Here is a 284756-nt window from a genome sequence, read left to right as displayed (position 1 = left end):
AATAAATGTTAAAAATGAAAACGCCCAAGGCAGGCCAATGGAAAGTCCATCTCAAACAGGGGGTCTACCTCCTGCCTTGGAGGGGGATTTTCTTGAGAGCTCCCCTATGTCATTTCCCTAGAAGGTTGATCGTGCTGCAGAACCTACGCTGGAGGGATTGTGCTGAGTATTTACAATGTTCAGCAAAGTGGGGCCGACCTTGTCTCTTCTGAAGCCAACTATTTTAATACCCCAAATTCTGTGGCATCCTGAAGCAGGTCAGATCAAAGTCATCTGCAAGTTTACAGAACGAGCAAAAAGTATTTCCCGTTTTGCTCTTCCCTACTTTGGGCCTGATACTGGGAAAATACACATATCAAGGAAAGAAAGTGGGTGGGGGATACCACATATTCCCAGGACCTGGGAGAATGAGAAAAATGAGAAACGCGAAACGCGAAAAAGCCTCCAGCTTTTCCTGGCTCAGAAGTTGGATCGAAAGTAGCAGGTGTTTACTGCCAAAACCTTGACCCAACTCTATTTCTTCACCTACTAGCAGTTACCTCTTTCCACGATAAAAGCTTAATCATTAAACCAAAGCTATGCTACCAAGAAACTTCAGGCCTTGACGGTGGTCATCTGGTTCAAGGAGCTTCATGGAACGCGTCCTTCCCAGCCCATCAACATCGTGGAACACCAGCTTTGACCCGGAGAAGATTCCTTCAGTGGTTCTTCGCGAATACAAGTGGATTTTCTAAGCCATCTGGTGGAGATCTGGGCCCGCTCTAACCAGGAATGTCCAAGGCAGGGAGGGCAAAAGATCGTGGGTAAAAAACTGTGTAATCAGAGCTCCACCCTTTCCTTTCCGTGTCTTCTTCTCCCCCAGAATTGTCAAAATTAGACCAGGAAGTGGCTAGAAGCTGTCCCTTCCCAAATGTTCAAACCATGATTCCTTAAAAGACAAATGGCCTCTCCTTTTTCCTGGTTCAGAAGCTACATTCATCCCTTGTTGTATGGACGGTTATGGCAACAGCCTTGCTGATCATCATCCCTGCGCCCGGAATTCCAAGGGGAACTGGAGGACACCAACATCTGCAAAGCCAGAGGTTCCTCCTGGCTTGATTAGGCTAGAGTAGCTTGTCTGGGGGTGTCGGGAGCTGAGTTCGACACATCTCCAAGGTTGGAAGGCTGACTACAGGGTTAAGGAGATTGACCAGAACTACACGGAGCAGCAACAAGATGACAAATCCATCAAATATTCAACACAGTCATGAATGGAAAGATTGCGCGGTTGCATTTCCACCTCCTGCTTATTCTCCCTCAGAATGACTCAGGTGTCTCTTTCAGGTGGCCTCCCATCTCTCTCCCGTTTACTTCCAGGGCCTTAGCTCTTTCCCAGGCGAAGCACGATTGTTCAGAAGAAGCAGGTTGTCCTTTTCATGTGGAAATAAGCAATTTTCCTGAGAGCCGAAGCCCTCTGACAAGGCTACTGGATTCCAGGATTTTAATGCCTCTTATTTCCTAGGTCTTTACATTATCTGGATGAATAACTCTCTCCCACTACAACGGAGGTATTATCCACAAACAAGATTTGGCAGATTAGTTTCCTCTGCCATCTGCGTGAAGCGCACCACCGTTAATAGACGACTGAAACCGGATGAGCACTTTGGGCCTAGTGGAGTGATGTTCAGAGGTGTGAGGACTAAGGGCAAGTGAGGTTCATGAGCAAGTGAGAGCTATGGGCAAGTGAGGGGCATGGGCAAGGGAAAGCTATAGACTACTTTGGAAGGTGGCGGCTCTCCGGAGGTGTTTCAACCAAGGCTGGATGAACATCTGTTAGGGGCGCTGTGGTGGTGATGCCTGCATTGGGCAGGGAGCTGGATTAGATCATCTTCCAGGTCCCTTGGAACCTGTCCGTTCTACGATTCTGTGTAGGGCATTCTTGTGCTAGATGATGTCCAAGGTCTCTGCCGACCCATTTGTCCTACTGATCATGTTTCAAGGTGTCCGTGTGTCCTTGAAACCTGGAGATACCAACACAGAGCTAGCTTCTTCAGAACAGTTGCTCCGACTATCAGCCGAACAGCTCCTCTGCAAAGGTTTGGTGGAAACCTGACGCACCATAATGGTAGTCCTTGACGTACGACCACGATTGGGACTTCGTCGCTAAGCGATGCAGTCGTTAAGTGAGTCGCACCTGATTGTACGACCTGTTTTGCCACAGTCGTTAAGTGAATCCAGCTTCATTGACTTTGCTTGTCGGAAGCCCCCAGGAAGGTCGCAAATGGCGATCACTTGCCCCGGGATGCTGCAACCGTCATAAATATATGCCAGTTGCCAGGTGCCTGAATTTTGATTCCGTGATCATGGGGATGCTGCAACAGCCGTAAGGGTGAGAACCGGTCATAAGTCACTTTTTTCAGCACTGTTGTAACTTCGAACGGTCGCAAAACAAATGGTCATAAGTCGAGGACTACCTGTATTGTTTATTTCCAGTCTGAAGCGCAAGTGGGCAGATTTCTCCAAGCCATTCCAGCTTCTCCATCAATTTTCTCCCAGTCCGGCTTTGCCTTCTGTGCCTGATTGTCAAGCTCTTTGCTAGCCACCAACGATTCAAGGTTTCTCCACGTATTGATCAGCTTTGGGCTGATAGAAATTCAAGCACGCGAGGTCTTGGTCTCCGACCCTCAAATAGCTTATGAATCTCAATCCAATAGACTGATATTCACACACCGAGGGGGTCCGAGGCTGCTGGCAGCGAGGGGGAGGAGGGGGGGAATCAATGGAGTGCGTTAATGATTCACAATTTATTGAATTGCTGCCATTTTAATATTAGAATAAATGTTATATGGTAAAGAAATGGGAACTGAGGCGGTGGCAGAGAAAATATTTCTTTGAACACTCCTTTTCTGCCGGATAATTATGTGCAGAGAATTTTATGATCTGTAATTTATTGGACTCATTTAGACATATAATTTAAAATGCTATATGGAAAATATATTTACTGGAGGGTTCAAGAACCCCAGAGTGGATAGATGTTCTTCTGCTTGGGGTCTCCATGCGGCCACCATATTTGAGGTCTCGGGGAAAAATGCTGCACCCGTTTGAGCTGGGGGGGTCTGGGGGGAGTGTGGGTCAAAATGGCAGCCACAACCACGTGATGCACATAAAAAGGGCAGGTCTTTGATCACAGGGTTCTGACTGCCATTGTGACTTTTTTGACCCCCCCTCCCTGCGGACACACCAGATTTTGAGCCTTCTGGAGTGTGAAGCTGGAGGACCATAGACAGGTGGGGCAGCTTCCATTAAGGAAATCCAGCTAGATGCTTTAACTCAATGTTTCTCAATCTTAGCCACTTGAAGATGTGTGGACTTCAACTCCCAGAATTCCCCTGCCAGCATGCTTTAAGAGACTTCAACTCCCAGAATTCCCCAGCCAGTCTCCAATGAATGCAGATATTGTCTTTTCTCTAATCCAGTGTTTCTCAACCTCAGCAACTTTAAGAAGTGTAGACTTTAACTCCCAGAATTCTGGCTGGGGAATTCTGGGAGTTGAAGTCCACACATCTTCAAGTGTATATAATAGGTTTCTATGTAATAGGTTTTCCCAACACGCCAAACACGCTAGGGCCCATTTAATTCCAGTCTCATAATATGAAGGTCATATTGAGACTTGGACTTGGCACCAAAACCCCGTATCTTGGTTTATCATTCTTTCTATCCATTCTGAATTTTAGTAGACATCCAGGTTTGTAGGAGCTCATTGTGGCTCTGCTCAATTTATTTATTTATTGACCATTTCCATTTATACAGCCACCTCGCTCAGAGATCTGACTCTGCCGACAAACCGTTAAGAAACCGTATCAAAACACCGAAACAATACGATTGAAAAACCATCAAAGCCACATCACGAAACTCAGAGCCAAGGTAGTCTTTTGTGCAACGTCCCTCTGTTGTAAACCGCCGTTTCTAAGGCCAAAATGGTGCAAAAGCAGGGGTGCACAGGATATGGTCAAAAAAGTCAAAAGATGTGTGTGCAAAAGATAGCTGTTGAGCTGGACTGTCTAAGCGCCTTAGTCCAGCTAGATTATTATTGTATTTATTTATAATTTAATTTAATTTAATTTAATTTAATTTAATTTAATTTAATTTAATTTAATTTAATTTAATTTAATTTAATTTAATTTAATTTAATTTAATTATTGGCTTTCTGATTCCCAAAAGACGCCTGAACAGTGTTTGAATGCATTTTACACCTCTCATTGGATCCAAAAGCCCCCATTAGTTTCCACTGTTATTCCTGATTGTAAGAGTGCCACGTTGCTGAAATACAGAAAGACGCACCACTCCTTATTGTGGACTAGATTCTCAGCTCCCAAAGATATACATTGCCAAGTTTTAGGTCTGAAAAATTTACGTTAGATCCAGCTTGATTCTATGACAGGACATAAACTTTGCCTCGAGGGCAAAGATTTAGCTATCGATCTACAACGGGGAGAGTGGCCAGAGCTTATAAAGACTTTGATCTGGTCCTGTAAGTTTTAACTCAAGGAAATGAAACCATTACTTCATGGAGAAGCATTCCAGTTTTGCAATTCATCACTCCAGTTTACTGTTCCAGCTGTTGCCTTTCTATTGTAAAGCGTTTGCTTTTCCCTCACTGTGACTCTGTAACCCTGTCCTGATTAGCATTTTGGCCTCCCTGGTCTCTCTAATAATATTAATGATTATAACAATTAGTAAATTATATTATTAATAATAATATTATGGAGAAGTGGGACCTTAAAAGGCCACTAGGCCACAAGAATTGATATAATTGCCCCACAATCGCCAGCAACATGGGAAGAAACACCAGAAGATAATGATTGTTACTCCTGAGAAAACAAGGACAGAATTAGGTTGTGCGCTCCAAATTTATGGGTGATTTTTATGTTTTCCATTGACTTATTATGGATGAGCCGCCGTGGTCTTGTGATTTATCTATATTGGGCTTGAAGAGATCGGTCGCTGTGATTTTTTTTAATCTGATTTTTACAAAGTATCTGGAGTCGGAGTTCGGTGGTTTACTTTTGTAAAATAAGTAAGTGAATACATGTTATTTCTTTGCTACTTTCAAACCTAGTCTTCCCAAACCGAGTGCCTTGAAGGGCACTAAGTCTGTAATTCCCCCAAATCTCTCTGTCTCTCTTTCTCCATCCATCCATCCATCCATCCATCCATCCATCCATCCATCCATCCATCCATTCATCCCCCCCATATCTCTCTATCTCTATCCATCCATCCACATCATCTCTCTCCATCCATTCATCCAAGTCTTCTATCTATCATCAGATAGATGATTTAATATCCCTAACAAAAAGTAATCATCTGATGTCAATACCAAAACGTCCTCCAGAAAAGTTCCATCTTCAGCTGTTTTTAGATAATGTCGGAGCCAAATTCCAACATGTATGACTAATCCAATGGAGGATTCCCACTTCCTGTTTCTCTCTGTTCTCTGCTCTTCAGCTTGATAGGAAAGTCCTGCTAGAAACCACAGTGGATTGTTGGCCAACCGTTGTCTCTTGGATGGCAATTGGCCAACATTCATCAGTTGGGGAGCAGAGTGCCGCTGGGGAACATCTTCTCTGCAAGAGAAACCTTTTCTATGGATCTTCTCTGTATTTTTCAGTTCTACTGAACAATCTGTTACTTAACCTGTTTCTACTTCAGATTGATTGATTCTCCTTTATTACTTGCATTTATCTCCACTTTTCCTCCAGAAATTCAGGTTGAATTATCTAGTTGTCTCCTCATTTTTATCCTCACAACATTGTTTGACTGGAGGGTGGAGGGTGATTTATTAGCCAATATCGCTCCATTTCTCAGTCCATGGGGGTAAATCTGGGCCCCTAAGGCCCCAGTCCAGCTCTGTTCACCACTCTACCATTTTGACGAAAGGGTCACCAAATGTCATTTGGGGAGGAGAAGATTTTTAGAAGCCTTTTAGAAACTAGACACAGGATGTTGAGACTGGCTGGATGGGGACAGGCTGTTGAGTCCCTAATTTTCCATCAGTAACAAATCTTGAACCAAGTGTCTTCCTTCCATGCCAAATTTTGGAATAAAATGTGCATGTTTTTGCATGCGTTGCTCCAACATACCCATTTCTGTTTGTAATTAACCCTATGGACTAGTTCTTGCCAACAGTTTATTCCCCCCAAACACATTTTAATATATTATGTATTTATTTAACTAATTAATTTGTTTACATGCCCCCCATCTTACGACTCTTGGCAACTTGCAACAATTATAAAATACCACAATAAAATCTTGGCAATAAAGTTAGTTATTTTGTTCCTGAATATCTGCTTTTCGTATAGAATTCTCTTGCCATTTGGCTTCAAATTCTGCATTGCCAGGTTCAGAGAAAGGCACATTTTGGTGGATATTTGTTCAAGATTTATTACAATAATTTCTCTCTCACTTTCAGGATCACAATCGTCCTAAAGCAGTGCAAAAATCACAAACAGAATTACAAGAAATATTATTTATGCTGACCTATTGCCAAAAGTAATTGCTTGTTTTTTTCCTCTTATACCCCAACTTTTCAAAGATCCGCTCCTGGATCAAACCAGAATTTTGATTTCTGCCTTGATTCCAAAATGCACAAGGAGAGGAATTTGCATTCAGAGAGGAATCAAACCAAGGGGGAAAGAGAAAATAAGGGGTGTGGGATTAAACTTGTTGCAGAAACCCGAACCAAGAAATAAAATGCTACTAATAAAACTACGGGAAATGAAAAAAATCAGAGTTAGGGCTTACAAAGAGCTCCGCCTGAGCTTCATAGGGAGCAGAAATGGCAGGTGAAGGAAGAAAAATTAGTTACGGTATCCATTCAGGGTCTCCAAAGCCAGTTTTCCTTCACTGGTTGATGCCAACCCTGGCTCCACATTTTATGGAACGATTCCCCTCTAAATGGTAAACACTACCAGCCGCCTTTTCATCAAGAAAGCCTTAATTTATGGCCAGCCAAGAATAACAAATCAAACGGCTCTTTGATTTATGCCCGGCAGGATCGGATTGACCAAACGAGCCGCGCAACCTTTCGAGCACTTTAATAAAGTTTTAAAATATAAAATATGTATGCATGCATGCAAGAGCCTCCTCCCCCCGATCCAAATTGTATGTAAATAATACTTCTGGATGGAGAGACGGATGAATGGCTCCAAGCGGCCCCCGAGCTTCCTCATCTTTTAATTATGTAAAAAGACACAGTTGGGACCTTTAGAACCGCAGCTTTAACATCTCGGATTGAAATGATGAAATGCATTAATGAATGGCCGTGGCATTTCGAAAAGGGACGCATCGTCAGAGCCATAATTTCATGAATCCAAGGAAGTCCTGGTTGGGCCAGATGAAAGAGGAGAGACGCTGGGGATCTGGGGGAAAGGGAAGGGTGTTGCACAAGTGGGTCACCCTGCCCCAGGAACCCCCCTCTCCAGGTGTGTTGCTTAGCTGGGCCTATTGGGTGGGAGAAGGCATCTAGGTAACTTTGGGGAGAGGGTATCTGATTAGGGCTTGGAGGTACTCCTTTGCCCCTACTCGAAGGCAGATTCCAGAAGATACCAATGGAGAAAGTCCACAGACAACAGCATTTGGGCATCCTGCAGGGATCCGTCTCTTGAACATCCAGGTGACATTCCTGGGTGAGGTCCCCAGGCAGAGACAGTGGACTCCCCAGCTTTTTCTCTGCTATCAACCGTTGAGGCAGGGAAGAGGAGTTTGGGTGTGGGACTGCTTCCAAACACCTCCTCAGTCCAGATAAGAAACTGAAGTTCAGTCTAGGCAAAGAGGTTCCTTCAGCCTGTTCTGGAGTTGTCTAGCCTAACCCTGAAAGAGAGGAAGACAAACTTCAAAGTTATGGGTTATTTACTGCTATTTATTAGAAGCAAGTCTTCCTTCCTTCCTTCCTTCCTTCCTTCCTTCCTTCCTTCCTTCCTTCCTTCCTTCCTTCCTTCCTTCCTTCCTTCCTTCCTTCCATCCATCCATCCATCCATCTGGCAGAGTGAGCATGCTCTGGGTACCACTGATGAAGCAGCATCACTCCAAGAAGCATGCCTTTAGTGTCATGGCACCTGCCCTATGGAATGGCCTCCCCCCAGCCCCTGGTCAAAATACAGACCATCCCAACTTTATTGGCTTTACACAAGGGCGTGAAGACCTGACTCTTCCCCCGGCCACTGGGGATGGGATGTTAGTGAGCAGGACTTCAGTATGGGTGTATGTGATTAGTGGTTTTGTGATTTTCCTGTTGATGTGGTTATTATTTTATTTTTGGGTTTAATGGGATTCCTTGTGATTCTGCTGCCCAGAGTTTCTTGGACAGGTGGGTGGCCATGTAAATGGGGGGGAGAGAGAGAGAGAGAGAGAGAGAGAGGAAGGAAGGAAGGAAGGAAGGAAGGAAGGAAGGAAGGAAGGAAGGAAGGAAGGAAGGAAGGAAGGAAGGAAAGATCTAGATAATATATTTATTTTACCTTCACAACAAACCTGAGAAGATGTGCTGGACTCAGAAATAACAACTGATCTGAAGTTACCCATGAGCTGTATGGCCATGAACCCTGGCCTCACTGCTATAACCACTACACCAGATGGCAACCTTAAAGGATTCTACCATGGCCTGCAAGAATAAGGGAAGGACAACCCCCCTCCCTTTAGCATTCAGGCTGCCTCTAATGTTGTGCGATGAACTCCCACCCCAGTCACATAAGAACCTGTCCCTGGTTTTCTCAGTAGCTTCATGTCATGGAGGGACAACAAACATTTATTTATATTGTTGCTGCTAGATCTTTGTGAATTGTAATTGCTTCTCTACTGTGAGCAGATATTATCTAGTTAAGGACAGATCAAAATCTACCAGTTGCTAAAAAAAACCCCATAAGAATCAGAATTCTTCCACTGTTACTTGCGGAACCAATATCCTCATCTGATCCATAATTTTCTTGGCTATGATAATATTCTTGCTAGTAATATTTAACATTAATTATTTGCTCCTTGCCTTTTTAGCAATGAGCAAAAGGCTTAAAAATATTCTCAAGATGTTACCTTGATTGGGTTGATTGACACAAGTTTCCGGCTTTGAGGAGAGCTCTATTATTTTTTCCCATCCGTATCTATTTGTGTCATTTTTTATTGAAGCTAGACTTTTTTAAAATGATGAGCTATTGGGATTTTGATTGATTGATCATGTGCCATTAAATTGTTGTCAACTCTTAGCAACCACATAGATTTTCTTCATGACGATCTGTTCCCAACATGGACCATGTTCAGCTCTTCATCTGGGGATTTTATAGACCTGAAAAAGAGTGCATAAAAGTATACATGAGACTCACCTTTCCCCAAAACCTTAAAATAAGTTCTTAGTTCTTGCAATCATTCTAAGCAGGTGTCAACTCAATCACCCTTGAAAAGTGTCTCAGTTCTGCATGCTAATCTTTCACATCTGGGTGGGCTTATTCTCCATTTGGAATGAGGAGTTTAAACTTCTTCAAGAGCAGCTTGAATCTCAAACATCTGAGCACTTTTTGAGTTATGCAATTAGATCAAAACACTAAGAAAACTCTAATCGGATTCTTATTAGATCATGAATCAGATGTTTACAAAACAGAACAAAGGGGTTTCCAATGTGCTAAGATGATGGCGATGATGGTCGGTCGCCCAGTCAGCCAGATGTTTAGACTGGATTTGGCATTTTTATCCACCTATCGAGTCCTTCCCAAGGACCTGGGATAGGCAGATGTTGTCTGATGGTGTTAATGGTATTGTCGCAGGATATAAGCTGATTATTATTATTATTATTATTATTATTATTATTATTATCCTTTTGCTAACCACCACCCCTTCCTAAAGTTTCTGCTAATATTCTCCCAGGCTTTTACAAACAGAGTGTAATTATGGGAACCTGGGTCAGTAGCCTGTTTTATTTTTAACTGACATTATTTTCAACTGACATTTAATTTCTCAAGTATTGGTGGAGTTGCCTTACTTTAATACCAGTGAGGCTATCAGCATGACCTTGGAAATAAATCCCATTAACTTCAGAGGGACCTACGCTCAGATAAATAGAGAACTACAGCCTGAATTTCTCCTAAGGGCTCGGATTTCTTTATTTTTATTTCAACCAGCTGAACACAACAGCAGCCTTCTAATACTACAAGTATAATCTCTGGTTGTAGCTGTGCTTACCCCAAAGGAGGACACTTATTTAACTTGTTTGCAAAATTCGTGCGGCCCTTTGGATAGAGACTCTAAGGGGCTTATCACTGGTACAGTAAAACGACACTAGTTGCTATGTTTAAATGAAAAATAAACTAGGTGCTATTTTTAAAGAAAAATAATCTGTTTGACATGACAGTTCTGGTTTAGCTTCATAAAATCAGGTGGCTGATTTTTGGGAATGATCCCTTTGTTATTTTTTGAAGTTTAGTCGCGCCAACCTGCTGGGGAAAAAACTCTCAAAAATATTTTGTGCAGATTTGAAATAAAATATATGGATTAAAGAACTACTAAACATCAAAAATATTACTTTCCAGAGCTTAAAAAAGTATTTGATTATGATTAAGCCTTAATATTTACTCCTACTGCCATCTAAATCTTTGTTCTGAACTCTGTTAAAATCCCCTCCTATTATTTTATAATCCTTGGCAAAAACATCCCCTAAGCTAACAATATCCAGAAAAATACATACAGTATTTATCTTTTATGTAGGTCTGTACAAGAAAAGGTTCCCGGTGTCTCTTGCTGTTCCCCAGTATAATAAAGTTCCATCTATCTGCAGAATTCAAAATTTTAAATGCATTTGAGGCACCCCAAGCTTTGCAGCAAAAATAAATCCTTTTAAAAGGATGTCCTACCCTGTAGAAAGTTGGCTGTGTTTTTCTGCTGACCACCTTGTTCTTCTCTCCAAACCAGAATTCACTTTTCCCCGACTAGCTTATTCCTGTCGTATCCTTGCTCCTAAAATGTGGCCAAGTTTTTTCTTTCTCTTGCTGATCCAACTCCTTTGAATATTTTTTTTTTCTAGAATTCCATTTGGTTTTCCACGAGCAATAAAGATTTCAGAGTCTAAGGGGGAGAAGCAGAAAAGCAGAAGCCCATTACTATTACTGTTGTTGCTGTAATCCAGTTCATGATCCAGAGCTTTATTCTCTCATGGTGGAAGGCACCTTGAAAGCATAAGCAAAAATATCCAAGAATAAGAAGGGTCTAGATTCTGTTGTTGGCAAGAGAATCAATTGAGCAAAAATTGCCAGACCCATACTTGTGGGAATCCACACAGAAATCAGAGAGAGTGTCAGTAGTCCCATTTACAAGACAATCTACTTTTTCACATCTGAAAATGTTGAGCTGTTGGGCTTCTCCCTTGCTCATGCAATAAAGGGCCAGGTTTGGGCCAAGATGGAGACTCCTAGTCCTGGTGGGAATCTGCAGTGAAGAACTCTTGGTCTTCCCCTGATCTACATGGTTATTTCCATCGTATTCTTCTGTCTGTGGACAACAAACTACAAAATGTATGTGGGTGTTCTCTGGAAAAATGGCTGAGGTGAGGGGTAAAAGAGAGGGGGCAATATTCTAACTTTCACAAGGGTAGAGACACCCCCCCCCCCAGGTTTTGCAGATATAAGGAAGGATTGGTGAATTTTGTAAGCTGACGGATTTAAAAGCCATACCCCAAAGGGAGGGTGGGCCTGCATGAGAGAAACACAAGGGACAAGTTCTTCAGTGTGGAATTGCCTTAACATTCTTCCCTTCCGCTTCTTCTGATGTTCTGCTTGCCCTGGTCTAAGGGACATCCTTTTTGAGGGGTACCTGGTTGCTGGTGGAAAAACAAGAACATAAGGAGGTGTGATGAGTGAAGGAGAAGAGCTGAACTGTGTGGTTTCAATGGTTGGGGGTGTGGATGTGACCATTTGGGTCTCCTTCAAGCCTTGTCCTAAACCAGCTTCCAACTCTCCTGGTGATTATAGGATTTATGTGTACGGTTGTTGAGTAAGAACATGACTTTTCCAAGTGGGATGAGAACTCTCTTTTCCCAGGGACCCTGGACTTTCACCCTCAGGCCCATAAAATTGTAGAATCACAGAACTGTCAAGTTGAAAGGAGCCCCAAGGATGCTCTACCCCAACCCTCTACAATGTACAGGACAGCCAATTAAAGCCATCTTGGGAGGTGATTGTCCAGCCTCTTCTTAAAACCTACCAGAGATGGAGAAGCCACCTTTTCCATAGGTGGGCTGTTCAACTGTTGAGCAGATCTTACAGTCTGGAATTTTTTCCTTGTGTTTAAACAAAATCTAGGTAGCTGCAATTTATTTAATTCTGGTCATGGTTCCAATGGCCATGAAAAACAGTTCTTGATCTTCTTCCCTGTAGCTTCTCCTGATGAATGTGAACACTTCCTTCAGCATGTCCTATTAGGGCAGGTTCTCAAGTCCCCGAACCATCTTCACTGTCCTCTTCTGAACTGGTTCTAACCTGTCAATCTCCTTCTGTAAACTCTGTGCCCACAATCATACACAGTCTCCAGGTGTTTTCTCACAACCCCTTATACAACAATATAATTGCAAAAAGTTAGCCAGCGGTTGATTGCTGGAATGTGCACAGGAATTGGACTCTCTTAGATCAGCCCTTGGAAAAGGTGGAGAACCTAAAACAGGACCCCGGAATCATCACAGGAAAAGAAAGAGGAGAAAAGAAGAGGGGGGTCCTTTGCAATATTAACAACTGGAGCACAGTATGGTGCACCTTGAAAACCTACCCCAAGCCAGGTCTTTGGCTCCTGGAAAATGGATTTTCAGCTCAAAAGCCATCTGATCGTTCCCTTGCAAATCTAGGTGTGGACAAATAAAGCTAATATGGGATGAATACTCTATATACATAGTTAGAATTAGGGTGCAAAGCCTCCAAAACAGAATCATATCTAAGGAAGAAATGCAGAAGAAATGAATGAGACATGGGTGGAGGAAATTCAAAAGCTCTTGGGGGTCTCGCCCCATAATGCTAGCTATCCTACAGGTATGAAGGTGGAGTTTCTGCTAAGATCTGATCCTGATATGAAGAGCTGGCCCAGGAACATCAGAATGTCCTTTTGCAAGGAGAGTAGAACCAGTGAATTTCTTTGAAATCTTGTGTGCAACCTGTCTGAGCAACCATCCTGCATTTTCCTCCCCCAGTTCTCAGTCAACTGGATGAAAAAGAACTTGCTTTTGGAATTCTATTAAAAAAAAATCTTCCTTTTGAGACGGGGGTCCTGCCATTTATTAAGGGGGTTGAGAGGTATGCGCGTGTGCAAATGTCCCATGTTTGATTGCTCCGTCCTCTGCATCTTCCTTGATTTCTTGCACTTTCAGTCCGTTCCAAGGAAGATTTTGGGATGAAACTCCTCCAGAGAAGATTTTCCTGCTTCCCTCTCCTCTCAGCACTAAGGAGGAGTCCTGCTCTTGGGGAAATTCAGGGGAAGATGGAGAATTCCCTAAACCCATGTTTCCGACTCTGAATGAAGGTTCTACCCTTGAGTTCTGCACACGCGTCCTTTTCATCCAAGGGATTAAAACTCACACGTTAAAATGCAGTACCGAGAATTGGGGCAGGGTTTCCCACTTGCTCCTGTTTACTGGGCAAAATATAGGAAACAAAGGCGAGAAAGAAATGGTGGGAATTAAATGAATATTCTGCTGCGTTCTCAAGGCATCAGAATGGGTGGCCGTGGGACTATCTACGTGGATCTGACTCCCTTATTTCGTCTTGCAGAGATCCCTCTTCGCTTTCCAACCGTTTCAGCTCTCCTCCATTGTTTCTAAAGCTTCTGCTGCCCTCTGTTATCCAGAGAGAGCAACATCTCTCCTTCTCTCTGCCCCCCAAAGCTCCCCCCACCCCACCACTAATTTCTTGAGACCAAAGCTGACAGCTCAACTGGCTTTGTCGCTAAGACTATGGGATGTTAGGCCAAGACTTATTGATCAGGCGATATATTACCCAGAAATGCTTGCCTGGTCTTTCCCCAAGCTAACTCCAGGGCCTCTTAAAAGAGGGTTCACCAAATTGTCAATTAAGTGCAAATCAATCCTCGGCTATTTATCAATGTGTTATTCTGCCAAGGCGAACCGGGGTGGAAAATCAATAGCGTGCTGACGCTGGGGACCCATTGAGGAAAACTGGGGAACCAATGTCGTGCCGGGTCAGTTGGGGGTGGGAAGGGGGGAAAAGCATCTCTGCGGGGGAGAAAAGGTGGGGCAGATGTGGCGGACGGGGGGAAGGGAAGGACCAGGGCGAACTGGCTTCGGAGCTCCGATGCCCCCTTCTTCCAGACATGTTGTAGTGGAAGCACATCTCCAAGAGTTGCGGGGAGCAGGGAGGCGCTAGTTTCTTCCCATTCTGGCGAAAAGCAAAAAAAAGATGACAACCGGATGGGATTTTCCCATTCTGGGTAAGAGACATTCTAGGTCTGGAACTGGGCGCCAAGGAGGATTGGAGAAAGAAGACGACACAGAGCAGATCGGCTCACTGAGAGGCGTGCTGGGGAGGGGGCTGGACAGAGTGGGGAGACGCAGGTTCCAGTCCCTGCTCAGCCAGAATCCCCCAGCCAGCATGGGTGGACTTCGACTCCCAGAATCCCCCAGCCAGCATGGGTGGACTTCGACTCCCAGGATCCCCCAGCCAGCATGGGTGGACTTCGACTCCCAGGATCCCCCAGCCAGCATGGGTGGACTTCGACTCCCAGGATCCCCCAGCCAGCATGGGTGGACTTCGACTCCCAGGATCCCCCAGCCAGCATGGGTGGACTTCGACTCCCAGGATCCCCCAGCCAGCATGGGTGGACTTCGACTCCCAGAATCCCCCAGCCAGCATAGGTGGACTTCGACTCCCAGGATCCCCCAGCCAGCATGGGTGGACTTCGACTCCCAGGATCCCCCAGCCAGCATGGCTGGACTTCGACTCCCAGAATCTGAATTCTGGGAATTGAAGTCCACACAAAAGTTGCTGTAGAGGATGAAAACTCACTGGCTGACTTTGGACAGTCACACAACCTCACCCAAACGATCTCACAGGGTTGTTTTTCTGAAGATAACACGCAGGAAACTTTAGGTAGTTTAGGCAAAACAAAGGCCAGTTGCAAAAAAATAAAATAAAAATGCTCTGCTAATTTGGGAGTTTGCTAATAATTTGTTTCTTAAAAATTCAGTCTTAGATACTTTGACGAAGCTGGAAGAAAGGAGTAACGAACCACTTCTATACCTTTTGCCTGGAAAACTCCATGGGCATGTCCTAGGGAGTGTTAAATTGATATTATATCTCCCATTTTACCAACGCAGGGATGGCACAGAGAAAATGGCCTCCCTAAATCTGTGTAGCAAGTTCATGGTGGAAGGAGACTCCCAAGTAGGCACAATTTAATTTAATTTAATTTAATTTAATTTAATTTAATTTAATTTAATTTAATTTAATTTAATTTAATTTAATTATTTAAATTTAATTTAATTTAATTTAATTATTTAAATTTAATTTAATTTAATTTAATTATTTAAATTTGAAACCACCTTTTGGCTGAAGAAAGAGGGTGATGCATATAAAAAAGAAGTGGAGTTTTGGTCATACAGTCATGGTTACCATCTTGACTTTTTTGACACCTCTCCCTTTAACTGAAGAATTCTGGGAATTGTAGTCTCCAGAGGCACCAGTTTGATGTATCAGACATCAAAAAGAAGGCTTGAATGAAGTGTTTGATCTTTCTTATCGGCTTCCCTTTGGTGGATTCTGGGGCTTACCCACTCTCCTAATTTTTTTTCAAGATTAGAAAAACATTAAAACCAGCCTCTTCTAAAAGAATCTGACCCTGTTTGGAGAAAGAACGGCAAAGGCCACGCCATGCTTCAAGGTCGTTTGACACACGTGGGCACAGACGCACGCATATATTCTGTTTCTGAAAAAGAAATAAGAAATATACATATTTAGGGATCAGCATCTGTTCTCATCTTCATGTTTGGCCTTCCAAATCAGATTAACAGTAATCTGTCCTAGATTCTGCCCCAGATGGTTCATTTCTTAAATATTGAGAAGAGTTTTGTTGAGCCTTAATTCCTTAATCTGGGGACCAAGAGAAACTGATTTGGAGAAAGGGGAAGGAGGGGGGAGAGAAAGAGAGAGAGATTCCTTTTGAAAACAGCAACATGAAAAAACTCATGCGTCTTTTGAGTGAGTCTTTAATTTTTAAGGGATTAATTGGAGACAATGAAAAGCTGGCTCCCGTATCTTAAATCTGGCGTCAAGAAAAGATCATCATCATTATCACAAAACAGACAATGATAGAAAATGAAGGAGCTGAAGTGCTCTGGGACTTTGGAAGTCCAACAGACAAGTGTCTGCCATACCACACCCCAGACTTAACCACAACACCCCAGACTTAGCACCCTGTGAATAAGAAAGACAAAAAAGTCTGGATAGTGGACACTGCAATACAGCAGAAGAGAAGAGAAAGAACAGGAGAAAATCACAAACTATAAAGATCCGCAAATAGAAGTAGAACGACTGTGGCAAAAGAAAGCAAAGAGAGTCCCAATAGTTATAGGCGCCTTGGGTGCCATCCCAAAACATCTGGAGCACCCCTTGAAGACCCTCGGCGTGGACCAAATCACCATCGGTCCATTGCGAAAGGCCGCTTCACTTGGAACAGCTTCCATCCTGCAATGAAACCTTTAATAACATCTGCCCACCCCAGGTCCTTGGGAAGGACTCGATAGGTGGAGAAAAATGCCAAATGCAGTCTAAACATCTGGCTGACTGTGCGACCAACCATATAATAATAATATTTTCTTAAACATATATGCCACCTGACTCTCAACAACTCTGGGCAGCTCACAATGAACATGTCTGGGCACTAACACAAATCCAAACCAGCACTGAATGCATATTCATTGAAACGGCAGGAGGCTTCCAGGGCAAATGTTTCCAACGTGAGATCCTCTGGCCAACCAGGACAGTGGACCAGAGATGTTAGATGAGATACAGGAATGGAGCAAGTTCGGTACCATGGCTGGTCCATTCTCCTCCAATCAGCAGAATGACTATAAATCCATAGGACTCCATATCAGCCCCACCAGATAGACCAGACCAGTAATCAACTCCACAGGACATCTAAAGTTACTTCGACTGAGATCAGCTGTAATGAAGAATCTTGCAAGTCTGATTGCCCTGGACCTCCTCCTCCTTCAGGGAATCAGGGAGGCATCTGCCTGAGTCACTTCTGAATATTATCTCGTTACTCTGAACTTAAAATATGTTCCAGCCCCTTTTGCTGCGCTAATGATTCCTGCAGATCTCCATCAAGGTCATTGTCCTCATTCTCTACAATTCAGTCCAAGGATGGAAGGTCCAGTGAGGTGCTCTGGTGGCTTGGCAAACTGAGGAGAGGCTGCTGGGCAGGAGCTAACGGCTCCTCTTGGGGCTCCTTCTGTGCCTGTTTTATTCCTTCGAGCTGAGCAAGGCCTGAACGGACCAGCATATGATGATCCTGTCTCCAGTCAACCCACTCATCACCATCTAATCGGGTTATTCCACATCCCTTGACCACTCAAGTTTCCAAAACAGCAAGAGACTCCAAGTAGAAACTGGAGTTTGCTTGGCATAACAAATGCTGTCACAACTACCTTGACCAGGAGCTCTCCAAGGTCCTGATTGTACCTTCCTGAGGACGTTTCCATTCTGTCTGGGTGCCCCCAAGATTCTCAGAAAGGCTAAAAGGAGATTCAGTGTGTTAGGTGAACCCAACTCCTGACTTGGCACGTTGCGTGACGCAGGCCATATATCAAGCCATCATATGATCGGTTTCATTGGGATTTTGCCATTTTTGTCAACTCCCATCTTACAATCCAGACTGTGGGACTCTACATCTCTCAGATCGGTACACCAAAGCTCCTAGATTTCTTTCTTGAACTGTGTATATTTGGGAAACACGTGCACAAAAATACCTACACATTTTAGTACAAAGTATTTGAAATTAAAAAATGGCGAACCAGTACAGAAATGGAACCGAGGGTATCTTGGGGGGGTGTCAAAAAAGTCAAGATGGCGGCCATGCCTGCACAATGGGAGTCCTGGTCCTTTTTATGTGTGTGGGGTATGTGACACACACAAAAAGGATGGGGCTTTGACCCTGCAGGCATGGCTTTTTTGAAGCCCCCCCATTGGCAGATCTTCTGAATGGGACAGTCCAAGCTTACACATTGTTGGAGGGAAGAGCTGCTAAAATGGAGAGAACGCCAACCACGAGAAAGCGGGAGCCACCCAAACTCTCCTGCCTAGCTTTGAGTTTATCTTCCTGCCCCCCAGCTCAGGAGAAACGGCGGGGGTGCAAATAGCGTCCGCTTAGCATGCGCTGACCTTGGAGGTTTTCCACCCTGAGGTTGAGGAGATAAATATTCGAGTACAGGAAGCTGAAACCTTTACCGAGATCTCTATTTAGCTGACAGGCCGTGGAGGAGGAAAGGGTGCTCTTGGCAGCGATGCACCTTTGTCCATCAGCAGTCAACCGGTGCCAGTAATGCAAGACAAATGAATCCCACCCAGGGAGGGTTTGGAAGAAATAAAGATGAATTCCGCCAAGCGGGAGCGTATTTCAAGGAGACGCTTCCAGACAGACACGGCTCCTTCTGCGTCGGTAGCAGGAGCTGATCTGCACCTTGTTTTAATCAGAGGCCTCCCACCCACCCGAGCATTGTACGAAACCCCCCCTCCATGGGGGGGGAGACCTGGGGGTGAATCTTTCCTGCAAGGCGTTCTAATAGAATGCTTTCTGTGAAGCTGAAAAACTGTCCCTTTAATGCGCCACAACGGAACAGGAAGGGCGATGGAGGGATTATTCCTTGCAAGTCGGTGACAGATCTATTCTTCACCCGGGTACTTATTCATTCAACTGGGAAAGCTTTCTTTGGGAGGAGCGCCCCTCTCACTCTTACAACCTCCCCAGCAGCGCTGATTTGACCCCCAGCTTCCCCGGGGATCCCCAACTTTATTACAGAGCTGCTGAGAACTGCTGGGGGTGCTGTCACAAAATGGCCAATGGGAGCAGGCTCCATTCAGAAAAATAGTTGCCCAGGGGGTAAAATCAGCGTTTCCCAAACTTCAACTCCCAGAATTCCCCAGCCAGCAGTCAGTTCTGGGAGTTGGAGTCCAAACATGCTGGCTGGAGAATTCTGGGAGCTGAAGTCCACACACCTTAAAGTTGCCAAGGATGAGAAACGCTGGGTAAAATCCTGTACAAAGCATCCATGGCTGAGAGTGCAATCTCCCGCCACCTCCCAGATTCAAAAGGATGCTCTGCTGCCTCTGATTATCTTGTGCTGTTCATTGGCAAGGGGGTGCGTTGGCGTTGCTAAACCCCTCTGCTGTTACTTTTTCCTTTCCAAGAAAGTTTCAGGAGCCCTTCTTCCAAATGCAGATGATGCTACAGCAGGAGTTCTCAAACCCCGTGACCCCTTCGCCCGGTCTTGAATCATGTCGCTACTCCCCACCAAAAAAAGCAGACTCTGTTGTTTTACACCACAACAGTCCCAAACCGGGTCCGCAACTCACAAACAAGCCTTATAAATTGCTCCGTTACCCCCCAGGAGATCCCCCAAAGAGCCCCAGTTTAAGAACTGCCGTGCCAAAGCCCGATACTTTGCTTTGCGATTTTAGATTTAATAGACCCTCTAGGAAAATTACAGCCAGGTCAGCAAACGGGACAGGTGGAGTCAGTTTGGGGCAGTGGTGAAGGTGCCGGATTAGAAACGGGGAGGCCCTGAGTTCTAATCCTCCCTTAGGCGTGGAAGCCAGCTGGGTGACTTTGTGCTAGATGCTCTGTCTCAAATCAGCCCACCTCACAGGGCTGTTGTGATGGGCAAAATCAGAGGTGGGAGAAAAAGAAAAAGAAAAAGAAAAAGAAAAAGAAAAAGAAAAAGAAAAAGAAAAAGAAAAAGAAAAAGAAAAAGAAGAAATTGTGTGGCAGGAGAAGAGCTATGTCAGTCTATGCGGACAGAAATCAGGAATCTGGCAGCCCCCTTTCCCAAACAGTAGGGAAACAAGTGTTGGATTTTGGGGTGAGCCTCCCCCAGCACCTCTAGCCCTGCTGACTTTATTCTTTGTTTCTTGATTTATTACAGCTCAGCGCCACTTCCCCTCCAAACACATCGGAAAACAGCTTGCAATAAACGTGATAAAATACTGAATTCGTTCAATAAGCTTTTCCGGAAACTTCACCCAAAACATAAAAGCAAGAAATCTGTTTTTGTTTTTCCCAGTAACTGGCGGTCCTTCGCGCTGGCGTGATCGTATTAGACAGATAACTATTGATCCAGCTGCAGTTTATCCCCACAGTCTAATTTCAATAAATGACCACGCTGGAGAATTAGCAAGGGAATCTATGCCCCTCGTCCCCACCGGCCCCTCTTTCTCGGGGACTGACAGAGGCGTGATTTATATGTTACCACGATCCAATTCATATCTGCAGGTTGGCCGGGCAATTTAATTCAGGAAAAGGATATGTTTGTGTATGTAAATATATCCTAACGTTGAGACCAGCCTCTTTTGAAGGCTCTTGGATAATGCCCAAAGGGGTGGTGAAAAAGCACGTCTGCTCCTTGCATTTCAATCGGAGACTTATTTAGAGATGCAACACGCAGACACGCACCGAGTGCGCAAAGAGAAATGGCTAGTGGGGAGAATCTAGGGTGACCAGAGTGGGACCGCCATTGCAGGAAAACCAAGACAACTCTCAGAGCAAGGAACCATTTAAAGACCTCCCTGGATTTGGAGGTTTGGGGGTCTGGCTCATGGGGGGTTACAAAAGGTATGCACCCTGCCCCTTGAGACTGGCTTTCCTCCTTGCCATAGCACTGGTGAAGAGTTACCAAGAGAGGCATTTGCACGGCCACATAGCTTCCATTCAGTTCCAAATTCCAAGGCGTTGGTGCGCTGCACGAGCCCCACCACGCTGGGAAAGGGAGCCCGTGGGTCTGGCTGAAGTCCCGATGCCCTGAATTGCAACCAGGCCCTCTCCGAAATTGAGAGCGTCTCAAGCCACTTTCAGCAGCTGAAATAAAAGTAAAAAGGGGGTCAGATATACAAAGGAGAGCAACTTAACGTGGATATTTTCAGTTAAAAGCCGACAGGGTGCAACCCTGAACTCCTTTGAGGTTGGACCCATCTAGAAGTTGGCTGATCTCCAAAAGCTAAGCAGGGTCAGACTTGGTTAGGATTTGGAGGGGAGGTTAGGAAGAAACCCCATGGTTGCGACTTTGGTTTTGAAACTCATGGCAAGTGGCCTTTGACTTCACTCTCCTTGTCTTCAACACTGTACATTTCTCCCCCCTTTCCCTCACCCCCCACCCACAGAGCAGAGCGATTCTCCCAGGGACGTGGCAAAATTTCTCCAAAATTTCCCAATAAATTCTAATTTGGGATGGGGCTAAAAAAAAAAAAGACACGTATTTCAGGCATGAAAATAGTCCGCCCTGAATGCATTCAGCCTAAAAGCAAAAGCTAATGCAATGTGAGTCCTACAAGATATCCCGGCTGGAAATCACGGACGTTGTTGTCTCAGGACCAGGCCAATTTGGGGGAAAGCTGATTCTGAAGTTTTTTTCTGTATAAAATGGTTATTGGCCTTATTAGACCACTTTGCAGAATCTGGACCCCGGGTGATTTCTCTCCGCTCATTTCTCGTTCTCTTTTCTGAGATCGTAACAGTGGGTCAGCAGCAAATGAAAACCCGCTGCTGGTTTTTCTTTTTCTTTTGGAAAACTATTTTTTTCAAGGGGCTCTATGAAAACCTGTATATTAAGGGGTTGGGGGGAAGGAAGCGTGTCTGAAGAACAGCAGAGAGAAAGAAACAGTGTGCCGTAACTAAAGGAAAATCAAGAGCAAATTATTTTCCAGATTAGACCCTTTTTGGGCTCTGCTGCGATATTGCCCATTTTTCACAGCAGACAAAAACATTTTCTGGGGGATCAATTTCGCGTTGCAAAGTCGGCTCTTTTCAACTTATAATCCATCATATTTTCCTTTTGCAATCTCGCGGTGTCCAAGTGTTTTAAGTTTCCTATGAATTACTTTATTGCCAGCCTAAAGAAGCCTTTGCATTCCCCTGAAATGAGGAAGTTGGGGGCTCGCCCCTCCAGGTCAAGGACTATTAGATGGCGGAGCAGGTGAGGCCTCTTCCAAAACGGCCCGTATTGGCAGCCCCGTTAGGCGGTTCATCTGTCCAAGAGATCCGGCCATCAATCACGGCCAGCCTGCTCAATATGCACCCTACGTAGTCATTACTCCTTGAGGGAGGCTGTTAAGATGAAGTTGTCAGTGGAAAGCAAACAAAAGAGGAGATGGGAAGCGTGAAGGGCAGCCAGGCTGGTCTGGCAGGGGTTGGTGTGGAAGAAGGACCACCGGCTGGAGGCCCAGCCCAACAGAACAATCGCAGACCACGGCGTGACACAAGCAACAGGTTCCTTGACGGATTTATTCGGATGCTCCGGCATGTGCGGTTGAAGGGGAATCATCTTTCAACCAGGAAGGGTGGTGGGGATGGGGGCGCCAAAGGAAGATGGAAACGGCGCAAGCCGCTTGATTGCTCTGTCAAGGTGATTGGTGAGCTGCCCGGCCGAAGTAGTGGGGGAAGATGCCGTAGATGGACGCAGCAAGATCCGCAAGATGGCTTTCAAACAGGGGGAGCAACCAGCTGAAGGACGGAAGGAGCCTGAGCTATGAGTCTTCCACCCTCATGGTCAGCTTCCTTCCACCTCGTGGAAGTCCACAGGAGGGCAGGGAGACAAGGAACATCACCCACCCCAGGACGTGTTGCACAAGCGACATGAATGACACACTTCGCCTCCATGGCATCACTCACATCACATTGTGATGCGTGTGATGTGGTCGTTCCGATATTCCATACCTGATTTTCTTGAAGGCCCCTCATTATTTTGGTAGCCTGGCCTTAATGAGGAGGTTCTCAAGGGTGTCCATCAAGATGGAGTGAATTGGCAGAGAGGGAAACTATGACATGCTTTTGGCTAAAACTCGGGGGAAATGTAGGGGCGGATGCCTGCTGCTCGAGATGGGCTTGAAGAAGAGATGGGCTGGACGAAGGTCTTGCAGCAACCATAGGAAGACGTTAGCTGAGCCTGGAAAACAGGAAAGGGTGAGGAGGAACTTCAGTACTCCCCACCTTGACTCTCTTTGGTATGAGAGGGAGGGAGAGAGAAGCTCTGCCAGTCTTCCAAGATAATAATAAAGTAGACGGCCAGTAGTGTTTGGAGTGTCTGTTTCCTGGCCTGGCCTTCCTCACAGGGCTGACAATTGCCTATGAGTACCTCTGCATTTATTTATTTATTTATTTATTTATTTATTTATTTATTTATTTATCATATTTCTCTGCCACCACAGTCAAACGGCTCCCAGCGGGTTGCATAGAAAATATGCAAAGTACAAAAATAAAAGCTACTCTACAACAAAGCGCGACAACAATGCAAAACGAGAGAGTGTGATGAATAAAAAATAAAAAGGAGAATAGAAAGAGGGCAATGTCCCATTGTAATGGGTGGTTTTGCCTGGGCATATCTTTTTAAATTGTTTTTCTTTTTTTCCTTCTAACTACGTAAGTCAGCTGGAGTCACCTGGAAATTAGGTGGCTTTTTTTAATCTAAGAATAGAATAGAACAGAATAGAATAGAATAGAATGCAACACAACACAACACAACATTCACACTCATCTGCTCACACTTAACTCCTGTATGCTGTACTGGGCAGCACCAAACACGTGTCTTTATGTTGTCCAAACCCATATCACTGTCTACTTTTCTGCCTTCTGGGTTCCCCCAAACACTCCGAATACTCCTTAACTTCAATGGGCAAAACAGTGAAAAAGAAAATTGATTGACACAGGATGCAGGAAAGAGAGGGTTCCCACACAGGCACACCAGGAGTGGACAAGGGAAACCAAATGACACCACACAACCCATGAGGTCATCGTGCAAAGGATGCAGGGATGCAAATGAGGTCATAACGCATGCTGTCATTATGGATTCTACTGGTTGCTGGTGGCCTCAAATAGACCATCTGCTCCTCCCGGGCCTATCCAAGGCTGTGTTGATGCAACATGCTTAACCTCCTGACTTCAGTTGCAGAAAGTAAGCATTGCTAATACAGGTAGTCCTCACTTAACGACCACAATAGGGACCAGAAAATTGGTCATTAAGTGGGGCAGTCATTAAGTGAGTCACCATGTGACCAGATCTGATCTGATGACCATTTTTATGGCAGTTGTTAAGTGAATCGTGTGGTTGTTAAACAAATCCAGCTTCTCCAATGGACATTTTTTGCCAGAATTCATTGCACTGATTCGCTTTACGACCGTTGTAAAAAAAGGTTACAAATTGCAATCACGTGACCATGGGGGGGTGATGCGATGGTTTGCAATGGTCATAAGTGCGAGTACAGGTTGTAAAGCACTTTTTCCGAGGCCGTTGTAGCTTCTGTCATTAAATGAACAGTTGTTAAGTGAGGACTACTTGTAGTACCCTGACTTACAACTGTCACTGTGTTTGTGGATGTGGGTTTGGGTCTTAGCATAGCACAACAACCAGATCCTTTGGTTATTTTATCAGCGTGTGAAGGTAGCACACAACTGACTCAGAAAATGCAGATTTTCTGTGCTGTGAAAAAAAATGCAGGCACTGTGTTCAGAAACCCTGCAGAAATGCCCAGGAGAGACTTACTTATCTTAGTCCAGGTCAGATCTTTCTGTTTTGCCATGGTGGGAGTCAGGTCTGGATTTTCCTCTGCATGAAATGTAACACCAGAATTCCTGAGTCCGGGTTAAAGATGCAATTTGGCAAGGGGCACGGAAAATTGGCCGCCCGCAGGTCCCCAGCTCGGCAGCTTGCTTCTGTGCTGTGTATCAGGTTGCACAAACAAACCTGCACAGTTCAGCTGCCTTCTCAGCTGGATGCCCTAGAGCAGTGTTTCTCAACCCTGGCAACTTTAAGATGTCTGGACTTCAACTCCCAGAATTCCCCAGCCAGCAAGCTGGCTGGGGTATTCTGGGAGCTGAAGTCCAGACATCTTAAAATGGCTAAACTTGAGAAACCCTGTCCTAGAGACTGGTCTCCTGGAAGGAGCAACTTGACACACCTCCGCACCCCACCCAAGTTTCCACAGAGACCCCAACAGCAGGAGAAGTGGGCTTAGCAGAGCCCGTCTGCTCTCTTTCATTCCCGAGACTCATTACTCTGACTTTCCTAGCCAGGAGTTTAGCTCAACCCTGCTGCCCCTTTCACCCTGCAGGCCTTCAATTATGTCACAGTAAAAGTGGAGGGGGGGTAGAGAATGAATTGTGCCTCACTGCGGGACCCCCAACCCAGGATACGCCGTTAACTAATTTGGGAGAAACCTGCCACGACATAGAATCATTACATTAATTTTAATTTCCCCTCTTTACAAGACCCAAGTTCCTTCTGAGACCTAATAAAAAAAAGTCAGTTGACCTTTGACCTTGCCACCTTGTAACCACCAGCTGGACGGGGAATCCGCACATGCGCTCGTACAGGTCGGGTCACAGCTGTTCTCTTTCGCTTGGATGAAAAACCAAGCAAGCAACACAGATATGCTGAAAGATTCCTGTTTTCCTGTTGTACTGCTTAGATTGTCTATCTGTCTGTCTGTCTATCTATCTATCTATCTATCTATCTATCTATCTATCTATCTCCATCCATCCATCCATCTATCTATCTATCTATCTATCTATCTATCTATCTATCTATCTATCTATCTCCATCCATCTATCTATCTATCTATCTATCTATCTATCTATCTATCTCCATCCATCCATCCATCCATCCATCCATCCATCCATCCATCCATCCATCCATCCATCCATCCATCCATCCATCTATCTATCTATCTATCTATCTATCTATCTATCTATCTATCTATCTATCTATCTATCTATCTATCAACTCCATCCATCCATCCGTCTATCTATTATCTATCTGATGAGTTTGCATAAGTAACAGCATAAAGGCTAACACCTATGAACCAGAAACTGGAAGATAATGCCCAGAATAACAGCCACAAATCATTTGAGTCCACACCACCCACTTAACCCCATTAGGGCTTCACAGGACGGTCTGACCCCTTGTCTTGACAACTGGAACTACAATTTCCCAAGCCCATTTTAGCCTAGACTCCGATGGGCGAGCCCAGCCAGGATGTGTAGGACTACATGACCCATACCAGCCAAACAGCGAGGTCTGCTGTTTGGAATTGGCCCGAGACGGAGCAGCCAGGAGCGGTGCGGCAAAACCAATGGCAGCTTATTTTCCTTAACGCTGTGCCCCAAAAAATGAATGTTAAAAAGGCATGTGGATTGTTTTAAACATTAGCACAGATGTCCAAGCTCCTGGAAGTATCAGCTCAGAACAGGGGAGCCGACTGCTAGAAGAGCGGGGGTAAGGCTAGATGGTCTCTCAGGTCCCTTTCAACTCTGGGATGCTGTGACCCTATGCCAAAGCCGGCTCAAGTCTTCTAGGGAGTCGATGAGAGAAGGGGCTTCTAAGGAGTGGGCCTGGACCTCTGGGAACGTCAAGGGCCTTGGAGCTGACAGCTCCCTTCCAAGATTCATCCATTCTTATGGTTTTAACATGGTTTTAACATGGTTCTATGTCTGGTTTGTTTTCACCTGCATTGTGCTGTTTTAGTGGATGTTTTCAGTTGTGGTCAGCAGCTATACAAATCAAATAAAGAAAGAAATGGCTATACAAATCGAATACATGAATACGTGAATAAGTGAATACGCAAATAAGCGAATAAATAAATACGTTTCTGGAAGGAAAGCATCCAGCGGTAGTTCTGGGCTGTCCGTCCCTCCTCCTCCTGCCCACCCCCCAGCGTAGAAACCCTCTGAAACAATGAAGCTGCCAGAAAGAGTTCCCCCTTTGCTGAGCCAAGTTCTGGAAAAGTTTTTGGCCTCCTGCAGACCTCAGGGGTTGGACCAGGAGCTCAGGTCCAGCAAGTCTGGCTCCAGGTTGGAAACGAGATCCTTTGTTGACAATATCAGACTGGGAAACCAAACTTGGGGAACACGGAGCAGTGGCAAAATTCACAGGATACACTGAGAATCAAAATCTGACTAAATTTAAGCAAGAATGGCTCCGCTGTACAGGTGGTCCTTCACTTACAACCACAATTGGGATCAGAACTTCTGTTGCTAAGCAATGTGGTCATTAAGTGAGTTGCGCCCAATTTTACAACCTTTTTTGCCATGGTCGTTAAGCAAATCCAGTTTCCCCATTGACTTTGCTTGTCGGAAGCCCCCCGGGAAGGTTGCAAATGGTGATCACTGTCATAATACATGCCAGTTGCCAAGTGCCCAAATTTTATCACAAGACCGTGTGGATGCTGCGACAGTCATAAGTGTGAGGATCAGTCATAAGTGACTTTTTTCAGCACTGTGAAATTTCAAATGGTTGTTAAACAAATGGTCGTACATTTTTCTTTTTTCAAAAAATATTTTTCCTCTCCCTTTACATGATTAGGTGCTTCTTTCTTTGAACAAGGACAAATAATAGTGACATCAATATTAATGTCATGTTTAGAGTTTGATGGAGATTTCTAGTTATTTCTTAAGATGACATAAGGAACTTAGTTCTCCCCATTTAATAAATGAATGAAACAACGCAATGATAAATGTTAATTTTTATAATAATTGTAAATTCTTTATTTGCTGATATTTTATTCTTTATCCATTCTGTCTTCTTCTTTTTCCCTTTTATGCACCTATTTATTCTGTTCCTTTAAATGTGTTAATAAATATGTTGTTTTAAAAAAAGTTTATGTCCAGCATTATCAGTTGAAACTGTCAGGGAAGCTTTGCACAATTGCTTTTGCTCACTCTCTCAGCCCAGCCTACCCCACAAGGTTGTTGTGTAGGAACAGCGGGAAGAGGGAAGGCTAAGTACATTCCCAAGAGTCCTGGAAAGAAAAACAGGATAGGAAACACGGTTACATCAAGAAATAAGGGAAAGAATGATCTTTTCCAACTCTAGAATTGGTTTGCAAGAGAAGCAAGGTGGGACAATATAATGGTGGATGGTTTTGATTTTCTTGGTTTAAAAATGGACTCTAATGATTTGTATAAATATGGTTTTATTTTTTTTTATTTTTTTGGCATGCTAGGTAAGTAGAGAAATTTTTATCATGCTATCTTTTAGCCTCTTTGGCAAGGGATAGCCTGAGGCTGATCAATGTTGTGGCCAACTGTCATCATTGGAGCAGTTTAAATAAAACTTAATAAGAATTATACATTAAAAAAAGAAGGAGAGGTAAGGGAAAAGAAAGGGAGAAAGGGGAAATGCCAGCAAAGGGTTAAAAAAGGCAAAGATGGCCGTCGCAGCCAAATGACCAAAGCCTTGCCCCATTTTTACAACAAACGTTAAAAGGTTGGGGCTTTGATTGCTCGGCTGTGGCTGCATCTTGACTTTTTTGACACATCCTCAGCTGGCCCTGGTGTAGCACCACTTGGAAAGGTGGCCTGGTGTAGAAGACTTTAGCCATGGCCTTGAGGAGGAAGAGGCAGTAGACCCAAATGGGCCATGGATCTTGAGGAGGACTTCCTTCTCCACCCGTTGACAGTCTCCAAAGTCAGCCCTTTGTCTGAAGTTCAGCTGTCGGATCATTTCCAGGGTGGGCAGGCTGGCCCCGAATCGATGTGAATCACTGATTTCCTCCTGCCCTGCCCTCTGACCGGGAACTGTGTGTCCAGTTTCCCCAGCTGAACCCATTTCAGAAAGCTGACCCTCCAACTCAGTCCAGAAAGCTGGTTTGGTTTGGAGCTTCAATTGACCACCCTTAAGATCTACCTTCTGCACCGAAGCTTTAGGCAACCAAACCTTCGTTTTACAGCTTGGAGCATGCATGCGCACACACAGAGATCTACATATATAAATATTCCTGGCCCGCTTTGTTTCCGCTCCTAAAAGTTAAGCTCACGTTACACTAGCATCGCCATCTGCCAATCTTGTACATTATTCACTAGCCCTGAGCAGAGCCGTCCTCAGGACCTTGGTGTGGTATTCATGGGGACCACTGAAAACTAAACTTGGGGGCCTGGGTAACCCAACACCCTTCCTAACTGATTTCTGCTCTTTTGTCCTTTCGCCCTTCAATTGTTCCTCCCAAGCTATGCAAGCTAGGGATGGGCGAAAAAGAACTGGGTGGTCTTCTGCACGAAGCTTAGAAGGGAGGGGAGGAAGGAGAAGGAAACCCTGTGCATTGGAAGTCAAACTTATCCTCTTTTTCCTTTGTGGCAGAATTGCGTCTTGGCACGTCCGTTTCATCAGCCACTAGATGTGGTGTTAGAAGGCAATTAGTTTAACGGGGGCAAGATCCAGTGCCCTTTTTCCCCCCAGGAAAAGGAGTTTTAGCAGCCACTGGAAATGCTTCTTGGAGAATTTAGAGCTGTCGTCCCAAGCTGGTATCTTCACCATGGGTTAAGTTGCATTATCCTGCAATTCTCTTCCAGAATGGCTGAGTTTCGTACTAGATACAGTACAGATACTCCCACATTGTTGCACCAATGCTCCACTAACAGGACATAATTTTGTCTTCCGGACAATTAGAACAGGGGTTTTTCAGCCTCATGTTACCCCTAGTTCCCCCCGCCCCAGCTAAATGAAACAAAGAACTCCCTGGGATGGAAGTATTTTGGCTTGATCACTGAAATGGGGCACCAGCAATCCATTTGAGATGGGCCTGAAAGAGTTTCAAAAAAGAGAGCCCACAAATCTGTTTAAATGAAAACTTTCCCTTGGAAGCTTTCCGAATGCAAATTTATTTCACCACGTTTCCTTGACTGGATGATGACTGGAACTCCCAGGGATTTGGACGGTGAAAAGCTGGAAAACCCAGCAGACTTAACGACGCTGTTGCAAAGGAATTGAGAACTGATCTTGCAGAAATGATTACACAGCTCCGAGAAAGAGAAGTGTGAGAAACTGACAATAACTTGATTTGGCTTAGTGGGAAAAAGGATACAGAGAAACGGGTTTTCAATATTCTGTTATTCTACCTTACTGCAATAAAGGATATTTTAGGCCTTTTCTTTGACCTGGCCACCCTGAAGGGCTGCCTGGTGCTGTTCGTGTTGGAGCCACAGAGATCAGTTGGAGAAACTCTTCCCTGTTTCTGAAATCGAACTTGTGAGCAGAGGCTAAAAGAGTTGATGAAGGGCTTGATGGGGGAAAAAAGAGGTTGAGTGGTTTTTCCTGCTTTGGCTTATCCAGGTTTTGCAGGAAGGGGATACACCCCTGGAGCGGGCAGCGTTTCCCAGATTAGACATCAGGTCATCATGGTCCAGAGGTGTCTACAAGCTGTGGTAACGGACTTTGATTGTACTGTTGCGGCTACCATCTTGACTTTTTCGACCCCTCCCACCACGGACACCCTTGTTGCGGTCACTACCGATTCTCATTTATTTATTTATGTATTTACACAATTTATTAGCTACCTGTCTCACTTTTCCCAAGTGACTCTGGGCGGTGTACAACAGGGTTTAAAAAAAAATCAATAAATACATGAAAAAGTATAAAAACATAAAAAAACCAAACTCAAACAAAAAATAATAAGCAAAGAGATGTTAACAATAACTGCGCCACCTCACTAGGTCACCTTGTCCCCTGGGGTCCCCAGGCCTGCTTACCCCAGGTGTGGATTCTTGCCCCACACGCTGCCAACTGTATGCTCAAGTGAAAGTGGGGGAAAAGTTTTCGGGGGGGGAGAAGTTACACAGGGGGACAAGTCGCCACCGTATCCCAAAAGCGCAGGGAGGACCAGAGATCCTTGAGGGTAGCCAATCCCCACAGCTCATTTCCCCACTAGACCTTTGACCCCTTTGCAGAGCTGTACAGCTTCTCTTGAGAACAGCATGAATGCTCTTGCTGAGAATGCTGGGAATTGAAGTCCACCCATCTGGAGAGGGCCCCGTTGTTGAACATCCCAGAGTGTATCTTCATGGGACAGTCCAATACGTTGGCAGAGAAATTCCAGATGTGCAAGTTGGCCCATCGGTAGTGTGTCTTTCAATTCCCAGCATTCTCAGCAAGGCCCAAATACTGGCTGGGGAATTCTGGGAATGGAAGTCCTTATTGCAGGTAAACCATGATCATGATGACATTTGATTTCCTGCGTGGGAGTTCTTTTCTCCATCCCTGGAATTATCCCGAGGGATGCGTGTTTCTCCGTGTTCCTCGGAGACTGACGTACCACTGCAAGTCACCTAACCCTTTCTCAGTTTCGGCTGACATCCATTTTTTAAAAGATATCCCCGCATTAATATTTAACCAAGAGCATTAACAACAGATCTGTAGCTAACATTTGGCAGGCATCGTTTTCGATACAAAGGGAAGGGAAGAAAGCTGAAGAAAAGAAGTCAGTGAAGAAAAATACCCTGACATTATGTCTGCCGCTGAGCAATTAAACCATGCTGGATGGATCGTCATCCATCTCATATCAGAATAAAACCAGTGGCTTAATTTGCAAAAAAATAAATAAACCTTTGATTAGCCAAATGTCGACACAGTGCCGTTCACAGGAGAAAGTAAAAGGACTCAAGTATTCAGGAAAGTCTGCTTTTCTGGTTTTTAATTACGAAAAGTAGGAAGCAAAGGTCTTAAAGTAACTTTAATAAAAGGAACGCTATTGCTCGTCTTGGATGGCAACTGGATCCCTCAATTGATACGTTTTTCTTTCACTGGAAATGACAAGAACAAAATCGCGTCGGGAATAAACTGGGGGGGGGGTCCCTTCAGTTGTTAAATGTGGTCATTAACAGGGGGAACCCCAGTGAACTTTGCTTGATCGACCCAGTTAATCTGTGCGTGTTTATTCCAGTGTAAATTCTACTGGTGAGAAACACTGGAGTGAACGATTTGATGGGTTGGTGGAAGTGCCCAAGTAACCAAGTTAAATGTGCACTGCTGTAGGACAGAGGGGTTTGCTTTCACATCCACAGAACAATTGCACATTTTGCCCAGGAGAATGCAAAGACCCTCCTCCTTTGCGTGGAGTTCTGATTTGGAATAGTGGAAAAGGCTTTTTTTTATCACCGGCTCCAAATCTTTCCACATCTGTCTGAAGACCCTATCTAAGCAGGCTGCACATTTTTGCTGGGTTTTAGCCCAAGATGAGCACTACTACAGTAGTATTTTATAAAGCAGGATTTTAAAAAAATTATGTAATAACTTTATTTTTTGTAACAAAACAATCTTTAATCTGAAAGAACAAGAAGAAAAAAATTAAAAAATTAAAAGTACACATACTTTTATAGGGCAGAGGTATCCACAGGTAGGGTCAAAAAAAGTCAAGGTGGCAGCCACAATCATGTGAACGAAGCCCCACATTTTTTTACATGCACATAAAAAAGGGAGGGGCTTCGGTCACATGGCTGTAGCCACCATCTTGACTTGGTTGACCTCTTGCATTCGCACCTACAGTCAACCTGCTTTCTGAATGATCCATGAGGATAGTTCCGGACACAGCGCTTTAACCTGGTTATTGAATTAACCTGTTTTCTCAGCTCACTCCCTACCCTAAACTAACCAGTTGGACTCACTGCTCCCAAAACACTAAATTAAGAGGGGAAAAATAGGATATTTTACACTAAAGGCATCAAGGACCAACCTTGATGATGTGAGGATGATGAAACGTCATGACGAGGAGATGCAGCCCGTCACCGCCACAGAAACCCATGTCCACCATCAGGGTCCGAGTGCAAAAGGCCAGTCTTTGCCTTGCGATGTCACAACATCACAAGCCGACGTTTTCACGTCCTTGAGGTTTGCACTGGACCCTGATGTCTTCGCACTGAACGAAAGACATTGGATTTTGACACATTCTCCAAGAGGTGGACAGAATATGAAGCCCAGATAAAGATTAAAACCTTGAACTGTAAACAAAAGAGGAGACTGCACATTTTATACCGATGTTTTCAAAGGGTTTCAACCGGAAGGAGAAACATAGAAAGGGCATTTCCATCCTTCCTCGGCCCACACATCTCCCAGCTGGAGCCCAATGAACTCCGAAATTCATTCCAGAGAAAAGGAGATTACCTGGTGGTTTTGGATTCCCGGACCCAAACAAAACCTCCTAAGATTCATTTGTGCCCAATCGGTGCACACTTACAACTCCTTAATTGCTTTACAATCCTGCACACAATGGGTGGGTTTAAGGGCTGGGAAGAGACTTACGATAGAAAATTGGAAAAGGGTTGGTTTTCAGAAGGATGTTTCCGCATCAGGAGGGCGCTCACAAAGCGCAGCTCCTATTACTACAGTCTATCCATTGTCTCAGCTCTGAAATCTGGATCCCCCCTTGGCCGGGGGAACCTTCTCTTAATCATGGCAACCAGAAACAAACCATGGTCACGGAGCCGCTGAAGCAGCAGGCACAGCCAGATCTCATCTCTTCCATGTCTCCCTCCCCAGGAGACTTTCAATGAAGCTTACCCGAAATCTTTGAGTGCATCTAGGCACACTTGCGACTTCCTGGCCCCTGCAATCAGTTTTAAGCTACCTTGAAAATATATCAGCTTTCTCCTTCATTTTGGCAGTGGCCTCTGAATTTTGAGGTACAGGCCGAAATCCAAGTGCAGTCGAGAGGTCTGATACCATTCCTCATCCAATGGTGGTCCAATATTTCTGATCCTTATTTTCTAAGAAACAAGGAAAACTGTTGTAACCAGGTAGTCCACCATCTACCTCACGCTCGCCTTTTCCCATTTATCAGCTGTAGCCCAATGAATGGTTCATCGCTTGCATATTTATCAGTGCTCATTACCCCAGCTCTTAAGAGTGATCTCCCAGCTAAGAGAAGGATTAATGACATTCCTGTAACAGTTGCATATTTATATTATTAAAAAGTCCCTGAAGAAAAAATTCTCATCTTCATCCCAGAAGGAGGAAGAGCTCCAAATGCTACTGATGGAAGGCTCCCTAGAAGACATTTTGTGACCCACGGCTGAGTTCACACAACAAGCATAATTGATAACCTTGAATCCAGGCAAACAACCCACAATTGTTGTGGTCACACCCAGAGGTGTTCTGCGCCGCTGGTTTTGTTGTTTTGATGAAAATCTATCTTGAGGATGCCTCTGATCACATCGCAGCGCAAAGACCCACCTTCCAGCTTTATACAACGACCTGCTTCATGCATTAGGGGGATTTGGTTTATCCAAAGTGTATTCCAGCAAGAAGGGGAGGCGATAGAGAATAAATTCAAGACTTTTTCCCCCAGGAACCAAGTTTGTTTGCTTTGGAAAAAATGGCTTTCCAAACTAGCCTACAGCCCTGAGATTTTGTGATGGAAATCATGACTCTAGGACAAGGGACGAGGTGAAAGCTCTGGGTTTTATTTCGATGATTTTCGATTCCAGCTTTCTGCTCACGAGGCAGTCCCCATTTCAGAGCTTGAACATCCTGCCCGGGGTAGTTTCAGCCTCAGTAGCAGGACGAAACTTTGCACCAAGAAGAAAGCTTCATAAATTGCTTGTCTTATTTGGGCTGGCCAGTCCAGGTTAGCCCTTGCATGAAAGAAGATCCCGGGATGGTAGCTACGCTGGGAGGTTAAGAAAACTCCCCAAAGGCGGCATTGAAAAACCACTCCTTTATTGTTGGCAAGAAAACTACACGGATGTGTCTGCAATGTCGAGGGAAGGGAGGTCGAATCTTTTCAAACCGACATAAACACGGCTCCTTCTCAAGCCAGCTTTCCCTTCACATCCAGACATCTCCGAGCAATCACTGCCCAGAGGTTCCTTCCATGTTGTGCATATGAGCCAGCCTTGCCGAGAGCCTTTGAAACAAAATTCAGAAGAAAATTTATAGCAGAGCTTTTAACAGATGAGATATGTCCGTCGGATGGATGGATTATTGGCAGGTTTTACCCGGCCTCCTTTAAAAAAAGGAAAAGAAGAAAGAGGAGATTTTCATTCAGACTTGGATGTCAACATCTAGAGGAGCATTTATTTATTTTTAAGGTCAGAGGACTCCTGTTTTGGAGACCCTGCACAAGGGACACTAAATTCAAGGATCGTTAGTTGAATTTTGTTTTTAAAGTAGCACATGTAGCTGTTTTTTAGGCAATAAAGAGCAGAAACCCAAACCTATGCAGCATAGCAGGATTATAGAATGTGTGAATTGGAAGGGATCCTAGAGGCCCTGTAGTCCAACCCGCTGCTCAGGGCAAGAAGCCATTCAACCATCTGCTCACAGGTAGCCATTTGAAAACCTCCAGGGGGTGGGTTGGTGTCGCACTATAAAAAGCTGACAAAACAGTTCAGATGAAATAGTACTGGTTCACAATGTCCCATTTGAAGTCAAGATTCATTGGGGAGAGTTTGGGGCACGGGTCTGCTCCCACCTCTGTACTTATGGAAGAGGCATCCGCTGGAAGACTGAGATTGCTGCCTTTGGCCTGATGGCAAACAATGGTGGGTGATGCACAGGAGCTTTGCCCCACTACATTGTCCTACATTGCTCAGAACCCTCACCCCAAGTCCTTTCTCTACTTTTCATAGAAACATAGGGTTGGAAGGGACCTTGGAGGTCTTCTAGACCACTCTCTGCCCAGGGCAAGAATCCTCAGACCATCCCAGACCAATGGCTGTCCAACCTTTGCTTGAAATCCTCCAGTGATGGAGACCCCACAACTCCTGGTCCACTGCTTCATAGCACTCATGATAATGACATTCCTCTTTATTCTGAGTTTGCATCTTCCTCTGTAGACCTTCTACTCACTGGTCCTAACCTGTGAATCATAGGATCATAGGATCACAGGATTATGGGATTGGAAGGTTGAAGGTCTTCTAGTCCAACCTAGACCAGGAATCCTCAGACCATCCCAGACAAATGGCTGCCCAACCTTTGCTTGAAAACCTTCCAGTGATGGAGACCCCACGACTCCAGGAGGAAGGCTGGTCCACTGCTTCATTTTGACTTTGGATCTCCCTCTGTAAAACTTCCACCCATTGGTTCTTGACCTACTCTTGGTCATCATAGAGAATAAATCTGCATCCTCTTCCCTGAGACAGTCCTTCAAGGGTTGGAAGACTGCTCTCATGTCTCCTTTCCATCTTCTCCTCTTTAGACTAAACAAACTCAGTTCCTTTAACTGTTCTTCAGGGGATTTAGTCTCCAAGCCCTTCACCATGTTGGCTGCTCATTTCTGCAGTACGAACGAGGGTGGAAATTAAGGAGAAAAAGAGGGCCCTGGGTATGTTTAGCTTAAAAAAAAGGGGGTGTCAGAGTATTGTTTGAAAATACTTGAAAAGATGTCACACAAGAGACAGTCAAAATCTGTTTGTTCTTCTTCCAGAGGGCAGGACGTGGAATAATAAATTGGAGGAAGAGCGTTGAGACGTATATTCTTGAAGCAGAGTAATTCAGTAGCAGAATCAGTAATCCAGGTTGGATCATTGAAGGTGCCCAAGTGGAGGTCAGGTAGCCATATTTCAGGGAGACTTGAATTTGGATTCCAGCTCTGAGAGGACAGGGGACTTGATGGCTTCACAGGTCCCCACCAACTCTGTTTGGGCTACCAGATCTGAACAGTGACCACATGATGGAAGCAAAGAGAGCATCAGTGTCCTTTGCTGCCACCTAAAGGTCGTGCACATGTTTGTATCCAGATGGTAACCAGCCAACAGCTCCAGACTTTAGGATTCTGAAAAAGTATGATTCTTTGCAGGGGGAAAAAGTCTGTATTAAGCCTACTGTAGGAAATGACAGTGCCTGTGGCAGCCAAATGTGTCATGGTCTTCTCAGATCCAAGAGGAGAGGAGGAGGAGGAAGAGGAGGAGGAGGAGGAGGAGGGGAGAAGGTTTGCTTCTGGGGACCTCCTCCCTCCCACATATAACAGAACCAACTCCCACAGCTCCTGACCCAGGGGTTCTGTGCCTGAAATAGAGATATGACAGACAGTTTGATGTAGTGGTAAAGTGGTGGACTAGAAACCAGGAGACCATGAGTTCTAATCCTCCCTTAGGCATGGCAGTTGGTTAGGTGACTTTGGATGGGTCTCTCTCACACCCAACCCATGTCATAGGGTGGTTGCTGTTGTGGGGAAAACAGGAGGTGAGAACATTGAATAGGTATGCCACCTTGAATTGGCCAGAAATAAAGACAGGAGACAAATCCGATAAATAAAGAAATTTGGCCACTGAGTCCACTAGAATGTTGCCTGTGCCACAGTGAGCGTTGAAGGAGGACTGAGAAAGAAGTCTACTTAGAAGAAAATGTTCTACTTGTGAGTAGGTTCTACCTCTGAATAGCTTATTTACACCAGCTGTTCTTTGGGGGGGCAGGATCTTCCAGTATTTCAGCCTGTGCCTTAGAGTACTCAAATGCTACAAGAATGTGGTGGTTCTTCCTTCTGATCCCTTCTGGCTTTGCTTGCTTAACATTCTCAATGGGTCCTGAGTTCACCCATTTTCTAGATGTGCACAAGAGAATGAACTACCTTCACACAATGCCCTAAGCCATAAAGAAACCTAGCCAAGGTTAATGCTGAGATGTGTGTATTGTGCCAACACTCCTGCTGTCTTTGCCTAGAGAATCTTCCATATGTCTCCATCCTTGGATTGTGGGTCTACCTCTGCACCTCATTTGGGGCAGGACAAAATACTTCAGGTTGATTCTGCTTCTTGCTCAAGGCGTATAATTGACTCTGTGACCCGATTCTGTAATCCCAAAAGGTAATTAAAGCGGCCAGAGTCCAATTAAATCACTTAATTAGACACCCCATCGACTGTGAGATTGAGAAGGGAAATTGTTTATAGGCAATGATGCCGTTTCGCATTCCGTACCTTCCGTTCTTGGGGCAAGATGGACTGCAGATCAAAATCAATTCTTCTATCAAGAGGTCTGGTCTTTAGAAATACTCTTATTTTTCTCTCTGGACTGAGAAGGGCAACTTTCAGGCAGTGGTGCCATTCAGACGTTGGGCTTAGGACCAGCTCTTTCCGTGTGTGGATGGTGTATTTAGGGAAGAGAACAAGGCTGAATTTGGAAAGTGCTGAATTTGCAGAAGGCAAAAAATCCTGCAGGTCCCAGTTCTTATTCCATTTGAAGGGATAAAGATCCTTTTCTGTATTTTTCCCCCCAAAGGAAAAATGCTTTTCAGTGTGGTGTTCTTGAACACTTAGTAACAAGGTAGATAAAGATATATGCAAATGTGGAGTCTTTAATTGTATAATTCTCTCTCCAGCAGTCTGTTGCCTCCTTGGCATGGAAAAAGGCCCAGCAGATTTTCACTCAGCTCCTCCCGTGCAGAATAGCTCTTGCTGAACTGGAGGGAGGTTTAGAAATGTCTGCTGGGCCAACATTATCCTGGTGGGAGATGAATGTCTGAAGCATGTCAATAAATCCATAGTGAACATTCACGAAGGGACGTCAGTGCCAAATGGCTCTCAAATAGGCCCCTGAGCCCTCGGGTCTGGCTAAGGAGCAAAACAGCCATGGCCTTTGTTAATCACTGGCACTTTGAATGGGTGGGGGGGAATTGCAGCCCCTTAGGGAGACGAGGGAGAGTTTGTCTTGGGTTGGGGGAAGGCAGCAGAGGGAAAGCCCACCGGTTTCTAGAACAGGGTCATTTTGCCAAATGAAAATTGACATTTTGGCTTGAACTTGATGACCTCTGTCATTACATTAATGGCCTCCGAAAGGGAGCTAAGCCAGGTTAGGTTGATGGGGCTGTATGGATTCGTTAAACTGCAGAGCCCAGGAGGAAGGAGGGGTGTTGAAAAAGATTGGGGGGGGGGCTTTATCCCAGCAGGAAAGAGCTGGAAAAGGAGGAGAAATTCTGTTCTCAGTGACGTTCTGGTTGGTGGTACAGGCAGGAATTCTGCCCCTGGTCTTGCCATTTGAAACTGCACAAGCATTGCTTTGCACGTTGCGTTCTCCTTGCTGGGATTGCAAAAGAAATCCAACCCGGATCCCTACGGGGCAATTTTGTGAAATCAGCCCAAATGGATGTTCCAGCAGCAAAGAAGGCAGCACTGAATGGACCTTGCTGGGATCCAGCTGTTCTCCCATCCACAGTCCACCCCAAACCTCCATTTCTTTTGGGAAGATGGAGCTGGGGGATGAAACATAGGTTTTTAACAGTGGTGTACCAAAAATGGCTCATGGTTTCAGAGTGAGTGACACTCTCTTGAGCACATTCACTTTTAAAAAGCTCGAATGTGGAGTGTTTTTCTGAAAAATAACAGCTGGAAATGTGCATTTTAAAAAAGAGTTGGCATTAAATATATGTATCTCTTGCTATTCGACTGGCGTATCCTGCAATCACTAGAAAAGTCTTAACATTTCTAACACTAACTTACTAGCACAAACCTGGCCTATTTTGCTTATTGATAACATCATCTTCTTCTTTCTCCATGACTATTTTTAAACTGATTTTTCCTCTCTTTTCTTCAATCTGACTTGATTTCTATGTATAATCTGTTCACTGACTGAAATAAATGAAGCAACTTTAAAAAGTAGTGTTTTTCAAAGCTCCATAACAAGAGAAAATTGCAAGCAGAAATAGATATGGATTTTTAAGGGGCAATCTAGTTAAGTCAAATTTCATCATTTCGGTCATCAACCAGCAAAACAAAGCTTTAAAAAGTAAAATTTCAAGCAGGCCACTGAAATATGGCCTAATGTGATGTCCTGGTTTACAAAGCAAGGTAAGACTTACACTAGGTTTGCACAGTGTGCCAAGCTAGACTAAAATGGAGTTGGTGGGTTATTTCTAGAATGGTGGAACCTAAATGTAGCGTGAACCAAACTATATTTAGCTATCGTATGTTTATTCATTTGGACATAATATGTATGTAAACTCAGCCTTTCTGTTTGTTAATCTGTGTTGTCTGACACAACTATTGGACCACTGATTGATTATGTGTCATCAAGTCAGTGTTGACTCTTAGCGACCACATAAATAAATTCCCAGAAAAAACAGGATATACTGTAATTGGTTCATAATTTCTCAAAACTGGTGCCTTCCTTGGCTGGGAATGATGGAAGCTGAAGTCCAGACCAAGAAAGATAGTGCAAGCCAAAGGCCTACAAATGGAGAACATGGTCGTCAGCTAAACGCAATGTGTCTTCTTCTCTTCCTTCTTTGCAGGATCTAACCGCGCTAAGATTTGGAAACAATTCATCCGGATGGCATCGATCTTAGCAACAAAACGTACCCCAAGCATTGTTTATTCACTTCCCTTGTGTTTTTTCTTAATGCCTCATTTAGACAGTTAATATCTTCTGTTATTTTCAGCAGCTCCAGCTGGCAATCTTGTCTCCAAGCCCACACAGATGTTTCAAAAGTCTGTAATCCCAATGAAGATTTAACGTTAAGGAAAAATGGGTTACATAAAGACGTCTGATCTTCTTAAGAAACCAAGTCTGCCCGGGGCATATTGTATGCCAAACAAGACTATATAAACAAGGAACAGAGGAGCAGCAGTGGGCCACTTGGCAGATGTTAGAAATGAAGAAGTCCCAGGTCATTCAGCCAATGAGCTTTCCCAAGTTCCCAGTTTGCAATTTTGCAATTCCTACAATACAATTTTCTTTCTTTTTTTTTTTAATTCCTACAATATGGATGAAGCCAAAGGTTCTGCAGAATCTCGCTTTCATTTTTAGAAGGGTTCTTCCTTCGCTCTTGCAGCTGCTAATTGAGAAAGAGAGAGGTTCTCATATAGCTGCAATTCATTGATCGATTATGTGTCCCCAGCCTGGTCTTTCAGATCTTCCAACTGCGTCCCTATCTCCACTGTAACTGAGTCCCTCCACCTTATTGCTGGTCGTCCTCTTCTCTTTCCTTCCACTTTTTCCAGCATTAGACCTTCTCCAGTGACCTGGGTCTTTGCATATGTTTGAACTAGGATAATTTGAGCTTGGTCATTTGTGCCTCAACTGGGAACTCTGGGTTGATTTGCTCGATGATCCATCGGTTTGTTTTCTTGGCTCTCCACAGTCTTCTCAGGAGTCTTCTCCAACACCAAAGTTCAAAAGCGTCAATACTCTTCTTCTCCTGCTTCTTCAAAGTCCAACTTCTATTTCCATAGAGTATCACAGGGAATACCGTGGCTTGCATGATTCTGATCTCTGTGATATAAAGACATCACAGCATCTGAATATCTTTTCCAAGGCCTTCATGGCTGCTCTACCAAGTGCTAATCTGCAGCATATTACTTGATTGGTTGTTCTTTTACTGTTGATATTTGATCCTAGAAGGCAGAAGCTCTCCACCACTTCATTGTCTTCATTGTCAATTCTAAGGCTGGTTGTTCTACCTCCGGCCTTAGTCATTAGTTTGGTCTTTACATTTAATTTTAGTCCCATTTCTTTTCACTGTGCTTTCTGACTTTTAGTACTAGAACTTGCAGATCCTTTGCATTTTTGGCTATCAGGGTAGTGCCATCAGCATAGCACAGGTTATTGATGTTTCTTCCTCTAATTTTAAAACCATGTTCATCTTCTTCCAATCCAGCTTCCTTTGATATATATTCAGCATATAGGCTGAATAAGGGGAGAGGATACAGCCTTGTCACACTCCTTTGCCAACCTGGAGCCAGTCTGTTTCACCAAGCTGTGTCCGTACTGTGGTTTCCTGATCTGTATATAAGTTTCTCATAAGGACAATGAGAACAATAGCTGCAACAGCCATTTAAATGTGAACTATGAATAAACATCCAGAAAAATTTAAAATAGCATTAGAAGAACATGATTTCTTAAAACTAGGATTGGGGAGGGTTGAAACTACGACTGTTTTAAAAAATATGATGACTGCCACTTTAAGCTATTGATGATGTATTAATCATGGCCTATAGCAGAATTTTTCAAACTGTGTTCTGCGAGAACTTGGTTCTTGAGAACTTGATGAGAGCTGAGAGAAAAAACATCTCCAATGCAGCCAATTTTCTATCACTAGAGCTTTGCCTCTTGATTAGGAGTTCTTGGAAATTTTTCCACCCCATTAGCAGGTTCCACAGCCTGACAATTTAAAAAAATCCTGGCTTGTAATAAGGATGAGGATAAGCCAAGGGTAATGATTTACCCATGTTCCAGAGCAAAGGAAGTGGTCACATAAACACTTCCAAAAAAAGGGGTTTCAGGTAAAGTGTTACCTTGGGCAGAGGGAAAGTAGACAAATAAACTCTGAGACCAAAGGTGTTATTGATATCCACTGATTTCTAAGACTGGAATACCTAGAACCAATCAGATGAGTCGGAATAGATTATTTTGTCCTTAAAAATGTTCTTTGAGGAACATTTGAGAAGAAAGAAGTCAGAGACCTATAACGTTGCCTTCAAGTCAAGCTCAGCATCTGGGGTCTTTGGCGGGAGGTCTAAGTAGGTTTCTTGGTGGTGTTATGGAAGTGGTTTTCTTCTTCCTCACCTGCCTCACTTTCAACTTCTCAGTCTAATTTTAGTTGTGTTCCATCCATAGGCTAACCATGTTTTTGAGATCAGCCAAGGTTGACTCTACTATTGTGATGGAATGGACTTATGAAGGCCAGGCTCAGGGAGATAAGCGTGTTCTTAGCCCCCAACAGGAGCGTGGGAAGTTCAAGAAGATGAGGCTGGCACCTCCCTAAGGAATTCACAGTGTTGTGGCTGGCTGGCTTGGGAACTTGGGTTCAGTATGGTGAGATTCTGTCTTGAGGTGGAAGCTAATAAACACAACAGAACTGTATTTGCATTGTCTTGTGGAGCTCTTTGGGCTGAACCTGACATCAATCTCACCAGACTCAACCCAAGTTCCCAAGCCAGCCAGCCACAACACCGTGAATTCCTTAGGGAGGTGCCAGCCTCATCTTCTTGAACTTCCCATGCTCCTGTTGGGGGCTAAGAACAGGCTTATCTCCCTGAGCATGGCCTTCATAAGTCCATTCCATCACAACTATATGGACAAAGATCAGAGGAAACTTCTCCTGAGCTTGGGACTGCTTGTGAAGAATCTTATCTTCTCTGGCCTACATGAAGGTAGCTTGGCTTCAAAGTGGTATAAAATGGGCCTGGTGAATAAATGAGGAGGAAATTAAGAATGAGGATCACGGTTCATAAGAAACTCATCTCTTTTTCGCCTATATTCTGCAATTTTATCCATCGAAGTTCCATAGTAGGTAAACAATCACAAATCAGGGGGTCCAATCTCAAGGGATATAACATTGAGCCAAATAACCAGGGAAAACGAAAAAATAAACTTCTCTCCAGTGGGAGAAAAACACTATTAAGTACCTGGTGAACCTTGTTGGCTTGGGCAACTGGGGTGGGAGAAGAATTTTTCCCATTAGTCACCCACCTCATTGTGTTTGGCCAGGTTCAGGTGCAAGCGAGCAACACCTGTCTTCTCAACTAAACAAAGTGCTCTCATTTTTCACCCTGGATTTCCATGACTCCCCCCCATCAAGAGTCAAACGATCCCCGAGTCCCAGAAGAAGAGTTCTTGTTGCTGGATACAACAAAAGCCCAATCCTCACAGCTTTAATTAAAAGCTTTAATTAAAAAAAAAAGACCCTGGCCATTTTATTACGCTGGGTAATTGATTTAATGCTCTGCTCAAATTCTATTAAGGAAGGATCCTTCCTCTGAAATGAGCTGATGGGACGGGCCAGGCATGCCTTGCAGGTGGTGGCCGTGTACACGGCCAGCCTCCTTGCCCACTCAGTGGCCTGGCCGAGAAGACGCAAAGGGGGCTGCAGAAAAGAGAGCCTGCTGTGTAATCTTTTGGAAGCTAATTCATTCATGAGGGCAAGCCCCTTTGGGAGACGAGGCTCTGAAAATTATTTGCACGGGGAGGTGGGGAGGAAGAACAATTGCATTATTCTGTACATGGATGGAGCGGCTGTAACGTTTGGGTACTGTACATAGTTTGAATAGGAAGGCTTTTTTAAACAAAAGTACGGGTGTAAGTGCGATACAAGGGCTTAAACACACTTTCCCCCCCTGTGTTTGTGTATCGGGGTGTGTGTGAGAGAGATTCATTCTGAAATATACAAAGATGGAAAGTCGAAGAGAATAAAGGCCCATTCTAGTTTGGAAGGGGCCAAAAATGGGGCAGTGGAGGATGGAGGTTACCCGCTTCCTGACTCTCCAGCTCTGTTGGACAAGTCCCAAACTGCACCTAGCACTACTATTAGTTGGGGATAATAGGGCTGTAGTACAGTCCATGAGAAAGTGCCCTGCTGGAGAAAGCTAGTCTAAGATCAGAGGCTTTCCAGAATAGCCGCTGTTTTTAGGGAACAAGACCTGGCACGTGTCGTAGGACATTGCCAAGGAATGGGGAAACGATGGGTGAGACTGTATCAGCCTCTCCTCATCTCTCTTGGAGAAGCTTTAGTGGACCCTGCACTGAGCAGGGGTTGGGCTGGATGACCTCTAAGGTCCCTTCCAGCTCTACAATTCTACTCTTGATGGTGGAATTCATTCCAATCAGAGTTTTTGTCCCTTGGTTGCAGTTGAAGAGGGGGCTTAAAACAATTTAGCTGGGGTTTTTTTTAAGGTCCCCTTCAGTGTTACTGCTTTCTTTTACATTTTCTAGTTATGCTTTTGAGAGACTGTGGGGTCTAGTGGTGCGCCTAGGAAGAGTTCTTCATCATCTGGGACAGTAAAGTGAGAAACGGTGTCACTGAAGTTGCAGGCACCCTTAAGTTCCATAGAATGTAATGGGGCTGGTGGCCATAGCATTTAATGGGGCTGGTGAATAACTGTGTGGACTTGCAGATCAGCAGAATTCACTGTATAACTACTGGATGATTTGAATATGCTTGAGGGTGGAAAGGGAGGATAAAAAATTAATGTAAACCTGGATTAAGGGACATGTATGGAGAGAGACCTAGTTTGGTGTAGTGGTTAAAGGCACTAGGCTAGAAACCAAGAGGTTGTGAGTTCTAGTCCCGCCTTAAGCATGAAGCCAGTTGGGTGACCTTGGGCCAGTCCCTCTCTCTCAGCCCTGGGAAGCAGGCAAGGGCAAACCGCTTCTGAAAAACCTTGCCAAGAAAACAGCAGGCAGTTGCCAGGAGTCAAGACTGACTCAAAGACACCAAATTATTAATTAGTTATGCTTTTAAGGTAGTGTCTGTGGGCGTTTCTACAGTCTCTTTGTAAGCTGTTCAGAGCCATTGAGGAAATGGATGGTGTTCCAAATGGATTAATTACACACACCAATAAAATAAACCAACAGATAAAATTTCCAAATAAACAAGCCAATAAATAAAGGCGACATATATAAATTTAAATAAATAAATGTTACATAAATAAACAGAATTGAAAATGTAAGGCGGCTCAAGTGGGGTCATGGTTTCAGCTGCCTTTGTGAACGAAGGCTAGGCCCGTACAAATCACCCACACCGATCTAGCTGATTTCTTTCGGATCACCAATTCAGTCTTCCAGCAGTCTGTCAGTGCAAATGTCAACGGGCTCCAAATCACCAGCATCCAGATTGGAGGTATTCTGATCCAATTTGATCCTGTTCAGAGATCTGGTTCACTCAAACCGCCTTTCATCTCAAAACTGAATTGTTTCACAGCCTGAGTTCCTTCAAAGAAAGGGAAAGTCTCCCCTGCTTGTTTTTTCTGCTCTAATAAATAAAATTAGCACCTTGAAAACCTTGTTGTTGTCTCATTCATTGTTAGACCAAGGAGCGTCTATTCATTATCCCAGCTTTTCATGAGAGAACATCACTGCCCCTACTAAAAAGTCCCACTCACTGGCATTTTCTCTAGAGTCTGTGTCTGATCTCTAGTTCCTTGCAAAGATGGAAGATGCCCCAGAAAGACCACTACACATGAAGGCAAGGATAAGGCTGAGAGACCACACCCTGGAAGGACGTGAGAAGGTAGAGGACCATTGTCAGTATCAATGTATTCTCACATCGAGGCCACCTAGGAGTCAGAAAGAAGATCTTTCGCCAAGCAACAATAGCTGGAGTTGGGCATCTTAACACATCAAATTAATAAGACACAACCATCTAAGCCTCCATGGGAACTGAACGCAGGGAGGGTTGTTTCTGGAAATAAATGAGTCCATCAATAACTCATGGAGGTGCCTATGCAACTGCGATTGAACGCCATGCCAATAAAATTTCAGTTCCTGCTCTTCCATCACGAGAGAAGGCCCACCTAGGAAGTCATTTCAGAGGTAGAACGACTTACTCACTTGTTTCCTAGGTGGGAGTAGATGTGATCCTTCTCTCAAGCTGGGGCCATCCAGATGGGGATGATGGGAGCTGTAGTCCACTTTGAAAGAGTCAGATTGGGATAGGGTCCAGGGGTGGCTTTTTATCACCTCCTAGTCCACTAAGGCACCGTGGCCGGGATTCTTTTGGCTTGGCCTTGAGATGCATGTCCAAGAGGCCTCCCACCATGGTGGCCTAAGCTCACTGGACAGGTAGATTCATGGAACTAGATATGCCCCACCACCCGGTCAGGCGCTTGATTCGAACCCAACACAACAGACGAGGCACACCAGTCAGAACAGTACTAACCCTGTTCCCAACCACTAATCCACTGATTCTGCCCAAGACACATCCAATCATCAACCAACCCGAGAATCCAAATTCCAGAGAGACTAGAAATACTGCACCGTAATCCCCACGTCTGAACCGCTGCACTGAGGAAGGCTTGCTGGATCGCCAGGCTAAATGACTGTCAAAAACTTGATTGGTACTAATGTCCCTAAGTCTGGAAAACTCCAACTAAAAGTATATCCAAGCCTACTCTCAGCAGCTATGGAAGTCCCATGGAGCTAACACTCATGGAGGGCTCTGGAAGCCAGAGGAATGGTTCAAGGTTCTGGTTATGTCTAGCTTGCAAAAAACCAAGGGGAAGCATGATATTAACTTCTAGAGATCTCAAGGGTTAGCATATCGAGGAGGACTTGCAGACTTGCAGGAGTCTATTAATGTAACCTTACAATAGAGCTAGTACTTCTGGGTGTGCTTCTTGTCTGGACTACCTTGCAAGGTTGACAACAATCTTGCAAGTCTGAAAGTACATCTCTCCCCCCTTGTCTTTACAGTCCAAGAAACTAGGGAGGGTCCTTCTGAGATGTCTGCCAGGCCCCCATTCCTTCTGTGGGCTTGGCTGCCTCTTATCTGAACGTTGTCCAGTTTGCGGCTCTTCCTCCTGTCTCCCAAGATCATTCCCACATACCTGGAGCTTCATTTTCCAACAATACTAGAAACAGCTGGCAGGATGAGTCCCTGCTGTGCCTATATATGCCGCCAACTTTTTTTTTAAATCTTCATGGAGTGGTTCTTACAGATTTTCTGCATTTTATACAACAATAACATTGGAGAATGAGATTTTACGGCAACACTTCCCCAACTGGCACTTTCCAGATGTGAAGTGCCAATTCTGAGAGTTCTAACCCAACACATCTGGAGGGCATAGGGTTGGGGAAGTGGGTGTTAATGTGCTTTTTTTTCCACATTAAAAATAGCGGGATTGGGCCATAATCATGCCAAGGGCTCCCCCTAGTGGTTACATGTTAGGAGTACCTCTAGCCCAAAATTTCCATTAAAATGCTTTTCCTAAAGAGACTGGTCTCCCAGCTTGGAGGTGGTATCTCAGAAGTTCCAGGGTTGAACAGAAGTTCTGGGATGAGGCTGGAGTCCAGTTTTGTAAAACTCCTTTCTGATCTAAAATGGGTGCCACCCATGCTGAATGGGGTGACCTTAGGCTTAGCTTTACTCGGACCTCTCTACCTGCAGGATTGTTGTAAGGATAAAATGCAGGGATGGGTGATTTCTACACAGCGCCCTCAAGTTCCTTGCAGGAAAGGTGGTCTGGGTGTTAACAAATAATAAAAATTCATGGGTGGGGCTGAGCAGGACCAAGCGGACAAGCTCATGGTTTTCCTTTATTGCTTAATCTGGTGTTTCTGCTTTGATATTATTGTATTGAAAAACAAAAAATGAACTGGAAAGTGGGCAGGCCATAGAACAAAACACCAACTCTCTCACCTCCATCCTTTTCCTTTGCAAAAAGTAGTTTGGGGCCCCAAGTAAGCATGCTTAGAAAAAAAAAATTAGCAGATTGCATGCACCCTGGCACATGGTTTAGAAATCTGCCCAAATGACCATACAGAAAGAAGAAGAAAAGTCAAGAGTGATGGAGAAGCTGGCTTGGTGAGTAATTTTAATGCTAACTGGGAGCCTTTTTTGGATATTTTACCTGAAACGGAAAAAAATGAAATTATGTTGTATGGAATTGATGATTAGAATCAGTACTGGACGATAAAAAAAATGAAAGTTATGTTGTAAACTTTGAATAAGAGTTTAGTGTAAATTGTTATTTATATCTGTTGTGAGGAAAGTCGGAAGTTATTTTTTTTGTATTTTTTCTTTCCTTTTCTTTTTTTCTGCACTTTTGACTTTGTTCTCTCTTTTTCATTCTTTTCTTCTTTTTCCATTCTTTATCTTTAACATCAGTTTTTGTTAGTTTTTATTGTTCTTATCTTAAAACCAATAAAGTTATTTTTTAAAAAAAGGAGAAGATGACTTGGCAGACTTCAACGTGCCACTTTGCTTTCTGAATCACACATGCTTGGTGGCTGAACACACCCTGGCAGCCATATTGCTACAGCCCACTTCCACCATGGCCCTGATTTTACAGCCCTGAACATCTGGGGGTTCAACTATTTAAAGGGCAGTTGAAGCAGGCAGGAACCTGAACCCAGGAGACCTATACTTGGCTCAGCCTAGAGTTGCTTTTCTAGATTTGTTAAAGATCATATTTATCAAAGTATAGAATCATAGAGTTAGAGGATCCTCTACCCCAAACCTCTGCGATGTGCAGGACAACCAATTAAACCACCTTTGAGACACCATTGTCCAGCCTCTTAAAACTTTCCAGAGATGGAGAACCCATCGCTTCCAATAGGTGGGCTGTTCCACTGTTAAGCAGACCTTACAGTCTGGAACTTTTTCCTTATATTTAAGCAAAATCTAGGTAGCTTCCACTTATACCCGTTACTTCTGGTCCTGGTTCCGCTGGTGGAAAGGTTCTCAACCATCTTCCTACAGCTTCCTCTATGTACTTGAACAGGGCTACTGAGTCTCCTTCTATTGTCTTTTTTCCAGACTGAACATCCTTCAGCCTGTCCTTGTGCAGCATGGCCTCAAATCCTTGGATCATCTTCACTGTCCTCTTCTGAACTTGGTCTGACCTGTCCATTCTGGAAACGCTGCGCCCAGAATCATACACAGCCCTCTAGGTGTGGTCTCACAGTACCAAGTACGGAGGACCAATAACTTCATCTGTTTTTGATATGGTACTTCTTCTAATGCAGCCCAGAACTGCATTTCCCTTGGTTATTGTTCTCTCTGGCTTTTAATTGAAGAGATCGGATGGTATTGGCTGGTTTTGGAAATCTGGAACTCTACTTTATTTGGTTTCATCCTTGCAGTGTTTCTACCATGTTATCATTCCCAATGCTGGCTTTTGCTTGTTTTTACACTCAAGACCAGGTTGGAAAGAGGTATAGAAAAGCAAAGAATGAATACGCTGTCTGTCTGTGTGTGTGTATAAAATAATAATCAAATTTATAATGTATTCACACACACACACACACTGATGGTTTTATATATATAGGAAACCTTTTGAAAAGATTTGGTTGCACAGCTTCCCTCCTGTACAGAGAATAGAGCAGACATTCACCCCCAGCTCTTGACCATCTTGATTGAGAATGAGGACACCAGACTCTACCTGTGACCTTTTTCCCATACTTCTTCTCTGAATGAATTTGAAAGCAAATTCTTTCACCAAACTGAAAAGGAAAAAGGCCGGCAGATTTCTGTGCCTAAAATGAAGTTTTTGTCCTGTCTGCGTTCCCGTCATGCTCTCCTCTTAGGACAAAAAACCCATAGCAATTCATCACTCCTGGGGATCCGAGTTATTCTACTGTTGATTAAATTAGTAAATGCAATCAGGATCTGAAGCGATTTAATTGAGAGAATTTATTGGAACCTGACAGTTTTATGCATGTTTGATTAAGTATTATAAGCTGGGGTTTTTTTTATTTTGCATAATTTAACTTTAAATTCTGCGCAGGAGGAGGCCCCCATCATCTATTAATGACCCAAATAAACTCTTTTAAGATGCATAGATCTATAATTTATTTCAAACCCAGTATCTTCCACAGGTTGGTGCGGGTTTTTTTTCTCCCCCCCATTCTTGTTCTATTGCCAAAGTGACAAATATGTTGAAAGTAATATTTGTTGCTCTTCAGCTTGTGCTATAAATCTTTGGGAATGCATGCATTTCATTTAAAGTTTTGAAAGAAGGAGAAGTTACCATTTATATGGCAACAAGCGTCAAATAAATGTATGCAGACCATCCAAGGCACGATATTCGTTGAATTGTTCTAATGGATTATGCTGGTTGCCAGCAAAGCTCTATCAACACAAACATTGTTCAATCAACAGAAATATGAGCTGCATCGTTAGCGAAATGAGCACCACACTCACTTTTCCCGCAGCCGAATTTATAACTGGGCATGACAAAAGACACTCAAAGATGGTATTTGGTATTCTTTCCGCAGATCTGGAAATATCCAGAAAATTCCCTCTAATGCAGTCTTTCCAATTTGGTGCCTTCCAGATCGATTGGGGGAGTTGCAGTTCGACACATCGAACTATTAGAGGGCACTAACTTGGGAAGGGCTCCAATATTTGAAATCTAATTACAGACTTTCTGAGTTGCCTTACTTGGCCACCAGCATGTAGCCATGAATGAACCACTGGTCAAGCTTTCCAAGGAAAGAAAAATTTACTGCAAGAGCTGGATTCCAAACTGCTGCCTAGTCACTACTGAAAGTTTCTACTGGATGTTTCTGGATTAGCCTTCATCTGTTTTTCTATCATATGCACACGGATGATGATTGAGTCTGGGGAAATAGATTTAGCGTTTCTTGAATTAATTTTCACACTTACATCCCACTTTTCAAGGTGGTGCATGCACTGTCCTGATGTTATCCCAACAACAACCCTGGGAAGGCAGCTGGGCTGTGAGACAATTTTTTTATATCTATAATTTTTATTAAGCATTTTGATTATAATAGTAAAATCTAATACAAACTAAACCTGAAGAAAAGAGACTAGAGAGGAGTAAAAAGTGCAAGGAAAAAGAAAGAAAAGAGAGAAGAAAGAGAAAAGAATATAACAAAAAGAAAAAAGAAATATATAAAGACTTCCAACCTTCATCACAACAAGTTTAGTGAGTCTTCACCCCTTCTGAGGTTACAAACATTTACCTCTTCATCCCATATCCCATTTCTTACCTATAAACAAATCTGTAAAACATCATCTTTTCAGGCCTGGTGTCAGCAGAAAGTCCATAAAGGGTTGCCAGAAGGAACAACATATCTTGTTTTAATTTTGATCAAATAGACCAACTGTATATTCCTTCCTTTTACTTCTAACAGTCTGAATCTTCAGTTCATTCAAATGTTGTCGGAGGATTTGATTTCTCTTCATTTCTTCTTTGTCCCATCGCACACAGTTCTTCAAGGCTCTTTTGTAAATCCAATAGGAAAAAAATTATCCAGGTCACTCTCTTGATTTGTCACTTGTAGTTCCCTTTTAAATTTTAAAACCTCATCCAGTTTCTTTCTTAGATCCAGTGAAACATCCTTTTCTAAGTCGTTCTCCTGTCAGTTGCAAATCTACTTTCGATACCATCTCTATCTTGTCGGATAAAATTTGTACTTCATCTGCCATTTCTTCAACAACGTATTTTGGACATAGTCTATCCATAGAAGCAGACATCATTACTGACATTGTTGATGTTGTGGCTACTATTTTCTGATTCCATTCTTCAAAAGTCTCCTTCAGTATTTTTATTATTATAATGTTTTGCATGATTTTACAGGACCGTATATCTTTCCTCTACCTAAAATCTTTAGTCCCCTCTAGTGTCGTTTTTGAAATCATGAAATTGCTTATCTTCCTTATATCTTGTAAAAACCAAAACAGGATCTATTTCCCACAAGAAGCTGTTTCTACTTTATAGTTAATTTCAAAATCTTATTGTAAAAGTTTCAATATTCCAATGTTATCTGGACCTTTAGTTCATTTATAACTTTCTAAGATCAAAATCTTATTTAGCTTTTTGCTGTTTATTTCAGATTTTTAAAATTCTTAGGCTTATGATTAAAATTTTCTTTCGTTCAGGATTGAAGGCAGACTCACCTGGCATTTTCAAACTTGTCATTCTGAAGGCCTCTAATATCTTAGAAGTAAATGAGCAATTTCCGAAATTGATTAGAAAGGGAGGTTTGCGGACTTCGTGTCCTTTAAATGGCTCTACTGCAGTTGGGAGCAAGATGGTTGATCCCTTTGCCTCCCAATGCTCAAACCCACAGAAAACCGCTGTTCTGCAGTCTCCTTGCAAGGAGCAGCTGTCCAGAGCACGTGTGGGCCATCTCCTGTCCTCTCTTTATCTGAAGAGTTTCCAAGGGCCTGGTCTACTCACCGGTTCCTTGGTCTTTGCTGCAGTCGTCAGCTCCACTTTCACAGAATGGTCTTCAGTTCGCCATACCTCCCCCGGAAGTTGGTTGGGCTGCGAGATGATGAGGTTGTCATGTTGGCTGGCTCGTTGGAATTGCTGAGCCCATCACAAGGCTTGGAGAAGAACCATCCTGGTCCTCATGGTCAGCCTCCATTCCTGACTCCAACCCGAGAACAGTGAGGGCAATCAGCTGAATGTGCAAAGTTGAAAATACCAGATGTGCCAGCCCTACAAGTAGACTAGATCAGGAAACTGACACTGTGACACTGACACAGAAGACCAGAATTCTCCTTTATTGAGCTAGGCCAGTGTTTTTCAAACTTGGCAACTTTAAGCTGCGTGGACTTCAACTCCCAGAATTCCCCAGCCAGCTGAACCAGTCTGCTTCAGCACCGGTTGTTGTCCATGGCTTTTGGATGGCACCTCAAAGGTACCTGTATGGCTCCCCACATCTTGGTAGGGAAGAGCTGGGTGGGAATAATAGTCTACCCTGTATTGATCGTGATTGTGGAATCAGGGAAAGACCCTGAACTCTAGTACGATTCTGTCTGTCCTGCCTGGATGAATTCTGTGCCTTAATCCCCATGAGCAAATGGTGTTCAGACAAAAATTGAGAGATCACTGATACAGTGTCGTAGCCAACAACATTGCATAAATGTGTCTATGAAGTTAATAAGGCTTTGAACTTCACTTGTAAGAGATTTTATTTTTTAACTTTGGAGATTGGGTCAAAATACCCCAAAGAATTTTGTTAGAGTTTGTTTGTTGCTGCTCCAATCATTCTGGTAATGTTGGGAAGCTATTTAAAACTACAGGCTGTGACCCCTCTTTAAGGAAAAATGACTTCTTGCCTTTATTTTATTTACCGTTTCTGCAGCCTGGGAAGCACCAGGCGTTAAAGCTGTGCAGTGACTTTGCTGGGAGACAGTTCACAACCGAAGAAGCAAACGAGCAGCGTAAAGAAGTTGGCTTGCTAAACCTGGGGAAGATGCTGTGACCGATTATTCCTGAGACCAGCAAGAGGCTTGTGAGGCCGGGGTGCGTCGGCCGCGTTGTTCTTCCTCTTCTTCCATTGTTTCGGGTTGGGCTGGCTTGGGGCATTCTGTCCAGATCCCGCCATTCCTCCTGGGGTGCATGGGCTGTGAGGGCCCCCCTGCACGGTCTCTAGCGTCGTGCCTGGCCAGAGCCCAAAGGATATGGGGGCAAGGGGGCTGCTGGCTTCTTTTCCTGGATTTATTCCCCCAGCAGTCTTGGACTGCAGTTCCCATCATCCACCGGCCCACCATGCCCAGCAAAGGCGCGCTTGTTTCTTTCAGGCTTTATGGAAGTATTTGGTTGGGACTGGCACCAAGAACAGCCTTTCTGAGAAGACCCCAAACTTGGCAGGATGCCACTCCCTACAGAAGCTGTGGGACTCCAGCTCTCATCACTCTTCACTAGGGCTGGATAATGGGAGGGAGAGTCCAGAACTTCTGCAGAAAATCAGGCTAAGGAAGGGCCACATGCCGCCTCCCAATGTCACCACACTCCCATTCCCATCATCCCCAATCCGCAGGGCCTGTGCTGGGGGATGCTGGGGGATGATGATGGGGGAGTCCATCCAGAGCCAGACGTTACAGTTACTCTACCATCATCCCCTATCCGAAGGGCAGGTGCTCGTGGATTATGGGTGCTGGAGTCCATTTTGTGTTCCTGTTGGCCACAAAAGAGCGGCAGGCTCGTCTACCGGAACGCGACGTCCAGTCGACACACTGAGTCAGGGAATCCTTTATTCTCTTTATTTATGGAAGCGCTTCAGCAAAACAGGGTCCCGCCTCTCCCAGGAGAGGAACCCCAAGCGAAGTTTTATATCAGTCTTTATGCTTGTCAAAAATAGGGAAGCAGGCATGTAAAAAACCATGGTTGCTGCGCAGACGCCCTCAATTCCATGCTACATGCTAACGTCCCGTAATGAGCTTGGCGTGTTCTGTGTTTTCTGAAATTTCCACCGGAGGGGTGCGCGTTGTACCAGGTTAATTAGCCTTTGCTACGCCCGGGGCGCAGGGCCTCGTGACTGGGCCGCTCGACAGTTTCTGAACACCTCAAAACCTTCTGCTTCCCTTTCATTTGCTGCGCGACCCACATCCTCTTGGAACTCAACCGCCGGCGTTTTATAGGGTGCTCTAGTGAATATGCACTCTTAATATGCTCTAGTGAATATGCGCTCTTAATATGCTGTAGCAAATATGCGCTCTAACAATATCCTACTATGTGGCCCTCACTCCCCCTCCCACCGACGCCGATCAGAGGGCCCGGGCAGGTGGATGATGGGAGATGGAGTCCAAGAACAGACGGGCCGAAGCGCGGGAAGGGCCGCGCCCGCGCCTGCGCCTCCGTTGCTAGGCGACGGCTTCCCGGCGCGCTCTTCTCCGGGGAGGCGGCGCCCGGTGATGACGCCATCGGCGCGCGCGGGCCGCTCCGGCGCCGGCCCGAAGGAAGGTGGGTCGCCGCGCCGCCGCTGCCAGCGCCCGGTCCCGCCCGCCGCCATGGCCCGCCGCCGCCTCCGCCGCCGCCCGGTGAGTCCGCCGCCGTCCCCGGGGCCCTCCGGGCGGGCTTGGCCGCGCCCTGCGGAGGCCCTTCCCCGGCGCTACCCCGTCCAACAGCCCCGCGAGGTAGGCCGGCCCGAGCAAGCGGGCCTAGCCCGGCCTCTCCCCTTCTCTCGGGGCGCTCTCCCGAGCCCGCCCCTGGCTTGGCTTGGTCTCCCGACGCTCTTCCCGTAGGAAGCGGCCAGCTGCGCAGGCTGGTCGGACTGCAGTCCCATCCTCCGCTGCCGCCCGGCAGGAGCTTTGGGAGGGCCCCAGCCGGGCTATTTGGAGCCTTTCCTGCGCGTCCCTCCCCCCGCACACGTTTCTCTTTGGAAAAAGCCGTCAAGAAGCCCTCAGTTTTTTGAGCCCCCCCAGGACTTCGGGCGCGGGACCGACCCGCAGAGAAGGCGCTTCCTCCCACGCCACACGGACAGCCCAAATCAAGGCCGGCACTGTCCCTTTCCTCCCCAAAATGTATCTTGCCCGGTTTGCCCGGGGCTGCCCTCGAGTTGGCGTGCCAGTGTGGGATTCCGCCTCCCCCCTCGCCCTCTGGGTCTCCTGGGCGAGCCTGAGTCATGTAAACTGAGCGCTAGACTCTGACAGACATCTTCCCGGTGTGAGATCAGCGGTGGCCGAGATTCAGGCTTGGCCCCCCCTGGCCATGGAGGGGGTCCTGTTTTCTTCCTGGGTCTGAGGGATGGGTGGGCCTGAATGGGGCACCATCTCAGCTGGGGGCTTGGTTCAAACTCTCCCTGGGGTGCCTCCTTCGCAGCACCACTGTGGTGGCCTGTCCATGCAAGTGAGTATCATGATGCGATTGTACCTCGCCACCGCTTGACGTTGACGCAGAAGCTACAAAGCTAAAATTGTAGGCTGCTGTCCTAAAGGCAAGTAGAAAGCATTCTGTGGAAATATGTTAGGTGGGTGGAATGACTTTAGGAGGCAGGAGGAAGAGCCACAGGTTAAACAACCGTCATGCAAAAGGTATCTCAGCCCAAAGAAGGAATAGGGCCGTGGGAAGTGTCTCAGAAGGGACCCTCCCTAGTTTTCTGGAGAGTAAAAGGAAAGGAGGGGAGAAATGCTTTCAGACTGGCAAGATTCTGTTACTGTAACCTGGCAATAAAGGTAGTGTTAGTACCCATGGTTGATGCTTCATGTCTGGACTACCTGGAAGGGCTGACAGTGGGTGAGTGCAGAACCTGTTAGAAAGCAAGAGGCCACCCTCCCCGCCACCTTGCGCTCCCATCTCTTCCTTCCAATAGCTCATTTCTTTTTCTATGTCTTAATTTTCTCCCGTCCAACTGCCTACTTTGTTATCAACGTGACACAATTCATTGACATTCTGTTATTTTCTCTTTACGTTGGAGTGTGTGTGTGTGTGTATTTGAAACGTTGAGCAGCATTCCCAAACCTCTGCCAGTTTGGAACTCCCGCCAATTGGTGACTTAGTCTGCGATGCTAAACCAGCGCCTACGTAGGGCTTCGGTCGTCCTTTTCCTGACTTTAAAGAATTCTGTAACCTTTCCTCTTAGTTTATTTTCCTCCGGCCGGTTCCTGTGACTGGGAGCCGAGGCCTCTGTTGCAATCGGGACATACTTTAACCTCTTGCAGCCACTGTGACCTTCCAAATCCCAGGAAAGAAATGAATTCAGATTCATTTCCTCACGCACCCGATTGCCAGGGTAGGTGCCCAGGGAGTCCATAGGTAGCCAGGCAACCCAGACCCAGCTCGGAGCCAGGCAGAGCAGCTGGCCTTTTCTCCCTTTTTCTCAACCTGGCTCTCCTTCTGTTCCTTCCTGCAGGCAGCTTCCGTCTTGGCAAGTCAAGGCCGTGTTCACCCTCCTGGCTCGCTGGCCTTCCCCCCCATCTTCCTGGACGTGGTCGGGGCCATCCCCTGCCAGCCTGGCTCTCCAATCCTGTAAAAACTTGGGTTGCCCGATGCCTATCATTCCTATCCCGCGGCGGGTTCGTTCTTTCCACGGCCCCCACACGACATGCCTGCACTCGGCCTGCGGGCCGGTCCGGACCACCCCCTTGGTGCGAACCAAGTACAACAACTTTGATATCTACCTGAAGTCCCGCTGGATGTACGGGGTGATCCGTTTCTTGCTGTACTTCAGCTGCAGCCTGTTTACCTCCGTCCTCTGGGCGGCGCTGGCGGTCTTGTTTTGCATCCAGTATCTCAGCATCCGGTTCTTTCTCCGCTTCCAATACAAACTCTCTATTATCCTGCTCCTGTTGGGAAGGAGACGGGTGGACTTTAGCCTGGTTAACGAACTGCTCATCTATGCCATTCATGTCACCATGCTGCTGGTGGGAGGCCTGGGCTGGTGCTTCATGGTTTTTGTCGATATGTAAATAAAGGCAGCGAAGGCATGGAGGCCAAGGCGCTGGGGTGACCTTAACCTGGGGGTCAGATCCACCTGTGACTTCCCTCTGCTCTTGCCCCGTCATCTCTCTCCAGCCACCATAGGTCCACGTCCCAAGGCTTGCTTATGATTGAGGTGGCTTGGAGAGAGAGTCAGTTTCGTTCTGATCACCTTGTAAACAACGTCAGTGGACACTGATGGGTCTCAGGAAGACTGGCACCAAATGTTACAGTATATGCCCCCCTCTCAACAGGAGAACAGTTTGCTGGCCACTGAACCCTCTTATGGATCCTGCATTGTTCCCTCTCCCTTCCCCTTCCCTTCCGGTACTCAGTGTTTGGAAATGATCTCCTGAGTTCTCGTTTGGTTGATCGTCTTTGTTCATCTAATGTGTTTTTAGGTATATCTGGAATATTTTTGTTCGTCTAATGTGTTTTTAGGAATCTCTCTCCCCGCTCCACCAAAAAAGAAAAAAGAAAAAGAAAAGCCTAGTAATAATTTTAACTTGTTCTTCAGTGGCCTTGTTTGACTTCAGAGTTGCTGACAAGCAGCCTGTAAGTTGACCGTTAGAAGGAGAGATGGGTGCTGCCCTTCTCATGCGTATTCATGTCTTGTGGGGGTTGTGCTGCCCTTATGTTCCCCTTGTGCACTTCAGACTGAAGATTGTGGGCTGATCCCTTGTTAATAAGAAGTAGTAAAAATGGATAAAAGGGGTTTTTCAGCTGCTGTTGTCTTAGTCTGTCTTTCTTCCTGAGATGGGCCCATGTTCTCACATGTGCAAGCTTTTGAAAGTTGCAATTGTTTATGTGTTAAGACTGAAGGATGCTGGAACTGGGGTAATATGGGGGAGAATGATCAAGCTTTGAATCAGGACGTCCAGGTCTCATTTTTGCCAAGAATTTAATGGCTGTGTTCACACAACACACTTATCCTTCAACCTGGGTCAATAAAGCAGGGTGGTTGGGTTCGTAGAACCTGCTGTGTGCCAACAAAGCATATTGTGGCTTAATGGGATGCTGAGGCAATGACTGAGATCCCGCACCAGGCTGAATTACAGATGACCCAACCCTGAGCCTAGCTTAGTGTGTTGAGCAAACGTCGCCTTCAGGCGGACTTTAATAGGCCAGCATCTCTTGCGTTCAGCCCATCTGCAGCATCACTCTGGTCCTGGCTTGTCCCACAGGCAAAATAACAATGTCTGGGTAGCCCTTGGGGCATTCCAATATGCCTCCTTCATTGCTGTGTTGTTTAACAGAAACCGTTTTTGCATATGCATAGCCTCTGCCTGAGCAGAGAATCCAGTCCAGCAGAGAATCCCCTGAGGGCCAGCGAGAAACAAAGAAAGGGAAGTCTTGTTTCAACTTCCTTGAAACAGTGGAGGGGAGTAGGGTCTCTCTCTAGGGGCAACAGAGGAAGAGACTTAGGGGATCTTACCATCATGCGATCTTTTCTAAAATCTCCCTCCCTCCCTCCCCTGCTTCTGGAAGGGGAGGGGGGATCAAATGCAGCTTCCTTCTGCCTGTATCTGCATTGCCCTTGCGTGGTTTGTCCCACTTGCTCTTCCCTCATTCGGCAACCTGGCTGAGATTAAAGCCTCCTTCTTTACCACAGAGACAAGCCCGCCTGCGTACGGATGGCTTCTGCTAGTTTAATTCATCGGTTCGCCCCAGCTGCAGCAAAAGGAAAAGTCTGTATGGCGCTCCCGCGCAGGGGTCGGCCTGGAACGGCAGACCCCGTGCGCCAGCCTCCGTCTGCTTGCTGAGCCGCGACATTGAGCGTCCCAGGTCTGCATAACGCAGCAGCGTTGCCGCTATGCAGCAACCCTCTGCTGGGTGCAATCACAGGCTTTGCTTGTATGCAGAATAAACACATCATGCTGCGTGAGAAGCCTGGCTCCTTGTTTCCACCAGGGGCCGAGGGAGGGGTGGCGAGGGGGATCTTGAGGCTGTCCTCCTCCTGTCTTGTTCCTTGAAAGTAATTGGGGGTGCAGAAAGGGAGGGGGAGGCAGAAAGCTGACCAGGTTTTCCCGTTTGGACTCCGGTCTGGATGAGAATCGCCCTTCCCAAAGTGAATCCCCGTTGGAGGAAGGAAGGAGAGGTGTGTGACATGAAATGGTGGGATTAAGAGTCTGACGACATATCAGAAGGGCATCGGGTTAGAGAAGCTGCCTTAAAGAAAAGGCAGGCTTAGTTTCTTTTCACTAACATTTTCCCCGCAGTTCCTACAGCAGCGTCCCCTGCTTAGATCAAGGGAAAACGCTCCCTTTAGTCCTTGTTAGAGGAGAAAGTAGCAAATAAGTCAGCTTTGAAAGCCTCCGGAAAGAGCCCTTCCAGGAAACATGTCAAACCCCAACAGGAGGAGAATGTGACTGAATCACAGGCATGCACCACAAGGTGAGTTTTAGGCTTCAGTGGCTGGATCTCTTGGAAGAATTCAGAGGTGTAAAAATGACATGTCCCTTTGCGGGCTGGTCATTCCAAAATGAAAGTTGGGGCTGAAATTAATTTTATAAGATTAGAGCAGTGTTTCTCAACCTCAGCTACTTTAAGATGTATGGACCTCAATTCCCAGAATTCCCCAGCCAGCATGCTGGCTGGGGAATTCTGGGAGTTGAAGTCCTCACATCTTAAAGTAGCTGAGGTTGAAAAATACTGGATTAGAAGCTAGCCAGAATTCCCCAAGACCTATGAAGTCGTCTTGGAGCACGTATGGAGTTTCTTTCCTTAAGGGGAAAATTGAAGGAACTCAGTACATGCTCAAAGGTAACCTCATTGTTACCCCTATCAGTTAAACAGATTTCAGATTTTGGTTTTATCTTTTAAAGATTTGTCTGGTAGCCTTTTTGCAACAAAAATATTGGCACCACAGGTTGGCACAGTATAATAAATATGTTTACTAGTCAGAGGTGTAACTTTAAAATAGAGGAACTTTATCTAGCAGCCTTTAATGGAGTTTACATGATATTATCCCAGCTCCTGTCTGGATTTTGATGAGATGGGGAATAGAAAGCAAGGTGGCTATTTCACAAAGCTGTTTTAAAATGCTTTTGTTCTGTAAGTTCAAACATAGCTTGCTGGCCAGAGGGAATTTTGCCACCCCCCCGAACGTGCGTCTGTTTGGCTTTACAGTTTTGTGTGTTTCCGTCCCACGCATAGGGAAAAGGAATCTGCTGCTGGAATCTTAGGCAAGTTAAAGGGAATCTTTTCCTCCAGAGTGGAAGAGTCCTGTGTAGCTTGGAAGCTGGCATATGGCTGCATCAGTATCATGGAGTTTGTGTTAAAATTCATCGTTGAGATGGTCTGCAGCTTTGGATAGGTTGAATCCTTGAGGCTTTTATTTGGGGTTATGGCAACAAGCGTAGAAACAAAAACTAAGTTTTGCTGTATTTTGTTCAGCCAAGTAATTTCTATCACTGATGGGCAGGATCTAAGTGGGAAGAAGAATCTTTTTGATTTGATTTGATTAGATTTGTTTTGTATGGCCACCCATCTCACCTAAAGGACTCTGGGGGGCCTCGCACGTTTTCGTTCTCCGATTCCCTTAAAACTGCCATGCAGTTATTTGTGTGACTGTTGCAGAACAGCTTTCTCTTCCCCAAATTAATAGGGAGGCATTCTCTTTATTAGACTGTAACGGTGTTCCTTCTTTCCATGCCCATTGTGGGCTAGCACAGCTATATTGGGCTGGGCTGGGCTGGGGTGCAAATTTAGGGCAGTGCACCTCAGGAGCCTGCCAAGATTTAGGGCTGGGGGACACCTCTGGAATTTGAGGAAGGGGTGACCAGCCCTTGCAAGCCAGGGGCGGAAAATGGCACCGCGTAGTACTCAGCCCTCTCCTTGGATTCCAGCCGACTGCGGTCATCCCAGAGTTTTCTTTCCCTCACTCCTCCTCGCACCCTCCCCTTCTGTGCTCAAGCTGCACCATAATTCATGTTAATGCTGATAGCCACAGTGCAGTTATATCCAAGAGGATTTGAAATTAAGGAAGGGCAGCGGAGGGGCTGCCTGTCCCTTTTCGGCACGCCTGCCATGGCGCATCTGCAAACTGACCGAGGTCCAGTTCTCTTTTTCTGAAAAAGTGTGCCTCACCACCAGCTTCTTCCCTTTTTATTCCTTTTTTATTTTATTTTTCCAGGTGGGTTGATGCAGCCCAATTCCTCCTTAATCGCGGGGGAGAGGTGTGCTCTAGCCGGCTTGGAAGGATCGCGCCGGTGCAGAATGAAGTGCTCTCCCTCCCCCTTTCCCCGTCCACTGCGTTGGGGGGCCTGATCCGAGCAGCCCCAAGCAGGGACCTTTGCTGCCATTAGCTAAGGAGGCAGGGCCGAGGGAGCGTCCTGTGTCGCCTGTCAGAATCTGGGCTCCGCTGTGGTTGAGTCCTGATGCTTGGGTGACCTTGGTGATCTCCCGTCCCCGGGAGCACGTGGCCTGTGGGAGCAGGAGGGGGCTGACACTGGCTCGGTGTGTTTGTTCAGCATTTGCTGCAGCTTGTGGCCAAGGCGGCTGGGGATTATTGTTTAGCTCCTTGGATTTGGGCCAGATGTTGGGGGTTTGATACAAGCTCTTTGTTCCTGGCCCAGTTAATGTTGCCTGTTTGTGGAAGCTGGACATCAGGCGTAGCTTGATGCTTGGACCATTATCTCTTGCAGACACAGGGCAGGAGATGGGATTTCATATCAATCTCGACACTGCCTCCCCACCCACCCCCCACCCCCAGCCTTCAGCCCTGCAGGCCTATAATTTTCCACTCTCTTCTGCCTTGCACTTTTTAAATAAATGTTTATCTGGACGGTTGGTTGCCAGGGAAAGCCGAGGCGGCTGTAAAACTTTGTGCTCTTTTCATTCTGGCTGCACTGAGTTAATGATGTAGTTTTGTTTTCCTAGTATTTTATTTTCTTCCTGGGATCCCACTAAACCCTGTGCCATTTCAGTGCGGTTCTTCTCCCCTCCCTCCGGAACACAGGAAGCTGGTTCTCCCATAGCAGGTTTAGCTGCCTTTTTAAAAAATAAAAGTAACCTCAAAACCAACTCAAGTGGGGATCCCAAAGCATTTTTGGAGCAGGTTTGCAAGAATGACTCCAAAACCTGGCGGCTTTGTGGTGTTTTAGAATGATAAACGACCCTGTTGTAGTTCTGTCCTGTTGACAGGAGATTTGGGGTGGAGAATCTGTTGAAAAGAATATCAAAAATCCGCAGTTTGAGTTCCTGGAGCATAAAACCTTGCATTGCAGTTCATGGAACACAGCTTCTGTGTAGCCCCCTTAGATGCCGAGAAGATGCTCGTGGATCGTACTCACCAGGAGTTTGGGCCTCGATGCTGGGCTGCCTTTTATTCTGCTGAGTTATTGGGTTTGTAGGTTTTTTTAAGTTAAGGATTTTATGGACTATCTATCAAAGCCTGGAGGAAAGTGTTGAGGTTTATGGCTTTTGTGTTCCATTGCTATTAGCCTTGGGATTGAGCATTATACAAATCTTTGTCCTATATAATTATACGTCCCCAAGCTGGGAAAGACTGGGCTACATTGGCTGAGTCTGCTCAATGCCCTTCATGTGGTCAATTAATCCAGTTTGCACACTACTTGAAGTCATCATCTAACCAACAGGCTGGGGTCACCCCCTAAGCCGCCAAGCAACAAATCAGCATTGCTGGTTATACGAATGCATCTGCTAAGGCTTTAACTGGCCTGGTTGAATGTGCTGTGCAGCCATTGATTTGAGGATCTCTCCTCAGTTTTGAGCAAGGACTTTTCCAACTTCATCTGGAGTTTCTCAGGTAGAGATTGAATCTGGGGCTCTCTCTCTCTGATACAGGTAGTCCTCATTTAATGACCATTCATTTAGTGACCATTCAAAGTTATGACAGCGCTAAAGAAGTTACTTACAACCTGTGCCCAAAGTTACAAACATGACAGCACACCCCCCCCGCAGTCACATGATTATGATCTGGGCACTTGGCAACCAGCTTGCACTTATGATAGTTGTAGCATCCCAGTCATGTGATTGCTATTTACCACCTTCCCAGCAAGCAAAAGCAATGGGGAACCACATGATTCACTTAATGACCACTGCAAAAAAGGTCGTAAGATCGGGTCTGGTCATGTGATCATTCACTTAATGACCACATCGCTTAGCGACCTAAATTCTGATCCCAATTGTATTCGTTAAGTGAGGGCTACCTATACTAAGATTTCAGCCTCTGTTCTTCTGGATAATGGGTGAATATAGAAACACAGAAAACAGCCTTATATCAGAGTTGCACATGGACAGATCCATCTCTAACAAGAGGACCCTGCATTTGGGGAAGGGGGGGCGCAAAGGACATGCTTGGGCTTTCAGTGGTGTGCTGGGGGTGGGGGAGAAGCGTTTGGGCAGGAAAGACATTGGGCTTGAACTAAAATTCCCCTTCTCTTATACTGACCCTTACAATTTGGCAGCAACTGTTGAAAGCTTTGGGGGTTGGGGATTGTACTGAGTCGTGGGAGGTGTTGAATCTCCAGCTAAAACTCTCTAGAAGTAACTTCAAGGTTCTGTCCCAGCCACATCTGGAAATCCTGGGAGTTTGAACTTGACACTTTTGTGGTAGGGTGAGAGTCACTCCCCATCCAATTTGTTTCTCCCCTAAATCAGAAATCAATTATTTTATTGCTTTTTTTTTTCTTTAAGTTGCAAACAGGGTCAGGTAAGGAACATTGTCTCAGATTGGCCCCTCCAGATGTGCTCAGACTGCATCTGACTAGGAATTCTGGGAATCCCGTTTTAGGAGGGCACTAGAGTCCGTATGGCCTAATAGGAGATGCTGAATTATAGCATTTTTTATTTTGCATGATCCATGCCATCTTCATTTGTCCATACAGACTACCTGTAAAAGATAGCATGCAGCTACACCCTAAAATAGGTTTAATTGAACTCATCCCCAAAATCCCAACATTGGGGTTTGACGTGACTCCCCCTACTTTGAATTAGTGCCCCACCATTGCAGCTTTCCGCCCTCCTGCCAGAAATGAAGTGTACCTCCTGCCATCAAAATAATGCCAGTTCCTGATGTAATGAGAAAAAAATAAGTGGGGGAAAAGAAATCAGGGTGGGAGCAGTGTCATGTGAGGAAGACTGATCAGTGAAGGAAAGGAATTGCAGCTTCTTCATATCTGTAGTGAAATATGTATAGGATTGGTCCTGGCCACAGTTGTCTCTGCTTTAAAATAAATAAACTAAATCTTTCGGACCCATCTGAAAAAGCAAAGCCGTTCCTTTGTTGATCTGTGGGGAGAGGGGGTGGTCTGCCATTCAAAAAGTTAAACAATTCAGAATGCACAAACCTGAATGGCTAAGGGAACTTTCTAAACAGTCTAACGTTATCAAGCTAGGAAACTATTAATAATGTCAACATATTCGTTCTTCCGTATCAGTGTGAACTTTGACTTGGAAATTTTACCTGGCGATAATCCAGTCGGATTTATTTTAAGAAAGAATCCAGGGAAGTATTGCTGTTAAGGGAGTATATGGATTTGGCACTTAGATATGAACATATTTTTGGTCATTTCAACATCCAGAATGGATCCTGTGTTTAATCTGAGTCATAGAATCACAGAAGGTCAGGTTGGAAGGGACCCAGGAGATCATCCAGTCCAACCCCCTGCCCAGAGCAGAAATCCACCACTGCACTGTCCCTGAGAGATGGCCATCCACCCTCTGTTGAAACATGTCAGGCAAAGAGAGTCCACCACCTCTTGAGGCAGGGGCTTCCATTGTTGAACAGCTTGTATCCTTAGAAATGTCTTCCTGGTCTCCAACCAAAATCTGCTTCCTTATAATTCAGTCCTCTTGTCTCTTTCCCAGTCTTCTGGAATGACGGCAAACCATTCTTCTACATGACATTCCTTCAGATACTCGAAGACAGCAATCATACTTCCTTACAGTCTTCTCCAGGCCAAAATTACTCAAGCCTAACATCTCCAAGTGTTCCTCATAAGTTTTCCTTCCAGGACTCTCACCTTCTTGGTTGGTCTCCCCTAGACATGCTCCAGTTTGTCAACATCCTTCCTCAACTGTACTGCCCTAAACTGGATGCATTATTCTAGGAGTGGTCTGGCCAACACAGAATAGACTTCTCTTGATCTTGATCCAACAAGCAATTGGTTGAGAAAAGTACGGGCTAAGATGTAAAATAAAGGCAAAAATTGTGGGGAAAAATATGGTTCTTTATTACACCAAAATCCCAATGCATTTTGAAGGAGTACCTCTTCCTCAGGGAAGTTCACCATTGGTTAGAAGTGTTTGATTCATAGTATTCCATCTATGTGGTTGCTGCATTTCCTTGTGTTGCTCATAAATTGGCACCACATGCATTGTAGAAACTGTTTTCCTCTTATCCCTTCCAAAAGTAATTGTTCAAAAGCAGCTTACAAAATATGTGTGTTGCAACACATTGACAAGAAGATGGGGATTTCAACAGAAGAGAATTGTCTGTAGCTCATGGTTGAACTGTGGAGTCCTTGGTGCTCTCTGAGCTTGGTGATTTGCTTGCAGACGTTTCATTACCCAACTAGGTAACATCATCAGTAGCTTCATATAGCTACTATGTATAAACAAGCAGCAAACCTCACACTTCCTTACACTGATGATCTTATCTAGTTGGGTAATGAAACATCTGAAAACAAACAACCAAGCTCAGGGAGCATCAGGAACTCCACAGATAGGGATTTGTCATCTCCATGTTTTTGAAGGGCAGCAGGACAAAGCAGTTTCCTCAATGGGTGTCTGTGTCTCCGTTGGGGCCGTATGATGCCCAAGCATGAGGTCATTTGGGGTTGTTAATCCTCGCCCTCCTCCCAAAGAAGGGGACCTAAAGGAACACCTCCATTTCTTTTAATGGTGATGATTCCCCTTCAAAGCATCCTGCAATCCTTGAACAAATGAGAGCGCTGAAACCTCTGGAGCCACAAAGATTGGGGTTCAGGGGTGGACTCCCCCTCCCTGGGGACTTAGTGGGTTTTTGCTTTGAGCAGGGGTGTATTAGATGACCTCAGAAGTCCCTTCCAGTTCATATAGTCTGTGTTTCTGTTATTCTGTGGTAAATTGGTTTCATTGGCATAGCCACAAGAGCATAATATAGATTTGGGGTGGGCGGGGGAACATGATAAATGTCATTTAATGACTAGGGAAACTTGTTTCTTCAGAATTAGCACAGAGATCGATTTCTGAGAGCAGAACCGTCCTAATTCTGCAAACATTTTGGTCTTCCTTCCTTAAAGTAGCTTCTGGCTTTCTACTCCATCTAAATATATCCAGGTATTTCCATATCCCCCTTAATTTCACTGTTCTTTTCAGTAAGACTGTTGCAGCCTTTTTCTTCTTGCTTCTAATAATAGCTTCGGACTTGAAATATGGATGCCTTTTGAAATATTTCTTGTCATGTCATCAATCAGATCCATATCTACAATCATTCATTAAACTGGAGTGTACATTTCATCCTTCCTTCTTGGAATATTAATGTTTCTCCTGGTTGAAATGCTTGGTGAATATTCATGAGCGGGGAGGGGAAAATCAATTGCTCTGCCAGCAGTGATGTCACTTTAGCGGTAATCAAGCATCCTATTAAAGAGAAAAAGAAACTGCCAGCCAAATTGATCGTGGGGGGGGGGGGGTAATTTGCACGGAGGAGGGTCCAAGTCGACTTATCTTTTGGCATTTGGAGGAGCCTTCTGTGGACAAGGTGATGGTGCTAGTGAGGAAGGCACGCAAAACAAAGACTCACATTCTGCTTTCTGCAAACCTGGGGAAGAAAAGTGGGTTCTCTGGGGCAACCCAGCTGAGAAAAGAGCCTAAAAGGGAAAGGAGTAGGCTGGGGTCTCTTCAGATATATAAACTTCACTTCCCAGAATTCCCCAGCTAGCATTGTTAGGGCTGAGAATTCTGGGGGCTGAAAGCTAACCTCTGGACTTCAACTCCCAAAGTTCTTTCACAAGCATTTAGCCATTGCTGGGGATTCTGGGAACTGAAGTCCACACATCTGGTGGTTTCTAGGCCAGGGAAGGCTGGTCTACCTATCTGTTTCTTGCAGTGGTACCCGATGCACCACTGGTCATCCCTGGACTACGCTAAGCTGGGGTTTGTTAAGTAACCCACAATTGGCTGGGTTCACAGAACTTGCTGTGCTACAAGCCAGGGTTTATAAATCCCGGTGGGAAACCCTGTTTTGTCCTTGTGTGACATCTGAGCCCAGCATAGCTCACAGCTGTATGTCAGCCTTAGTAGAGCAAACTTGGTTCAACGCCATCCAGCTATCCTTTCCTACATCTTTTGAGAATACAGTAAAATCCAGAGTTTAACTTTGTGTTGTGGGAAAATGTCCTGCAGGCCCTAATCTTCCCCTGTTTAGTTTTCCAGATGAGCTGAGCTGAGGGAGATGTATTGGCTGTGCATTATGGGAGTTGATTCAACACCCCTGCTGGGCACCAGGTTGGAGAAGGTAGATCTCAGCATTCATGGAATACGGTTCTTTCCTTTTTCTTATTTTCCAGTTCTACCATTTTTTTTTTTGAGGTGCTGTGACCAGAACAGGACTAGTATCCCAAATATAGATTTGTCTATAAATGCACGATGGTGCATTTAAATAGTTTACTTTTCATTCCTTTCTGGATGATCCTCAATGTGGCAGCCTCATGCGATCTGGAAAGGGGAAAGCCTGCAAGTTGTTTTAAGCAAATGAATCGCAGAAGGAAATGTGCTGGGTTTCTCTTTAAGCTGGAAAAATCGTAATAGATGTGGTCAGCGCAACCTTTCTTACAGCTACTTTTGCTGAGCCTCATGCCTTGGGGCTCTCATGCAAGGTCATCTTTATCCTGGATTGTGACCTCTCGTTTTTAATTTTATTCATACTTTTTCCAGTGATGTTGGCACTCGGGAGCGAAAGGAATCTTCTGCGTGGCCACTGAAGACAATGGAGGGGGGGCATCTTTCTCTCCTTTTTAAGAAAATATGTTGTAAGTTGCAGAGGCTGAACACACCTGTATATAGGTAGTCCCCAGTTTAAGAACAAGTTCCGTTCCCAAGGTCTGTCCTTAAGTCGAATTTGTATGTAAGCCGGAACAGTGTAAGTAGTGTTATGTAATGAACTCGAATCTTGGTGTATTTAACTTGAATCATGGTGTATTTAACTCGAATTTTGCTACAGTATGCTCTGTTCTGAACTGTGGGTCGTTTGTAAACCAGGTGTTCTTAACCTGGGGACTACCTGTAATTTAGTTTCTTGCCAAAAATGGCCTTGCCATTGCATGGTGATCCTCTACTGAATATCAGTGGGACAGACATCAGGGCAGGGGTGCCCACAGGGTATGGTTAAAAAAAAGTCAAGAGGCTGGCCACAATGGTGCTTTTGAAGCCATGCCTGCTTTTAACACTTATTTGTCTGTTTGTTTGTCACTTTTATATATAAAATACAGAAGGAGCTTTAACTGCGCCACTCTGGTCACCCTCTTGACTTCGATTCGCAAAGCTGCAGGAAGGGATCTGGGAGCCCTGTCATCCTGCAGGCCACTCACCCCTGCTTCGTACACATGCAAAATTTAAGTTCATGCACTGTACATATTTTCCAATAATGTCTTGTTCACTCAGGAGTCTTTATCAGGATGCCTTTTCCCATTGTTTATATCGCATTTAATGGGGCCCGGCAGGGAACGTAGGTATACATTGGAAGGGGGCAGAGGGTTAAAGAGAATTTGGGATAGCAGAGTTGGAGGAGGCACGGAATAATTAATCTTGGGCCCCAGAGAGCAAAGAGAAGTCCAGAATGATAAGCCAGTTGGGCTGGGTGCAACCAAAGATGACCCCAAGGTGCAAAATGAATATGTGATTGGAGCGTCGCATCCTGGTGACGCCTCTGTGAATTTAGGGCATCCTTTCCTACCTATGTAAATGTAAAATCTTTCAAAACATGTTACCTTGCAGCCCATTTATTTTGATTCCACACTAATGCAAGGTGTTAATTAAATTTCTAAAGCCCTGGGCTGTTTTGAAGCATCAAATGATTTTTTTTTTTTTTTTTTGGAGATTGCAAATGTAAAGGTATACACTGTAAACCTCGGGAAAGACAGCGTTTTCACTTTCTTTGCCTAGTTAAGAACTTCTAGAGAAGTAGACAAATTAGTCCATTGCAGCAAAAGAATAGTGCTAGGTTTAACCCCCTATTTTTAAATATTGTCATAACATACTGGATATCTTGGAACTAAAAAGTGGGAGATAAATATTTCAGATTAAAATCTGTGTTAGCCTCACTATTTATTATATCTCTGTTAGCCGTTTCTTTGGTTCGGGTTTATAATGTATGATGTCATCCAAATGTGGCTTATTCAGTGAGCCATGGTTATAAAATCAGGGCAACCTGATGGTCTCAGGACCATGAGGTGTGCTCCTGAAACTTTAGGCTTCTCAAACCGTTGCCAGAAACTGGTGGTCTATTTTTCTGCCATTTTTCTGGGAGGAAAAACTTTGAGAACTGTAGTGTTAGCCCTGTGGGAAGAGGACACATTCTTTCTGATTGTTATGTAGGAAGCAAGGTCTGGGGACAGTGTGGGACCGATGAGTTTTGCATTCATTGACCCAAATATATTCATCTATTGAATGTACAATCCCCACAAATGGCAGTTGAGGCCCAGCCCCTAAGAAATGGAAAAAAAATTACAGCCCCCAAATAAACCAATGGCTCAAGAGATACACTGGGGAACAACAGCAACAACAAAAAATTGTGTGTGTTAAAATCTGGTTAATCTTACCGTATTTCTTTAAGCTGATTTCGAATACGTTTTCAGAATTTCTCTATCAGCAAGGTTTTGGAGTGACACACCACTTTACCTTTATAATAGTCTATACTTACAAGTTAATTAAAGGCATTGAAGTGTTACCTAAAAAGCAGTGGTGATTGATTTTCTGCTGAATTTCATCTCAGGAGCATCTCTCCTAAGAATCCAGCCATACGCAGCCAGCATCCTGGGACCCCACTTGCATTGGTACACTTTTCCACATTTAAAATGTCCTGGTCAACTTGTGATCGCCACTGATGGTGCCAAGCTTGTCAGAGAAAAAGTCCAAAACATGAACTTCCAATGACAAGTTATCTCTCATAGCTTGGTACGACTTGAGGAGATCACTCCCTATTTTGCGATAATTTCCCCCAGAATTTTTGCAGATTTTGCTTTTGAGGGATTGCCCTGCAGCTTTTTCAACTTCACTTCATCCAGTTTGTCATAGTTATCAATTCTCTCTTCTGAGGATCTCCAAAAATACCTTCCTTAATCGGAGCATCCCTAATCCTGGGAAATTTATTCCTCAAGTACATTAATCCTTGTTTGATCCATCACTTTAAGGTTCTTCATAAGTCCAAGTTGGATGTGCAAAGGGGAAGGAAAACCTTCTAAGGGCTGACTGCTGACCACATTATTTTTTCTTGGAACCAATGACTTACGTTTTGGCCATCCTTTCTAAATGTAATGGTTTTTCCTGTTCCCACTGTCCCACTCATACAAAACCCAACAGTATTTTGTGTATCCAAGCTGCAGGCCTAGCAGAAGTTCAAGTGACCTTCAGATCTTCACAGATATTCCATTTATATTTTTCCTAGTGGATAATTTATTTCCATTCAGAAGGACAGCTTTCAAGCTAACATCCGAGGAGTCAGTGAAACACCTCTCTAACATTTTCTTCATGGCCAGGAGCCTCCAAACAAACACCTTTACAGAACACCAGTCCGTCTTCTTGGGTGAAGAATTTGTTAAATTCATCATGGCAGCTATGAAAACAACAAACTTCAGTATCATGGCAGAGAAGATTTAGACAACTTTAAATCCTGAACCAGATCATCCAGATGCCCTCATGTCAACAAATGTGGCTCATTTGAAGAACAGGGAACTTGAACTTTTGGTTGAGCATTAATGCTTTCCTTTTTCTGCTGCGCATCACCATCATCACCACTAGATTCATGGTCACTAAATGTCCTGTTTCCTGGAGGCTTTGATACAGGCAACCCTTACTACGTGGGACTGGCCTCATTTGCAGATGGTAAACCAGGGTTATCTCACAGTGTGATCCCTGTTGCACTGTTAGCCAGAAACAACAGTCTGGTGAATGGTCTTTGGCTCCCTCCAACCACAGGAATGCCAAACAGCACATGGCATGCACCCTTTAACCACCCCATTAGAAGCCTAACTCGTGTTGCACAACAAGTCCGAGAGCCCCGTTTCGTATCTTGGTCACCTGTTTTATAACCAAAGTAAAGTTCATGGCATTTTTTTTGACAAGTGGGTTGAAGTTTTGTTTCTGAGATGTGCATGTGAACTCACCACACACGTAGCAGACAGGAATAGGATGATGTAGAGTTTTGTGGCGTGATAACGGTGTGTAGATAAGCACAACACTTTAACAGTCTAATATTTAACTTGAATACAGGCCGCATATGCTTAAACTGTTTACACTGTGAGCTTGGCACCAGACTGAGAAAGGACTCTCCAGGCACATGTTTAAACATGTCCAAATATGACTAAACCTGCCCAGTGCGCTGTTCTCTGTTCCTTCCACCATTGTTTTAAGATTATTTACAACACCGAAGAATAATCACAACTAGATTTTGCTCCGCAATCGTTACAAACATGCTTCTAGAGTTACCGTAATGTCACCAATTTGAACAGAAGAATGAAGACGAGGTCACAAGAAAACTCAGCCTGATAGAAAAAAAAAAATCTGATTTTTTGTTTTGGGGTGAAAAAGTCTGCTTAGTCTGGCCATCCCAATCCATGGGACAGTGTTGTGGTTGATTACCACGAAGCAGTTTGCCCCTTCCATCTGAACCTTCTTGGGGTATGGACTTAAAATGTATTCTTAAAAAAAAAATCTAACAATTACATTCAGTTAATTAAGCAGTGATGAATAATAGAAGTAGAGAAAGCTGGAAGGGACTAGCGAGCCCACCCGCTGCTCTGGGCAGGCATCCAAATTCAAGAGGTGACTGTCTAAACCAGTGTTGCTCAACCTTGGCAGCTTTCAGAGGTGTGGACTTCAACTCCCAGAATTCCCCAGGCAGCCTTGTAGGAACCCAATGACTGTAGTTAGCGCTGGTCTTTTAAAAGATCCTGTGTCATTCTGAATGGTGCCAGTTCCAAGCTGAGATATTTCATAGGCTCATAGAGTTGGAAGGGCCCTTAGTGGCCCCCTAGCCCAATTCCTTACTCAGTGCAGGATCCACTAAAGCATCTCAGGCAGATGATGTCTGTTTGAAGGAAAAGAAGAATTCACCACTTCGTGTGGCAGCCTGTTCCGCCGGCTGACTTCTCATGTAGTCAGGAAGTTCCTCCCGATGTCTAGCCTGAATGTCCTTCCTTGGTGCTTGTCCAGCTTTCTTGGAGCAATAGAGAAGACGCTTACTCCCTCTTCTATGTAATGCCTTCAGATATTTGCAGATGGCTAGCATGTCTCCCAGCCGGAAAACAAATGGATTATCAAACAAATCAACCCAGAGTTCTCACTTGAGGCAGAAATGACCAGGCTCAAATTATCCTACTTTGGACACTATATGAAGACCCAGGTCTCTGGAGAAGGCTCTGATGCTGGGAAAGATGGAAGGAAAGGGAAGAAGAGGACGGCCAGCAGCCAGGGGGATGGACTCAGTTACAGTGGCGATGGGTGTACGGTTGGAAGGCTTGAAGGACCAGGTTACGAACAGATCCTCCTGAAAAAAATCTATGAGATTACTAAGAATCAACACTGACTTGATGGCATATAATCAGTTAATGAGAAGAAAAAGATGAGGACACCAGCAGCAAGGTGGATGTCTCAGTTACAGTGGCGATAGGGGCACGGTTGGAAGACCTGAAGGACCAGGTTGGGACAGATCCTCTTGGAGAAAATCTATTGGTGGGGTCACTAAGAGTTGACACTGACTTGAAGGCATGTAATCCGTCAATCAACATCTCTCCCCTGAAGTTGCCTTTGCTGTAGGCTAAGCACATCCTGATCTTTTGAACATTCCTCTTGGATTTGGTGTCCAGACCCTCCACCCTCTCTGGCCTTCTTCCAATTTGTCCCTGATGTTTTTGACCTATGGGGCCCAGAACTGGACACGGGACTCCAAGTGGGATGTGACCAGGGCAGAATAGAGAGGAACAATTATTTCCTGCTACCCGTGCTCTTGTGAATGCACCCCCAGTTGGCACTTGGCTCTCTACCAGCTGCACCTGCTACAAGGGCGAAGATGGAACCCTGCTCCTGCTTCTGGGGTTGGCAGCTGGGCTAAGCGGGCAGCCTTGGATTGCGCCCGCGGGACTCTTTCCGCAGATGGAGCCCCACTTTGCTTAAACCACAGACCGCAAAGCAGCAGCAGCAGCAGTAGCAGTGGAGAGGTCATCTCGGCTGGGGTCCCCCAAACTGCTCCCCCCACTTCTTTTGGGTTAACAAACCCAGGACGCTAAGCCAACCCAACGGTTGGATCTGTGCTGTGCCCGTGAAACAAGCCAGATCACCACTAACCAGGCATTGTGTGAATGCAGCTCTGGAAGCTTTTACTCTTCTGCCACCTGGGAACGGGGCTCCTGTTGCGCCTCCTTGGCTCTCTGGGCAAACAGAGGTGCCAGTGGGGGGGGGGGCACTCATTGTACACTGCTGGGAACAAAGAAGAGCGCCGGGGAAAGAACCCAGTTTTTTTCACTCAGCATTCACACGGTCGCAGAGTTCGGACGGTGCTGGGTCCGCAGCCTCCGCTCCACTGGAAGCAGACCCCGCGGGCGGGCTCGCACGGCGCGCGCGGCTGGAACGCCCCCCCCGCCCCCCTTCGGCGCGTCGTGCGAACGCAGCCGCTCGGCCTTTCCCTGACCCGGGTCAGCGGCTGCGGGGTGGTTAGGCCCCCTCCCCCTCGCGAAGCCCCCCGGGCAGAACAGGATGCGGCTTTTGGTTGATGGCACGCACGGCCGGCTTGGCTGGGAAGGACGGGCTTTGTAGTCCCGGCGCAGGGAGGAGGGGGCGCCCGGCTCCGCCCCGCCTCGCCCCCCAGGCTCGGCCGTCCCCTCCCGGCCGCAGGAATCACTTCCTGCCGCCAGCTGGGAGGAGGAAGGGAAGGACGGCCGGCCGCTCCCCGGGACCGCCCGCCCGTGCCCGGCGCCGGTAAGCGCAGCCGCCCGCGATTCCCGCAGCGCGAGCCGGGGAGGGGGCGCTCGGAGACCCCTTCGCCGGCTGCTCCGCTCCCCCGTCGGGGTCCCTGCGGGCGCCGGGCTGCCTCCCCAGCTGCGTGGCCTGGCGCCCCTCCAGATGCTGGGACTGCCGCTCCCATCGCCCCCCCGGGCGCCGCGGCTGTCCCTTGCACGCCTCTGGCCGCCGGGGCCCCGACTCCCATCATTCCCTGCCTGGCCAGTGGATTGGAAAGCTGGGCCCCAGGGTGAGGGGAGCTGCGCTGCACTGAACCCCGCAGGGGCTTCCCCGCCCCCCCCCTTGGAGGGCAATTTCCCCCCTCCAGCCCTTCCCCGGGCTCTGGGGGACCCCAGAGTTGCAAGCCGCTGGAATTAGTTCCCAGCGGCGGAAAGACCCGTCCCTCTGCTGGGGCGACCTCGCAGGGGTGGCCTTGTTGCCTGCCCCGTTTGCCCCCTTTTGCTTCGCCGGATCTTTTCTTTGCTCTCAAGAAAAGCTTGTCCAGGCGCGGAGCAAAAGGCTTTGCTTTTCCCGTTCTGAAGTTCAGTGCCCCTCCTCGCCAGCCAACCTTCTCCCCCGCGTGAACTGGGAAAGATGGGGTGTGGGGGGCTCTTGAAGTCAGAAAACTGCCCCCTTTCCCTATCCACCGTGCTTGAAACTGGCACCCCATCGCGACACACCTTTGTGCTGGGCAACTAACTCTTTTCCATCCACCCAGACTTCCTCCCTTGCCGCAATTCCCTTGGGTGAAAAGCATAAGTCCTCTCCTTTCCTCTTCTTTCCTCCTCCTCCTCCTCCTCCTCACCTGAGAAAGGATTAAAGAAATAAGTGACTTCCTATCTTCTTGTTCCTTTTCTTCCTCCTCCTCCTCCTCCTCTTTTGTCTGGGGAGTTCAACTTTTCCCCCAGCCATCCACCCCCCTCCCCAGCCCCTTGGGAGTTCCTTTCCTGAAAGGCCTCATTGTATTGTTGGTCTTCACAAGCCAGGATAAAAGCTATTTTGTTGTGCCTGTTCTCCCCAAACAGGGGAGACATATCTCTACTTCCTCTTTTTTCTCTCGTCTTCCCCACCCCCACCCCATTCCTTCCCCCACCCCACCCCACCCCCCTCCTCTCTTGGTTAAAGGAAAGATTCTGTCTCTTCAGTTCGGTTTTGAATGCTGCTGTTAAGATAACACATCGTTGTTAGGAGAGCACGCTTCCTTGCAGACCTGGTGAATAAGTTTTTTTCCCTCTGCCAGCCTTCCAGTGCTGAGACAGTGCGGCACACGGAGGGCTGAACCAAGCGTGGAGCCGTTTCTTAGTATGGAGATACCTTTTTTTCCCTTGGCAAGGAAGGGCAGAATAGGTGCATCTATCAAAATGGCACATTTGCTCATGTTTCACTCTGCTTTTGGTAAGATGCTTCAAGAATTATGCAGAGAGGCCTGTGATCGTTTTTCTCACTTGGGGAAACCTGGTTTGGCCAAGGAGCAATGGGGCCCCTGGAGTGTTAAGTCTGGAACATGAACAGGGCAGTTGGTTGGCACTGGGTCTTTTTTAGGTGGTTGTTGTTCAGTCGTTAAGTCGTGTCCGACTCTTTGTGACCCCATGAACCGTATCGCGCCAGGCCTTCCTGTCCTCCATTGTTGGCTCAGTTTCATGCTCATTGCTTCGGTGATGCTCTCTAACCATCTCATCCTCTGCCGTTCTCTTCTCCTTCTGCCTTCCATCTTTCCCAGCATCAGGGTCTTCTCCAAAGAGATCTCTCTTCGCATTAGGTGACCAAAGTATCTGAGCTTGAGCTTCAGTATCAATCCTTCCAATGAGCAGTCAGGGTTGATTTCCTTTAAGATTGACTGGTTTGACCTCCTAGCAGTCCAGGGGACTCTCAAGAGTCTTCTCCAGCACCACAGTTCAAAGGCATCAATTCTTCGGCACTCAGCCTCCTCCCCAAAAAACTCTGGTGTTCTCCAGATGTCTTAGACAACAACTACCATAATTTCTCAACCACAAGAGCTTAGTAGTAATGGGGATTGGAGACCATATTTGTGCAGCTCCCAAATTATTTTTATTAGAAATGTGAGGAATTATTTTTCATTTCCGCATTTCTGACCCTGTGCTAAACACGCTTTGTTTAACCCTGATTCACCCTGCAGCTGTGGTTTCAAATCGCATCGATGGTTTCATCCAATATAAAACCTAGCAACTCACATTAAGTTTTAATGTGATGTTGTAAATTCAGGTTTTTTAGTCTTGATCTGGTTTCATAGGTAAAAGCAGAAGTGTAATGCAGTACTGGTAGTCCTTGTTTAGGGACTGCTTCATTTAACGACTGTTCTCAGTTACAACAGTGATGAAAAAGTAACTTTACAACTAATCCTTGCATTTGTGATCGTTGCAGGTCTGTAAAGCCAGTGAAAGCTGAAATAAGATCGTAAGCACAGTCACGGTTTCACTTACCATCAGCTTTGCTTAATGGTCGAGTTGCTGGGCCCAGTTGTGGTCACTAAACAATGACTACTTGTGGTTAAGTTGTTGGACTTGGAGCAGGGAAACCCGGGTTCAATCCACCCTCAGCTGTGGGAGCCCCCTGGGTGGTCTTGGACCAGTCAGTCTCCTTCAGCCCAGTCTACCTCACAGGGTTGTTTTTCAGGAGAGTAGGGCTGTACAGAGATTGGAATGTAACAAGTATAAATTTGTTAAATAAATATATAAAAATAAATATTTGGTGCATGCACATAGCACCATAGCTGTGGGCAATTTCAGGAGCAGGCTTGTATGTTTTTTCAGGTATTCCCAACTGCACCACATGCCACCCTCTCGGACTCCATATCACATTTTGCCCCCAAATCCCAATCCCTTCTCACCCCAGTGGGCATAAAGCAAAAAGAATCCCCTGCGTACACGGCCTTGAGCAGGGTGTCGTTCTGTGATCCTAGGTTTCTGCTAAATGTGATCGTGTTCTCCCTTTCTCTACGGCCAGACTTTTTTTTGGCAACTGCAGCTAATTTGGGCTTTGAAGCAAGAGCCACCCTGTTTTCCTTTTAAGAGGAGCCACATCAGACAGTTGGAAGGGAACACGGTGGTCAGAGTGCAACCTTACTGCATCCTCCCGCGTATCAAAAATGCGCTCCTTTGCCTCTCATGCCTGCGTGTGTGAGTGTGTCAGTCAGAGGACGGGGGGACATCTTTGGCTTTGGGTCAGGTGGCTGCATCTCCTAGGGTGTGAGTGTGCTCCTGAACATGCTGTGGTTAAAAATGCATTTGCTGTCCCCGAGGATTTTGCTCAAATGGCTCGGGCTGCTCTCGCGGAGGAGACCTGTAACAAGAGCACGCTCCAAACTTTGGTACGTGAGCGTCTCTGCAGCAGCGGCAAAGTACAGAAGCACTTAAAAATGACGTGTCCGTTACACACTGCTTCGTTAATTGGAATACTTACTTGCACATTCCCTCCTTTTTCAGAAGGCATTTTGCAAAGCTGAGCGAATTGATGCGCTGGCCACTGTCCAACGGTTTGTCTTGTGACCTGGGTAATTGATGAGCTGGTACAGCTTTTACCCAGCTAACTGAAATATTAAAGAGCAGTTGAAGCTGGATTTGGTAAACAGAATGGATTTTATGGCTATTCCCTTCCGGTTGGAGTAGAATTGATATTCCAGAACTTGGACAAAATATTTTCCTGTGATGCCGCTTCTGGGCATGACTCTTTCAGTTCCACCAGGATTAATATTTTGCATTCAAAGATATAAAAGACATCTGGATGCGCATAAGAAGTAGCACAGTGCTGAATCTTTGATGTCGAGAAAAACAGTGTTGGGTAGCTTCTTGTAATTTTCTTCTTGCTTTTGTGCAGAAATGGTTTGATCCAGATTTTGTTCCCACCGAAATTTTCCGCCCCATTTCCTCTGTAACTCTTGAAATTGGCTAACATCTGTTGCAATGAACTCTAGCCCACAAATAACTTCTTTATTTATTTGTTAGCCTTTAAGGTGCTACAGATCTCTTTCTTTTGGTGATAACAGATATTTACTTTTACCCCTTTGGAATTTCATTTCTTGAAAACTACACAGTTCCAAATGAAACGGCAACTATAGGAGTTGATGTCAGTATATCCGCCGCACGTCGGTAAGGGATGGCTGATGTAGTTCAGTGGATTTCTTAAGTTAACCAATGTGCCTTTTAGTACTTCCAATATCGTCAGATTAAAAATGCCTCTAGTTTCTCTGAAGGCTCAGAAACTGAAAGGTAAACAGAGCCTTGCTAAGGGTGACTCCAAGAACCCAAATAACACTCAAACCCTGTTGTTTTTTTTTTAATCCAAGCAATCCATACTTGTTTATTCATTCATATTAGCACCCACAGGTTACAGATAAGTGCAGTGGCTGGAAAAATTCAGATTAATAGTAGTAGATAGCAGGATTAATTGGGGGGGGGGGGTTAACTACCTGGCTACATGACCTCCTTTCCAACCCTTACATTCTCTGATTTTGACTGGGAGATTTTTTTCCCAAGTTCTCAGCAAATAAAGAAAAGAATATTGTTTCTAAACCGAGGTGTGTGGGGGAAATAACCTCTGAATGTTTGCCCAGAGCTCTAGATACGTATCGGTGGCCGTCAAAAGCACCGCTGGCAGCTGTGTGGCACGTCGTTGGATGGAGAAGCTTTTAAGACATTTCTCTGCCTAACTGACTGTTCTAACTCGGCCCACGGTTCACCTCCCTGATCTTAGTGTTAACGGCTGTAGATTAGTTGTCCTCTTTGGGAGCTGGGAATCCTGCAGAATTTGGAAGATCTGAACCATCATTATGGTGGCTCATGCCAGATCTGGTGCTGACTCTGCAGAATAGGAGAAGGAGGAAGATCATTTGCGAAATATGTTTTGCAGATCAAGGTTAGGAAATGGGCGACTAAAGAATGAGCTGTTTCCCATATGCAACGGTTCCCGCTTCTCACCAGCCTTGTTTTGCTCCCGATAAGCATTGATGGCTGTAGAGAGAATGGGGCATCTCTTAAACTCTGCATTTTTTTTTCAGTGCCAGCAGAGAGAGGCAGGCTTAGGAGAATTGGGGGCTTAACTTTTCCATCGACTTTCCGGTTGCATCTGAGACCCTCACCTTGGTAGTTTAGCTTAGTTTCTGTTTGGCTAACAAACCAAACGGTCTCTCCGATGCACAAATGAAACACCCCTGGGCACCCAGCTCAACAGAATACACCCAGTGTTGTTTTCTTCCCACTTACGTTTCCAAGTGACAGGTCTTTTGACAATCTCGCTCTGCCTTTTTGAAGCAAATCTCGCGCCCTGCCAGGTTTCCAGTGAGATCATTTGCAAAATATGTTTCTCAGCCTGTTTTCAGGCAGATTTATATCATGTCGCTTTGCCATTGCTCATTTATCAGGAACAATGATTGTAAGCCAGGGTCTGCGTGGCTTTCTTTTCATACCCCAGAAAGTCAAATTGGAAAGGGCCAACGTGGAAACCCTCAGAATTATTGTGTGCAAAATGCATTCAGGCATCATTTTCAAGTTTTCTAATGCTTATTAAGGACCGTGATGTGGAGCCCAGAGTGGCAGTGTGCCATGCCCAGAACATTTGGGTTAACAAATCCCCATAGCTTGTGTTCACACCATGCGCTGCGCCCAAACGAGGTTTTGCCTTGGCACAGTGGCCTGGTTCACACGCCATGCTGAAACAACAGCTGATTTCCGACACACATCTGGAACTGCAACCTCGGCAAACAAATTCCACCCTGTGTGTTGTGCAAATCCAGGTGCTGTCTGTAGAACCTGGCTGTTCTAGGTAAGGTCCAAACAGACTTTGATCTTTTGAGCCTGCAGATTGGAGATTGAGTGGAAATAAATGCAGCCATACCAGTGGGCACCTCCTCTAGTGTGCCCTGTAATGCCCCTTACAGAATTTTAACCAAACGACCAGGGCTCAATTTCAAAGCAGTTAATCTCTCCAAACTCGGTTATTGTCCATGTTTTTTGCAAATCCTAAAATATATGTCCTAATTAGGAAGGTCTTGCCCACGAGAGCTGTCAATCACTGGAGGAGGTTACTGCATGGAGGAGTTTCTTCCCCTTCACAGGAGGTTTTCAAACAGAGGCTGGAGAGGCTTCTAGCAGGGATGGGGCCGTGAATCCTGCAATGTGCAAGGGGTTGGACTGGATGACCTCTGAGGTTCCTTCTGACTCTAGGATTCTATTATCAGGAGGGCTCAGGGTTTTTTGAATGGATATGTACCTGGCAATTCCCCCCCATCTACCCCCCCAAAAAGAAAATCCAATTTGCTTTCAGTCAGATGGGCAACTAAAGGAATTATTTTCCAAAACATGAAGAATTCTGGATTTTTTTCTATTCCAGGCTCCCTACCTTTTATTTATTTATTCGTGCAGATATTTTGCCCCATCCAACTGGTTTGATGTTCTAAAAGACAAAAAGTTACAAACCACCTGAATCAAATCTGTATTCTGTTCTAAAACTGTGTTGGCAGAAAAAAAAAATCTTAATAGTTATTTAGAACTTTGGGTGAGCAATTCATCTTGGCCCTTCTGTGAAGTCCTCAAGCCACTTCTGGGTCAACTCGTCCCCCAACCTGGTACCCTCTAGATGAGTCAGACTACAGTTCCCAGGATTCCTGGCCATCCAGTGTCCTTTCGTATTTTGTGGCAGAGGGAAGACTTCTTGGTACAATTTTAATTGAATGCAAGAGTCTCTTCATTTTATTTCAGCCCAGATTAGGGCAGTTTGGAGTTTTTTCATTGATTGGTGAAATCTGGCAAGATTCTTTTCTTTGTAACCTGATGTCATCAAATCTCTTCTCCAGATCATATTTCCTCGCCTCTAAGGACCTAACAATCTGGGTTGAACCGCGTGTGAAAAGGAGCATTGCAAAACAGAGAAGGTAAGACCTCCGCCGTCTTTGTTCCGGGCTTTAAAGAAGTTGCCTGTTTCAATTCCCCACCCTGACAGACATGAAACCTCGTCTGTATGCCTATCTGTGCTCCGTAAAGAATTTTTCATGGTTTCTCTTCTCCCCCAGAGGCAGGAAGTGTTTCTAACTGGGGGGAAATCACGGCTATTTTTGCTCAGTTCCCAAATGTGGCACATTTGCTTCGGAGTTTGAGTGCTGGCTTGATCAGGGAGAGAGCTGGGCTTTTATTCAGATGGCCATATATAGTCATTTATAATGAGATCCGAGTCGTTTATTAACACCCATCCACTCTAAACACAAAATTGAAGGGGCCTGCTTTTATGGAGGAAAACCATTGCTTGTTGGAGACAGAAGGTAGGCTGTAGGTTTAAAAATAATTAAACTCCATCAAAAGAACTCTCCGCTGAGTGTGATAACATGTGTCTTTGGGGAGGTTAATTGATTTTATGTTCTGCCTGGGAACTGAACTGAAGAAGGTGCAGTTCCTAAGGGGAGAACGCAGGGTCCTCGGCCCTGGCACGGGAAAACTCTAATGCTCAGAAACCCAGGTGCCTTCGTATGTTGTGCTGGTATCTAGGAAACCAGAAATAGTTCTTTTCCAGTACTGCAAAGAACTAGCAGCTAAGAATCTGAACTCTTTTTTTTTTCCAGCATGGAATTTAAAGAATCAGGATCAAGGTTATAGGATTTAAGAAAGCCCATAAGGTCATTCGCTACGCGCACGATGCACAGGGATGGCCCAGCCAGGTTTTTCTGGGGTGCTCAACTTGCTTTCTTCTGAACATGCGTGAATACCTTTCTCTTTTGTAACCTGTTTCCCTTTGTTTCATTTGCCAAACCTTCATGCAGGGGTAGTCAAGATGGCCCAGCAAACTTGAGTAGGAAAACGCAAAGAGGAACATTGTGAGGGCTGATGATAAGTCATGTATGTGAGCAATTGGAAACAGGATCCTGAAGGAGGTGGATTTCTTTCCAAGCCAGTGATCTGGTTCTTGTAATGCCATGAAATTCAGAGGAAGGGGCAGTTTTCAAGGAAGCTAAGCAGTTCTTCCTTGACCTCCCTAGCATGGAACCGTTTGGTCTCTGAGAACTTCTACTCGGCTGGAGATCTTGGCAGGCCACCTAAGGGCCAGTTGATGTGTTTTGCTGGAGCTTAAAGCATTCTGCGTTTGGATCAGCCAAGAACTGGTCTCTGTACCTGGCAACACAGGTGCAGAGAAGAGCAGAATTACATCACTACTGAAAATAGTTTATGCTTTGGGCGTATGCTTGGCTGAAAAGCAGGTTGTGCCATTTGTAAACGATGCTGTATCTGTGAACCCGCCTAAGTGTAAATCACTGAAGAATCATGGTTGAACAAGCCATAGCTCAGGGTGTTGTTTGAACCCAGGCATTATTTTATTGCTTGCCTGTTCTCAGCATTCAGAGGCAACTTTTGCACAACCCAGGAGGCTCAGCTGAAGGGGAGCCAGCTTGTTTGTGGGAAAACCAGTTCTCCACTTTCAGCCGTATTGTGGTTTGTTTGGGCATTACATGAACATAACTCTGAGCTGAGTTTAGGGTTAAGCGTATTGTGTGATCCCAGTTGTAGTCTAATTTTGCTCCCTATTTAAAGAAGGGAAATACATGCAGATATCCAAGCTATCATTCTTCATCACTTATTATTCTGACTTAGTCATACTTCCATATTTTCCATCTTACCTCCAAACTAAGATAGAATCCCAGAATTGGGAACGAACATAAGGATTGTCCAGCCCAACCCTCTTCAATGTGCAGACAAACCAGTAAGATTGTCCATGAGAGTTGGCTGTCCAGATCTCCATTAAAACCTCCAGAGAGGAAGACCCACCACCTCTGTAGATAGACAATTCCATTATTCTACTGTTGTACAAATATCATCAGGAAGTTTTTCCTTGTATTTAAGCAAAATCTAGGTAGCTGCAACTTACAACATCTGGTCCTAGATTCTGTGGCCATGGAGAACAGTTCTCAGACCTCTTCTCTGTAGCTTTCCTTGATGAACGTGAACACAGCTATTGTGTTTCCTTAAATCTTAGAATCATAGAGTTGGAGAGGTCCTCAAGTCCTGTACACTGCACTACACTACATTGTCCTTGCTAGATGATTTTCCAGCCTCTGTTTGAAAACCTCCAGTGAAGAAACCCCTTCATGCGGTAACCTGTTCCACTGATGGACAGTTCTTACTGCGAAGAAGTTCTTCTTAATGTCTAATGTATATCCACATCCCTGAAGTTTCATCCCATTAGTTCTAGTTTCTTCTTTTCTTCAGCCAGAACATCCCATATTCCTTCAGCCTGTCCTCAAACCCTCTTCTGAACCAACTATCAATCTCCTTCTAGAACTGGGGTGCCCAGAATTGTACACTGCACTCCAGGCGCAGTCTCACCAATGCCAAGTCAAGGAATAAAAACTTCCCGTATCCTTAATATTCTTCTAATGTAGCCTAGAATTATATTAGCCCTTCTAGCTGCTGCCTAACACTGTTGACTCATGTTCAGCTTGTGGTCAACAAACTCGTGAAGATTCTTCTCTAATGTGCTTCTAAGCCAGAATTGCCCCAGCGTGTATGCCTATCCTATACATTTACTGCTTGGATCCTCCAAGGAACGAAAGCGCATTTCTTACATGGCCTAATATGTCTTGGGCACTTGAAGGAACTCCTTTCCACTAACTCTAACCCTTTTGCATCTGACAGTGATTTGCTTCTTACCAAGCTAAATCATGGTTTGTTGAATAAACAACTGGATAGTAGGGATCACACATGAAGCTGAAACCAGTCAGATCCAATTGTGGCTTAATGTATCCAAATGCTTCTTAAATTCCACTGTTTGCTATATTTTTCTCCTCTTGTTCCCACCCACCCTTTCGTATCATCTACCAGAATAAACTTTCCCTCCAGATCACATTCATTCATGCACTGTTTTTCATCAAACTCCCTTCTAGTTTTACCATTCCTGCGATTCCCTGGAGCATAACCTGTTAACTATCACCAACCTTTGGATTCCTGCTTTCATACAAATCCAGATGGCACCCTCACACATTCTGAGACGCGTTTTAGCCCTTTGATTCATAATTAAACAAATAATGAATTCTATACCTCCACATCCTTCATCTCTACTCCACAAATCAGACCAAGTTGATTCAGATTTACAACATCCTTCCCCTTTTTCTTACTTTCACAGACCCAACGCATACCTATTTTTACTTCTTTTCTTTATGCATTAATTCATGCTCTTTACCATTTTTTTTTTCATTTCCATTCCAAGCCGCAAGCTTCCATGCAGCACAGATGTCACCGGATGTGCCCGTAGACATTGACTTCTGCCACCCGTCTTAGCTTTGATCAACTAAGGCTTTTATGTAAACCAGGTTACCAGCTTTCATCATTCTTATCACATGGGCCCCATTCCCTGCTAATAGCAAAGATATTTCAGTGTTTTTAACCAGTCTGTCATAGGCCCAATAAAATCCCAGGTTTACCCCAAGCATGCCCATGTTATTCTTATGCCAGCTAGCATCTCTAAACTCCTTTGAAAGCCAACATACTCTTCCGCACATCTCACCAACTTGGAAATGCATGCACTCAAGATGTTTAAATGCAACAAACTATTGTCCCTTAGTGGTTTTGGAAAAAAAAAAAGAATTAAGTGTGTGTGGAGGACCAGAGACCATTCATGCCCCTCCAACAAGCAAGAGTTAAGGGTGTCATCTGCGTTTCTGATTCTCGCAGGAACCCCCATCCTGCTTTTAATACCCTTCAACTCATGCACTCCTCTGAATTCTGAAGAGTTAAATTCTGTCTATGAAATGTTGGATGTTCTTTTGATCTCAGCAGTTTTTTTTTAAGACTGTAAAGTCATTAGTGCGAAAGGAGATTAAAAAGAAGCATAACAATTAAAATGTTAATGCCGTCTGCATTAGCCAGCTTTTATTGCTGTTCAGACATTTGTCTTGGGCGGCCTCTTTGCCTCTGCTGCCGCAGTTCTTACTTTACACTGACCCTGGTGGAGCCCCTTGTGCTATTATGGGAATTTTCTGTGGGTGGGTAAAAGAGAAATAAACTTTAAATGATGAATGCCTTTTTTTTTTTTTTAAAGTTTTCTGACATTGTGGAGCTGGGAGATGAGGAATTTGCTGCAGGGGCAAAGGCTTGCAATACAACTGGTGTGGAAGAAACGTTAAGCCAGCTTGGCATGGGGGCTTTGTGGTGCTTTTAGGAATGTTACTGCAAGCCATTAATGCAGGATTTCTCAACCTTAGCAACGTTAAGATGTGTGGACTTCAGCTTCTCCATGCTGGCTGGGGAATTCTGGGAGTTGGTCCACACATCTTAACGTTGCTAAGGTTGAGAACCCCTGTATTAGTGTCTTGAGTAGGTATTTTCCTCTAATTCTTCCCACCCTTCTTATCTCTCCCCCCACCCTTCCTCATTCAACTGATACCTTGGCTGACTTCACACAACCATGTTAGACCAGGCAAAAATGGGATTGGGTCATTTGTGGTTGTCAGAAACTCAGCCAGAGGCATACCTCCTGGTGCAAATGCATGCGAAGCCAGAATCTGGGGGAGGCATAGCAATTAACATTTGTTAACCCAGTTCAGTGTGGTGAAAAACTCACCTCTAAAGACTCTATGGAGATCCAGAACCTGGTTTCCTTCATAAGGAAGCAGAGCCAAGATCAACCATGTCTTGTTGAGATAGATGGTAGGTTATATCAAATTCCAAGGAATAGAGACAGTTTGGTCTAGTGGTGAAGGCATCAGGCTAGAAACCAGGAGACGGTGAGTTCTACTTCTGCCTGAGACACAAAAGCCAGCTGAGTGATTTAGGGCCAGTCCCTCTCTCTCAACCCTACCCACCTGACAGGGTTGTTGTTGTGGGGAAAATAGGAGGAGGAAGGAGTATTAAGTATGTTCACCGCCTTGAGTTATTTTTGAAAATAATAAAAGCAGGATAAAAAAATCTAAAATAAAATAAAATAAAAATATAGGCTGATTGAATAATTAGTTTACAATCATCTAAGTAAAGAAGTAGAGGGTGTCATCTTTGGAAGTGCAGGAGGGAGCACCTGCTTATCTGGAGTTGCAACCTCTAAGCATCAGTTTATCAAAGACCCCAATATCATGTAAATTACACATAGGCATTAGCTTATCAAAGGCTTGGGTGCCAAGTGAATTCCCCTTTCTTGTTATGGTAATAGTGTGACTCTTCTTAGGTCCCAAACATAGGAAAGGCTGAATGAGTTTATTATCTTTACCCTTGAGTAAATCAGCACAGTAGAGGGCATCTGACATACATTTCAAAGCTTCCTTGAGACACAGGGAAGAGATTATATAGTAAAGAATGTGGGTCTTGCTAGTGTCATGAAGATGGCAGCATGACCTTGCTTGAGGGTGAGGTGAGAAGAATGCTGCATTGTAAAACAAGCACTTTCCTAGAGGTGCAGCGGTGTGTGGGAAAGACCCTGGGAGACTGGGCCAAGACATGCTGTCAAGGGAACCATCAGATAAGAGGAAGCATAGCCCTCAGCTGCATAATGGGAAGAGAAAGAGGCTCAGAAAAGACCCTCCTTAGTTACTCAGGCTATAAAGGAGACGGGGGGGGGGGAATTGTACTTTCAGACTTGCAAGATTCTGTCAATGCAGCTTTACAATAAAATAGAATTAGCTCATCTGGTTGTGATTCCCATCTGGTTTACCCCACAAGACTGACAAGAGTACACAATCTTCTAAGTTCTGTGCAGTTCACAAAGTGTGTTGGGTATAACCTCTAATACTTCTACATTGGGGCTTTTAATTTTCCATCCTTCCCGGGGAACTAATAGGTCCTGGTCAGCTCATCTTGAGGTTCCTCAACTTTTCTTCTTTTCCTCAACATGTGTCTTTACTGAGGCATCCGTAGCGAATGCCTCTGAATTTTGAATGGCCTGTATTGCTTTCAGACTGGGAGATAAGCAGTGATGTCCTTTGTTTATCAATTCTTCTCTGTGGTCCAGGATCTATTGTTTGAAGTAGGTTGATTGAGAATGAAGTAGCATATAGACACAGTACAAGCAAAGATGGTTTGCAAGGATACGGAGAGGGATCACAAGTAGTGTTGGTGTATGCTAGTTTGAGCCATGCTTCCTTTCCTTTTTTCTTAATTAACACTTAATTTCTTTGGCCTCCTATTTCTGACACCTTTTTTGTTCCAATAGAAGAGAATTATCTGTAGCTTAGGTTTGAACTGTGGAGTCCTTGGTGCTCTCTGAGCTTGGTGGTTTGCTTGCAGACATTTGATTACCCAACTAGGCAACATCATCAGTGCGAGGGAATCTAGCAAACCCCACCCAGCGTTGCACTGATGAAGCTACCTAGTTGGGTGGTGAAATGTCTGCAAGCAAACCACCAAGCTCAGAGAGCACCAAGGACTCCACCTCTTTGTGCTCTGCATAACCATCAAGCTTAATTCCTTGCAGTCTAGACAAGATACCCCAGGAAAAGAATCTATGTTTTCTTAGTGTTTCTTAGAATTCTTCTTAGAATTTCTTAGTATTTAGGGGAGCAAGACTCTGCCCCATTTCCCCCCCCCACTTTTCCTTTGCTAAAGGGATGGAAGTTCCCCTCTTTTGGTGTGAAGGCCCCGCCGTCTGGCTCTCTTCATTGTTTTGATAACAGCTGTGCTTTCTATCAGTGTGAGAAATAATTTTCACCGTTGCGTGGCTTATCCCAAAGGAATTTGCATGATGGGGATGGTGAGTCTTTGGTGAGTCATTTCTGCCTTTTGCTGCCTGAAAAGGTGTTTAGCAAAGCCTCAGGTGTGGCAGTGAAACAACTGAGGCCAAAAATGACCTCCACGTACGCAATTCACTTGATGGCCTACAAGGAAACTCGGAGAAGCTGTGTCTCCCCCATACTACGTGCTGAGTTTTTTCCAGGGCATTTGGAAATTGTGTAATTCCTTTGGATCTGACAGTTGTGTCATACATAGGTAAGTGTAAGAGATTAAAGAGATGATGTCAAGAAATTATTATCTACGTTCAGGCTGCTTTGAGCTTTGCAACATTAAATGCTGTTTGTACATTGTGAGCGTGTGATGTACAAAGCTCCTGGCTCTTTGCTGTAAAAAGATGGTGTGTGTGTGCGTGTTTTCTCAGCTACAATCGAGAGGGGGGGAAATAGTTGAAAGGCACAAACAAATTGTGCAAGTAAGCAGAAAAACAGCTCCATCCTCTCTCTGTAATTTTGCCAAACGGTTCTGCACAATTATTTCTGCTTTGTTTTACATGGTGAAGAAAACGGGTTGGTTCTGAAAGAATTGGAAGAAGATGCACATAACGGTTCTTGCAAGTTAATGCTGCTGTCTTTGTTAATGCCTTTTGTCAGAACCGGCTATTGCAACCCCTATTTTAAATTAAGTTTTACCTTAAGTGAAGGTGTGACAGAATCACAGAGAAATGTAGGCTCTGCTCACTGATCTGCCATAGCAGACTTTCCTGTCCAGCATGCCGCAGACGCATCTAATTGCAACTCCCATCATCTACTTCCAGCATTAGCAAAGAAGGTTGTCCCAAAGAGGGGAACCCAGGACTCACCAGATGTTCCTGAGTTGCAGCTTCAGGTATCCTTCGCGGCTGACCAAGATGGGTCAGGGCTGCGGAGAAGGGAAGACCAGCTGGCATTGCAGACTAGCAACATCTGGAAGGCTGACGGTGCCTTGCCTGAATTTAAAGTCACATCTGACCATCCTTCTTGCAGCAAGAGGTTGATCTCAGGTTTTTGGAGCAAATGAGACATCTGCAGTTTGGTTGTAAATCTAGACGTGCTACAGGAAAGAACTTTTGCCCACTTGCTGCTTCTGACCCTCTTTCATCAAATGTTTGCAGTGCCAGTTTGCAGAAGAAAAAGCATTAGGAGGGGCCCTGATCTCTCCCTTTAAGCATTTTGGGAGAGGCAAGTTATCTTTATGCAGTTTTTAGCTGTGGTAAGCCTCCCAGAGTCATGAATTTGAGATGGACAGCCATATACATTGAAATAATAAATAAGTAAAGGCAAAAGGGGATTTTCTGTTCATTTAGTCACATTGGTGTCCAAATGTGTCATCTGAATGAGTTGCATTAAAAGGCAAGAATTCCAGGAATTTCCTCTGAGCGAAGAGTCCCTCATCTCTGCTTGGGCAAAAGACCACACTTGGCCTTTGAGGGTGCAACGGAGGCTCCCCTCCCAAAACAGAGTGGGACCCAAAGGCAAACAAAATTTGGTTTACGTTGAAAGACGCTGGAAGAAACTAAAAAGATTCATCGTATTAGAGTTTGTGGATTTAATTATTTTCTTCTTCAACCAGTTAGAATTTGGGGACAGCTTTTGAATGGGACCTGGGGTTGTGTTCAAAGCATTCAGGGACTATATGCAATCTGGGGCTTCAGAGATGCTACCAGTGATGACTTTTAATGATACGGGACTGGCATTTTCTTTCTTTGAGGATATCCCCAAGGTGGCTTGCCCACTGCTTGGCATCTGTATGCCGGGAATCCAGCCTAAAACTCTCCCTTGGGGCTGTAGGAGCAATTTTGGGGGCCATTCTGCAGAGAATTTGGCCTCTCTCATTCCTGCCGGTGAACATTGCTGATTTTCTCCCGGGCTTGGAGAGCAAAGAAGTGAGGCTGTTGCAGCGCTGCATTACAGGATTGATTGCTTGATTATGTGCCATCAAGTCATTTTCAACTCTTAACGACCACATAGATAGATTTTCTCCAGGACAATCTGTCCCCAACCTGTTCTTTCAAGTCTCCCAATGGGGCACTCCTTGCTACTGTAACTGAGTCCATCCGCCTTGCTGCTGGTCATCCTCTTCTTTCGTCCCATTGATTAATTGACTGATTAGGTGCCACTGAGTCAATGTTGACTCTTAGCGACCCCCTAGATAGATTTCCTCCAGGAGGATCTGTCCCCAACCTGGTTCTTCAGGTCTTCCAACAATGCTGCCACCACCACGGTGACTAAGTCCGTCCACCTTGCTGCTGGTCCTTCTCTTCTTCTCTTTCCTTCCACCTTTCCCAGCATCAGAGCCTTTTCCAGAAAGCTGGGGCTCCGCATAAGGTTCTCTTATTGACAAAGCACCTGTGTAGCTCCAGGAGCATCACACCTAGTTTGCAAAACTTTGGGGTTTTTTTTGAAATCATCCGAAGAGTCTACCTTGCATTTGCTGAACCAGGCTAACCCGATCAGCGGAAATGGTTTTGTCCAGGATCTGACATCCTGTGAACTCAAAACTGCGTTCTGCATTGATTTCACTTTTAGGCTGCAGACAGACCCAGTCTCAGCAGGACTTGCTCATGAGTAAAACAGCTCTCTTTCTATCCCCCTCCCCCATTCCTTGTTGTTTTTCCCCAATAAGCAATGCAAGCAGAAGATACTTCCTAAGAAGAAATCAAGCAAGTATTTCATGAGGTCTGTTTTTTTATTTTTTTCAAAAAGGTACAATCTCTAAACCTGGATCTGATATAAACAGCTGGAGAGCTGGATTCTTGTTTTAAATCTGCCCCAGTGCAAAGGAACGGCAAGATTAGCTAGGAATGATTCAAAATGAAAGAGGAAAGATCAAGAGGGGTGCAACAGGTGTTCCGTTCTTGCCCTAGTCTAAAGGCTGATCTGGATTTTATATTTCCAGAGGCAAACTAGAGAGAATTATTTTGAATCAGCTTGTAATTTCAACCTGTTACTTCACTTATCGTAAAACCCTGGAGGGGAATTTGGGGGGCATTACTTCTAATCCATCTTGGAAGGGCTGTTGTGCTTCCCCATCTCTCCACCCTTGTACCCATCCTACGGAGGGGAGGGGGACCTGCTTAATTAACAGGTCCTCCTTTAGAAGCCATTGATACAGCAGAGCTAATTAAAGCAGTGAGAAATGTTAATTCAGATGGACTTACAAGTAGGGACTTTTTTTCTCTCTCTCTTCTCAGTTTGCTTCTTACATAAACATTTTCTTTTTATGGTACAAATATTTCCGCAAAGAAGGTTTCAGCTGAACTTTCAAACATTGCAGATTTTCTGGCTATCCAAAGTAAAGTGGTGGCCCCGCGATTGGTTTTTAAGCTTCGGTTTCCTCAGTGCCCCCATCTCCTCCCCACTTCTGCTCTCAGCGCTCCAACCTTTCTGCCTCCAGATCTTCCCTCATTTTTCATCTTCTCCACATAGGCTTGTAGGATGCCAAGGTATTGATCTCCGCTTTTTTCCAAGCTCGCTGGCTTTTGCAGAGCCCCAAACTCCTGAAATAGAGTCAGTAGGTTTTCTCCTAGAATCCTAGAGCTGTAAAGGACCTTCAAGGTCATGTAATCCAATCCCTTGTTGAGTGCAGGATCCACTAGAGCAGTTTTTCAAACTTGGCATGTATGGACCAACTCCCAGAATTTCCCAGCCAGCATGTTGAAGTACACACATCTTAAAGTGTCCAAGTTGGGAAATGCTGCATCTCTGAGAAATAACCTTCTAGCTTCTCTTGAAAGACCTGCCCATGTTCCCCCATGCCTTGAATTGATGCTCCCTGAGATGCTTTCCAGTTCATTTAAGAAGAAACTCTGATGGTTTCAATCATCTCCCCACCATAGCCTAATGAGGAATGGCCATATTTAGAAACCATAAAAAGTTGACCACCATTGGGTAAAAGGAAGTCATCAAGGCAAAGAGGATGAATCACATCATGGATACCTTCCCCATTCTGGACCCCCTCCAGTCATGTGGGCTTCTGCTTTCAGAATTCCCCAACCCCCCCCCCCCAGCCCTGTCTAGATCTTCCAGGTTGAGGAAGGTTATCTTAGGTCTGCATTTATTTATAATTTAAATTTAAACCCTCACTTATAGAGCATCCCCAGTTGTCCCCAACTTAGGTTGGTACTTCAGCTCCCAGAATTCCTCAGCTGCCATATTGGCTGGAGATTCTGAGAAGATGGGGAAGGTCCTCATATTTATCCTGGCAGCCTTTCCATCTGAACAGCAGTGGGTGGGATTTCCTTGACCCCTGAGGGATTATTTTTATCACCAAGGAAGATGCGCTGTCAGTGTCTGCATGTGATAAACATGAATTAAGTGTGGACAGGAAACATCTGTATCAGTGGTGGGATAAACATGAATTAAGTGTGGACAGGAAACATTATCTGTATCAGTGGTGGGAAGCACTTTCCTTTAATAGGCTTTTAAGTCTGTTTTGATCTTTTGATGGACCTACACTGGGAGTTCCCTTTGGGCGACCTGCAGCCGAACTCACCCCACAGATCAGAAGCAGATGTCAACCTTCCCTAACTGGGTGCCCTCCACAGCTCCCATCCTTCTGGTTCAATACAAAGCTTCAAGAGGGGAGAGAGAAAGGAGACGTGATCCTCTTGATTGATTAACCCTGGCAATCAGCAGGATGAGAGCCATCACAGCCATCTTCAGCGATGGAGGTGTCTTCCCATGACTATGTGGGGAAACCCCAGATTGGCCGTTTCTCCCTCTTTGTGAGTTTATTTTCTCAGGCTTGTACTAGTACTGCCAAGATGATGACCAAAGGAGTTAAACAGGTGCCATCAGATCTGGCTCAGCTCCTGGTAACTATATTGACAAATGCTTTGCCAGCTTGACCTGTCTTCAGTAAGTAATGAGGCATAGCTCTTCCAAGGATTTCTCTTTAATCCCACCTTTCTGTTCATTTTCCCTTCTTCCCTTAACCTCGCCAAGCACAATCATTTTCATAATCCGCCATCTGCTCACATCACATGCCCAAAGTCTGCGAGTTTCTGCCTGCTGAGCATTGCCTCAAGGGAGCAATCACCCTTGATTTGGTTCAGGATGGATTAATTCTTCTTGCAGCCCATAGAACTTTTAGTAATAGTTTCCAAATCCATAATTGAAGGTTTTTAAAATTGATTATGTGCCATCAAGTCAGTGCTGACCCTCAGCAATCACACAGATTTTCTCCAAGAGGATCTATTCCTAATCTGGTCCTTCAGGACTTCCATCAGTGCATCCATTGCCACTGTAATTGAGTCCACCCACCTTGCTGCTGGTTGTCCTCTTCTCTTTCTTCCCATTGATTAATTGATTGATTATGTGCCATCAGGTCAGTGTCAACTCTTAGCAATCCTATAGATAGATTTTCTCGATCTATCCTTAGCCTGGTCCTTCGGGTCTTCTAATGGTGCATCCATTGCTGCTGTAACTGAGTTCTTTCTCAGAGGAAAGAACTTTCTGCTGGTTGTCCTTCTCTTCTCTTTCCTTCCACTTTTCCCAGCATTATAGACTTCTCCAGAGAGTTAGGTCTTTGCACAATGAGTCCAAACTACAATAATTTAAGCTTGGTCCTTCATGCCTCAAGTGAGACCTCAGGGTTAATGTGTTCGATGATCCATTGATTTGTTTTCTTGACTATCCATGGTCTTCTCAGGAGTCTTCTCCAACACCAAAGTTCAAAAGCGTCAATACTCTTTCTATCCTGCTTCAAAGTCCAAAAATTAAAGATGGTGCCAGACAATTTAGAGAGAAAAACCACCTTTTTTTCTACATTAGAGTTCCACAAGGTTGGGAAATGCTGCTCTGTGTTTTCCCCTAGGGAGAATTCCTTTCATGTATCTTCCATGGAGCACCCCTACCCGCAAATGCCTCATAAAGAAGAGGCATGTTCAGATACATGCTAGCTCAGTCTTCCTAAACCTGGTTTCCTCCCAACATTCTGGACTTCAATTCCCATGATGCTGAACCAGAAAGGTCAGTGGATCAGGAGGCCCCTCTGATTTATTGGCTAGGGATCATGGGAGTTGAAGTTTAGCATGCTTGGAGAATGGTTGGGCCAGCAAGAGTTTGCCTTACTGGTTCTGTTGAGGTCACAGCAGGTGGCAGTACAGAGCCAACCCTATTCTCAAAAACCTAAATAGGGTCAGATCTGATTCATATTTGGATGGGAGACCACAACGACGTCCCAGGATGTATTTACCTTTTAATAATGTTCAAAATAAAATATATGCATATTTCTCTGTGGGTGGCTGCAGTTCCCTTACCTTGGGGTAGGATAGGTGGAACCCCTTATTAGATGCTTTGGTATTAGTTATCCAGATTTGCCCTTTTGATTATCGTTTTCTTATCTATCACATTCTATTTGTATTTTGGGTTGTTTTTTTTTAATATCATGAGCCGCTCAGAGTTGGTTTAGAATCATGGGGGGGGGGGGGGTGTTCCAAAATCAAATTAAATAAATAAATGATGATAAATAATTTCACTTGCATTTTCTCCTCTGTATAATGCCACCAGTTCATGCTTTTATATGATTCAGTAATTGCCCTTGATCCCTAAAAACGAGGGAAGAGTTAAAATCCCATTTGCATATTTTAAATGGTTCCCTCCCCCCACGTCCTGTGCAAAGGAGGAAGCAGCAACCAGCATGTCAATTGGTTATGTAAATTCCAGGCAGGAGACATGATTATTCCAACTTAGTTTAATTTGTGAGTGTATGCAATAAAAGGTGTCTTGAAAATGAATTGCAATGATACTGTTTAAAGTAATCTTGCATAAAACAAGTGTCCCACTTCTGCCTTGATGGTGCTGAAGGGAGATGTGGGGTTGCAAACTCCTTATTACTTTTAAATGAATGCTTAAATTGAATTAAATCAGTTCATCTCTCCCTAGATCAGTTTTGTCTCTTTCGGGTAGCTGTGCTCCAGAATTTCAGGCACAAATCCCTTTCCTTGCTTCACCTGGGGTGAGCTACAGATCCAGCCTGGCACATTTGGTAGACATTTGACTACCAAACAGCCAAGTGAAACCAGGAGTGTGTCACTACTAATCACTATCAGTGTCATTCAGACAAAGATCTTTCCCAGTCCTACCTGATGATGCTGAGGATTAAATTTGGGGCTGTCTGAAGGCAGAGTAGGATCATCCCATTCTCACCCGAGACTCTGGTCTATTGTTACTTGAATCTGGAGGCCACATATCATCATCATCATTATCATCATCGTCATCATCTTTGAACCCACAGCAGGTAGCAGCACTTAGCTGACCTTGGTAGATCTCAAGAAACAAAGCAAGTTCAGGTCAGCTTAGCACCTCGTTGGGAGAGCACTACAAAATCCCAGGGCCATGGGATAAACTGGGAAGCCAAAAAACATCCCAAAAGAAAACACGGGCGAGCCACTTCTGTAATACTTCCAAGGAAATAACAGGGTTGTGTCTCCTGAAGTCACCAGGAGCCAAGCTTGACTTAGAGGAGACCATCACTCCTAGAGTTACCTTCCATGGATGCGTCTGATGGCCTAAGTCAGGGGCTGTCACTGTAACTTGAGAATTTAAACTTATTCTGTGTTGTATCAGTGAAGCTCACTTTGGTTAATGATGTGATTCTGCATTTTTCCATTTAAGTCCTCTCCTTGTAGGGGTATTATTTTAAGATTTTATTCCATTCCAAAACCTCCAAGGGTTTGACATACAGGTAGTCCTTGCTTAACGACCACAATTGGGACCGGAATTTAGGTTGCTAAGTGATGCGGTCATTAAGTGATCACGTGACCAGACCCAATTTAATGACATTTTTTGTCACCACAGTCGTTAAGTGAATCATGTGGTTGTTAAGTGAATCACGCAGTTCCCCATTGGTTTTGCTTGCCAGAAGCCATCTGGAAAGGTCGCAAATGGTGATCATGTGACCCCAGGACACTGCAACTGTCATATGATCATGTGACTAGGGGTGCTGCAGTGATCATAACTTCAGGCACCAGTTGTCACTTTTTAGCACCGTCGTAACTTTGAACAGTCTCTAAACAAATGGTTGTTAAGCAAGGACTACCTGTAATATTTCAAGAACAGTTGTTGGTTGTGTACCACTTGATGCGTTGTAACAGTCCAATTTTGTAGATGGTCATTTGGACTAGAGTTGCGCTTTAGCAAGGAACTGATGTCAGGTGAACCAAAAGTGGAAGCCATGTCCCACTGTTGGGGTTTGTATTTCCATATACCTTGAGGTTGACTCAAATCTCATAATCTCTTGTTCTGCTTCTTCCTGTCCACGTTTTGACTCCACCAGCCTGTTGGCATTCAGGCCACTGCTTTCCATATTAGAGGAAAACTAGCGGGGAGTGCAAGAAAATGTTGCAGTATAGCTCTGCTCTGTCCCTGTGGGAGGAAAGGGGGGTGGGTGGAAAAAAATAAAAGCTAGCATAAAAGGTATAAGTACTTACTCAAATCTGTGTTTGCTCATTGCAGCAACTTTTCTTCTGGTGATTATAGGTACACCTGTAATAAAGTGCCACTTAACTACAGGTAGTCCTTGTTTAGCGACCACAATTGTTACCGGCAACTCAGTTGTTAAGTCACTAAGTGAAACCGCAACTGTGCTTATGATCTTCTTTCAGCTTTTCTTTGCTTTACAGACCTGCGAAGGTCATAAATGCGAGGATTGGTCACGAAGTTACTTTTTCATCACTGTCATAACTGCAAACAGTCAGTAAACGAGGCAGTCGCTAAATGAGGACTACCTGTATAGCTATGTTAAAATTAAAACTATGGGATTCTCCATTAATTTCTAAGGGGGTGTGCTTGATTTCATCCACAAAACCCTATCCACGATTTCTTCTTTGTGTGCCTTTGGCAAATGAAGAGGCATCTAAAATATCTTTGCAGCCTGTTCTCCATTCCTTTCCTCCCCCCTGCTTTTCTGCTTCTCTCTCCCTGCCCTGTGGCAGCTCATCTCCTGTGCTGACTTGAATTTTTTTGCAAATCTTGGGATTTCCTAGGCTTGCTTCCTTTGTAGGTCACTGTTGCTGGTGAGGGTGGTTCTTCTTTGTCACAAGACAATATAAGACCATGTGGGAAAAGTGAAACCATGGCCATCTCTGCCTGCCAGAAGGGAGCGTTTTCTGAAGGAAACTCCAGCGAGCGGTTCTTGAAGGTTGGGTGTCATGGCTGGGGCCATTTGAATGCTCTGAACTGGCCAACTAGACTATAGCTTGGCAAGGCTGATTTGCAGGTGAGGTGTGAAGCATTGTCAAGGGACTAGAGAGGAGGGCTGCCCAAATTGGAAACCAAGCGCTCCAAGGAATGGTTTCAGGATCTGGGTGTGTTCCTGTAGAAGGGGGGAATCTATGCCAGCAGCTTTCAGATATCTCAAGGGTTGCCCTAAATAGGAGGAGTGGGTTTGTCTGTCTTCCTGGAGGGGAGGTCTGGTACCAATGAGTTGAAACTACTGGGAAGTAGATTCACATAGGACCTTAAGAGGATTTTTTTCCATAAAACAGTCAGCCACTGGAAGAGGTTGACTCACAGTGCAACATGATCTTCTCCTTTGGAGGTCTTCAGACAGAAGATACACAGATAGCCATCTGTCCACAGTGGTTTAGCAGATCCTGCACTGTGCAGAGGGTTGCCCTAGTTGAGCTCTGAGCTTGGTCCCAATTCTTTGGTTCTATGGAAATGCCACACCGCTCAGGATTTCCATGATCTCTTCTGCTTGTTTCTTGGAAAGGTCCTTCTTAAGTAGCATCTCAAGGTTCTGAAGTGCAGGGCTTTTGCAGCTGGTAACCCCAGTGTGGGGCTGGACCTTGCAATCACCACTCCATCTCCTCCCTTGTTCCTTTGTTGCTGACTGTGTGAGTGCAAACAGATCGTCTTCGGTCCTTGCAGGAGCTAACGTGGGTTGTCATGACACTCTCCAGAAGGTCATGAGAAAGTGTCGAGGGCTGTTTGTTATCTCCCCAGACTTCGGCTGGGCTTCTCCACACACATAGGGGGAGAAGGAAGAATGTGTCACTTGTGCAGAATAAATGTATAACAGCCCTTGTGGATGGAGCTGCCTGAGTTCTGATAAGAGGGTTGTGGGTTGTGTTGGGGGGGGGGGTTCTACCATTTTCTCTGCCTGCATGAACAATGGAAGCCTTGAGTCAGGATGGACCAGCGCCAAGTGGTTTTTAGTTTTAAGTTGCTCAGTTGCACAGAGTAAGAGAACCAGGTGCAGTACACGAAAGCAAGAGGAAACTCAGCCTACGTTCTGAAACGTCCTCCAGCGCCAAGAGTATTTTGCAAAGATGTTTTGTCAGCCTTAAACTGTTGTCTGTAAGGGAAATGAGGCCTAATATTGAAAATGTCTGATTTAATGAGCAGGTTGAGATATTTGAGTTTTCCCTCAGTTTTTTTCATGGCCTCTAAATCCAGCTCCTTCGACTTTGTCTAGTTTACATCTTTTCCACCTATGCTTTGAGACCAGAGATGGGTAATCTTTGACCACTGACATGCCTCCTAGGCTCCCAGCTCCTCTGATTTTGAACATCTATGGGCAGCTGTTGGAGGAGGTCCTCTGCCTACACAGGATCAGGTGTCATCAGTATGTTGACGATGTTCAGTTGTATATCTCAATCCCTGGCTGAATGGGAGATGTGGTTGAAGTCCTACACCTGGGCTGGAAGCTGTTGGGGTCTGGAAGGGGAAGAAGATAGTAGGCTTAATCCTAGCAAGAGAGAGGGTCTGGGGCTACAGGAGCCTCTTGATCCCAGATTTATATCATCTTTTGGCCCAGACAGCGTTACAGTACCCAAAGCAGAATCAGCTAGTAATGGGGATCCTCCTGGACTTCCACTCCTGCTCAAGAAGCTGGTGACAGTTGTAACCAGAGGGCAATCTGAAAGTTGCCAAGGCTGAAAAATTCTGCCCTACACTCTGTTGTAGTTGCCTTGCTGTGGCATGTTGTATGAAACCAACCAATCCAGTGTACACAGCTCCGTCCTTTGTGCGGGTCAGCCAATCATGGGTTGTTCAACAAACCAGAGTCGCATAACCCAAGGCCCAAGGATGCCTTGGCACCTTCAGGATCCCTGATCCAGCCTCCCAGGATTAACCACCATCTTTTTCATTTTAAATATCACAGCAGGGGAAATTGCATGGGAATAACCATATCACTTGTATTTGATTTAGCATATTTGAATGAAATTTTGGCGGGGGGGTAGCTCGCCCTGGCATCTCCTACCTCTGGGAATGTTGCCCCCATTCAGTCCTGCCATTAAAAAAACCCCAAATGCAGCCCCCCCCCCAAAACGTTCTGCACCCCTGCAGTGAATCATTGCTAAACAAACGGGCTCAACACCATTGGGAATCCATTCTCACTGCTCTCATGTTGTTCCTTGGATTGTTTTATGATTAACTAATCTGAAAATAGCGTATGACTAAGCAACATGCTTGTGTTTCTGAGCTGCGTGGTCTTGTAATGATTTCTTAATTTCCTGGGGGTGGGGGGAGTTAGAAGGAAGGGACTTCTGGTCTCTGCAAGGATGTTAAATGGGAGTTCAGTTGTGAGTGGGGGAAAATATATTCATGTCAGCGTTATGAAATGGTTCACAAGTTACCGTATGCATAAAATGTACAAGATCATCTCTTTCGATTCACTTGGCAAGGTGAATCATGTGCATGGAGCCTTTGTTGTAAAATGGGTCCTAAAAAATAATAAAATCGGCTGCCCAAATAGACCCCTTTGGGAAGGTTTTCTGGTTTGATCTTTTTAGAACGGGAGAATCCTAAAAAGGAACAGGTTGGAAATTCAGAGGGGCCAACTTGTGCCATTCGGACTGGCGCGCACATGTCAGTTTTTCCTTTCTTTCGAAAGAGGGAGGAAGAGAACAAGTGCGTGTAAGCTCAAGGTTGTATGGAAATTTCGAGAATATTGTGGATTTTTAGAGTGTGGATTTATTTATTCATTCCACAGACCTGGGAGTGGAGAACACAGAGGGTGAAAGTGATGCTGATTTATTTCCATTTGCAACAAGGAATCTGTCTTGGTGGTAGCATTTCTGATGTTCGCTAAAGATTACGTTATGGGTATCAGTGTTCCCTGGGTACCTTTCTCACTGGCCACCAAACAGGGGTCCTACCCTCCCCTGCTTAAAAATTATTTTAATTAAAAGAGAAATAAATGGGAAAATGGGCTGCCTCTTGCATCCTGTTGACGGGCTACAATGCTGTAAGCCAGTGTTTCTCAACCTCGGCAACTTTAAGATGTGTGAACTTCAACTCGCAGAATTGCAAGTGGCTAGGGAATTCTGTGAGTTGAAGTCCACACATCTTAAAGTTGCCGAGGTTGAGCAACATTGCTTTAGGCCCTAATAAAGGTCCTGTTAAGATGGCAGACAGCATGTTGGGGGTTCTTCACCTTCTGGCACATGGGTGTTAGGGGACTGCCCAGCCCATGTGCACCCACCAGATCCTCTCAAAATTCTACCTGTGGTCCCAGACCATAAAGATTGTTCTTAAATAAACAGAAACGAGCCCGTCAGGCTCGTTCTATGAATGGGTGCCCTCAATCAATCCTGGGATGATTCCTTCAGTAGACTGTTCTTGGGCTGATATGGGAGTGGGTGGAAATTTGGATGAACTGAGTTGACTTGTGAGATAATTCTGTTCAAATTACCCAGTGGATCTGCTCATTACCCCTCCGACTTGAAAGTGATATTATCAGGCCTGCAAGCATTGGACAGCCAACTGGATCTTGATAGATTTATCTTTATTCTGACGATGCACCTGCAGTATTCAGTGGTAGAGATTGTTCTGCTGATGCAGTCCCGGCCATTTCCAGGTGGGACATCTGAAATCCTGTAGACCTGTATGCCTGTCTTTTTCAGCTTTCAAGATGGGTTGGCCCTCAAGTGCCAGAATTCTCTTTGGCTATGTAGGTTGGGTGTGTTGGAAGTTGGAAATCCAACACTTGTGAGGAAGGTTGGTTTCTGTGGGAGGCACAAGCACGAATGGTGGAAAGATTTTCCAGTCTTCAGATTGACCAAACCCTCAGGAGATGCAGTATTTTTCCCAGCATTCCAAAGAGTGGGACAGAAATTGCATGAACCTTCTATGATCCTCATGAGCTCTGCACCTTTATTTTTCAATTTGAGATCATCAAGAAGAGTTCTAATCAGCATAATCCCAGGAAAATATCTGTTTGAGTTAAGGCACTAAAAGGGTACAACAAGATGCTTCAGAGCTGGTGTGAGTGCACTATCAACACCTCCTTACTTCCTGGGATCACATGGTTACCATGATAGCCCAGGAAAACAGCAGCATCTTTAAGGAAGTGCTGGGTACAGACATACACCCCCTCCAAAACATCTTTTCTGCTTCAGACATGAAGCACTACACATTCTACTTTTGTATGCAATACCCAACTGCCTTTTAGGACAGCAGGTCTGGCCACCAGGATTGCTCAATAAAGTTGCCACACACAGCCATGTGAGTGTTATGAACCACAGCTGGTCTGGGCACCAAGATGGCATGACAAAGTAGTTCTACGCAGCCTGTAAGTCTTAAAATATTGATCAAAGCTCTTTTCTGTGACCTGAGGAACACATGTGGTTTAAAAATAAAGGTGCAAAGCTGAGGCTGCCTACTTCTGCAACATCTGGAGAACCATAACTTAGCCCATCTGTGCAAGGTTCTTATGGCTGGGGCAGGTCTCCTCCAATCTAATCTCTGATTCTGCTCTTCAAGAGGTTCTCAGTTTAGGGAGGATGGTTTTCCGCTGATTTTTTTAAAAATCTGATATTATTTTTGGTGTAACAGCTGTTTATATAACATAGCTGATGGTGAGATGCTTTGTTAAGAGTGGCTCGGTTAAACAGTCTATTTCTGGAGGCAATACACTGCTTCTTGCAAACTCAGAGGAGAAGTTAGAACATTAATGGGTGCCATAAATCATAAAGTTAAGGGAGGTACCTGTTAAATGGCTCCATTTACCCTCTTCAGCCAATTTCATAATATTTGTGAGGCGCTTTCAATCAACTGCAGGTATTTAGGCAGGTTTGTAGGAAAGTTGGAAGCAATCCCATACCTACTGCAAAAAAATCTCTTCCCCAGATGTTGCTTGAACACACCATAGTGGGACACTTCTGGGAAAACAAACAGCAAGTCCTTCTGCTACGGGGAGGATTTTGACCCTCTTTTTCATCTCAAATTATCTCTCCCCAAATTGTCCAGACTTGTTATGTTAGCCAGGAATGCTCACGACACCACAAATGGTATCTCATGTCCTACCAGACTGGTAGATTTTCATATTGTTCCTCCTGTTTCAGGATGATTATTCCTTCTCCAATTATGATACTGAAGATGCCTGCAGAATAAACATGCCTTTTCTGAGTGAAATTCTAGTGGGATACTTGGCATATAGGAGTGTGCAAGAGGTTTCAAGCTCAAATGTTTCTTCCTGAGTTGGAAACAATTGTCTTTGGAGTGGGTTCTTCTAGCCATTCTGGAAGGGTTTTGAGGTATCAATAGAGGTGAATGTGTAGCTCAGGGTTTAACTGTGGAGTCCTTGGGGTTCTCTGAGCTTGGTTCTTTTGCAAACGTTTCATTACCCAGCTAGGTAACATCTTCATAGATGTTAGTAACATAGGAAGAGGTTACCTAGCTGGGTAATGAAACATTTGCAAGAAAAGAACCAAGCTCAGAGAACCCCAAGGACTCCACAGGGTTTTGAGGTCAAAACAAGGCTGCTTTGGTCTTGAAAGACTGCAGACTGGCACTCAAAACAGCTGTCTCAGAGACAAGAGGGTTGCCTCACCTCTCGGAAGACTGCATTCATGTTTTGTTGCCATCTTGAAAAGGGCATTTGCAAAACTGGAAAAAGAACTAAGGTGGGCAACCAAAATTATTGGGAGGTAGAGAAACTCCCTTACAAGAAAAAAATACAGCAGTGAGACTCTAGGTTTTAGTGAAGTTGAGTATGCAGGGATATGATAGAAGTATACAAAATCATGTGCCAATCATCATGTGCTGGATGGGAGGGACTTTGGAGGTCTTCTAGTTCAATCCCCCACCCAGGGTAGGAATTCTCAGACCACCGCAAAAATGTGACTGTCCAACCTTTGCTTGAAAACCTCTGATGATGGAGCCCCTGTGACTCCAGGAGGCAAGCTGGTCTGCTGCTCAATAGCTCTCACAGTCAGGAAATTCCTTCTTATTATGAGTTTGGATCTCCTTCTGTAAAGCTTTCACCCATTGGTTCTTCTCCTACTCTCAGGCATCTTGGAGAATAAATCCATATCCTCTTCCTTGGAACAGCCCTTCAAGTGTTGGAATACTGCTCTCATGTCTCCCTTTAGCCTTTTCTTCCTGACACTAAATATATCCAGTTCTTTTAACTGTTCTTCAGAGGATTTAGCCTCCATGTCTTTCTCCATATTTGTCACTCCTTTCTGCACTCTTTCTGGTTATTCAGCATCCTTCTGGAATTTTGATTGACCAAATCTAGACTTCTAGCTGTAGTCTGACCAGTTCAGCATAGAGCAGATATCACTTCCCAAGTTCTCAACATGATGCACGCTTTAAAAAATTTAGAAGTCTTCCCCCTTTCTCATATTTCACAAGGTTAGAACTCAATCATCTAAGACCCTCTATCAAAACAAAAATCTCATTTTCCAAGGCTGTTTCTACATTTAGAGCAATCTGATGTTTCAGTGACTTGTCCCACCTAGACTACTTCTGGTATGAATTACCACCACTTGAGAACCATTGTCACTGAAGCAATGAGCATGAAACTGAGCAAACTCAGGGAGGCAGTGAAGGACAGGAAGGCCTGGCGCGATATGGTTCATGGGGTCACAAAGAGTCGGACATGACTTAACGACTGAACAACAACAACAACAAGAACCATTGTGCTATATTGTACTACATGTAGAGAAATTCAGGAGTTATAAATGGGAAGGACTTGGAACACAGTACAGGTGGAACTCTGGAACTTGCTGCCAACAGATGTGGGCATGGCCACCAATTCAGATGATTTTAAAGGAGGACTGGTCAAATTCCTGGTGCATGCATCATTAGCATCAGAGGCTGCTAATCTTGATTACTGTTTTCTGCCTGTGGACTTCCAGGTGGCAAATCCAGAAGAGAGCAATTCTGCTATGCTGTGAAGCTTCCAAGAAACATCTGTTCAGCCATATTGGACCCAGAATACTAGACCAGATGGGCCTTCAGGCTTCTTAATTCTGAATTAATTCTGAATTAGTTAATTCCTAGATTCTGAATTAATTCTAAGAATTATATTCCTATAACTCTGGATTAATTAATACTGGATTAATTTCTGTATTCAGGTGGGCTGTTAGTAAACTAAGTCTTGAAGGACCTGCTGTTATGCTTGTGTCCATAAGGAAACAAAAGAAGCTTTTCCTTCTAGTCTGCATCTAAAATTCAGCATATTCCCTTTACCTAATATGATTGGAAGTTTTGGGTTTCTTTCTTTTCTTTAAAATGTAGCTCTGTGACTCTTAACTTCTAATAATAAATTATTAGTAGCGGGGGAGTTATAATATGCATCTCGTTATTGCTTGTTCACGAAGATTAAATCTAGGCAGCCTTATAGAACCGTGAAGTCTATTTGCTGAATTTGCAATTTGTAGAATGGCATGAACAGTTTTAAGACTTGGTAACCCAAACAAATACCATGTGACTTTTTTCTCTCTCTTTGAGCCACAACTGAAGTCAAATTAACATGCTTACTTTCAGTGGTTCCCAGGAGCAGATACCTGTAACATAAACAGGTATCTCAGAATGGTTTCTGTTTCACTAGGCCAAACTTCCCTATTTTTAACTTAACACAGTGAGGTTCTTCCATGGGTGTCTTCAGAGCTTGAGAATGTAAGAACAGCCCTGCTGGATCTGGCCCTGCTCCATCCTGATCCAGCATTTTGTTTCTCCCAGTGGCCAACTGAATACTTCTGGGAGCTTCAAGCAGGAGATGGAGATGTTCCCCTCTCCCAGATTGCAAGTGCTATTTGCAAGCATGTTGTCCTCAATCTGGAGATAACATGGACTTGTCAAGAGGTAACCTTCAAAAAGGTTATCTGTAACCTGCCCCCATCCTAGAGGGAACATGGAGTCATGAAGAGATCATCTTCAAGAGTAACCTGTCCCCAACCTGGAGGGAACATGGAGTCATGAAGAGATCAACTTCAAGAGTAACCTGTCCTCAAATCTGAAGGGAACATGGAATCATGAAGAGATAACCTTCCAAAGGTAACCAATCCCTAACTAGGTCTCTTTAAGCTCTTGATATACTGCATGAGTATATCCAATCTCTTTTTAAAGCCATTCACACATTTTGCCTAAAGAATTCCATGAAGTGCTATGTGAAGAAGTCTCATCTTTTGTGAAAATGGGGAAAGAAGTGGGACAGGAAATTCTGAGCCTTCTGGAAGGATCCCAAAGTAGTTTTAGATTCCCTTCAAGAGCTAGAGAGATTTGCAGCCAAAAGCAGTTGTTCTGTTCAACTTGATGGGTTGCAAAAGTTACCAGTTGTGTGTGCGCGCGCGTGCGTGGGCAATATTCTATATAGGCAGAGAGCCACCCTTGGCCTTTCCGTGGCATGTGGGGCAGGGTGCCCTCTAAAAAGTGAGTGAGAGCAGCCGAAAACCATGTGGAACTCATTTAAGTTTAATTGGATTAAAATGGGATTATGGTTACAGTGATTGCTCCCTGTGTTTTTAATCATTTTCTCCTTCTGTCACATTAAGATTTACAATTCAGTAGTAACTCTTAGAGATAGTTTTGGGGCCTTGTAGGATTTGGGCTTCAGGTTTTGCACGTTTAGGCTACAAGGAATTGGGGTAGAGCTGCCCCCAAGCTATCTCGCTGCCTGATAGAGAAATCTCTCTCTCTCTCTCTCTTACATGCACACCTGCACCAATACAGACACACACGCCCAAATACTCTCTTCCAGGTGTAAAGGAGCTGGCTCCTTCTTCAGCACAGATCTCTTCTCAGCTCTTCTGTCCCCATTTGCCCCTCGGCCTGCCCTTTGCACGCAGCGCACTCCAATTTGGCAACGCAGCAGTAACGTTGGCTGGTGTGAAAGAAGCAGTGCATAGACCTGCCTGCAGAGGGCTGGCAGAAGGGCACGGTTTGCTTCTCAGCTCGCACGCTTGGCTGGGGGCTTGTCTTCTCCAACGGTGCTGGGCTGCCGAGAGGAGGGTCGGGGCAGATGCCTCCACCCATCTCACAAGAGCATTGCAGCTTGCGCAGGAGGGTGGGAACAGCTGGGAGTGAGTGGCGGGGCAGCTTGGAGGGAGCCACCACCCTCTGCTCCAAAGTCCGTAATGGACGTGCCTTGAGCGGCTCTTCTCAGAAAGGTGTCGTCAGGAAAGCTACTTCCACCCATTTTTTGCTTTTCTTGGAACGGACGCTGAGAGAAGAAATAGGTGGTTAAAAAAAAACAGGAGGAGGAAGAAGGGAAAATGGGGATTTGGGGGGATAGACCGGCTTCTAAATAATGCTGCAAATTTCCTGTATTTCTCCGTCTGAATGGATGTCTGGGGCCTCCCTCGGTCAAGCATTTCCTTCAAGGCCAATTGCAGCTTTTCTCCTGGCAGGGGTTCTTGTGCTGCAGCATTGGCAAAATGCTTCTGGGTCTTTGTGCACGGAGGTGCCATCCCAGGATGGTTGGCCCTGGATTGTTGCCCTGCTTTCCGCGCTAAGCTGGAAGCTCCCTTCTCCCTTCCAAACCATCCGCCCTCACCCTAATGGTTTCAGGGGAGCCGGGCAGGACCGAATCTGCGTTTGCAAACCAGTAAATAAGCTGGAGTAGTAGAGCTGTGCAGATCATATTATATCTGTATCAGTGTTGGAATGACGGTTGGCGTACTCATTCTTGGCTCAGGTTGATGGACGAGGTGAGCTGCACGTGCTTTCTGCTTCTTTGGTGCTGTTCGACCTTCTCTTCATTTCCTGCAGCCGAGCCTCCGCGGAGACCTTGGCTTAAGGCTCCATCATCATCCCTGGAGAGCTAACTGAGTCCCCCGTTAGAATCAGGCCTGGTCCAAGGACCAGAGCGATTTAAAAGACATGGCTGTTTGGGGAGAAACAGCCCGGCGTCTCTTTATATCTATCTATTTGCTCAATTTATATCCCAGGAGCTCAAGGTAGCATACGTAACACTCTATCCTCTCATTTTCCCCCAGAACAACAACCCTCTGAGGTAGACCGAGAGGGAGTAGCTGGCATTGCAAAGCTGGACCTGCATGTGGGTCTCTCCAGTCCTAGTCCGGCCCCTTAACTACTACACCCCATGCCCTGCTAGGTGGGCATTTGCTTGGCTCCAAGGTGGGAGCACTTTTCAGTAACTGTTTTTGCACCCCCTCTGAAGAATGCCTCCTGCTACCCCTTGTCACTTCCCCCCAATATTAACCCCTCAACCCTCCAGATGTATTGCAGGATTGTTGCTCATGTTATAGCCATGGTTTTCTGCTTCTCTATCGTGGGGAAGGTAACCATCTTTCATCCTCAAGCTATCTCTCCATGATTCCATTCCAGGAACCCAGTTTTCCTTCTGGGACTCTGCATTGGGCTGACATTTGGTCCTGCTAGTTGTAATATGGTATTTCTGTTAATAGCCTGATGTGATTTATATGTGTGGTACAGGAAGGTACATGGGCCCACAGACGAGTATGATTAGCCTTTGAAATGTTTTATCAATTTTACAATTTTATGGGGTGGTAGATACTGGATGTCCAAGGATTCAAGACAGGTGTCCCGTGGAAAAGAGAAATGTAAAAATAGCCAGCAATTGAATGCTCATTTCAAGGTTTTTGTTCAAGGTTTATTTCATCATGATCTGTTGAATGTACTGTGATTGGCTCCGTTCACACAACTTGCTAAGCCTGTTGGCCTCGTGGGATAAACTAGATAGGGATCACAACCAGATGAACTAATTCTACTTTGTCGTAAAGCTACATTGACAGAATCTTGCAAGTCTGAAAGTACAATCCCCCCCCCCCCACCGTCTCCTTTACAGACTGAGAAACTAGGGAGGGTCCCTTCTGGACCTCTTTCTCCACCCATTATGCAGCTGAGGGCTGGGCTCCCTCTTATCTGACCGTTCCCTTGGCAGCATCTCTTCGCCTGTCTCCCAAGGTCTTTCCCACATACCATTACAAAACCATTAAAAAAGTGCAACAGCAGGGATTCACTAAGCGTGTTGCGAATTGCGTGAACAAGCCCCATGTTAAGGTGTCATATAGAGGCTGATCCCTGACCAAACTTTGTTGGTTTGTATTTAGCCACGTAAGTTCTCGGGAAGTGGCATAAAGAAGAGCAGATAACTTGGCATAACAAACATAGCATTTAAATGTTTTCATAGACAAGCAGAGGAAAAACATATTGATCCTGGAAAAGCTCCCAGGATTCTAGATTCATTAGCAAACCTTGGATCCCCCTTCCTTTTCTACATTTCTTTTTCTTTTTATAAAAGAAACATCCATGCAGATAATACAACAGTACTTTGGTCTGAATTATGCTTGAGCACACCAAAAGTCATCCAGAACTGGCCGTGTCAGCATTTGACACCCGTCAGACTGGAAAGTTAGGAGCACTTCAAATATTTAGCTAGAATTTTATAGCACATGTTCCTTGATCGAAGGCAAACTCACCGTCGGTAAGTTTTCTGCATTGATTTGCTTACATTACCATTACCCTTTTATTCCTCAAATCTATTGAAGTGAATGCAGATTACTTCTCAGGCCAAATAAAACGGGAGTTGGTTTTCCACAACATACTTAGCTATAACCTAGCTACTTGCCTTTCCGTTTTGTTATTCTGAATTTGGAACAGGCTCTTTCAACCTTCCAAAATGCTCAGAACTTGGCCCGTTTTAAACCCAAAACAAGGTTGTTCAAACACGGACTGCTTCAAGTCGAAATGTTTCACCCACCCCTAGTTTGTCGGTTTGGGGACGGCATATTATATGAACCCAGCAGTTCTGTTTTCTTTTCCATGGTTCACTGGGTGTCGAGTTTGCACAACACGACTGAGCAGGAAAACGGGTGGTAGTTTGACTCAGCTGCTAAAAACTCCCCTCCCTGCTATTGATCAGGTTAGTGAGTTCACACAACCAGCTGGGCTTTGAACTGATCTAGTTAAACATCTTGTGTGAATGCAGGCAGGGGAGGCCAAACGGGAAGGAGAGTCTAGTTGTCCTGAAGATAGAAAGAAGACATGGGTAGAAGAAGACACAGATAGAGCCAAGGCTGGATTTTGTACAGAGCGCCTCTGTTCTTCACAGGGATAGTTCAAACTGTTGAGGTTAAGAAATAATTTGGAAGAGGAAATCAAACTCAGCAAGAAGGAGCAAGATTTGCCTGGAGATAACAGGGCAAGGATAAGTGAATGGGGGGGGCAAGGCAAGGGGGACAACCCAGAAGGAACGGTTTTGCGTTGATCACATTATTTCTCTTGGTTTTCAAAGCTGCAGTGTGCCTACGACCTACGAGTGCTTACAACAGGAAGCAGACCACTCAATATGAAGGCAGCAAGGTCATGAAAATCAAAAATCGGTTTTAAGCCAAAGCAGAGTGTAATAAAAAGATCTTTCCATCGAAAGCCAAAAGGGGAAAACTCAGTTTTTTTAAATCACTGTTTGAAGGAACAAGTCCCGTACCTCTCAGAAGGGTTTTCCAGAAGTAGGAAAACATTGATTCTGATGCCCACAGTGAATATAGGCAAAAAAGAGAGATTAAAGTCAGGATATAAATTAATATTTAATTGTTAAATCCATGAATAAATAAATGTTCTGCCTTGGCAATGGCCTGTCCGGTGCCTCCAAGATGTCTGGAGCCTTAGAAGGCCTTCCCACCCTCGTCCAGTCTCCTTAAAATTGAAGGGAAACTGTTCTGTACTAATGATATGTCAAAGGCAGGAAAGACCCATAGAACCCATTTTAACCCAAGGAGAAGGTGCCATTTCCTGCAGACGTATGCCCAAATAGTTCTTGAAGGTTAACTTTCCCTAAAGCTCATCCTTACATCTTGGATGATTGACCAATGGTTTTCATTGATCCATTTGTTTTGGACAACCAGACGTTGTTCAGGTGACAAATGGCCAGTAGGGTTCAGGGTATAGAACAACCTCCATCCCACCCAGTGCCGCTCAAGCCACGCTCAGTGTTGCACCTGATCATCTGGTGGAGACATTTGGGAGAGGCTCACAGCCATGGACAGCTACTTCTTCGTGTAACCAGATTTCAGTAATAAAAACAAGACTGACCCATCATTTCAGAATAAGGATGTTGACCGAGCCAGCATTCACTAGTTGCATCCACCTCTTTGTTAGGATGCAGCTAAGCCTCAAAGGTCATGGAAACTAGGAAGAAGGCATTCACTTTCACCCTTCATATCGCTATTCTACTTCTCTCATAGTTGGATAACATGGATAATGAAGCCGCATTCTAATCAAACCTCCCCTAGATATTTACAGGAGGTTGCATCAGGGAAGGAGCAATAGTCTTCTTGTTCCACTCAATCGATGAAGGTGATAGAAGGCCCATTTCATCTAGCTCAAGGATGGAGCAGGAGAAGCAGAGGCTGAAGGAGTCACGTTGGTGGAAAGAAAGGGAAGAAGGGAGCTGCAGCAAAGGAGATTTGAGGACAGACAGCAAGTAAAAGTAATTCCAGTGTTGCTTGACTAAATTTAGCAGGGACTAGGGGGACAAAAACAGGAGCTCTGGGTCAGCAGAGTCAGACCAGTCTTGGTCTTGTCCAGAAGTGCTTCAGAACCTGTGAGCAGAGTGTAACCAATGGGGAACTTAATCTAGAGCTTTCTTGGGTAGGATAGAAGAGTTGAAGGGTAGGGAAGAACTAAAGAAGGAAGCTGCAATGGTGAGAGCAGCTTTCCCCATCATGGGACCCCCTAAGTGAGTCTGTCTGCGGTTCCCATCATTCCACGGCCAGCATGGAGTTGCCAGGAGTGTTGGAAACTGTAGTTCATAACATCTTGAAGCAGGCATCTTCTAGACCTTCTTTTGACTCCTTTTTCTTTGCAGCTCTCTAGCATCAGAACAGCATTGCACCTGACAACCTAGCAACTTCCTCTAGTCTGGCATTCGTGGGTCTTCGTAAATGTCTTTCTCCAGTCTTATCTCAGTGAGCCTAACCTGTGTTACATGTTTTAGATGGTGAACCTGGGGCAGGCCTCTGTTGTCTTTAGAAAAATCAGATGATTTCTGCTAGAAATATAGAGGTGTTTCATGACAGTTATAAATGATGATGAATCCCCCAAAACTTGCACTTACTCAGGAGAACACATATTCTGGGGGAATGCGGCTAGGTGTGGAGTAGGCAACAGAGTTCTACCAAAAGTCCTTGTTCTTGGACTACTAACCAGATTCAGATTTGTACAATCTGGATTGGGAGGGTGTCTACCCTCATTGCTCTGTTGGTAGCAAGAAAGAGGAGCTGGTTTTTTTATAAGTTCCAGGTGATTTGGCCCATGCAGTTCCTCCATTTTTGATTGCTAGAAGATCTTCCAACACCTATAGAGCTGGTGGTAGGCTTCCAACAGGTAAAACTCAGAAGGAATCTAGGTGGGCAAAGGGTGTGCCATTGATACTTCAAGCAGGTCTTTAAAAACTTAATGTAAATGAGAAATAACAGAGTGCCTGTAAACAAAGTTGTGTTCTTTTGGGGGGGGGCAGACTTTTTGTGTCTATCGTGATGGGACCTAGGTTCTTTGATGAAGGGACGGATGCTCCCCCCCCCACTCCTGGGTGTTCAGCTCAACTTGAAGCCTTCATCCTTTTAGCAGGACTTAAGAACAAAAGGCTGAGACCCATCGTCCCCTAGCATCTTTCTTTGTGGTTCCCATCGCTGGAGAATATCCCTGTTCTTCTTTCCAATACAGGGACTCTAGGACTTGGGCCTGTCTGTCTGTCTGTCTGTCTGTCCATTAGCACAATAGCTTTCTGAAAACTATACAGAACAGGACCAAGTTTGGTGCAGAGGGAGATGCCAGGAAAATAAAGTCCGAGTTTTAAAATGGGTCCGATCTGGCCGGGGGCTGGGGAGAAAAAAAACCCGCATAGAAATCCCCATGGGAGGGGCAGGAAGGCAGGGGCTCTGAATGCTGCCAGCTGCTCTGTTCTAAGCCCCCTCCTGGTCACATGACCCAGAATGGAGCTCCTGTTAAGGGTTTAGAAAGACATTCAGTAACTCTCTGCAGGTTTTCGCTCATTTTCGAAAAATGCATTGTGTGTTGGGGCTCTGCAGACCCCAGCTTCAGGGGCTGGGAGTGCATTGCTCTCAGGGCGGCCAGTTGCCGATCCTCCTCTGCTTGGGTATCCCTTCCTTTGAAGGAAGAGAGGACGTGGGGTTTCCCAGCTCTTCCCTTTAAACTGTCCTCATCTCATATTGCTGGGTGGGCTGCTTTGGTTTCTCTGCCTCTTGCCCTGATTGCTTGTTACGCCCTTCATCCTCCAGGCCCCCTGAACAGTTCCTCTCTTCCCTCTTTCCTTACAATCTTGTCATGAATCAAAGCAGCCTTTAACCCAGGGCTTCTCAACCTTGGCCACTTTAAGACCTGTGGACTTCAACTCCCAGAATTCCCCAGCCAGCATAATATTCTGGGAGTTGAAGTCCACAGGTCTTAAAGTGGCCAAGGTTGAGAAACCCTGCTTTAACTAAACAAGATCCCCCTCGCTGTTGCCAAAGAGCTTTGGGGAGATCTGGCTTTTGTGGCTGGAGTCTTTGACTCCGAAGCACCAGGAAGGTGATGTTGAGCTTCCACTTGGCCCGAAGGATTCTTACAACATTATCTGCATTTCTTTTAATTTGTAAGATTTCTAGTAAATGGGTTTAAAATTAGGTCCAGGCACCAAGCCAAAGTGCGTCTGAACGGTGCAAAATTTAAATCAACGGGGGACCCGAGCAAATTCTTTCCTTGGTCTCTGGATGCCAATGAAATTCACTGGAGCAGGGCGAGTCGGATTCCCGTAAGCTGCTTGGGGAGAAACATCGTCCTGAAATGGCCTGTAGGTAGGACTCTGGCTGTCGCTCAGTCTTTCTCTTTGGATTCCTGAACCCATACGTTTATTGATGTTTGGCAGTATGCTTATTAATGCACCGGTTACATGGAATCAGATAAGTTGCGTTAGGGCAGAGACGGTTACCACGTCAGGCAAAATGAGGCAACTTGCATCAGACAGCAGCCTTCAAAAGAGCTGGGTAAATAAAAACTGTTGACCGAATAAACTTGCGAGATTTTTTTAGTTAACAGCTACAGTCGATTCACAGTCCAAACTAGTGCTAACCAAACATGCTACAAGGACCATCATGGATTCCGTGATGACCTTTGCTGGTGCAAATTCCTCTGCTGTCCTTTCCCACCACCACCAGTTGAGCAAAAAATTGTTCTTCATGCACACACATGTGTTTTCCATACCTCTCAGGCCCATCCAATTCAGTATCGTTCACATCACCTTTTCCAAGCCAGTGCCCTCTAACTGTGTTGGTTGGCGTGGCTGGAAATTCTAAGAGTTGACATCCAACACATTGCTACCAGTTTGGGGTAGACTGTTCTACACAACAAGCAGGTGTCCGTCTTCTTCCTGGCAAATTAGTCCAGAGCAGATGAACAGGCAAACAAGGATGAAAGAACTTCTGATATATTGTAGGAAAGCTAGGAAGAATCCCAGCAGCTGCCATGTATCAAATGCGAGCTCTATTTATATTGATATTAAAGTTCACGTCCTTGCACCTCTTTCTCCCTTCCGTGCTGTGTAATGGGGTTAAAGGGACTCTCTTTTTGGGCGAGGGACAGTTCCTTGTTTTGGTAGCAACCACCTCTGGCATCAGGCTGTTTTGACCATGGAACGTGGCTCCCACAGCAGAGGTTTTCAGTGTTTTGGACAAGGATTTTTTCTGGGAATTCTTTCAGACAGGAAGTGAGACCATCTGCACCATTTATTCAAACGGTGGACCTTGAGTAAATGCTATCAAAAGGCCTTTAAAAGAATGAAATGCTTTATAGATGGTCTCATGCCAAGCTTCAAATGGTATATGGGGCTTGGCAGATATTAAAGAACCTCTCGGGGCATCCTCATTTAAGCCAGTATATTTTCATCATCTTCTGGAAAATGCCCTCCATTTGAAACCAGACGTTTGTACCCAGGCAGAAGGGGAGGGGGCCGAGCCCCTTAGGGATCCTCTGCTCACCACCAACGCTGTGGTTTAATACTTAACTACCCGTAAATGTGAAAGGCAACAATTAATTAATCCCAGAGAAAGTCTTAACCAGCTTAAGAAGAAAAGTAATGATGGTTGCAGGGGGGTGGGCAGGAAAGAGAAAAAGAAATGCATTCCAGCATCACCAAGATGCAAATCTTTGGCTGTTATTTAATTTAAAAAAGAAAATGAAAGCTCGTTTTTTACCTAGAGTAACCATTGGTCCATTAAATACCGTTGGCCTAAAATGACCTTCTGCAGCTGGATATTTTCCAAATATATTAGATTACAAGTCCACCATGAAATTTTTCCCAAGGAAGATTTTCTGGATCCCACAACTGATAATGCAGATTTTCCTAAAGGGTCAGCCTCATTTTGGGGGTTAGACTAGGAGACCTCCAAGGTCCCTTTCAGCCCTATGATTCTATAACTCATGGGGTCATTTGCCCCAGAAAACTTCCAGCACAAGCTGAACATATTCCTATGCAACATTTTTCCTGTTGGCTTAATTTGCATAGGATTCCCCGCCCCCCAAAAAAAATTCTAGTTCAAAATTATGTGGTAGATGTGGTAAATGGGCAAATCTTTCTTGCTGGGAATAATGCGGTTTGCAGATTGATGCATTTGGAGAGTGCAAAGTATATATTGGGAGAGCCAGTTTGGTGTAGTGGTGAAAGCACCAGGTTAGAGACCGGGAGACCCTGAGTTCTAGTCCTGCCTTAGGCATGAAGCCAGCTGGCTGACTTTGGGCCAGTCACTTTCTCTCAGCCCTGGGAAGGAGGCAATGGCAAACCACTTCCAAAAAACCTTGCCAAGAAAACTGCAGGGACTTGTCTGGGCAGTCTCCGAGAATCAGACACAATTGAATGGATTAAAAAAAGTATAAATTGGAGAGAAGGGGAATGGTTTCTCTCCAAATATCTGGGAAGGTCTTTCTCAAGGCTACCTCAGCTCAGCTGATATTTCCTTCTGCAAAATACCAGCATCGTCTCAAAACAGAACTAACTTTGTGGGAGGGCTGGGTCCCATCCAGAGGAAGGGGAGTAGCAAACGAGCCACAACTGGAATTCTGTTTCAAATGTATGCACCATATTGCATTGAAGACCCAACATACAGCTCCGGGAGATTAGGGGTTACATCCACTGAATTATTTTTAAATTATTTAAAAAATTTAAAAATGCCCAACTCTGGAGCAACTCTGGGCGCTTTATGCCATTAAAAGCCCGTGGAGTAAAGTCAAGTCGATTTGTCCTGAAATGAGTTTTGAATCCTTCCTTTTTTTACCCTCCATCAGCCTTAAACGAAAGTTGCTCTCCTTATAGCCACATCGCTCTAAAAGTGGCCTCTGGTCTGTTGCCTGTATGAATCTCCTTCCTTTCTTATTTATTCAGTTCTTTCTTGTTTTGAATTCCAAAGCAGTATTTATTTTCCTTTCTCAGCTTGCAGCAGGATCTGGTCCAGCCGGAAGACCTTGAGTTGTTATCACGATTCGCAGACAACGACAACACAAACACAGTTCAGATCACAGCCCTGGTGCCGTGGTCTCCATATCATCTTAAAAAAATTATTTCCCAAGGAGGTTGACTGTAGGTCCTAGAGTAGTCTTCTTTAACCCTTGACCCAAGATGTATTAAGATGACCCCTTCCGTGATGCCAACATAGGTACAGTTGCCCTCCTCTAGATCTGTGCACAATTATCAATACCAAACAAGCAGATCACATCTTAATTTCTTTCCTTGCACGTCAAGCGGGGAACTTTATTTTAAGGGAAAATGTGCAAGTTTCCTACATATGTTTGCTTGGTCAGGCACCATATGCATTTAATTGACAGTGATGATGATGAAGATGATGATGATGATGATGATGATGATGATGATGATGATGATGATGATGATGATTTGGGCCCAGCGTCGATCCCCCATCGCGGCCATCATTTTAATATGTTGACCAGGCTTTGTGGACCCCCTTGGGAAGGACCTTCCTGAAAAAGGTGTTCTGGGTTTGGAATGCTCTCTCTCCAGGCTGTGCTGGTTGGGGATGATGGGGGTTAGAGTCTGGCCTACCTGGAGGGGCAGCAGGTTGGGGAAAGCTGCAGGAGAGAGTTTAAACCCTGGGATTTTTGCTGTTGATTGTCCAAGTGGAGACGGTTTGATGTACTGCAATGGTTTGTGAAATTTCTGCCAATTTGTGCAATGCCCCGAATGGCATTGAGGAGAAGAATGAAATTCCAGGAACCGTGCAATCCCTTGCACAGACTCAGAGCTGGGTCCCATCTCTCCTTTGTTTTACAGGTGATGCGTTGGCAGTGGGAAGCCTGTGTTGCAAGACAGCGAGTATAAATCAGAACACCCATCTAAGAGATAAAGAACGTTTGATTTTAGGCAGAATTAGAAATGCAAGTGGGGCACTTCATATTTCACCTCGGCATCGACTATTTATGGCACAATATGCAAATCGACCTGGCTATGAATATTAAAGCTGAATGAGTTATATATCCCCCCCTGCCTTTAAACAAATGCGCTGATGGGCATAGCCCCCTGGCTGTTGTTAAAATGCTGTTTGCGCATTGCTTTTTTTTTTTTTTTTAACCTCCTGGGTTTCGAGAGATGTGTGTAACCAGCAGTCTTCTTGAAGCAGGATTTCAGTTCTTCCTTAGCACCATCAGGGATCCAAGGAAATAAAAGTTTCGCGCTGACCTTCCTTCTCTGGCCAGGAAAAATCTCTGTCTTAAACATACCTTGCATAGAAACTCAGAACGTTTATATAGAATTTACTCCCCCTGCAGAATTCCACACTGCTATAGTCTTCCATCTCTCTGGATCCAGCTGAGAAAGTTGCATTTTCACACATTTGGAGAGCAAACGGTGCTGCCCCACCTACTTTTCCATAGGGTGGGAAAAGCCATTCAACCCTTCTCCCCTCCCTCCCCCCCCCCCCGGAAGTGGTGGTGGTGTCAAAGCCTGTCATTGTGGGTTGTGTCACTGCAACGTCTACCTGGGGGCAAGCAAAGAGATTTACGCAGAATGGGCCACTTTGCAAGGCGACCGGACCAGTGGGGTTTTCTTCCTTGCTGAATTTTCTTTTCTCTGCAAGAAATGCAGATTAGAGGTCTTTATTGTATTAGCCCACCAAGAATGAGGAAAATCCGGTAATGAGTGGGACTGATTAAGTGCCCCCTTTGTCCCCTCTTTCCATGTAATGCTAAACTTCCGAAACAAAAGCGTGTTTTTTAAATGAAAGGGGCTGCATTCACCAAACTATTTATGCATTTGGCCCATTCATTGTACGTGTTGACTGGTCATCTTGATCCGAGATTCCAGGTCAAGAAAGCGTTTTCCCATCGCTTGCCCTCTGACCCTTTAAATTGGAGATGCCAGGTTTTGAATCCAGAGCTTCCTACATTTTTTTTTAAAAAAAACACTAATTAAGATCCCTTCCCCAAAGACATCTATGCTTGTGAACTGGCATACAGAGAGTGGGTTGAGAAAACCAGGGAGAATTGTCTTATCTCGAATCAAATTAGGATGGCAATGCCCTCAGGAAGAACCTGCTTCTTTTTTTAAAAAAATCAATGCAATAAAAATATACAAAATTTTAAAAAATAATCCAAACTTCTTCTGTGGATACTTCATTATTCTTCCATCTTTGTGTATACAATAATCTTGCCGGGATTACAATATACAGTCTTCCCTTCCCACATTTCTTTTCCAGTTCAGCGTCCATAAAAAGGAAGAACCCGCTTCTGAATTCTAGATCTGGCAGGAGGGCACCTGCTTGAGGGTGAGGGCACTCAGCCCATATTCCCCTTCCCATCTTCCATAACTGAGCGCTGGTTTCTTGATGGTCAGGAAGGGTATTGGGTGTACTGGGCAAAAACTGCTTGAGGAAGGATCTATATTTTTTAGCTTTGGCAGATTGGCCACAAAGCAGGGATTCAGGTGCGCCTGGAAAGAAATTAGAGCTTTCCGATTGTAGATCGATAGCTGATTTTCCACCAGCCAGCGAAGTGTCATTATCCGGTCACGCCTGGATACCTCAGATATGGGATCTGAGACTTCCTTGTCTGTTCTCTTCTTTTGGCATCAGTGCGTCGTGTGCACACGACCTTGCTGATCCCCTCATTGCCTTCCCTGCTTCTCACAGTGAATTCTTTGTGACCCAGCACACCACACTCCAGATGTGTTGAGGCTGCAGTGCTCCAGATTCCCAGCCAGCAAATCCCCATGTGGTGTTTGGGGATTCCCAGGGCCAAAGATTCAAGCGGGTGCCCGATTGGGGAAATTTGCAGCAGGCCACGCCAAGAAATCCTGCTGAAACGTTGGAGGTTGCGTTCACACACTTAACATTTCTTTATTAACAACATTTCTCTTCTGTTCCAAATGCATGTTATTAACTTATATAATCCCTGAGAGATACATCTGCATTAGACAGGCAGGATAGAGTTTTATATAAAAAATATATCTAAGCAAATAGCCTGGGTAGTTTCTTTTTATTCGTTCCTTTGTTGTATTTTTACTTCATCTTCTCTCTGGATGCTGGCCTTCAGGAAGGCCCTTAAAACATGGTCTTGTCAACTGGGTTGGAGTGGAACCTGCTAGATGGTTATATGATGGTTAAATGGAATGTGCTCTCTTGTATGCTTTTTCGCCATTTTGTTTTTAATCTTTTTAATTTATTTTGGTTGGATTTTAATTTTTTTTATGATTTGGATTGTTTAACTATGTACACCGCCCAGAGTCACTACATGAGATGGGCAGTTATATAAATGTGATGATAGATAGATAGATAGATAGATAGATAGATAGATAGATAGATAGATAGATAGATAGATAGATAGATAGATAGACAGACAGACAGACAGACAGACAGACAGACTGACTGACTGACTGACTGACTGACTGACTGACTGACTGACTGACTGACTGACTGACTGACTTAAAAATTGCTCAAGGAACCATCCATAGGGGGAATCTTCTAATTTCCTCTCTCCCCCTTGCCCATCAACCCCCTGTGGTATATTTGGCTAAAGAGTAGATGTCCCAAAGTCACCCCGTGAGCTATGTGATCAAGTGGAAACTTAAACCTGGTTCTTCTAGCCAAGCCTATCCCCATAATTCCTGCAGTGGCACTCAGTTTTCCTTATCAGTGGCTTGGCAAAATTTTGCAAATGCTGATGGAATTAGAGTGCCTAATATGAAAACCGAGTATTATCTCAGGAAGCATATCAGAAACATGGTTAAAAAAAGGGAGCGGGGGAATCAGATTGCCTTCATGCTGTGTGACAACGATTTCAAAATCTCAAAAGCCACAAGCCACAAGCATGCTTCGCCTGTGCACTGTGAAAACATTTCCAAGCTTCAGAGCATAATGTTGTGCTTCCAAACAACCTTTTGATGGGAAGAAATTGGGAAGCTGATGAAGTCAGGCTAGCCCCCATAATATTGTTTGATTAGACGGGATTTCAACCCTTGCGTAATTCCTGGGGAATTGTGCCTTCAAATTATTTGCCATGAAACCCAACCAAAGATGAGGGCTTTTTGTTTATCTTGAAGGACGTAGTTCAAGATCTGGCCATTCAGAGTGCAAGGGGATGAAGAAATCACTTGGAAATCCCAGATTTGTAGCATGATTCCAAAGGGGGTGTGTGTTTAAAACAGGAAAGATGGTTGAAAAAGATCTTGGGAAAGTCCTCTGGATTTGGGAAGGTAGTAGATTGAGAGCTCGCCATCTTGAATGTGCTTTAGGTGAGACCAGGAATGGTGCATTTTGCAGAAAACAGCTTCTGCAGCAAGCAGTTCTGTGCTTGGCAAGCCACCCTTGTGGCCAGGTTTATCCCACCATCAGTCAAGTCTCTTCTGGCCACGTTTTGGAATGAAACCAAGCGGTTGTTATTTTAGGTTAGCTCTACTGGCAGTATGGAAGTTTGGACGTTATAGACCCAAGTCCATTTGATGGTCATTAGGCTGGAGAAAGCTACCTTGTGTTGTGCTTAAGCCAAACATTTGAGGTTGTATGACTGAGGTTATGACCTATTTGGGCAGAGACTTGTTTTTTGCCTTGCAAAGTGACCAGTTCTGGATAAATCATAAAATCCTGCAAACTGTCAGAAGGTCAGAAGCTTGGGGTTTGTCTTGCGAACAGAGCTGTTGCCTTTCCCCATCAGATGGTCCATCTCAGAAACCACAGCGCAAACATCGCTGAAGAAATCACATGAAATTAAGGATCCGAAACCCACAATGACACATGAAAAGCGCCCAGGAGGAATATGGTGGTTCTGGCCAAAAGGGTCTTTTGGAAACAGCATAATGCAATGTAGCATTATGCCTGCCACAATTGCCACAGTCCAATCTGGAGCCTTCCAGATGTTTTCCAGCAAAGCCATAGGAATTCTGGGAATTACAATCCTCACACATCTAGAGATGGAGATGGAGATGGAGATTTAAGCAGAATCCATTGTAGAATATTGAACACTTCTGGTCCTTATTCTGGATAAATGAGCATCTGAGCTGAGGTGCAAAACTGGAAAGGTTGGGCTGAAGTATGTGTTACTTGTACCGAACAACTGTAAATAGAAGCAACGCTGAAGAACAAAAGAAGCAGCTAAATTTTTTGGCAAATCATGGCTTGATAGATCACAACTGCCTTTATGTTAATAGTTTGGATCCATCAGAGGAAACCACTGAGAGTCAGTAACTCTCTCCTGACTGGACCTTCTGGTCTTCACGCAGGAGAAAAAGACTCGCAGATATGTGTTGAGGTTCTGTTCCATGTTTCTAAAGGAGAATTTCTGAATATCTTGAGTTTCTCCTGAAAGAAGTAGGTGATCTTCTGATTTAGGCTGTCCCCAGGATCACCTGACCGATAGACCTCCCATCTTTGTCAACCATTTTTGTGCATTCATACTCATCAGCTTTCCCCAGCCTGACCCCTTCAATAAATGATAGGACTCCAGACCCCCAAATCCACAGCTTTAGTCATACTGACTGGAAATAGAGGCCTTGTAGTCTCAAAAACACCTGGAGGGTGGTAGGCTGGAGAAAGCTGTCTCCTGAGACATCTAGAAGGTAGCAGATATGAGAAAGAAAGAGACTGAACATCTGGACAGCCTTGAGATCTTTCAGTAGTTGAATTTCTGTTCTGTTTTTGAAAGAAAATATAGGAACATCTTGTGAATTCTGTCTGTGGGCAATGTAGGAACATATAAAACAGTGAAGGGCATCTGTGGTTCATGCAAACGCTGTAGCGTTGGGGGTGTGAGAACATCCATGCTCAGCACTGGTCTCTGTTCAATACATGGCTGTCAAGTTTCTCACCATAATCTTTTTTCCACCCTACCCAGAAAGGGTGACAATTGACTCGTGACTTTCCGCATGCGAGGTTCAACCAAGCGCCATGTGCCCTAACCTCTGACTTTTCTGCTGGGTGACCCTCACTAAGCTGCCCTTTCTGATATCAGGGGAGATGACATACCGCCATGCCACGTCCCCCCACGGGCCCGCGGGCACATTGCTGCTTCTGAATAGTTACAGCCTCAGACACTCGGTTGTCTTCACGGAAACTCAGCTTTGGTCTCGTTGCCCCATAATGTTGGGACTGAGGGGGCTCCAAACCTGCCCCTGACCCCCTTCCTTCTAGCCTAGAGGTCTTCTCATTTCCTAATGCTGAGATGGAGCCGCCACAACCCCCATAACGCAGCCACAGACCCCGTGCAAGTTTGCTCGCCCTTTGCAGCTTTCCAGAAAGGGGGGACGGGTTTTGTGCAGGAATCTGGACAATCTTGGGCTTTGCAGCATCAGGGAAATGCTCCCTGCAATCCCCGCTGAACGGAGCCCCAGGAACACCCGGGCACTGGCGTGTGCCACTTCCCCACTCGGTCTTTTCATGTGGCTTTTCTTTTCTTTTTTTTTAAACAGCCGCGGTTGCATCAGAACTCGGCAGCATTCCTAGGGTTCTCTCATGTCTCTTTCTGCTGACTCACAGAGTAACTCGCTGAAGGGAGGGGGCAGAAACCCCAAAGCTCAGGCCGTTCTCCATACCAGGCAGGCAGCCGAAGCGAGAAGAAACCTCTCCGGGGTGTTGTGAGTGTGTCGAGCGCTGTCTTTAGACCAAGCGTGGAGGGTGGGCTGAATCTTGCCCTTTGGTCTGGGTCCAAGCAAATGCCGTCACGGTGGGGCGGGGTGGGGGGGAGAGGAAACTCTTCTCGTTGTGGGTCTCTTCCTCTTGGGGGATGCGCTGTGGTCGGGGGAGGAAGGACTGGCGAAACGGGGAGGGGTCCCGGTGCAGGAATTTGGAGGAGGGGATCTGCATCGTCTCCCGGCGCATGGAGAGAAAGAGAAAGTGAGTGGGATCTCTTGTTTGAGTTATTCTGGTCTAGTTTTGGGGAGGGCAGGACGAACGGAGCAAAGTGTTTGAAATGAGGTGAGGCATCGAAAAGTGGAAGGTGGCGTTCTTTGTAGCTTTTGCTGTCTCCAACCTGGTTTGGGGAGTGTAGAGAGATGGGTTTGCATTGAAAGAAAGCCCCTCAGATTTTCCCACAAAAGAAGGACTGATCTTCACCCTTTGAGAGTGAATAATTTGTCAAGGAGGGATTCCTGCATAGGTGCAAAGAACATGGCTGTCCAGTTATGGTCCTATGTCTCTTCTTGCTGTGATTGCCACCCCCACCCCACCCACATCTCTGGAGACTTTCATATACAGATTGTTATGGGTTTCTTTTTATGCTGTTAATGTGGTTCCATTCTTTCTCAGTCTGGTCTGTTGCTTTCTCTTTTTCCTGAATCTTGGATTCAGATGTTAGAGCCACTTTTCCCATCCTGGTGGCCTCCAAATGTTTTGGACCCTAACTCACAATCTTATCCATGCTGGCTAGGGGATGTGACAGTTGAAGTTGCACACATCTGGAGGGCCCTAAGTTGGAGAAGGTTGACCAAGCCCTCTTCAACTCTACCTTCTTCTAAGTCTGCGTTCTCTCTGTGGTCACCCTCCAGATGTTTGGTCATCAATGACCAGTTTTCTTAGCAACGGCCATGCTGGCTGAGAAATTCGGAGAGTTGAGGTCCATACCTCTGAATGCATCTTTCAATTTCCAGCCTTCTTAGCAATGGCTGTCGTGTCTGAAGAATTCTGGGAGTTGAAGTCCACGCATCTGGAATATGTTTCAGGATTGAGAAGGTTTTCTCAACGTGTCAGTGCTTGGGGTGGGGGGAGCTGGTGGTCACAACACCTGTTCCCCTTATGATTCTGTGTCCCAATTGGCCTCCACTTTTGAAAAACCTTGTTTCCTTTTCACAGTGAAGACCAAGCCTTAAATTATACCAGTGTTTCCTTGCTGTGTTGTTTTAAAGAGGATCCAGAAGGGAGTGGCTTATGAAACACATTAGTAGAAAAAGACAGTAAGATGATGCTGTTCTTGATGGCTTTCACTAACTTTATCCTTTCAAATAAATGGCAAATTCCTTTTTTTCTGTTTTTAATGTTATGAATGAATTAACAGATCAAATGTTTATTGAGAGAGAGAGAGAAAAAAAATGGAACAGCATAATAGAAACCAAAAACTGGGACCATACCTAAGGACGTTTGAAAGAGACAAAGTTTTAAGCCTGTCTTCCCAGAAGGACATTTAATAGGCAAAAATAATCTGCTAGGAAGCACTTTATTGATATCACTAAAAAATGGAGACCACCTTTGAATAAAACTGTCCCTATTAAAGGATTCTTCAGGACTTTTTGCTCCTCTATTAATTTCTCCACCAATACTGTTTCCTGTACTTTTAGATACTGTTCAGCTGAGGAGAGATGTATTTCAGTTTTCCAGGGTTTTGCTATAATAAATCTGGCAACTAACCAATACACTGAATTAATTTCTCATTCTGCAATTTTATAAGGCTTGGGGAAGATGGACAGTAGAGACATCCTGGCATTAATTACCAACGACTGGTAATTTGTCAGGTTTCCTAACTTTCAGCTCAAATGAATGTGTAAATGAGCACAGTCACTAGTAATTGTAACATGAATCAGTTTAATTACACTCTCAAACATAATCTAGAAAGGTATAGATGAATATAGTGCAATTCTTAAAAGTTGCATCTGTAACTTACCTTTATAGTCACTTGATGACTCACTGAGATAGATTTAAAGGGAGCGTTACGCTGTAAATATTCATCTTGTTTGGATCTCAGTTTTTCTTCCCATAATTTTTCAAGAGTTTTAGGAGAGCCAGTTCTCTTTGAGAGGTGATATTATGCTGGAAATGTTAAATGGAACAAGCACAAGTCCACTCTCCCATCACCCAGTAGTGTAGAGTTGGCATCATCCAATGGGGTCATTTTGGTAACATTTTTCTCAACAGATCCCTCCTGAGATCTTTTCCACTGGAGAAGACCTTGTAGGGGGAAAGCTATGTTAGGTCTCTGTTAGCCAAAAATCAGAAGGAGTCTGGTAGCACCTTGTCCAATTAACAGATTTTATTATAAGGCACAGTCTTTCGTGCGACCAGACTCCTCCCGATTGCTGGAAAACCCAGTGCTCAAAAGAAGGATTTTCTCTCTTTAAAGATGTGCTTTGCCAGAGAACTACGGTGATAAGCAGTGGCAAATTCTCATCTGGTTACCTTTTGCTATAATAAGGGAGCCACCGAGGCAGAGAGGCTATCAAATTGCAGCATTTCACAGCAGGCTGCAGAATTGCATTACATCTCTTCCCTGGGCAGAGAGATTTCTCTCTGGGGAAGCTGTAGGAGGATGCCCGAAGTTTTGGCACCCAACAAAATACAGTTACGGAAGGAGCGTCCCCTTCGGTCGGCAGAGTCCTTTCGCCCTGAGCGAGGCTAACTGCCTGCTCTGGAGTTTGCATTCTGCCAAGGGGCACCTCTCTGCAGTTGGCCAGGTTGAGTGGCAGCGTTTCTCGGCTGAACAGAGAAAGGACTGTGTTTTGGAAAGATGGCGTTGGTACACAGATGCCACCTGGCGGGCATGGAAAGCACAGACCAAAATTAACAGCAAAGGTGGGGTGCAGCCGCTGCAGAAATGTGCAAAGCGAGGAAGGGCCTTTTGCTTCTCGTGTTAAGAAGCCCCTCTGGGGTTCCAGGTGGTTCCCTTCCCTAACCAGGTGGACTCCAGGTGTGCTGGGTCTGCCACTCTCAGAATGTCCCACCAGCAGCATCTTGGGAGTTGTAGTTCCGTCTGGAAGAAGAAAGGCTGTTCCGGACTTTGGAACACACAGCAGAAATTCAGCCCCACGACTCCCAAAACTTTGAGTGCGTGAAAATGGGTGACTGTGCCCTGAAATAAGTCTCAGGCCATTTTAAGAAAAAGAAAGCAAACTTGGTCAGAAAACATTGTAATAAAAGCAATGAAAACGCAGGATAGAATCTTTTAAAAAGAAAGGAGATGATTCAGCCCTAGCCAGTATGCATCAATAACTTGCTAGGAAGGGGCTTCCCCCCCGCCCCACCAAAATAAAAAAAAAAAGATGCAGCCATCTGAAGTTTGCACTCATCCTCAGTTGGGATTGCAATCCTGAATAGTCAGATTTTTGAATCCTTCCTGGATATCTGGAGAGCAACTTTTAGTAGAGCTCTGAATGGAGGGTGTTGGGTTTTCCTTTTCAGTTGACCAGTCTACTCTTTGCCAGCATCTTTCTGGCTGGAGCCAGGACCTGCTGTCTGAATTTAGTCCTTAGGCCAATGCCGCGGTGCTTATTGTGGGATACCTTTTTTCCTCTCCCTCCCAATAGACCCAGCTATGTGGAAATCCTTCTAAGGGACAACCAGAAATTGGATGAGAAGTTGGGCTGCAGAGATTAACCTCCAAATAGAAGTTCTTGAGGCAAAAGGTTTAACACACTTATGTAAAATCTCAGTCTTAGGAGGTGGGAGTGTGACAGTTCCGGAGCCACTGGGCACACTGGGTTGTAGATGTGCCAGGCGCTGCCTTCCGAAAACTAGGGTAGGCCAGAGCAACAACGACATTTAATTCAAATTTAAATGGAGCTAGCATCTCTTGAAATCAAGTTAATATGATTACTTCTTTGGTAGCTTTTTCCTCTGGGTACAACAAAGATGATAATAATTTCTTAGCAACTTTTGTCAGGCCCCAGAGCTCTCAGGGATCAGTGTGGCTGTTGCTTTTTCTTAATTAATTAACTAATTAATATTTCAAATTTGTCACCACCCATCACACTGCAGAGCGACTCTGGGCGGTTTTTTGCTGTTTTCGAACTTCATGGTTGCCAGCCAAAGGAATGGAAAACAGATGGTAGTTCGACAAAGTGCTCTGCAAAAGAAGCTGATGAGAAATGCAAAGAAGTTGTGGGCTTAGGCATCAAGCGAGGTGTGACTTGGACTCCAACCCTTTGGATGCATCTCCAAGGCTATAATAAAGTGCCTTGGAGATCTCCCATCCTTGGTCCAGAAGTTCTAGATGCCCTGCCTGTGGGCTCTCGGGTTCTAGATTAGATGATTGGACTCTTGGGTTCTAGATCGGACCCTACATTGGGGCGGTTTGTTTCTTTTCTCGGTGGCTGAGCCCATCTTTGGCTAGTCCAGGTGGGTTTTAAGCCTGTAGCCAGGGCCATGAACATCTGGAGCAGGCAGGAGATCACAGAAATGGGATGGGAAGTTCTCAGCCCCACCAGGTAGGCCAGACCAGGAAGTCAACTCCACAGGAAGGCTAAGGCTACTTTTATTGAGATGGGCTACAATAACAGGAGCATGCAAGTCTGATTGTGCTGGACCTCCTTCCCCTTCTTACACTTCACTGTAAGGGGTCAGTAATGTATAGGCGCTGAAGGAGGTATCTGTCCATGTGAATGAGGGAGATGTCTCCCTGAGCCGCTTCTGAATGTGTGTTTCTCTGGACTTAAAAACGTGTAGCCCCCTCTACCTAGGTAACGGTTCTTGGATATTTCTGTCAAGATCACCTTCCTTACTCTCTACACCACATGACCCAAGAGAAACTTTGCCACCCTTTATTAAGCTAGGCTCACACAATACCCTAAACTCTAAAACTGGGTTAGCATTGATATGAGCAGAGCAGATAATTGGTTAGAGCAGGATTCTCCAACCGTGTGGGTACCAGAACCTCCTCAACTGACAATCTCTCCCCAGGAATACAGTTAATAATTTCAATGGGATTAGGGCTGGGTGGTTCTGCAAGTAATTAAGAACAGTAATAATTACATTTCAAACTCTGTATCCCAGAGTTCTCCGAGTGTTGTAAGTCCCTGTGTTGAGTTTGCACAGAAAAGGGGGGGGCGGGCAAAACAAAAGAGCAAATGTTGACAGGTCTTCTCCTCTGCCTGCACCAGCTTAATCAGGGGTTTTTTTTAAGTGACGCCCCCCCACACACACACACATCCTGCCCCTGGGGCCCTGGCCTGCAGTTTGAGAAACACCCGGTCAGAGATGGAAAGAGGGAAGAGTGACAAAGTCACTTCCCTCCCATTGCTAATAAGCTGGTCATCCTATTGGGCTTTGTGCAAAATTGCAGAGATTGATGAACTGATTGATTAGGTTTTCATCCCACCTTTATTTTTGGTCAGCTCAAGGCAGCATACATACTTAATGCTCCTTCCTCCTATTTTCCCCACCACAACAACCCTGTGAGTGAGGTGGGTTGGAGAGAGATTGATTGATTGATTGATTGATTGATTGATTGATTGATTGATTATGTGCCATCCAATCATTGTGAACTCTTTCATCCAGCTTCCATGCCTAAGGGCGGACTAGAACTCGGGACCTCCCAGCTTCTAGCCCAGCACCTTCACCACTAGTCTCAAATGGCCCTCTTTGATCTTAGCAGAAACAAATCCCGACACTCTTTGAATGGGAAAATAGAGACTCCTGTAGGGCTGGCAGGCCCCTAGCACACCCACCAACGTGGTTGGGCATTGCCAACGTCCGTGACTGTACCTTCCGCCAATTTCCATGCCTTCTGACAAAGAGCTGTTTTCTGTTTTGACTAGCTGCCTTCTCTCCTTCATTTGAAGTTACTTGGGTGACGGTGATTGAACCCTCCCCCCCCTCAGCATTTCACAAATAGGGTAGAGTGTTCACACAACACAACTAAGCCCCCAAAGAATTTGGTTTGCATGCCAGAATTGAAGAGACCTTCCTTCTGTACCACACACCCTCTCTACCACACAAAGAGATTTAAGTTTTCTCCCGGAGGTGCCTCAATTCTGCGGGGGAACCCAGCCACAGCTTGCGACAGTTTTGATTTAGATTTGGGTGGCAGACCACTGCAAACCACAGGGCCATGCATTTCAGAAAAGTGGTGAAGCAAGAACAGCCCCTGTTCCTGTTTTGTCTTTGCTGATCTACTATATGTCATTCCAAGATTGAACCAGGAGCCCAAATCTGGCTTTGACCCATCCATGCTGGAGGAAGCCGCCCTTATTCCGTAGCATGGAGATCAGTCCTCAAGAACAGACTCCCGAATTCAGAACCAAGTAATAGAAGTCAAAGAGGTCTCTGCTCCCAACCAACTTTAAAGTAAAATCTCCTTTGAGTCAACTCGACTTGGCGATTTCTGTAATGTTTTGGGAAAGACCTTGGGAGACTGGGCTAAGAGATGCAACCAAGGAAATGGTCAGATAAGAGAAAGCATAGCCCACAGCTAGATAACGGGCAGGGCAAGAGGCTCAGAAGGGACCCTCCCTAATTTCTCGGATTGTAAAGGAGACAAGGGGGGAGAGAGATGTACTTTCAGACTTGCAAGTTTCAGTCAATGCAGCTTTACAACAAAGTAGAATTAGCTCAGGACAGGAAGGCCTGGCGCAGTATGGTTCATGGGGTCACGAAGAGTCGGACACGACTTAACGACTAAACAACAACAACAACAGAATTAGCTCATCTGGTTGTGATTCCTCTCTGGTTTACCCCACGAGGCTGACCATTTCACAGCCGGGCATGGACCATTTTCTTTGCAACCGATGGAGGTGGGCGTTTTTACAGCCCCGAGGTTCCTGGTGGTCTCCCACCCAAATCTAAATCCGAATTGTCTCGAGCCACGGCTGGGTTTGCCCGCAGCATTCAGGCACCTCCGGGAGAAAACGTCTGCTAAGATGGCCAGGCGCTCCCTGCCCAAGGCCGGGTGACTCAGGGGTCAGATGCAGCTCCTCTCCTCGGATTGCATCTGAGCTTTATCTGGGAGAAAGGTTTGGCTGGGGTTGGGGAATCTGGACGGGCTGCTTTCCTCCAGGGAAGGCACAGCGCCTCTGGAGAGGTGGGCGGGAAGGGGCGCTCCTTGCCCTAATTCCTCCCTCCGGAGCTGTCCTCGGCCGCCCAGTTTCGCTCCATCCAGGAGGGGGTTAACCGAAAGCTGCATCAGCACTGCAGATTGCTTGAAACCCTTGAAGTGCTCTGACACTCTGAATGTCCTAGAGGGTGGCAGAGGAGGCCTTACGGCAGCGCAATTCATATGCAAAACCACACCATAAATCCCCCCCCAAGGAAAAAAAAGTGGAAGCGGGGAGAGAAAGCGGAAAGAAAGCAAGCACCGTCTCAGTTGCTGGGGCACCGCTAAGCACTTCATCAGCAGAGTGCAGTATATCTGCCATCTTTGTTTGCGTTGCGGTGACTCATCAAAAGTCTGTCTTGAACCAACACTTACAGCATTTCTCTGGCACTGATCCCCCCCCCCTTTCTTCCTTTCTCTTTCTCTCTCCTCTCCCCCCGCTTTTTCTCAAGCTCCGGTTTGCCATTGGCATCTCTATTGGGTGCCTCATCAAAGGGTGCTATTCATTGCAGAGAATCGCCTGGACGCTCAGTGCCCTTCCAGCCTCCACTCCTCGGGGTCCTTGCCCTGGATCTTGCTGCTGCTGCCGCTGCTGCTGCCGCTGCTGGAGAAATCCGACTTAGCTGAACAACCAGGAGCTCCTCATCGCCCAGGCAAAGGAGGGGACCGAGTCGGGGATGCTCGGTGGTTTCTTTTCTCTCCTCTGCCCCTTCCTCTTTCCCTCTGCTTAGGGGACCTTTCCACAAAGAGCCAAGCTCCGGATTTCATCCCGGTTAAGGTACGTCCGCAGGAAAGGAGGCAGCAGTTGCGGGATCTGGGCAGAGCAGAAGTTCGGTGCACGCTGCATGTCGGCTAGCGCCGCGCAGCAGCTGAGAGATGGCTGCCCAGAATGGAAGCATGTGCCAGGCGGGCTCCCAGGAGCCCAGCCGTCTATTCAGCAGCTCCTTTCGTCCTTCCTGGGCGCTCCCTGGTAGGGAACCAGGCTGGTAATTCCAGGCGACCCTTGGGAAGTGCCTCTTACGGAGGAGCCACCCAGAGTTGGAAATGTGATGGGACTCTGTAGGTGGCTGGACTTTGTGTTTGGATGGCGAAGGGCAGAGGGCAGGCGGAGGTTGCGTGGCAGCACCGTGCGCGCCAGGAGAAGTGTCCAGCCCCATTCGAGGCACGGGGGATTTCTGGAGGGGGAAGCGGGGGGAGTCACTCTTTCCCAAAGTCAAATACGCTGAATTTCGTTCTGAGGAGCCGAACACGTCCGCTTCCTTCTCCTGGTTCTTTTGGGGCACGCCTGGGAAGGGCGTCCCTTGTCACAGCCAGTTTCTGAATGTTCCTAAAAATATCTCTGCTGCAATTTTTGATGCAAAGTCCAGAGCCCCAGCAGATTTTCAGAGGGACTACACGGAAGTGCGCTTCTTCCTCCTTCCCTCTTCCGATTTGGAAGGTGGATCCGTTGTCCAATTTCTGCCTTGGGCTCCGTTGGGAAGAAAAGTTCAGAAACTCACTGGGGCCGCATTAGAGCCGTCCCTCATTCCACCAATGACATAATAAGAACTGATGCGGGCAGGATGGAGGCGCTCTCCAGATACCTTCCCAGCTCTTTCAAGCCAAGCCGGCGTTCACCTGTGAGGAGTCTCAAGCCCTGTTGCTGTCCTTGTGGAGTTGTTCTTGCTTTTAAGTGCGCTTTTTTGCATGTCCCAAGGGTGCTGCGTGGTTCGGTGGCCTCCCACTTTCCTGCAATCATTTCCCCAAAGCTGCCTTTCTAAGGGTGGAATAACGCGGCCTGAGGCTGGGGAGGTCCACTGGTTTCTCTCTCTTTTTCTCAGCTTGGGTTTCCCTATTGGGTTATTGGGGTAAAACGGGTCTCTCTTTTCCTCACACCTCCCCTGAGCACTGCAAGCGGTTCCCCCCCGGATTCCGGCGTGTGGCACGCTGCACACGCAGAACATTTTGCCTCTAAGGTGGAGTTTTTCTTCCCATTATCGTGCAAGCGTGGCTCGTCTTCTTTCAGAAGCGTGTTTTGTTGTTGTTTAAACCCAACTGCTCTAAGAAGGGAACCACATATGTTTTTCCTCCAGAGTTGCACTTCTGAATCCCCGTTTCGGGGGCTTTGATGTCTCGGTTGGCCTTTTGCGTTTCGTGGCCTGCCATTGCCCCGTTTTCCTTCTGAACACTGCATTTTTCTCTCCCCCCTCCCTCTCCCCCCCCCACAGATGCACTCTCTTTTGGATGCTGTGGCGCTGAATGTGTAAGGATCGGGCGAGACATGTCACAGATGTTGCACATTGAGATTCCCAACTTTGGGAACACCGTCCTGGGCTCCCTGAATGAGCAACGGCTCCTGGGGCTTTACTGCGATGTCTCCATCGTCGTCAAGGGACAGGCGTTCAAGGCCCACCGAGCGGTGTTGGCCGCAAGCAGTTTGTACTTCCGAGACTTGTTTAGTGGGAATAGCAAAAGCGCATTTGAGCTGCCCAGCTCGGTCCCGGCCACTTGCTTCCAGCAAATCCTCTCCTTTTGTTACACCGGGAAGCTGACCATGGCGGCCAGCGAGCAGCTGGTGGTGATGTACACGGCGGGCTTCCTGCAGATTCAGCACATTGTGGAGAAGGGGACTGACCTCATGTTCAAAGTGAGCTCGCCCCACTGTGACTCTCAGACGGCCATGATCGAAGAGGCCAGCTCTGAGCCTCAGAGCCCGTGCAACCCCTTGCAGACGGCATCCATGCCTTATGTCATGTCCCCTTCGGTGCCCATTCCGCTGCTCACCCGGGTCAAGCACGAGAACATGGAGCAGCAGACGCCGCTGGTGGGGCTGCCAGCCAAGAGGTCCTTAGAGGGGGGCCTGCGAGACACAGCAGCAGGAGGTTCCTCGGCCACTACGGCAGTGAAGCTGTCCCGCGTCTCCTACTATGGGGTGCCCAGCCTTGCCCCTCTCATCTCCAGCATCCCACAGGCTCCATATGTCCAGGGAGAACGGACAAGTCCCGGGGCCAGCAGTATTCCAACCACGGACAGCCCCACGTCCTACCACAACGAAGAAGATGAGGAGGATGATGAAGCCTATGACACCATGACTGAAGAGCAGTACGGGCAGATGTACATCAAATCTACTGGCGGCTACGCAGGTAATAATATTTTCTTCCCATTCCCCGTAGGCTTGCTACTTGACTCCTCATAACTCAGAGAAGTTTTATCTCCTCTGCTTTTACACTGAGATGGGTCTAAAACAGTGTTTCTCAACCTTGGCAACTTTAAGGTGTATGGACTTCAACTCCCAGAATTCCCCAGCCAGCACGCCATACACCTTAAAGTTGCCAAGGATGAGAATTGGTCTAAAATATTGGCTCTGGGCATCTTTTGAGCAACACAGAGCTGTTGTTAAGGAGATGGGTGTTTGTCTGTCTTTGGATGGAAGAAATGCTTCTGTAGTTGAGCGGTTGAGCCTTTACTTTGAATGCCACAAGTCCTCGGTTGCATCTGCAGCATGTCCAGGGAAAACTGTGGGTCTGAAACCTTGGAAATGTTAACCAGGCAGGGTCAAGTCAAGAGGAATGACCTGGATCATCTGACAACCTTTGTCAACACTTTTTTTTTATTCCTCCTCTCCCTCTCATGGGGTTGAGGAGTGAGATACAGATTCCTCAACCCCAATATTGTTTATAAGCAGTGATTAGTAAAGACTTCCTAGAGGGAAGGACTGACTCCACAAAAATGTGGTCTCCTTTGAGTCAGGCTCAGCCCCTGGTGGCTACAAGAACATCCCTCTACACTTTTCTTGATGGAAAAGCCCTTGCCTTCTTTGGGGAAGTATTTCCTCACCCCAATTTAGCCTGCGTTCCTAGGATTTTCCAGTGGTCTCCCATCCAAGTATTAAATAAGTCCAACCCTGCTCAGCCTTTTTTTGAGATCCCCCTAGGTTGGCTAGGTGCTACCACCTCCAGGCAAAATGAATTTTGGGGGATATTAAATTCATCTGGTTCATACAGGAGCCAGATATGTTCCCATAAAACAGTAGTAAGGCTTGGTTTACCTGCCTGAAATTGCTTTCGGAGGTAGAGGCCTGCTCGTTCAGTGGAAAGAGAGGGGTGGGTGCATCTTAATTTTGCCTGTCTCAGGATTTGCTAAAACAGACAATGCAGAGTAACAGGTTGAATCCATGTCCTGGGAGCTGTTCAGTCTGAAAATTGGGTGTGCGCCAGGATGATTGAGCCAAACTTTTGCCAGATCAGGTCTGAACCCTTTCAGCCAGCCATCCCATGACCAGGTGGAGGTGCCTGTTCTTCAGGGACAGTGGGGGCAAAGCCTTGAAAAGCAGGTGGGTTTACGTCACAGAAAGGGGAATAATAAAGGGCAGACCAACTCACGTTGGGAAGCTTTGCAAAGGGAACAAGGTGCACAAAGGCCGTATTTCTTCCTCCGCACCTTAAGTTTGGAATCCCAGCCAGCAGGAATTGGGGAGGTTCAGAGATCTCAGGTCCCTCCCCTCCCCAAAAAGAGATCTCAGGTATATCCCAAGTATATCCACCTAGTTCGACCCTTTGCCAGTCCAGATGCTCTCTGGCTGTGTTGACAACCCCCAGAGTTCCAAGCACATGTGCCTGCTGCTGGAAGATCTGGGCTTTGAAATTGTTAGCCCTGCGAGGTAGTCCAGACAAGCCCAACCAGGAGCACTCACTCTATCTTTATTGCAAGGTTTCGTTAACAGAATCTTGCAAGACTGAAAGCATTTCTCCCCTCCTCTCCTTTTACTCTCCAGAAAACTAGGGAGGGTCCCTTCTGAAATGCTTCCCACACCCTTTTTCCTTCTGTGGGCTGAGACACCTTTTCCACGCCGTTGTCCAGTCTGCAGCTCTTCCTCCTGTCTCCCAAGGTTGTTGCCATAGACCATTACAGAAATCCACCCTCCAAAAGATTCCCAGGCTAGGGCAGATGGGTTTGTTTTAGTTGTGTGTGGCAAGAGCAGGAGGACACAGAGTTGGGTAAGTAAAACAGACCTCCTCAAATTGGCAAGACGGGAACGGCAGCTTCTGAAAGTCTTCTGCCAGTTTACAGAGCGACAGTCTTATTCCCATCTGGAAGTGCCAGGTTGGGGAATAAAATCTGTAGAAAGCTGGAAACATTCAAGTGGTGAACAAGCCAAATCATCCCATTCAAGAGGTGTTATCTTTCCGATCACACTGCATGTAGAAAAGTCTTGGAAGTGAATAACAGACTCATAACTAACATTTATTTGGGGTGCCAAAGTCATGGAAATCCAGCATTAAGGCCCACAGCATTGCTTCAGGTCCTGGCAGTGAGACTGACGTATTGTGCATTGATAGCACTTGAATAGTCACTTCACTGGTTTCACTTTGCTTTGTAAAGTTGGAGATACTGTCAGAGAAGTTGGAGACCCAAATAGAAGGTTTTTTTAGAATTTATAACTGTAGTGAATCGATTTGGACGCTGATCTTAAGAGAGACCTTTCCCAAGAGCCTGCTTGTCCAGATGTTAAGTTTAGAACGTAAAAAACATACTGGGGTCTTCAGATTGGATGTTGGCAGCCTGTATCGGAAAAGGTTTGGAGCTGAAAGATGAAAAGGCTTGGAGGCCAGAGCTGCAAACAAATTGGCCAGATCAAGAATGTGCTAACCGCTTATACAGTATATAAGTTAAAACAGTCATCTGATGTACAATTTGGATGCTTTAAGACATACCCATATATAATCGTGGATAAGCTGAGAATTTTAGGTTCCTAAATACACGCCAAAAATTGGGTTTGGCTTATCCGTGAAGGGGCTTCTCCGCGAGTATATACAGTAATACTTTTAAAGTACCCGTATACCCCATAAATGCTCACAGGTAAGCCCATCCACGGATAAGCCGACCCTTGAATTTTTAATCAAAACACCATGAAAAATACCCCACCCTCAGACAAAACAATTGTGAAAATTAAAACATACAAAAATTTTGAGGGTCATCTTATCTACGGGTGGCACATTTTTCATGGTATTTTGGTTAAAAATTCGAGGGTCGGCTTATCCGCAGGTGGCCTTACCCGCTGGGATATACGGTATGTGGTTTTTGTAAGAATCTTAGTTCCTTTCTGAAATTTCTCTTGGAATATTCTGTTAGCTGTGTGTTTTTTCATGCAAAGTGTTATTCGCAACCTGCCTTACTTTGACTAGTGAGTTGATAACAGTTAACATTTTGGTGTTTCTGCTGTTCGTGGCAGGCACGCCACGCTGTGAAGGTATTATCTCAGGAATATTTACCTAAACCCTGATTTGTTTACACGCTACCTTTGTTGGACCATAAGTAAGAGATCTCGTGTCGTTATAGCACATTGACACAACACAGCTGAAGCACAAAGTAGAAATCACAGCAGACATCTCCAAACCTGTTCAGAGCAGATCAGGAAGTGAGCCAAGCTACAAAATACAAACAGCCTAATCAAAGGATTTAGCAAATAGGGAAGTTGGGTGTGTTTGGGTGATTTGTTAAGTATATTCTTTTTCTCTTGCACGGATGTAATACTCTTCCCTCTCATTCACATGCACTTCTTTACATTTTGGCCAGACACAGAGTTCCTACTTGCACGCACGGTGACACTCTTCCCGCTAAAATGCAGACAGACCACTGCTAATCTCCCTCTCTCTTGCTTACGGATACATCACACACAGGTTGATATTTCCACCACCACCCCTCGTGCGTCGACAGTTATGACTCATTTATCATTTAATCCTATGTTGCAAACTTTGTTCATTAGCTACTGACTGACAAGGTTCACCCAACCCTCAAAACTCTCCACTTGGGTTGACGGAACCCAGCACCACATTCGTTTAACTTGCAGCACCAAAAGAAATAATCCCATTTTTGTCCAAAAGCAGTGGCCCCATTCAGCCAACACCAAGATGTAATGATGGTTGACTTCTTAAAAGGCAATCAATTACAGGACCCATCTCTCTTGTGAAATCTGCTGCCTGCCTGCAAAACAATCAATCACTCAATTTATAATCCTGCCTTTTGGCCAAAAACATCCTTGGGTGGTCACCCAAAATAAATAAATAAGCCCCCAACCCCCAAATTTACACCATCATTCAAACCTTGATGGTGCAAGTATCAAAGTACAAGGAAATCCACCAAGACGAGGAGAGCTCCCAGGCCAATCACCCCAGATTTCCACACCTCTAAAAGATTGTCTAAATAACAGTGTTTTTGCTTGTTCACATGAGAAGAGACACCATTCTTAAATGTCTTTTTCTCCCATCCCTTTTTATCTTCCAGTTAGCCAGGGTTGTTGTAGTCCAAGGCATCTGGGACAAAGCGGGCTGTAATGGTATGTGGGAAAGACCTTGGGAGACGGGGCCCAGAGATGCTGCCAAGGGAATGGTCAGATAAGAGGGAGCACAGCCTGCAGCTGCATAATGGGTGGAGAAAGAGGCTCAGGAGGGATCCTCCCTAGTTTCTCAGGCTGTAAAGGAGGCAGGGGGAGAATTGTACGTTCAGATTTGCAAGATTCTGTCAATGTAGCTTTACACTAAAGTAGAATTAGCTTATCTGGTTGTGTTTCCTATCTGGTCTACCTGATAAGGCTGACATGGGCCAAAGATGCAACCCGCTCAGACTCAGCTGTTTGAGGGATACGGGGTACACCCATGTAGTTCTCCATGGGGCAGTACAAAAGTGATATGCTACTACTTCCTTCTGGGAGATCTTAACTTCTAATCTGCCCTACAGCCCTAGGATTTTTCTCGCATCCAAGTCCTAACCAGGTTTGATTGAACTTTGATCAGCCAGAGTCAGCCCTTTAAAATTGTCCTTGCATTTCTCCCCAACCTATCTGAGGAGAATCTTTTCATCTTCAATTTGGTTAAAAACAATCAAAGATCCAAACAGGGCATTTTACTTCCAGAGTTTCCTTAACGATGCCCGAATCGTTTAATTTATGCTTTATTTATTTGCTTCATTGTTCGCTAAAACATGATTTGAAATATGATTATAATAATACATAATGACAACTCACACAGCTGGGTCACTGAGGATGCAGAGAATTTTGACCACCGTTTATCTAACCTTTTATGAACCTTCAGTTGACTTTCGTGTGGGTTCTGCATATTTGGTCAAAACATCTGGTTTTGATCATGAACCTGGGGAATTCCAACTTCTACATAGTTTCTCCGTGGATCAGCTCCCCCTTCTTCCTTCATTCTTGCAACCCGCCTGCGATGGTACAGTTTATATTTTAGACTGAGACATCACGCCATGGCTCTTGGGACAGTCCCTGGTCTATAATTAAGCCTGAGAAAAATTCCTCCAGAAAGCTTAGAAAACCATTTTTTAAAAATAATAAGAGTAGGCTCTAGAAATAGATGTACGCTCATGCGTGCATAATCTGGAGTTCCCTAACTGTGTAGAAACAAGCATCTTATTTGGGTCGCTCTGTTTCTCTTACAAACTGATAAGCATCGTTGGCTATTTTCAGGGGAAGAAGCAGGATGCAGAATCTCTCCTAACCTTCCCAACTTGCCGTTCCCGTGAGACCCCAGTTTGGTGGGAAATGAATGCTGCCCAGTGAAAGCAATAGAGAAATTTGAAATGTGGCCAACAGTTGGACCAGAGGACAATGTTGTGATCACCCCCATTATTCAAAGGAAGAGCAGCTGTTTGAGGCAAGGAGATGCATTTCTCTAGTGCAGTATTTTTCAACCTTGGCAACTTTAAGATGTGTGGACTGCAACTCCCAGAATTCTCCAGCCAGCATTGCCAAGGTTGAGAAATATTGCTCTAGTGGGTTATATTCTTGTGCAACGTTCCATAAATCAAGGAAGGTCACAAGATTTTTCCTATTTTGTTTAATCTGTTTATACAATTCCTCTGCACTTCTCAGGAATTCTTCAGTAAAGTTTGGGTATAGTCCCCTTCTGGGGAAATTGAGAAGTTTACTCACATGGTTTGGGCTTGTCCTAATATTGCCATATCAACATGTCTTGGGAGGAATCACTGCTTGTCGAAGATGACCACATATTCTTCTTGGCTGTAACCCCAATTCTTGTAATTTATCAAGTTATCAAGATGAATGCATGTTTCCTGTGGCTGAGGAGGGTGGATAGCTGAAAGAATTGTTACAGAATATTGGAAAAATAAAGCTAGATCTCATCTGCAGCGGAAGATTGTCTTGTTGGTCAATGATCACATTAGTTATTGTTTGACTGGGGAAGATGGGGGCAAGAAACAGCAAGCTGGCCAGAATTTTTGGAGTTGTTTTCTTTGTGCTGTGAATAACCAGGCATCCTATTTTTTTTTCTTTTTTTCTTAAAAGTAGATTTTATATTGTATTTATTTTTGGGTGGACTGTTTATATTGTTAATTGTTAATTTTGGCTCTGTTTTGGGTAACCCTGAAGGATGAGGATGAATTGGATATTTGTGGGAACCAGTTTTGCACCATTATTTTATCATTAATATGTTCCTATACTATCTAATAATGTATGGGGGGGAAGGGGGTACATACATACACACACACATAAACATACCCATACATACATGTACATTATTAATACATGAACATATATGTGCGTGTGTGTGTACATTTATTAGGCAGTACATGATGTATATATAACATTACCACAAATGTATAGGAATCACTGAGCTGTTTTTGCATGTCCCTCTTTTACTTCCAAACTTAGAAATATTTGACCACCCAAATGTCATATTTCCAGGAAGGGTGATGTCCTAATTTTGCCTACTCCTCCACCCCAACAAAACTATATCCATCTTTTGGAGATTCCCACCGCCTGGAAAACCGAGGAGAAAGGGCTTGCATGAACGCACATGCAGACTTCTCCTTCCATGGATGGATGAACTCGGCTTCTTCCACTTGGGGGGCTTCCAGATGTTGTTGGGTTCTAGCTACCGGCTGCATTGCTGGATGGGGATTATGGGAGCTGAAGTCTCGAACCTCTGCAGGTGGTCTGATTTGGGGCACCGGATAGGTTCTGAGTAGATTCTGAAGCCGGAAACGCAGTCTTGCAATGCTCAGATTCCAGGGAATGTGCTACCTTTTCCGTGACTGGGCAACATCTCCCATGCTTACGTGCACCTTCGGGCCGCATCACGCCCTGGATCTGTGTGCTCTGCAGGAGAGAGAGCATGATCCCGGCTCCTTCCAGGCCAGCAGTGGATGCTCCCCCCGTCAGGGCCTGCCCGCATTTCCAGCTGCTGCTTCTGCTGCAGAGTAAAAATAATTTGCCCCAAGGTGCAGGTGACGCTGAGTCTATCGCTGTCCCTCCCCACTAAAAAAAACCAAAACGAGCTTATTTCCACATCCTGAGCTGGGACACTTCTGCGGAGTTTGCCGCCCCAGAAAAAGACTGGGTTTACGTTTCCAACAGGAAGGCCATCTTTGCAAGAACGATTTCCGGGGATTCCTCCCAGTCCTCGGCGTGACTTTTCTCCTCCTCCTTCTCCCTTCCTTCCAAGGGCCTCCAGAGAAGCCAGAGCAGATTCCCATGGAGAGCCGCTCCTGCGTCCTGATCCGGCGCGATTTGGTGGCTCTTCCGGCGAGTCTGATCAGCCAGATTGGGTACCGCTGCCACCCCAAGCTGTATTCGGAAGGCGATCCTGGAGAGAAACTTGAACTTGTTGCAGGTACTTACGAGCAGGACCTCCATCTAGGTACAGAAAGATGTGGTCCGCTTGACATCACGGGCCACGTAAACGCCAAATGGAAATTACTAGCCATTCGCTTGTAACAGACTAAAACCATAAACTCACAACTGATGAGAACCCAGAAATTGCATCGCAGGCGCAATCTTAGTGTTGGAGTCAAATCGCAGTTTAGTAGGTTGATTGGAGGGAAGGGAATGTCTTTTCTTGCCAGATTATTACTATTATGGTTGGTTGCCCGGTCGGCCAGATGCTTATTTGGATTTGGCATTTTTATCCACCTATCCTTCCCAAGGACTCGGGATAGGCAGAGGTTACAAGCTTAATAAATTATTATTATTGGTGGTGGTGATGATGAAATGGGTAATCTACACTTAGATTCACAGTCCAAGACTGGTGGAAACTTAATAATTCAAGTCCTAACCAAGGACCTAAGAATGATTAAGGTAGCATCTGAAGATATAGGCAGTTCCAAGCAGGGTATTTTTTTGTAAAATTAGGGTGTTCAGGTCCGATAAATTCAGAATTCCCAAATATCAAGGGAGTCCTTTAGGTACTCCAAGGGCTGCAATCACGATTGGCATAACAGCAGATTTCCTTTTCCGTAAGCGTTCAACTTCGATCTGCAAGTCTCGATATTTTGTCATTTTTTCCTATTGCTTTTCTTCATTATTATTATTATTATTTATTAAGCTTATATGCCACCCGACTCTCAACAACTCTGGCCAGCTCACAACAATCAAACCAAGGAACTACAATCAAATCAACAAAACAGATAAAGATAAATGTCCATGAAGTCATTAATTTTGCATTTCATGACGAAGGACATCATTTGTGTAATAATGACATCACACAAATGACACAAGGGACATCTTTGGTGAGGATTTACAGCATTTGCTTGGCAGCTTCTTGATGCAAATTGCATCGTTAGCACAAAATTAGCATCATGCCAGTAACTTAAGTCACCGCATATGCTGTAAAATTAATAGAAATTTAAATGCCTCATCAGGTTTACTTTGGATGCGACAGACTTGACTGCTATTTAGGGAGAAAGCCTAAGTGGAAAGTTGGTCTGTAACTTCCAAAGTTTGCTAAATGGGGGCCATGAAATTGAAGTTTCACTGCACGGTATTGAAATATTTAAAATATTGTGTGTTCTTATGCATTAAAGCTTTTGGTGTGTAAAAAGCCCCTTCCTCCTCCAGCTGGCCTCTGATTTTAAGCTGTGTGTGTTGCCTTCAGAGGCAGGTTTTCCTCAGCAGTTGGGAACAGCCAACTTTTCACCATAATACTTTAAAATGGTATAATTGTACTATTGGGAACTATTGATTTTTTTTAAAAGCATATAATTGAATTCCTTCACACTGCATCCCTGCTCTATCATTTCCTGCTTTTTCAAAACATAATATAGATTTATAGAAGGTCACAAGAAACTAATGAACCCAAATTTGGGATGGTTGGTTTGCTAGATGTGCTCTGCTCAGTGTGGCTTCAAACGTAGGTCATAGAATTAACATGCTTTAATCAGTTTACTTCTAAATCCAACTTTTCATCTTCCTGGACTGGCATAGTAACTCCAGTGCTAAAGTAGGGCCGGGGAGTCCCAGGTTCAAGTGCACGCTGAGTCCCAAATCTCACAGGTCTTCTCTCTCAACTCAACCTACCTACCGAGATCATTGTCCAAGGGACAGATCTGGAGGGGCGAGTGCTGTGTACGCTGCCCACAGGTAGGATATAAATAAATATAAAGAGAAGGGTTGCTCATCTGCTTTCTGAATATTCTGATATAAGAGAAGCAGGGATTAAGCTGCCTCCGGGCCTGCATGGACCATCCACCTTGTGTGGTGGGCAAGAAGGAACATTAGCAGAGATTGGGGGAATTCTGTTCCCCTTGGCACAAAATACAGCTGTGGTGTTTGTTCACAGGGCTCAACCCTTTCTCCAGCCACCATTCATCTCAGTTAATATGGCTTGGCTGGTTGGAGGTTCAGCAGGTTGTGGGAATGCTATTCTTGTTTTAGCCTACTGCATGATGGCCAGGCCATTAGAGCAAGCGCTTGGCTTATCTGTGGGTGCCCTGTGTGTTACTGAGCACAGAAAATCTTGTCTGTACTCTGTGGGTGTCAGTCCCCCAGGTAGACCAGACCAGGAAATCAACTCCACCGGAAGGCTAAAACGACTTTGACTGAGACTGGCTCTAATAACCGAATCTCGCAAGTCTGATTGTGCTGGACTTCCTCCCCGTTCTTATCCTCAGGAGACGTCTCCCTGAGCCACTTCCAAATGTTATCTCGTTTCTCTGGACTTAAAAATGTTTCAGCATCTTTTGCTTAGGCAACAGGTCTTGCATATTTCCATCCAGGTGATGCATCTTCCTGACTGTCCACCTCCTGCAGTTAGGGGTTGCGCAGGCTGAGAACAAGGGTTCCCCCAACAAACATGGACTAAAACCACTAGAGTCCAGAAACTCCTGATAAGTCATCTTCATTGGAGAAAGCGAGGAAGGCGTGACCAAAGCATGTTAGGGATTTCTGTGATTCAGAAACAAGCCCTCTGTGTAGAACCAAGATTCAAACTCTTTTCCAACTCTTTCACCTTCCTTTTACACAAGAGGGCTGGTTTTTGCAAAGGTCGGAGTTGCTATCATATGGTTTCTCGCTGACTGTGTGAGAACTTCTCCCATGGGCCATCCCAGTCAAGAGCAGTGTCTGTCTTATTTTATTCATTCATGCTAGATTTATACTGCACCTTTTCTGTAGGAGCTCAAGGCAGCGTACATAACGCTCCATCCTCCCATTTCTCCCTACCTCAACGACCCTGTGAAGTAGGATGGGCTGAGAGAAAGTGACTGGCCTGAAGCCACCCAGGTAGCTCATGTGGTTGAGGATGGGCTTCAACTTGTTTCTGCTGGTCCAACACCTTCACGTCTGCCCCACTTGTTGAGGCCAGTGAGATGTTGGGAATTGTAGTTCCCCCTGTTGCGTCCAACCAAGACAGGAGGATGGCCGATGTCCCACATCCCACTGGAGATGGTCATCCTGTGGAAATCCACCTTCATCCTGGGAGCAGGATTTTTTGGAAGCATTTCTGTGCTGGCTTGTGTGTGTCTGTCCCAAGTTCTGGCTGCTTAGGGTTGATCTCAGACGTGGTTACTTAAGGGTCGCAAATGTGCCGGGTTCAAACCAGCATCTGGGATGGCAGAGAGTGGCTGCCACTGCTTAGCCTCTCTCCCTTCCTCCTCCTCTTCTTCCTCACAGGTTCTGGGGTTTATATCACCCGAGGACAACTCATGAATTGTCACCTCTGTGCTGGTGTGAAACACAAAGTCCTTCTTCGACGCCTCCTGGCCACGTTCTTTGACAGGTATGATGACCATCCCCTTCACTGTTATAAATCCAGCTTTTGTCCAGGGTACAAGTACTGTCCTACAGCCAGGAAGGAATGGCAAAGACATTTGTGGGATTAGGCAAAGCCCAGAAGGACCACTCCAGAAACAAGGAAATTGCATGGGGGAGGCAGGTTAGGATCTGCGTGGAGCCCACCAGTTGCTTGCCCAGCTTTAAAGAGTGGGGGGTAAAAGCTTCTTGGAGATTTTGTTCTGATGTCAAAGAGGTAGACTTACAGCTCCCAGAGCTCCCCAGCCAGCTTGGCCATTGCTGAGAATTCTGGGAAATGAAATCCACCCATCTGGCGGGTACTTGGCTCACAGGCCATCGGTGGAGAATGGAGGTCCCTGTTGATGCTAGTTTTGAAAACCCAAATTATTTTTTTGAAGGTTATTAGGAGAGTGACCTGGGAATACTGGTTAGTGATAGTGTTTGAGGAAGTTTAGCAATTTTGACCAATTGAAGGAGGCCAATCACAAATTAATATTTTGATGAGATTTTACATCAAAAACCTAAATGGGATCTCTTTCAGTGTAACTGTGATTCTATAGTGCAGTTTTTTCCCCCTAGGTTTATCTTAAAGATAACTAGTATGAATTTGAACATTGATGCTTTTTGGACTGGGCCAAAAAAAGACTTTTTGGTCAGAATCCACCATCAGCAATCCATATCGCTGCCAAAAGAATGATTTTGAACGTTTTTGAAATTGCCCATGTTGGTAAAATGTTAGATTTGGTCCATCAAAGAAATTGGAAGTATTTTAGAAAGGAGTCAAGGAAATCAGGCTTTAACTTAAGTAATAGCAGTGGTCTACTATTACTGTTGGTCGCACCGTCAGCCAGATGTTTAGGCTGGATTTGGCATTTTTATCCTCCTATCAAGTCCCAAGGACCTGGGATAGGCAGATGTTGTATTATATTATTATTATTAATTATTATTAATTATTATTATTATAAAAATAATTTATTTTATTTTATTTTATTTTATTACAACTGAAGTACATCAACCCCAAAATTGATCCCTAAAATAAGTGGGGCTCTAGCGGTCACAGTTCACACTCTGCTTACCCCTTTGTACTGTTTCCATGGTTCTTGAAGATTTACCTAGAACCCGTAAAGGCCTTTTGGATCCCCCATCCCAGTGTTTCTCAACCTCAGTAACTTTAAGAGTTGAAGTCCACGTGCCTTAAGGTTGCTGAGATTGAGAAACCCTGCGCTATCCCAGCCCCCTGCATTGCTTCTCCCCCAATTCCACGCTTTGGATCCCCGGTTGCATAAGGAAGGGCGATTCAGGATGCGTTCCTGAGGTTGTATTTTCTGCTTGTTCCGGAAACAGGAACACCCTGGCCAACAGCTGCGGAACAGGCATTCGGTCTTCCACCAGTGACCCCAGCCGGAAACCCCTTGAGAGCCGGGTGCTTAACGCTGTGAAATGTAAGTAGGCGGATACGGGCGGCCCTTTGGGGCAAGCAAGGTGGGAGCAGGAAGCTGATGATGATTTTAATCTTTTGCAAAACAAAGCAGGGGAAACCCACCAAAACGGGGTTCTGGATTTCTCTCCAGCCTCCTCATAGCTACTCCAAGTTGCCAGGCAGGAGAGGTGCTTAAAACAGAGGAGTCGGCAACATTGTGAGTTTGCTGCCTGATTCTCCCTTCTGTAGGGATGCGTGGAGGGGGGCTTTTCCCTCCAGATCTGGCCCACTTTTTAAATTCAGCCCTCCTTTTGCTGAGTTTCCCCCCTCCCCCCAAAACTAAATCTGGTCCATTCTGTTTTCTGGAGCCTGACAAACAGCATCCCAAAGTCTCTTTCCTTGTTCTTTTTTCCCCCAAACAGCTTTTTTAAAGAAATCCAAAATATTTATTCGGAAAAGTTACTCTCTCACAAACCTTTCCTTTCTCGCCTTTTTGGAGTGCTGCCTTCATTCTGCTAATAAGATCTATTTATCCCATTTGCCTCCTGTGCTGCCATAGCCGGAGAGGCGTCTTACAAATATTGACGCTGTTTTTTAAAAGTGGGAACAAACAAGAGGAGTTCTTGAACTCCTGTTTTGTGAATCCTTGTCACTCAACTTGATCTCTAACTTCCAAGAAGCAGAAAGCCTGTTGGCCGGTGCTCAGCTTCAGGAAGTGGGGACAGAGCAGGGCACTAAACAGAATCAGAAGTCTTGCATGAAAAGTTGGATTGCTGAGAAAGTTAGGAAACTCCAGAATAATTAAAGGCTTAAACTAAAACAACACAGTTCATGCTACAAATTTGCTTGAGCTTCCCTGAAAAGCTTCAGAAAGAAGAGGGTTCCATGGAGTGCAGCTTTTACTGATGATGAGAAATTGTCTTGGATGAAGTTCTGTCATCTGATCAAATCTTATAAAATCTGTGCAAAAGAAGTTTTCAAGATAGGGGTGCGGGAACCCTGGAAGGGATAGCAAGGCCTAAGGCCTAAGCCGGTGGCTGAATTTGGCAAACAGATAACCAGAATACTCTGCTGAGAATTAAAAACATGTTTAAAAAACCACTTTGAACAGAGTGATTCCAGATGAATTGCTGAAGCATGTCAGATTCATAAATGTAGTGGAACATGAACATTTTCTGCACAACAAATGTAGTTCCTTCCATTCAAGGTCCAGCACATGAGTTTCTCTAGCAAGATGCGGTCCAGTTGGTTGGATGCAATTCCTGGACTGTTTAATTTTCCTTTTCTAAACATAATCGTAATATTATAATAACTAATAATGTTATAATGTTTGTTTAATATTCATGGAGGAAATCTATCTATCCATGTGGTTGCTAGGAGTCGAAGACAACTTGATGGCACATAATCAATTTTTTAATATAGGTAGGTAGGTAGATGGATGGATGGATGGATGGATGGATGGATGGATGGATGGATGACATAGATGGATGGATGGATAGACGGACGGACGGACAGAATGACAGACAGACAGACAGACATGGAATGGATGGATGGATGGATGGATGGATGGATGGATGGATGGATAGGTAGATAGATAGATAGATAGATAGATAGATAGATAGATAGATAGATAGATGAAGGATGGATGATAGACGTGGATGGATGGATGGATGATAATGGGAGGGAGGGAGGGAGGGAGGGAGGGAGGGAGGGAGGGAGGGAGGGATAGATAGATAGATAGATAGATAGATAGATAGATAGATAGATGAAGGATGATAGACGTGGATGGATGGATGGATAATGGAATGGGGTGGATGGATGGATGGATGGATGGATGGATGGATGGATGGATGGATGGATAGATGGATGATAGACAGACATGGATGGATGGATGGATGGATGGATGGATGGATGGATGGATGGATGGATGGATGGATGGATGGATAATGGGAGGGAGGGAGGGAGGGAGGGATAGATAGATAGATAGATAGATAGATAGATAGATAGATAGATAGATAGATAGATAGATAGATAGATAGATATTTTCCATAGCAGACCCACCATGGCCGGTCTTGGCAACTGCAAATTCTCCAAAGTACTTTTATGCAAGTGACTTCTTGATCTCCACTTATCGGAAGCCATTTAGGAAATGCGTGCCTCCTCCCTCTGGGCGTAATTACCCCGTTGACCCAGTGTGCCTCGATCGCAGCCTCTTCCTGGCCTGGACTAAAACATCTCCCCTGTCTTTGCAGTGTACTGTCAGAATTTTGCCCCAAGCTTCAAGGAAAGCGAGATGAACGTCATCGCAGCCGATATGTGTACAAACGCCCGTCGGGTGCGCAAGCGCTGGCTTCCGAAGATTAAGTCCATGCTGCCTGAGGGGATGGAAATGTACCGCTCCGTCATGGGCTCGACAACCACCAACGTCCTCCTGGACCCGGAATTCCAGCCTTCCGCCGCTCAGATGTTCGAACAACGGATCTATGCAGAAAGGAGGAGCGATTCTGGAACTATTGTGGCCCTGAGAACTAACACGGTAACTGTCGATCAGAGCAACGGAACCGGCCCCTTGTTCGAGCCGAGCGAGGATGGGGAAGGGGCCAGCTCGGTCATCCAGGAGTCCGCTGGTCCGGAAGCGATGGCTTCGGATACCCCAAGCGCCTCACAGCCGTTCGAAGAAGGATCGGGGTCCCCCAGCCGGCCGGAAACTCCAGCGGGGCGGCAGGAGGCGGCCTACGGGGGCACCTTATGAACAAGACCGGAGAGTGTTGGGTGTCGCTCTCTGGGAGGATGTGTAATCCTAAAGCTGCTTGCATGTGTTACTAATTACAAAAGAGAAAAAAAATGTGATCAAACCATTTACCTACTGAACTGCTACCGTTGCCTGAGAAAAATATGATTTTTATTCTGCTCGTGTTGAGGATCGATGAAGGCGTTTGCGATCACGTGCGTTAGGCTGTAAGCAACCCTAGCTCGGAGGCATCCCACGCGGGGCAGCGAAACGAAAAGAAAACCAAGCCTGGGTTTGGTTTGGTTCTTTAAGTTTTCAGACCACTTCGTCCCGAGATTAGTACAGAAAAGTAGCGTTTCCCCCCACCCAAAAGAGAACGAGGCCATGCTTCACCACCACCGCCATCGTGTTTAGCAGCAAAACAACCAGCCGCCCTGTCTGGGCCAGGGAAGGGGGCCAGGGAGAAGCCAGAGGTGAGCTGCGATTGTGGTCCTGGTTCGGTTCGGTTCAGTTTGGCTCGGATCTCCCGGTTGCCCCCTTGGCCGGAAGGGTGTGTTGTGGGGCACTGAGGAGAAGCTCTCGCATAAGTCCCGTTGAAGTGAAGGGGGAGGAATGCTCCCCAGCACTGACTGGAATAAAGTCGGGCTATGTTTCCTTTCCACGATTTTCCTGTCCTCCGACTTCATTGCCCGGTTTCCCAGCCGTCTCCCGTGCTTTTTCCTTCCCTGTTCCTCGAGGGCAGTGGGGACCAGCCCTGGTCCAGCTTTGTTGCAAAGAGAGTTGCAGGATCCTTTCCGTTTGCGAGGAAGGTCCGGGCGGATCCCCCAGAAGGCATCTCTGGCCGGCAGGCTGTGGTTTGAAGAATCAGGGAATTTTCTGCCCGGAGCAGTGTTTCTCAACCTTGGCCGCTTTAAGATGGGTGGACTTCAACTCCCAGAGTTCCCCAGCCAGCCATGCTGGCTGGGGAATTCTGGGAGTTGAAGTCCACCCATCTTAAAGCAGCCAAGATTGAGAAATACCGCTCTAGAGGCTAATCAAGATCACGGTGCTGGGGAGGAGGATGGTAGTTACAGAGTGAGGAAGGCTGGATTAGGGCCTTGGAACACACCTGGATGGCTACATTGCATTATCCTAACGGTGAAATGTTGTAGGCCAGCAGGATTTGCCCTGGAAAGAAAAGACTCGGTTTCTTTGGTTTAGGAGAAGAGTCCAGAGGAGTGGTGCATGGATTAGAAAGTTCTGCCTCCCTTGCCTGGGTGAAGAAAAGAGGGGGTTTGCACCAACCCTGTTGTGCAAATTCCCTTTTTTTTCCCCCTCCATCTTTAAGGCTGATGTGCTCATCTTCTCAGCCAGGGAACAACCGCCGGCTCTCTAAATACCCCCCAAATAAAAAGCATGAGAACAGGGTGCAGCTGGACTGGTTGAAGTGAAAGTAGCAAGGGCTTTCTGGGTGTGGACTCCCCCCCCCAAAAAAATTCCAGAAGCAACAGCAGTTAGTCAGAAAAGAAGGGGAATGTGTGTGTGTATCTGTAAATATAAATTGCCCTTTTGGTGATTGCAAAAGTGGCTAGAGCAGTGTTTCTCAACCTTGGCTGCTTGAAGATGTGTGGACTTCAACTCCCAGAATTCCCCATGCTGACTGTTCTGGGAGTTGAAGTCCAGTCATCTTAAAGTTGCTAAGGCTCAGAAACACTGGGCTAAAGAAAGTCCTCAGGCAGGTAAGCTTGAGAACCTTGCCATCTCACACAGGCGAATGTACACACAGACACACACGCGCACGCGCACAGAGGGCCTGGCTTTCTGTTTTTCCCAGGCGTTCAGGGCACCCCACTGCCACTGCTATCCTTACAAGCTTCTATGGCAATGGGGGCCAGGCCGCCTTTTACCACGACTGAGATGCACCAATGAATGGGGGGGGGGCTAGTGGGGCTTCCGGACCCGTTAACAAGGGGATGTAAAGAATGGGAGAGAAGAAAAGGGGAGAGGGTTCAGGTCTAACCTTCCGCGTTAGGTGTAAAGCAGTGTTTCTCAACCTTGACCGCTTTAAGACATGTGCACTTCAACTCCCAGAATTCCCTAGCCAGCCAGCATGGCTGGGGAATTCTGGGCGTTGAAGTCTGCATCTCTTAAAGTGGCCAGGGTTGAGAAACACTGGTGTAAAGCAATTTGGGCGATGCGGTTTGTTTTTTCCTCACCTGAATGGGTCTTGCTCAGGGCAAAGTGGAGAGTCGAGTGTGTTATGGGGGGCGGGGCTGTTTGGGGGGGAAGACAGGCTTGTTTGCCCTTTCTACTGATAACAGGGGAACTGCTTGTGGCAAAATGCCCAACATTTGCCCAAGGGGGTTACTGTAGCCCATGCAGATGTTTTCCATTGTGCTTGAATCTTAGTTTACGCAAGGAGAGAAGAGTCACCTTGTGCTGGTGGTTGTGCACCCTAGGCGAATAGCCAGCTTCCGATCCATGTGAAGTGTCAACTGCCCAAACAGCAGATTCCAGGATTGGGTGACCTAATCCAGTTGTGGCGATTGCTCACAGCTTTCCGTCCCCCCCCCCCAAGGGTGACCAGTGCCAGGCGGGGGGGTGGCGAGACAGATTTCCTCCAGTCTAGCAAGCCAAGAGCCGGGTAGCCATGGCTGCCATGAGTAAAGTTGGGGATCCTGCGCCATCCAGATGTTCTCGGAGTGCCATGTCCTCTCGGACCCCAAGGGGACAACGACAGCCCCGGCTCAGCATCTGGAGGGCTGTAGTTTCTCCCTCCCCCCGCAGAGAGACTCTGGCCTTGGAGAAAAGGAAAATGGGGGATGCCCCCTAAACATTGCATCCTCATCTGGGGGGGTGGCTTCTTTTTGGGCAGCTCTGCAGGCCAAAATAAACTTCCAAACTGCCATCCCGTCAATCTTCTTCCTTTTGCAACACTTGGAGCACCCCTCTGCGTACCCAGAAGTGAATCCTCTCCTCCCCCAGGGAAGGAGACCCCCCCCCTTTCCCCTCATCAAGAATTGTCCAGGGCAGTGTTTCTCAACCTTGGCCGCTTGAAGATGAGTGGACTACAACTCCCAGAATTCCCCAGCCAACCATGCTGGCTGGGGGATTCTGGGAGTTGAAGTCCACCCATCTTCAAGCGGCCAAGGTTGAGAAACACTGGCCCAGGGAGAGGGCAGGTGAAGCCTCTGGGCTGCTGAGCAGTTGTCATAATTTGCAGCCCAAAGGTGGTGTTTGGCTCATCCTGCTTGGCTGGGGGCACCTGTGGGGCAGAGGCTAAGGGGGGGATCCAAAAAAGTCAAGATTGCACCATACCTGCGTGGTGGAAGCCCTGCGTCTCCAATCCTGCTGTCCTGACATTCTTTACACACCCCCAGACACAACCCACCGAGACCCCCGCTTAGGCCTTTGGCACGCCTGGCCTACGTTCGGAGAATCACGGAGTTGGCAGGGATCCCCAGGGGTCATCTGGTCCACCCCTCTGCCCCATGCAAACCTTTGCAGCACGTCTCCATCCCCATCTCCGTAAAGTCTGTCCATTAAAGTCGGCTTTCGGGCAGCACCGCCGAATCGCGAATGACGCAGGCGGGGCGAGTTGCAACCGCGCGCAAGGCCAGAGCGGGTTTGGCTGGTTGGCACTTCAACAGCTTGGCGCGAATGTGGGTGGATGCGCTCCGCAGAGCCCGCTCGGGCTCTCCCGCTGATGCCGGTAGCGTTGCCGATTGTTGTTCAACAGAGGGGTGGGCAAACGCCTGCACATTTTAAAAGGCCCCGAGGGTCACGGTGGAGGGGGGCATTTTGCAAAGTGAGGTGGACCCCGAGTGAGCAAGGTGGGATTTTAGGCATATGCGCAGAGGAAGAATTTTTCCCTATTTTTTTTTAAGCTGTGTACATCCTTTTTTATGGCGGGCATGGCCATTATTGTGGTTTTTTTACTCCAAAGCCCTGGGAAGCCATGCTCCCAACTTGGGTGAAGCGCATTCAGTAGCATAATCAGAGCTGGGTTCGAAGCTACAAACGAAGGGAGAATCTTGTTGCTCCCTGGATAAGCCAGGATTGGTAAAGTGAGGACAAATCTGGGCTAACACAAACACCGGCATCCAGGGTTTGTCCAACCCGTGGCAAACTTTCTGCCTTCTTCAGCTAATTGCAGTTTGGGCGGGGGGAGACAAGGATGGCAGCTGTGGCCCAGCCAGGCTTCTGGGACGTGGCACCAGTTTGGGAAGAGCTGGGAATGGTGCAGAGAAGCTGGTCTCCCGACCAGAAGCCCAAGGCTGCAGCGGGCACCTTTGGCCCCCAACAGCTGGCTGTTCTTGGCATCTTGCTTCAGGGAGGTTAAAGAGGAGTGTGTCTCCTGGGGATTTCAAGGGCATATTCAAGTTATTTTCCTGGCAGCAATAAGGAAGTAAAATAGGGTTGTTTTTTTTAAACTTCCCAGCCCAGCCTACCACAGTGGGATCTCCTAGTGGTCTCCCTTCCCATTCCTAACCAGATCAAACTGCGCTTAGCTTCTTTTGCAATCAGCCACGGCTGGCCAGACACTCCCCCCCTTGCTGATAACCCTGCCCTCCCCCCAAGTAGCTGTCCTACCCTCCACCCCCCACCCTGGTAAAAGTAGCAGGACGAACGGAAATACTTGAAGAGCTCAGAAAAGGATCCGAAGAGAGTGTCGCGTTGCACAGTTCAAATATATTTTTGTACCAAGCACAATTTTATGTACGTCTTTCTTTGGGGGAGGGGGAGCAGGGTTGGTTTTCTCGGTGGCTTTTGACTTTCTCGTGCGGAAGAAAGGAAAAGGGAAGGAAAAAAAGAGAGGTAAACCTGAAGACAATGTGAACGGTTTTAAGGCGGGTGGGGCGGGGGGGATTTCCTCGCCTTCGAGGTGAGGGCCAGCCGATTGCACTACACGACCCCCGGATGTGGGGGGTCCTCGGTGGCCCCGCTCGGAGGTTTTTCTCCTTCCAACACGGAAAGGACAAAGGTTACCCCGAAACCCTTGGAAATTAAGGACTGCAAACCGAAGGGGAAACTCATTCACAACCAAGTTTTTTCTGTGCCTTATCCTATTTCCCCCCCTCCCCAAAAAAAACCATTTGTTTTCCTCGTGGAGAAAAAAGATTCGATTTGAGTATCCTATCAAATTCCCTTCCCCGTTTTCCCACCATTCATTGATCATGCCCTTCCCCAACCTGGCGCTCCCGTCTCGGGTTGGATTGCGACCCCCATAATTCCCAGCGGTGGGGGGAGACCCCCTTCCGGTGACTCTGGGAAGGTCACCTGAGTCTGGAAGTTGCTCTCGGACTGTCACGAGGCGTCATGTCAACGCGGGAACGACATCCCTGTAGATTTAATCTAGGAAAGAGAAATAAGTATTTATGGTATGTCTGCACCTTTATTCTTAATGCTTGACTGTTAGCAATATTACATGTGTATATTATATATATTATATATATTATATATATATATATATTAAAAGTTATATCAAGCACCTTTTTAAAGAAGAGAAGACTGTAAAAAGAAAATTTGGATGGACTTTAGCGATTGCCACGTTTTAGAATCCTCTTAGGGTTTCTCCCCGTTTCTGGAATGGGAACCATTTTGCGCATCCCCGTTACCCTTCCGCCCGATGCGTCAACAGCCGCCGGGACTTCTCTCCGATCCCTGGCCTTTAATTCCATGGGGGTGGAGGGGGGGGCGTCCTCTGAAGCCCCCATTTGGAGTCAGCAACAAAGCCCTTGACAAAGTGAAACTACGGTTCCGGAAATCCATTCTCATTCCAAAGTCGATATGAAGCCATATTCTGGACATGGATGATCATTTGTTTCTTTTCTGGTGTAATTTCCTTGTTGTGATGGAAAATGCTTTTAATTCTATTCTTAAGTTGCTGTTGAAGCAATCTGGATGTAAAAATCATATCACACAGCCAAGTCTCTCTCCTTCCTTCCTTCCTTCCTTCCTTCCTTCCTTCCTTCCTTCCTTCCTTCCTTCCTTCCTTCCTTCCTTCCTTCCTTCCTTCCCTTTCAATCTTCCATATTTTCTTCCTTCCTTCCTTCCTCCCTCCCTCCCTCCCTTTCAATCCCCCTCTCTTTCTTTCTCCTTTCTTCCTTCTTTCTTTCTTCCTTCCTTCTTTCTTTCCTTTTCTCCTGTCCTCAGATTTGCTCTTAGGGTTTCCGCTGCCTCCTTGCATCCCAAAATCCTTGTGTTCTGGTACTTTAGGGAAGTACCCATAAGCAACGGCCAACAACTCCAAGCAGTTAACTCCTTTGGATCTTTTTCTGTTTCTCTCTCTCTCTTCCCTCATTTTAAATGCATGTTACAAAGCAACTTGGCTCCAAATTGATTTCACTTAAAAAAATTGGACCCTTCCCCACTGGGCATCTAACTACAGCCCAAATGTGTCTTTTTTTCTGCTGTATCCCCGTGATGTGACCTTAAGAAAGACGTCTGTAGGTCATCCTTAGCTTTAGTGGTGTTAGTTTTTTCCCCCTCCTTCCGACACCATCTGAGTGCAGCTCAAGGCGTGTAAAATCTCACTGCCTTGGTTGCCCATTTTCTCGGGGGGAAGCCGGGAGTCTGGCAGCGATTGGGAAGCAGCGGGATGGGAGACGCCCGGCTACCTGCCAGGTCCCATCTCAAAGAGAGGAGGAGGCCGATCCAACTTTGCAGTGGGGAAAGGCCCACGGATGGCAGAGAGGGCTTGCTCGTAAAGACTGCAAAAAATGGTGGTTCCTTCCCCTTGGTGCTGATTTCTGCAACCTGCTTTTGCAGACTTTTTGCTGGCCCCACTCCTAATAAATTCCCCCCCCCCCAACTTTGGCAGGACAGACGCCACTCCCCAGCCCAGGAATTACAAAGGTGGCACCCTTCACGTGGACGTTTCCAAGCTGCACAGAAGCTCAACCCATCCCGTTTCTGTTGTAGCTTCCCGAATGAGGTCATTTTTGTCCTCTTCTTCCAAGCTGATGCATGAATCTCACCAGATGGGACTAGTTCACCGGTCGTAATAGTTGCAGTGAAGTTCAGGTTTCTGGGGTGGGAGGGGGGAAAGAAAGATCAAAAAGGAAAAAAAAAATCCATTTAATCTCCACATCCCTGGAGTTGCTGCTGTGAAAACCCATTTTATAAAAGGGAGGATCTCCTGCCGAAATCCCCACCAGTGAATCCCCTTCCCCAAATTGGGGGCTGCGGCAGGAGGAGGAGGAGAATCCACGCGCTCTTCGGAAACCCTCCAAACCTTAAACGCTCAGATCTGCTTCTCTCACTGTTACTTTTTTTTGCACTTTTGCGACGGAAGCCGGGGCAGGGAGGGAAGGGGCGCCAAACCTTTGCAATACTATTTTTAAGCGTTCGGAAATTATTAAGACAAAAGTCTATGCGTAAGTATATAGATATTTTTAACTTGAACCTTTGGAAGGTACTTGAGTCTCAAAAGAAAAATGTCGCTCTTTGCAATTGTTGCAGAAACGTCTTAAGTGAACAAAGATGTTCAAAGAATCTGTATTGAAGTATCCAATAGTACTGTAATTCATGACTGTTAATAATAATAATAATAATAATAATAATAATAATAATAATAATAATAATAATTCCAGTGCTTAGAGGGAAGTTTTTGCAGTGCTGCCGAATTACGTTTCAGCCGTGCTAACTCACTTCTTTTCTCTTGGTTATTTATGTGCCATTTCTCTCATAACTAGCTCAAGACTGTTACTTTAAGCCTTGATTGGCGGTCTATAGAACCATAACTGCATCCAGAAACAAAGGCAAGGTTTAAAGTCATCCTTTGGCAGGGCTCTTCTACGAGTGCAGAGTGTGGTCATACCTATTTCATATACCGTAAAGAAAAATCCATTTAAAAAAAATGTGATCATGAATGAGAAAATGCTTTGTAAAATTCACATTTACAAAATAATAAAGTACATTTAAAATTAACACCTCTCGTGCCTGCTGCCTCCGATATCCCCACCGTTTGAACTGAAGCACCCAGATTTTGGTCCCCCAACAAGGCACATTTGAGACACTTCGTGTTGGAAACCACGGTAAAAAATATCTTTGTGACTTTTTAACATTGTACGTAGGGCCCAAACTGCTGCTTGGTGGAAGAGCAATTGTTGAAAGGACCCAGCATTTTCACGGCTCGTAGCCTGGAGTCAGCATCCCGTCCGGGAATCTGGAGCTATGAAAAAGGACCTGTTTTGCCCTTTTTGAGTTTCATTCCACAAATAATAGCGATTGCAGACGGGTGCAAACAAAATGATGGGAGTCTCCAATTGGCCCTTCAGCGTAATGCAGAATAGAAAAACCGAATCGGTCCCAATTTGCCACAGCATGCGCTGTTGATACAGGATAGGAAATTATTTTTATCCAAAAGGAGAGGAAATGACTGGACGTTTGTATCGTGGATGGAGCCGGGGAAATCCTTCATTGGCTGCTCGCTTGCAAAAAGATGCATTCGAGTGTTGACCGAGGACACCCGGACCTCCTTTTGCAAAAAAAACTTTGCTACGGGGTGGGCCAACATCCCCTTCCTCCAAGCACTATAAATGCATTTGGCAGCACCGTTTCCCAAAATGTTGAGCCGGGAATCCCCCCCCAACTGTAATGCGAGCCCTAAAATTGGCTTCAAGTTGTTTTTTAAAAAATAAAAGGGAGCCTCCGAAACTCCGAAAGAAATTCAGAGAAGAAACGCGTCTCAGACTTAAGAGAAAGGCTCTTATCCAACCTTCTAGGTCAGTGTTGTCCAAACTTGGCCACTTTAAGATGCGTGGACTTCAACTCCCAGAATTCCCCAGCCAGCCTTGCTGGCTGGGGAATTCTGGGAGTTGAAGTCCACTCATCTTAAAGTGGCCAAGTTTGGACAACACTGCTCTAGGTCCTGCTCACTTCCTGTTCGTCTTCTCCTGAGAGTTCCTTCAGTGGACTTTTCGCGGCGCAGTAGGCGAGATGAGGCTCCTGTGATGGCTTTGTAAGGTAGAGACGTCCTCGTTCTTCTCCTAAAAGGAAGTTCTGTTTTCAGAGAGCACCTTAAACACGTGAACAAGCTTAGGAACCTCTGAAGTCTCTTGGCCTTGTGATCCCTGGCTAGACCCTGAAGAATGGACCTTCTTCCACCCTGTTTCAAGATGGTCTACTGCTACAGGAAGACACCGATGGAAAGACAAAGACTCTCTTCCCCATCATAATCCCCCTTCCAGCAGGATAAAGAAAAGGGGAAAAGAAAGGAAGGAAGGAGGGAAAAACGTGTAAAGAAACACCTTCCCATCTTGATGGAGGTTGAGTCATGGCAACTGGACTTCGTTTCTTTTTGGTTAGAGACGTTTCGCTCCTTGTCCTTCTGAAGAAGCTGCCTGGACAAGGAGCGAAACGTCTCTACCCAAAAAGAAAGGAAGTCCAGTTGCCACGACTCGACCCCCAGACAATTCCACCTGGATGACCTTCCGATCTTCTTTACAGCAGTTACAAATACATTGATCATCTCTCCTCCCTCTTTAAGGTTATACCCTAATTCCCTTCTTCCCATATTTTACCCTTTCTGTTCATCAAATCCATAAATCACCAGTTCACTTTTTTCCCCATTTTCAGCGAAAAGTCCATAAAGGGTTTCCAGTCGGAATGCAGCCATTTTTTCCTCGGCAAGGAATTGCTCCTGGCTAAGAAAAATCAGCAAGCTTTTGATTTTTTTTCTGTATGGGAATAGGCTATATTAGCCTCCCCACCCAGCTCAGAGTACTTATTTATTTCAATCCCCTGGCCATCGTTCTCTGGATCACGGGCGACCGAAAACCCTTGCTGGAATGGCACAAGAATCCATAAAGAAGCTAACGAAATGCAAAACACGCAGAACCCTCATTTCAAAGCAAAAATCCTGGAGCCCCCAAAGTTTTGGTCTTCCAAGTCCTGGAACTCTTAGCTGGTATCATTCAAGCACGAAGGCCCAAGGGGTGAGGAGGGAGAGGTCCCCAAAAGTCAAGATGGAGGCTACCACTTCATGCTTGCAGCCACCGCCTTGTAGTGGGATGTGGGAAAGACCTCGGGGTGAAGAGAGGCTGCCAAGGGAACGGTCAGATAAGAGGGAGCCCAGCCCTCAGCTGCATAATGGGCGGAGAAAGAGGCTCAGAAGGGACCCTCCCTAGTTTCTCAGGCTGTAAAGGAGACGGGGGGGGGGGGGGCGGTGGATTGTACTTTCAGACTGGCAAGATTTTGTCAATGTAGCTTTACGATAAAGTAGAACTAGCTTGTCTGGTCGTGTTTTCTGCCTGGTCTACCTGGAAGGGCTGACAGGCAGCGGTGGGGCCAGAGAGGCATTTCGGACTCTGTTGTAACACCCCCCCTTTGAGCTTTTGTAACACACACACCTTCTGTGCTGTGAAATTCCTCCCTAGACAGTAAAGCTGGAATATCATTGTTATTCACTTGTTATTCTACTTAATTGCTGTTCGCCGCCCAGAGTCGCTTTGCGCGAGATGGGCGCCTATATGGATGGATGAGCGCCGCAGGGGCCCACGGGCCGTCCTCCTCCGGCCCCGCGAGGCTCCCGCAAAGGTCCGCCCAGCCTTCTGCGGGCCGGCCATCCCAGCCGGAGCGCCCCCGCCCTCCTCGGACGCGGCGGCGCGGAGAGGCCCCCGGGGCCCCAGCACGGCCCGGCCGCCCCTCGGCCCCGGGTCTGCCGACCCCAGGCCCAGCCGCCCCCGCAAGCGGAGGGCAGCGCAGCGCCTTCCCCGGCGGTGCGGCCGCGGCTCGACCCGCGAGCGCCACGAGGTGCGCTCCCCGCGGCGGGCGCTGGGGGGCGGCCGAGGCGCGGCGCCGGCTCCACCCGCGAGGAGGCGGGGCGGCGGGCGGGCGGGCGGAGGGAGCGGAACGGACAGGAAGGGGCGGGGCGCCGCCGGCCGGCCGGCCTCCGCCGCCAGGACTGCAACTCCCGGCGCGCCGCGCGGCCCGCCCACTTCCGGCGCCGCGGCCAGTCGGTGGGGCCGGGCCGGGCCGGGCCGCGGGCCCCGAGGCGGCGGCGATGTTCGTGCAGGAGGAGAAGATCTTCGCGGCGAAGGTGCTGCGGCTGCGCATCTGCGCCCTGGACGGCGCCGAGTGGCTGGAGGAGGTGCCCGAGGACACGGCGGTCGAGCGCCTCAAGGAGCGCTGCCTCAAGCACGTAAGGCCCGGGGCGCCGCGGACTGCATAGCCCATCGCGCTGGGCCGCCCTTCAGGAGGGGACCGCGGCGCCCTCGCCCTCAGCCGGCACCGCCAAGCGCGCCCCACGCGCGGACCCAGGCCGAGGGGCGGACTACGCGGCCCATCGCGCTGGGCCGCCCTCCAGAAGGGGGTGGCTGCGGCGCCCATCATCCTCAGCCAGCACTCCTAAGTCGGCCCCCACGTGGGGCTCCTGGCAGAGGTGGTGGTGGACTACATGGCCTATCGCACTTGGCCAGTGTGGCCCCCTGAGCCGCCCGAGGCCCTTTGGAGGGGTGGACTCCAGTGCCCATCACCCCCAGCCAGCACTGCTGCCTATGCGTGCGTGGGACTCCTGGCAGAGCAATGCACTACATAGCCCATCATACTTGGCCAGTGTGGCACCCTGGGTTGCCTAATGCCCTTCAATGCCCTGCATTGTCCGCAGTGCCCATCATCCCCAGCCAGCACTATGGTCCACCCCCACGTGGGCTCCTGACAGAGGTGATGGATTACACAGCCCATCGTAATCGGCTGGTGTGGCTCCGTGGGCCACCTGATGCCCTTCCAGTGGGATTGACTACAGTACCCATGGTTGCCAGTTAGCACAGCTTTTCTCCGGATCTGCTGGCCCTCTGGATGTCAGGGGCTTCAGCTCCCATCATCCCGCAGCCGGGCAGCAGGTAGTGCTCAGGATGTGCTGGAAGACAATGCCCATAATCCTCTGCCGGCACTGCCAGTTTCCTCCAAATACAATGCCCTTGTCCTACCCATCATCCTTTGCCTGTACAGCCAACCCATCCAGGCTCCAGTACCTCCTGGACGGGCTGAACTACAATTCCCACTCGGTCGAGGCCACCTCTCCTGGTTTGAAAAGACCAGGACCCTCACTGAGGGCCATATACTTGAGCATAGGAGTGTTTTGAAGCTTAAACTGGTCATTTAAAAAATCGGGCAGGGCCGGAAGCGCGTCAGTCGGAGCTTGAGGCAAAGGGGGGGCGGGATAATCTTAAAGCAGCTTGTTTTCCAGCTGCCGTTTGCACCCAAGGAGCCGTTTGTGGTAACCAAGTTTCAAAGACAGTATCATTTGCTGACCCTGCTTATGGGGAGACCAGCAGAAACTGCTCTTGGGGGCTGGCGGGACTCTCCGGGGTGTATCCAGAGAACCGTGTGAGGTGCAGGTCAATTTTCCCTTCCCTTGTGAGAAAAAAAAGACGCTGGCTTGTTTGACAGACACCCAGACGCGTCCTGAGCCAACCCTGACTTTGCATTTCAGAGCTATTTATTTTTGGAAACGGATTGAAGACTGGGAGAAGGGCGTTTCGAGACGGAAAGGCACAAAAACAGACGCTTTCCATAAAGGGAACGATATGCAAAAATACAAATGCAACAAGCTTATCCCGTATAATATTTTTGGTGATTTTGCCAAAGAGATTTTTCAGCCAAGTTTCCTTTTAGGGCTCGAAACAGAAAAACGCCACACCTGAAATTGGGCAAATGAGGGTATTAGTGAATTTGAGGGACGCAAAATGAATCTTCGTTTTCATTCTTGGTGATCTGTCCGCTTTTTTAAAGGAAGAGGGTGGGTGTCTTTGTATTTCCATTGTATTTTTTTTCCTTTTTTAAACAGGCACAGATTTCCAAATGAACAATATATGAGCAAAGAATGATTGCTCATCTTGTTTTTAAAAAGCCAGGCTGGTGGTGGAAAGGGGTATTAACTCAGACATTTATTTTGAGAGCGTGCTTACTCAGGGGCAAGCATTCTGTTCGGGATCGGTTGATAAAATCTCCTTTGCCTCCAGAAGGTCACCGCTGGGGAATGCAAAAATAAACCTGCCCTGACATTATAGAGACACAGAAGAAGCTCGTGTTTATAGAAAGCAGCAGAGCCCTGCACGAACCCCATATGTGTATAGAAATTCCCATTATTGCGGGGGGGGGGGCAGGAACTGGTGGTCTGTACTCAGATCAAGTTCATGGAGGAATAAACCTGTTTCTTTTGAACAGGGGGAGGCCAGGCTATCACTTGCTTTTTGCTTTAGAACAGCATTTCTCAACCTTGGCAACTTGGAGATGGGTGGACTACAACTCCCAGGATTCCCCAGCCAGCAAGGCTGGCTGGGGAATCCTGGGAGTTGAAGTCCACCCATCTCCAAGTTGAAGTCCACCCATCTCCAAGTTGCCAAGGTTGAGAAACACTACTTTAGAATCTCACTTCAAATCGTGAACCATGGTGGTTTGTACAATCTCGCTTTCCTCCAGGGCGTGTTGATTTCTGTTGTGTGCTACACACAACCAGTGTTGGCTGCTGTGTTTCTGCCAGCTGGGTGGCTGCAGCAAAAGGCTGTGTATTTGGGTGGGAGGTCTGTCTTTAAAGTGATTTCTAGCCTGGATCCTGAATCAGCTTTTAAGTTTGTTTTATCAGAAGTTTTATTAAAGGTGGGGAGCACGCGGGTTCTAGAAGTGGGATTCTGGACTCTAGTTTTTCAGGTGGGGAAGCAGCCGAGCCCCATTTGGCCTTTCAGGACTAGTCCTTTCAAAGTCACTTCCCTCTGTTGCTTGGGGAAGAGGAGCGACTGCTGTTTCCTTACAAACAAAACCAACGCGAGGCAGGAGATGACTGAACAGCAGGTGTTGAACTGCTATTTAGAGAAAATTCTCTTTTCTGGACTCCTCTTTCCTTATCTTGGCCTTAAAAGTCCAGACCATGGCTCTCCTCGCTTCTCAAGTTGGCTGGGAGCTGATGGCAAATTCCCCAAAGCAGTGTTTCTCAACCTTGGCTACTTTAAGATGAGTGGATTTCAACTCCCAGAATCCCCCAGCCAGCCATGCTGGCTGGGAAATTCTGGGAGTTGAAGTCCACACATCTTAAAGTAGCCAAAGTTGAGAAACACTGCCCCAAAGAGTGCAGGATTGGTGTGCGCTCATGGTGACCTACATGCTCTTCTAGATATAAGCTTGGGAATTGCATCTGTTTGTAACAGGAACTTGGAAGAGCTGGTGTGTCTCCTTCCCCTTCCCATATCAATTTGGATTTCAGGCTGCACCAAACCATTCCATTTTCAAAAGCATCCTTTGTTTTGGAAAGCAGAAGGGTTGGAGGCCTGCTAGGATACTAGAGCGAGGGCAGAGAGAAAAATAAGAGGCTGGAATTGATGGCTGGGTTGCTATTGAGAAAACAGGAAGGAAAAGAGTTCTCCTATCCAGGAAATGTGTGATAAGTAAGTAAGTAAATAAGTTTATCGTTGTAATCACAGGTTTATAATCATAGAATGCTGTAAAATACAGGTAGTCCTCACTTAACAACCATTCATTTAGCAACCGTTTGAAGTTACAGTAGTGCTGAACAAAGGGACTTACAGCCACTCCTCACACTTACAACCATCGCAGCACCCCTGCGGTCACATGATTGTGATCCAGGCGCTTGCCAACCAGCTCGCACTTATGATGGTTGCAGCGTCCCAGGGTCATGTGATCGCCATTTGTAACCTTCCCAGCCGGCTTCAGGCAAGCAAAATCAATGGGCATGAGTCACTTAATGTCTGCTGCAAAAAAGGTGGTAAAATCAGGCACGGCTTGCTTAACAACCGCCCTGCTTAACGGCAGATTTTCCAGTTCCTGTTGTGACATTTGAGCAAGGACTACTTGTAACTATAAAATAGTGAAATTATAAAATAGAGTAATAGAAGAAGTATTAGATGTAAAAAGGTTACAATGGATTAAAGCTGAAACTACAACTAAGAAATTAAGTATTTCTAAGTTTAAATGACAGCAGAGCAAAAGTAGCAACTGGTTGCTAACAGTTGGAAACACATCTGCAAGAAGATAGTTTGGTTTTTCAAGGTCGGAGCCCTTCAATTCATCTGCTATTAATAATTTGGCCCGGATCTCATTGTAAATGGGGCAGTGGAGGACATAATGGATAACGTCCTCCACTTGACCAACCCCACAAGGACAGAGGCGTCGTTCAATGGGGAGCTTGCAAAGTCTCCCTTTGGGACATGTGAAGGGCACGGTCTGCAGCGAAGGGATGTTCAAGCTCTTCTCAGTGAAGCCCTGGTTACATTAACCAGGTTACTGAGAGAGGCTTCTATATTTTTATAATGTTAATACCGAGACGGAAATTTGGACGAATGTGCTACAGTCACATCCTTGTTAGCGTCCCTTTTAAAAAGCCAATCTCTAATATTTCCTCTATTCCAAGATCCACGTTCTCCCAAAGGTGGCAGGGAATACATTAGTAGGATGGGCGACAAAAATTTAGCCCATTGATTCCCAACTGTGTTATGGAGAAAACAGAGTTTGGCAAAGTGGGAGTCCTGAAAGCTTTCTAGTTTCTTATAGTCCCCCAACAATGCAAGATGTATTCTAACAGCGGCTAGGCAGCGGGGAGGCCCAGCATCTTATTTATTTATTTATCTATCTATCTATCTATTTATATTTCAAATTTAGTCACCGCCCATCTCACTAGGAAGTGACTCTGGGCGGTTTACAATAAACCTTATGAAATTGTTTTGGGCTACAATAAGGAGCAACGTTGGCTTGTCACTATGGCTGACTTTTTAATAACAGCGTATTAAATTTATAGGCTGCCAGACTCTCAGCGACTCTGGGTGCCTTACAGATGGTTAAAAACATTTGAAAACAGGAAAACAACCCAAAGCAGAAAGGAACAAAGATGGCAGAGATAACAGACCCAGATGGGAAGAAAGAAAACACGCGCATAAAGGCCTGGACCATATATGAACATAATGGTACTGACTTATATTCACTCCAGAGAATGTAAGGCGCTTCAAGAGCCAAGGCAGACAGAGGACTTGCTAACATTTTAACCCCAATGCCTGGTGGCCCAGAGGAGCAAGAATTATCATAGAATTATAGGACTTCCGGGGAAGAAATACCGAACTGAAGATGGCTCCGCTATAAAAGCAGAGCCAACAACCACGGCGGAATGAAGTAGACCAGCTCTTTGTAATTCCTCCCCAGACAAAGGAAGGACTTGAGATCACCTACAAGTACTCCAGACAGTTGCTCCACGCGAGGAGACCGCAAGACCGTCTCTGGCAGATTTAGAGGTCTGGGAGACGAGGGAATAACCATCTTGCTCAAACCTCAGTCAGTGCCTTCAAAAGGACACCGGGTTTGCATACTTCCTTTTCTAATAACTTTCAGAAATTGCTTGTTAACTGCTTTTCAGTGATTAGGAACCTTTGGATTGACAGGTTTTACAGCACCAAGTGAATATCCTTCAATCCTTAGCAAAAGAAGTTTTAAATACAAGTTTAAGGACTTAAAAAAAATTTTTTTATGGAATAAACAGCAAAAGGGTGATTAGAAGTTTGATTCTGGAAAGTTACAAATAGACTAAGGGTCCGAATGGATTTGAAGTAAGATTTTAGAATTAATTGTAAGAATCCTTCCCATGGGAAAATGCTTTTGTTTTGAATTAAAAAAAAACAACATGATTGTGAGACTTTGAAGGTTGAACACTAGAGGGAACCAGGAGGAACTAAAGATTACAATTAAAGGAAAAGAGCACTTAAACCTGACTTACAGTTACAGAATGAAGCAAAATATTTTAAAATTGGACATATTGAAGGATATTTTTGAACAGTGGGCCCAGAAGTTAATTTTAAGAGTGTCCGCCTCTATAATTAGACAGTCTTTAAAAGATGCTATAGAAGAGGAACAAGTTTTACCAGACAAGACTGAGACTGATCTGAAAGTAGATTTAAAAATAACAGGCTACAAGAACGATATAGAAAAAGATGCTATTATGGACATACAAAAGAAACTGTCTGATGTCTTAATAATTAAAAAGGATATGCAAATAACAAACCAAGAGAGTGACCTGTATAAGTGTCCTATATTGGATTTACAAAAGAGGCTTGTTGAAGCTTTGAAGAATTTTGTCAGAAGGGACCAAGAAAAAATGAAAAGAAATCAAATTCTAGGCCTTATTTGAAGGAACTAAAGATCAAGACTGTTAAAAGTAAAAGGAAGGAATATAAAGTTGGTTTATTTGATCAAGATTAAAATAGATACGTTGTTATCTCTGGTAACCCTTAATGGACTTTCGCTGACATCAGGACTGAAACCAACGAGGCTTTAAGGATTTCTTTATAGATAAGAGATGGGATATGGGAAGAAGAGATCACTTGTATTTTAAGAGAAGGTGATAAGTTACTAAAATTGTTTATACCTATTGTGATAAAGGGAAAATCGTTTATCTATTTTCTTTTTCTTTACTATATTCTTATTGTTTCTTTCTTTTCTATTTTTCCTTCTACTTTTTTTCTTTTCCTCACTTTCTATTTTTCTCTTCTTTCCTTTTTTTTCGTTTGTATTGGTTTTTATCATTTTGATTGTAATTTTTAATAAAATTACTATTAAAAAAGAATCATACAATTATAGAGCTGGAAGGGACCAGAAGGGTCATCTAGACCAACCCTCTGTGGTGTGCAGTCAAACCACTTAGTCCATCCTCGAGAGGTGGCTGTTCAGTCTTCCAGAGATGGAAAAACCACCATCTCCACAGGGAGACTGTTGGACAGATCTTATCATCAGGAAGGTTTTCCTTATATTTAAATAAAACCTAGGAACCCCTAACGTTTCCCCATTATTTCTGGCCTTGTTTCTGCAGCCATGGAAACCAGTTCTTGACCCTATAGCTTCCCTCTGTGTTCCTGAACTCCCTTCCATCTTCTTTTCTCCAGAATGAACACCTTGGATTAGTTCCACCAGCCTTTCCTCCGAGTATCATGTCACCTTCGTCACCCTCCTGAACCCTCCTGAACCCGTCTCTCCTTCCAATCCTTTATGTTCCTCTCCTTTCCCATCCTGGGAGAGGCTGTTTTGCCCACCAAGTACAGTGACAACGCTGTTTTAAAAGGTTCGCCCGCTTCACTGCATTCTCATTCACCGCTCTTCCTTTTTCCCTCCCTCCCCTCCCTCCAGTGCGTGCCGGGGAGCCTCGAAGACCCAAAATGCGTAACGCACCATAAACTCATCCATGCTGCTTCGGAGAAGGTCCTGAATGACACCAAGACAGTCTTGGAGGAAAACATTCAGGATCGAGGTAAGGGAGCACTTGCGGTTAAATGCCATTCAGAAAACCAGACTCTGAAATCCAGAGAACGGGAGGCAATACAGGTAGTCCTTGCTTAATGACTGTTCGCTCAGCAAACATTTGAAATTACGACGGTGCTGAAGTAATGGACTTAGGACCTGTACCTGAAGTTATGGCCGTTGCAGCACCCCCACAGTCATGTGATCAAAATTTGAGTGCTTGGCAGCCCACCCACACTTAAAACCACAGGGGTGCTGCAACTCCCCCCAGCTGCCTATCTCCCCCCCATCTCTCCACCTTGGCCCTAACATTGACCAAACAAATCTCTGTGTTGTATCTTCGGTTGTTTAGAGCAGTGTTTCTCAACCTTGGGAACTTTAAGAGGTTCTTGGCTGGCTGGGGAATTCTGGGAGTTGAAGTCCACACCTCTTAAAGTTTCCAAGGTTGAGAAACTCTGGTTTAGAGAGCCAGTGTAGCAAAGGTGTTGCACTCGCACTGGTTAGGGCCAGATTCTAGTCCCTCTTCAGCCTTACAAGCTCCTGGGGGATTTTGGGCCAATCACTCTCTTTTTCCAGCCAACCTCACAGGGTTGTTGTAATCTAAAGGTGGGATATAAATGTAGCAAATCAGTGAATAAAATAAAAATAAACAGTGTGCTCTCAAAAGTTAACATGCACTTGGTAGCCCCAAAGGGTGGGGAATCTATACTTGGCCCACTTTTTCAGAGGTTCACTTTGGCTAGAGAATGTTGATGGATCAAGGACAGACTTCCTTAAAAGAGTATTTTAAAAACATGCACGGTTTTAAAGATTAATCTTTAAAGATCTTAGATTTCTTCCTTTTGGCAACGGGCAAAAAGAGGTTCTTTCTTTTCTCCATCAACCCGGCCTTTTTTCATCCTATCAAAGCAGGAAATAAACTAAGCGGTGGCCTCACGATCTGTTTATTTTCTTGCTCTCTCTCTAGATGTCTTGGTGCTAGTGAAGAAGAGAGCACCGCCAGCACCTCCAAAAATGGCCGACGTCTCTGCAGAGGAGAAGGTGAGTCCCGAGGGCTGGGATGTGGAAATACTTTCCTTTTAGCCTTTGCTGACCAGGACCAGGTCCCTCGTTTCATCCTGTCGCTCGGTGGCAGAACATTCCTGGACGTACTTGGGGTACACCACCAGCCCAGACTCTTTTCCACGTGAGACTCGGGCAAAAGGTGGCTTGTCGTGAGGCAGGGTGGTTGCTCGTTGCTGGTGTTCAACAGCGAACCTGGGCTTACCACACCATATCGTTGAAGCCATGGACTCCGAAGAGTCGGATTCAAATCCACCTTCAGATTCACTTGGGGTGAATCCAAAGTGGGCGGGTTGCAGACGGGCCCTCCAGCTCCCCCTTTGCGTTCCAGAATCGTGGCACTGTCGTCTGCGGAGGAATGGCCAAATTTGGATAGCGTGGCTTTGAACCCTTGGGGGAGGGGGAAGTCCCCTCTGGAGTCCCCCACTCCCATCCCCACCATAACCTCCCCAAAACGGTTAAAAAAGGGGGCTGAAGAAAATCAGGTTTCCCCCGCCAGAATAGGCCTCTGTGGGAGGTCAGTGCCCCTCAGTCCTTCTGGTGTTGCCATCTATCTTCACCCAACCTACTTCCCAGAATGGGTGGTTGGGGGAAGCTGTAGGAGGCAGTGCTGTGTGTTCCATCTTGAGCTCCAGAATAAGGGCTGGGGGGAAATCTGGTGAGCATAAATCAGTTGCCAAGTTATTTGACAACCTGTAAGTAGCAGTGTGCCCTAGGAGTGCATGTGGATGTGGGAAGAGAGAGACAGCTTGTGCAGACCAAGCCGTGTCCACTTCACTGGTACCCCACCTCTCCTGGAAGGGGTGTCTGTGCAAAAAAGTCACAACAGCAGCCACAATGGTGTGTGCGTGCAATACACGTAAAAAACAGGCTGAGTTTCAATTGCACCGTTGTGGCCTGGATCATGATTTTCCTGACCACTCCCTGTGGGCCCCTCTGTCCTCTGAGTTCACTGTTTAGGCCCTTGGCTGTCCTCCTCTGCTTGATCAGGAGATGTCTGCAGGTCCCCAAGAGTGCTGTTACTCACCTGTCCCTCTCTGAATGTGAATTTCCCCAGCACTTTCTGAGTTGAGGTGGATCGGTATCAGCTCTAACTTTGTAACAGGGGAAAGCAATGCTCTCAGAAGGGAAGCAAGTCAGGGCTAGATAGCACACGCTCCTGAGTGCTAGCATGACCTCCCTTGGTGCCCACCAGACCTTCAGCATTAGTGTTTTGTGACTGGGCATACCTGCCACAGATGACGTTTGGGGAGGGTGCTCTCCAAATTCCCAGGGTGTCCCTAAAGATTGGCTGGGAGAGATGGGAAGATGAGTTTATGGAGCGCAGCCTTTAAATTGATAGTCGTAGTCTGGAGGTCTGTCAGCTGACTCATCCTTTATCCTGTTTTTTAATTTTTTTTTTTAGCTGATAGTTACAGTGACCCACATCTCTATCCTAAAGGAGTCTTTTTTCTAGCCAATTCTGGGAGTTGGAAATCCAGTGCATCTGGAAGGTTGGGGAGAGTTGTCTGAACATTTCATTTTCTCGGTTAAGATCGTGCTATGTTTATCCCCGGGGAAGAGCTTTTGAGCTTCAGATGACCCTTTCCCCACCAGACCGGAAGGTTAGGTGAAAAAAGCCTCGTTCACCTTCACTGTCGTCTTCTCAGAAGCTGAGACAGTCCTCCCATCTGAAAAGTAAACCTAGTTGTCTTTTTGGCTAACCAGAGTACATTACTGTCGATTACAGTCAATAATTGGAGAGCCGGTGTCTGGAGGTCACGCGCGGCGTTTTCTGAACAGATTTCCTTTCCCATTTAGCGGAAGCAGGAGCAGAAAGCTCCCGATAAGGAGGCGATCCTGAAAGCCACCACCAGCCTCCCCTCCCACAGCGTGGATCGGAGCGTAGCCCACCATAACATGAGGGATGTGAGTACTCTGCTTCTCCTGGGGGCTGCCGCTTGGCCCAGTCATCTCCAGCCCCCGCAAAGCCGGCTGGTCATCCCACAATAGTCTCCGGGAGGGGGAGCAGCAAAGGGAGAACGCGGTCCCGTGCTTTGTGCAGATGGAAGGAGAATTTTGCTTTGCTCCGGCTGCAGATAATTCAGGTGGGGAAAGCTCCGGCGGAGCCAAAGCATCATTGGCCGGGCGCCACAGCGAGCTTGAACGTTGAAGCTGCGTTTGAAGAAACGGGATAGTCTTTCCAGCCAGAGAATGAGCTTGGAAATTGGGGGGGGGGGGGGGCGAGTTACAATGTGGCACCGTGTCACATCTCTTTTGCAGCCCTGTCGACCCCCTCCTCTATCTGGAAGCCAGAGGCATGGGCAAACGTGCATTAAAATGAGGCTTATTATATGGGTTTAAAAGGGGGTGAGGGTGGAAGTCTTGTCCTGCCCTCTTGACAGCACCTTCTCCAAAATGCTAAGGGCGCTTCCTGTGCCCAAGAAGGTCACCTCCCCTCCCCTCCCCTCTTCTGCTTTGACCTTCCTCTGTGTCCCTGCTACACAGCCTTTGCCAGCTCTTGTATTTCCCTGGTGTTCCCTGGCCAGGAAGCCCTTCCAGCAACCCCCTTGCAGAGAATCAGGCAAGACTGGGGCGGCAGAGGCTTTGGACCCGTGCAGGATTGCTGGTTTATCTCTTTTTGTGCAGCCAAGCGGGCTGGGAAGTCTTTCCATTCAACTGTTTCTGCATAACCCAATAACATACCTCTTCCCTAGCACAGCATGCAGCATTTCCTTCCTGAAGAGCTAGGTTTTATTTGCCCCTGAGAAGTGGGTGTGCGCGTGTGCACGCACACACACACACACCCTGTCTTGGAAAAGATACAGCCGCCTCCCTTCTTCGCAGGGCCTGGGTGGGTGGGTCTGGACTGGCAGAGAAGATGCTTTGCTCACACAGATGGGTTGTGCTTTCCTCCCTCTGGGCGATGAAGGCTCCGTCCTCGGTTGTCTTCAGCTTCTGTCTCCAGAGAGATCACCTTCTCGAGATACGGAAGGCCAGAAGTTCCCTTCCAGACTTGCTAGTGGAGACAGCCGCTGGCGAAAGTCCTGGACTAGAAACTGGATGACCGTGACTTCTAGCCCTCCCTTAGGCACGGAAGCCGGCTGGGTGGCTTTGGGCCAGCTGCGCCTTCTCGGCCCAGCTCACTTCACAGGGTGGTTCTGGTGGGGGAAATAGAAGGAGGGGCTGTTACGTACACACACCACCTTGAGTTGTGCAAAATAAAGGCAGGATACAAATCAAATCAGTCAGTCGGTGTGGCCAACAATGCACGCAGCAAGCAAGGCCGCTGCTTGGGTCCCTCCGGATAGTTTGCATGGAGACAGGCAGGAGGGGGGTGTCCTTTGTTCACCATGGTGGTCCACCCACATCCACCCAGCAAGTTCTGAGCTGTGTTGGGAAGGTTTGTGGCAAAGAGGAGGAGCAGGAACCAGCTGCAGTATAGAAGCTTTCGCCGTCTGAGACAAACCCTGACCATGTTTTTGGGGTCCTGGATAAGCCATCAAACAGACTCGCATGTTACCGTGGGATGACCAGCATTCTGTGTGTCTCCAAATCCTAAGGGGAAATAAGGATCCTGCTGTGTTCACAGCAACAAATACAGGTAGTCCTCGCTTAACGACCATTCATTTAGCGATCGTTCAAAGTTGCGATGGTGCTGAAAAAAGCTACTTAGGACCGGTCCTTGCACGTACAACCATCACAGTGCCCCTGCGGTCACATGATCACAATTCAGGCACTTGGCAACCAGGTCACACTCATGACAGTTGCAGTGTCCTGGGGTCACGTGATCACCATTTGTGATCTTCCCAGCTGGCTTCCGGCAAGCAAAATCAGTGGGGAACTGTATGATTCGCTTAATGACCACCACAAAAAATGTCGTAAAATCGGGTGTGGTCATTTAACAACTGGCCCAATTTTCCAGTCCCAATTGTGGTCAAGCAAGGACTACCTGTAAAGGCTATTATTTGGGGAGATCTTTGCTTCTGCAACATTGTGAATTCCCATTTTTACTATTCCTGCTCCTCTCATGGTATATAAAGAATGGGCATATTTCACAAAGAGCTATATCAGTGGCACCGGGGGCTGCTGAACTGCAACTCCCATGTTCCTCATCACTGGCGAGCAACAGCTGGAGGCCCAGAGGTTGTCTGTCCCTGAACTACATAAACCCTAAACCAACTCCATCCCCATGCCAGTCCTTCCTGAACAGTCTGGGTGCGGATAAACGTTAGTACAAATTGCTGGATTCTTGATAAATTTCCACTCTCTCAGAATTGTATAGCCAATCCGGGCGCTTCCTTAAAAGAGAATTTACAGCCTCAGGCAGGATAATAATCCTTGTAAATCACAATCTGGAATCACTCCAGCAAACGAATCTACCCCACGTCTTTTGCCAAAGCAGTAATTTCATTTCACTCTAGTCAAGCAGAGACAGAGAAAAGGGGAATGAACCATAAACGTTGCTGAAAAGCCGCCTCTTAAAAGCAGGAGCCCTAAATGTTAAGGCAGCCTAAAAACAGGCCATTTTGGAAAGTGTATCTATGGAAGGAGAAGGAGAAGGAGAAGGAGAAGGAGAAGGAGAAGGAGAAGGAGAAGAAGAAGAAGAAGAAGAAGAAGAAGAAGAAGAAGAAGAAGAAGAAGAAGAAGAAGAAGAAGAAGAAGAAGAAGAAGAAGAAGACTCATTGATTTAAAAAAGACAAATAACTCTTTGAGATTCTCAAAGGCTGCTGCAAGTTAGAAAAAGGGGTTGCCATGTGCCGAAATTAATTCTTCTGTCAGTGCTAGTGTTGGAATGCCAAAAAAATAGAAGGAAGCATTTTTTTAGAAGTTTTTTGAGGTGCATTAACTGTCTTCCTTATAGTTTCAGACGGAGCTTCGGAAGATCTTGGTCTCACTTATTGAAGTGGCCCAGAAGCTGTTGGCGCTGAACCCAGATGCTGTCGAGCTCTTCAAGAAGGCAAATGGTGTGGGGAAAAATCCCTCCTTTCTAGTAACTCTTCCACTGGGGCTGAAATTTGGGGCATGTTTGGGCCTTATCCTAAACCTCCCTGTATGGAGAAGTCTGTGAGAGTCCGCAGAGAAGCAGGAGGAGACCTTTTTGGACATCTGGGGAAAAAATGGCAGATGGAAAGTTCCATGTTATCTCACTCTATTTATTTTGAAAGACTCTCTTTAGCTAAGTAGAATGGAGGAGGATCAAGACAGAAGCCTCCCCCTGCTGTTCCAAATTGTCCCCCCATCTTAATTTATCTGTCCCACTGTGAGATAACTTGAGATCCAGCTCTGCTGAATCTCGTGAAATCACAGCTGCCAGCTCCTCAGCTGGCGTTGGGCTTCATTCGCATCGAGTTCTTCCCAAGAACCTCGGATGTCGTCATGCATCGGCGTAGTCGATGTGCGGATCCAAGCAGGGTGGCCTTTCATAATTGGCAGATGGGAATTTTGTCAGTGCGCAGATTTTCTAAGTGCCATGTATGGCTTTTTGGAATGGCGCTCAGTGCGCCGATAACCCCGGGGACCACCACGGGTGGTTTATGCCATAATCTTTCAACTTCACTTTTCAGATCTTGATACTTTGTGATCTTCTCCAGTTCTTGTCTTCTATTCTGCTATCCCCTGGTATTGCCACATCAATTATCCACACTTTCTTCTTTCCAGCTGCAGTTAAATCTGGTGTCTTATGCACCAAAAAATTTATCAGTTTGTATTTGGACTTCTTCTCCTCCTCCTTCTCCTTCTCCACCTCCACCTCCACCTAGGTTAGGAAGATACGGTCAGGTTTTTTCCTACCAGGCAGGACTGAAGCCTTGGAATAGTTGTGGGGGTTTTCTCAATGGGACATGTGGATGAGTTGAAATCCCCCCTCCTCAAAAGAGCAGGATTTTAATGTGTCCTTTAATGTGTCCTCTGAAGGTGGACCTAGAACCAGGTCCACCTTCAGAGGGTGGTCTAGTACTGTGTTTTATCAGGGTGTATGCAATTCTGGATTCCACCCCCGTTAGCATGTTTTCCACTCCACCCCAAATCATACTGCTGGAAATCGATTCAGTTTCTTTAGGGGTTATTCGCAGCCCAGAGGTCCCATTGCTGGCCTAAAGCTGGCCTCTCCAGTGTGGTGTAACTCCACTGAAAACCAGTCTGGTCATCAGCAGAGGGCCTACTGCAGGTCCCCACTCCTTGCCAAGCGCATGGGGTATGGACCTGGCCTCTGTGGCAGCCCCCACTTTGTGGAATACCCTTTCCCCAGAAGTACGGACATCCCTAATCTGTCGGCATTTCATAAGCAAGTTGAAACAGTTGTGCACGTGGCCTTCGATTAGATCAGTGTGTCTCAACCTTGGCAGCTTTCAGAAGGGTGGACTTCAACTCCTAGAATCCCCCAGCCAGCATTTCATACTAGGGAATTCTGGGAGTTGAAGTCCACCCATCTGAAAGCTGCCAAGGTTGAGACCCACTGGACTGGATCCTTCCAACTCTGCCAATGTCAATGGGGTCTCTGGATGATCTGGAGTGATGTTCTTCTAATTGCTTACATTCTGTTTTTCAATTTTGGTTTTGCTCCTATCAGGAGAATGGGGAGGAGTTACAAATACTGTTCAATGCATAAATAAATGCCACCTGCAGGATCTGGGCCATTCTTACCAGCCCTTTCTGCTCTCTAGCCATGTTAGATGAAGACGAGGACGACCGAGTGGACGAAATTGCTCTGCGCCAGCTGACAGAAATGGGGTTTCCCGAGAGCAGAGCCGTCAAAGCCCTTCGCTTGAGCCAGTAGGTATCACCGCTCGATCCCCCACCGACGCTGCACTGGGTTTGTCCTCTGCAGAAAATGCTGCATTTCAAACTGTTGAGATCTTCCCTCCCTTCCACGTTACTGATGTCACTTTGAGGAACGTCCCAACCTTTCAGGGCGCTTTCAGGAGGGTGGCCTTCACTGGGTCAGGAACTGGGCTACTGTGCCCCAAAGCCTTGTGAATATGGCAGATGAGAGCAGCTGCCTACTTCCAGAACAGTTTGGGGAAAGCAACAGGAGCCAATCGTTGCTAGCTTAGCCTGTTCCTGTTCTCCCTTGGTTAAGGATTGGCATGTACTGGTGGTGTTGGCGAACACCACCACTGGTGATGGTGGTGTTGGCGAAAACTCTTGTGGGCAGTGGATGGGTTCCTGAAGGCTGTCAGTGAGTCTTCACGTTGGCTCAGCCCAGCGGGCTGTCAATTTCAGACAAGGCAGATGCCTATTTATTTATTTGTTTGTATTAATCTGCCACTCAATCCCATAAGGCGGAACAAAGTCAATGTTAAAATAAGAACCCTCCTAAGGTGTAACTGAAAGAAAACAACAGTGCCCTGAAAACCAGCGGCAACGTCCAAACCCAGGGCCAGAAGGTCCCCCGCTTCATCGGTCTGTTTCTCCACAAAAGCCGGGTTGGAGCCAGTCTGATCTTGGGAGGGACGCTGTTCCCAAGAAGGGGGAGAGCGACTGAGAAAGCTCATTCTTGGCTTCCGGGGGTTGTAGGCGCTCTTGACAAAATGCCTGTGATTCTAGCCCCCTTTCGACACTGGGAAAGACCCCTGGGTGGGTCTCACCCCATCTGCCTTCGGCTCCTGGAGCAAAAGATCTGGAGCCAAAGTCACATGGGCTGCGCTCCGGCCCCTGCTGGAGTGGGATCCAGGGTCATGTGGAGAGACATGCTGGTGCTAAAAGAATGGGTGCCCCTTCCTCAAGCGTGGAAGGTAGCGAGGTGAGGGGCAGAGGGATTGAAGGAGACAGGAGGTGGGGGCTGGATGGCCTGCCCTGTCTTTCCCCGCTCTGGCACCCCAGCCTGATGATCGTGAGCATTTCCATGGGAGCGTGCTGCCAGGCTCATAAACACAGCATCCCTGCTTTTTGCAAGAGTCCCAGGTCCCTTCCTGCAAGGCATTTTGGGAAACTGAAAATGGGAGATGGCTGCCACCCGAGGGGAAGTGCTCCCAGCTCCTCTGAGAAACGCCAGAAGGTAAACTGAGAGGGCAAAGTGCTTCTTGGAGGAGTCTAGAAGGAACACAGAAAAATGGGTGTTCTGGGACTGACCCTGGCCTCCATGGCAGCCATTTTGCAATGGTGTCTGCCACCTGTTCTTAAGCTTCAAAATGTGCCAGCTGGCCCAGAAAGGTTGGCAACCTCTGTGCTCCCCCATTCAAGACTGACATTGCAAAGTACGCCAATGTCAGCCCTCCAAGGTAGACCAGACTAAGAAACCAATGTTGTGTAGGTCAGGACTGCTTTGATTGCAACAGCATAGTAACAGAATCCTGCAGGTCTGAATGCACTCCCCCCTCTATCACTTTATCTTTGTGTGAACTAGGGAGGGGCTTGTCTGAGACGTTTGTTCACGTTACTTTCTTGGCCTAGGCTCAAGCCCCTCTTATCTCACCGTTGCCTTGGTAGCGGCTCTTCCTCCTATCCCTCGAGGCCATACCCTCAGCCCTCTACATCCTGCATAATGTTAACCTGCATGCTCAGTTCTGTCCCAAACCTGAGCCTTCCCCTCCACCTTCTAACTTTTGCATAAGCCCCTTCCTCTCCCTGCCTCTCATCCTCAGGTGGCCCCCGTTCCCCGCCACCCATGATTTGGCCCTGGGCAGCCTCAGCTGGATTTCCCTTCCCTTCCCACAATGGCAATGTGACATGTTGACGTGTGCCCTTCCTCCTGTAGCATGTCCGTTACTCAGGCCATGGAATGGCTCATAGAGCATGCTGACGACCCCACTGTCGACGCCCCTATGCCAGACCACGTCTCCATGGAAAGTACAGCCGAAGAAGCCGGGCCCGCTGTCCCCCAGGCGGTCAACGGGGCCAGCTCGGCAGCCGGCCAAGAAGAGGCCAAGGATGAGCTGACGGAAATATTCAAGAAGATCCGAAGGAAAAGAGAGTTCCGTCCGGATCCGAGGGTATTCACCCTGCGCCCGGCGATCCCACCCGCCTGCCTGTTGGCCCACCCCCAGCATAACCGAATCCCACTCTCAAATCCCAGGACTGCTGTAGGGTAGCCAGTCTTCTGTAGCCTTTTTCGGGGCAGCTGGTAGGGGAACCTCCCACTCCCTTTACGCTGTTCTCCCCGTTCTCTTTCAGGCTCTATCCCCACATGGCACATCTAACAGACGAAGCCTCCAGCTTCTAAAATAATTACTTTTTGGTTTCTGCTGGAGCTGGAGTGGTTAAGGAGCTCAAGACCGGGCGGAGGGGCTGCCCAGCCATTCAGCCTCTTCGACAGGCAGCCTGTCCACCCCTAACCCTCTTCTCCCACCAGCTGCCTGCGTGCTTTGAATTCCTCTCCCCCTGAAAACGCTGCCCCTGCTGTTTTAGCAGCAGTGCAAGGCTTTGCTCCCCCCCAAAACTAGCTGCTGGCCTTGGGGGTGGGACACGAGGCTGGATCCAGCTTAAGGTTGGCAACACGTGTAAGCGATTCCGTGGTGCTCTTTCAGGCAGTCGTGGCCTTAATGGAGATGGGCTTTGACGAGAAAGACGTGGTGGACGCCCTCAGGGTCAACAACAACCAGCAAAACGCCGCTGTGAGTTTCCATTCCTGTGCACCGTCGCCTCGGCCTCGCGACGTCTGCCGAGCTGACGCATGTCTCACATGCTGCTTATCCGGGGGGTTAAATGTCCTTGATTGGTTCCTTCTGGCGGCATATTTAGCAAGATGATAATAATAATAATAATGATGATGATAATTAAACTTGTAGGCTGCCCAACTCTGGGTGGCTAAAATAAGATAAAGCCTTCTTCTAAGGGTGTAGGGTTCTTGCAAGAGTTTCCCCTGGGACGTTTTCAGTTTACCAATCTAGCCAAAGTCCTGGGATTTTCTGGTCACCTCCCATCCAGGCACTAACCAAGCCTGACCCTGCTTAGCTTCCAAACTCAGACAAGGTCAGCCCTCTCAAGGTTTTCAGCAGGAAAAGTGCTGCGTAACTAAGAGATACCCAGATATACCTTGGCAGAGAAGTAGGAACCCCAGTGTTTCCAGAGTCGAGGTAGAGATTCATATGAGGGAGAAGGGTTTAGAGCAGCGTTTCTCAAACTTGGCAACGTTAAGACGTGTGGACTTCAAGTCCCAGAATTCCCCAGCCAGCATGTAGTTACCAAGCTTGAGAAACACTGGTTTAGAGGATTCTCCTTAGCGTTCTGGTGGATCCCTAAATAGGACTTCAAATTGGTCCCGGATTTTATGCTTTCAGCCATGCCAAAGCAGGTAAATATTCTGTAGTAGAATCACATTTATGGGCAAAGGGAAATCTGCTGGAGTTGCTCACGGTTCTTTTCGCGTTGCACTTTGAGAGATGCGAAGCGGTCATTCTTTGTCTTCATTTCCTCCGGGCCCGCTCAGTGCGAGTGGCTGCTGGGAGACCGGAAGCCGACCCCGGAAGACTTAGACAAGGGGATCGACCCTGCTAGTCCTCTTTTTCAAGCCATCCTAGAAAACCCTGTGGTGCAGTTGGGGCTGACAAACCCTAAGACTCTACTTGGTAAGTCCTGAGGCTTCCCCGGTATTTGGTGCAGGGAGGAAGAAATGCTTGTATTGTAATCCCAAATCTCTCTCAAAAGCTTTTTAAACAGCTGCTGCTGGCTTTCAGCAAGATCTTGACTTTAATCCTTTAGAACAGTGTTTCTCAACCTCGGCAACTTTCAGATGGGTGGACTTCAACTCCCAGAATTCCTCAGCCAGCATATGTGGACTTTAACTCCCAGAATTTTCCCAGCCAGGAATTCTGGGAGTTGAAGTTCACACATCTTAAAATTGCTGAGACTGAGAAATACTGCTTTAGAAAACCACGTTTGCCATTTATTAAACAGCCAAAAGGAGCAAATTAAAATCTGTTTAAATTTTGGGGGGCGGTCAACAGTGCCTTTGGGTTGGGGGGTGAGTGAGTTGGGGGGCTTTCTGTTTCCTTTTTATTTACAACTGTGCTAAGTCCATTATGGTGCTTACACACAACGTTGCACCCCAACCTGAACAATCGCACCAAGATAACAGCTACAACACTTCTGTGCTTGCCAAGCTCCAAGCCCGCCCTGATTTTTGAAAATTATTTTAGTTAATAATATTTTATTTAAATGGGATGCTTACAAGCTACAGAGCCCCTCCAGCATCACCTTTATTACAAGTATCATCAGGATCTCCAGGACCCCTCTCCCAGTCATTCTTAGAAAATAAAAAAGGCAGATGGTCTAGCCCAGTGCTTTTTTGGAAATATCTCTCGTCTGGATAGATAAATTAAGGTGGTAAACAGTTCCTTGGACTCTCCCCAGTTGGCCTTATACTAAATGGGCATTCTGGGATTGGAAGCACTCTCCATGGCAGCCATTTTATGAGGGTTATCGTAGCCTGTGCTTAGCTCCTTGATATTTTCCCCCAGCCCTGCAAGAGCCTTTTGTCTAGCCCTTTGGCTATAGATCAGGGAAATCCTTGCGCAAAATCAGTTTTTGTATACATTGTCAACATAAATGCAGTATCTGTTTTGATTCTGGGTTTTGTTGCTTTTCTAAATCCTCTTGGCAAACTGGAAATGCAGGTAGTCCTTGCTTAATGCCCACAATAGAGACTGAAAAATTGGTCATTAAGCAGGGCAGTTGTTAAGTCGCCATCTGACCAGACCCAGTTTTATGACTTTTTTTAATGACGGTCATTATGCAAATCACCATTAAGCAAATCCAGCTTCCCCACTAGACATTTTTGCTGGAATTTACTTAACAACCACATGATTTGCTTAACGACCATCATTAAAACAGATGCCAATCACGCTCACATGTCTGTGAGGGGGTGCGATTGTTTGCAATGGTCAGAAGTGCGAGTACAGGTTGTAAAACACTTTTTCCGAGGCCATCATAACTTTGAATGGTCGTTAAACGGTCGTTAAGCAAGGACTACCTATATATCATTCAGTGGAGATTGGGTTGTTTCTCTTCCACTGAGTGCTGGGCATAACCCATTTACCAGACCTTTCTGGTGGTTTCTAAATCCTGGCTTGGAATCCTGGGAGTTGTCGTCTCCCAGAGTTCCATTTGGAGTGTCCCTAATTGGGGAAGTATAATCTCTCCCTTCTCTGGCAGCTTTTGAAGATATGCTTGAAAACCCCTTGAACAGCACGCAGTGGATGAACGACCCAGAAACCGGGCCGGTCATGTTACAGATATCTCGAATCTTCCAGACGTTGAATCGCACCTAGAAGGATCTGACCATCTCTGCTCTGCCATTTTGGATTTGCCGCTTTGCTCTGATCCCATAACGAACCCGAGAGACCGATGGCTGACCGAGCGGTTGTGGAAGGAGCGTGACAAGTGTTTTCTTTTGCCTTCGAGTCTTTGGATTGACGTGTTACAGACTTTCAGTTTGGTTGCACTTTTGGCTTACACCCCACGCCATTTCTCTGTTTTTAGGTGTAGTAGGAGACAGTTGGATGACAAGCCGTTTCCTTTTCTTTCAAATGTTTCGATTAAAAAAAAAAAACAGAAAACTATCCGTCCTAGTAGCCGGAAAAGGCTTTTACAATTAAGAATCTGATTATTGGAAAAATAACACACCCTGATCCGTCTGTGCGATGCTCCTCGGAACAGTGCAGGCGTCGTTTGCACGCAAGCTATTTCTTGGGATGTTGATTTCTCCTCTTAAGTTATTTCTGTACTGAAATACAGAAGACTTTTTAAACCGATGGTCTGAGAGTTTTGTTTTACGGGAGCGCGTGAGGTTCCCCACTTCCTCCAGTCCTGCCTCGGGGGCATTAAAAATCCTAACCTCACGCCATTTCATTCTCTTCTGATTTAAAAAGCCATTTTTAACAAGACACTTCCCTGAAACACACTTGTGTGTGTCGGCACCCTGCACTTTCTCCCAACTCAAGCAGCCCCAGTTAGTCTTGCCAGTGAGCAAAGTGATCATGGCTTGTTTGGCCTAGTTTCCCGTTGATTTCTCCTCATTTTTTTAAGCTCTTGCTAGGCCTCTCTGTGGATTGACTGGAAGTTTGGACAGGATGCAAGAACAAACCAGGAACAAGCCAGGAAATGACAGCAGTCACAATGAACCGTGGTGGCGGGCAATAAGCCAACATCAAAGCCTGATTTCAGGTTGATCGGCTGTCCTGAAAGAAATGAATAGCATTTAGTTTCCTGCATTGTATAAGGCGGTATAGTTCTGCTTGTATGAAAGGGCAAAAGGGATGGCATCTTCATAAAAATCAAAGGTGTCGGATTTTGTGCATAAGCAAACTTGGCCAGAAAAAACAATTAAAGCGTCGGTCCCCCCCCTCAATTTCCTAAAACCTCTGTTCCCCTGTCCTGCCGTGCTTCATCCTACATCCGTCACACTGCAGGGAATGTGGCAATTAAGCAGCGGTGTTTTAGGATTTGAGCACAGGGCATAAGAGATTTTGCACAGAGCCCAGGGTCACACGCGCTCGCAGGTTCGGCTTATGGTCACTCACACACTCGCAGCCTGTTGAGGCCTGCGGGTCTTGTCAGCCCCCCTTGCTCTCGACCTGGGTTTTCCAGAGAGGTGCGGCTGGAGCAGGCAAGACACGCAGCCCTGGTCAACAGCCGGGAAATTGTTAGGGACACGCACACATCACTTCCAACCGAGGCACATCAGGTTCTTTGGACTCCACGGACGCCCAGTGAATTTAAAGTAACGCAAAACTTTACTGGTTACAACATACACTTGCTCTTTCTCACACACGCACACACACTCATCCACACTTACCCATGTCCTCAGCTAGGCTGCCAGGCACTAGCTGGAGCAGGGTTTCTCAACCTTAGCAACTTTAAGATATGTCGACTTCAACTCCCAGAATTCCCCAGCCAGTTGGCTGGGGAATTCTAGGAGTTGAAGTCGACATATCTTAAAGTTGCTAAGGTTGAGAAACACTGAGCTAGAGGGGCAGAAACTGCCTAGTCTGGATCCAAAGACGAGTGGGGGGCTTCAGGACCCTTTTTACCCCCAAAGTCCTTGCATTGATTCACAAGACTGGCACCTACTCTCACCTGGTTAATTTACAAGTCTAGTAGCTGTTGATGGGTGGCGTGGGGGTGTCCATGTGCTCAGGCCCAACTTCCTTTGTCTGGTTCAGGGGGCATTTTTTCCTTTGTTTCCTTAACAGCTTGTTTCCTTCTTAACTACCTCCCCAAAGGGATCTTTTAGACAAGATCCCCGGCCTTTGGTCCTCCTTTAGTAAGCGATGGGGGTATGATCACCTCCCTTGGGGGCTGCTTTGTATTTCCAGGGGCAAGGCGGGCTGAAAATGCAACCTCTCTCCCGGGCATGACTTGAGCCCCCCACCCCACCCCGAGACCTCTTCAAAGCCTCCGGTTTTGCAAAAGGGGCCATCCTTCCAGCAGCGGTTTGTAATTTGAAGGGGGAAATTGTTAAATACACTGGGAGCGATCATTCATACCACTAGAATAGATATCATCACAATAGATGCTATGCTGGCTGGAGAATTCTGAGAGTTGAAGTCCACGCGTCTTAAACTTGCCAAGGTTGAGAAACACTGCTGAGCAATGGGCTGTTTGTTCGCAGAGTGTTGAACCAAGTACACTCCACCAATTGCGTGCTGGTGTAGCGTAACATGTGAATCCTGCCTTGGTCCCCTGGGGGGGGGCTGATCAGTGGAAAGGGGTGCATGGCAGCTGTTATAGGAAGCAATTTAAATGGGGCTGCTGGGGAAGGGATGGACATGGCCCTGGCCCTGGCCCTGGCCCTGGCCCACCCAGAAGCCTTCTGAGAATAAACTCTCGATGGGGTAGGACCAAAAAGTCCATGCCAAAAAACTGAACTGCCATTTTGCTACCTTTTCCTAATAAAACCAGCTCCAACGTCACCAACGTTTTGGCCCTAAGGTTGCTGGATTTGGGTTCTCCCTACAGCAAGACGGGCTCCTTCGATTTACAGCAGAAACTGGGGAAAAAGGCTAAATGCAATAATGGGATTTCTCCAGCAGATGGCAGCATTTTAGAGGCACCCTAATTAAAGCCGTCTTTGTTAACTTTTAAAGTGGGATTACAGGTTAATCGTCCTCATTGGCAAATAGCACTTCCTCTGAAAGGTTTAAATGGTGGCTTGGCTCACAACGAAAGTCCTAGTTTGAACCTCGGTTTCAATTTGGGGGGCTTTGGGGGCAACCCCAGAGCCCTGTTCGTCCAGCTTGGGAATCCATGTCCTGCACTGTGTGAACCCATAAAACGGGCGTCGGATGTTTTGCGGACTTGCGATGTACTGTATACTGAACCAGAAATAACCCACTCTTCAATTCTGGGAGTTGAAGTCCACCCATGCTGGGTGGGGAATTCTGGGAGTTCCCTCAACCCACTTTTCCAGATCTGTTGAAGGCTTAGCAGCTGCATTCATACAACAGAATAATACACTTGGTTTTAACTCGGGGTGGGGAGAGACTGTGGGCTTAAATGTTACATAAAAGCAGCACCTCTGTTTAATTTTGGATTGAATGCATTCTCCAAAGCCATAAAGGGGGAATTTGGATACCAGATTAAGAGCGTTGCCTGAATGCGGGGGGGGGGGGGGCTGCCGCAAGCTTAATGAATGTAAGCATGCGGTGACTTCTGCATATAGTAACGTCATCCAGTGAAAATGACCTGCGTAGGGGTGGAAAACATCCAGCCGTTGGCCAGTTTGTGCCACTCTCCCCGTAGCTAAGATCTAAGCAGATCAAGTGATTAGAAAATAATTCAGCTCACAACATGCTTACCATGATTAAATAAACCATGGTTTACTCAGTCACTCTGTCTTCAGGTTTCAAGCAGCGGATCTGGCAAAACCATTCCAGCTGCCAAATTTAATTTTTTGACCCTTCCTGTGTGGTAGAGAAGAAGGCCAGAGCAGAAAATTCCCCCCATACCAGCCTAAAATATCCAGGATACTCCAGGCTGATCCCACCCACTACAAGTTATTGGATTGCACTGCATGGATAGCAAAGAGCATCAGATTTGATACACCCTGAATTGTCACTGGTTGTTGCCGGCTTAAGAGGGGAAACCCTATTTGAACACCGGCACAGCTAAAGACAGCTTAAGGCCAAGGATGAAGTGGAGACAACATGGGGGGGGGGGTGTTAGAGGAGCCAGCAATGACCTTTAAAAAATTCCAGCATGGTTAAGTAAAGTTAGCCTGGGAAAGGAGGAGGGAGTGAGAAAGAAACTCAAGGTTACCCCGCCTTGATTCTCTTTGGTATAAAAGGGAAACTCTGTTAGGCTTTCAAATTTCTGCTATTACACCGTCGCAATAAAGTAGAGTTCCAGCGTGGGGCCTGTTTCCTGATGCGGCCTACCTCGAAGGGCTAATGGGAGGACACGGCAGAGCAAAGAGGTTAGCTGGGGCACGTCGGGCCACAATTGGGGGCCAGTGAAGAAAACCCAGGCATGCTCTCTCAAGCAATCTGGGTCAGGCCCTCACTTTTGTTCTTCATTTTGCAGAAGGGGATCCTTGCACACAGCTGCCAAACGAATCAGTTAGGTATTTTCAGCCTGGATGGACTTCTGGAAGGATATCTTAATGCAGTGACTGGTTACACTCTCAGTTTGGCCCAGAGTTTATAGTTTGTGTCTCTGTTGCACCTACATCTTGCTGTTGGTCCAACGTCTGCACCTTTCCACAAAAGCTTTTGCTTAGGAATTGCACACTGCCTTGATTTTTGGCTGTCCTGCACTCAAACCTGTAGGTGAGATATCATTTAGAGAATAGGGATCCTGACTCCTGGGGAAGATTTTATCTCTATTGTCAATTCTAGGTTTTATAACTGCCCCAGTGCCCACTTTCCTAATTTCTGAGAAAGGAGAACCCTCAACAGCCTAAGATGGTTCAAAACTCCTTACGTTTAGCCAACTCAAGTCAAAGACGTATCCTTGAGTCCTGGTGCCTTCACAGACCTGAAGGCTCAGCCTAAGAGATTTCCTAGTGGTCTCCCATCCATGTGTGGAAAAGAGAACTCACCTCCTAGCGTGAGCAGGCAATTTTTCCTCCTGGGATCCAGAGTTTTGGGGCCACCTGGGAAAGAGGGTTAAAGCAACCCCTCCCTCTCCTTCACGGGAGAGTTTCTTTTATAAAAAGGGAACTGAAAACAAGCAAGGGGTGGGTGTATCGAGAAAAAGCGTCCAACCCAGAAGACAGCAGACACACGGGCGGGGGGGGGAGAAACCAACCCAAAGGCAGACACCTCAGAAAGCGAGAGAGAGCTGCAATTCTTGGAGCTGCAAAGCCAACCGCGCCCGTGAGCCGTGCAGCAGCCCAGCTGGCAAGCTCTGCCCCAAAAACAGAGGACTGAGAGTGCTGGGGGGGAGGGAGAAAATCCCATTTGCAAGTCTGCAAAGGAGCGGAAAAAGGGTTTTCGCATGCAAATGGGCTGGGCTGAGCTGGGCTACAGCGCTGCAGACCTGGGGAAGCGGAAAGGTGTGCAGAGCTCCGAAGTACAGTAGTTAAGAAAGCATCGTGCTGCCAAGATAGGAATAGGAGCGGAGAGAGAGAACAGAGGGACGGGAATTTAAGAAGAGAAATGGTTGTGAACTTACAGGAATAGGAAGATAGTAAAGTAGGAGTTTAATTTTGTGCAGTAAACAGTTTTGCGCGGGAAGAAACAAATGCCAACTTTGCGTCTGCGTCTGTAGCAAATTAAGGAAAACTCTAACATCATGCGTTAGCCATGTCCAATCCTGATTAACCTCTGAGCCCAAACGAAGCCGGGTGGTGCCGGCTTCTGAGATTAAAACAGATCCTTTTAGGTCCTCGAAACAGCCGCTCTCAAGACCCGGAATGAGAATTTGGTTGGGCGCTGGGCTAACCCACCCAGGATTTGCACTCGGATCTGTCCTTCCCTTCTCCTCCCCCACATCCTCACGACCCCTACTCCGTAAGTAGCATTTCTGGTTGCACAGAGATGGCCAAGATCCCAACATTTGTTCTTTTACTTCTGCCAACGTCTGAGATTTCTGAATTCTGGGAGCTGAAGTCCCCACGTGCTGGCTGGGGAACTCTGGGAGTTGAAGTCCACACATCTTAAAGTTGCCAAGGTTGAGAAATGCTGGCTTAGGGTATTACATGACCCAGTCAGTTGTGGTTGATTCAACAAACCATGATTTACACCACGTACGAAACCCGCCTTGAGCACACACGTCTTAGGAGAGATGGCAGAATGAGGGGGAGAAAATTGAAGGGCAAAGCGGTGCCTGGTTTTCCCTCTTCAGTTGCCATGATAAAAAGTGCGTCTTGATTGCATCAGAGAGTTAAATTCTTTAGGGTAGGATATCACAAAGGGATCCACCGGTTGGAAAGAGTTTGATTTTGGTCCTGGGATCAGAAACATTTATCCCGTTTCAGAGATTTGCAGTCCTCTTGCCGCAACTGAGACATCGGAGGGCCTTTCAGATGCCGCCTTTCGGCAACGATGGGCATTATGGGCTTGAGATCCATGTGGAGGGCCCTGAGCTGATAATAATTCTCGTTGCCTTCCCCAATGTCTTGGGTCCTTCTTAATGCCATTCTCCAAGCCATCCACTGAAATTTAAATGGCAGACAACAGTGACCAAACAGCATTGGTCAAAACAGTCAAGATGGCGGCTACCACCATGCAACTGAAGCTCCGCCCCATTTGCAAGGGTCTCGGGCACTCTTCACCTAACTACAGCTGAACCAGCCAGGTTTGGTTGAAACAAAACGGGATAAAAGGGTCATTTAGGTGACGTGATTGCACATGAGAAACTCTGCGGTACCGTCAGAGTCCCCATTTATTGATTAAATTGCTCGAAGAACCATACTTTAGCTTGGACTTTCCAGCCTGACAGAATAAAACCTGAGAAATCCAAGGAAAATCAATTTTCTGATATCCAAACCACTTTGCTTTCCTCTTAACAGCAAAGCCTAAAAACCTGGATCAAATATCCGAAATAAAAAAACAGGATAATACATTCAGAGAGTAAGACATACGCTCTGCCAAATCCCAGATATATGGGTAAAACCCAATCATGTGGTATTTTCTTAAAACAGCCATTCTTGTGGCCATCAATTGTGTATTTAGCTGAGTTTTCAAAAATTTGAAGTTCTAGTTTTGGTTACTTATGAATTTTCAGCCAAGATTCACATTTCAGTGTGTTTTGGATCACTGCAACAGAAGGAGTGAGGATGCAATTTGCAGTCAGACTGGATGGAAATACTGCAAGCTTAATTGTTTCAAGATTGGCTCGGCAGAAAAAGAAGTCAAATAATTAAAAAAACAATAACCCAATAAAGAAGCCATAACCGCGAATTTGCTCTGCGAGTTTCCGAAGCCAGATTGAGCCTGTTACTATTTTATTATTTTACTCGAAAAGCCTGAGTTTGGCTATTTAGTGCCAGGCAGACAAAACTGCTCCAGTCACCAATGAAATCATTTAATTGGTGATAGAACTAATCAATATCATACCAGTTACGGGACTTAAAACGGAGCAATTGTTGATGTGGAAGCACAATAATTTTCTCTCAGCGATTTTGTTTGAAAATATTCAATTTTTGAAGAAACGTTCAGGTGCCAATTTCATACTCTGTTAAGAGAAACACCTTTTGATTTTCTCTGTTAAGAGAAACACCTTTTGATTTTAAGACATAAAATGGGCCGGATGTGTAAGTTTGCCAGAACTGCTGAATTTCATTTAATTGGTGATCAGTTAAGATTGATAATCATTGCTCAGCTCAGATGCCCAGTGAACATTCCTAGCTATTTCGGGGGAAATATTTACAAAGGCTGATAGGAACTCACTCCATCCAACTTGGTGCAGGAAACAGCCATCACCACGAAGAATACCATTTTCTCTCCCTTAATTTTCCTGAGAAAAAGAAATCACCACTCACATATCAAGCAGCGTTCTTGGCAAACAGATTAAAAAGTTTTAATCTTGTTTGACACTCCCAGTTACAGGGAAATTATCTAGGATCCCGCAGGCAAAAATTCTGCTTGAATGTTTGATGCATGGTGTAAAAGCTGGAGCAAAATTATAAGACGGTGATCCAAGTTTGTGGCAGCTCATTTTGCCAGGGTCTTTTTCAGTGAAATTGTGCCCCCCAAGACCAGGTGTAGAAGAGATGCATCTTTAGTATAATTCAGTATTTGAAAGAATCAGAGAGATTAATAGTTTCCAATCAAGGCAGCAAAACTAAGTTAAAATATAATGTATTTCAGATTTCCCCATATGCTCTGTTAAAGACACGGGGTAGCGGTTAAAGCATTGGACTGGCACCGGGGATACCCACGTTCAACCTCGCAGGGTTGTTCTTGAAGGAGGAAAAATAGAGAAGACAGAATGCCTCGTATGCTGCCCTATACCCCTGAATGAAAAAGCAGGTTATAAACTAATCAATCAATGGTCAATCAAAAAATGATATTGATGTAGGACGCATGAAGAAAATGTATTTGATGGGCTGCTTCATCTGGCCTCCAGATCTCGAGTTTTAAAAAATGGAGTGTTTCTGTTAGCTGAATTAACGGCTGCATAAAAATCAATAAATGCCACATACAGTTTTCACCCCTTCCTTATCACATATTGATACACAAAGAGTTCTAGAAGTCATCTATTGAAAATCCACCTTGTTTTTTAATCAGGCCAATCTTTCCAACAGCCCAGCCTTTCGGTCTCGGCAGCGGTTGGTTGGTTGATCTCTTTTCTTGCCAACTGGAAGAACGATCAAGATAAACTTAATTTTAGTTTAGTTTTAATAATTAATGTATTAATCTGTGGATTTATCCAAGAGTGGAAGAAAATAAGATGTGGGTGTTTATAAATAATAAGATGGTGTTTAGATTGCAGTTCAGGGTGTTGTGCAAGGGGATTTGTCAGTAGCTTGCCTCTCTGCCCGGATCCAGAATCTTTCAAAACACACAAATAACCAGGACTGTCTTTTTCTCTTTCTTTCCTTTTTCTCTCTCTCTCTCTTCCCTCCCTCGAGAGACCAGGATTCAGTTAAAAGATGTGTGCGTGTTTCCTCTCTGCCAGCAAGATTTTTTTAAATTCTTTTTTTAAATCCTTCTGGGGTTCCCCTTGGCCTCTGTGCTGATGGCTTGTCCTAGTCGGGCTGTGCTGTAGCACAACATAACTGCACACTAAAGAAACCTCTCTTTGTGGTTATCCTGTCACCTTCTGACTCTTTGCAGGAGAAGGAAGACCACTCTTATTACACTCCCAGGGGTCACTCCCTTTACTCTCGCATTTCACCTGGAATTATTGCAGGGGAAAGAAAGAGCACAGCACCCCATAGCATTTAATGTGCTCCAGGTGTTAATGGCATAGATTATGCAGAATTGTAGTGTCACTCTCTAATGTGCTTAATAGAGAGATGGGATTGCACAACATTGCACAAGAAAACACATTTGAGAGATTCCGAGATGATGGAAACTCTTAAATGAGTGGGGAAAATGTCATTTTATGGGACCTGATCTCCTGCAGCGCTCCGCAAGGTCACCCTTGAGCACGACCCGACCCGTCTGCTTCAGAGTCCCAACCGGTAGAAATTTATAGGTTGATCCTACTCAGTGCCTCCAAACCATGATTCTTGCTTATAACCACGATTCCCAAGACACGTAACCCGTGCAGATTCTGTGAGGGCCATTCGTTGCTGGTGCTGGAGTCGGCCTCCAGGCATGCCGGAATCAGCCATTTCCCCCTCCTACTGATGCGACATCATCATAATAATGTAATAACACCCCCGACTTAACCACTGTTGATAAGACTGACGAGAAAGCCTGGATGGCGGACACTGCCACGCTTGGAGACAGCAGAAGAGGAGGAAACGGGAGAAAATCGCAAGAGGCGAAGGCCTGCAAAGAGAAGGAGGGCGACCGTGGCAAGAGGAAGCAACGGGAGTCCCGCAGGAGTAGGCGCCTCGGGTGCCGTCCCAAAACATCCGGAGCGCCCCTTGAAGGCCCTCGGCGTGGACCAAATCGCCATCGGTCCACCGCAAAAGGCCGCCCACCTCCGGCCCTTGGGGACGAGAACGCCAGCTGCAGCCAAACATCTGGCTGACTGGGCGACCGACCGTGATAGTATTAAGAAGCCACGTCTGGAGCTGCCTGACTGACTCCGGGCCAGCTTCCAGCCCCCGTGACAGAACCGGGGAATCGGCTACGCCGCGCAGCGTATGAAGGGCCGCAGCCTGCCCCTCGGGGCGTCAGGCGGCCCCGGGCCCCGGCCCCGCGGGCAGCCCCTTCGCGCCCCGCGCCCAGGCCGCCACCGGTCGAACCGGGCCGACCGGGGCCGCCTCCGAGGGCCCGGGCCCCGGCGGGCCCCCAAGCCCCGACTCCGCTTTGCGCGGGGCGGGGCGGCTGCGAGGCCTGCGCGACTGGCTGCGGCCCCGGGCAGGCCTCGCCTGCGCTGCACGGGCATGCCCGCCCCGGGTGGCCATTTTGCGGGAGCGCCCGTCACTCGCACCCCCAGGCCTGGGGGGGCTTCTGCGCGGCTCGCGTTTCTTGGAGGGGCGCCGGGCGGCCGCCGCAGCAGCGGCCAGAAGCGCCCCCCCGCGAGAGGGAAGGAACCTCCCGCGCGCCGCAGCCCGTCTCCGCACACGCGCGAGCTCCCCGTCCCGCGCATGCGCGCCCGCCGCCCGACTTTCGCTCGCCCCCGCGGGCGTCGGGGCTGGCAAGCGCCTGCCCGCCCGCTCCGCCCTCTCCCAGCCCCTGCTCTGCATATTGTAACCCCGGCAACCAATCCGGAGCGGAGGGGGGGCGGGCTCTGCGCCCTCAGCCCCGCCCCTTCACTCAAGACGTCGCCCGCTGACATGTGCACTTGAAGATGGGAGGGGGAGAAACAGCGCCACTGCGCTTGCGCCGATCGTTCCTCTTCCCGAGCTGGACCGCTTGACCTCTCTTTCTTCCATTTCCCCCGCGGGGGAGGAGGGCGCCCGTGCGCTTGCGCAGGAGGCCCGACGGACGAAGGGCGGGAGGACGCCCCCCCACACACATACACTCTCTCTCTCTCTCTCGCTCGCGCTCTCTCTCTCTCTCTCTCAGCCGCGCATGCGGGCTGGCTCGGCTTCATCCTCTCTCCTCCTGACACCCGATTGGGGAGAGGGGTTACAGGCCCCGCACGCGCTTGCGCGCTCCCCCGCGGGCCTTCGCCCGCCGAGGAGGGGAAGCCGGCCGCGCGTGCGCACCGACTCCCCTGCCGTCGCCCCGCGTCCGGGAGGGGCCGCGGCTGCGCCTGCGCGCCGCAGGGGGCGGGAGAAGAAGCCGATTTGGGTCCGGCTCTGCGCAGGCGCCGTGCGCTCCCTCAGTCGGCTGGCGGTCGCGGGAGGGCGAGGAGAGAAAGCGCTTTTCTGCGCCTGCGCAGCGCTCGCCCCTCGCCTGGAGCAGCCTGAGGAGGCGGCGGCGGCGGCGATCGCGTGAGGGGACCCGGGCCCGGCCACCCACCGCCGCCTCGGTCTAGCGCGGCCTCGCGGGCGGAGCTCAGCCGGGAGCGAGCGAGCGAGCGGGAGGGCGGCGGCGGCGGCAGCAGCGGCGGCCGGGCCAGGCCGGTCTGAGGCGAGGCGAGGCGAGGCTCCGCGCTCCCTCCTCCCTCAACATGTCGGCGCCGGCGGCCAAAGTCACGAAGAAGGAGCTCAACTCCAACCACGACGGGGCCGACGAGATCTCCGGTAGGCGCGGGCGGGGCCGGGCGCGCGGCCGGCGGCTTCCCTCCCTCCTCCTTCCCTCCCTCCCTCCTTCCTGCCTGCCCGCCCGCCCGCTGCCTGCCTGCCTGCCTGCCTTCCCTTCCTCCGCCGCCATCTTCCCCGGAGGCGCGAACGGCGGGGAGGCGGGAGGCGGGGGGCGCGCGGCCGGACGCGCGGCCTGCCGCCGCCTGCCCCCGGAGGCCATGTTCGGCGCCCCTTTTGTCTGGCGCTGGAGCGCGGCCCGGCCGGCCCGATGGCGCCGATCCCTCCCCGCCCCCCCCGCCGCCATGATGGCTGCGCTCGCCGCATGGCCGGGGGCCGAGCGCGCCGGGGGCGCCACGTGCGCGCCCCTCGGCCCTCGCCGCCGCCCCCGCCGCGACGGAGGGGGGGCCGGGCGGCCGGCGCCCCCCCGCGCGCGCGGCCTCCCCGCCCCCCCAGCAGGGGCGCACGTGCTGGGAAAACTTGGCGCCCGGCAGGTGGTTTGGCGGGGGGGCGGGGGCGGCCGTCCCCCTCCCCCCGCAGGAGGGGCTGCTGCTGCTGCTGCGCCAAATCCTGGGGTCGAGGAAGGGGGCTTCTTGCCCGCGAAATGGGGGCGCTTGGAGAAGTTTGGTGGGGTCGGGAGGGGATTCCTTCCCGCCTTTAGAGGGGTCCTGGATGCTGTCGTTACGTTCATTTTCTGGCATGGGGGTTACCCCTGGAGGGGTGGACCGGAAGCAAAGGGACAGGGCTGCTGCTGCTGCTGCTGGTGCTATTATTGCGCTTTTTTTATCCATAACTCAAGGCGGAGAACATGCCTAATTCTCCGGCCTCCTGTTTTCCCCGCAACAACAACCCTGTGAGGTCGGTTGGGCTGTTCGGCTGAAAGAGAGGGACTGGCCCAGAGTTACCCAGTCGGGTTGCCAGGTGCAGGGGAAGGGATGGAGCAGGGAGAAAAGCGACTGGCCCAAACAGCGCACGTCCCTTCCTGTACACACTGCTTAACGGACAGGGGCATGTTTCAGTTGCCTGGGAAAGTCTAAGCACTCCAACTCAAGGTATAGGGGCTTGACTTCCTGTGGGATGGGCTTCTGGTTGCTGCCGAAAGAGGAAGGCCGAGATGCAAATTGAACGAGTTCGAATCTGTTCTAAGGGTGCTGGTGCTGGCTTTCAGCTCCCGTGGATCCTTAGTGAAAAGTATTGATAGTCCAGAAGTATTGATGCACCATGTGACATTTCAAAACATTGCCTTGCCCCCAGTTTGAGCCTTTTTGGGCAGCTTCAATAAACTTTTCTTTTTCTCTCCAGACAAAGAGCAGCAGGAAGCAATTGAACATATTGATGAAGTACAGAATGAAATAGACAGGTAAGTCACGTCTTTATGCTTTTAAAGGAGACATTAACTGTGTTTTATTGTAAGTTTGCCGTCCTATAAAAGAACTATATTGTAAATCTGTTTTCCTTATTTAGTAACTGGCTGTAAAAAGATGTAATCTGAGAAGATGTTTTTTAATACAGAATTTCAATGTCTAAAACTTTAACTTTTATATGGAATTAGCTGGGAAAAATCCCTTTTTTACAATGTAACTCAATTTGCCTGTTTCAGTTCTCTTCCCACCCACTTTTTTGAGGATTTGATATAAACTGTAACATTATTTCTGCAAAACAAGAGCTCTCGTGCAGAACAATTAAAACAGATTAATGGGAACTTGCTCAGTTCATTTCTTTTGCACACTGTGGAACTTTTCAGTTATTGAGCTGAGACTTTCCAGCTAAGGCCAACACAAAATCTGTGTTTGGTAAATGTTACATTTTATGATGAAAGTGGATTTGGTATTTCCCTATGTGAAAACTTTAATGTTGGGTTAAACCCTGCTTAATACTCTAGTTTTAAGTACCGTAAAAGTAACATTTTAAAAATGCTTTTCATGTGTGTTTAACTCTTGTGCTTCAGACTGAATGAACAAGCCAGTGAGGAGATTTTGAAAGTAGAACAGAAATACAACAAACTCCGCCAACCATTCTTCCAGAAGAGGTCAGAATTGATCGCCAAAATCCCCAACTTTTGGGTAACAACATTTGTCAACCACCCACAAGGTAAACAAAGTTTTCTAGAAACTCACAAAACAATTTCTTAAAGTGACTTGCAGTGTTTCATATCACATGCAAATGAAAGTTTTGAAATGCAAAGGTCAGTTCCTTGAGTCAGTTCCTATTTTTATTGTTTTCTTTTACATTCAGCATTCCAGAACAGTTCAGAAGAAGTTTAGTAGGAGGGAAGCATGTGTTTGAGAGAAAAACAGACCTTATCAGTGGGATAAAGGCTTCATATGAAACTGTTTGTAACATAAACTTTCTCTCTCAGTATCTGCACTGCTGGGGGAAGAAGATGAAGAAGCACTGCATTATTTGATCAGAGTTGAGGTGACGGAGTTTGAGGACATCAAATCAGGTTACAGAATAGATTTTGTAAGTATGGGTGGATGATGCCATTTTTACACTTATATCCAGTTGGGTCATTTTTCTGGCAAATGCTGTTTGGAACAAATTTTCTAGGCAGCGTGCCCCAAAATATCCTCCAGAGGATGGGTGGATCCTTCACAACAGTTTTGAGGTGCTTCTGGGTGATGCGGAGGGAGGAGAAACAATCTGCACTTGCGTTGCGCTGTGGGAAGGGTACAAGCTTAATGTATGGGTGGCGGGAAATTATTTTAGATGCCCTATTATGCAGTATGTAAATTTCAGAGTTTCCAACTTTGTACGTTCCCTTGTTTGCAGTATTTTGATGAGAATCCATATTTTGAAAACAAGATGCTCTCCAAAGAGTTTCATCTGAATGAAAGCGGAGACCCGTCATCCAAATCCAGTGAAATCAAATGGAAATCTGGGAAGGTATTTAGCTCCATTAAATATAAAATTACCATACGTAACGGTAAAAAACCAGGATGAGTCTGGTAGCAGCAGCTCACAAAAGCTGATGTTCCCAGACTCCCTAATTTTTTTACTATCTAGACTAACATGACAGCATCCTACAGCGTCTGTATATGTAAGAGTGTCATTCCGGTTATATCGTTGATTCGGGGTTTTAATGTAGCATCTCCTCCAGCTAAAATTGGAAGCAGGCAGACAGTTTGATTGATGGAGTTAGCCGTTGGGAATTGTTTCTCGACATCCTTGCAGCATGTCAGATTTAATACAACCCAGTAACGTGAAGGGGAGGTCTTGATCTGAAGCAGTAATCAGCCTGCCACAGGCAAATGGAAACGATGGGAGTGTGAAAAATCTTCTGTCCAACTGAACTGAATTGGTTTATTCACTGTTACCTTTATGCTGCTGTTTTTTCAGGGTGTTCAGGCCGACGTTTGTCATTCTTCCCTTTAACTTCACAACAACTTTATGTGGCAGAGTTGGGCTGTGATAGAATGTAATGGGCCTAGGTTCACAGTTTTGAACATTTCCTCATCCTGTTTAGAGCTGGTGCTGACAAAAGTTCTCGGGGGAAAACCCGTAAGAACAGTAAAATCTGCATTTTTCCTGCAGTAGAGATGAGCATGCTACCATAGGTTGCTCCTGGAAGCAGGATCAGATCCTTTTTCCCCTTGTGGTGGGAGGGAGAACTTGCAGGTCATGTCTGGCTGCAGTTGCCCTTTTCATAATGCTTAAAATATAACTGGCTGCAATGTTTGTTACTGTCTTAAGCAGTTCCCAATAGGAAGCTCTGTTTTCCTTCATTATTGCTGGCTTTTGTGCCGTGATAGAGGGTCACGGGGGCTGCTGAAGAGAAAGAGAGATGCCGAATTGGTTGACGTGGTTAAGCAGAATTTAGCTTCCAAACTGTAGTAGAAATGCTTTTATAAGTCAAACGGGTCTGTCGTGGGGGGCACATGACTGCTGACTTTTTTATAACAAGCCAAGGAGGCTTGTGGTAGCCCAAACAAACGTGCAAGCAGAAGAGAAGCGGGCAGGTGGTTTGATCTTCTGTGTTTTCCTGACCCAGGATCTGACAAAGCGCTCCAGCCAGACGCAGAACAAGGCCAGCAGAAAGAGGCAGCATGAAGAGCCGGAAAGCTTCTTCACTTGGTTCACCGACCACTCTGACGCAGGAGCCGACGAATTGGGGGAGGTCATCAAGGATGACATTTGGCCGAATCCATTGCAGTACTACTTGGTGAGCGTTCCCCACGAAGGCCGTTGGCTGCGGGGCTGTTCCGAGGGCATCGGGCCCCTGTGCTAACTTTGTTTGCACCCAATAAGGTACCTGACATGGATGACGAAGAAGGTGAGGGAGAAGAGGATGACGACGACGACGAAGAGGAGGAGGGCTTGGAGGACATTGATGAGGAAGGTGATGAAGATGAGGGTGAGGAAGATGAAGATGATGATGAGGGAGAAGAAGGAGAGGTTAGAGCTCTAAGATTTCCCTCTTGGGATGGCAGTTAGTCATCTTGCATTGTCCTGAACTTTATCAAGCTCAGAACAGAACTAGTCTTTGAAGATTCAGTCAAGCGAATACTTCACTCTAAACTGCTGTTCTGGCTGCTTCGAAGTTCGAATTCAGCCGGCCCCAAAGTCTTAGTTACCGCTTGACCAACTTGCGTGAATAACTTGCATTCCGTCAGCGAGCAGGAGAATATTAAAGTAATTTTGCAGATAAATCCCATATAATTAAAAATTATATATACAGGAGTTAATTAGCACACCTAGCTAATTTATGGCATTTGAATGGATTGGAAGGAAGTGTTTATTTGCTGCCGTGAGTTAATGTACTGCTACCAACTTAGGGGAGAAATGCCAGTGGGCAAGTTGTATAAGCACCAGTTAATAGTTTTTCTCCTCTAGGTGGTATAACCTGCTATTTTACTTAGGTCATGTTATGCTCCAGAGCCTGGCGGGGGAATTCTGGGAGTTGAAGTCCACACATCTTAAAGTTGCTGAGGTTGGGAAACCCTGCTCCAGAGGATCTCCTTTTTGTGCATGACCCAAAGGGCTAAAGCAAGAATCTCGCTTCAGTAGTTTGCACAGTAGAAGCCCACTTGGCTACATTTACCTGAAAGGAAAACTAGTTTTTATCTTGAAAATTGTCTCAGATTCAGTGAGAATATGATAGTGGTGCTAGGTTGTTTTTTTCTCCCCCTTCAAACCTTTATTGGCTGGAGGTCATTTCAAACTCAGGATCATCTTTTAGGAGAATATAGTATTTGCTAGTGGCGTTATACCACTGTAAGGCTAAAGAAATTCAAAGAGCCATTAATATGATTTGTAATCCAAAAATGGAATCCCGCTAAGCATCACACAGCCATAAGAGACCTAGATCAAGTTTGTTCAAACACCATCCATCCCACTGCTTAAAGCTGCTTGTTTCCATTTTTTGCCAATTTCAGGCCAATTGTTTCAAGAGCTGTTAGATTGTCATGTGGAGGAAACTGACAAGCAGATGCTTCGCTAACCCAATCGTTTATTTGAAAATGTTGCTTTTCTTTCAACAGGAGGATGAAGGAGAAGATGACTGAACACTGACAGATTCCAACCACGGTCTATCCCTCCTTTTCCCTCCACCAGTCCCTGGGAGCAAATTGCTGTCTTATCCCCCCCTTCCCTCCCCCCGCCCACCCTTTTGTGCTCAGTCGCATTGTTCTCCTGAGGTCTTTTTTCCTCTCCTCTTCACCATGGTTCACAAATAATTTTGGAGAAAATATCTTGAGCAGAATACAGTGGAAGAGAATCTCGACCCATTTTCAATTTTTTTTATCCCTGTTTTGAAACAAAAAACAAACTGTCAATGACATCAACACACTGTGTTCTGTGGGGAAGAACGAGAGCCTTCTGCTCCTGTCACTCTGCTGGAAGCTGAGGAATGCTAGGCCCCCTGTGTGGTAGTGCATAGAATCTAGCTTTTTCCTTCTTTCTCTGTATATTGGGTTCAGAGATTACACTGTGTCTCTATGTGAATATGGACAGTTAGCATTTACCAACATGTATCTGTCTATTTCTCTTGTTTAAAAAAAAACGAAAAAGCTAAAAAAAATGGGGGGGTTATAGACAGGGTAAGCAAGGGTGGGTTTCAGATGTTGGGGTGGGTTAAATGGGCATTTTGACAAAACATGGCTTCTTCTCCTTTTGGCATGTTTAATCGTGATGTTTAACAAACATCTTTGCAGTTGAAGATGACACTTTAAAACAAAAAATAATAATAAATTCTCTCCTAATGATTACAGTTGAGCCCTTCCACTTGATGGAGAATCAGCAGAACCTGTAGGATCTTATTTGGAATTTACATTCTCTACTGTAATTTTGTTCCTTGTTTTGGGTTTTTTTTTTCCAACTTTATTTTTTTTTTTTTTTGTTTCACTGGAAAAAGAAAGATGCTCAGTTTTAAACGTTAAAAGTGTACAAGTTGCTTTGTTACAATAAAACTTAATGTGTACACAAGGGGGCTGATAGTCTTCACTGACAAAGCATGCTTTCGCCCCGTCCCATTTAGTTTGATTTTTCAGCGTACAACTTAGAATCACTAAGGCAAAATGCACCACAAGGGACACAAAGCAAAAATGTGGGTTGTACAAAGTCACCCCTCGGGGGTTTTTTTCCCTGTGAGTTGTGGCCGGCTGTTCCCCCAGGGCGGAAAAACATGGCAGTCCCCACCTAAACTGATAACCAAACTACAGGGAGCTGATGTGGCTGGTTTTCCAGGCAAGCGTGCGGGGCCAGGGAGACGGGTGCTGGATCTCCAAAGGCTTTGAGATCTAGAGCGATGCTTTGAAAATGAACTCAATGTAGGAAGAATTATGTAACTTCATCTGTTGGTATCAATAAAGATCATCACTGGATTGGTCCTTCAGAGTTGCTTGAATTAAAAGCTTTGCTTCCCTTGGGAATGGGCTCTGTTATGTATATAAGTGGATACTGGTGAAAAACAGCTTTAATGTGATGGTTGAAAATTAAGTCTAATTAGAAATTAAGACCAGCAAATTAAACAGCACTTGAGAAGAAAGTGTATTGGGCAAAAAAAAAAAAAAAGTAAATCCCATCTCTGATTTTGGAAGAAAGTCTCAGTGGTAAAGCGTCGTGTGCTGAACTTGTTACGCTGGTGCAACTGATCAAACTCTTAAATTTTATTCAGGCTTTTTCTTCACAGGGTCTTTTACCCAGAAAAGGTTTCTGTTGAAGTAACTGGGCTCTTATCCCCTCCTGAGTAACTGCCTTAAAATATGCTTTCTTTTTATCTGGATCTGAGATGAGATGAACTCGAGCTTGATTCCCAGCAAACAGGATCCAACCTAGAGATCCCATTAAGCACAAGATGGATGTTGGAACGTTTGCTGTGCAATTGAACCGAGAAGAGTTTAAGATTGAGAGTTTAAGAAGATTAAAATCAGGTTTACAATGAGGATTTAGGTTGCACCAAAAAGTTTATAAGGCAGAAACTAAAGAGAGGGCAGAAGCGCAGCCGCCATCGTTTCAACTGTTGAAATAATGCGGAGTGATAGTCTTCGTGGGACAAGAAGCACCAAGAAGAGATTTATTTGTTAGTACTTGATTTCTGCTGAGCCCGGTCCTCTTAATGGGTTAGTGTCCTCATCCACTTGGCAACCTGGACTGGAGGATGTGGTGGTGCCAGCCCTGGCTTCTCTGGATCTTCTACCTCCAACCTTGCCCTGAGGACACTCTTCAGGCAGCAATGAGGGTTTCTTCCAGTTCGTTCTGCCCCGTTCTGTGCTCCTGGGGCAGTTTGCACCTTCCCCGTCCTGGGCGGCGTGGTGGTGGTGGTGAACGGGCACTGATCTTCTAGATACTTTAGCGGAGGACTGAACCGTCAGGCAGGATGCTAATTATATTTAAAATAATAGCATTTTCTTCTAAGGTCTCTGAGCGCCCTGCAAGTCAGGCGTACTCTAAAACAAGGTTCATGCTGTGCACGCTTCGCTTTAAAAAACCTGAAGCATTCAAAACGGGTCTCAGTCAAGGTGTCATACAGGAGGCTTTGTGCATAGACTAATCTTTATCAGTGGACATTTATTGCGCAGAAGAAGGTGGTTGAATGTTGAAAAACCAGAGTTCAAAGGAGCAAAGGATCCGAGCGTAAGTGTCCCTGGTATATAGTAAACAATGGCAATAGAAGAAAGTTTATTGGAATGCTGCCCTTCCGGTATTCAAACCATCAATGACTGGACGGGTTCCAATACACAAGCCCCCCCCACCCCACCCCCGGCACTATTGATCGAAGAGAAATTGAGAAGGAGTATTTCAGTCCAGCCGGGGACGGGGTGCTCGTCTTGAGGTGCCAAAGCGTGCAGAAACACCCTGCGATCCTCTCCCCGGGCCTCTGCAGCTCCTTGGCTTCTTGCAGTTCCGCTCCACTCCCAAGAAAACAGGGAAATCCTCGCCTGGAATATCTCTGGTCCAGTAAGTTAGGAAGGTTGCAGGGTGAGGGAGCCTCCTCCCCGAAGCACCCACCGCAGGCAGGCATGGAGCGGAAAATGTTTGGTTTTGGCCTGGAACAAGCCGTTGCATTCCAGAAGTTCTGCAGAAGTCTTTGTCAGCAGTGGTGGAGTAGAAGACCCCACTGGCTGGCCTGGCCCCCCCATCATCCCAGCCACTTCCTTCCCACCCCCCTGGTCTTCCCAGCGCCTCCCGCCCGCCAGTGCCTCTGGCTTCCTGTCCCTCCCGCCAACTTCTCCTTGCAACCAGACAGTTCGGTTTCAAGCCATGCACACACCTTAAGCGCTCCAAACCGGCGCGGGTCAGTTGGGGGATCGTCCCCTCACAGGCAGCTGTCCCACCCATAGATCGGTTTGTCTCTAGCCCCTCTTTGTCCCTCTTTCCAACCATAAAGTGAACCCTCAAACCGAGCCACGGGGAGGACTAAGTTGGCAGCAGGATAAAGAAGGAAGCTGGAAAACAAGCCTTTCTGGCGGGACAAAGGAGTTAAAAAAAAAACAGCTGGAAGACAGCTTGCCATGCGCTACTGATTCTGAATTGGCACGGAGAGATGTCACTGGAAAGGGGGCAGGAATAATTTATATAGAAAAGGGACTCTCGTGCTTCATAGGATCGAGACAGGATCCTTTCGATGCCTGTCTCAGCCAGGCCCTTTAAAGAGCGGCTGTATTGATGCCATCTGAGACGGTGGAAGAATTTCACGCAGGACCAAGATGCAAAGTCTTCTCTTCTTTTGGAGATGCTAAATTCAGGTGCCACTTTTCCTCCAGGTGTTGAAGGCAGACCCCATGTGGGAGTGGAAGGCAACGGCTAGCCCTGAGTTATCCAACGGAGCTTTCATATTTTCCCATGATTCTCTTTTTCTAAGAAATTCAAGCTTGGGGAACACAACGTCCCCCTCCATTTCACCGCTTTGGGGTGCAAAATCTCCCATTTCTCCAGGGAAGCCCACCAAATTCAGATCCCACCAAGTTCTGGCAACCTTCAATGACATCATCAGCCCCTTTTCCATTGGCTGGGAAGCAGGGGTAGGTGTGACCACTCCAGCCAATCAGTGTTTGGGAAATGGGTTCTGGGCTGGCAGGCCTTACCAGAGAGTTCAGAAACAGAGAGGCTTCATTTTTTTTCAGCCCTTCTACTCTCTGACTCTTGTGCTTGGAGGACCAATGGGCAAAAGAGATCAATTGATTGGGTTTAGGTGTTCCCATGACACAACTGATTGCATAGTTTAACCCACCCATGACTAGATCAATTTTGTATTAAATTTAACCCCTGCGGAGTCAGTGTTTCAATGATACACTGGCTGGGTGTGCTGTGCTATATCATCATCATCATCATCATCATCATCATCATCATCATTGGTTTCACAGTCAGCCAGATGTTCAGACTGGAGTTGGCATCTTCACCCACCTATTGAGTCCCTCCCAAGCACCTGGGATAGGCAGATGTTGTTGTTTGAGGGTGTTAATATTATTATTAAGGTTTATTATGTTTCTAGTCACTTTATTCATTTCTGCTCTCTGAAAGCCAGTGTTGGGAAATTATTTATTTATGGATGTTTTCCCAGCAGTTTACGAAACAACTGACAAAAACATCCATCGTGGTTAAAACGTCAGAGAATCGTAAATACATTAGCACAACCCATAACAAATCAACATCTACAACATCATGAGGATAAACTATAGAAAGAGTGATAATGAAAAATAAAGCACATTTAAGAAAAGAGAACGGAACGCAATAATATCCACAATTAAATCAACCGAAGTCACTCAAAGCACAATCAATTAAAGGTGCCGAGAACAAACCTCTCCGCCAAAAAGTTCCATCTTCAATAGCTTTGGGAATGTGAGAAGGGATGGAGCAGGTCTTAATTATAACAGGAAAGTACTTCATTAAAACAAACCCCTTGGTCTCTATTTTTTATTTTATTTCATTCATTCATTCATCAAATTTACATGGCTGCCCACCTCACGAAAAAGTGACTCGGGGAGGCGTACAATAAATCAATTTTCCTCGCTTCTTCAAACTTCCCAGGAAGAATTTCCTGAACGGGCCAATCCGTACCCCAAATAAATCAATTAAAACATATGAGTTCAGCGTGAGATGTGAAAACCTGGTATTGGTGCGCCCCAACATTTAAGAGGAAGCGTTCTTCCTTCTTGGAGCAACCAAGGTCTCCCCAATAAGGTCGACTTGGGTGGGTCAACAATGAGGTCTTCCTTATACACCAAAGATCTCTCTTTTTTGGGTATAAGAAGTTATTCTTGGAGAGAAATTAAAATGGTCACCTCAATGCATTTCAGTCCAGCTTTAGGCCTGGTTTAGGAACTCTGGTGGCCCTCACAAACTGTTTTGTGTCAAAAATTGGAGAATGTCCCTCAAGACCTTTAATTTGTTCTCCTAACCAAGACCATCACATTGAGACGATACCTGTACTGTATTTTAATTCATAACAGATTCTCCTATTGTAGTAACTAAACCGTGATGTGGCTTACTTAAATGTATGGCTGAGCGTGATGCGTAAATTGAACTATTGCTGTTTTCCTTAAAAACATGGCTTATGCCACAATGCAGCAAATATCGTAGGAGAAGAGCTGTGTTGATCTACGATGGCCAAAAATCAGGAGTCTGGTATCACCTTTTCCAACAAACATCTTTTATTAAAAGGCAGACGCTTCTGTGAGCTCCAGCTTTTTAATAAAAGCTGTTAGATGGAAAAGATGCTACTTCTGACTGTTGTCCATAATGCAATAAATCAGCCAGGGATTCAATTTTTATCCTTTCTCATCTTGCCTGACCCAAACATGTGGATAACTCAGAAGTTGGTGCATTTTTTATCTTGGTCCTTTCAAGGCATTGCCCTCAACTGGGATTTCACTGGATGCAGCCAGAGATTGGACAGTTGTCTATGCTTTAATACTTTACTTTACTTTACTTTAATTTAATTTCATTTAATTTAATTTCTTGTACGCCGCCCAGAGCCACCTGTTTGCGAGATGGGCGGCCATATAAATAGGATGAATAAATAAATAAATTTAATTACATTCAATTAATGCTTTAATCTGAATTCCTCCATTGAGGAGATGAGCCCCGGTGAATCTTTCTAATTCCAAAAGTCTTACTTCAGATGTAGTCCACTAACACTGGTGCAATTCCCTCTCCCGGTAACCTGGTTATTCCCAAACCTGCATCCCGATTTGGTCCTCTGAAGGCTTACTAACCCGGGGGCGAGCAGGTGGCGACTCCCAGGTCGGGTCGACCTGGAAACCCGAGCAGCGGCCCCCTGCCCTGCGTGGCTCCGGGTCCTTCCCGCTGCCCCCGATCCGGGCTGGAGGGAGAGCCGAAAGGAAGGGCAGTCCCAGCGCGGCCGCTGGCAGCCCGGGCGCCGTCCCAGGAGGCGGCGGGAGCGTGGGGACGCGGGCTCGGCGGAGGAAGGCGCGCAAGGCAGTCCCCGCGGGCCCCGCTGCAACCCGTTCTGGCTCCGCGCAGGGCGCCCGGCCGCTGCAGGAGCCAAACCCCTTTGGCCCCCGAGGTGGTGCCGCCGCCGCCGCCTGCGCGCGCGGGGCGAGCATCCCCGCCGCCCGCCCCCGAGGCGGGTCTCCCTCCCGGGGCCGCAGCTCCGCAGCCCCGCTGGGGCCGGCGCGGGCTCGCTCGCTCCGCTCCGCTCCGGCCGCCGCCGCGGGGCCCCGACGGGGATGCAAGCGGGGCGCCCGCGGAGGGTGGGGGTCCGCCGGGCTGGGGAGCCGAGCCGAGCCGAGCCGAGCCGAGCCGGGCGCGGCGAGCCAGCAGAGGGCGCGAGATCCGCGCCGCTGCCCTCCGGGGGCCGGGCCGAGTTTGAAAAAGTTCCCCGCCGGCGCCGGGCGGTCCCCGGGCTGCGCGATGGCGGCGGGGCAGCGCCAGCAGGTGAGCGCCGCGCAGCCCCGGCGCGCCTTTGCGGCGGGGGGGGGGGGTCCTGCCGCGCGCCGCCGGGGGCCGGGCGGGGGTCCCCCAAGCTGGGGGCAGCGCCGGGCCGGAGGACCGACTTGGGGAAGGGGAGCCGTTCCGACGGGGCGGCCGGGAGGGTCCGCGCCTCCGGCTGGGCTGGTCGGCGGGGCCGGGGCCGGGGCCGAGTCGCGCGCCTCTCGGGGGATGTCCGGCTTTGCAGCGGGGGGCGAGGCGGGGGTCGCAAGGCTGCCCGGGGGCGAGGCTGGGCGGGGGACCTGGCCCCGCCACTCCTCCGCCTCTGCCTTCAGCTTTCCCCCTGGATCTGCTTCTCTTGGCAGAGCCCCTCCGCCGCAGCCGGCCCGGGAGTGGGAGTCGGCCCGTCGGGAAACCCACCTCCAAGGTTTGGGCGAGGAGCCGGTGTCGGCTGCGTTAACGCGGCTGGCGCGCCGTTTGGGTCGGCTGGTTGGCCGGTCGTGGGAAGCGGAGCGGGAATCTGTTCCGTGTCCACCTAGGCGGCAAGGCGAGGTCCGGGGGGCCGTGAGAAAGGCCCGTCATCAGGTGTTGGGAAGTGAGCTGCGTTTACAGGATGGCGAGTTTGGTATACTGCAATTCAGTGTTTCTCAATCTCAGCCACTTTAAGCTGGGTGGACTTCAACTCCCAGAATTCCCCAGCCAGCATGGGGAATTCTGGGAGTTGAAGTCCACCCAGCTTAAAGTGGCTGAGATTGAGAAACAGTAGCATAATTGAATAGCAAACCTTCTGACTCTGATAAGAAATGCGTGTTTAAAAAACAAAAGGAAACAGTAGCCTCAAGAGAGAGAGGGTCAAATATAAACGCGTTTATAACCGCCGTCAAAAAGATTGGAAGCCACAGCTTTATAATCTGTCTTTCCTTTCTTTTTCTATTTTCTTTCCTACTTGCTCACGATTCTTCTTTTCTTGGCTTCTCTTCTGATATTTGCGTTGTTTTTATCGGGTTAAGAATGTCTTCAGTAAAATTAATTCTAATTCATTTTAATTTATTGATTTAGTTTAATTTATTGATTTAATTTAACTTAATGTATTGATTTAGTTTAATTTATTGATTTGATTTGATTTAATTTACTGATTTGATTTAATTTATTGATTTGATTTAATTTAATTCATTTAGTTTAATTTAGTGATTTAATTTCATTTAATGTATTGGTTTAGTTTAATTTACTGATTTGATTTAATTTGATTTATTGATTTAGTTTGATTTATTGATTTAATTTAGTTCATTTAGTTTACTGATTTAATTTAATTTATTGATTTAGTTTAATTTATTGATTTGATTTAATTCAATTCATTGATTTGATTTGATTTATTGATTTGATTTAATTTTTTGATTTGATTTAATTTTTTGATTTAATTTTTTGATTAATTTTAATTTAATTAAAATGTTAAAAAAGAAACAAAACACCACCTCGTCACAAGGCTGGGGTGTTAACAACCCAAATCTCCCAGCGGGTTTCCAAGCCCGTGGTAGCCTTAATGGGTTGCAGCCAAAACAGCTCAAAGATTGTCAAATAAGTGGTAACTTTGGGGAACCGCAAGGTGCTTTATTGGAGTGTTTTCCTGAACAAGAAATATGTAATGGGGAAGATGGGCAGCATATAAATTTAGTAAGAAATAAATAGATAAAATTGTGACTATTCCCAATGAGCACCCTTTTAGCCTCTGGAAGACAGAATTGCATTTGCTGATAGATTTTAAAGCTGCTCTTTGAAATTTCTTGGCAGAAGGAATGCCTGCTTTCAACTGCTTTTTTAATATTCTGATTTCTGATATTTGATTCCCATTTATTTTTTTGAGGAGAGGGTGGGCAGGGTGAGCTAATTGGCCCTCTGGTCAAAAACCTTTCAGGAGAAGGGGCAAGGAAATATCCTGAAACTTTAAAAGAGATTTAGTGGGTGAAACAAGTAAGAAATGTTGTGTGGCAAAAACTTTTTTAAAATAAAAAGAGAGATTTTTGCCAAAACAGTTCCTGAGCCTGTGTGAACAACATAGAACAGGGTTCAAAATTCTGATCATCTTCCAATCAAAGAAACATTCTATTTTTTTTCTGATTATGATCCAATTGTGTAGCTTTTTTAAAATTTACCATCTACTGAGAAATAATCTCATTTCGTTCTGCAGGAATTCATAGCATCATAGAGTTGGAAGGGACATTAGAGGTCATCTAAACCAACTGTCTGCTTGGGGAAAGAACTACTAAATTCCTCCTAAATTATTTTTTTATGCTCCAGCAGGCTCCATTTGTGATTAGTTCTGTTCTTCATTCTCCCTAGTTTCTTCTTTATCTTGAAGGTAAAACACATTTGCTGCAGCAGACTAACATGGTTATCCGTAAGCCAAAAAGAGCCTCCCTGTTCAGGGACAGCCTATCTGAGCCACAGTGAAGAATGGCTTTTGAGCTTCCTGGAGTTTCTTTCCAGCCCCTTTGTGAAACGAGGCACAGGGTTAGGTGGGCTCGGGTTGGGGTTCAGCTTGGCTGTCCGTACCAATTTAATTTGGAAATAAATTCTACGTCCGAGCTGCTGTTTGGCTAAAGGGCCCATTAAAAGAGAAAAGGAGTGAGATTTCTTCTTCAGGAGAAGAGATTTAATGTAGATTTGGAAAAAGCAAGCAAAGAGCATCCAAAATGAACAGAGGAGGAGGTGAGCTGGAGGGCAAAAATGTCCTTTGCAGAGTTTAATTTCTTATTTTTAAAAATAAGGGGGCTTAAATACTTTGGTTTCCCCTCTCCCCCTCTTCCTCTGCTGACTTTAACTCTGTTGCACTTCAAGAAATATTTTAAAGTAAAGATGGGAGATTCTGGGAGGTTGCAAAAAGGCATAATTCACAAAGCACTTGGATTTGATCGGCGGCACGTTTGTGATAAATTCTCTTCTCTCTCTCTCTTTTTGCAATGGGGTTTGCGGTTTTGTTCATTAATGCACTGAGATTTTCTTGTTTTTTTTCTTTAAAAGGGTTAGGAGTATACCCAAAGGAGAGGCTTTTCACAGGGTGTTCAACTTCAGAAAGTTCTCCCAAAGTATTAATTTCTCTGGCTTGATAGTATCTTGCTGGATCTTAATTGAGTCCAGTAAAATTAAACCATTTCTTCCTTTTTGTATTGATTTTCTTATATATTTCTTCAGGGGAAAGATTGATAATTAATAATAGCAGTTAATAAATACCATTAATAATTAGTTAAGTTAATAATAGAAATCGTACGGCAGCCGTTTCAATCTTTCCATCCACTTAATTGGCCAATTTCCTTCTCCTTTTCGGGTTATTTTTTCTTCCTTTCTACCGTATTCATAGATGGAAGCATGAATCGGTTCTGTCTAACCAGCGACTCTCCAGATTAGTGGACTTCAAGGCCTATCATCCCCAGCCTTTACAAATTTAGACCCTGGCACATCCAGCCGTAACTGAGAAAGCTGAACTCGCATGTTTATCTAAATATTTGGTTTTTAGACTGTAGGTGGCAAAAAGGGATGTTGTTAGTTTAAAGCAAGTGAGAAAGAAAGGTTACTCTATGAGGACTAGCAGCTTGAGAGACTTGCAGTTGGTTAGGCGGGTCCAGATTTTATAGATGTTGGCGATTCTAGGAGAAGGACTGTTAACCCTGCTTCTTTAGTTTTTGCATGTACACATTCTGTCTTACGCACCTGGTTTCCCTTCATTTTATATCCCTCACAACCTTGTGAGGTTGGTTGGGCCAAGAGAGAGAGAGAGAGAGATTGAGAAAGAAAGTAGTGCCCCCCAGCCCCTTAGAGAGCTCCAAGGTTCGCTGGGGGCATAAACCTGGATCTCTCCATGCTTAGCCACTCCTTAGCCAGTTCCCTGGCTCTCTTGATCCGGAACAGCAACCCTGCAAAGTAGGGCAGGTTTAAAACTGCCCCTCTTACTGAGCAGGGACTTGAATCTGGGTCGTCTCTGCTGGCTGTGGCTGCTGTAAGTTCCTTGGCCCAAAGGAGGAAGAACAGGATGAGCCTGACCCCCAAGTCGCCCCCCACCCCGATAACTCCTTTGTCCTCGGTTAACCTGGCGCCTCCAGCACTCGGCCGAGATCCGGGTCCCGTTTCCTCGCTGGGCGAGACTTTCCTGCATCCCGCGCTGATTGTCCCATTTCCAGCAGTTGTTTGTTTGGAGACGGGGATCCTTCCTCGATTTCCGGCTGGGCTGTTCCTGCTGCGGATATCGCACTTCCACACGTGTGCACGCCCGCACATGCCCGTTTTCACTGCTTTGGCCTTAAGAACTAAATCGTGAAGCTGCGCAGCGCAACCCAGAGCTTTCGATGCCACGAGCCGTTGCCTTCTCTCGGTTTATTTCCTTTCACGCTACGTTCCAGCCCATTTCATTTTCTGCCCATGATTTTGTTTTTATTTTCCTTTGCGTCATTCGCTTTTCACTCGGCTGTTGTGGCTTTGTTTTTTTGGAGGGGGAGATTTTTAGCCTTTTAAAAATTAAAGCCAAATCTGCTCCTTGGCTGGATTTATATCTTTTCCCTCCAGGAGATCCAGGCCACGCTGCTAATGCTCCCCTCCAATTTTATCTTCACAACAGCCTTGTGAGGTGGGTTACACCGAATTGGAAGTTGGGTTCCTTTATCCTAACCCAGTGATTCTCAACCGTAGCCATTTCAAGATGTGTGGACTTCAACTACCAGCATTCCCCAGCCAGCATTCCCCAGAATTCCAAGAATTCTCCCATAATTCCCCAGCCAGCAACTCCCAGAATTCCCCAGCCAGCCAGATTGGTGTTTCTGCATTTTAAGTTTTGTATTTGTCTTTCGATGGGCCCGGGAACGTAAATCAAACGAATGCATGAAATTAACCATGGTTCCCTTAATCTCTGCTCTTGGGCAAACCTCTCTGTTTAAACTTGGACGGTTGCAGGGCAGCTGTCTCTACCTGGTGAGCAACGGGCTGGAGGTCCCAGACCCAGGGAGCCAGCAGAAACTGGAATCCGAAAAGGAAGCCGTCCGCCGGGCCATTCAGAAAGAGCTGAAGATCAAGGAAGGGGCTGAAAATTTGCGGCGGGTGACCAAGGACAAAAAGCATTTGGCCCACGTAGAGACCGTGCTGGAGTCGTCCAGCCAGAGGCTGAACCAGTTGCACCGCCAGCTCAAAGCGCTCCAGGCACGGATTGTCCCCGGGGAGCGAGACGGTGGCCAAACAGGTGGGACGTGGACGTGTGCTTGCAGAGGGAGGTGTTTGTGCCTCTGGGCTAACTCGACATCGGCGGAGTGGAATAACCAAAGGGGAGAAGCCATAAAGAGTTGGAAGGGTCTCTTAAGGCCATCTGGCCCATCCCCCGTGTCATGGTAGGTGGGAAAGACCTTGGGAGACGGGGCGAAGAGAGGCTGCCAAGGGAATGGTCGGATAAGGGACAGCCTAGCCCTCAGCTGGATAGTGGGTGGGGCAAGAGGCTCAGAAGGGACCCTCCCTAGTTTCTCGGGCTGTAAAGGAGATGGGAGGATTGAACTTTCAGACTTGCAAGAGTGATGCAGGGTAAACCAGATGGGAATCACAACCAGATGAGCTAATTCTACTGTATTGTAAAGATGCATTGACAGAATCTTGCAAGTCTGAAAGGGCATTTCTCCCCCGTCCCCTTTACAGCCCGAGAAACTAGGGAGGGTCTCTTCTGAGACTCTTTCTCGTCCCATTATACAGCTGCGGGCTATGCCCTCTCTTATCTGACCGTTCCCTAGGTGGCATCTCTTGGCCCTGTCTCCCAAGGTCTTTTCCCCATGCCATGACACCCTGCCCAGGGCAGGAAGCCAACCTAAAGCATGCGAGCCCTGTGGCTACTTGGAATCATCCAGGGCAGGGCGACCCAAACCACTCTAGGTCTTTGATTCCCTTGGCAAACCGCACTGAAGCCTTCTTCAATATCCACTCCGGATCTGCTCTCCTGTCACTCGAACCCAGGATCCTGTGTCTTGCGCTCTCAAGTGATGGCAAGGAGGTCTTTCTCTGGGGGCATCTTTTGGGGCACGTGAAGAGTTCTGCCCTCCCTTCTCTCCCTGACTTGCCCCAAGGCCCAACGGACCCAGCTCCTTCCATTTCTGGAAGCCTTGGGGAAGCAAACCAGGTTGTCCCACTTCTCCACCGGGTTCCCGATGCCGACGAGAGGGCTGACCAGCCTCCAGAAGTGGGTGGGGGGCTTTGCTCTTCTTCGGCTTGCCAAAATTGTCCTTGCGGGCAGGGGTCTCCCTCCGCTTTGTGGGGCAACTAACTTCATCACTGCCATAGCCGCAGTTGGCCCATGAGAACGTTTAATTTTTTAAAAATCAGAAAGCGACAAAAGGAAGCCCCCGTTATTCGCTTTCGTTCTTTCAGCCCTGAAAACATACCCAATAAACGGAACCCGAAGGCATAAAGTACAGAGAAAACCTGCCAACCATTCAAATGAAAAGCTCCATTGTAGATTACTTGCCGCCGAGATCATTTAACATTAATAATTAATCAGCAACGAGGGATCATTATTGCATAATAATACATGTAATGTATTGTTTACGATTCCCTGTTCCTCTGCAGAAATATGAACAACGTATGGAAAAATCCCCTGAAATGTAATTTTAATGCTATGCTTTCTATGGAGGGAGGGCCCCGCGAAGGCAAAAGTCATAATGCAACCCTGGTTTGGCTGCTCTGCTTCTTTTTCTTCCCTTCTGAACGTCGCAACCGAGGTTTTTCAAAGGTCCATCCCGTTTTTGCAAACCGAACTAAAATTTAACAAGCCCTTTTGTTCATCCTGTGATCCCCCAGACCTAGTTTAAGATGTAAAGTAACATAAATCTTCCTCTAGACTGATTTCTGGTGACCTGAAAGATTACACCTGTACTGTTTCCTTAGCAATAATACCAAAGTGGTTTGTCTTTTTTGCTGGGCTGTTTTTAATTCCCAGCTTCGCCTGCAAACCTGAGATTTCCTCATCATTGCTATTGTATTAGTCGCATTCTCTCACAAGCATGGTGCAACAGTGAAAGATCACAAACAGAGGTGCAAAAAGTAAGGGATGACGTTGGCTACGAATTTTATGATTTTTTTTTTGATGATGGTTTTATGGTGGTTTTGACCCTTTGTACTGTTTTTATTGTTTTTAATTGTATTGTTTGGTTGTTTTATATTGTTTAATCTAGTGTTTCTCAACCTTGGCCGCTTGGAGATGTGTGGACTTCAACTCCCAGAATTCCCCAGCCAGCCATACTGGCTGGGGAATTCTGGGAGTTGAAGTCCACACCTCTTAAAGTTCCCAAGGTTGACAAACACTAGTACAGAGGGTATAAGTTTCTTTCTATGAACTTTCCATGAGTGTTGCTTAAAAGTAAAAATATCCGTGAGTTGAGTTCAGCTCCTGGGGATTGTGGGTTTCTTAGAACTGGTTTACCGCTGTTTGTGACTTTTGTGTGTGCGGGGACTTCTCAGTGTAGCTAGCCTACATCCTCCACATCTCGAGTGGGCTCCCATCCAGGCCCCGCCCCTGCTCCAGAACATTGAAGAGTTGCTGCTTAGCCAGCCTCTTAGCGGATTGGCCTTTTTGTCATCCCCAGATGCAAATGGGTCGCCCGACCTCAAGCTTTGGGGAAAGGACCCCAACCACGTTTCAAAAAGGCTGGAGGCCTTGAAGAAGCAGCTTCACATCGAGCTGAAAGTGAAACAGGGAGCCGAGAACATGATCCAGGCGTATTCCAGCACAGCGAAGGTGAGCCGGGCAGTGTTTCTCGGTCGAGGCGGCACGAACCCGGTTCCCGTGGGGAGCCACGAAGTGCCAGGTCATACCTCTTCCCCTAAGGATGCCTCGCGGTCAGGTTCCCATTGTAGAATTCTAGAGTTGGAAGGAGACCTCAGAGGTCATCCAGTCCAGCCCCCTGCACACCGCAGGATTCACGGCCCCCTCCCTGCTAGAAGCCTCTCCAGCCTCTGTTTGAAAACCTTCAAGGATGGGGAAGAATCCCCTCCATGCAGGGACCCATTCCACTGACGGACAGCATTTCCTGTCCAGATGTTCTTCCTCGTGGCTCATCTGCATCTGCACCTTGAAGTTTCATGCCATGAGCTCTAGTCTTCCCCTCTGGAGCAAATGAGAACGAGTCCGAACCCTCTACAACGTGACAGCTCTTCTGATGAATATCTGAAGGGCTGTCATGTCGTAGAGGGTTTGGATTTATTCAGCTATCACGTCCCCCCCTTGACCGTCTCTTCTGCAAGCTTGTGATGGCATGTGGGAAAGACCTTGGGAGACGGGGCCCAGAGATGCTGCCAAGGGAACGGTCAGATAAGAGGGAGCCCAGCCCTCAGCTGCATAATGGGTAGAGAAAGAGGCTCAGGAGGGACCCTCCCTAGTCTCTCAGTCTGTAAAGGAGATGTATTACAACCATAAAATCATTGGGCTTTTGATTTAAAGTTAAGTATAACATTAAAAAGAAAACCACTGCAACTCACCTCAAAGTATTGGTTATATGATAATGGTTTCAATCTTAAGCTAATTACTTAATATTATAATCTCCATTGTATAGATAGATAGATAGATAGATAGATAGATAGATAGATAGATAGATAGATAGATAGATAGATAGATATGCAAAGCAAATTTAGCAAAAGTTAAAATACCTAAAAAGTAAAAACAAAAGAGTGAGGGAAAGGGAAATGACGATGATGATGATGATGTCGTCCTTGGGAAGGACCCGATAGGTGGATAAAAATGCCAAATCCAGTCTGAACATCTGGCTGACTGTGCGACCAGCCATGATCATCATCATCAAGAACTACGGGTTTCTGACTCCCCCGTTTGCTAATTTGCAATATTCATAGGCATTCAGGCCCCCTTAAAAGCCAGTCTTCAAGTGGTCAGATTTATCACGCGACGTGACGCTTTGCATGTACGGGAACCACCCTGACTTAAGACTCGCTGCCCCTCTTGACGTTCCTCATGTTTTATCCTCCTCTTCCCTCACCAGGAGCGGAAACTCTTAGCAGCTGCTCAAGAAAATTTTCAGGAGAGCAAGACGAAAATCGAGCTGATCCGCATGGAAATGGTGAAGCTTTCCCAGGCGGCAGGCGTGGTGGGTGACCCCCTGAATCCGACAGGTGGGCTGTAGGGCTTGCAAACTGCAGGCAATTCCCCACCCCCCACCCCCCTTTGTTACCCAACAATTCCCCCTCTGCTTTTCCGAATGGAAATGGGACAAACTTTGAGACTGCTGGTTTGGCCGGAGCAACGCTTGAAGAAATTGGAGAAACGTTGGAAAAACTAACTGTGATGTTTGGGTTGTGATCCTAGAGGTGCTTGTGCGTTTGTGCGGGCCATGGAAAAAATGACGTAAAAACACACCCTTCGAAAGGATTTTGAATCCGAGCAACCCAAGACTTCTGTCCTGGGAAGGGAGGATCTGATCCCGTGCATTTACTCATCCTTGTTGTAAAATGTCCCTTATTTGGTGTGGCGAGGAAGCATGCCGAGAATTTCAAGGAAGATTAAAACAAATGTTTGAAGGTTTTTGAAAGAAAAGAGCTAATGTGCAAATATTCCAAACATCAGCATACTTTGTTTGATTTCTCCAGAGGGGCATAAATTGATGGGAAGAGAGCTGTAGCCTACTTGTTAAGTCACTTGTGGCTAACTTATAAAATGCAAGCTGTTGACAGATGTTTCTCCTCCACCCGCTCCAAAGACAGTGCAGATGTTGGGGCTCAGCTGCTGATGAATTCACAGACAAATCTGTGACCTGTTTTTAGTTCCCTGTTTAACCTATGTCCTTGGAATTTCTTGGTGGCCTCCCATCCATTCCTCACCAGACCCAGCCTCCTTAGGTTTTGAAACCAGAGCAAGGTGGACGACAGTGACAGTATTCTTGATTGGGTTCACTGTGTGGAAGATACAGAATTTTTTTTTATTTCCCTCCAAGTCTGTTCTCCAATGAAGAAGGAAGCCGTTCTAATATTTTATTGAGATTTTAAAGATACATATGCAAAAGTTAGAAATGAAAAGGAAAATTTGAAATACAAAATATAAAGCAAAGGAAAAGAAAAAGCGAGGTAAAGTAAAAGAAGAAAAGATATGAAAAATAGATAACTTCCAATCTATCTCTGGTCTTAGAAATAGTAAGGCTATCATAAGTGCTACTTTTTAATACATTAAATAGGAATAATTCTTTGTCTAAACATATTCCATTGCATTTATAATCTAATCTTCAAATCCCCATGTAAGCTTCACCCCACCTGCATTTTGCAAATAGTCCATCAAGGAAGCTGTTCTTTTTATCAGCTCTTGCCCTTGCAATTGGACTACTGGTCCCGAGGACCTGCTTTACACACTTGTAGTCAATGTGGACTAGACGCTTGCTTTTTTTCTTTCTCTGCAAATCAACAGAACTGTGTTCTGTGTACGAAAAGCAGCAGGGAGCCTTCCAACACAGGGAGGTTGTGTTCCTTTTTCAGGTTGCAGAAGGTTGCTTGGAGTATGAGCTGTTCTGTTGCTGGCCTATGTTGATGATCCTTTTCCATCTCTGTCGGGGTAGGACACGGAGGGCCCAACCTACTCCTGGAGCTGCGTCTCGAAGAACTGCGGCATCGCCTGCGCATTGAAGCGGCGGTGGCCGAGGGAGCCAAAAACGTGGTGAAGATCCTTGGCGGCCGGCGGGTGCAGGACCGGAAGATGTTGGCAGAGGTAAGAGGAGCTTTGGAACTGCACCGAAGAGGTTCTGCAGCCAGAGTGAGTGACTCTGTATGTTTCTAGTCCTCGTGGAGGGTGGAGGCTGCAATTCAAGGGGTCTTCCTCCATCTGGCACCCTCCAGGTGTGTGGGATTACAATTCCCAGTATCCCCAGCAAACATGATCACTAGAATTGGAGTAGAGGCACCTCTGGAGGCTGCTGGATTTAAAAAAAAAATCTGCTAGGTCAACAAAGGTCTCGTACTTGAATTTTCCGTGCTGAATTTTGTATGTCAAAATTGAGCATAACTTGAACAACTCCTGGTGGTTCCAAGGATAGGTCTGTGTAGTTTTCTCTGCATCATAGTCAAGTGCTTTCCCTGTGCCTTTACGGGATGTTTTTCAGTCTAGCCATATCCCTTGGAATTTCTGGTTGGTCCTCCATCCAATTACTTACCAAGCCTAACCCTGTTTAATAGCCCTGATTCAGGTAATTACTAGAAATCAGGATGGATGTGTCAAGAACAGTTCTTGCCAAACAAATCTTATCTCCTTTTTTGAGTGAGTAACGTTTGTAATAGACTGTGGGAATGCTATAGACATAATTTATCTTGACTTCAGCAAATCCGTTGACTGTAGGCTGTGACCTGTGGATTAGCAAGTGAATTCAGTGCAGGTTGGAGGATGTGGCAATTATGTCGATTCATAGCTGGTTCAAACATCATGTCAAAGAGTTCTTATCAATGGTTCTTCATCAAATTCCTTTCCAGCCAAGGTCAGCTGGATGATAGACACATAGTTCAGCTTGTATCAAACAAAAGTACCCCACAAGTACCCCACAAAACAAAGTCCAGGCGCTCCTTTTATTTAGCAAAACAATTGCTAAAAAAAAAACAGGATGCCCAATTTTGAAACATGAGCTCTGTCATGGGGAAGACTTTGCTCCTGTGCAAAATAGCTGTGAGGAGGCATGTAGCTATTCAGAAGACCCCCAATTTCTGGTCAGCAGAGTGGGGAAATTAAGGCAAAAAGTCAATTGCCAAGTTACTAAGTGGAAGACAGGGTTAATAAAGATTCAAAACTAGCAGGGTTTACCTATTATGCAACATTACAACTTCGTTTAATCCAACAAGCCACATTATGACCCAGTGCGACCGGCAGATCCAGGTCCTTTTCTGAAGCTAGCATTCGCACCTGGAATTATCGGATCTCAAGACGGCACCCTGGTTAGCACTTAGAACTGAAAAGCCATTTTCTTAAAAAAGCCATCTAAAATACTAGCAAAAAGTGGACTTTTTTTTTCTCTGCTATACCCTTTTCACACATGAAATCTTGCCTTCGCTTGGTTTCTACTCGCTGTTTTACCTGATGCCAGAAGGCTGCATTACAGGGCCCATCCCATCTGCAGCGGTTAAAAGTTTTTTGCAAAGGGACTCGTAATCTCATCATGTGTAGAAGCCCCCAACCTTCTTCCTGCCATCCCCTCCGAAGTGACCCATCACTTTTTAGCAGCAGGAAAAGACCTTTCCTCCTCTCCTAGAGCCTTTCGTTTGCAACCGTTTAATTTAAAATATTTGCCCCACACTGCAACTGACTTCTTTCATAAGAGAAAAGACAATATCTACATTTATTGGTGATTGGAAACCCCTTATGGTCTTTTTGTGTAAAAATGAAAAAAGTGAACTTGTGATTTATGACTTTGATGATGAGACAGGATAGATTGTAGAAAGAAGAGAATCAATTCCTTCCTTCCTTCCTTCCTTCCTTCCTTCCTTCCTTCCTTCCTTCCTTCCTTCCTTCCTTCCTTCCTTCCTTCCTTCCTTCCTTCCTCCCTCCCTCCCTCCCTCCCTCCCCTCTCTCTCTCTCTCTCTCCCCCTCTCCCTCTCCCTCTCTCTTTTCCTTACTTTATATTAGTTTCTATTATAAAGGCTTTGAAATATGCATTTATTTATTTATTTAAGAAATTAACATTCCCAGTCCTTTTATAGTTCACATTTCTTTTTTTCCCCCTTTCTCCTTTACGTTTTGCTCTAGGCGCAGACTTGCCTGCAGGAATCGTCTCAAAAGATTGATCTTTTCCGACTGTCCCTGGAGCACCTTTTGAGCAAACTTTCTCCAGATCACCCAAAACGGGGGCTAATCAAGCAAGAAATAACAAACACCTTCTCTCTTGGGGCTCAACAGTTCCCCCCAACTTTGATCAAGCCCACGGCTCTCACAGGTATCTTTTAATCCTTACTGTGCTCAGAGAAGGGGAGCAAGACATGGAAATGAAGTGGAACAACCAGACGTTCTTCTCTTTTCCAGTTTTAACATTTTATTTTAGATGCCAAAGAGAGAAAAACAGAGAGGTTTACAAACACCTCCCCCCAGATAAACTGGTAATTGAAATTAGTCTTATATATAATTCATTCCATATTATACAATCTAATATTTAATGTGTAAATTACTGTGAGGTGTCTTCACATTACAAAAAGGGGCTACTGGGTATATAAACCAGGATATGCCTCCTAGGACTTTCATTTCAGTGATAAAATGCTTGTTCAAGTATAAAAAGAGAAGTACATTTTTCATATTCTACAATTAGTGGCCAGATTCTTCCACACTTGAACTAGATATATTTTTTCAATCTTAAAAGATTGCAATGTTTATTCCCCTTGTTCTTCTGCTGGTTTCCAAACTGTCGCTAAGGGCAAAAACCAGTGAAAGGCGTATATAAAATCATTTCTTTTCGAAAAGGAAATCCCTGTGGCAGAATTTGCGTTTTGACGCCTCCTCTTCGTAGAGGTGCCAAAGCGTTCTGTGCTTCGGCTGGCGATCGCGCCCAGTAATTTCCTCTTTCTTGCTTATTTGGACCCCCCGATTTTTACTGAAGAGCTGATCCTACCTCCCCATAATTTTATTTCAGGATAGGTGTGTGCTGATCCATTGGGTGAAACCAAAACTTGATGTGAGACATAAGGCAGGATGTGATTGCTGGACTGGTATGGAGGAAATCAGTTTGAATGAGAGGAAGTGACATTCCGAAGTTTTGTGCATGGAAAAAAACCAGACAGAATGAAATCTTAACTCTCATCTGAGTTGCGAAACTGTGGATAATTTTAAAAGGAAGACAGAGGTTCCCTTTCTAATAACATACAGACTCTCTGGCAGCTGGAAAGATTCAAATGCAAATGTATGGATTTGCTTGCACTAATTAAAGTCCACTGCATCAGATCCGTTAAATATTATTTTTATTTTATTTTATTTTATTTTATTTTATTTTATTTTATTTTATTTATTGTATTGTATTGTATTTTACTTTATTTTATTTTATTTATTGTATTGTATTTTATTTATTGTATTTTATTTTATTTTATTTTATTTCATTTCATTTATTTTATTTTACTTTATTTTATTTTATTTATTGTATTGTATTTTATTTATTGTATTTTATTTATTGTATTTTATTTTATTTATTGTATTGTATTGTATTGTATTTTACTTTATATTTTATTTTATTTATTGTATTGTATTTTATTTATTGTATTATATTTTATTTTATTTTATTTTATTTTATTTTATTTTATTTTATTTTATTTTATTTTATTTTTTAAATTTATATGCTGCCCATCTCCCCCAGAGGGTGATTTTCCATTTGAACCTGCGTTTGTGCGTGCCTGCAAATGAAAAGAAAATAGAAATTGTGCAATCAGAGATTATGGAACACAAAGAATACAGCACAGGTTTTGTTGTTCTTATTACAGCTGTACGGGCCAGTATAGAAGTTACATTACACTTTGCACATTTTGGACTGAACGACAATTGTTTCACAAACAGGGCTGATAATGAAAACATTGTGGTGTTTGTAAACAGATTAACTATGTGTAGTAAAATAACAACAGAGTTATCTCGCTTATCGGTAGGGTGTGTGTGTGTTGTGTAAACACAATCTTGAATGGCAACAAAGCTGCAGAAAAGGTGGGCCAATTTCCAGTCAAACTTCAAAGTACAAAGACTAAAACTTCAAAGCAAAATAAACAGAAGCCCCTTTTATGAGTTCTGTAACTGGAACAAATTAACCAAGGAGCCGGGGTCTCTGTTCAAACCCAGAGAGAGAGATTCTAACTTCCTTTAGATCTACCTTGCTAATTCATGCTGGAATTTCCCTTCTAAAGTATTCTGATGAATGACTGGAATTATTGTAATCGTGGCAATTCTCTCGTTCGGCAATATATTCTGAACGTTTTTCCTTAGGATCTTGCTGAGCAATAATTTTCCTGTGCTCATTAAAAGTGCTGTGAGGCCATTGAGCAAAGTTAACCCGGGGGGGAAATCCTTTGATGGATTTTAACATTTTCCCCTGCAACATAATTTTCCATAACTGCAGTGATGTCATGGAAAGTTAAGCTGTGTTTTGACAACAATGGCCAAACTGCACACATTTTTCAAGTGCTTACATTACATTACAAGCTGCTTGCAGTAGCTGTCCAGCTGCTGCATTTTGGATCCATTGAAGCTTCCAGATGTTCATAGATTCCTAAAGTTGGAAGGACATTGGAGGTAGGAATCTTCCAACTATCCCAAACAAACAGCTGTCCAACCTTTCTTGAAACCCTCCGGTGATGGAGACCCCACAACTCCAGGAGCCAGGCTGGTCCACTGCTTCATTTCAACTTTGGATCCCCCTCTGTAAAACTTCCACCCATTGGATCTTGACCTACTCTTGCTCATCATGGAGAATAAATCTGCATCCTCTTCTCTGGGACGGCCCTTCAAGGGTTGGAAGACTGCTCTCATGTCTCCTTTCCATCTTATCTTTTTTAGGCCAACAAACCCAGTCCCTTTAACTGTTCTTCAGGGGATTTAGCTTCTAAAGTCCTCAGCATCTTTGTTGTTCTTCTCTGCCCCTCATTCTTGTTCTTCAGCATCCTTTTGTCCATTGTAGTGACCTGAATTGGACGTGGTATTCCAGGTGTGGTCTGACCAGCGCAGTGTACAGTGGAGTTATCATTTCTCATGATCTTGACGTTATCCATCATTCTTCAGTTCCTTGTTGAGTGTCCACCAGATTGGGAATGGGAAGGCCGTAAGCCAAGTGTGGCTTCTAGAACTCCCTCCGATAATGTGGGTTGGACAGCTTTGATCCTTCTTTAAACCCACCTGAATATGGCAAACAGGAGCAGGCATCACCCAGCCCTCCAGAGGTTGGGACAGCCTTTCCTAGGACGTCTCACTAGTCCCCAATGTTTTGAGTCCCGGGCAGGTGGAAAGATGCTATCTTCAGGGAGAAACAAAGAACTGGAATGTATGTGTTTTGCTGCAGTTGTTCACACTTTGTGGCTTTCCTTTGGTTGGCAGGTAGCCTTCAAGTACGTTTGATAGGCTGTGAAGACCTCTTGGAGAAGGTCTCAGGCCGTTCCCGTGTAGCCACTTCGGTGCCCATTTACACAAGCCCCGGTGACTTCAAACCCTTGACTCGGACGTGGGTTGGCGTCAATATCCCCAGCCGGGGGGCTGCGGGAAAACTTCGCTATGAGGAACTCAGCGGTGAGTGTTGAAGATCCTCGGTGGAGTCTCTCTGGGGAGACACGAGGGGGTCCTGTCTCACAGCTACCTTCAGTCCCCCCCACGTCAGAGAAAATGAGCCCCAAGTGGCTGGTTCTCCTGTCCCACTCACCCCTAAAGCATGGAATAGAAATCGCAATGGACACAGCTGAATCATGGTGATTATCCAAATAAAAACGATCGGGAACTCCTTCAGGATGGTGACGTGGTTAATGGAATAAAGATATAGAAAATGTTAAAAATTAAGTGCCCCGCGGCCTATCATCTGCTTTTCTAATTTTTTTTTTTTAAAGCACAGGATGCTTTTAGTTCCCTAAATGAAATCAGGGCATAATAACTTCCCAGAAAAAAAAGACAGGAGAATATCACCTGGTAAGTAATTAATGCATGGAACTCCCTGCCACAAGATGAGATATTCTGCTGTTAGTTTAGGTGGTTCTCTAGGAGAATGACTGAAATCTCATGGACAGGTAGTCCTCACTTAACGACCGTTTGTTTAATGATGGTTCAAAGTTATGACAGCCTTGGAAAAAGTGCTTTACTACCTGTACTTGCACTTATGGCCATTGCATACTGTTGCACCCCCCCAGTCACATGATCGCGATATTCAACCTTTTTTTTTACAATGGTTGTTAAGCAAATCGCCGTGGTCATTAAGCGAATCACATGGTTGTTAAGCAAATTCCAGCAAAAAAATCCAATGGGGAAGCTGGATTCACTTAATGACCACATGATTCACTTTACAATCACATGATTTGCTTAACAACTGTTGTAAGAAAAGGTTGTATAATTGGGTCCGGTCATGTGGTGACTCACTTAACAACTGCCCCACTTAACAACCAATTTTCCGATCCCTATTGTGGTTTTTAAGCGAGGATTACCTACCGTATATCAGTGTAAACAGGATCCTGGAGAAGACATTGCGCTGAACCACATTTTGGGAGCCTCCACAAAGAGTTGGGTGCTGCAGGAAGCAGAATTCTGGACGAAACTGAGCTTCCTGATCCATTAGGGGAATTGAACATTTCTTCCAATCGCAAGAAGCCATTCCATAGAGCTGCTTTTGAGCAAGACCTTTTCCAATCCTGCCAGTTCTGAATTTATTTCTGTTAATCAATGGCTGGAGCAGAGTTCCGATTCAGCGGGGAACGTTTCACTGCAGAAGATCCAGAGGCCATGTGCTCTGTGGCCTTAAGTTTCTGCAATACTTATAGCGGGCTTGGCAGAGTCTCCCCCCAAGGAGATGTGGGACCCCTAAGAGATGTGGGACCCCTAAGATCTGGGGTCACCCCATTTCTTCTTTCTTCCTTCGGCAGGCGAAGTCCTTGCGGTTCTCAAGGTCGACAACAAAGTCGTCGGCCAGACAAACTGGGGTCCAGTTAACGGGCAAGCTTGGAACCGAACCTTTACTATCGAGCTGGAAAGAGTAAGTGTGCATTTGAACATCCTCAGAACGCATGCATTCGTTGCTTGCAAAAGGAGGGACCTGCAAGAGATTTGAGCGCAAACGTCGCCTTTTTCCCGCCGTTCCTCTTTCAAGAGACAGGCCACCCAACCTAGATCTGAGTCGGTTTTCTTCTTAGCGTCTTAAAATGTTTATTAAGAAGCAGAGCGGGAGCCTCTCTGGCTACGAAGCGGAATCGAGCACGCAAACGGGCTTGTGAAGGTCACAGGTCCCCAGTGATTTCAAAGATTCATTTGCACCCGGTTGGTGAAACCAGCAGCAGCGTTTAGCGAGGAGAATAATTTGCAGTTGAAAATTCAGCCCTGATTATCATGCATTGCAGAAGCCAGCTGAAATCCGAGGGAATTAAAGAGCCTTCTGCCTTTTAATAAAATTTGCTAGTCGGAAAAGGTGCCACCAGCCTGTCTCAGATACCCCCCCACACACACACACAGACAAGATCGCCTAATTGTGATAATTTGCAATTATTCCGGCTGCTTCAGCAAGAACTTACAGCAGCATTTATAAGGGTCTGCCTTAATAATGGCCGTCTGGGAGCTGCTCAGGGCGTTTGGGGTGTGACCCCTTGTCCTCTGTCCCTTATTAATATTTTTTTCGTTTCAGCTGGTTTGGGGTTTTTGAGTTGAGATATGGGGTTAAGGGGTGGTGAGTAAAGATTTAATTTTCTTTTAATTATTTTTCTCTTTCTTTTTCGTGGAGGGTTTCCTTCTGTTTTTTTCTTTCTGTTTTCTTTCTGGTTTTTTAGGTTGGATAATTTTCTTGTATTATATTTACGGTGACCGTAGTCCTTTATTATAAAGGACAATCCTTTCTTTCAGAAAGCTGTCCTTTAGTTTTATTTGTCCAAAACTCACTTCTGTCCTCTATTTTGGTCATTTAATTTTTACCATACACATGGTACCACTTAATGCACAGTCTTTCCCATTCATGTGAAAAATATGGAAATGGAGTTGTCTTTTTCAAAAAAAATTACATGTACTGTTTGATTTTAGATACAGGTAGTCCTCACTTAACAACCACTCGTTTAGTGACTGTTCAAAGTTACAACAGTGCTGAACAAAGGGACTTGCAGCCAGTCCTCTCACTTACAATTGTTGCAGCATCCCCACGGTTATGTGATCGCAATCTGAGCACTTGGCAACCAGGTCGCACTAACGACAGTTGCAGCATCTTGGGGTCACATGATTGCCATTTGTGACCTTCCCAGCCAGCTTCCGGCAAACAGAAACAATGGGGGACCACATGATTCGCTTAATGACCATGTGATTCCCTTAATGGGTGCTGCAAAAAAAGTAATAAAATCAGGCGCGACTTGCTTAACAACTGCCCCGCTTAACAACTGCCCCACTTTACAACAAATTTTCTGGTCCCTATTGTGGTCGTTAAATGAGGACTACCTGTATTTTTATTTGAATATGTGTTTTCCTTGGTTTTGCTTTTGAATTTTCCTTTGTAAAGCAAAGTTATAGATACAAACAATTAACATTTTTTATCCTTATGAACCTCTTTGAGATTTGCTCCTTTCCTGGTTGTCCTTTATTTTTCCCAAGAAAGTATGGTCACCGTAATTATGTTTGATCGTAAATTGCCGGAGTGGGAATGATTCAGTTGCATACAGGTTTAATAAATATACTGTAGATGAATTCGTCCCTGAACGAGGTGGCTAGTTGAAGTCACCCTGTCAGCCCTGTGATTGAGGCTGGATCAGAACCCAGCATCCCCAATCTAGGGCCAACCTCCTAACCGCTACTCCACCGCCACCTTTACTGCAGCGAGCAAGTCAGATGCCGTGTTGAGGAAGGCTGTGCTAGATTTGGAAACAGATCCACTCTTGGGCTCTGCTGATTTCTGTTCCCTTCGCCCTGCAGTCTCGGGAGCTGGAGGTCTCGGTCTACTGGCATGATTGGCGCAAACTCTGCGGGGTGACCTTCCTGCGTCTGGACAGCTTCCTTGATAATGCCTGCCACAGCATGGCTGTTTCTCTCGAACCCCAAGGGAAGCTCTTCGTAGAGGTAAGGGGAGTTGGACGCTTCCCTTCTACCACTGGGTAGCATCTCCACTTTTCCCAGGAAAGACACAGCTGCTTTCAGAAGTAGCTGAGGTGCTTCAAAATGTTTCATAACTTTAGTTTTAGTTCCAAAGAGATTTTTTCGATCTCCCCAGAAGCATCCTCATCTTCCTTGCCCTTAAAACAGCCTAGTTTTGAGTCCAGAACATCTCCGGTGAGATTCGAGTGATCCAAACCATTGAAACTTTGGCATACCACTACAAAGCATGAGCAGGATCTGGAAACATAGCCCTTGGAGTCATTTTTCTTCCTTCCTCCATAGGTAACGTTCAGCAACCCTGTCATTGAGACCCACGCCAAGCTGCAACGCCAGAAGCGCATTTTCCCTAAACAGAAAGGTAGGAGATCTTCATAGAAGGACACATGAACATCATAGATGCCAATATTTTTCCCCACGTTAAGAATTTCCATGCATCGCCCAATGATGGTGGTGATGATTGAAAGCTGAACAGCTCTCCTGCATCATCAATCAGAACTCAGTTGAGTTTTGAGGGGAGATGCTGGAAAATGACATCCAGAATTAAGGATGATCCACTTGGGGGCCACCACCAGGAAGACCCACACAGGCCACCATTTGAGAATCGCTGGCTTTGCCTGTCCTTCTCTGCAGGAAAAGAGTTCCTCCGAGCTTCTCAGATGAACGTCAACATTGCCACCTGGGGACGTTTAATGATGAGTCTTCTGCCCCCGTGCAGCTCCCTGAATGCTTCGAGCCCCCCTTTCCGAGGATCCCTGCATCCAGATGTTGCCTCTGCAGCTGCTGCTGAGGACAACTGGGGGCCTGTGGGGGCCAGGTGAGCCAATGTTTGAGGCCCTGCAGGTGGAACTGTTTGCAAATGCATATGTATACAAGGCAATTTTGTTTAGTTCTGTGTTTGTTTTTTAATTTAGTACAATGTGTTCAATCATGTGGTGGGTGATCTAGAGTGGAATACTGGTCACACTTTTCTAGGAATAGATAATACCTCAAATCCTAAGAACACTACCACTGGATCAGGCCAAGGCCCCTCTTAATCCAACAAACTGTTTCTCCATGGGCCAACCAGATCCCAAGCAGGAGATGGAGAACTTCTCCTCTTCCACTGTTAAGTCTCTTGCAAGTGAGATTTGGAGACAGGCATCTCCCAACCCAGAGGTAACATGGAGTCTTCAGTTGGCCTATCCTCCATAAATTGATCCAGTCTCCTTTGAAAGACATCCATTATGGTCTTGTGGCCAGGAGTTCCACAAGCTGATACTGCACTACAGGAAGAAGGTTTTCTTTTGTCTGTTCTGCATCTCCTTCCAATCAGCTTCATTGGGTGACTTCTGGTTTTGAAAGAGGAGGAAAACTTCTCCCTTTGTTCCCTCCAGGCATAATTTTACACACCTTGGTCCTCTTCCCCTTTGGTGACCATTTCTGCAAGCGATTAGAGCTTTTTCCAAATATGGTGGCCAAGTCAGGAAAAACAAGAATTCAGATGGTGGACGGAACACAAGAGACCCTGTTCGTATCTAGCAGAGGCTGGAGAGATATTTCTTGGGGGTGCTTTGATTTGGAATCCTGCCCTGAGCAGAAGTTTAGGACCTATCCTATGGAATCCATGATCCTATAAACCTGGGTATCCTAGACCATTGGAAGAGACCCTTGAGACCATCCAGTCTAGTGTTTTTCAATCTCAGCAACTAAGATGTTTGGACTTCAAATCCCAGAATTCCCCAGCCAGCACACTAGGGAATTCTGGGAGTTCTTCAGCCAGCACACTAGGGAATTCTGGTCAAGGATTCCCAGCTTTATAGGATCACAGAATCACGTAGGATAGGTCCTGAACCTTCTGCTCAGAGCAGGAACCCAAATTAATGCATCCCCAAGAAATATCTCGGCAGGAGATACTAGCAAAGATCCACCATGTCTCTTAGTCATTAGTGCCTTGATTAAAATGTTCCTACCATTAGAATGTTTTTCTTAAGATTTAGTTGGCATCAACCTTCCTCTGACTAAACTCCATTCTTCTGTGTCCCATCCTCTGGGGTGACAGAACCAGTCTGGACGTCCTTCAGTCTGGCACATCTTCACGTGTCTTTGGCCAAGCCAGAAAATGGGTTGATCAAGCCAACTTCCCTATTTGTAGAACAACCTTCTCTAGTCGGGCGTCTTCCAGAAGTGGCCGAGCAACCACTCCCATGGTTCTGAACCTGTTAGATTCCTGGGAGTTGGAGTCCCAATCCACCATCCGAGGGTGTTGGGCGGACAAGGCTGATGTAGACATTTGGAGAGAAAAGGAGACTTTAGAAATGTAAAAATGTCTCTTCCACATTCAGCACCTCCCCGCCAGGGAAGCTGATTTTGGGAAACCAGCCCCCACCCAAACCACCGCGCCTCTTTCTGCCGTTTCCTCGCGAGGAGCCAGCCCCGTCTCCAACAGATCCAGCAGTAAGTCTGTTTCTGGTGGTTGAATGGTCTTGTTCCTGCTCCGTTGGTCGTTTGGTTCTGATGAGTTTTCGGTCCTGTTGGTTGAAGTTCTGGAAGTTGTAGACTCCGAGCACCCAAGGGTGTAGAGTTAGTTCATGCGATCTACCCAGCCCTTTTCTCAAATAAAGGAAAAATAGAGGAATTCTGGAGGAGCAGCTGTTCTCCAGCGTTGTCTGACTTATTCTGCCTAATGGTAGAGCTGGCCCTATTTAAAAAAAAAGAAAGGGAACTTTGTTCATCCAGAGCGGAGCCAAGTGCTGGCATTTTAATTCATGTAGGTTTTCCACGGGAAGGTCTGTTAAGGCTTACAGCTCTCTCAAACTTCTGCCAGCCCTAGGAATGGGACTACAACCCCCATTGCTCACAGCCAGCGGAATCTAGAGAGCATCATAGGATGTGCTTAGCACCTCTGAGAATGGGTGGTTTTGCACAAGGGCTGAATGCACGTAAGGAAGGGTTCATAGCTAGAAGGCTGCAAGTTTTTAAGAAATCGGATTTCACCCTGAAAGGCAAAAAGCTGTGAATCTTGTTTTTTTTTTAATGCTGCTCGAGGCTCCCTCCAACCACAGGGGTCCAAAATGGAGGCAACATGGCCTATCAGTGCAAGCAAAAAGCTTTTAAATTGCAAAGAAAGCCCCCGAACTAGGATTCCCCCCCGCCACGATTCTGACCCAACCCATCTGCCTCCAAATCTCTCTTCAGCTCCCCAGACTCCCAAATATTAAAAACTTAAAAGCTGAAAGGCTGTGGAAGATGGGGCTTGTGGTGGGGGGAGAAGACCCCCTAGTGCCCAAGCATCAGCACCCACTGGAGAATTTTTTTTGCGGGGGGGAGCCTGCATTGCAATGTTTAGATGCTGTTCCCGTTCAGGACCTGGAGGTGAGGTGGAATAAAATTATTTCTCTCTTGGTGGGCATTGCAACCAGGCTAAGGGAAGCTAGGTGGTTCCTCCAGTTTACAGAGGGAGGGGGCTAAACTGGAGCTACTTTTGTGGCTCCCTTCTGTCCTCTAGGTCGCCTACGCATTTGTGGATCACCTAGTGGCCTCCCTTTCTTCCTTGTGTTCTGTTTTTAGAATCAGAAAATTCCCTACCTCTACGAAAAAACGTGCAACTTTCAAGAGGCTGCCGCCAGGTACGAACCAAAGAGCGAGAGGTGTTATCGACTTGGCTATGTTTTCAGCAGGTGTTTTAAAATCCTTTTCTGCAACCCGGCGCCCTCCTGTTGGGTGGGGACATCCACCTGCTGTCTGGCCAGGGATGATGGGTACTGAAGGGCAGAGACAACCGCTTGCAGAGGGTTGCTTTCAAACTCAGAAATGGTTTCTCATTGACCTCGCTGGCATCCTTCCCAACAAAGCCCACAGACGGAAGGGTTGCAATGGCTCTTGTTTGGTAATTTATCCGAGAGGGCCCCCAGTGCACGCATACCCTGCCGGATCCCGTAGGATGGGCTGAGCTTATCCATGAATGGGCTTATCTGTGAGTTTACAGGTAGTCCTCGATGTATGACCACAATTGGGACTGGAACTCCTGTCGCTAAGTGATGCAATCATTAAGTGAGTCACACCTGATTTTATATCTTTTTTGCCACGGTTGTTAAGCGAATCCGGCTACCTCCATTGACTTTGCTTGTCAGAAGCCCCCCCCCCAGGAAGGTCGCCAATGGTGATCACGTGACCCTGGGATACTGCAACCGTTGTAAATACATGCCAGTTGCCAAGCACCCAGATTTTAATCCCATGACCGTGGAGATGCTGTGACGGTCGTAAGTGCAAAGACTGGTCATAAGTCACTTTTTCAGCACTGTTGTAACTTCAAACAGTCGCTAAACGAATGGTCATAAGTCGAGGACTACCTGTATACGGTAATACTTTTTTAAAGTACCTGTATATCCCGTACGTACTCACATATAAGCCCATCCGCAGATAAGCTGATTGTGATGGAACGTATCTACGAGGAGGAGGGTGATGTGGGAGATGAAGGCTATCGGGAAGGAGGGGGCGCATTCCAGGAGGGGGGAGGAGGCAGCATAGTCTGCAGGGGGAGCGTGGGAAGCGCAAGAGGTTCAGGATGGCCACTCCCTAGAAACTCCCAGGGTAGATCCCCTTGTTGCCGTAGTATAGATTTAGCCTGGCAAGATTCTGTCTATAAGGTGCAAGCAGTAAAGGAACTTTACTAGACTGGACTGTTTCATCGTTGTTCTTGGGCTGGGCTTGACACTGACCCTTGAATAGTTCTTTTTTATTATTATTCCCTTTTCCTTTTTCTTTTTTTACATTTTTTGGTAATTAATTCTTGTTAAATTTGCTCTATTTTTTTCTTCAATTAATATGTATTTTATATATATGTATATATGTGTGTGTGTGTGTGTATAATACATACACACATACGTACTAAGTAACAATACAAGGGAGACTTTCATAAGTAGCCAAACCTCTAGTATATGACAACTATTTTGATGTGAGTTGTAGTGGTTCTTTCTCAATGTTATACTCAATTTTGGATGAAAAAGCCAAATAATTTTATGCTTGTAATATTGATACCCTAAATTGTAATTAACAGGAATAGAATGTTTTTTCTTTCTCTTCTCCATTCTCAGTTTTCCAAGCTAGGTAAATAATAGAGTGTTCCTAACTTTGAAATATGTTATACGATCATCGTATTGAAACTACACAACGTACTAAGATTTATGCATACAGACATTTATTTGCAACCGTAGGTTTTAGCAAGATTGTATGAAGATTTATAGTAACATAATGAAAAGGAAAAGAATTGGGCTCAGTTTATCTGCAGATGGACTTATGGATAAGTATACCCATACTTATATACAGTACATATATATATACTGTATAGAGTATATACAGTAATGCTTTTTAAAAGTACCCATATATACTCACGGATAAACCCATCCACAGATAAGCCAACCCTCGAATTTTAACCAAAATACCATGAAAAATGGATAATCAATGGATGACCCGCGGATAAGCCCATTGTGAACATTAAAACATACAAACATTTGGAGGCAGCGCATTTTTCGCAATATTTGGGTTAGAAATTTGAGGGTCAGCTTATCCGTGGACGAGCTTATCCACGAGAATATCTAGTAATACTTTTTTTAAGTGCCCATATATCCCGTATATACTCGCGGAGAAGCCCACTGGCAGATAAACTGACCCTCAGATTTTTAACCATGAAAAACGGATGACCCACGGATAAGCCAGTTGTGAAAATTAAAGCAGAAGAAAATTTCAAGGGTTGGCTGATCCGCGAGGATATACCATAATACAGAATGTCGGACAGGCCAGCATCAGCACTTCCTATGCTCTTAATATTTTTAATATTTTAATATTTTTCTCTACTTTCCCAGGAGGAGAACTCTTCAACTTGAAGACTTCTGTTGTCTTGCGGTGTTGGGTAGGGGCCATTTTGGAAAGGTAGAGTTAACCACACACGTGTGTGCATGCACACGCACATCCCACTCCCCTGTTCCCCCCCCCACAACAGTGTGATAAAAACATCCTGGTTTTTTCACCATTGCAATATCCCCGAAAGGGGGATTGGGAAAAGCTAAATGCAACTTGGGCCCCTTCGACGCCAACACCATATTCCGGAGTCATGCAACCCTCCTTATGCCGGAAGAACAATAACACAGTCCACCCCTTATAACCTTTTTGCATGAAACAGAAAAAAAAATGATCTTATGACTTATGGCTTTGAGGATTAGGAATAGAAAAAAGAGAGCTTTTCTTTTTGTAACTGTAGAGTAAAAGACAATTTTTTAATTGTACTTATATTTGCTGCAAAGAAAATCAGAAGCGACTTCTTTCAGTTTCTTTTCGTTCTTCCTTTTTGCACTTCGTCTTTTATCCTTCTTTTTTCCCTCCTTTCTTTTCTTGACTTGAGGTTAGTTCTCATTAGTTTTTATCTGCTTTTCAAAACTCTTAATAAAAATGATTAAAAAAAAAAACAATAACGCAGACCGATTTCAGTGATGGCGGCGTGACGGTTTCAAGACACTCGGGTGCAAATGACCTTGATGTCGCTTGTCGCCAAGCGAACTAGAATGGATTATTTGCTCGCTAAAAATGATTTAGTCATTTCAGTCTCAGTGGGGCAGGTGTGAAGCTGTTGGGGGGAACCGTGTGGTCAAAGTCTGTCGCCAAAAGGATCGGATCATTCTTTTTAGGTGTTGCTCGCTCGTCACAAGGCCACCAAGAAGCTGTTTGCCATCAAAGCCCTAAAGAAGCATGAGATAATTAGCCGGGATGACCTGGACAGGTGAACATTGATTTATTTGTAAGATTTATATTTTGTCTTTCCTCCGGAAGGAAGCGCTGAGCGCTTCTTCCAACAACAAACCCGTGAGAAGTTTGTGTGGTTGATGGTGGATTCGAACCCGGGTCTCCCTAATGTTAGGTCACCTTCTTAATCATAATAGCCTTTAGCCTGGTGAGGTTCTCAATAAAACAGCTAGGTCTTGTTGCCCTAGACCAGTGTTTCTCAACTTTGGCAACTTTAAGAGCTGTGGACTTCAACTCCCAGAATCCCCTTGCCCGCATGCTGGGGAATTCTGGGAGTTGAAGTGCGCACATCTTAAAATTGCCAAGGTTGAGAAACACTGGCCTAGAAGAAAGAATTGCATTGCCAACTTAGCAAAAAAAACCCCAAAAACCTAGGTATAGCTGTGATTCTTTTTCTAGATGATACTGATGTTGAAGGTCTGTGATTCCAGCTGTTAGTATTTTCTCTTTCTTTAAAGAAAAGTAGTTCGTTTATTTATTTGGTAAATTTATATAGCTGCCCATCTCACCCCTGTCGCTCCGAGCAGTGTACAAAGTTAAAAACACAGAACAATTCAACAAAATAACCCCAGAATAACAAGGGTCATTAAAATTAAAAAAGGTGCTAGTCCTCATGGTTATTAGAAAAGTAAAAGTGGAGGGGGAAATGCACTTGCGTGGGTTTGCTGTTTTTATTTTGAAAAAGAAAGAAGAAAGGGTGTCTATTGTCTTGATGTTTCCTCAAAATTTTATCTCTGGTAGCTTGAATTGTGAGAAACGTATCTTTGAAGTCATCAACTCTTCTGGTCACCCCTTCCTGGTCAACATGTTTGCCTGCTTCCAGAGCCCGAGTCATGTGTGTTTTCTGATGGATTATGCTCCCGGCGGGGACCTCATGATGCACATCTCCTCCAACAATTTCTCCGAAGATGCCACTCGGTGAGTTGATGAAAAACGTCGTCTCTTGGTCCCAGGAGCTTCTCGATGACCTCAGTGCATCGCAAGCAGGATCAAAGGTGGCGTCTTTTGGTGAGGGTGGACTTCAGCTCCACAAATGAATTCCCTTTTGCGCAAATCTTAAACTCCTGAGGGGCAAAAATGTTTTCGCTCTACTTCTGTGGCCCATCACAATCTCTTGCCTTTTTTCCCCACGTCCACCAGATCCGTGTCTCACCTGTTCCTCAGTTGTCCCATGGTTGACCCTCACCTTGGCGTTCCCCACCACGTTCCCTGATTCCCCCGAAGCCGTCCACTCCGAGAACAGCCCCCTTTTCCAGTCCTCTTCCAACGGAGGATAGAAACGGCGAAAGCAAATGTTCGAGTTGCGTCCAGAGGGCGGACGGTTCACGGATCAATTTTAAGAGTTTATGGGAGGGGCTGGAAATGCAGGGCGAAGCAGCGATGGAAATTACCTGGTGGTTTTGCGTCCAGTATCATGGTGCATCCCCAATTTGGGGAAATGCTTCCTGCTGACAATTCTGCCCTCTGGAAGATGCTGCCAGGTTTCCATTTTTCTTCTCCCATCGGCACAAAGAAGACACAGTTGCTTGTTATCAGCAGCTTCTTGAGCAAGAAGATCTTGATTTCCGGCCGCCCAACTTTCAGACATGTTCTCCTTCTGCAGCCTTCTGTTTCCTCCAAATAGACTATTTTTTCCAATCTTGTAAGCCCTCCTCTGCTTCGTTTCTATTAACCTGCACCACTTGAGCTTCTGTTGCAGGAAATGTCATTTTCCCGGCGCACTTGGATTGTTCTGGTTGATCCAAAGCATTAGATTTTCTTGAAGGGGGGTAGCACAGAGGCCTGAAGGAAGAGGCTTGGCCTCTGATCCTTGTTCCCTTAATTTTGCTGTATGTTTGACCATGTTCCCTTCCCTGTTGAATCCCTTCACAGGTTCTACTGTGCCTGCGTGGTCTTAGGGCTTCAGTTCTTACACAAGAAGGCAATAATTTACAGGTAAGGCACCTGAAATTTAAGAAAAATGGAATTGGAATTGGAATTGGAATTGGAATTGGAATTGGAATTGGATGAGGACGAGAACGAGGATGAGGACGAGGACGAGGAAGAGGAAGAGGAAGAGGATAAGAACAGAACAGAACTTGTGGAGTTTTGTGTTTGGAGAGTTTTTCATCAGGTTTAAATGCATGTCTTCCCGTTTTAAATGGTCACCTTTTAAGCCTTTTTAATTAAAGGGTTCTGTTCAAAACGTGGAATTGCATCCCCTCTTTGGGCCTGTTAATGAGAAAGAAACATGAATGGACTGGACGTGGTGGCTAAAACTGATACGATCCCCATTTCTAAGGGGGATTATGAATGATGGCAAAGATGCTGGCAGAACAAGCTGGGTTTGAAGACAGGACCCTTCCCTTGCTCTTTTTAATAAAACAAACATAAAATGTGGTTTGGGAAGCATTTCACCAGCTACTGATTTTTAAAATGATTTTTCCTTGCTGGGGTGAAGGTGAGTCTTCTTGGGGAGGGTTCTTTGCTTCCCAAGGGCTGGACACACCACCGCGAAGAAGATAACTGTACAAAATACTTGTTGTAGCACACGCCTTTCCTCCTGCCCTGGGTTCACTCCACCCTCCTGGGCTTTGCAAGTTGATGTAGCCACGTAAATGAGTCTTCGATGGTCAGTCCCTGTAAGAAATCGAAGTCTTAAGGTCTGTAAAGTGGCGTACAACCTTTGCCTCCCTCCCAAAGTTCCTGCGCTGGTTGGGGTGAGGGGCTGCCTCAAAGCGGTTGCTCCTCCTGGTTGCTGCCAAGCTCCAGGCCAATCAGCCGAGCTCCAGGCAGGAATCCACCAGGATAGGCTGCTTACTGTAGCTCGTGGTCCTGGCAGTTGACCTATCGATAGCCCGCTTGCTTGCCTGGGGTAGTCGTACATTCCCGACATCGCTTCTCGCTTCCTTGACTGCTTGTTGTCGTCGTCGTCTTCTCCTACACACATACTGGCTGAAGCTGTGCGATGTTCACTGCTCACTGCGTGCGGAATATTTGTGAGTCCATTGGAGTTGGGCGGCTAATAAATTCAAATGAATTCAAATAGATGAATTTAAATGAATTCAAACAAATTCAAATGCATTCAGATGAAGCCAAATAAATGAAGTCAAATGAAGTCAAATAAATGAAGTCAAATGAAGTCAAAAAAATGAATTTAAATAAATGAAGTCAAATGAGGTCAAATAAATGAAGTCAAATGCATTCAAATGCATTCAAATGAAGTCAAATAAATGCATTCAAATAAATGAAGTCAAATGCATTCAAATGCATTCAAATAAATGAAGTCAAATGAAGTCAAATGAAGTCAAAGTCAAATGAAGTCAAATCAATGAATTCAAATCCATTCAAATCAATGAATTTAAATCAATGAATTCAAATCAATGAATTCAAATGAATTCAAATCAGTGAATTCAAATACACTGGAATGAATTCAAATAACCGAATCCAGATGAATTTAAAAAGGGTGCATGGAACTAACCACAAGATGGAGAACGCGCATGCAGTGAAAATGGCAAGTTGTGCACCCACGTTTCCCAAGCGCTCCTCGACTTTCTATTCCACCTTATTTTTATTCTGACCCACTTCTTTCATTTTATTTTCTAATCCCCCCCCCAGCAGCTGGAGAGGCTGCCCAGATTAATTTTTAATAGTGAACATTTATAACCCCCCCACGTGGAGCAAGTGGGATGTTCGGCAGCTTCGGTGGCGTGGATATGGAGGGGTGTACCCATCTCCTTAATAACGGGCCCCCCCTTTCTCCCTTTCCCCTCTGTTTTTCCTTCCACTGCCTCTCCAGAGATCTGAAAATGGATAATTTGCTCCTGGATGCTGAAGGATTTGTGAAGATTGGTGATTTTGGGCTTTGCAAGGAAGGTAAGGAAAGAAGTCTTCAGATGGCGGGTGGGAGGGTGGGGGGGATACAACTTGGGTGAACTTCCAGTCCAGTAACAGACTTCCTTGCCTCCCGTTTTATCCCGCACCCCAGGCATAGGTTTTGGAGACCGGACCAGCACCTTCTGCGGCACCCCAGAATTCCTGGCTCCGGAAATTTTGACGGACCCGTCTTACACCCGGGCCGTGGACTGGTGGGGGCTCGGCGTGCTCATTTTTGAGATGCTGGTGGGAGAGGTGAGCCCAATTTCCAGTCTTTGCTGAATCTTCACCCGGCATCCAGGCTTTAAAACACACGAAGTTCCAGAGGGGGGAAATGCTGTTCACAAAGAACATTTCTGTAGTCCTAAAACTGCAAAAATTACAGTTACTGTACATACTTGCGGATAAGCCCATCTGTGGATAAACCAAATTTTTAACCAAAATGGCATGAAAAATGCATCAACCACGGATAAGCCAACCCTCGAAATTTTCGTATTATGTTTTAATTTCCGCAATTGGCTTATCCGTGGCTGGGTTTATCTGTGAGTACATACGGGTATATGGGTAGTTTTAAAAAAGTATTGACTTATATATTTGCGGATAAGCCGAACCCAATTTTAGAGATGGATTCTGGCACCTAAAATTCTCAGCTTATCCACAAGTATATATGGTATATGAATTCATGTAAATACATTGGGAACAGTAGAAAAACTTGATTGTGTTGTCAAAGACACATCAGTGTGGTCTTCTTAACAGCAGGAGAATCATCGTTGGCTTTTGCCCTATTATGGCATACTTTGGAAGGCTTGCTGATCTAATCTATAGTCCTGGGATCACCTGGTGGTCTCCCGTCCATGTATTACCCAAGACGTTACATTACCCATGCGTTACCCTGTTAGCTTTTCTGAGATCAACACCTGCAGCCTGCTGAGGTTTCAATTACTTATTCATCAAGTTTTCTTGGTGGTAATATTGCCCTCCGGGGGTATTTTCTAGTGCTTTCTTATCCAAATATTAACAAGTCCAATCCTGTGTGGCTTTTTTATTCTCTTCTAGCAGAAGGCAGAATGAGGTGGTTGCTTTCATAGGATCTGTTTCTTTGTCATTCTGGTTGTTTCCATTTTTTCCCCTTTTATTGTCATGTAAATCATGATACGTTGAATTATTTCAGCACAGATTTCAGTGCAGTAAAGTTTAGGTAATATGATTAAAAATGATTCGCATTCTCTCGAAAAATAAAAAGAGAAAAGTAAAACTTCTGCCAGTATTAATTGCCATTTAGGCTGCCAGTGTCACAAACATAAGATGATTTAATTGTTCATCCAAAGTTGAATGTAAGATTTAAAAAAAAGAAAGAACTACTGTGATTTGCATTGAAGTATTAGTTATGCGAGAATAGCTTCAGTCTTGAACTAATTACAAGTTTTATTATTTATATCCAACCATCCAGAGTTCGGTATCAGATGGGTGGCTATATAAATGTTTTGAATGAATGAATGAATGAATGAATGAATGAATGAATGAATGAATGAATGAATGAATGAATGAATGAATACTTAAGATCTCCAAAGACCCCCTTCTTTGTGGATGACAAGGTTCCTGTTTTGTTTTTTAATGTAAAGAAGATAAAAAATTAAGACCAGAGAGAGGACAGAACCTGCTGGAGGCCAAGGTACATATAGGCAGGCAGGTATCAAATTGCTAACCCCTGTTAGATACATGGAGAGGTAGCGTGGTGTAGTGGTTAAAGGGTTGCGCTCCTGGCCCAGGACGAGCCAGATTGAATTCCTCTTAGACAAGCATCTAGGTGACTTTCTAGAAGTCCTGCCTACTTCACAGGGTTGTTGTGCGGGGAGGGGCCGTTTTGACGTTCCTCGGAAAAGGTAGGAGAGGAACCCAATATTCAAACAATACCGAGCTCTGTCCTCCTGTCCCTTCCCAGTCTCCCTTCCCCGGCGACACCGAAGAGGAGATTTTTGACAGCATCGTCAGCGAAGAGGTCCGTTTCCCGCGATTCCTCTCTGCGTCCAGCACCTCCCTTATGCGCAAGGTAGAGTCGGGAGTTTGCAGGGGGGCCCGCAGCAAAGTTTTGTGCTGGGTGGGGACCCAGTCCCGGTTTTTTCTTCTCTCTCGGCAGCTTCTCCAGAAGTGTCCCGAGCGACGTCTCGGAGCAGGAGCGGAAGACGCGGAAGAGATTAAAACCCAGCCTTTTTTCAAGGTAACACCCTTCACCTGGGTCCTGAAGGGACCCGTTTTCTTTCATTTGCCAGAAAGGGCCCTGCAAAAAAATAAGAAGCAGCGAGCTGAAGAAATGCAAGGCAAGAGATTAAAAAAGGGAATCGGCTAAATTTCGCGGGCATCGGCACTGTTGCTCTCATTCTCGGCATGATCTTTACAAACCACCCACCCGTTCTCTGTAATCCAGTCCATTTTTCGTCTTTCTTCTTAACCAGTAAAAAAAAAGAGCGTCATGGTTTTAATTTTTTGCAAATATCTTCAATACCGGGCAAATAATTTTCTTGAATGTGTCACCTTTCGAACCCCATCCTGTCTTTGATTTTCCTCTCAACCCCTTCGCTCTTCTTTTATATATCTGTTTTGCAATCTGATCCTCATTCTCTCTATAACAGGGTTCCTCAACCTTGGCCACTTTAAGACGGGTGGACTTCAACTCCCAGAATTCCCCTGCTGGCTGGGGAATTCTGGGAGTTGAAGTCCACCTGTCTTAAAGTGGCCAAGGTTGAGGACCCCTGCCCTATAACATCAAGCCATCTTAACTTCCTCCTGCTCACTTCTGCATTCAATTCACATTCATTCATTATCTGTGCCGGTGTTTCTTAAGGGGTGGTCCGAGGGCCCCCCAAGACCCTCTCGGTGGTGCTCGAAATCAAAATTATTTGCCCGGTATTGCAGATATTTGCAAAAAATTAAAACCATGGCACTCTTTTTTTTTATTGGTTAAAAAAAATACAGTTTTTTTCCTGAAAAACATTTTATTTATGTCAATACCTCATGGGTTTAATGTTGTTGTTTTTACATGCTTCAGTAAATATTCTAGGAATGCGTCCATTTTAATTTTTAATATGGCAAATATGACTCATACAGGCAAAAGTCCTCCCTGTTGGGGTCCTCCATAATTTTTGAATGGGGGACGTGGGAGCAAAAAGTTTAAGAAACACTGATCTATTCACTCTCTTTTTCTACTGGCACACACACATCTTAAATACCCCGTTCCCCCTACATTTAACCACGTTTGTGTTTCTTCTCAAACACCCAACTCACTTCCATATATTGATACAGGCAAAAGCCCACTTTTACACACCACCCTGTGCGGCTTTTTTGGATAAACATGAATTCCTCGTCACCTGCGACCCACCTCCTTTCTACCAATATTTACACATTCTTCCATTTTCCCCATTTTAAAAACGCATTCTAGCAAGGTATACAAATTCATCGACTTGCTTTACTTTTTCACCATTTGTGTAATCATTTACTCCATTTTGCCTGACAGATGCAACCGCCTTGTTCTCGGAGGCATTGACTTTCAGATCCTTCCTGTGCGTTGCATGATACAATCGACCTAACATTTGCTGCAAATAAATGTTTGCGTTTTTGAAGAAGTGGGCTGGGTTTGTACAGCTGACTTACCCAGGTTAATAGCAGGAAAGGGACAAATTGAAACCCAAATTGGGGTTTAAAGGGGTTCATCGTGGAACAGTCCCCCAAGTCCTGCTTGGGGAGTCCTCCAAGGAATGAAAAGATCTAGAACAGTGGAAAATATGAGGTGTTCTATTACAAAACTCCCTGTCAAGGTTTGGCAGCCGTAGAACACACCTCTGGTTTGACCCAGCGGCCGTGCCATCCTGACTGCTGATGCCAGGCCACTGGCCAGAGATAGGACAATGGACATAGTAAACTGATAGTATCTCTTAATCTGGGGGACTTGGACTCACAGCTGCTGCTTGATGAGCAAGGGGCAGCTGTGGCCAGGCAGGGCTTCGAACGGCTTCATCTGGAGCACCAGTTGTGCCCTTTCCTGGATCGGGAGTCTCTCACGCCCTGGTCACCTCAGAGCTTGACTACTGCAACGTGCTGTATACGGAGCAGCCCTTGAAGACCTCTCAGAAGCTTCCACTGGTCCTGAATGTAGCAGCACAAGCAGCGATGGGCGTGCCTCAGTATGCCCATGTGACGCCTACGCTCTGCAAGCCCCACCTGCTGCCAGGGTGCTTCTGGGTCTGATTCAAGGTGCTGGTTATGACCTCTAAAGCCCTACGTGGCACAGGGCCCAGTTATCTGAAGGACCACCTATCTCCCGCAGTATCAGCCCGCCCAGGATGATCTGATAGCGGGGGTGCTCCAGGCCCCCTCGAATGAAGAGGGTCGTCTAGTGGGACCCAGGAAGCACACTGTCTTTGTAGTGCCCCCTGCCCCCTGAGAACCACCTCTCCCACCCTGATGGCCTCTGGAGGGCCTTGAAGACCTGGACCTTCTCCCAGACCTTGGACTAGACCTTGGTTGGAGTCCCTGCGAGTTTTCTTAATCTGTTTTTTCGTGTTGTTGGCCCGATTCGCCATCTTGTTCTTTATTTTATCCTTATCCTATTTGTTTGTGTCGGTTCTGTCTCTTCAGCTGTGGTGGACTTTATTCTCTTTGCCATACTGTGAGCCGCCCAGCGTCATTCTGGAGTCGAACGGCACCTAAATCAATCAAATTTCAAATTCTACATTTTAAATTTTAAATTTTAAATTCTACATTTACAATTTCAAATTTCAAATTCTACATTTACAATTTAAAATTTCAAATTCTACATTTACAATTTAAAATTTTAAATTCTACATTTACAATTTTAAATTTTAAATTCTACATTTAAAATTCTACATTTAAATTTTAAATTTTAAATTCTACATTTAAAATTTAAAATTTAAAATTTATTTGATGCAAGGGACATAGAATACCTAGCAGGGTTGGGGAACATGGACAAGACTACTGTATTTCTCCAGAGAGTGGAGTGCTCGGTTACTGCAGTTGTGTGCTGCCAGACCAGCGGCATTAAGCATTAAGCAAGTTGGGTGAAGGCAGCCCTGTTGTCGGCTCATGTTTCCCCCCCTCTCTTTCTTTCCCCCAGGAGATGGACTGGGGGGCTCTTTTTGCCCGAAAGCTCAGGCCACCTTTGGTGCCCAGACTGAAGAGCCCCACCGATGTCAGCAACTTTGACAAGGAGTTCACTTCTCAAAAGGCTGTCCTGACACCCCCGGATGCCGCCCTTCCCCTCACTGCGGAAGAGCAAGCCCGGTTCAAGGATTTTGACTTCATCTCCCGGCACCTGCTGGAGGTTTGAATGGGGGCGGAGGCCCTGCACTGGCTGCTGGAGACCTCCCTCCTCCGTTGCTGCTCAAGAGAAGCTTTAGCAGATCACCCTTTGGGGAAAACGACGTTTCCATGCACCACGTTTTAGTTTTTTTCAAGGCAGAAGACTCAGTCTGGTCGACACGGTCCCAGGCAGCTTCTCGAAACCAGTGAGCGTCCATCAGCTCCCCCCTAACTCTGGATTGTTGGCGAAGGGGGCAGTTTATCTACAGATTGTATGCTGGATAGTCCCAAAAAGAAATGGTGACTTTTTTCGATTTCGGCCCCAGAGGCTGAAATGCTGCGCTGGGAGAGGGGGCCCCACTGTTTGGGTTTGCTCTGCAATTTCATCTCGCCCCCAAAGGTTTTGCTGCTGCTGCTGTTGCTGCTATGGACTAACACATAACCTCCCCCCCCCCCCAAATTCAAGGGCCGTTCGGCTGGTCTCCTGCGTCAGAGAAGCAGGCTGAGCAAGACCGTGGTCCCTTTGGGACCTCGCCCCTTCCAAACGCCTTCCGAGATGCTTTCCGGACGGTTCAGAAGCCCCATCTCGGCCAGAAAAGGATTTGCAGACCATTTTTCAGGCACGTACAGCCGAGAGCAGACGCTCAGCGTTGCTTCTTGTTCGGATTTGACGCTGCCTGCGTCTACCCCAACCAGATGAAGGAAGGAACCTGGATCTCCAAAGATGTAGCTTTGTTTTAGAAATGTAGGGTGTAGTCTGCACTAACTGCGAGGCACCGGGGTTTCACCTGCCCATCGTGTGTGTGAATGAAAGCGTGGGGAATGCCTAGAGCAGAGTTCCTCAACCTTGGCGACTTGAAGATGGGTGGACTTCAACTCCCAGAATTCCCCAGCCAGCCTTGCTGGCTGGGGAATTCTGGGAGTTGAAGTCCACCCATCTTCAAGTCGCCAAGGTTGGCCTAGAGGATGAAGAGTTGGATCCCCTCGGATCTCTAGGTCCCACCTGCACCCCCCGGCTCTGCAAAGGGAAGAGCTGGCACCCGGGGGCTACCACAGCTGGAAAGCACAGCTGTCCAAGCTATCGATAGGGGACCTCAGGGCGGGCAGGGTGCGGACTATCGACGGGCAGAACGCACGCTCCGCGTGGCCCTTGTCCACGTGGAGTTTGAACCGTATTCCCAGGCAGACGACTGCAACCGAAGTCCGGCGTTGGCTGCTCAGCTGGGCTGAAAACAAAGAGATCCTCTCTTCTTCCCGTCGGTTTGAAAACAAAGCTGGCCTTCTTCCTTGTTCCGCCCATGGGCAAAGGGCACAATGCCGCTTTGAAGGATGTCACCCCATCAGCGCTTAGCTGCCTCGATTTCCACATCTGTTTCGCCTCTGGAGATGTCACTTTAGGGGCCGTAGGGCGGATTTATGTGAATTCTATTTTTTTTTCTTTTCCCCTCTGCCAGTCTCTTTGCCTCCGCGAAGGAGGGCAAATGCCATCCGGGCATGGAGGAGGGAGGAATGGGAGAGAAAACACACACGGATGGAAACCCAGTGCGAGAGGCGTCTCACCTTTGAATAACCCACTGTGATTTAATATTTAAAATTAAACTGTTTTGAATATGAAAGCAGAGCACGGGAGTGTTTTCTAAGGTGACTCGGCTGGAGTGGGGACATCATCGTAGCCTAGTTGAGCTTTTTTAAGAGGCGTGGAAGTTTTTTCCATGGCAAAGGCACGCCCTGGGCCACCGGACATCTCCAGTCCTGCTGTGGATGATGCGAACTGTAGTCCAACATACCCGCGAGGGTCAGGTTGAAGACTGCAGTGCTAAAGACCGCCATGTGCATGCCATCTTTTGAGTCCGATGGGAGAGGAATGATTTCAGTGGGTGTGAATAGTTTTATTAAGAGGAAGTTGCAGTGCGAGCAGGGGGAATTTGCGAGGTTGTCAAAAAAGGCCACATCTTGACTTTTTTGACCTCCCTGCAGATGCCCCCCAGTGTGAGGTCTGGAGTTGGGACTGACCTGGACACTAGATACTTGTGAATGGAGGTTTCTCCCGTTCTAATCCTACCCGCCCTGAAACGGGCCTTAATTTTATTATTTCACTTAACACCTTAGTGCCATTTTTACTGAACACCCTAGCAGATGCACACGTCACCCTGAGCCCCATCGTGGTTTGGCTGTGGCTTGCTGCAACGTACGAACCCAGCTATTGGTGTTTACAGAGGAAGTGTGGGACACCCGGGATGGTTTTAAACCCAAGGTTTATGCCTTAAGCCTGTGCTCTCCAGCACAGTGTTTCCCAACCATGGCAATTTCCAGATGTGTGGACTTCAACTCCCAGAATTCCACAGCCAGCACAGCACAGCCATCGATGAGAATTCTGGGAGTTGAAGTCCACACATCTGGAAACTGCCATGGTTGAGAAACTCTGCTCTAGCAACTGTCCTCCTCCAGCTACTGTTTATACAGCCTATGTATTTATTCAATTTTTATTACTTATTCAATGTATTTAGTACATTTTTACACCCCCCGACGCCAGCCTGTGTCTGGCCAGGAGTCGGCAAGTAGGAGCGGCCTTGACAAGTCTTTTAACGTCAAGAGCAAGGAGATCTAATCATCTGCGTGCCGGCCGGGCAGGGCAAGAGGGGAGGGTACCGATATGAAAAACGGAAAAAATAAGACATCAGGAAGAACGAGTGGTTGCAGCTCCGCCCCCGTTTAAGCCCCGCCCTCCATTCATTTGCACACGCGCACATCCTGCAGACAGGACGCATCTTTCAATCCAAACATTGATCTTTTATTAAAATTAGTGTTGGATTAAAACCATTTTCCTTCCAGCTCTGTCCCAAGGCACGATGTGAAGCTACCTTCTTATTTGCTTAGGAAAAACGCTCGGCTTCCAAGGAGCGCCCGTTCTCTGGCGTCAATCGGATACGAACATCCTGCTAAAATCCACCTTGCAGTATTTCGAGGGGGGGGGGTCTGGACCTCTGAACGTTCTTCCCCACGCTGACCCCGTATGCTTCCTTTGGGTCCTCTCTAGCAGCTGCCCAGTCAGTTGAAAGGAGCTAGATCTCCAACGTTAAGGTTAGGATCCCTGACTGGCTGACCCCAACCCAACCCATCAGATTTTAGCCTTTGGTTAGAAGAGGTGATGCAACAGAAAATGGGTCCTCCTTCTAATTGGGATGACGGTCTGGGGCTTCCGCGTCATCTCAAAAGTGTCCGTTGGGCAACTGAACTGCCCAATCCCTCTCCCGAAAGCCTCCTGCCATCACACCAGGTCACTTTCCTCTGGGGGGTAGAGTTTTTCCCACGCGACGAGCCGACACGCGCAGAAGAATCTCCAGAGATTGAGGAAGACCCCCTGGTCAAAGGGGTTTTCCACCTTGCAGTGCTTCAGGTAGGAGATGCGATGGCGGGACATGAATTCCCAGGTGGTGGTGTTACAGGAGACCAGGTAGAGGTGGGAGGCCAGCAGCAGCGTCACCACCACGGTGCAGACGATGATCAAGAGGAAGGAGAGGAGGAGGACCAGGTTGCTCTGAAGCCACGTCCAGGAAAACGGCTGGAAATTCAAGCCAGACCTTTCAAGAGAAAAGGAAACGTGGGAATACTGCGATCTCACTTCCCAAGGAGTCAAATGTATGCGGTTGGACTAGATGACCTCTAAGGTCCCTTTCGAGTTGAGTACTTCACCCAAGGATCAGGGCCTGAAAGACCACCCCCTCTCCAAAGCCCAAACCCTTCCTATTGCCTTACGTGATCGATCTGCAACTAGCGTCACGGAGGCATCAACTAAATGAGTCTCCTTGATTTTTGAACACACTCCTTGGTACCTCTAGAACAGTGTTTCTCAACTCTGACAACTTTAAGACCTGTGGACTTCAACTCCCAGAATGCCCCAACTCCCAGAATAGCATTTCTGGAATCCCTGTGCTGCGTAGGGCCAGGGTGTGTGTGTGTGTGTGTGCACGCGTGTGTGCTGTTTTTCCTCCTGTGCACCAAAAATACTGTCCTCCTGGCACCTCCTTCTCTCTCCTTCAGATGCCACTGATGCCCATCTATACCATCACCAACCAAACCCCTCCATCTGGACTATTCCTCCTTCTCCACCTCCCGCCCCAACTGCAACTCACAGTTGTCCACAGACCACCCTCTCCCAACCCAGTGTCTCCACGCGTGGAATATTTCACAGGTCCTTATAAGCCAAGGACCCAAATCTGTTCTATATCCTCTCTGAATAGCCACGGAGTGATCAGGCAGCCTCAAAACTTCCAGAAGTGTCTCTCAAGCTGGGGGAACTTCAAGACACGTCACCAAATACCGATTATGTGGGTCTTTGAGTCCGTGTTGATTCCTGGGGGCTGCCTGGAGAAGTCCCTCCTGTTTCCTTGGGAACATTTTTAGAAGTGGCTTGCCCTTCTCTTCTTCTTCCTGGGCTGAGTGGGAGGGACTGGCCCAAGGCCACCCAGCTGGCTTCATGCCTAAGATAGGACTAGAACTCGTGGCCTCTGGTTTCTAGCCTGGTGCCTTAAACCAAAGTGGTTCTCAAATATTGATTAGGGGAGGCATATAACATCTCTGGTGGCTTCATGAAGGCAGCCATGTCGTTCTCTTGGCAACAATGCAGAAGTTGCTTGCCTTTTTCTTGGAAATTTTTCCAGCTTTCCAGTCTAACCTACAACCTCCCATCCAAGAACAAGAAGATCTGACGCTACTTAGATCAGCTAGGATAGGAACCCTAACTGAGGAGAGCCCCAATAAGGCAAGAACTTTCATGGAATACTGAAATACTCAAACAGATGCTCAACTTCTCACAGGATGGAGCTGATCCTCAATCACTGAAGCTCCCCAGGTCACTTTGGGCCAGTCACTCCCTCTTGACTCATCCTACCTCGCAGGGTTGCTGCTTTGGGGAGAGATGTGGAGGACAGGGCTCTGTACATCAACTGGAGCTTCTGGGGCAATCCAACCAATATCGAATAAATAGCATTGGAGCTTTAGGGGTAAAGACAGGTGAGAGACACAGACGAGAGACAAGGGGACTAAAAGGATGCCTGAGAGTTCAAAAAAGGTGTATTTGTTTACCAGGGCAAGGACGATGGGCAGAGCAATGACAGTGCCCTCAATGCCCAAGCTTTACAATAAGGAATGTGGGATTTGTAGCCCACAACAGGAGGCGACCTCTTCGCCTGCCGTTTCAGTCTGGATCTTTGCATAAGATGATGTTTCCATTCACAGCCATCCTCCAAGGACAGTTAAATAATGCTGCGCGTGGCACAACACGCTAACGCAGTGTTTCTCAACCTTGGCCGCTTTAAGAGGGGTGGACTTCAACTCCCAGAATTCCCCGGCTCAGCCAAGGTTGAGAAACACTGCTCGAACACAAGAGCATCACTTGTGTCATCGGAGCAGTGACATCATGGCCACGGGCAACCTGACTTCGATGTCACAGAGATGCCATTGTACACTTTTCAGACGTAAGGCCGGGGTCCCCAATCCCTGGCTTTGCCTGTTACCTACCAAGCCACCTGCAGAGCCCAGAGCAGGACGGCGAGCTGCACCCCCAAATACAGCACGAAAAGTGGGTGATTCCTCTCCCCAATGCAGTTCTCAATCCAAGGGCAGTGATGGTCGTAGCGGCGGACACAATGGTGGCAGGACTGGCAATGTTTGGCTCGCAAAGGCTGCTGCAAGACCACAAAAGGCATCGTGTCATGCTGGGGTCACCTTCCCTAAAGGCGTCTCAACAGGCCGGCGGTCATCAGTCGGGGACGCCGTAGCAGTGGGTTCCTGCCCTGGGCGGGGGTTGGGCTGGATGACCTCCCAAAGTCCCTCCCCAGCCTGACTTTCTATGACCATCCGCTCACCAATGCCTACGCCTGACCCCGTTTTCCCCATCCGCATTAGTGCCCGAAACCTCCGGGCCAATTCCACCTTCCAAATTAGGAAGCGAGTGGAAAAGCTGCCGAATTCGGTTAACTGGAGCTCCACGGTCCTTCTCGAGGGCGCCTGATGACCCCTTCGCAACGCTGCAAGTTGGGGGATTCCACCTGGAGACCAAGAGCCCACCTTCACCATGCAGTATCCGCAGCGTCTGAGGCGGACGTTGGGACCCTGCGGGGACCCTGCGGCTTTCTGCTGTCCGTTCGCGGAGTCCTATACAAATCACAGGAGGCACGTCGAATGAGACTAATGCAATAATTGTATAACCTCAGGAATTACCTGTTAATGCCCAGATCTCTTTTTTGGAAACACACCTTTGTTTTAAATACAGTGGTACCTCGGGTTACGAACGCCTCTGTTAACGAACTTTTCGGGTTACGACCAGCTCCGGCCACAAAAATTTACCTCGGTTTGCTAACTCCGCCTCGGGTTACGAACTGGATCAGCGCCCATTTTCCCTGCTGCCACGCGGTCGCGGCTTCCTGTGGGCAAGATCGCGGTAGCAAGGAGACGTTCAGTGAGGCTTGTGGTGTGTTTTGTGGCGTTTTGGAAGGTTTTTGGTGTGCTTGTCATAAGGTTCATATGGGGAAATTTGCTTCAGGTTGCGACCAATTCGGGTTGCGACCAGAGTCATGGAACGGATTAAGTTCGTAACCCGAAGTACCACTGTAAAAGGAAAGGACAAGACTAAAAAAAGAAAAACGCAGAGTATAGTTGATGTACAGGGAGTCCCCGGGTTTCGAATTAAATACACAATGATTCAAGTTAATTACACAACATAACTTATACAGTATTATACCATATTACTGTTCTGGCTTACAAATTCGACTTAAGGACCTTGGAAACCAAACTTGTTCTTAAACTGGGGACTACCTGTACCTTTTAAAAGAGAAATGAATATACAGGTTGCCTTGTTTAGCAACCACAACTGGAACCGGCAACTTGGTCGTTAAATGAAGCGATTGCTAAGTGAAACCGCGATGGTGCTTATGATCTGACTTCGGCTTTCCTCGGCTTTACAGACCTGTGAAGGTTGTCAATGAGAAGATTGGTTGCAAATCTACTTTTTCATCAGTGCCGTAACTGCAAATGGTCGCTAAACGAGGCAGTCACTAAATGAGGACTACTTGTACATCTCTACCTCTGTATATGCTATATTACTGCTAAATAAAGTTTTAACTATTAAAAAAAAGTACCAGGGAAGAGGAAGATGAGAAAAGGAAAAGCTTTGGGGTTTGTTAATGGTGCAGAGTATTTTAGATATTCAGAAAAGGAATGAATTCAGTACCACGTCTTCTTATATCTCATATCTTTTGTTGCATAATTGAGTCCAGCGCTCTCTAACTTTGCAGCCTCCGACACTTTTAGACTTACAATCCCACCCCACCCCAAAATACTAGCTAACATGGCTATGAAGGGAACAAAGTCATTTGGGAGTCATCAGTCTTCTAGACCTAACAAAACTGTAAATAAACAAACTGTGGACAACGTTGTATGAAAATCTTCAAGATGCTAGCTTAGAAAGAGCTTCTATCGCATATTTTATATTTTATTTTACATTTTATTTCATTTCATTATAAAGTTGCCCATGTTTATAACAACCCTGGGTGGCATACAAAACAGTAAAAACAACAAAATCCCCAAAACAAAATATAAAATCAGTAAAAACTGTAACTTTCTCTGTATGTATGTATGTATGTATGTGTGTGTGTGTGTTTGTGTGTGTATGTGTATGTATGTATGTGTGTGTGTGTGTTTGTGTGTGTATGTGTATGTATGTATGTATGTGTGTGTGTTTGTGTGTGTATGTGTATGTATGTATGTGTATGTGTGTGTGTGTGTGTATGTGTATATATATATATATATATATATATATATATATATATATAATACACAGACCTTTTTTTAGCTGTTTGCTTTAATCTTTTACACCATGCTTTGCAGCCATCAAGGCTTTCGACTTCGTACCCTTTGAAATCCAACAGCACCCAAAGCATTCCCAGGTTTTCCCCGAGCGACCAACCAACCTTCTCATCCTCGTTGTCCTCGACATAGCCTGGATTCATGAGAGACACAACAAAGTAGAGGATGACAGAACAGAGCACCAGCAAGATGAACAAAGAAGGTTGAAGAAGATCTCCTTGCTCAATCTGCCTCCGAAGATCTGGAAGAGGAAGACAAACTGGAGATCATGCTCAGCCCACAGTCCTAAGTGCTGTAGCCCACTTGTCACCAGATGTCTAGGAACTAGAACACCTAGCGTGGTCCTTGTTGACCTGGGTGACGACCGATCCAGTACCGGTTTCTGTAAATTATGTCTCACCATATTATTTATGGGAGATACACTCTTCGTCTGGCTCCTCTGATGAGACCTGTCCAGTATGGTTGAACCTCTGGCATAGCTCTCCTCCTTCTCAGAGCACGCAAGCCCCACCACCTCATGAAGGTAGTGCCTCACTGGGGGTTAATAATAAAAGTCACAAAATCTAGAAATATCACAAAAGATAAAGACCTGCAAATAGAAATAGAACAACTGTGGCAAAAGAAAGTGAAGACAGTACCAACAGTAATAGGCACCTTGGGTGCAATCCCAAAACATCTGGATCTTCAGACATCCTGTCAACCATCGGCACTGACAAAATCATCGGTCCATTGCAAAAGGCAGCTTTACCTGGAACAGCTCATATCCTGCTATCATACCTTTAACACCATCAAACAACATCTGCCTATCCAGGTCTTTGGGAAGGACTCGACAGGTGGACAAAAATGCTAAATCCAGTCTAAACATCTGGCTGACTGTACGACCAACAATAACAGCAGCAATAACGATAATAATAGCAACAGCCAGAGAAACCTGGCCAGAACTGTGTCCAGGAGCTTGGAGCAAAATGTTGTCCATTGTCAGGAACAGCTCATTTTGGTGAATCATGACAGGCCTTAAGTTAACTTGGTACAGATAAAGGCATCCAAGTTTCCCTTCTAAGCTGGTTCAGCAAAGCTGCTGTTTGTTGAAAGCTCCAGACTGCAATGGCAAAGGGTAGTCCACGGCCCCAGCCCTGTTTCTGTAATGGGCGGGAGGAATAACCTGGAGGAGCAAGAGGAAGAGCTGCAACCAAGATAACAGATAAAAGAAACCTGAGTCCCGGGCAGAATTGTAATCTGAGAAAGCGTCTCAAGATCCTCTCTAGCCCTTACAAAGATAAAGGGAGGGAGGGGGAAGCACATTCGGACTTGCAAGATTCTGTTACTATAAACATATAATAAAAGTAGAATTAGTTTGCATGTCTTTGGTGACCATGTTTGGCCTACCTTGAAGGGGTGACGCGATCTATCTACTCTATCTTTCTCTCTGTCTGTCTGTCTATTTGTAACGGGCAGAAGGAATAACCTTGAATAACAGGAGGAAGAGCTGCAGTGAAGACAAGAGTCAGCTAAAAGAAGTCTGAGTCTGGGGCAGAACTGTAATCTGAGAAAGCATCTTGGACAAGACCCTCCCTAGTTCTGATGAAGATAAAGGGAGGGAGGGGGGAAGTGCATTCAGACTTGCAAGATTCTGTAACATTGTAATAAAAGTAGTATTGGCCTCCATGATTTTGGTTTCCTAGTCTGCCCTACCTTGAAGGGCTGACTCTATCTACAGTATCGCTCTCACTCTCGCTCTCGCTCTCTCCGTTTGTCCATCTGTAATGGAAAAAAGGAATAACCTTGAGGAACAGGAGGAAGAGCTGCAAGCAAGACAACAGATAAAAGAACTCTGAGTCCCGGGCAGAACTGTAATCTGAGAAAGCCTCTCAGAAAAGACCCTCCCTAGTTCTTACAAAGATAAAGGGAGGGAGGGGGAAGCACATTCAGACTTGCACGATTCTGTTACTATGACCTTATAATAAAAGTAGCATTAGCGTGCATGACTTTGGTTTTCTAGTCTTGTCTACCATGAAGGGCTGACAGTTTCTAACAGAACTGGGAAGGAAAGAGAAAAGGCTACTCCTCCTGTCCCACAAGAAGTGTGGGCCTTTCCCTTCACTTGCCCCCCACCCCTCCATTGAAGGATGCTAGAAGTAGCTGGACAGGTTATACATGCTCTGTTTTTATCTAATAATTTATCTGGCTTCTAAGCTGCTCTGAATAGCTGCTTTGAGAATGGGGAAGAAAGGGATCAGCTGTTAAGGGATGGGGGACTTTCAAAAAAGATTACTCAGTCCTGGGAAAGAGGAAGGGGTGAGAAAGAGACTCAAAATAACCCCACCTTGATTTTATTTAGTATAAGATGGGACACGGAGGGATTCTGTTATTCTACCAAGTAACAACATGATGGAAGTTCTAAGTAATTTAGCTTAAGGCTGAAACCTTTTTTATAAAATATACCTCTTCCTTTATTTTTTCATTTCATTCCCAATGTTATATTTAAGTTTGAAGAAAAAGTCGAATAATCATAATACTTGTAAGATCAATATCCAAAACTACAATTAATATTGATACACTATCCACTTTTTTCCCTCTTATTTATATTCAATATTCTAAGGCAGTGTTTCTCAACCTTGGCAACCTCAAGATGCGTGGACTTCAACTCCCAGAATGAACTCCCCATGGCTGGCTGGGGAATTCTGGGAGTTGAAGTCCACGCATCTTGAGGTTGCCAAGGTTGAGAAACACTGCTCTATGACATCTAAATAATAGAATATACGAGTCTAATTATATTGTAAAAATACCATCGTACTGAAATAACATATTGTACGAAAACTGAGAAGATGGAGCAACAGATGGTCTATATGGCTAGATTTAATAGGATTAAGCCAGTTCTATACTAAGACTTTATGGATATATATTTTAGTTTCTTCAAATCTCTCACTTCATCACTATTCTGTATACTCTTTTCTGACTCTGTTGGCACCGTTATATCTTCTGGCTGTTCTGTCACCAATACAGTATTTTTTAAAAAATTAAGATCTGTTATTTTACTCTACAACCACAGAGCATTCCTGGAATCCTTGCGGTGTCGGTTTCTTGACCTGGCCTCCCTCGAAGGGCTGATGGCTGGCTTGGGGGGGGGGGGTAACCTTGAAATGCAGGTGATAAACAATTGCAATGCATCCATGAACCAATGGGCCAGAGGGTGCCCCCCCTCCCAGTCAAAAGGCAGGATGGCTGAAGATGTAGAGAAGAAAATCAGGAAGAAGAAAAACCTTCAGAAGCTTTGAGAAAATCTGGAAAAAGGAAGTTCTGACCTCAGATTCAGCACTCCCAGAAGGGGTTCACACAACCGCTAAGCACCCCTTGGGCTGGGTTAACAGAAACACAACTGCCACATCCACATAAGATGCAAAGCTGAAACCACCAACACTTTTAGATCCTTTTAGACTCTTGTTTTTTTAGATATCCTTTCTGTTTCAATACGTATATTTTTAATAACGTCTAACTTTTCATCATGTTTCCTTTCGATCCCTTTTAGATACATCCTTCCTATTTTAGATCTTTCATCATTATTATTATTTTTCCGATACATTTTCTACGCTTTGTAAATTGACTGTACCCCACCCTCCTTCTGCTGGTCTTTGACTGTAATAATCTCCCGTTGGAGGGAGATGGGCGGGGAGAAAAAGAAAGAAAGAAAGAAAGAAAGAAAGAAAGAAAGAAAGAAAGAAAGAAAGAAAGAAAGAAAGAAAGAAAGAAAGAAAGAAAGAAAGAAAGAAAGAAAGAAAGAAAGAAGAAAGAAAAGAGAATTGACGGGATGCCCAAACCAGAGCAGGGCCTAACAGGGATTGCTGGTTCAAAGCACACGCCAAGGTTCCCCGCAAGTCCCTGAACCACCCAGCCCAACCCAACCCCTTTGAGCCAAGCGGGTCAAAGTTTGCAAACTCAGCTACGCCTTTTTTTTTTTTAAATAGGGAGGGAGCAACATGGTTCCCACTTCGCACTAAACCATCCGCTTGGTTGTTGCTTAGCACATCCTGCTGATCCTTTGACTGTACTTCTTAAGGGTTTTTTTTTAATATGATTTCACTTTATTTATTTATTTATTCCTCGCAGTTACGTAGCCGCCCGTCTCACCAGCGTAACTCTGGGCGGCGTACAATGAAGCACCGCCATAAAAAACAAACATTAAATTCGTTCCACAAGGGGAACATCGATATGTTTTGTTAAAAAAGGCTAGGAGAGAGCACCCTCGGGGTGACCATGGGGCCACCAAGTCCTTGAAAGCGCCCCCCGGGGACATAACCCTGTTTTGAGGGACTTCCAAGAAGGCTACCAAAGATGGGGCCAGTTCGTGGCCAGTTATGGAGGAGGAAACAAACCTGGCTACATCGATCATGGCTTGGAGTCAACCAGCCACGATTGCGCCCCCGTGGCGCGATCTCCCGGGGATTCGAACCCGGGTCCCCCAAATCTTCCTGCCTGAGGCCCGAATCATCCCCCCACTCTGGGGGGCCTCACCTGTGCTGTGCAGAAACAGCCCCACCGTGACGCCCCAGCTGAGCCCCGTCTGCGCCGCCCGCGCCGCCCACCCGGCGCCCGCGGGCGCCCGCAGCCGCATCCTCCCCGCCGGCCCGCGGCTACTAAGTTGCCAAAAGCGGAAGCGCCGGAGCCCCGCCTCCGCCGGGAGCAGAGCGGGATTGGCGGGCGCGAGACAAAGAGGGCGTGCCCGAGGGCGCGGCGCGCTGATTGGCTGGAGCGCGGCGGAATGTTGCCCGTTCGAGAGGAAAGCTACTCGCCAGCGGGAGGGGCGGGAGCGGGGTGGACTTCGGCTCCCATAATCCCCCGCAGGCGGGGATTATGGGAGTCAGCGCCCTGGGAAGCTCTCCTTGCGGCAGAGCCAGGCCGGGCCCCTTTGCCAGTGTGCCTTGCACACGCACGCCTTGCACGCACGGGCTCCAGGCACCCCCGTTTCCCCCAGGCAGCCCCGACGCGAGCTGGCCGATCTGGGAGAAACTGAGCCGGGTCGGGTACCAGTTGGGGTAGTTTTAATTCAGTGTTGCTCAACCTTGGCAGCTTGAAGACGGGTGGACTTCAACTCCCAGAATTCCCCAGCCAGCCTTGCTGGCTGGGGAATTCTGGGAGTTGAAGTCCACCCGTCTTCAAGCTGCCAAGGTTGAGAAACAGTTTTAATCTTAGGTGCATTTTTTTCTTTTAGGCTCGGCGGACTGTGCAACTCGTATCGTGTGAATCGTCCAAACCCCCGAAGGCGCCTCCACGCAGATCCAGACCGCGCTCATCAGCCCCAGAACTGGCGACTTCAACGACACAAAAGCGGATTCTGGCCGCATGTCCGGAGGGGCGGGTGGGAACACCGAGCGATGCTTTGCGGGCGGCTGTAATAACGTTTAACTCAGGACCTCTGAAACGAACGAGGGACCCTGAACGCCTCTTTTCAGGGAGGACGTTCAGGCAGAAAACGGGGCTCCTCGCCCGGCTGGGAGGCTTCCAGCTGGGTTCCCACGCCGAGCAGGGCTCGCGTTTGGAAACCGGGGGGAGAAAATCGTAAATGGCGAGTGCAAAAATCAGGAGTGTCCTATTTGAGGAGTCATTTGCACGCCAAGCCCCCGGGCTTGTATCTGGAGCAAAAGCCAGCCTGGGCTTTGAGATTCCTGACGGACGGGAGAAACGGCTTTCTGATTTAGGATGGAAATAAGAGCCGCCCCCCCCCCCCGGTGTACTTCAAAACCTAAGCCGGCATGATCTTTGCCAAGGCTTGTTTTTCAGGATCAGCCAGAGCGGAGCCAGCATCTTAAAAAGGCCACCGAGAGCTCGTTTTTCGTTTCCAAAAGGGGTGGTTATCTCCCAAAGTGTGCGGTGCCCAGGCAGGAAATGAGAATTCCCCCACAGGCTGCCCAATCTCACGTCTGATGGGTTAGATTGGATTAGATTATTGGGGGGGGGGGAGAGATTTAATCGTACGGGCTTTATTTTAACAAGCCTGCGAGCAGCTGCTTCGGTTTTCTAATTTGCAGGAGAAATGCTAAATTCTCCCACGATATTCCCAAACCTGCTAGGCATCTCATAATTACTGGGGCTTCACTTCACTTACCATCATTTGTCAGGCTGGGAGAGACTGGATGGCAGAACATTTTTTTCCCCACCTTGCCTTCTCTTTCCCACGTTTGAACAAGCTTGAGGATCTATTTGGTTAGTCCAGTAGAAGATCTATTTATCTATCTCATTTTAAATTCTTTATTTGCTGAATGTATATGCCACTCGTCCTACAAGCTTGAAGTTATCCAACTATGGACATTTTTTTTTAAAATTTGCCCTCAAGGACCAACAATCACACAATCAGAATCTGGAAGGGATCTTCACGGTCATCTAGTCCAACCCCAGTGCAGAATCCATAGAGGGCCACAGAGAATGAGTTCACTCTTTGCATAAAACACACTGGCTTTTTCAACATACTGCTGATTTCTCAGTGTTTCCAGGAGGGCGATGCAGCCGAGCCATCTCCAAATAGTGCTTTGGAAAGCACATGAAGATAAAGAGAGTTTGCACTCCCATCCATTATTCAGAAATCAAATCGAAACACTGCACAGCTGTAATTTCAAATTGTTTTCTGCAAAGCCCAGTTCTCTTTACTTCAAGACAGAAATCCGTGCCATCAAAGCCTTCTGGTTCGTTAAAAATCCCCATGAGAAATTTGACTTTTTATTGGCAAGATTTTAAAATCTTTTTAGAACATCCAAAGGACTTCACAGCCCTTCTTGACAAATATAACAAACAATATTGTTGTTCCTTCTACACAATTACAACCAACTAGTGGCTCAAATTCCCTTTATCACACAGAGAAGACTCCAAAATATAAGAGCATCAGGAAACACTTACTTAGCAAAAAGGAAGACCCCTGCCTTTTATCAGCTCTCCTCCAGCCAAAAAAAAATTAGGGAGGAAAATCTCTCATCTAACTCCCTCATCCTCAGTAAAATTAAGACGAGTTTTATTTTAAAGGTAAATTATATCAGTAAAAGACTAGACTTCCTTCCAGATAAATTCAGAATAGTCTGTCATAGATGAACCGACTTATTCATGATTAGCCCAAGAAGAATCGTTTTCCTTGTTTATTGATGATGTATAACAGCAAGCGGAAGAATTAATAACTGTCCAGAATAAAAATCTTCTCGTCACAGATACAGGACCAAGAAAAGGCCGTTCAAACTGAAATGATGGGAAAATTAGCTGAGTTAAATTTACAAGGGATTTCAACTGCTTTCTTTCCTCCTTCCTGTTGGAACAACAGCAGGAGCTGAAAATCCAGACTGCGAGTGGTACGTTCTCTTTAATGCCTTTCCAATCTCTTTCAAGCAGCTTGCCTCCTTTTCGGTTCTTCCTTCTGAAAACAAGGAAATAAAGGGCATCTCCTCCCAGAGGACTGGACAAAACCACACATCAAGATGCGCTTTTCCTGACCAAGGAAAGATCTGGGTTTTTTCCAAAAACCAATAATAATCTGCCTTTCTTCTGGACTCATAGGAAGACGTACAAGCAATTCTCCTTTTAGGTCCTCATGAAGCTGAGTTTCCTTAACTTCAACCAGGTTGTTCCTTCTACACAATTACAACCAACTAGTGGCTCAAATTCCCTTTATCACACAGAGAAGACTCCAAAATATAAGAGCATCAGGAAACACTTCCCTCTGCCTCATGAGGGTTTAACCAGCCCGATGAACTTCCAGATTTTGCTCTAAAAAGGAAAGTAATATCTATGGTGGCTATTTCAGGAGGGACCAACCACTCTTTCAAATGGTAAATTGGGGGGCACTGCTGCTTAGATAGGAGACAGCCAACCCACTGGGAATGTCCCTTGCATGAACCTCATGGAAAAGAGAATTTTGGGGTGGATTTCCTATGCCAGGTGCCAAAGGCCCCCAGATGTTGTGAGAAGACCTCTGTGGGTGGTGCTGACTCCAAAGGAGGTCTTCGGTTGATTCCAGCCAAAGGAAGACTCAGGCAGCCCACATCCAGGTCCAGATGTGAATTTCTCCCAAGGCTGATCCCATGGCAGTTGCTGAGGAGGAAGAAACCGAGTGCTTCTGCATTTGCTAGAATTTCAGACACATGGAATGGAATTCAAGGCAGCTGGCTGTCAACTGTACGCATCCTAGGCTGTGGGTACCAAGGAAGGGCAACCAAATATGTCTAGTTCACCTGGAAGTCATAGCCAAAGGAGGATTCAAATCAAAGTTAGGTTAACTGCTTTAGGTTTGAAACCTATGGCTGTGCAATGCTTCCGATCAGATTCAGAAGCTGCTGCTTTGGAACTTGTGGGAGAGTAAACGGAGTGCTTGTCTTCAGCTCATTAAAGCAGCCACATCTCTTTGCCTTGTCTGGAAACCGATGTGGCTGCCTTAATGAGTTGCAGTCCGGTGCTGCGTCCCAAAGCACGACTTCTGAACTGAATTCAAGGTCTTGCACCACCCTCACGTAGGAAATCTAGCTAGGGCTGAGATGCCTTGAAAAAATAATGGAGTAAGTCAACACCAAGTAACCGTGATCGTGATGCTTGTACTGGACTGCTTATCTGCAGCACTGGGGTAGCTGGGTTCCATCAGACCCAGCTATGCTCAACTTCTGCTGGAAATGTATTGGGCTTCCTCAAGATCATGTACTATGCTTTTTGGCTTGCTGAAGACTGAGCCAACAATCTTCTGTATCATTTCCCAACTTGGTGCCCACCAAATGTGTTGGATGGCAGTACCCATCACACTTAGCCCAGTAATACATAAGGCTGTTAATTATAGCACCCTACAGGGCTTACTTTCAAGTGCACATGTCAGAACATCAGGGTTAATCCATTAACCCAGAAGCTGTCCTACCCAGAAGCTGTACATTGAACAGTGTTCAAAATCTTCTCTGAAAACTCAGTTTCCTGCCTATTCTCACACAGCTGCAACTGTAGCACTCACTAACTTCATTTGTCAGGGTGGATATTATTTTAAAGGCTTCCTATTTCTGTATTATTCCTATTTCTAGGCTATTCTAACTCCCAAAATAGCTGAAGCGGCTTTCCGAGGAAAGCATCTGAAAAAGAGAAGTCGGGAAATATTTCACTAGTGTATTTTAGTTAGAAATTTCATTCGTGGTGGACAAATCAGTTGTTTCTCGGGGGAACATGTGGCTTTCCTGCAGGGTCAGCCTAGCGGCTGAGCTTTGATTTGAAATAAGATGTAGGCAGAACAGAACAGGACCTCTTTTTGAGACCATTTCAAGACCATGCACCACAGAAGAGTATGGAAACCTGTCCATTTCCAATGCTTCCCCAACCTTTCCTGTCCTTCCTTGGTAAGAAAACCTGATCAAAACTCTGGTACTTCTCAGAAGCATTTTGCACCTTCAGCTTGTACAAAGGAGCAGCTGACACATGAAGGCTATGATTTAAGGTGCATTCAGTCACTAAATCAACAGAACTGCAAAAATGTTGAGCTGCTGTTGAGAGAATCACCGTTTGCCCCATCAGGAGAGGACTCTCGTTTTTGGAGAGCTGCAGGCTCTCCTTCCCCTCACTCGGGTCCCACATGGGCTTGGGGCAGTTTTTAATCGGGTGAGAGAAACCACACTGCATGAAAGATCTGTGCCTTATATTTCTCTGCAAAGGGGCCCTAACCACCCTGCCTCTCTGGGAACTTGTTCCGGGCTTACGGGGAAGAAAACCACAGGACTTAAGGCCAGGTTTGGAGATACAACTGGGCCTGAACCCAGGGCCTTCTGTCCCACCACTGCCCTCTGCCTGGCCATCTCTCTTGCTAGCTTATCCTTCCCAGGAGCTCAGATCAAGGACAGGAGAGCCCACCGGAACCCAAACGTCCACAGTGGCATCTAATTCTCTAGCACGGTTGTCTGATTCAAGAAATCCGAGTCGATTACTCATATCAGCCGTAGACAAGAAATCAACCAATTGCATTTCCTAAAATCATGAAGCTGGAAGGGACCTCAGCTTATGGACCTATATTCAGAAATCCAACTCCGTTTCTGAATATAAAAAAAACCCAATATCACTGAACAGAAAAACAAGTTGGATGCACGTGTGAACTGAAGAAACGCATTCTTCTGTGTGTGTGAGAGAGAGCAACGAGTGAGAGAACCATCTCTTTCAAGAAAGCACCATCTGCACCCTTGCGTTAAAGCCATTAATTTTTGTTTTGTTCAAAGGAAGCCTGGTTCATAGGGGGAAAGGACGTTTTCTATAGATTAAAAGTTTGAAACCGGTTACCCAAGCCTTCCACCCAACTTCCTCTGTTTGTCAAAGAGAAAGTCTACAAGGTGGCCCATGCACCAACCCGTCCATGTTCCAAAGGATGTCCTGTTTTGGATTCTGCCACCCTGCACGCTCCCTTCTCCTTGCAGGAGAATCTTCTCCTCGCAGCCTGGGGAATCTAAATTTGCAAGTTTATCTATCTGTCTCAGCTTTCTGATCAAGACACTCAAGTAGCTTCCAAGGAAACGTTAACCCAATGTTTCTCAACCTTGGCAATTCTAAGATGGGTGGACTTCAACTCCCAGAATTCCCCAGCTGGCTCAATTCCTCAGCAAAGCTCAAGTCATTGTAGGATAGATCAAGAGTGTTTTGCTTGTATCGTCCACATAGTGTACAGCGGCCTCTCTCCTGTCTTCAGAGCACAACAGGTTTAGTTTCCACTCCTCACACCTTTGCACAGGCCCTACTGACATTAACCCCTCTTTATGCCCACGCCTCTGGTCACAGCTAGAAGAGATGCTCTATTCCTAAAGGACTCGCTGAGACTTGATGGGGATTCTGTGTTTTTTTTTTCCCTGCCGGCTTCTGAAAACTCCCAAAGCCACTTCTAAGAAACGCCAGGCGCCAAAGCCTTCTAATATATCCTAAAGGGGGGGACAGGATGGATCAGCTTGGACCTGCCCAAATATGAACCCGTCCAAATTCCTCTGCAGCTTGCAGAGTTAAATTGCGGGGTGGGGGGGATTTTAAAAGAGAGTCCTTATTGGGGGAAAGCAAGACCACCAATTCATCCTTTCTCTTAGTGTTGTGACGGGACTGCTCCGAGGGCATTCAGACAAGTTGACATCACCCATCATCCCCAGTCCGACAGTCCTTTCTGCCTGGTCTGGGATCGCTGGCTTTGCCATTCCCGAATCATTTAGCCCTCTGGCATCCCAAAAGGGAGAACCACCATTCACTGCAGGGCTGGACCATCGTTCAGAGGAGATCTTCGTGTTCTGTATAAAAGGTCCACAGATACACGGCACCATGGATTTTCGTTTTATACAGTAATTATACACGCACACACACGCACACATACACACAAACACCAATCGGTACTTTTGAAACACCACCACCATCCCCTTTTCCAAAAAACTCCACTCGTTAAAGGGAAGCAATTTCGGTGTGCAAAAATGGTCCCGCAAAGACATCTGCTCAGGTGTGGTTTTTCTAACCCCCCCCCCCCCCGTTTCCTGAGCATCTTTCTTCTTTCTAAAGATGCCCTCGGACGCACGCTCCCGACACACCCCCGCACATACTACGGGCTTCTTCTGACAGCTAAGCTGGTGAGAAAGTCCAACCTATGTACATGTGAACTCGACTGGAGGCGGACGACACGCTCGCCTCTATCTGGAGGTGTCCATGTTCTCGTCCGTAAAGTTATTGCAGTGTTCGATGACTTTCCTAGCACAGAAGGAAAGAAGAAAGAGTTTAAGATGCAGCTGAGAAGCATCACCTGCGCTGGGGAGATTCTTGTTTTAGGACAGAGAGGGAAGAGGGGGCCAAACGGCAGGATCACGGAAAGGTCCAGAAAAAGGGGGCCAACTGCAATTTTTAATTCCTCCAGCTGGGATGGAGAAGAACCGATAACATAGTTCCCCACTATTCTGGAGTAAGAAATGCCCCAAATGGTGGCGTAATGTGGTCCTGATGCAGCTGACAAGGCCGTGTAAGATGGGCCTCCGAAGTCCCACCTGCAGTTATAAGCCCCACTGACTTGGTACTTGGGCTGGGTATGGAGACCCTCAGCTCATCCCCCCATATTTAAATATTTTCTCAGGGAGGGGAGGGGAGGGGAGGGAGCGCAGCACTCCCTAAGCCCCTGGGAATGCACCTGTCCCCAAGAGAGCTTACCTTCCCATCTCCTTGGTTTCTGGCCGTGCTGATGCCATTTGAATCATGTCCTGCAGGAGAAGAAGCCCCCCTTCTTTGATCAACAGGGGGCAGTATTTGTCCGCTGGAGATGAGTGGGAAAAAGAGGAAGCAGTGAGGGGCTGGAGGTAAATTTGAAAAGCCGGCCCTGTATCCCCCACCCTTTGGAAGTCGCTCCCCCACCCCTGCCAGATCCAGCTAATCTCCACCGTAGCTACGTACCTGTGGGAATGCAGTGAACACACAGACCCCCCCTTTGAAGAGGCACCTCTAAGGCCCACTTCCTATCCCACCTACTGTGGGCAATGCCAAATTTTACTGAAAGTTTTGGCCGTTTGTGGTCATTACTCTTCTGATGAATTGATTTGCCAACGATTTCAAGAGGTGGAATTGGGGCAGGATGGAAAAACTAGACCTCTCTACTGATAACATTCATAATGCCAAGAGGCACCACTGTCATAAAGACCCAGGCTTTTTACCCCAATTCAATACCGGACCAATATAATTTAACTTACGGTAGACAGAAACGAGGTTGTAAAGGGCCCACGTTGCCCAGTGTTGGCTGACTGGAGAGATCCATTGAGGGATAAGTCTCAGAATTGGTTCAAAGGATCTGTTCAAATAACCATCAGAACTCAGATTAAGATGGAGGTGGGGGAAAGGAAGGAAAACTGGAACTATAGATCCGCAGCCTAGGGGAAAAACATGCCCCATTTCCTATCTTCTCCAGTGCCCGATTCAGATATAACATTTATCCCACCAAGCGATGGCCCAGATTTCTAAATGTATCTTCTGGAATTCAGTGCAAAATGATGCAGTGCAGGTGGAATGTACGGCCTTTAAAAGGGACATCTGTGGTGTTTTAGAGAGGGGGTCTCACCTGAAAAGCAAGGCAAACAGGTGGCCCCTGGTCTGTGACCATAATAAAATATTAAAGACAGGTGGCCATGGACTCAGAAGAAGACAGTAACCACTGTCACCAGCTGCTGTGGATTGTCAAATGATCAGCCAGCAAGGGACAGAAAACCGGAGGAAAGAAGTAGAATGGTGTCCTTTTAAAAGGAGGGGTGGATGGCAGGCACTGGAGAGAGGTCGCTCCAAAACACCCTATTTTTGTTGCAGTTCTCGCTAGGTAACAGCTCTCTGCCATGAAATGGCATCTTTGTACTCAAAGGCCCCAATTATTTATTTATCCCCAGAGGCCGGGAATACGGAACCCTTCTAAGTGGTCAGCTGCTGCAAGGCCATTTCTCACAGCGTTTGCTGGAGCAGCCCTCCCACCCCCTGGCGCTTTTCAGATGCCCTGGGGATCGGCTGCCTAGCTGTGACATTATTTAATTATTTTCATCATCATATCTGAGCTCCTCTTTTTATGCTGTAAATGCCAGGAGGAGCAGCAGAGAAGAAGAGTGTTTTAAAAAAAATAAAACTCCAGGATGACTCGATTAAAGGCTGGGAACTTGGGGACAAGTAATGCCTGAAGGGTACCAAGCTGGAGAAAATTTGCAAGAGGCTGGATACTTTCCCGGAGAAGCCAGCGAAAGCCACCAAGGAGCCTTTTCAGTTCTTAAGCAAGCGATGGGCAACACACATTTTCCCTTAAGAGAAAATACCTGAACTTTTGATCTGGACATCCCAAAAGAACTCATGAGGTTCTACATGAAAAAAAAACCCTACCAGCCACAACAGGAACACAACCAAGATTAATTTCAAACCACGCTGGGGCAGGAGGAAGCCCTGCCAACAGAAAAGCTTACATGCCTGATCAGGTGGATCAAGGTGGTCTCTTTAAACAGCTGATCTGCTGACCTGTAATTAATGTTTCGCCTGGAATTGACATCCCAGCGTTGAATTGCTGCCCACATTCGGTCCACAACCTCCTCCCTGTGGGGCTCAGCGATCATCCAGGCCTCGGGCCCGTCGAACATGATGTGAGAAAGGACCCCGCAGGCGTTGTATGACACTTCGATCCCGTCAGCTTCGCTGTCCAGGAGGTTGCTGTGGCAAAAGGTGTTCCAGAAATCAGTATTTCAAGCCCCAAACCGTGTGCAGTCAGGAGCCCTTAAAAATCACCCCCGCGGGAAAAAAAAATGAAATTATGATATATGGATTTGACGATTAGTTAAATTAATAGATTATACAAAATATGCACGTCAAGATGTCATTTTAGAGTAAGAGGTTATTTTATGATTCATTTATATCTGCTGTATAAGAAGGCGGAAGTTATTCTTTTTGCATTTCTTTTTTTCTTCTTTTCTATTTTCGATCACTTTTGTTTTCTTTCTGTATTTCTAGCTTTTCTGCTTTCTACTTTTCTTATTAGTTTTTGCTTTTTAAAATTTAATGAAGTTATTTTTAAAAAATCATCCCCACAGAGTTCCACAGCCCAATACAATTGCAAAGTTGGAGGGGACTTTCAGGGTTTCTCAACGTTGGCAACTTTAAGACGTGTGGACTTCAACTCCCAGAATTCCCCAGCCACCATGCTGGCTGGGGAATTCTGGGAGTTGAAGTCCATACATGCTGGTCACTGGGAAATTCTGGGAGTTGAAGAAATTAACAGCAAGTCAATGGAAATGGATTCTTACTGCTAACAGACTAGACCTTCAACTTTTATAGACCCACTTCTTCAGTGGATTGAAGTCCAGATGTAACTTGCAACTTATGAACAAGTTGCTTAAAAACACAGATTATAGACAGGCAATTGCAATTAAATATCACCGCCCTTTATTGAAACCACCATGAAATGCCATTTTGCCTTTGAATTCTCTGTTTTTCTGCACGCCCTATCTTACATTTAGCCTCGGCTGGTGGATTTCAAAGCATAATTAAAAAATAAACAGCTTCAGCCTGAATTAGTTTCAGGAAGAGAAGGGGAGGCAAATACCCTTCAAAGTAGCATGGGATTTTAATCCAAGCTAGGTAGGGTTTTTGAAGTGCTGAAAGTGAACTGGGCGGGGAAAAGAAATGTTGGAAAAATAATTGCAGCTCCCTTAGCCTTTGAAATGTCCTCAACGCTGAGTAACAGATATTTAAAATACATTTTGAACTCTTCTCTCAATTTGCAATGTTCAGCTGAGTGAGCGGACGCTGTAACTTTAAACTGGGACCTAAGTGCCTTGGAAGGATCCCCATCTGATGCATTGACTTGTGTTTGTACTTCTGGCTATGAATTTGCTGCCCAACTCATTTTAAGCACCCGCGCAAACAACCACGGCTGCCTTTTTACCCCACCGCGAGGCAACGGACGCCTTTACCTGAAGACGCTGATGAACTGGGACGTCATAAGCTGAGGACGGAGCTCTTGAACTTCGGCTACATTTCCCAGAAGGCCCAGCATGTTGCGATGCAGCTCCTGTTTGTTCGGAAACTCCTAAGGGAAAACAGCCACTCTGTCAAAGCAGGATCTCAGCAGCCCAGACATCCAGGAAATCTGGCTCTGCCAGAGGGGAGTGATCAGGGATGCTTCATAATCTGCTAAATTCCCAGTAATCCTTAACCGGTTTTTAAACTTTCCCAGGGGGCGGAATCCCAGATCCCCTGATTAAGAGGCAAAGGGATGGAAAAATGGCTGTGTAAACGAACTTTTCTCCCCCTCAAACCCCCTCAAGACCCCAAGGGTTCCAGCGAACCAGTACAAAAAAAACCCGTTTCAACACAATGCAAATTGGTAGCCCGCGGCAAGAGCCCCAAAGCCCTGTGTAGCCAGCTCTGATGTTCAGTAGGCGAGGGCCACCAGAAGGGGAGGCCAGGAAGTCCAGTAGAATGAAATAGGAGAGGGAGACCCCTGGGCTCAGCGGCAGTGGGGGAGGGATGGAGAAGGAAGGGCCCAAGTTTGCAGAAGTAGAATGAATAAAATAAAATGCCACGCACCTTCAAGCACTCCAGGAAGAGTTTCATGCCGCTGTAGTTCAGGAACATTTCGCAGTTGCTAGGGGTCTCGTCGGTGATGTTCCATAAGGCGCTCCAGGAGAACTCCATCACTTGGTCACACTGCCCGTGCCGAGGAAGAGAAGAAGTTGTTCAAACTCGCAAGGGACGAAGGGTGCGTAAGACAGGGGAGCAACGGGGAGCAATCTTACAGGATCGACTGGACTGCACCAACGTCATAATACTTGGGGGATTCTGGGAGAAGCAGTGTGGCATGGTGATTAAGGTCTTTGGACTAGGACCAAGGGGGGTGCTGGTTCTAGTCCCCCTCAGCCACGGAAGCTTCCTGGGGGCCATCCCCCTCTCTTAGCCCAGCCCATCCCACATGGTTGTTTGGTGGGAAAATGGTGGGCAAGAGTGTGGTGTAACCCCCTTGGCTAACAAACCAACTCATAAACGGGTCCTGCTCTGAGGTTTCAGCCAGTTGTTGTTCCTTCTTTATTTTGTATCCAAGTGTTTGTTCCGTCTTATTTTCTGTCCTTCCCACCAGGATCTGGTGAGAGAGGCTGGAGTTGAGAGCTGTCCTAAGTCCCCCCCAGCCCCCCAACAGGAGCTTCTGCGGCTGAGGGGAAATCTGAACCTGGGTCTCTCCACTGGACCACCCTGACCTGTGGGCTGAGAAGGAAGGACTGGTGCAAAGTCCCCCAGGAACCTTCTGCAGCTGAGGGGGGGGGCAGCCCAGCAGTGTCCCCCTACTCCACACCAGCCTGGCCTTTTTCCTACTTCCATGCCTTAACCACGACACCACTGTGATTCTCCTCCACCCTTACTGAGCGCAGAGCATCCAGAGATTTAGGAGCCCCCCTGCCTGCGAGCACCAAGCTGCCAGCCCCTTGTTAAGAATTCCGAGGCACGCCTTGGAAGCAGATGTCGTGTAGAAAGAAACAAGGAGGAAGGAGAACAGGACAAAGAGCTATGAGTATCGCAATACCTACAGCAGTTCCAACCTGCCAAAACTAAATACATTCTTCTTTCCACGCACGGCCGGAGCGGGGAAGGGAGCAAGGAGCAAGGAGCAGGGCCGGCCAAGGCAAGCTGGGTCCTGCTTGCTGGGTCACCAGCTGAGAAGCCCCGGGCCAGGGTGGTCTTCCCCTGCTTGGGTTCACTTCATTTCATTTTATTCTTTCGCTTATATTACGTCTTGTCTTGCCCGTGACCAGGAAAAGTGACCTGTTTGTTTTTCTTGGATCGCCAGTCCTTTGGGGAATCCAAAACTTACTGTTTTATCCACCAATTTCTTCTGAATCAGCTTCAGCATGGTCTGTTGGAAGAAAAAAACGAAGAACTGAGTCACGAGCAAGCGGCTGAATTGCAGAGGAAAGGAAGGGGCGGGTTCAGGGTTCGCTGACGAGTTCATTTGATGGTCTTTGAAGACATGCTGCTGAGTACTTTAATAATGTCAAACCAAAGTTTCTCACGGCAGAAGAAATCTATTAAGCAGCTCTTTAGACTTTTTAAATCTCCATTTCTTTCTCTCGCTATAAAATCAGCAGCTCTTCTTAAGGCCAGGGATATGTGTTAATAAACACAGGTAGTCATCGACTTACGATCATTTGTTTAACAACTGTTCGAAGTTACAACGGCACTGAAAAAAGTGACTTACAACTGGTCCTCACACTTATGATGGTTGCAGCATCCCCGCAGTTGTGGGATCAACATTTGGGCACTTGGCAACTGGCACGCATTTATGATGGGTGCAGCATCCCAGGGTCACATGATCGCCATTTGTGACCTTCCCAGGGCGCTTCCAACAACCAAAGTCAATGGGGGAAGCCGGATTTGCTGAACGCCTGCAGTGATTCACGTACGACCATGGTGAAAAAGGTCGCAAAATCAGGCATGACTCACTTAATGATTGCATCGCTTAGCGACAGACATTCCAGTCCCAACTGTGGTCATAAGTCAAGGACCACCTGTAGTTTCTTTACGGGGGGGCGGAAGTTCTGAATGCTCTATCTTGCCTAAGCTTCAACTGAAGAAGGAAACATTATTGGTAAACTATCAGATGATAACAGTGGACGCAACACCACTTTTGCAGGCAAGGGAGGAAAAAGTGCTTCACAAATTCTTTGTACAAGGCCATTTTAATTCTGGCCAGCAAATCTCCTTTGATATCTTGTCAAGCAATCAGGCAACATGAGAAACAAAAATCCTGTGTTCTATCTACTGAGTTAATGATGTTATTGATTTTTGTGGTTGTGGCTCTGAAAGTTTTATGAGACTCTTTGGAGCCCAAAGGCAGGATATTGGTAGGCGAGTAGAAACATCAGCATTCTCTCTCTCTCTCGCCTCCTTTCTTTCTTTTTTTAATAGAAACATCAACATTCTTAGGAAACCAACCAACACATCGTGAGTTTGAAACAGGTCTCGGCAGGCAGAATCACAAGAACAGCAAAATCAGGACCAACCCTATATCCCTCTAGCTCAGTACAGTCTGCCTCGGGGCGGCTCTTCAGGGTTCAGAATGATAGACTGCCAGAAAACATCTTCAGCAAAGCAAGTGTGCAAACACACAAGCAACGTCCTTCCCTTATCTAACATTCTTCAAACATATTTCAATTGCATTTGAATAAGTAATGCAACAATTTCCACACCTTTGGAAAATCAGGTTAGTCCCTCCCATCTTGCATATAATTAGAGTTGAATGGGCCATTTTAGCCCCCCCACCGATGTAATCCCAAAATCCTTTCCCCACCGTCATATCCCTCCTCTGATTTTTTAAAAATTCTTTTTCTACGAGATAATTAGGAAATATTTCATTATTATCTATCTGCTATCAGTTCCATTTTCCATTAATTTATCAAGACAATTTTGTTTTTATCTTCTAGGTTATTAGCTACCTCACTGTACTGTTTGTGTCCCTACAAAATGCTCCAGTAACTCTTTTTTGGGGTTTGCACATGGCCTTCAACCATAAACTAGCCAAAGGGCTGGGTCTGGGCACCTGCTAAGCCATAAAAAACTAACCAGGTTGAAAATTCACCGAGTTTAGCCTGCTGTGTCCATGCAAAGCATTCAACTGACTTGTCTTACTCTGTTGTGCAAACCTAGCTATTTTATGCAAAGTGACAGGCAATTCCTCCCCACTCCATTCTTCCTAGTCACGAACAAAATTGTTGAAAATTCAAGAATGGCCCAAGCATATCACACCACCACCACCACCACCACTGGTGTGAAAGAGGGACAGAAATATCAGTCTTGCTTGGTCTCGCATTCAGCCAAACCCACCATGACAAACCCCATCCTGCCGACAGCCTCTTTGTGATCGTTGTCCACCTGACAGACCAGCGCGTTGCAGAGGTGCACTGCGATGCGCTGGATCGATTCATCCTGCCGCGTGGGGTTCAGGATGTTCAGCAGCAGTTCGTTGACCCGTCGGTACTGGAATTCCAGCTCTTCTGGGATGCTAAAATTGCACAAGGTGAGGCAGCAGTTCCGCTGCACCTGTGGAGGGAGAGCCTGGATGAGCCAGCCCAGCCAGTAAGGCAGACCAGGTGTTTGGGGTGCCGTAGTTCCTTCCAACCTGACTTGAAAAGCAACCAATAAATCAATGCTGGGGGATTCTTGGTGCTCTCCGAGCTGGGTGGTTGCTTTGCAAACGTTTCAATACCCAACTAGGTAACATCACCAGTGTGAGGGAGGGTGGGGTTTGCTGCCTGTTAATGATATACAGTAGCTATATGAAGCTCCTGATGATGTTACCTACTTGGGTAATGAAATGTCTGCAAGCAAACCACCAAGCTCAGAAGGCACCACAAACTCCACGGTTCAACCCTGAGCTACAGATAATTCTCTTCTATCACATCCTCTCTTGAGCTTAGGCTCCACCCTTTTTACCTCCAGCCCCGCCCCCAGCTGTCAAAAGTTTGAGTCTTGGGAGATGCTTCCCATATGCCAGCAAAACAAGGGAATAACGTGAAGACGATCAAGGCAGAGGAAGGAACAAGGACCCAATTCAAGGAAACTAGGAGGGGAGGTGGGCCCCTTGGTTGAATGGGGCAGGGGGCCGGCAGCACACTCACAGTTACTTCCTGGTAGGACTCCATGCCGTTCAGCACCACCTGGATGACCTGTTGCCGTAACTTGGCGCTCTGTTCCATGCGATACTCGGAATTGGTGAGGTAGAACAGGGCGGCGCTTCCCGTGACTTGGATATTTTTATCGTATTTGTGACACTTGAGGGCAGCGATGACCAGCTGTAGAACCAGGACAATAAACGTTGGTTACATGCATTTTGCCCTTCTTTACTCCTTTTAGGCCGGGGGAAAGAAAAGCCGACGTTTGCAAATAAAGAGATCAGCCTATTGAAATCAGCAGGCTCTTTCTGATTTTTCAACTGATGGATGGGCAAACTTTCTTAAAGGATGCGCACACACTTTTATTAAGAAGGAAGGGCACTGGAAAGGAAAACAGACTTGATTTCCCAAAACAGATCTGGCACCTGCTATATCACAGCCCAGAGCAATTGGGGGAAAAAATAAGAAGGCAGGTACCTAGGGTTTTACATGCTGGCTGGGGAATTATGGGAGCTGAAGTCCACACATCTCAAAGTTGTCAAGGTTGAGAAACACTGGCCTAAGCTATGGAACAATCTCCCCTGTGATATCCAACTGGCCCCATCCATGTTGGCCTTCAAAAAGGCCCTGAAAGATATGATTCTTCCCCCAGTAAGTTGAGTCTGTAATAAAAATTGTGCTGTGTGTCAGGTCCCTGGAGGAGACATCTTTCCTTTATTATGTTTTATTATTTTTTTATTGTTTATCCTGGATGTTTTTAATCCATTAGCTTTCCAGAGTCACTTTGGAAGTGAGCAGCTATATAAATGAATGAAATAAATACTGTAGATATGGGTGGATAAGCCGAGAATTTCAGGTGCCAAAATACACCCGCAAAATTGGGTTCGGTTTATCCACAAGTCTATTCAGTAACACTTTTCTAAAGTGCCCATATATTCCATATATAGTCCATACTTGCGGATAAGCCGACCCTCAAAGTTTTAACCAAAATACCATGAAAAATGTGCCATCTGCAGATAAGCCAATTGTTAAAATTAAAACACACGAAAAGTTAAAGGGTTGGCTTACCCTAACCTGTGAGTCTATTTGGTGAATCAGATTCCTTTGTAAATATTACTAGACAACCCTGCGACCACTGAGTCATCCTTTGAGAGAAAGGTAGTACAGTCTGATGTGACTAGAATGAACATTAAATTTTAGGCTGACCATATTTTTTTTACCCCAATGCTGGATGGTCCCCTGATCATCTAAGAAGACTAAATATCATAAATAGAGAAATAATTATAGCCGCAAACGAATTTCCACAATAAGTCAATATTTACTTATCTAAACAGATAGAACAACCACAGGTGGGCAAAAAAGCAGCAGGAGTGACTTACGACTTCCTGCCAGCTTCCCTATTGACTTGGCTTATGGGAATTGGGCAGGGACCATTGGTAATCACATGAGCACAGGGATGTTGCAACATCCACAACTTTGCGACCAAAAGTGGTCTGCACCTTGTGAAAATTTCAATTCCAGAGGAGTAATGGGTCCTGGATTGTTTACCTATTCTTTAAGTTAGTGGATTTTAGGTACCTTGATTCAAAAATTGTTGCAGTACAATGCACGGTTTGGACTAACTTGAGGGTACAGACAAACAAACAGATGAACACAATGAGAGTTTTAGTAGTATATAGATTTCTTTGTAAAGAAACAAAGGCAAAAGAGCCAGGGCACCTGCGAACTCGGTGCTGAGTTTAAACTGAGCACCTTCCCCGGTCGCAGCCAACTCACCTTGAGGGCTCTTAAGAGCTGCGTGCAGCGCTCAATGCGGGCGATGTCGAAGAGGAGGTTGATGGCTTGTGATGTGATTTCAGGCCGGTGTTCGGTATACGCCTCAATGGCATTGAGGACCTGTTCTTCGTTCTTATCCCCTGTGACCTGATGTTGTTAAGAGAGGCGATCAGAGGCCAGGAAGAAGACAGCCTAAGAAAAATGTTTGTTAGAACTGGCTCGGCTCTGCTTTTACCTTGTAGGCTGGGATATGCGAGAGACGGCAAAGGGAGACTTCAAAAAGGCCCAAGAACTGCAGAGGCTTTTTCAGGTTCCTGAAAGGGGCAATGCTACTCTTCGCTGGGTTGGTGCTGAAGGAACAAACAAGAGAAATGAGCAGGCTGTCCAAGGAGAGACGGTCCCCCCAATCTTGGTGAGAGTCAGACAACCTGGACAGAGAGGGGCTGTCCTTTTTTGGAGGGGGGATCTCTGGGGCTGCAGAAGTCCTGATGCCACATCCCCAGAGAAACCCGTTTGCGTTTTGAGGCTTTGCTAAAAGCAAAATTCACTTCCTGAGCCGATTAGCAGCTTCCTGCATCTATTCTTTCATCAAGGCCGCTGAAATCACATCCCCTGAAAGTCAGCCTCTAAAATTTGAAGAATTTTGGGAAGGTGTATGAAAATGGGTCGCCCACCCAGATCTAAGCTAACACTGCTTTTTGGGTGGAGATGTTTGCGGCTGCTGAGGGACGGTCTCTCCTCATCTTTATGTTGGTTAGGGAATCATGGGTGCTGAAGCCCAACATATCTTCTCTTTATTGTTTTTTTTCCTCTAAAATTGCCAAGTACTGAAACCTTGGATTGCATTGATGCTAATGCTTCTGAACTGTGTCCCCCCCCCGGAAAATGGCTGTTGCCTGAAGGGTGTGTAAAAAAAAAATGCCCTGAAAAAAGGAGTAAGAAAAATAATGTTGACATTTAAAAGAGCAAATTTAGGAGTTAAGGGAGGTTGGCACAAACTTGCTTTGAACAAGGGAGATTTTCCTTCAAATCTCTTCTCTGTCTTCCAACTAGACTGTGGACTGTTGCTTAACTTTCTACTGGCTCTATAGGACACCATCATTCTGAAGGTAAAACTGGACAAAATTGGGCTGAAACATGAAACGATGCTTTCAGGCCCATCCTTCTATTTGAGCAGTAGCCTTTAGCGGTAGCAAGCAGGGATTTTTCCAGCCTTGTGGAAGATTGTGAGGATTGAAACCAGGACCTTCCACTAACACAACTGTTCCATTCCTAAACTATATACTCATCTCGTCACAAACATTTTCATGTTTTTCTTACCAAAAAAAAGAGGGGGGGAAGGGAGGGCCGAAAGGGTGACTGCACGTTTCTCAGATATCCTTGATCGAAAAGGGGGATTAAAAATGCAATAAAATCTCTGCTCAGTTTGAAAGATTGTGGGGAGACTGGGAGAGGAATGGAAGAGAGGATAGACGTAAACAATCCGGAGACAGATGGTTAGCAAGTCTGTTTGCAACTTATCTCATAAATGGCAACTCAGCCCAGTGGCCAGAAAGCCGGGAAGAAGCATTTCTAATCAAGGAGACTCTGCCTTAATGAACTCACTGTAAATGAGGATGCGAAAGGCCTCTTCCAGTTTCCAGGATTGGGCATTTACCCCAAGACTAGCATTAAAGATACTTGACGGATGTCTGCAATGTTTGTTTCCTTGACCCTGGCTGCAGGACTTGACCAACAGCCACTGACCAGCCTTTTCCTCCAGACTGGCAGCGCACCCAAAAAGAATCCTTCTCCCTTCACGGGCAGCCCTGTCCAACCCACCTGGCCTGGTCTGCTTTCTCATCCAAACAAGCAACGGTGCAGTTCTCCAGCATGGTGTGACCCGAGATATCCAGGGAAGTAAGGTTGCTCAGATTCTCCACGAAGAGGTTCAGGACTTTGCGCGTCAGCTTGAATTTGTAATAACTGGACAGGCGGTCTCGGGAGATGTCTAAATGTCTGGAGGCAAACAGGGGGCAGTTCAGGGCCTACCAGTCACTCTGATTCTGTAAAAGGGGAGACTAACTGGAGAAAAGTCTTGAGAACACCACGAAGCCTTGACAGGCCATAATAAATATGTTAATGATCTTTCAAGGAACTCGGTTTTCATTTCTGACTATTCTTTTGGGTTGTTAATTGTTTTACAGTATTATAAAATGCAAATACATTATTAGAGTTCAGATATTAGCTAGGCACAGTGGTCTTTGAACAGTATAAACTAAAAATTGCTGACACTATAATAATTTAGATAACTTAAACCTTTAATGGTAAGAAAAGAAATTTATATCAATGTTAACTATAATTCTGAGATGTTAATGAACATAAGGTTGCTTAAATTACAGCTACGTGTGGCACTGATAGACTACTGCAAAATGCATTGAATTATTTTATAACATAATGAGGATTTCAATCTTCGGCTTGACACTTAATACTGAGATCTCCATTGCATTATTATTTATTGATGTTTATGAATATGAAGAGGAAGAAAACAAAACAAAACCAAGAAAATAATTAAAAAGGAAAAATAAAAGAGCTGCTTGGAAAAATAGGTAACTTCCCCCTTCTTTATACTTCACCTGATTTGCAGTATTTATAAACATTTAGACTCCCCCTTAGAAACCATATTGTATGTGCTTGTATTCATTTCTGATCGTAATTGTGTTGATTTTTAAAGTTGGGTATGCACAGGGGTGTGTGTGTGTCTATAGGGGTTTACACAAAGATAAAGGTGGGATATAAACTTAATAATAAAAAATAAAATAGAATAAAGTTCTGTACGCACCCCAATTCCATGGATGGTGAAGAAAAGGACAGAAGCGTCATTCTGAACGCCAAATGCAGCTTTCTCAAAACATGAGAAATTGTGGGATCAGTTATTTTTCTTCTGTGCCTCTCTGTCTCTCTCTCTTCCCTTGTTTTTCCTTTTTCCTTTTCTTCCCTACCTCAAGAACGTTTAATAAAACGCAACCCTTTTAAGAAACGACTGACCTGAGCTTGCGAAGCTGTGCTATCACCTGAATGTGCTCCTCGCTGAGGTCCATGTTATACAGCACCAAGGAGGCAAGACTGTCCTTCCACTGAGTCAGGAAGTGGATGTCGTTGAGCTGGATCCAGGAGAGATCCAGGGCGGTGAGGGAGGCCAGCGGCCGCAGGAGGCTTTCCACGTTGATCCCTTCGATCATCCGGCCCAGGTTGAGAAAGCGGAGACGGCGGAAGCCTTCGAAAGTGAAGTCCTTCACCAGGACCTGCCGGGTGGGGTTGAAGTCGTCCTCACACCCGCCTGGGTTCTCCTCTTCGTAAAAGAAGTTGGTGCAGCCGAAGAGGCTGAGCGAGACCAGGGTGGGGCTGAAGCTGCCCAGGGTTTGGAGGCTCTTGGCTGTCAGCTTCTCGCAGTTGGTCAAGAAAAGCTCAACTAGATCCTGCAAGTTAAACAAGGGGGACTGAGGAAGGCACACTGCTACCCAACTCCACCATTCTTTGACTGGGGAGACAGTTCTGGAGGGGAAGGCAGGGGACTCTTGGGAGTTTACAGCATATGCTGCGAGTGCGCTCAGAAAATGGCTTCCAGGATGGGTGAGATCAGTGATTTATCGCCCATTCATCTTTGGGCTTTTGTTCAGAAGGTTGCACCACCACCCTGTTTATTTTCTCAGAATGCCTCTGGGGAGCATTCAAGGCTGAGGGACATGCTTGCAAATCAAGATGGGGCTGCAGGCTGGCGCTGGACACCATGCCAGGTTCCTAATTAATGTTTTTCAATCGACCAAATAAGTGAGACAGGGGACCGAGGGGCACCAAGGGTGGTGTTGGTGGGCATAATGGCACCCATGGGCCCCAGGCTGCCTACTCTGCAACATTGGCAAAGCCACAGGCTAGTTGAGGAGAAATAAATATTCCTAAAGTAAGACACCTTTGCGTCTTTCTTAAAAATTTCCAGGTCTGGCTTCACTTGCATCAAATCCCTTTAATCCACAGGGAGTCGTCTTCAGGCTCCCTCCTGGTTTTATGCTGAGCCCAGATTTCTAATTGCCAGAAGCCAATGCTCTCCCTCGGGCAGACTTTGTAATGTGAAGTGGAACAAACAGACCTTCCATATGCTACGCAGATTCATGAAAGAGAAACGGACGTCACCTGCTTCCGAATGGCTTCCAGGTCTTGATCCTGCACAATGTCCTCTCGCAAGTGGATGCGGGCGAGCCGGGTGCTCCGAGGATCCGAAAAGAGGGTGAAAAAGTTTTCGTTGTGTTCAAAGAAGGTGTCCGCGTTTACTAGGTCCACATAGCTAGGAAAGAAACAGGTGTCCAGAGAGCAATGTTGTGTTCTTTGCTACCTGAGTCCACCAGAAGCTTCCCGGGAGCAGGGAGGACCCCAGAAAGGGCTGACCTTGGGGGGGTATGAAAGAGCCATTAAGGAGGACCTTGGAGAAGAGTTTGCACGGACTAGAGATTGAAGGAAGCATGAGAAAGACATTGAAAATAACTTTGCCTTGATTTTGTTTTGTACAAGGTGAGACAGACAGAAACAGGCTTTCAAAATTGTTGTCAATCCTTCATGGTAGGCCAGATCAAGAAACAAGACACCTCAGGGATACCAGAAATTGTATTTTATTATTGTCAGGTAGAATAACAGAATTGTGAAAGCCTCTCCAAGTTTCTCTCTCTCCCATTTTATGCTAAACCAAATCAAAGCTGGATGACTGAGTTTCTCACGTCCTTCAATTTCTGGCCTGTGCAATTTCTTCACCAAGTCTCTCCTTTATGCCTCACTCCTTTCTTCCCCCCTTAATGGCTCTTTCATACCCACCTCAAGGTCAGCTCCAAATTCCTTTACACTAGCCTTCCTTACAGGGGTGTTGTAGGGATAAGACTGGGCTGGTAGGAGAAAAATACCACATATGCTATCCTAAGAGAACCGGTATGGTATGATATAGTGGTTAAGGTGTTGGACAGGCTTCAGGGAGGTTCTAGTCTACCGTCAGCTAAAAGTGAATTTTGGCCACTCAATCACTCTCAGCCCAATCTGCCTCACAGGGTTGTTGTGGGAAAAATACGGAAGTGCTATATATGCTGCTTTGAATCCCAGAAGGAAAGGTGAGGTGTAAATCGAACAAATAAAATAAAATAAGTAATCATCTCGGAAGGCATCCTACTTCAGACACATTATGTGGACACCCAGCTCTCTGGAGAAGGTCTGATGGTCTGAAAGGTGGAAAGAAAGAGAAGAAGAGGATGACCAGCAGCAAGATGGATGGACTCGGTTACAGTGGCGATGGGAGCGCTGTTGGAAGACCTGAAGGACCAGGTTGTGGACAGATCCTCCTGGAGAAAATCTATCTATGGGGTTGCTAAGAGTCAACGATGACTTGACTCCTTGACTTAATCAATCAATTAATCAATAAGAAGAAAGAGAAAAAGAGGATGACCAGCAGCAAGGTGGATGGACTCAGTTACAGTGGTGATGGGTTCACCGTTGGAAGACCTGAAGAACCAGGTTAGGGAAAGATACTCCTGGAAAAAATCTGTGTGGTCACTAAGAGTTGACCCTGACTTGATTGCACATAATCAATCAATCAATCAATCAATCAATCAATTTCTACCCAGACAAGCTATACAATCCCCAGAGAAGTCCATAATCCTGGGAAAGGTGGAAGGAAAGAGAAGAAGATGATGACCAGCAACAAGATGGAGGGACTCAGTTACAAGTGGTGAAGGTCTACTACGTGGTCGCTAAGAGTTGACATTGACCTGATAGCACATAATCAATCCATCAGTTCTAGGAGGGGAGAGAAATATAAATATTTGTAACTTACTCATTGACCAGCCTGTCGCAGATCTCACTTGGAAGGAAAATATCTGTGTGGAGCCGGAAAGTTTCGTTGTCCAACAAGTAAAAGAGAGTCCCTTCCAGGTTGTGAAGACAATAATCTATGCACAAAGTCATCAGTGACTCCGGACTGTCGGAAGCCATCTTGTGGCAGTGGAGGATGGGAAAGGGGGAAGTGAGGGAAGGGAGAACGTGAAGCAAACTTAGCAATTCTTCTTCTGGTGACTTCCTGGAACGTCCTTCCAAAGAGATTTCTGAGTGGACTTTGAAGTATGTTTCAAGGCAGCTACTGTCAAAAGCAGAGAGAGAGTAAATCAGCTCTTTTAAAACACAGCTTCTAGCAAGAGTGTCCCCATCCTTGAGCTAAGCAAACAACCTGCTTATAATTATCCCAACAGGGACAAAACAGGGGAGAGGTAAAATTCAACCTCAACTAAAGCCAGGAAAATAAAACGAATGAGTAAAAACAAGCAAGCATGTGAAAAGAAGAATAAATAGAAAAGGTGACATGCAAAAATTAGGGCACCCTGCGATTTTGTTTCATTTTTATCCTGCCCCTTCTCCAAGAAGTGCATGGCATTGTTTTAGCATGAAAACACCACTCTGGTCATTGAGCTTCCCCCAGTAAACAAGGATAAAAATAGGCCAGTAGTCCACCTCATTCTTGCAGTGAGTTTATTTTTAATTATTAGGGCCATGACTTGATTAAAGAAAACTTTGGGAACAAACCGAGCGACTTTTAAGCTAGCGATGGATTACTTCATTCGCTCTGCATAACTTTGCACAGGAAATGAATGCTCTCGAAACAGACAGAAGAAACTAAATAAAATAAAATAAAATCAGAACCCAATAAGCAAATGGCAATAAACCCCACTGATTTGTTTTCCCTAGCAGCTGATATTAAGAATCACTAGACAACCCTGTGACCCGTTGGGTCATCCTTTGAGAGAAAGGTACTACAGTCTGATGTGACCAGAATGAACATTAAATTTTAGGCTGACCATATTTTTTTACCCCAATGCTGGACGGTCCCGTGATCATCTAAGAAGAGTATGTATCATAAATAGAAAAATAATTGTAGTGGCAAATGAACTTCCATAATGAATCAGTATTTTCTTACCTAAACAGACAGACAGAATGACCACAAGCGGGCAAAAAAGCAGTGGGAGCAACTTTTGACTTCCTGCCAGCTTCCCCACTGACTTGGCTTATGGGAAGCTGGCAGGGACCATCGGTAATCATATGACTGGCCACAACTTTGTGAACAAAAGTGGTCTGAACCTTGTGGAAATGTCAATTCCACAGGAATAATGAGTCGCAGATTGTTTACTTAAGTTCGTGGATTTTAGGTACCTTGATTCAAAAAATTGTTGCGGTACAATGCACCGTTTGGACTAACTTGAGGGTACCGACAAACAGATGAACACAATGAGTTTTAGTAGTACATAGATCAGTGTTTCTCAATCTTAGCAACTTTAAGATGTCTGGATTTCAACTCCCAGAATTCCCCAGCCAGCCATGAAGACCCCTCCCCAAAGCCCAAACCCTTCCTACTCCCTTATATGACTGACCTGCAACACACTCTAGCTTCACAGAGGCATCAATTGAATGGGAGTCTCCTTGATTTTTTAACTCATTCTTTGGTACCTCTAGAGCAGTGTTTCTCAACCTTGACAACTTTAAGATGGGTGGACTTCAACTCCCAGAATTCCCCAGGCAGCCACACTGGCTGGGGAATTCTGGGAGTTGAAGTCCACCCATCTTAAAGTTGCCCAGGTTGAGAAACACTGATTGGATAGATACTGCCTCTGACACCAGAACTAATAGACTTCAAGGTCCCACTGAGGGTGATGATCATTGGCACGGCTATGGGTTCCAATTTCATTGTTTCCTTTTCAATGACGCAAAATCTCACCTCATTTTTAGAAAAAGTCAACCCTCCTTCCTATCAGATTTAAGTCCAGCATGTTTGGAAGGCATCAGCCCAGAGGAAGTTTAAGCTACAAAACTATTCAAGGGACAGACTTTGTGCATAGTATTCTAGTGGGAAAATGTGGGCTAGCAACCAAAATTGGATATCTTTTCCAAAAGTTTATACAGTAAATATTTGTTCCTTGAAAAAGCATCCTAAATAAAGTGATTTATTTCCCCAGCTTGCTGACACTCAAGAGACCTGAGGCTCAAGGTACTTCATGCAAAGGATTCTGGCTGTAGAATCACAGAGTTGGAAGGGACATCTAGTCCTTCCCCCCGATCAGGATAGGATCCACTAGGGATCTCTGACAGGTATCATCTTGCCTCTGTTTAAAGCTCTCCAGCAAAGACCTCGCCATGTCAAGTGGCAACCTGTTCCACTGGCTGATGGCTTGTACAATCAGGGTTAGGGTTAGGGTTAGTTTTAATGGACTGGTACCAAGGCAGCTTTGCACTGAGTTATAATATTAAATGTTAGGTGATGCCGTATCATGGAAATCTGAGGACTCGCGCACTCAATACCCTGAAAACACATCCTAGTTTGTGAGATGCAGGCCACGTAAATTGGTAACTCCATTACAGATCCCAACTTGAACACAGTAGCATGAACAGGCTTGGGATAAAACCAGACTGGTGTTGTGTTGATAGCCCAAATGTGTCCAAATTGTCTAGCGCTGTCCTCACCGCCAGCAGGGACGTTGCAAGTGGTACCACCCAGGCTAGAAACCTCATCTACGTCATTTGTCCTAGAGATGATATATCTATCCATGAAGGAGAACTCGCCACTTCACGTGGCAGTTGTTCCACTGGCTGACTGCTTACATAGTCCAGAAGTTCTTCCTGATGTCTACCCTGAACCTTCTCCTTGTCATTTAAACCCACCGCTTTGGGACCTGCCCTCTGAATCTACTCCTTCTTCTGTAGGACACCATCAGATAACGGAAGATTGCTATTGTATCTTCCTAATGTGCTGTAGATCAAGCATTTCCAGATCTTTTGACCATTCCTCACTGGATTTGGTTTCCAGACCTTGCACCGTCCTGACAGCTCCCCTGCTCCCCTGAACTTGCTCCACTTTGTCCCTGTCCTTTTTAAACTATGACATCCAGAACTGGACACAGGACTCCAAGCAGGATCTCACCAGGGAAGAGCAGAATGGAAGGTCTTATATACTTTTTCATTAAAAGGTGTTTAGTTGCATTATATTTGAGAAAACTAAACAAAATTTAAGATCGGGTCTACTTAAAAGACATGAGTCTGCTACAACCTTTTTGGACTAACAAATGAAAACGCATCCTAGTTCGTGGGATGCAGGCCACATAAATGGGACTGTGGAGTAATGTACTAATTATTACTGCAATATAATTACTGCAATATAATTACTGCACTGTAAATTGACACTGTGTTCAGGGCAGAAGGTTTCGTAAGCTACAACTTATTCCATCAGAAAGGAAAAAGAACAACTGCTCCTTTTAATGTAATTCAAAGGTGAAACTCATGTGGCACTTTTTTTAAAAAAAGGGATTCCCATTCCATTTGAGGATTGCAAAGGATTTTGGTGGAGACTAAAATATACATTTGAAAAAAATCAAGGTAAGTCCTATCAAAGTAGCAAAACTCATATGCTAAGCTTGTAAAAAAGATTCCTATTCCATCTAAAATTAAAAGCAAACTCCCCCTTTTCCTTCTTTCCAGACCAAAAGGAAAATAAAGAAATAAAAGTATTGTATATATAGAAAAGTATGAGAAAGGATGTCTAAATTTAAAAAAAAACAAAATACTTTGTATCAAGGGATCCACAAGTAGTACAGACTTGAATGTCAGATTTATATTTTAAAATCACTTCATATTTGCCCTGAGAGGAGCCATCCCAGATGCATCTCTGCTGATGACATCCAGTTTTGAATTCTCCTACTTACTATTAAAAGTTTCAAAGAAATAGCTATATTAACCTTTGATGCAAACCCAGTCAAAAAAACAAGAAAACATATACTCTAATAGTAATTTAAAAAACTAACCAATGTTATTGTTATTATATAAGCTTTTGAGGATCCTGTCCACAAAATAATTTTATAAAATTATTACATAATACAATTATCATACAAGTATTACGCAGTAACAAAACTTGTTAGTCTTTATGACATTACTCTTTTTTTCCACCAGATTAAAGACATCTTAAACTATCAAGATAATTTTAACTGTCTTAATAAGATCCACATATGACTAAAAAAAAATCATTTCAGAGAGACATATGAAATTCCTCTTCTAAGAAACCCCACACCATCTGTTGTTTCAGAAAATGTTAAAACAAAATCTTAACATTTAAAGAAATAAATATGATTCATTAACAGTGGGTGTTCCTTTAGGACATTAATACGCAATGAGTTCATTAATCTGATAAAACTTTAATAATTTGCCCCAAATGAGACTCTGTTACACCTGCTGTTTCTCAAGAAAGACCATCACTACGAAACTGCACCTGAGCACCAGAAAAGAAGGCTATTTTCTATTTTTCATATAGTGAAAAAAATAAATAAGACAGTGCCAGGTCCAAGTTAACTGGGAGTAAAAGCTGTCTGTACCTTTCTGGCAGCCCTAGTTCTTTTTTCAAACTTCATTACTTTCCTAGCCAGCTGCAAAATTGCATTCTCACTGATCAGTGCTGCAGTTCAACTAGGCATGGAGAAAAGCATTTAACAAAGCGCATAGAAAGATAAGGCTTAAAGAGGCCTTTGGGACACAGAACAAGATATATTTTTAAGGAAAAAGGCACGGTCATTCTGGATGGCAAGCATGAAGAAACTCAACGTGAAATAACAAAGCACACTCCCATCTACCATTGCTTGCAAAGCACAGAATTATGTTCACTTGCACCGAAATCCATGCTTCTTAGTAAGAGTATCCCACCACTCCAAAATGATAACATGAACACCTCCCTGGCCTATTTCTCACCAAAGTGAGCATGCTGACACATCAAAAACAGCCTCACATGCAAGCTGGGCCTTAGTGTGGGTTAAATCAGAATTTAGCGCTTTGTAGTCAAATGTCCCCAAGCGTGAGTGAAGTCTGGAGTTCACACGCACCCTTGGGTCCTTCTGCACAATCACAAATTTAACTAGACTCCCATTTGTACAATTCATGGCTTGTCACTAAGTATACAGCAGGAATCGCAGACCAAGTTTGTACCTGGCTTGTTTAGCACTGCCTCAAGTTTGTTTTCACCTACCTCTTTACAGACAAGTTAGAAACTGTAGAAAGCAAAACTAGATCCTGGTTATTTTCTCTACAAAGAAGGAATCCATAAAGACTCATCGGTACAGAGTCATGCTAAATCATAGGTTAGGCTGCATTCACACATACAAAGCCCTAGAGGAGTTTATTTTGTTTGAGCTTAACGCAACATGTGAACCCAACTGCTGTCGTTTGTAAACCAAGATTCATGGTAGGCAACTTGTGCTGGCTGAAAGCTGCATTGAATATAGTGCCAGAAATGTGGTAGTAGTGGGTACAGCCAAAGAAAAAGTAAAATTTCATTTTATTTTAATTACAGTTAAATAAATAAAATTACTCTAGCTATGCATCAGAGAATTAATCACATCTGTTAAAGTGAAAATGACAATCTGGTAACAGCTTCCAAAGCAGTTTTGAAGCTCATCTTCAAAGATTTCTAAAGATTTCTAATTTGTATGATGGGAATTCAGGCAGCTGAAGTTTAATTAATATGTTAGGATTAAAAAAACAAGGTTCTGCACAATGTGTGAACCCAACCTTAGTGTTAAGTGTGACTACACTTACTGCTTCCAAATGTGACCTTTACGGGCCACTGATCATAGCAAAACATGCAGGAAACTAAAAAGTGACATAAAATGCTGATGGTTATCGAGACTGCCTTTTAAGCCTAGTTAAGGGCACAGAAAACCATTTCATTAAAGGAAAATGTAAAAGTGAATTTACATTTGGGGTTCTACATAAATTCTGCCTGCTGAAGGGCCAAAATCACAACACGGTAACAAGGCAAGTTGTGTCAAATATGAACTCCAGTCCCTCAAAGAGAGGCTAATGCCCAATTAGGAACAACATGATGCAGTTCACAGACGAATTCAACCTCCCCATCGAATCCTGTGTTTTTCAGACTCGGCAACCTTAAGAGGGGTGGACTTCAACTCCCAGGATTCCCCGGCGAGTCAAAAAGCCCTGATCTGGCCCACCTCGCCGACAAGGATGGGAGCTCTGCTTTCCTCAGCCCCCCTTTGCTTTTATGTGTGCAGAGAAGTTTTTCTAAGAGTTTTCGGCCCTCCTTCCTTGAGGAATTTCTCTCCCTTCAAAAGCCCTGCTTTTCTGAATAACAGCCAGGCTCTTGATTTTCTGCGATTTTGGGGGCTCGCGGACGGGCACAGCCACCTACGGAGCCCCTCCGCCCTAGAAGGGGGGTCAGGAGAAGAATCACCCCAGGCATCCAGTATCGGCTCTCGCCAAAGGATCCCACCAGACCCCTTCCTGCCATGGAAGAGACCAGACCTGCTTCCCCTTCGGGCTCAGCCAGGCTGGGGAGCAGCAGGAGCAGACTACAACTCTCATCCTCCCGGCCCCGGCCTCCTCCCGAGAGCCAAGGGGAGTCTTCAGCCCCGGGGGCGCCAGGTTGGGGAAGGCGCGCGGGGAGGGGGCATAGGAGGCGGGGGGCGGGCTTCCCCCCTCCGCTGTCGTCAAGGGGGAGCCCGGGGGCGCCTGGCGCTGCTGATGCTGCTGCGACGCCTCCCCCGGCAGCGCCCGGTCCCGCGGGCGGCCGTCCCCGCACTCACCGGACTCCCCGCCTCGCTGGGGGGAAAACAAAGCTTCGCCTCGCAGCTGGTTCCGGTTCCGGCGCGGAGAGAGCGTGGTTCCCACCGGGGTCCGCTCCCCCCACTCTTTCCCTGGCGCTCGCATTGGCATCGGCCGCCGCTGTCAACAAAACTGCACGTCACTTCCTGCAGCTCCCCCACGCCCGCCTCGGGGAGCCGCGCGAGAAGCCTTCCCCTGGGAAACAGAGGTTATGAGCGGGGAGTTCCGGCGCACTCCCCTCCTTCCCCGTAGAGCCGCTGTATCGCCGCCCTGTTGGTTGGGTGTGATGGGGGCTGTAGTCCAACCCCTCTAGTTGCCCTGAAAGGAGCTCTTCACTCCATGATTACGGGGCAGCTACTTGGAGAATCCTTGTGCTACAGGGAAAGGAAGGCTGCCTGGGGATTGTCATAGATGAACAGAACCTCCCAGTCCCATGGCAGTCTATCTCTGCACAACTAGAAGCCAAGGGGTCAACACGGGAAGGAGTGCAAAGCAGATGCTGGCTTTCTGATCTTTTGCATCGTTTATCCAGAAGCAGCATCTTGGTGAGAATGGAAGTGCCCCCAGACCAGGGATGGAGGGCGTAAGCAGCTGCTGCTTTCCTGTCACACACCTGATCAGTCACACTTACACTATAGACCGACGTTTCTCAACCTTAGCAACTTTAAGATGGTGGATGTCAACTCCCAGAATTCCCCAGCCAGCATCTGAGGACTTCAACTCCATGCTGGCTGGGGACTTCTGGGAGTTGAGGTTCGCATGTCTTCAAGTTGCCAAGGTTGAGATAGGCTAGTGTGTTGTGAGGACCAAGACCCTTAGTTAACTTAATATTTCCAAGGGAACTCGGCAAATTGGGTTACTTGAACAAGTCATGATTCAGTTAATCCTGGAGAACTCGAAGGGTACGAATAGAGACAATAGTTGTATCAAACATGGGATGCTGATCACAGGCAATCGTATTCCAGGAATTCATATAAAATATAAGATGTTAAAATTCCCCCCCCATTCCCCAGCGAAACTGACCAAGTACAGTATGTTTTTGGTTGGGTTGCACATTGAAGACCCTACACAGATAAAGCACATTCATTTTGCACAATTCATTAGACGTTAAAATTTAAAAAAGGAAAGTGTAGAGTATGGCACCGTGTTTAAATTCAGGAGCCAGAAGACCTGTTCCCTTCAACTTTTAACAAGAGACAGAAATTGCCTAAATTCAGGAAAGGAATTCTGATGGGGTGGGTGGGTTTCATTAATGTTTTTCAGCAATTCGGGCCTAGCTGTGCTCTGCATGTATGTTTACCTTTTAAATAAAGCTGACAAAGGCGGTGTCAGCACATCACGCAACTAAGGTTCAGTTAACCAGGTTTGACTCCGTCACAGGGAACCATCAGCTAATCAGGCTAAAATGGGGTTGGCTACTTTATGGTCCACGCTCCGCCTGGGAATTTTTCACTGGAATGAAGTAATTAATCCTTACGCACAAAAATATATTTCTTAAGAGCTGTTATTCCTTTACCTAATTTGGAAAGGATAAGGAGGAATACTTTAGTGGTTATTAGAAAACTTGGCAGAAAAATATCAGGAGAAATCTCTAATTTAATTTGATTTATACCCCATCTTTATGCTCTGGCAGCACTTCAGTGGATAGACTTTTTTAAAAATTAAACATCTGAATCGAAAAGAAATATATATATATATATATATATATATATATATATATATACAAGGTGTCCCAAAAGTCAGGCCCCATAGGCCAACCACAATATGTTTTTACTGGTCTATGACTGTAATAAAGATTGAACTGAACACAATATGTTTTATTAATTAATCTTTTTTTTCAGAGAAAAGGTTACTGAACTTAGAAATGATCAAAGTTCATGCGTCAAACTAATAAGGAAGTATTTAGAAGAAAGTGGCAACCAATTCAAACATTTAATGTGATTTATATAATAAATTGTCTATGGGGCCACATTCTGCATTAAAGGCAGCTTCTGAGCAGTCTCCAAGGGCAGCCCTGCCTAAAGCACATTGCAGTAGTCCAGCTGCCTTTTGCTTGAACCTGTTTTACAATTGGTTCTTCAAGCGTTTCCTTCTTCAGCGTTTGGAGAGATATATTTTGGGCAGCAGCACTTTGATACACACACACACCGGTAGTCCTTGCATAATGACCACAATATGGACCGGAAAATTGGTTGTTAAGCGAATTGGACCTGATTTTATGACCTTTTTTTGTGGTGGTTGTTAAGCAAATCACGTGGTCATTAAACAAATCCAGCTTCCCCCATTGACTTTCCTTGTTGGAAGCCCCCTGGGAAGGTCACAATTGGTGATCATGTGACCCCAGGACATTGTAACCATCGTGAGAGGACCAGTTGTAAGTCACTTTTTAGCGCCGTTGTAACTTTGAATGGTCACTAACCGAATGGTTGTTAAATGAGGACTACCTGTACACACACATATATACATATACATACACACACACACAACACACATATATATTTTAGCCATGTGATATTTACTGGGTTTTACTACTTTGTGCTAATCTGGATTTTTATTTTGGTTATTTTTGCTCTGCTGGATTTTGCCCTGCATTTGCTCTGCTTTAAATGGCTTGGCCAATGACAAACTACTCTGTATATTTGCCTCTAAGGGGCATTTAATGAATACTGAACTGTATATTGTTACATTACTAGAACAACTTAATGATTAGTATTAGCAGACACCACCACAATTCCTAGGTAGCGTACAAAAAGCAATGAAAACAGAACCTGCAGCCATACCAATTATCTGTGATTAGTATTATGTATATGATGCATAATGTATAACGAATACATAAATTGTCATACATCTTATATAATATATAAATTGGGAAACTGCTCTCTTTGCGGCTCCGAAAAAGATGTCAGGGTAGAGATAACCGGGTGCAGGGACGGTCCCACTTCCCCCCAACAGTAACCCCTAACTAGAGTCCTCCATCCCTCCAAGGTGGCTGGACTCCTTGTCCCATTATCCCCTGAAAAAAAAAACCCTGGCTGTTTTTATCATTTAAGAAGCAGCGTTTATTTTTCTTCTGATAAAAGCAGCTTGTAATATTTAATACCAAGAGGACTCACAAAGTCAGGCTTTAGAGTGCCCATCACGCTTAGCCATAACATGGCTTGTTCACATGCGGTTTGAACCCAACGATGGCAGCTTGGGAACCATGGTTAGGATCTCCTGGCTGCACCGATCCAGCTAAGATGGTTCTATCGCATCGAAGGGCGAGCAGAATCGAAGGGCTTTCGTTTGCATTTATGTACAGAATTTGGAAGCAGACTCTCTGGCTGCAATTCTTGCGTTCTTCCTTTACCCTTTTTCAGAATAAATCATATTCATCTGAACTCAGAGATCTTGTTTCTTGGCTAATGGTTGCTGGGGGGGAGTCCAGCCAAGAGGATGGGAACTGTAGTC

At 46.0% G+C, this 284756-nt stretch overlaps 7 protein-coding genes across 22 annotated transcripts; 5 read left to right on the top strand and 2 right to left on the bottom strand.

Moving 5' to 3' along the window:
• Window positions 1-55004: 55004 nt before the first annotated feature.
• On the top strand, window positions 55005-58243 carry TMEM250 (transmembrane protein 250). Of its 2 annotated transcripts, none has more exons than XM_088147169.1 (2): window positions 55005-55142; window positions 56954-58243. In XM_088147169.1, exon 2 carries the CDS (start codon window positions 57090-57092, stop codon window positions 57507-57509), a length of 420 nt encoding a protein of 139 aa, XP_088003295.1. In that variant the 5' UTR covers window positions 55005-55142; window positions 56954-57089; the 3' UTR covers window positions 57510-58243. The 2 variants fall into 2 exon arrangements, with proteins under 2 accessions (XP_088003295.1, XP_088003296.1); XM_088147170.1 differs by having other exon boundaries at window positions 55138-55238.
• Window positions 55009-148902, top strand: NACC2 (NACC family member 2). Of its 9 annotated transcripts, none has more exons than XM_088147165.1 (8): window positions 55009-55142; window positions 81488-81565; window positions 130321-130586; window positions 132016-132930; window positions 140266-140433; window positions 143709-143814; window positions 145173-145270; window positions 147501-148902. In XM_088147165.1, exons 4-8 carry the CDS (start codon window positions 132069-132071, stop codon window positions 147998-148000), a joined length of 1734 nt encoding a protein of 577 aa, XP_088003291.1. In that variant the 5' UTR covers window positions 55009-55142; window positions 81488-81565; window positions 130321-130586; window positions 132016-132068; the 3' UTR covers window positions 148001-148902. The 9 variants fall into 9 exon arrangements, with proteins under 9 accessions (XP_088003291.1, XP_088003287.1, XP_088003293.1 ...); XM_088147161.1 differs by having other exon boundaries at window positions 130261-130586; XM_088147164.1 differs by lacking the exon at window positions 55009-55142 and adding an exon at window positions 74427-74658.
• A 9959-nt stretch (window positions 148903-158861) lies between these two features.
• On the top strand, window positions 158862-179921 carry UBAC1 (UBA domain containing 1). Its single transcript, XM_088147158.1, has 10 exons — window positions 158862-159104; window positions 166082-166202; window positions 167160-167233; window positions 169055-169162; window positions 172098-172200; window positions 173899-174007; window positions 175932-176166; window positions 176701-176787; window positions 177603-177741; window positions 179327-179921. Exons 1-10 carry the CDS (start codon window positions 158967-158969, stop codon window positions 179440-179442), a joined length of 1230 nt encoding a protein of 409 aa, XP_088003284.1. The 5' UTR covers window positions 158862-158966; the 3' UTR covers window positions 179443-179921.
• Window positions 179922-190491: 10570 nt separating this feature from the next.
• On the top strand, window positions 190492-197691 carry SET (SET nuclear proto-oncogene). Of its 3 annotated transcripts, none has more exons than XM_088147157.1 (8): window positions 190492-190868; window positions 192168-192225; window positions 192814-192956; window positions 193225-193328; window positions 193638-193751; window positions 194857-195027; window positions 195114-195204; window positions 196346-197691. In XM_088147157.1, the coding sequence occupies exons 1-8, from the start codon at window positions 190796-190798 to the stop codon at window positions 196351-196353; spliced, it is 762 nt and encodes a 253-aa protein (XP_088003283.1). In that variant the 5' UTR covers window positions 190492-190795; the 3' UTR covers window positions 196354-197691. The 3 variants fall into 3 exon arrangements, with proteins under 3 accessions (XP_088003283.1, XP_088003282.1, XP_088003281.1); XM_088147156.1 differs by having other exon boundaries at window positions 190493-190868; window positions 195114-195219; XM_088147155.1 differs by having other exon boundaries at window positions 190495-190868; window positions 195114-195260.
• Window positions 197692-202633: 4942 nt separating this feature from the next.
• Window positions 202634-239790, top strand: PKN3 (protein kinase N3). Of its 2 annotated transcripts, XM_088147150.1 has the most exons (22): window positions 202635-203201; window positions 208134-208416; window positions 210797-210948; window positions 212204-212333; window positions 213764-213912; window positions 215932-216118; window positions 219238-219426; window positions 220761-220870; window positions 222778-222921; window positions 223240-223315; window positions 223588-223771; window positions 225279-225390; window positions 226504-226562; window positions 228798-228864; window positions 229617-229708; window positions 230473-230649; window positions 231604-231666; window positions 233510-233586; window positions 233699-233841; window positions 235529-235636; window positions 235724-235804; window positions 238715-239790. In XM_088147150.1, the coding sequence occupies exons 1-22, from the start codon at window positions 203178-203180 to the stop codon at window positions 238925-238927; spliced, it is 2820 nt and encodes a 939-aa protein (XP_088003276.1). In that variant the 5' UTR covers window positions 202635-203177; the 3' UTR covers window positions 238928-239790. The 2 variants fall into 2 exon arrangements, with proteins under 2 accessions (XP_088003278.1, XP_088003276.1); XM_088147152.1 differs by lacking the exon at window positions 231604-231666 and having other exon boundaries at window positions 202634-203201.
• A 1878-nt stretch (window positions 239791-241668) lies between these two features.
• Window positions 241669-251421, bottom strand: ZDHHC12 (zDHHC palmitoyltransferase 12). Of its 2 annotated transcripts, none has more exons than XM_088147153.1 (5): window positions 251275-251421; window positions 246870-247006; window positions 244969-245055; window positions 244420-244586; window positions 241669-242480 (listed from the first exon to the last, which is right to left on the bottom strand). In XM_088147153.1, exons 1-5 carry the CDS (start codon window positions 251372-251374, stop codon window positions 242168-242170), a joined length of 804 nt encoding a protein of 267 aa, XP_088003279.1. In that variant the 5' UTR covers window positions 251375-251421; the 3' UTR covers window positions 241669-242167. The 2 variants fall into 2 exon arrangements, with proteins under 2 accessions (XP_088003279.1, XP_088003280.1); XM_088147154.1 differs by having other exon boundaries at window positions 244420-244583.
• Window positions 251422-258042: 6621 nt separating this feature from the next.
• Window positions 258043-281446, bottom strand: ZER1 (zyg-11 related cell cycle regulator). 3 transcript variants are annotated; one of them, XM_007442909.4, is made up of 16 exons: window positions 281288-281446; window positions 274501-274803; window positions 272823-272973; window positions 271680-272110; window positions 270474-270650; window positions 268888-269002; window positions 268653-268799; window positions 266883-267056; window positions 266089-266304; window positions 264080-264121; window positions 262804-262923; window positions 262188-262303; window positions 260740-260928; window positions 259446-259543; window positions 258913-259015; window positions 258043-258462 (listed from the first exon to the last, which is right to left on the bottom strand). In XM_007442909.4, the coding sequence occupies exons 2-16, from the start codon at window positions 274656-274658 to the stop codon at window positions 258405-258407; spliced, it is 2295 nt and encodes a 764-aa protein (XP_007442971.1). In that variant the 5' UTR covers window positions 274659-274803; window positions 281288-281446; the 3' UTR covers window positions 258043-258404. The 3 variants fall into 3 exon arrangements, with proteins under 3 accessions (XP_007442971.1, XP_007442970.1, XP_088003275.1); XM_007442908.4 differs by having other exon boundaries at window positions 274501-274800; window positions 281288-281443; XM_088147149.1 differs by lacking the exon at window positions 281288-281446 and adding an exon at window positions 281007-281029 and having other exon boundaries at window positions 274501-274800.
• Between the last annotated feature and the right edge of the window lie 3310 nt (window positions 281447-284756).

This window comes from Python bivittatus, unplaced genomic scaffold (assembly GCF_059951505.1).
Source record: "Python bivittatus isolate LINGU-HERP-01145 unplaced genomic scaffold, Pbiv_v1 ctg000160_np1212, whole genome shotgun sequence".
Taxonomy (NCBI): Eukaryota; Metazoa; Chordata; class Lepidosauria; order Squamata; family Pythonidae; genus Python; species Python bivittatus.
This window is presented reverse-complemented; position numbering and strand designations above follow the sequence as displayed.

Bases quoted from the DNA above. Each gene is read 5' to 3' on its own strand.
- TMEM250 (XM_088147169.1), top strand. From the start codon at position 57,090: ATGCCTATCATTCCTATCCCGCGGCGGGTTCGTTCTTTCCACGGCCCC.
- PKN3 (XM_088147150.1), top strand. From the start codon at position 203,178: ATGGCGGCGGGGCAGCGCCAGCAG. The intron at 225,391-226,503 runs GTAAGTCTGTTT...TTCTGTTTTTAG, and splicing joins CGTCTCCAACAGATCCAGCA to AATCAGAAAATTCCCTACCT. The intron at 229,709-230,472 runs GTGAACATTGAT...TATCTCTGGTAG, and splicing joins AGCCGGGATGACCTGGACAG to CTTGAATTGTGAGAAACGTA.
- NACC2 (XM_088147167.1), top strand. From the start codon at position 132,069: ATGTCACAGATGTTGCACATTGAGATTCCCAACTTTGGGAACACCGTC. The intron at 140,434-143,708 runs GTACTTACGAGC...TCTTCCTCACAG, and splicing joins GAAACTTGAACTTGTTGCAG to GTTCTGGGGTTTATATCACC. The intron at 145,271-147,500 runs GTAAGTAGGCGG...CTGTCTTTGCAG, and splicing joins GGTGCTTAACGCTGTGAAAT to TGTACTGTCAGAATTTTGCC.
- ZER1 (XM_007442909.4), bottom strand. From the start codon at position 274,658: ATGGCTTCCGACAGTCCGGAGTCACTGATGACTTTGTGCATAGATTAT. The intron at 267,057-268,652 runs GTGAGTTGGCTG...CTGGTTCTACAG, and splicing joins AGCTCTTAAGAGCCCTCAAG to CTGGTCATCGCTGCCCTCAA. The intron at 262,304-262,803 runs GTGCGTGGCATT...GTTTTCCCTTAG, and splicing joins TCTTCCTGGAGTGCTTGAAG to GAGTTTCCGAACAAACAGGA.
- UBAC1 (XM_088147158.1), top strand. From the start codon at position 158,967: ATGTTCGTGCAGGAGGAGAAGATCTTCGCGGCGAAGGTGCTGCGGCTG. The intron at 176,167-176,700 runs GTATTCACCCTG...GTGCTCTTTCAG, and splicing joins AGTTCCGTCCGGATCCGAGG to GCAGTCGTGGCCTTAATGGA. The intron at 177,742-179,326 runs GTAAGTCCTGAG...CTTCTCTGGCAG, and splicing joins AAACCCTAAGACTCTACTTG to CTTTTGAAGATATGCTTGAA.
- SET (XM_088147155.1), top strand. From the start codon at position 190,796: ATGTCGGCGCCGGCGGCCAAAGTCACGAAGAAGGAGCTCAACTCCAAC. The intron at 190,869-192,167 runs GTAGGCGCGGGC...TTTTCTCTCCAG, and splicing joins CGGGGCCGACGAGATCTCCG to ACAAAGAGCAGCAGGAAGCA. The intron at 192,957-193,224 runs GTAAACAAAGTT...TTTCTCTCTCAG, and splicing joins ATTTGTCAACCACCCACAAG to TATCTGCACTGCTGGGGGAA.
- ZDHHC12 (XM_088147153.1), bottom strand. From the start codon at position 251,374: ATGCGGCTGCGGGCGCCCGCGGGCGCCGGGTGGGCGGCGCGGGCGGCG. The intron at 247,007-251,274 runs GTGAGGCCCCCC...TTCCTCTTCCAG, and splicing joins GCTGTTTCTGCACAGCACAG to ATCTTCGGAGGCAGATTGAG. The intron at 245,056-246,869 runs GTTGGTTGGTCG...TGATTTGTATAG, and splicing joins AGGACAACGAGGATGAGAAG to GACTCCGCGAACGGACAGCA.